The sequence below is a fragment of the Drosophila sulfurigaster genome, chromosome 3 (assembly GCF_023558435.1).
Source record: "Drosophila sulfurigaster albostrigata strain 15112-1811.04 chromosome 3, ASM2355843v2, whole genome shotgun sequence".
Taxonomy (NCBI): Eukaryota; Metazoa; Arthropoda; class Insecta; order Diptera; family Drosophilidae; genus Drosophila; species Drosophila sulfurigaster.
This window is the reverse complement of record NC_084883.1, coordinates 39,799,426-40,043,218: the sequence shown is the minus strand read 5'-3', so window position 1 is coordinate 40,043,218 and position 243,793 is coordinate 39,799,426. Positions and strand designations below refer to the sequence as shown.

Here is a 243,793-nt window from a genome sequence, read left to right as displayed (position 1 = left end):
CTCTTCAGTCAGTTGTAGACATATCTTTTTATTATTATTCATTTCTGCAGAGCATTGCGTGCGACTCTCGCTGCAGCAAATGGCAATTGCGATTGCGATGTCGATGTTGATTGCAGCTTTGACTGCAAGTTCATTTTGCACTTTTACATAACAATTCGGACTTTGAATTCGAATTGGCAGATCGATAAAAAGTCTGTCTCAAACTTAACGCATCGGCTATATATATTTCTTTTTTAGATGCACTCACTTTGCAATCGTTTCCCTTTTATTGCCAGCTGTTGATCGTCATTTTCCTTAGATTATCTTAAATAATTCAATTTCAGTTATTTATTTACTTTATTTTTATCAACCAGGGTCATTAAATTCAATCAAATGGATTTTCATTAATTGTATTGCATTTTATTGATTCGTGGCATCCTAGCGAAAAAAACAGCGTAAGGCGATGCAACTGCAATGAAATAAAATATAACCAATACTTTAATCAATAAGCTGTTAAAACACATTAGGTTAATAGGTTTACGGAAAATAATCCTGGAAGAAAAGTACTTAAGCTTTCAACACATTGTTTAATTGCCATGCAGTTAATAAAATTAATTTGCAGCTACTACATTACAATTTCCCAATTTAAGTAGTAGTCCTCAATCATTCAATCATCGATTTATCACTTATGTGGTAACCACTTTATTACATCACACTTCGAATTTTTAAACTCTTCTAAAAAGAAATAATTTTTTTCCCTTTTAATCACTTCGTTTCTTTTGCTAGAATTAATTTAATTAATTTAATTTTTTTTTTTCAATTTAGCGTCAATCTAAGCTAGTTAGTATATTTTCATTTATGTATGTTGGCATATTATTATTTTAATAATTGTTATTACTTAGCAACTGTTACCTTGCAGTTTCTCTATTATAGTTATCGGACTCAATCACTTTTTGAATTACTCAATCAACAAATCAATCGGTAAATCGGTAAATTAGTTTTACAAGTAGGTACGTTATTATTTATTTATTTGTTTTAAATATTTTTGCAAATTTTGCAATAGCTACTTTATAGTTTCGCGTTTTATTGTTTCTCATCCTCAATCGCTTAATCAATCACTCGATCAACAAATCACCTCTTATGTTTATAGCAATTTTATACTCCACATTGTAGGCTGTTGAGCATTGAAACTCGTTTACCTTTTGCCACTACCTACATAAAAAATATAAGTTTATAGCGCGTGGTTCAACGAAGGTTGATTTTGGTTAAGCAGTGTAATTTACGATCTTATGCAAAGCGATGCATCCACAGACACAGCCGTGACTTGGCATCAAATTAGTCGAACTGGCCAAATGTTAAGCATACTCGGTGATTATTCACGCCCAGCGCAATTGCAAGTGCAACAGTGTGGCAAGTGTTGCACAGTTATGACCTGAATATGTCAAAGCTAATTCTAAGAAGGACTATCAGCAACGTAAAAATCTCAAATGAAGTTTTGAAACTTTAACGGCTTGAACGAAATCTAATTTATATATGTTTTAAGCAAATATAAAATTGGAATTTCATCTTGATTATTTGTAATCTTCATCCACATATGGATATTCTAATCTCATTTAAATGGGACCTTTGAATAAGTACTATACTTATTGTATTATTAAATAAGAACAAGTACTTTTTGGTTTTATATTTTAAACTCTTCTTAGAATATTCATTTGTTTAAAGCAACTTGACCATTCTACGGCGAAATAACAAAGAGTCTAAAGAGAAGAGCAAAACACTGTTAGTGTAACCAGCTTGCGTTTAGTCAATTATCTTTTGCGCCTAGAAAAATGGAATTGGTATTGTCCTATAATTATATTTTTTGTGTTGTCAAAATATAAGAAAAAAACAACAAATTCAAATCAACAACCTTTTTGTCTTAAAATGTATTAAATTAAAAATGAAATAAAATATTCATAAAAACAATTTTTTTCAGAAGTTTACATTACTTTGAAGCTAATGAATTTTGGAGCACAATCAATTTGGCCTAAAATGACTTCAACTGTTTAGCAATTAAAAAAAAAATAAAAACTTACAACTAATAAAGCTTTAGCTTTGGGCTTCTACGATCGAATTTGATGCGATCGAGAAGCTGCTTGCAGGACTCTCGCTCATTATCGTCAATTTGACTTGAGTTTGCCAAATGCTCAATAACATTTAGAAGGCTCTGTAATAAGCTTGTAAATTCGCCATCATATTCAAAGAGTCCAGCATCGAATTCTCCGTCATTTGGTTCCTCAATGAAGCCACAAAAGTTGAGGCACATTTGCCCCAGCGTAAAAAGCGAACGCACAAAGGACACGGGCTCAGAGAGCAGACAAAGTTGCACACATTGCTTGACAGTCCATTCGAATCTTCTGATGACATCATCCACCAATTGAGCCTTTTCCACAGCCTGAAGCAAGCGTTGCCAACGTGGTTCCAACACATCCAAGAGCAAATGCTGCTCCACCTGCTTGATGGTTTCATTCATGCGATCGCGCAGCTCTGCCGCAAGTGGATTGCACTTGGATAAGTTGTAGGTGATGCTTTGTAATTGATGTTGCACGTAACGCAGCAAGAAGAGCACGCGTTGCACTAGCTGCAGCTGTTGCAGCAGCTCTTCATGCAACACCAAACTAATCGGCCAATTGGGAGTATAACGCAAAGCGATGCTTTCGTAGCCAGCAATGCTCAAAGGTTCAGGCAACTGATCCTCCTCGCTGGTCAGCTCATCGCTTGATTTTTCCTGCTGCTCGCGATGTTCGAGCTGAGCAACCACATCGCACTCCATCAGCTGCAGCTGCAACATGTGCTTATAAGGATTCGAGCTCCTTTGCAGCGTCTCCAGCAACAACTTCTGCAGCTTCTCCGGCACCAAACTATCCACAGGATCTTGCAACTGCACCGCACACTTTTCCAGCAGCGAATCCACAAATTGATTTTGTTGCAATAGCACGTAATCCAAGAGATTGCTCAAATGTTGCTGCAATTGTCCTTGATCCTTGAGTATGTCGAGCAACTTTCGCGCTGGCAACTCGTAGCTGCTGCGTATGAACTCCACATGCGCCTCATCTCCAAACACATAGTTCAGAGGCATCTGCATCAGTTGCATCTGCACGTTGCACTGACGCAACACATTTAGATACTTGCCGGCCAGAAAAATTTTCTCACTCTGCGGCTCAAGGAAACTGGGCAAACGTTGCAAGTGCAGCTTGTAGCGTTGCTGCCAAAACGCGTGGCAACATTGCTTCGGCGACAACAAAGTGCTGCTCATCGCTGTGGCATGTGTGTCCTCCACAAAGAAGTCGCCACGCACATCGTACAGCACGCCCTTCTGCGTCCACAGTTGCACCATCTTCATGTAATAATCCGACACAGCAGTCATAACTTGCTTCAAAGCGTTGCACTTAAAATGCTGCTGCTGTTCATACATCATCGACAGCAACGCTGCAATCGAACATTCGCTGCGTCTAGCGTGGCTGGTCACACTGGCCAGAGACTGCAGGTTGCTCACCCAAGGACGCAATTGTTTCACCAACTGTTGCAGATTCAGTTTCTGCTGCTGCAGCTGCGTCTCCAGCGTGGACAACAGTTCAAAATAAGATTCTATGTTGCGATGTAGTGCGACGCCTAAAGTACGATAACAACTCTTCGACATCACCGTGTCCTCGATAAAACTCTGCACATTGATGTAGTATCCAATGAGGGGCAGCAATTCATTGGCCAACGCTCGAAAGGCGCCGCTAAAGTTCTCGTCGATCTTGAAGCGCACTTCATCGATCTGCGCTGTTTTCAGCAGACTGATCATATCGATCGGTAAGTCAGGTCGTATGTGTGATGCGGGCACGCCTGAGAAAGCATAGATCAAGTCTCTGATGAGCAACTGCTCCTGCTCCTTGGCTGAGAGTTTGCTCAAGTTCTCTTTGGGCAAGTAATAGCCGCCAACTGTTTCGAATATCCACGAGCCAGTCTTCTTCTTGTGATTTGCCTGTGATGTAGCATCACCTTTACCATCAATTTGCTCCATTATTATCGAGGAACTCTCCACACTCTTTAGGTCCTCGGCATCGGAATCCATTGCTACTTTTTATTAAATAACTTTATTTTTAGTTACAAATGTAAACTTAATATTAATATTATAAGCAAAGGTTCGACTTGACACTGTGAGACGTTTCTATTTCGACTTCAAATGGGATTACGGCACAGTCAAAGCATTCTATAGGAAACTGTTTTCCAGAATTTTAGTATTTGTTTCGAAAACTATATATTCTAAATTCCAAAGCACTGCTGATTTTGTTAAAAATGAAACTTTATCATATAATATATAAAAAACTAATAAATATACAATAGAAATATATATTAATTGAGGAATATTAAATGTTTATAGAAGTAATGCAATTTGTATGACATTTATTCTGAATTTATTTGTATTTTATAGTTAGAATTATTTATAACCTATCTTAAAGTTTTTCGTCTTTCATAAATTGGTGAAAAGTCGAATATTTTTTATTATTCGTTACTGTTTTTCAAACAAAGTATTTTACTGCGGAAATAACTTAAAGTAATGCATCGTCATATTACAGTTTTAACCTCAAGAGGTGAAAAGCTCACGCAATAACAAACAACATGATTTATTTACCCCTTCAGGTCGTTGCTGGCAATCGATAACTTATGAATGAAAATGGCATCACAATTCTCGTTGAACAACATTCAGTTGGGAGTCATAAAAATAACACAATAATAGCACAATATATTCGTTGTGTTCATTTACAAGTGGCAAGTAGCAGGTGGCAAGTGGCACGTACCTGTGGGAGTTACGATTCGCATTTCGTACCGAGCACCGACATCTTTGGGAAACGGGAGGCGACTCGCAGCACCATCCACAGGTGTTTTGCATTGGACACCATGCAACAATGCAACGTGCACCTTCGTGATCAGTTTTGGCAAGCGACGAGTGAAAACGTGTTGAGAATTTTTCATAATAATTCCCAAGCCGATGGGAAGCAAAACTGAAAAAGCAGCCCAAAATGTGCTGAGGCACTTTCTTCATAAATATATGTATAAACAATATGTACGCGAATATCGTACAACATCGTATAACAGATAACTACTATGAGAACACTTTATTTATGTGCTTTGGTCGCGTGAGCGCCTCGTGTTGTTGTTGTTTCTGTTGTTGTTATTGTCTAGTTGTTCTCATTCTGAACAATGCAACGTCAGCGTCGGCGTCGACAGTGGCGTCGACAGTGGCGTCGCGGTCACCGTCGACAGCAACATTAGCATAAATAAATAAATAACCGTAATAGCAACGGCAACAGCCGCAGCAACAGCCGAACAACCGAAGCAATAAAATGCATTGGCAACGCGACCAAGTAAATAACAATAACAATGACAACAACAGCAAGAAGTGCCGATAAAGCTTTTGGGCTTCTGTTGCTTTTACTGCTGCTTCCTCCATCCGCCAAATGCACTTGCACGCTGAGCTTTTGTTTTCGTTCTCTTTCTTTCTCACTCTCACCTTTTGGATGGAGTTAAAAAAAAAGTGCGAGCGCGTGCCTAACGCACAGTGGTGTAAGTCGCTTAAAAATGCAACAATTTTCTGTTAATCTAAAAACTTGTTGAAGTTTATTTAAACTTTAATTTACATAAATTATGTTTATTTACACACGAATTTATTTACATCATGCAATTTTATAATTAATTATTAATTCGTTTTAGATATTGCAGATTTTATAAGTTTTTGGAATTTTGTTATTAATTATAACACAACACAATTTCAAGAACTTAAAATATTTGATGAGTTGCATACTCTAAATAGCAAACTTCACTTTCTGTACCACTATGCAGAGGATAAACACTTATATTACAAGAACAATACATGGACAGCACTTCTCGCGCCAACAACAATAGCGAAAGCTAGAAGAAGAAGCTTAAGCTTCTCTGGCATGCATGTCGTTGTTGTTGTTGCTGCTGCCGCCAATTAAATTGAGTGCAAAGCTCAGTTTCAGTTTCGGCAGCGACCACGGCCTAGAGCAGGGCTGCGATAGTGACAGCGACGTCGGCAGCGCTTACTTGCTGCGACGCCGGCTTTGAAGTGCGATGTGCTCTGACTGCAAAAAAGTGCCGTTTAAGGTTTCGGGGTTTTTGTGTGCTTTTGTTTTTGTCGCTGTTGCTTATTGCATTATTTATACACATTCGTACTCGTATGTACTTTCTTGGGCTCGACACACGCACCAGTTATAAACAAAACGCGGTACCGACAGCGCCACAAATATCAACAATAGCAAACGCCACTAACAACAACTACAGCTACAAGCTAGTCGCATTGGTGACAATTTGCGCCTACTGCAAACACTCTCAGTCTCAGATTGAGCCGCTCTCACTGCCAGCGTCGCTGCCGCTGTCGCCACCGTTGTCGATGTCGTCTCAGTAGCTGCAAAGTCGACCGCATTCTCAGTCAAACAACAAACGCAACTGAAGTAACAACAGTCAGTCAGTGTCCGCGTACCGTTCACAGTTACTTTACAATACAAAAGGCAAATTACACCCACCGCCCACGCCTCCCATCAAAAAGTGCAATAAAAATAAAAAAGAAAGTGATTACCGAAAATACACATCAAAATTTGTGCAAAAAATAAAGCTTTAAAAATATCCATCGCGTGACGTAAAAATTTCCCGGCTCTCTTTGCACTCGCTCTCTCACTCTCCCGCTCTCTTTGTGAAGTTATGAAATTGGTGTTGTTGTTAGAGCGAGGAGAGTGCTGTGTTTAATGTTGCGTCTGCCCACGCGCGAACAGTGTGTTGAGTGGCTGCAGCTCATCCTTGTGCTGATCACACACATTTGCAGCTTTTGCAGCATGTCGCTCACACGCAGCCGTCAAACGACGCTCAAGTGGATTAAAAAGCGTTTGTCGCTGCCGCGTCGCCGTCATCAACAGCAGCAGCAGCAACAGCGGGTGAGTGTCCTGAGTGCAAAATGTGGGTCAACAACAACAACTAACACATAATAGATAATTGCAACCCCCTTTGGAGTTGCTTTAATTGATTTTATATCACAAACGCTTGTGTTTCTAACGAATTCAATTAATAATTCGCTTTCAGGCAAATTCAATTAAAGACAATAATATTTTGGCGTAATTTGCAGCTAATTTTGTTTTTCCTGCGAAATTTGTGGGGCAGCCAAACAAAAGGGTTAGCCACATTTCGCATTGGCGTGACTAAGTTCAATTTCTCCAAAGACCAGACGTCAAAAGTTGCTCAAAAGCTCATTCCATACACCGCAACCCCCGTTTTACAGTTATAGTTACAGTTACCGTTACTGTTAGGGTTACGGTTAGGGTTGCCAACTGTCTGCCGCTTTGTTCCGTTTCCGTTTTATTTAGTTTTTGCTAAATACTCTTATAGGCCACACCAGGAAGGTGTGTCCACCGGCCCGCGAACCGTTCTAGCTTGGCCATGAGCAGCGTTCTGCATGTTAGCTTTGGGCTTTGAGCGATTATTGCTGTCAGTTTGATAAACACTTCTCATTCCTTTTCCCGCTCCCGTGTCTGTTGCTGTCGCTGTCGTCTCTTATCAATTCAAACAAACTAAAAGGCCCCCCAAAAGTTGCACTTTACAGCAAGTTGTGTAGCTTAAATTCAAGCCGCAGTGTTAGAAATCCAATTTATGCCATTTTATGAAAGTTTTGTGTGTTTTTTTTTTCCTCTGTCGATTTTGGCAATTATTTGTGCGATTTCGAAATTGTTTTGGGCGTGTTTTTAGTTTTTTGCCTCAACAATGCGACGAATTGCAGGCACAACACGTATTATGGAGAAGAGTGCCGAGTTTACGCCCTTGGCATATCAAAGAGTTTTCTATTATGTGGAGAGACGGTTTGGAATTCGAACAGGAACCCGAGTAACTGGTTCAAATTGTTGCATAGCAGTTCCGCTTTGAAATTCGACATTTTTATAGCATACTTAATTTTGTAATATGTATTTTTAATGATTTTTAGAAATTTAAGATTTTAAAGCATTTAAAATTATTACAGATTTATTAAATTGTGGATTAAATTTCTGATATTGACAAGGCATTCTATACAATTCTAGTGATCAACCTTATTAAAAATTGGGAATAAGATTAGATCAATATAGTATATATTCTATTCTTTGAAATATCGAGTCTCAATAGATTCTTATCTCTACCTACTCTCTACATATTATATTCTATATTTATATAAATATTTAGAGGCTAAATACAATCGAGTTCCTATACATTCTATTATATAGTATATTTACTTATATACTTAACTATAAGTTGCTATATCCTAAACTATATTACATATCTATTTTCCATATAATATAGAATCTGTACTATAGAGTAATATATACTTTTTTTCTCACTTTAACGATTGTTTAAGATTCTCTCTATTCAAACAACTCAAAGAGATATGTGAGTTCATCTTTAGGTGAACTATCTATAAAATTTACTAGCGCAAATTAGCGCTTACTATGTACTATATGTATATAACTACCCAATAATTATAAACAAGTATAGTTTACTGACTTGCAGTTGACGTCAGAAATTCAATCATCGTTTTAATTGCTTTTCCCCAACAACGGAAATGTCTGTCTATAGAGTATATGTTAGTTTACAGATGAAAGGGCATTTATCAAGTGTCATATCCAGCTGAAAAAACCATTGAGACGCGCAAAATATGGAAAACATTCTGCTTATCCCGTGTCCAAATGTTTATTTCTCAGCACTTAGAAGTTGAGCGTGGTTTTTATGCAAAGTTATCGATGATTAAAATCACATTAAATGGCGAAGAACGGAGCACAAAAGCTGTCAGCTCTTGTTGTCGACCATTCTGATGGTCTGCGTAAACAAAAGGCCTGTCAAAAGACATATAAACTAAACACTAACACGTACGAGTGCGAGTTCGAATACGAGTGCGAGTGCGAGTGCGAGCATGAGTATCAGCATGAGTATGAGTAGTATTCGTTGTGTATGGAAACTATCAGAGTTTTTATTTTATGTTTTTTTTGCCAAGTTCAAGGCAGAGGCGCAGATGTCGCTCTATGCGCTTGGCACTTGGCAATTATGGTAAACAATTGTGGGGAATGGGAATGATGGCGAAGTTGTTGGAGACGGAGACGTAGAGCAAACAATAACACTCAGAGTATTAAACAAAGCCCAGCTAGCACGCAAAACAGACTAACAATAAAATATCCCTCAACCCAGGCAATGTGGGTGTGTTGTTGTGCAGTGTTTAGCATTCATTTATCACTGTGCAACAAAAGTGGAGGCACATAGTACATAAGCCTCTAAGAACATGTTGGCATTGGGGTTAGAATGAGACTTTAATATTACAGATGGGTGCAGGAAGTGTATACAATATTATAATTAATGGAAATTTGATATACATTTGCGTAAAGTTTGGTAAATGTGAAAAGAATAGCTGAAAATCTAGGTTTAAAAAATTGTTATGTATAAATGTTAAGAATATTTTCAATATCTATACGTATATTTTGAGAAGTACTTCCTTTTATGGTTAATATATAATTTACATTTTATATTTATTATACTATAGTTCTATATTAGTTTGGTTCCAAAATATCAAGATTTAAACCTGATTCTTAGATATTTTATATTACGGACATAAATTTATTTTATTTGAGCAATTGTTCTTTTAAAAATTTAAAGATAGGATTTGTATTACAAAATGTTTATGAGAATTTAAAATTTTACTAAAGGTCAATAATATTTTTCTTTTTTAAATTCAACTATAGAATAGTATTATTTTTATAGTATTTTTTTAGTATTTTCAATAAATCTTCTTTTCCATTTAGAACTTCAGAGCAAATTTAGAACCTTTTGAGCAGATTATTATTTTCTGAATTCAACTTAGGATTAATGTTGAAAATGTTTAGGAGAACATTCTTTTTAGAGTTCAACTAAAGATTATTAGTATTGTAAAATATTCAGGATACCAAAATTTTCAAAGTTACACCAATGATTAATAGCACTTTAAAACTGCGTTGCGAAATATACAAATCCACATAAATGGAAATTATGTCAGAGAGTAATTTCCTGCACAATTTTGCATAATATTAATTGTGCAAGAAGAAGTTCGATTTCCTGAATGGTGGTTGTGATTAATATTCGTTATGTGTTAATGGTTAAGTAATAATGTTGTCCAGTGTACATTACTCTCATCATCAATACGAAAACTGAGCTGAGTGGCATTCAATCAAGCGCTCAACGAATCATTCGTTCAGCAGCGGATTCACATTGAAAAGCGTTCGCACGCATGGAAAATCATTCAAGCCTGCAAATGGGCGAGTGTATTGAGAGTGTGTGGTTGTGTGTGTGTGTGTTGTAGGTGTGTAACACACTGTCTGTGCTCTACACTCCCCCTTCTCGATGGCCAGTGTGCGGCTTTTCCATTTTTTCGCTTAGCTCATTTCAATTTAGTTGCGCGCCGCAAACGCTTTGAACTTGTTTTCCACCGGACAGACGCGGACATAGTCGTAGTTAAAGTTGAAGTTGGAGTTGCGCCGCAATTGCAATCCCAATCTTTATCCCAGTGTCAGGCCAGGCCCAGAGCCAATGGTTTTGGCTACGCGGCCTAAAACCTGGCGCGAGTTTTTTTGTTTTTGTCGTTTTTCCTATTGATCTCGTGGCTCGAATCGCGAACGCCCCCCGCAAAAATTTGTGCGCGTTTTGATTTTTTGGCGCGTTTTTCATTTGTATTCAGTGGTTTTTGATTTTTTCCTTGGTTGTCTGGCCCCTCGCACATTGCACGTAGATGGCTGGACCTGAACCTTTCTGTCTCGCTTGCCTTCTACCTTAGGCTACAAGCCAACAAACACACACACATACACATATATAGGCATATATATTTGTATCTGAAGGAAAAGCAAAAATAAAAATAAAACAACGAAAATAAAACAACAACTATGTATTGATAAATTGCCAGCCGACGATTTCCGTCGTGACCCGCGCGTTATGCAAAATGCTCAAATGTAAATAAATATTAAAATAATACAAAAATCACTAAGCCGCTGCTCCGACTTGTCTCCCCACCACCATCTCTCTCTCTCTATCTTGGAGGGAGGAAGGCAAGCAGTCAGGCCTTTTGTTGGTTTTTTGTTTTGTGAAAAATGAAGTGAATCTGTCTTTTGTAAAGTGAATCGCCAGCGCCATCGCCATCGCCAGCCATTGCCATATAATAATAAGCAATAATAATAATAATGTAAACCGACAAATTTTGGAGTGGCAGGCAGCTCGAGTCGACTCGAGTCGAGTCTTTTGAGTCGCGTCGCGTCGCGTCGCGTTTCGTACAACACATTTTCTTTATTTATGAAAACAATAAACGCAACACAAACTACGCATTAAGTGATCCCTTGCAGTCGTCCCCTTCAATCTCGTCACTCGTCTCTATCTCGCTCTCTCTCTGTCTCGCTCTGCCTCGCTCTACCCGAGACTAAATCCCAGTTTGGCTCTGATCGAGCCTGGATCGCCAGACGTCGGTTTCCTGGCACGCATATAATTTGCATGTGGATATCTCTCGCTGCCCGCATCGATCTTTATGAGTTTCAGTCTCACTCTCAGAGTCGCTCTTCCTCTGCCAGCAAAAAGATGTCTTATGTAATCTGGAAACTATTCATGAAGCAATATGCTCGCCTGCGCCTGGGCATGGGCCACAATACGCAGCCGACATTGATCTGGCATTCGTATGCAGCCATTGAGACAACTACAACAACAACAACAACAACGGTAGGTTGATGGAGAAATGAAAAACACGAAATGGAAATCCCAATTTGCTTATGGGAACTGCAAACTGGGAATTGGGAATTGGGAATTGGGCATGGCCATGGAAATGGGGGTCACCTGGAAATTGTAGCAACATTTATTGATTTAAATTGAGTAATTTTCAACGATTGAACTACTCGTATTCGCAACCTATTATTGTTGATTAATCATGTCACATTACTCATAAGTAAGCGCATAAATTGAGAGATCAGATTCAGATGGGGATTCAATTTTGTGATGTGCTGGCTAGTGATGTGAATAATTGATTGGCAAGGGCAGAAGTAAAAAGCAGTTAATTGTTATTTTTGATGGGTATATTAATTACACAAATTATATTTTACCAACAACACCTTTTAACAAATATTGATATTTTATTTTGTTTGGCATATAGAGAATATTTTGAATTTGAAATGCTTTGTTTTTGAAAAGTCATTATTGAGAACAGAGATTGAAAATAGTTAATTGCAGTTCTAGAATGGAATTCTAATGAACAGCTGCAGGCCTGCTTTAAGATAAACAAAGCTGTGAACTACACTATTTACTTAAGTTTAACGATTTTCCATTTAAAATTTTGAATAGAATTTTATTGTGTTGTGTTGAATAATTAATGGAGGAGAACCGAAGTAAAATGTGAGCTATTGTAGGTGGAATTTACATCAATTAGAATGTTAGAAACATCACTCACAAGTTTTCGGTTTTTTCTTTGTTCAATTTTAATAATTACTTAAATTTGGTTACAATCAGATACAAATTATGAAAATTATTTAAGAAAGAGTACTTACTACAGGTTTTAGTAGCTTTGGTTGACAATCTAGTATATTTTAGTCGTGTATGGTATATTTTGAATCTGGCATTATATTAAATGACAAATATAGTCAGTGGCATATTTTAGTATTTTTGCGATATGTTATTTCGGTATATTTGTTCACTGTTTTGCTTTAATTTAAAATGGATAGAGTGTATCTCTTAGTTCTTACTTGTTTTTTCTAGAATTTGAATTCGTTTTTATTAATCAATTGCTTAACATTATTGGTGAATTATTGATAGATGAAGTACAAAACAGTTAAGAGTAATACTAAATTTGTATATAAGTTAATTATCATATTATGAACAGCAGTAAAACTGTTGATTTTTTTATTTAGTCTATTATTTATTAGTCTGTTATAAAGCAAAAATGGTTAGTACCCAAAGTATGTTATTCAATAGAAAACTTATGTTAAGCTAGTGTTGAAGCACATTTTTTTCTTTGAATGTGAAAGGGTCTCGTGGAAAAATTCTTTGGGTTATTGAACCAGAAAAAACTTACAAATAAAGAAGCATTTAAAAAAATGTCACATTCCCATGAAAAAGTATTGAATTTCAAATAAATAAATTGAGTTAAAGTAAACTTTGTCAGTTAATAGAAATTATTACTAATAAAAATCATTGGAATAATAAAATATTAAATAAATAGCTCAAGCAAGAATTACAAAAAGCGTAAATAAATTCAAGGAAATTTCAAGCATTTCAAACAAATAAATTAGTTTAACGCTAACTTTGTTAATAAGAAATGAATACTAACAAAAAATAAATCGAAATAATAAAAAAACTACGAAAAAAATACACAAAACTAATAAATAATATCTATGGTATAAAATATCTCAAAATTTAAAGCTTCTCATGAACAAATTGACTGCAGTTGATTTTTGTAATGCAAACCACAAATTTGAATCGCTTTTTGAGTGGACAACAAATTTGCAGCACATTAACTGCAGCCAAAGAGCATAAAAAGTGCAAAGGAAATGGCAGAGATTTGAATTCAGCTGAGAGAAAAACGAAAGCACGAAAAGACAAAGTAAAAAGTTGCCGCTTTTGACGTACTCGTAATGTTGTATTTTTTTTTTGTTTGTGTTTTGGTTTTTGTGGTGCGCATTGATATGATATGAAGGCTAAGTTGCTGCTGTGGACCACCAACAGCTATTGGCCATTTGCCACTTGCCACCGATGCGATGTGAAGCGGCTTAAAGCATTTGCTGTTGGCCTAAACGTACTGTCTGCCCGATTGATAATAACAATCTGGAAAACTAAGAGATGCAATAAGTCAGCGCTAAGTGTTAAAATGTCGATATTAATTGTGGACTCACAGCCACCGGTTCAACATAGACAACACGCTGCAGAAGTGCAATCGCAGAGGCAGCTCCTGCTTCGCTCGCATTTAAATAAATTGCGATTATGGCCACAAATGTGGCAGGCAGCGAGCAGCGAGCAGCGGAGCCAGTGAACCGGGCAACCGGGCAGCCAATGCGCTAATAATATTTATCAGTAGCTCATTTGTTGCATGGACACGGCGGACGGACAGACGAACCGCGAAACTCGATGGCCAATAAACCCAAAAAGCAAAAAAAAGCCAAATAAAAAATTGTTGCTGCCTACAGTGGCAGCTAATTGCAATGGTTGCTGGCAGTTGTTGCTGGTTGTTGGTTGCTGGTTGCTAGTTGTTGGTTGTTGTTGCTTGCTTGTTGTTAGGTGGGGGCTGCTTTTGTGCATCCGCTCGTCAGTTTTCGGTTGCCGTTTTCCACATTGTTTGCCATCCATCCCCATGCATATTTATTTATCGCAACTAAGTTTTGCATTTTAACCAGAAATCATGCAAAAACAAAAAAAAAACCGTGACATGCAACAGCAACAACAACAACAGCAACAACTCTTACGATGAACGGCTTTCAAATCGCATTCAAACGCTGTTAACTGAAGAAAGAGACGATCGAGAGGGACAGCGACAAGGATAGAGACAGCAAGAGACATGAAAACTGTTTAAGTTTAATATTTTTTCCCGCGCACACGCACAACGTGGGAAATCTCATGAAAAATTCAACGCATTCGAAATGAATACAAAAATTTTGCATGCCCAATTGCAATATGACGAAAAAAAAACACAGTTTGCTTTTTTTTTTAGTTTTTAGTTTTACTCGGACTCTGTTGATATTACTTGACTTGCAGGGCAGAAAACTGAGACAGGTAAAATAAAAAATAAAAGCGACGTCTGATAAGCTGCACGGAATACGGAAATGAAAAGAACTCTGTGCCAAGCGAAAACTTAAATAAATACTTTAAATACTTGCTTATGAAATTGAATATTGGCACACTGGAGTAAAGCAGATTATTGTGCACGATATTGATATTATTAAAATCCGGTTATGATATTTAAATAATTTATTTAAGTGCCTGGAAGGATATTATTAAATTTCAGTTATTTAACCATCTAAAAACACAGAGCTGCTGGCAATATTTTAATCATTTAGTTGAGTGGATTTGTTTTTTATGTAAAAGTACGTTGAGTAGAAAAATTACGACTGAAATTTTTGCAGAAAACCTATATTTAAACTATAAAGTAAATAAATTTAATTGAGGAATCTGCAGATCTAAGAAAGCTGGACATTTTTAAAATAATTAATTGATTATAGAGATTTGTTATTGTCATGGCTTTTTAATAATTTAATTAGCAGTTATGTTTAAAAACTACGTATATCTTGTTTGCAAACTTACAGTTTTTTAATTGAGAAATTATAGTGATTAAGTTGAGTTTGTCAAAAAATATTTGGTGTAAATTATTAGAGGCATTTAATGAACTGCGTAATTGGGCACATTGCTTTGCTTTAATGTGTAATTTAAAATTAATTTGTGCTGCTAATTATTAATTGCTAAATTATTTTCATGCTCTCCTAACTCACAATAAATTAAAAATGAAAATATGTATTCTAATTTATTTGTACATTGTACTAAATATTTGTGATCATTTTTTGCCAATTCAATTCAGAATAATTCAATCCAAAATGTCATCATCAATACTTTTTAAAATTGCTCAATTATTTGGATGCTTCCACAAAGCTTTTTTGGGATAAATTTTTGAAATATTTGTGATTATTTTGTGATGCTTCGTTATTATGATTCAATTTAATTTAACTCTAAATATTTTCTCTTTTTTTTTGGTTTCTAAATGATTTATTGCTAAAAATGTATTAAAAAATATATTTCATTTAGTCAGTGTTTCACTCTACATTCTTTCAATTAAATTAAATCAAATTTTTTGTAGGAAACATATATTTTACTAAAACCTACTGCTTTTACACTTAATATTTAATGCTATAGTAAAAACTGCTACCAAACTAAATTTTCTTCGTTAATCCAATTTTATAATCCATTTATATTTTCCACTAAAAATTATGCATTTCTTTGTTTCTTTTTTCCAAACTGTTTTATTTTTTTATACCCGCTACCCATAGGGTAGAAGGGTATTATAACTTTGTGCCGGCAGGAAATGTATGTAACAGGTAGAAGGAGGCATCTCCGACCCTATAAAGTATATATATTCTTGATCAGCGTCAACAGCCGAGACGATCTGGCCATGTCCGTCTGTGTGTCTGTGTGTCTGTGTGTCTGTCCGTCTGTCCGTCCGTCCGTATGAACACCTAGATCTCAGAGACTATAAGAGATAGAGCTATAATTTTTTTTCGACAGCATTTGTTATGCTTGCACGCAGATCAAGTTTGTTTCAAATTTTTGCCACGCCCAGTTCCGCCCCCGTAAATCAAAAAAATCGAATAACAAGCGTAATTATAAAACTAGAATTGCGAATTTTGGTATATACAATAATAAGTATAGTATTTACGATTCCTGAAAATTTGGTTGCGATCAGATAAAAATTGTCGAAGTTATTAAAGAAATACTTTTGTATGGGCAAACACGCCTACTTACTAGGGGTCTAATATACCATTTGGTATTTTTAGTGTTTTTAGTATATTTGGTATATTTTAATAATAATACCCCAAAATATATTTTTAGTATTTTTGTAGTATAATAATTTTGAGAATAATACCGCAAAATATATTGCTTTTATTCAAAATGGGTAGCGGGTATCTCACAGTCGAGCATACTCGACTGTAGCTTTCTTACTTGTTTCAATTATAAGCAGCTACTTGAGCAGCTTTTGTGAGCGGTCTGAAATTATTTGTGAATGGTGTTCAATTTAAATGTTAAATGGATAATAATGTAATCTGGAGAGCTTGTTGCATTAGGCTTACGCATTGTCAGTTTGTCACCTCGTTCGATATTACGAGCATTTTTATCTGATTTGCATGCAAATGGCTTTCTCACATCATTTCGTTTTCCATTTTACATTTACCACGCTCCCAGCTGCAGCTTCAACTCCAAGTCGAGCTTCAAGCCAAATCATTTCTCTTTCATTTTTATTTTTATTTTTCTTTTTTTAGGGGCAGTCAGAGGTTAGGCGAAGCCATTAACGACACGCATTCACGGTCCGCGATGTAATTTTCAATTTCGTTGGCTTTGCTGTCACTTAATTTGGCAGCGGGAGCAGTTGCAACTGCCACCCACACACACACATACACACACACGCACACACACACTCGGCACACACTTAAAATGTGTCTCCACAATTGCAATTTGCACCGCCAACGCAGACTTGGCCAATGCGCTTTGGTTCAAGCCACGTTAACAGCACTCGGTTCGATGTTCCCCCTCTTTGGGGGCTAACAAATTAGTTACTGACGCAATATTTTGTGTATTCCGCTTGTCTTTTTCACTATCAAAATCACACGCAATAAATTTAATTTGTCTCTTTGCCCTCTTTCTCTCTCTCTCTCTCATGTTCAGCGCAGGTGTTGGCGACCTCTCTTTCCTTCCAATTAATAAAAAGAAAACGCAGTCATAATGTTGTGATTAACACAAATGTGACAAGAGATGCATAAAAATTAATTTCCAAGCTTGTTTTTCGCTCTCTGCGCATGAATAACGAGCAAAAGATTTTGATTTGATTTCGAATGTGGGTCAAATTGGCGTTAGACATTCGTAACTGCAGACGCGTGAGAAGCATCACATCAAATATAAATTCAAGTCACAGCCGCGCAGTCGTAGCATTTCCAATTCCAATTTTCAGTGCCAATCGCCGCAAGGTCTAGACTTTTGGGTGCACTGAAGCGACCTTCCTTTAATGGCCAACTAGTGCAACATTTTCGATTTCCTTTCCGCCCATAAAACTTGACTTGACCAAGTCACACAAGACAAGATCAAGACACGCACTCACGCATAAAACGTTGCCTTGAGGCAACTTGAGGCTGGGGAGCTGGGTAATTAATTGATGAGCTGCGCGTCCGGCAGCAAATTGGACGACAACGTGCGTGCCACAACTGGGGGGCAACATTGGAATTCAAATCTCTGTATTCGAAAACTGGCACAACTGCAAAAATAACTTTTTATATACTAGTTACTCAGAGGGTAGAAGGGTATTATAACTTTGTGACTGCAGGAAAACAGAAGAAGGCATCTCCGACCCCTTAAAGTATATTTATTCTTGATCAGCGTCAACAGCCGAGATATATATATATATATAGTTTTTTTTTTTACAGCAATTGCTATGTCGCGATTTTTGGTATACAGTATTAATGTTTCCTAAAAGTTTGTCTGAGATCAGATGCAAGTTGTAGAGCTTACTATGGTTCTGAGTTGCTTTGGGTGATAATCTGGTATATTTTAGTACTATATCAATACACCAAACATAAATGTAGTACTATATAAATATACCAAATATAAATATAGTACTGCATGAATTTACCGAATATGAATGTACTACTATAGCAATGTACCAAATAAAGCCCTAGGTATATTTTACTATTTTTGGTATATTGAGTTGGTATATTTTAAGAATAATACCGCACTGTTTTATTTTATTTCAAAAGAAGATAATTTTGATCTGCGACAACAGCCGAGACAATTGCTTGGCTGACAATATGGTATATTTTACACTTTATGGTATATTTTGAATCACCAAATATCGCCTTCGGTATGTCTTAGTATTTTTGCGGTACATTAATTCATTATACTTTAAGAACAATACCGCACTGAGTTGCTTTAATTATACTTGAGAAGCAGGTATCTCACAGTCCAGCACACTCGACAGTAGTTTTCTTACTTGCTTTATTTTATATTTCTTTATTTTTTTGATATATTTATTGGTATTTATTTGGCCGCACTTCAAACAGAGCCGACGACGACTCAGTGTGCAACATCTTGTGGCAATTTATTGTGGCGCATGCGCGCTGCTTGGCACAAGCGACATCTGGCGGCGAGTCTAGACTCGCTAGACTAGGACTAAAGCATAGACAGGACACTTGGCCTTAGTTGGGGCAACACAAGCCAACGAAGCGGCAACGCGTTGCCAATTTGCTGTGTGTCGACTTGTGGGCGACTTTGCAACACGGTGTGTATGTGTGTGCGTTGCATATATGGAAAGTGTCACATTGTCAGTACGGAGGTTGCAAGCTTTTTAAGTATTTTTTCGGTATTCAGTGTTTTTGTTTTGTTTTCTTGTGCCAAAGTCAGTGGCATTGTTATGTGTTATGGTCAGCAAAGAAAAAAAGAGGCGGCAAACTTTTTGGCTTGAGATTGTAGCCACTTTCACTGCAAATTTGTGGGCAATGTGTGTGCGAAAGAAAGTGAATTCTACTATGCTACACTTGACCTATGACAATAACGACGGCAAATCGAATTTCAAACGCGCTGACGTTTTGCAGCTTACCAAAGTCATTTGATTGTCATGCCATGCAAATGCGAGTGCAGCTTTTTTTTATTGTTGTTGTTGTTCGGGTTGTTCGCGTTGTTTAACTTAACACCTCCCCTGGGCGGCGGCACGCCCTACGTTGTTGTCTGCTGCTTTGAAATCGGATCAATGCTGTCCCCAATTGATTTTTTGTTTAACTTTTAACATGCACCCGGCTCGCGGGTCGCTCAGTTTGTACTCACTTTACTTTGGTAGCCCCAGGCAACCCCAAACTCAACCTCAAACTCAAACTAAACCTCAGTCCATCGCGTGTGTTTGTGTTTAAAGAACCTTTTTTCTCTTTTCTACTATTTCTTTTTTTTCTGTATTTTTAGTTTTTTTCGTTTTTGTTTTTTGTCGGTTTCTGTTGTGCCCCCAATATCAGCGCACCCTATTTTATTTATGTGTTTTCTATGCTGCGTGATTTCAAATAAGTTATTACTTATTGTGCTAGTCTCTTAAATTTTTAGAGAAAACAACAAGCAAAACATAAACAAATATGTGCTACTTTAATTTTGGAGAAATATCGAACGAATGTCGCCAACTGACGAACTGCTTTGACAGTGAAATGAGAATGTTTTTATGTCACAAATTTAGTATTATTGGAGATTAGGTAGTAGATAGATGAAAGATATCAGAGTATTTAGTATTACTAAATATGAGAGGTATTCATTTTTATTTATTTTAGAGTTAAATCTAAAAGCGAACCAAAAGTTGATTGTATGTTCTGCAATAATTAGGCTACAAATTAAAATATTAAAGCTAATTTATATAAATTCGAAATTGTTGAACTATTCTACATACGCAGTACTCTGATTAGAAGTCTTATTACAATAAATTTTTATATGGAAAGCAACCATTTATTAATTAAAATAAAATTATAAATCGTGTACAAACTACAAAATATAAATATAAAAATAAGAGAAAATAAGAGAAACTGATATGCAAATATAAAATAAAAATAAAATAAAGTAAAATAATAAGAAAGTTCTTTAAGAGTTGAACACATGAAATATTATATGTCCTTTAAACTTTGATTTAAAATTGATAAAATTATGATGGAGTTTATAAGCTTTGTTAATTTAAACCTCTTTTAATATTATTTGGCTGTGTTTCCATTGTATTCTTTCATGCCTCAGCTGGCCTCTAATAGGGCTTGGCTTGCCCTGTTGTTGCATGCAACACAATTGTGTATACGTATATATTTTGAACTTCACACGTGTCTCGGTTTCTGTTTCTGTTTCTGTAGCTGTCTTTTCCCTTCTTTGCAGGCTGACACAAACACGGCAACAGCAGCAGCGGCAGCAGAGGAAGCAACAGCAACAACTGCGACGACGACGACGACGACGACGACAACAAGCAGCGAGCCAGGAGCCGAATTAGTGGATCAGGGCCATTTAAGCGAGATCTTGGTGCTGAATGACACTCAAATCGATGGCAAAAGCGCGACGTCGGCGCCGCTAGCGGTGGCCATCGACATGGACAACATGAATAACATGGACATGGACACGGACACGAGCAACGACGACGACGCCGACATGAACGAGGCCAGAGCGGGCCACACAGCGCCCATAGCGCGCAACGAAGAAGAGGAGGATGATGAAGAGGAGGAGGAAGAGATGCGAGAGGTTGTTGTGGAGATGTTGCAGCAACAACAGCAGCAGGCGGAGCAGCAGCTGTCGACGCTGGCCAAGCCAAATGCTAATTATGTGTGCTGTCAATGCCCAGCAACAGAAATAGCAACAACAGCGACAACAACAACGACAACAACTGGAAGCATGGTGAACCGCAGCAAGTCGCGAGTACGCAGCTATCTAAAGAAATGCAAGCAACGTCTAACGGGTCAGCAGAGCAGACCAGCAACAGCAACAGCAACAACTACGACGGCAACAATTACACTGATCAAGAACGAAGCAGGCGGAACAGCACCCACAATGCTGCCTCAGAAGGAGTCGAAGGAAGAGGAGGCTGAGGAGGAGGAGCAACAGGACTCCAGCTGTGGCAGCAGGGATTCGTCCAGCGCCTATGTCGAGTGCATGCCGCTTGACTTAAGTCTGCGACGAGCGCCAGCTGCGCCACAGGAGTCCGACGAAGAGTTGGAGGAGCCGCAACGTGAGATGGAGGTGGAAGTGGAGGTGGTTGTGGAGCACTCAAATGAGGTATGTGCACAAATGCCCACTAAATTGTGTTAGCCCACTCTGAGTTAACCCTTTTGTTGTTGGCTTGTAGGAAACGCAACTGGATGCGACTGTGGATGATGGCATGCTGGCCCAACTGATTGACAGCCATCTGTCGCACATTTATCCCATCTACTGGGCACGCACGCGTGCGATTTTAATGCGCCAGGCACGTGAGCTGCTCGTGTCCCATTTTGAGGGCTGCCTGCCCAGCTTCGAACAGCGATTCCTATGCAAATTTGCACAAATTGCGGCAACGTTGCGCGCCACTCATCAAATTGGCGAGGTAAGTGCCCCACACAAAACAGTTCTAGATCTCTGGCCCCTGAGGTGCTGCTAGATTTGTAGAAATCTGTAGTAGTAGAGAAGAAAGATCTATCATTTAGTGTTACTGCAGGCATCGCAAATTAGCGCATGAACAATTTAACGAAATGAATATGGCAATGGAAAGGGATCGGAATTGATATTGAAATTGCAAATAGTTTATAGATATTCAAATGAGCTAAAGCTACTTTTTATGGCAAACGCAGAGAAAGTTAATTGTAGAAGTTTCTCAAGTAATCAAAAACTGAAATACAAATTTAAAACACTTTCAACAGTTTTCGACCTAATTTTGAAGCTTCCATATGCAGTTCACAGCCTACAATAATTCATCGTTTTTAATGGGTATATATAAAGCAAATTGTTATAAACGTAAAAAAAACATAAAAAAATATAATTAATAATGTTTAACCACAACAAAGTGCAAAAGTGTAAGTCAAAACAATGCATTTGCCTGCAAGCAGCGCGTTTTTACAGCATCCCTGGCAGCTGTTAACTTAGGTCTAAACTAACAGCGCACTGTAAAGCGCAGCAGTGCCATATCGAGCATAACAGCGCGCTGTTAGCGGCGTCGGCTGCGACACGAAGTTTGCTGTACGAAAAGGTCGAATGCGGAATGTTGCTCGTGTTGTCGTTTTTGGTCAGTTTGAGATTTGAATTCGCGGCGCGCAGTCGAGTGAGCGGCAGAAAAACAAGAAAGAGAGAAAACCACAACAACAAATACGCAACGAAGACGTGGAACGTGCTGCATGCGGAACGTGCAACACATTTTTTTCGTATTTCGTTCGTCTACGTTATGTTTTTTCCGAGACGCCTCATCAACGAAATGTGCAATACAATTTCAAAGGAATAACAACAACAACACCAACAGTTGGCAAATGCATTTTGTCCCAGTGTAGTGCAAAAAATTTCAAAGAAAAAACCACAAATCGAAAAGTTACTAAAGTGCCTTTTTAGCAGTGAAATAAATTCGTAATCAACGCAATAAAACGAAAATTAACCCAAAGTACCTATAAAAGTGCCACAAAAATAGTGAAGAAAATAGTTAACAAACGCTTTATTAGCGCATAAATCCAACGATTCTCTTTTCATTTTTTATAGGTAAATGTCTTTTGTTTTCATTATTATTTTAATTTGTATCAAAGTTCACAAATTGATTTGAATTCAAAATGTTGCCAAGTTCATGAACAATCAATAGTTTTAACACAATTGAACAATTTGTGCAAATGTGCAAAGTGTGCCCGGAAGCCAAAGTCAAAGAGCGTCCTTCGACCCACGCGACTATTTTTTTAGAACCTTCACTTAAAACCGAAAGACTGTAAATGATTTAAAACAAAAACCGATAGAGAGAGAGACCCACGGAATAACACTCGTAAATAGGCTTTGCATTCAATGACAAAGCCAAAGACAAAGTGTGGGCAGCCTTTCAAAAAACTAAAATCGAATATAAAATAAGTAAAGTGTAGTCCAAAAAAACAAAAAACAGATCGAAATTGTTGCCTACTATTACAAAATATGTTCTTGACGAATTTGTGTTAAATGCGCTTATCAGCAAAACAGCAGACAACTGAGCAGATCAAACTTGAGCTGAGAACGAGCCGTGGCTGTGTCTAAACTGTAATTTATGGTAATTTTCGTTACGCATACGCAGTGTGGTACTTGCCGTGGCATAGCGAATGAACACATGTTGCACATTCAACACTCTGAGTGTGTGTGTGTCTGTGTGTGTGGACTGCTGTGTGGACTGTGGGAGTCTATAAAGTGCTCAACATGACCTACATACAAGAAACCAGGCAACAGCTTTTCGACTGCGAGTGCAGAGAACAAACATCATTTTTTTATTCGAATCAATCAGCAAAAATTACTACGCACATTTGCAGCTGATTTTAGATGCCATAAAGAGTTCTGCCACATGTCTATATGCATAGACATATGTGTGTGTGATGAATGAACTCCGGGGCAGCTTGAGGGCGCCCCGAAGTTGCGTTGCAGCTGCCTGATGCATCTTAATTGCCTTTTAATTTCTCAAGCTGTGCGTTCAGTCTTCGCATTTAATAAAGAAACTTAATGCTCTTCCCAACGCAGACACTTTGTGGCATCGCTTTGCGTGTGTAAAGTGCGTTCTTATACCCTGTAAAGTGGGTTGTGCAACAACAACACTTCATTTTATTTCATAACTTTATTCAATTTCGAATATTGATATTTCACAATCGCTTGCAAATCAAATTGATAGCATTCTCTACTTTACAGCTATATTTCAAATTTGTATAATGAAATCTGTTTTTATTGAACGTACTTCTGTTTTTTTAATAGTTTTTGTTTCTTTTGTGTTAACTAAATTAAGAAATTTTTATCTATTTTTTAGAGGCAGTTAAAAATGATTTATTGAATAGTATTACTCGAGTTATAATTGAAAAGAAAACTGAAAGTTTACCGAAAAATAGTAGACAAGGAATATTTTAGGGAGTAACTTTAATGTTCCTAAAAGTTTCAACAATTAGTTACTTATAAAAATAGATAAAAGTACTAAAAATATAATTTTTTTTTAATTTTTCATTTATTTTATATAAATAGGTATAAAGAAATTCATTATTAAAATATAAATTTTTTGAAATACAGTTTGTTAAGTCTTGGAAATTAAATTCCTTTTTATATTAATTTTTTTTTTTGATTTTTGGAATTTATTTCTTGATTTTATTTTTAGAATAACTCATTTTTAAATCTTAAAAAGCGTATTTATTATTAATTAAGAATTTTAAAAAAAAAATCTTCAAATTTTATTAGATATTCTTCAACCCATTTCTATAAATATGTTAATATTTTAAATATTTCAAGTTCAGAATTTCTTGATTATTTTCGGAAATGGAAAACCATCCAAACTCAATTATTTATTCCTTTCTTTTTAAATTTAATTCACTATTAAATTAGAATATTAGATGATTATTAATATTGAATTATTCAAATTGCTTAACTTTTATTTTTACAATTAAATTTTCTTTTGTATTTAAACTCTTATTAGAGTGCTGAGTATCTTTCAAGCTCAGCAGCTCAGCTCTCAGAACAGTTTTGCTTGTTTTATTTATTTGTATTTTGTATTCTGTGTGTTTTTTCTCTTCTTTTTTTCTCAATGAAGCACGTTCTGTAATTTAATTCGCTTTTGTGCGCAGCCGCAGCGGCAACAGCAACAGCAACAAGCTGAGGCATCAGCAGCAAGCAGAAGCAGAAGCTTCAGCTGCGAGTGTTTAGAGCGAAGGGTCGCAACAACTCTCATCAGGTTTTTTGTGTTGTGTTGTGTTGTGAGTTTTGTTTTCGAGTGCCTTCAATTGTAAGCGGAAGTTGTGTATTAAGTGGACGCACAGAGAAAATAAAAAAAAAAACAAATAAAAATAATAATAAAATATAAGAGTGGTGGGGTTGCCATGCCGGGCTTTTCATTTCATTGTTTGTTACAGTCGCAGTCGCCGTCGCAGTCGCTGTCCAAACTGATTAGGCCAGAAAAGTCTGCAGCTGGAACATGGCATATCACTTAGAGAAAATAGACGTACAGCAATTACGGAGCATGTGCCGAGCATTTTCCGCATAGTAGATAGAAAACAGCTTCCGAGTTAAACCAGAAGCAACAACAGCAGCAACAGTTGCTCGTTGCTCCATCAATCCTCACACACAATGCTGATAAACACAAAAAACCATCCAGACCCAATTCCAATTGCAATTCCCATTTTGCAATTGCTAGACATAGAGAAAGAGAGAGGGGGAGAGGGAGCTGTAGAGGTAGAGGGAGTGAAAGAGAGGCTGCGGCAATAATTTTTCTGCTGGAAAAGTGCTTTGAACTGTGTGTGTTGAACACAACATGATCGGCATTTGTTAGCGATAATGAATTGAACATTTCTGAAAACATGTTTGTACATAATTTGTATGCAGGCACCACTCGACACTACGGGACTCTCGTTCCCTCTCTCTCTCTCCCTGTCTCTCTCTGTCTCCTTCTCTATGTTTGTGTTGGTCTAACTAAGAGCTAAGAGATACTCGATCTGTATCCTCTATAGTTGGCTGTTTGTATTGTGGCATGGCGGAGGGAGAGCGGAGGGAGAGAAAGAGTTGCAGAAAGAAATGCGCAAAGTGTAAAGTGCATATTTATGGCTTGCATAAAATAACTTGTAAAATGCATTCACAAGTGCGCACTCACATTCATATGAGTGGACACGTGTTGTGCATAAGTGAGTATTTATGTATGTGTCTCTCTTTCGCTGTCTCTCTCTCTCTCTTTCTCTGTGTGCGCGTGTGAATTGGCTATAAAGTCATGACAATCACATGTCGAATTACAGTTTCGAGAGGAAGTTGTCATTAAGGATATTGATATGGATGAATTGTGTACACTACTCCTATCTCTGAATAGACTCATAAACAACGAGTTCATTGCATACACGAGAGATGATGTCGGCCGATTAAGCGTGTCTATCTTAAGCTTCACAGACTTGAAAATCATTCATTTCATTTAACTCTTTACTCAATGCAAACAGAAATTAATTCAATTTACTCGAGATCGACAGTTTGGATATTTATTGACTACAACTATTAAATGCTTTAATATGGGAATTCCAAATGTTTGACATAACTGTGAATATTTCCAAAAACAAGTCTTGTTGTTTTACTGAAATTTATTGAGCAATTTTTCGAACATTAAAATTGACTGAAATATTTCAACAAAAATTGCAAATGTTTATTTTGAATTTATTTAGTAATGTTTGAGATAATTCGTTGTTTATTGCATTTATTTACCAAATTGCATATAAATTTTGGTATTTTGGTATATTTGATCTTCTACATTTGGAAATTTGCATTTTTTTGCAATTTTACTTTTACTACAAAAGAAATATATACATATTTTCTGGGCTTCAAAATATTTTCAACACATAAATTATTTGCAAAAGTCATAAGTAAATTTGCTTAAATATTTAATTTTATCTTCAATTTTTATTTTTTGTATACTTTAACTTTAATTTAATTAAAGAAAAATTCTAATAATTTCCTTTAAACCACCAAATATACGTCTTTTCCAATCTTAATTATTATATTTTTTAAATTTTTAAATTGTAATTTTATTTTCTTAAATACCAAAAAAAAAATTCAACACTACGGAAAAATACCAAAGTAATATCAGAATATATTTTTTAAACTTAAATAATATTTGCACATGTAAATTTCCTGTAAATGTAATATTTGCTAAACCTAAATAATATTTTCGAAAATATTTATTTTTCGCAAAAATGAAATTATACTTTATTAAATACCAAAATATATTTTATAAGTCTAATATTATAATAATCTTATCTTATAATATTTTCTATATTATCCGAATGCATTTATTCTTTCTTAAATAATATTTTCATCAATATAAAAACCAAGTTAAATATTTTTAAACATAATTTAAACATTATAGTAATGCAATTAGACTGTCTTAAATTAATTTCTCTATTATGACAATCGTTAATGCCACCTTAAGACGTCGTTAAACTCGATATGATATTTCATTGTTGTCTAATGATCTTCGTATGCATTTCAAATTCCATATCAATTACGCTGGATAAGACTCCACCCCGAAAAGAAAACGTCGCGACGCTTTTATAGCTGCTACCTACAGCAGCTGCTAATATGCTACAAAGTACAGTGTTAGAGCTAATGGTATAGCGTTTTTATAGTTATTGTATTCGAGAGATACTTACCACTTCATTATAAGATACTTAGTCATTGCAGTGCCAAGCTGCGTAGTAAAATGCCAGCGAGAAACGCAACTGCAATCCTAATTCCCTCGACGATTTCAGCCAGATTATGTTACAGCGAACACAGCGCGAATGATGTTTGGCTTTATAATAAGTACTGCAAAAATAAAAGAAAAAGAGAGAAAAAAGTGGCAAGTTGCAAAGTTGCAGCTGTGCAATAGAAATGAACATCGAGAACTGCATGCGATAGCCTTGAATTATTCAAGCGCGTGTGACTCGCTTAGTAATTAACCCAGCACAAAAGCCGCAGGCCGATGATGAGTCCGCGGTTTGAATCCAGTTGGAGATGGAGACGGAGGCAGACTCAGACTCAGTTGGAGCTGTGGTTGGGGCTTGAGGCGGCGACCACGTCAAGTGCCAGTGGCAGACACCGAAACTCAGACTGCGACTGAGACATGAAACAAAACACATGTGTGTGTGGAACAGAGTGTTCCTTTTTTTTGTGTTTGACTGACTGACTGACTGATAGACTGGCAAACTGACAGACGGACTGTTGTTGTTGTCTGTGCCGTTTGTTTTACTTTGTTTTTTATGTCATTATCGTCATTGTCTGGCTGCGTGCTGTCTCCTCGTCCGTCTGTCTGTCTGGCTGGCTGGAGAAGGTGAATGCTTCCTGCAATGCCAACAGGTAGACAAAGACACAAAAAAAAGGCAACTGTGAGAATTGCCTGAATCCGATGACGACGACGACGCCGCGCTGCAGTCGAAACAAAACCAAATAAAAATACTTAGTTATAAATTTGTGCATTCAACAAACGAAGCCGTCAAATCCATCCCATGAATGACATCGACTTGGAGCTGGCAAACTTTGCCCGGCCTGACAATTGTGTACTTTAGACACGCTCTAATAAATGGTTCAATAATAAATTACAAGTACTTCGTATTACAACTTATACACTCAGTTTGCCAACGGCTTCGGCTTTGGCTGCGACTGCGGCTTTGGCTTTATAGACAGCATTTTGTATTTGGCGTCACGTTATTTGTGCATTTGTCAAGTTCAAGCGTAACTTTTGTAACACTGCACAACAGCATTATATTTCGAGCCAAGACTTCGTTGGTACTCTGCACTCGTAAATAGGTTTGGCGCATAAACAGTTAGAGTTAAATACTTCCACTTGTTACCATTTCTGAAAACAGCTGGCAAGTTTATGATTTAAGAGGTAATCACCCAAAGAAGGTTAAGAAACTGCAGTCTGAAGACAAGTTACAATTTAAAATTAAATTTGTACTTAATGAAAATATTTGAACTTGAAAAAATCTACCACAAGAATTTAATTATAATTACAAATATCTTAAAAATGTGCTGGCGAAAGAAATTTATCAATTAAAAATTCAACAATAATTTAAAGCGATTAGTTTAATAAATCTACAAATTTTTTTAATATTGTTTCCCAAATGTTAACTTAATATATTTAGTTTTGAATAAAAACTGTAGAAACTACATAGTAGCTTCTTAATTTAAAAATATTGCATTGTATGATGAAATACATTGTATCAAATTTAAAGTCATTTTGCAAGTTTTTGAGTTCAAAGGTAACAATGTTAGTGCTTAGCAATTTCTTGTTAAGAGTTACAAATATATTCTTTGATTTTTTTGTTACATAATATACCGATGGGAGTTTATTATAGGTTCGGTTATGTTAGGATATGTTAGGTTATGTTAGGTTATGTTAGGTTAGATTAAACCCGCGGCCCCTAGAGGGCATAGCATAGGCCAATAGAGGTCCGAAGTTATACCTTCAAAAGTTAAAAACTTTTTATATTATTTCTTTTCGTTGTACTGCAACATATGACTTGAATTTTCAATAATCAATAAGTTTTGGAAATAGGGTTTATAAATTGTTAACTAAATATTAAGTGATTTATAACATATTATTATAATATTCAAGAAAGACTTTATTTGTTATTTTGTTAGCTTCTTTCTTAGTAACATTATATTAAAACAAATCTAGAAGTTGTTCTTTAGTTTCATTAAATATTTATATTTATATTATTTTCTTGTTGCATTTGCTGTGTTGCACAGTGTTTGGCTGCAGCTGAGCTATGTAGACGACACCGACACCTTGCCTGGGGCGGATTGTGAGTAGGATGTCAGATCGCGGCACCTTCGTGATTTGTGGCTTAAGGGCACATATGGGAGCGAGACTAGACATAACTCGCTGTGGCGAAGGAACCGCAGTCATCGCCACCGCCACCGCAGTGGTTGAGCTTATGAGCACACGGTGGTCTCAACTTCTGGTCAATTGTATGAATATCCATGGCCAAGTCCAAAGTCCCGCTGTCTTGATGTCTTGCTGTCCGTGTCTTTGTCCATTTGTCTGCGTGGCTTTTGGCCGCCGGATTAGCATTGAAATTGACTTCGTGCTGTGCTCATTAAAATTTTACGTGCATAAAGTTTATTTCGATTTGCCTGGCGTTCTCTCTCCCAGTTGTTATTGTTGTTGTTGTCCCAGCGGTTGTCGCTGTTTTGTTGTCGTTGCAGTTGTCGCTAGCCACGTCCTTATCCTCAACCTCAACCTCAAAGTCATAGCCCAAGTCGTCATCGACATCGACATCGTCATAGTCTCTTGGGTTGTTTCTCAATAAAAACGCCAAAAAGCAAACAATTACATTTCGTGGTTGCGGCTTACAGCATATTCCAAGAATCTAAGAAATGAGACTGAGAATGAGAATGAGAAAATTCAGCTCAGCTGCTACTCGTTTCTACTTTACTGTTGTTGTTGTTTTTTCTCATTTTTCGCTATATTGAATTCTTTTACTTCCTTATTGGCAGCGAAAAGCGAAAAGCAAAAGCAACTCAAGCGAAGCTACTTACTTAGAAACCCTTTCGGATTTCAACGGAGTTTGTGCTCAGTTATTGGCGTTTTTTAATGCGTTTTTCGCCGGTTCAATGCATTAACAAGTTTACAGCCGTTTTGGAATTGATGTGGCTAACAACTTTTTCAATTATCCCCAGCGAGCGACAGAACAAAGTAGAGAGAGACTCGAGTTTCTAACTGAAATTGAGACTGTGGACTGGAACTCGAACTCGACTCAGATCATCTCACGTTGTCCTCAGGTTATTGTTGTTGCTCTTGTTGTTGTTGTTGTTGTTGTTGTTGTTGTATAAGTTGTATGTCTTCTGTTATTATGCCATGAGGCTATAAAAACTCGTTTTCGAAGTTCATGATCAGCTGTGAACTGAAAGTGGTTGATGATAGTAGCAGGAGAAGAAGAATCTCAGTTGTGAAGTTAAAGTAAAGTTTTGTGTACCGGTTTTTGCTGTTATGCTGTTATGTTACTCCACCGCCAATTGCACTCGTAATTGAGCCCCGCATCTGAGCTGCGATCGTTTGCGATCTTTGTCTCTCAATCTCAATCTCAATCTTAAAGTCCATCTTCGTTTTGGCATTACGTGCGCTGATGCAACTTGCTGCTTTTGCAAAAAGAGAAACAGTTTTGCTTAGCTTTGAAGTTCGCCTTGTGACAGCATATTTCTGCTGCTGATATTCTGTTGCACTATAATATTTCAACAAGGCAATCGACAGGCAACTTCCTGCTTATGCCAAAACCTAAATCATGTCGCTTTGAAGAAGACGCTGCGAGAACTGCGAAAACAAAAACAACAACAGCAGCAGCAGCAGCTGAATTTGGCATGCCACCAAGGGGCATGGGGCATGGGGCATGCATTGCATTCCGGCCATGCAGCAAGCATGACAGCCTAGACCTGATCTATTTTGGTCACGCTGCAACTGTGCCCCGCCTGCTACTCTTTTACTCCAGCCAGCTAGCGACATGCAAAATAAACATAAATATATTACACACATTCGAGGAATACAGCTGCCGATGCCTTCCTTGGCTGCCTCCTCCAGCCACCGCAAAATATAAAAACAAACAATTTGTAGGTGTGGTGACTGCGGCTTGACTGTGAACACTGCCACAGCCAGTGGAGCTGTTGCTGCCGGTGGTGGTGCCATTCTCTTGATGGCCGTTCTGGTAGATGAAGCGGAAATGTGACGTTGATGGCAATAAATTCACTCGCTTTGTTTGTGTGCAAAAATAATGAACAACAAAAAAGTTCAAAGATTCGCTACAGATTGCGACGCGCAGATGCTTCTCGATTCACATTCCTCGCAACACATCTTAGAATGGAATTCCTTACATGCAACTCAATCATTGCTCACCCAAAGCAAAGAGAAAGTTCTTCCCAAAAAAACAAAAAATATGCTAAATAGTTCAAATCAAATATATAATTAGAAGTAATCAAGCAGCGGGTTACTGATCCATCTTTAAATGTTGCTTAACACACACTGTGATTTATTACTATTTTATTTTAATTTCTCAGCTGGACTGACCTCTGAAATAGTTAATAATTGTTATTTATGCAGAAGATTGTCAATGACTAAAATAGTTGATAGTTTTAATTATTCATAAGATTGTCAACGTTCTCTATGCATTCGAAATATTTAAAGATTTGTTAAACTTTTTAAGACTCCCACAGTGAATCTCGTTTTCTACGAAAATCATTTTTCTCTGTATTTATTTTAGTATAATCTCTGCATTTCCCACAGATTGCCAAGATATTCTTATGCTATTATTTTCACAATATTATGTGATATAGTTTTCAGAAAACGTTGTACTCTGGAATATATTTTAGCAGCTGATGAAACTGAAAAGTTTATTTTCTTTTATTACAGTTAACAGCATTTAATTAAAGTGTATTCAGGCATCTTCTAACCCAAAGAGTTAGTTAAATATAATGAAATAAATTCCTTATGTATATTTAACATTTCGTCTACTTTTCTAAATGTTAATAATATTCTAAAATTAATTTAACACACTCTAAATCCAAATACTATTTTTAATCCCTTTACAATCCCTTCTACTACAAATAAGTTCCCCAATGCAACCAGCTCTATAACTAAGTTAACAGTAGCTGCCTGCTACTAATGCCAATTAATTTAATTTAGCCATTGTTTTGCGCTATTCTTAGCTCAATTTAAAGCTTTCCCACCTTCACGTTATTCACGTTTAGTATTCACGGAATCCATAATAACAAAGTGCTTGAATGAGTTTCACACCGCATTAGTCATGCGGCTCTTGAGAGACTGTTAGACGAGGGAACAGCCAAAAGAAACATCAACAACATCAAATTGATTCGCGCAAAAAAAATAACGGCCTTCTGTCTGTCGCCTTTTGTATCGTTTTCTCATGCCGCTTAGGCGGCTTAAGCGGCGTATGCGTAATTAAAACATGCGCTGGCGGCGCTTTTGACCAGGTGTGGCCCTTTTTTTTACGAAAATCCATTGTACCTTTGCGCCAACATATTAATTATTTGCTGTGTAGCTTGAAAAAAATTTCAATAGACCAAAAGTCGAAAATAAAATCTAAAAACAAATTATTGGGCGTCGGCGCAGCAACAACAGCAAAAATTTTGCCGGCCAACAAGTTGTCTCGGCTTTTTTTATTTGCCAGTTTTTGTATTTCTATAATTTATTAAGAAAACACGCCAAATGCATATGTAGAAATGAGTTTCCCCTTCGCTCTCTCCACTTCTCTCTCTCTCTCTCTCTCTTTTTCTGTTTTGGTGCAACGCCTTTATGCGCCTTTTGCATGCGTAATTTCTGTGTGGCGCTGACTTGGTGGTCTTTCGGTCTGCCCGGTCTCTCGTCATCGTCGATGTTGTCGTTGTCGTCCCTGTCCCAATCCGGGTGCGACGGCACCCCCATTGAATAATTGCCACAGGCTGGGCGCCACACGTTGCCAGCGAACAACGCCAACGTTGGAGATGGAGATGGAAATGGGACTGAGAGTGGGAATGGGAATGGAAGCGGGAATTCGGATACAAAATTTGAGTATTTTGCAGTGCAATATGCATAAAGATAAATATGCATATATGTATATATATATCTAGATCTGCATACGAGTGGAGAGTATATGCTAATGACACAGCATGTCGGCTTGATTACTCACAAAACTGTGCTGAAAGATCCCGCATACCCTGTAAAGTCAGCTTCTGAGGTATTTGCATCAAATATCAAATTTAAATTTAAATTAATTGCAAATACAGTTAGCTTTTGCTGTTATTTTTTGAGGTGTTTCGGAAGTAAAGTAATTTGATTCGCAAGGTTAAAGCAAACATTAACGAAACGTAGTTAACCTTGTGCAGATAACTGAAATATTACTCAAACAAGAAAGTAAGCTACGGTAAAGTGTCCTCGACTGTGGAATACCCGCAGCATATTTTCTATAAAAGCAAAACAGTGCTTTATTATTCTTAAAATATACTACATTAATATACTAAAATACTAAAAAATAACAATGGTTATATTTGATATATCGATATACTATTGCGTGTAAAATATACCTAAGAATGTAGAATATACCAGATTGTCAACTAAGGCAAGTTATATATTGTAAACCAAAGCAACTAAGACCAGACTGTTGACTGTGATCAAGAATATATGTCTATAATTTCTAGGGCTGAAGATGTCGTCTTCTTTCTTCCACATGCATTTGCTGGAGGCACAAAGTTATAATACCCTTTTACCCTAAGAGTAGCGGGTATAAAAAAGCAATCAAAGCTGATACATAAATCACAAAGTATTTCCTTTTTTTGTTATGCAGGGTATAACAAAGTCGGCTGTCACTTTGATATCCTTTTGCACTTTTATGTTTTGTTTTTTGTGTGGCAACTCAACTGTAATTTAGTTTTCAACATCAAAGGCGTGGGAATGACGCAAAAAATGGCACAAATGCTGCGTAATCCCAATGATATATTGCGTCTCTTAGTGATCTGAATTTCAGCAAAAGGAAAAAAAGGATTCACAGCAAATCCACCGACAAAATCTCTCTCAGAATAAATCTAAGGTAGCCGACAATGGAACTGAAATTTGTCGCCGTTGCAAATTGAAAACAACACAACGCGCAAAAAATGGTTCGAAAAAGAATGCCAAACGACTGACTTGACTTTGAAAGCCAAAAAAGGGGGAAAAATTGTAACAAAAATTTAAAAATGAAAAAAAAAACTTAAGAACAGCGGTTTAAAGCTGAGTTTTTTTTTGGGTTGGAGGCGACGTCGTCAACGACGTTGACAATGACAAGCGGCGTCCGAGCGACGCGATCATTTGGGTCAATGACGACGAAATCGAAGCGACGCCGATGTCGATGTCGATGGCGATGTCGATGTCAATGATTTAGAACCTAACGATAAAGAGCGGGGCAAGCAAACGAACAACAGCGAGAACAGAGCGAATTGTGGCGGTCAATCAAGCAGAAAATGTTGTACGAGAATCATCATTTTAGCATGTGGCGACAGCGAATGATACTCCCCTCCCTCTCTTCCTCTCTTTCCTCTCTCGTATGTTGAAAGGAAGTTGTTGCTGTGTGTGGCATGGAACGGCGATGATCATTTTGTTCAACCGATTGTAAACGATGCGTTGCGATCGCTGCTCTGCGGCTTTGATCAAATGACAAAATTGATCATTTTCTGTTTGAATGGATTTTGGTTGCAGACTCCCTCGCTTCCCCCTTCCTCTTGTCCCTCCTTCTCCTTCTCCCTCAACAATTGATTTATGCCGTGGCTCAGTCGCTTGTCTCTGCTGTGTGGGGTCTTTGTGGCATGTGCAACAACAACAACAACAACTTGAAACCTTTACCTATAAAAATATCAGAGCTTTTGTGTCGAGCCAAAAGGTGCTATAAATCAAGCCAAATGTGAGCGCACCTTCTTTTTTTGGTTTTGTGTGTGCTTTTGTTTTTTTTTTTAGTTTTTTGTTGAGTGAACGTTTCTGACCATTTTCCAAATTAACAACAATGCGAAAAATACAAAACTAAAAATAAAAAACACATTTTCGCGTCACAACAATTAATAGTTGCGAGCGAGTCCAGGATCAGCGACGACCCGAAACCAGTCTATAAGGTCTCTGCAGGTCTCTCTCACTCAATCTCCTCAGTCTGTCTTGTGGCAAGTTGCTGTACGTTTCAGTGTTTTTGTTTTTTGAGTTGCAAGTTCGATTTCACATTCCCGTAGGGGTGAAATCTTTTGCGTTTTTTGAATTTTCGCGTCGCGTTTTGTTTTCAGTTTTGGGTGAGCTGAAAACGCTGTGGGTAATAACCAAAAATTAGCAAAAATTGCTAAAGTTTGACTTGCATGATTTATCTATAATTTTGCATCGCTAGTCGCGCGGCAAGTCACTCTACGTTTGGGGGCAGCTAGCTATCCAGCTAGCCAACCAAATGCTGCTGCCACACTCGCCATCTGATAGGCCCACAGTCAAACACACACACACACACACACATTAGTAGATAGGCAGAGGGAGAGGGAGAGAGACCTGACTTCATCTGACAGCCTGGGCCATTTTTAATGCGCTTTTCAGTCTAAGCGATTTTCGGTTTTCGGTTTCCTTTTTGCAGCTTAACACTTGCGGGTGTTGTTGTCTACATAATTTCACTCCAGCTTTAACTTAGAGATGCAGAGAAGGAGAGGAACGGGAGAGTAGGAAAGAGGGAGAGAGACTTCAAGTTTGCCTGTGCAACATGTAATCGTCGTAATAATAAAAATTTGCAAATGATTTCGTTACTCAATCTGCAAATCTGTTTTCGGCTATCGTTACAGTCCTGGTTATGGCATCCCGGCTGGCCGCTGGCCACATCCAATGGAGCGCTGGTGCTGCAGTTGAGTGACTCTGAGATCGCGCACGCACTCCAACCAGCCGAACTCTATCTGTGTGTCAAACTGGGTAAGTGGGTCGAACCAACTTAAGCGATATCCTTTTCATTTTATTACTTTACTATTTGCAATAACAATTCTTACACTTACAAATTGAGAACAAAATTAGAGTCGCTTACAGATTTCTTTTCTTATTTATTTTGGTTTATTAAAAGCAAATAAAAAAACAAATTTTTATATTAAAGTACTTAACATTTTATTTAAATTTGAAGTTTAAAAATATATTTAAATTAAAAATAATATATTATATCAATTAGAAATTTAATTTAACAGTTCGAAATTCAATTAAAAATCAAAAAAAAAATATTGTACCCAATTCTAGAATACTCTTTTGAAGAGTTCTTTAATAATTGCTATTATTCTTATTTTCTCATTTGCGAGAAAATTCTGGAAGATATTAGAAATACTTACGAATAAAACGACTGTGTTGTGTGGAGAACAGAATAAGACTGACTATTTTGAAAATATTAATAAATATAAAATAAAATCAATCAATTTGGAGACTTCTTACCATATTCAGAATTGTACATAATAATAAAATTTGAAGCACTTGCATATATTAAACAAAATATTTAAATAACTTACATAAAAGGTACAACATTTGCGTGTCAAAGCTAACAAAATTAGTTTCAGGAAGTTTACTCTTTGTAAATATCAAATCAGAATAATCACTTTACAGTTTAACTAAGACGTTTTTAAGTATGGTAAATGTATTCCAGTAAATAAAGCAACAATTTTAATTAGCCGCCTCACATGTTAGCTTTCTTTAGTATTTACTGAAATGCGAAGCTAACGTTTTCACTCCGTCAATCTGCTCAGCTCTCAGCTGCTCAGCTTAGTGTTCCATATAGTTAGGCATCTCTTGATCTACAACTATGTATGTAGAAGCAGACTGCGAGGCAGCGAGTAGAGCAGAGCAAAATGTTGCTAACTAGTGCACATGATTGTTAATCTAAAACTGATAATTTGTGTGTTTCAATTTCAGAATCTGACGCAGAGGCCACACCGCAGCTTTATGTCGTTTGGCGCTCGTCACAGCAGCAGCAGCAGCAGCAAGAGAGGAGCGGAAGAAGTACGAGTTGTAGTGAGTTGCAGACTCACTGCATCGATATAGATTACAATAATCCACGGCAAGAGCCATTAAGCGTGCTACAGCTAGAAATGTCGATGGCAGCAATGGCAACAACAACAACAACAACAACAGCGGGGCAGGGGCAAGTTAACGATGCTGCCATCGAGCTGCCGCAGTTGTTGCAGAATCTGCTGGTGAGCGTTGAGCGTAGCATCGAGCGCGTGTCGCTAAACGAGCTGCAGATGCCACTAGCCCTCGGCGAGGATCAGCTCGATGAAGCCAACAACAACAATAACTTTTGAATAACAACAACACAAACAACTCGAACACAAACAACAACACGAACAACATTGGGTCGCCAAAGTGCGCGTTGCGGCGCAGCGATTTAATTACCAAAAAACAAACTGTTCAACAACCGTTACATGCTGCGGCGTCTGACCAATCGACAGGACAGCATGAACTCCACCTCGTCGGGCAACAGCAACGCCAGCGAGCGCAGCAGCTCCAGTGGCAGCAGCAGCGCCGGCGAAGAGTTGCACAGCCATCTAGGCAGCAACTCTATGAACAACAACAACAACAACAACAACGGCAACAACGATTTGTTGTTGCCTTCCACATCACCCGCTTTGCCGCTGTTTTGTTTGGGCAACTCATTTCCGCACATCGACAGCGACGAGGAGGCCACAGATGCCGGCGAGAAGCGTCAATCTCTGGGTAAGTGTACCAACTACATATCAACGTATACGTAATATGCACATTCACATTACGCATACGCCGCATACTCCATACAACAAGTGCAACTCCGGTGCTTATCCTTGTCTCTCTGCTCCACAAAACTGGGCGTTGTTTAGAGTTATTTGTTTTAGCCGCAAGATCTGCAATCGATGCCAGCGCAATTTACAGTCTCAGCGCGCAATTGTTGTATGCAAATCTTAAGAGGGGGAGGCCACGCCTCCCCACCGCCCCACAGTACTCAAATATTCAATTAAACGCCCTGCGGCCAAAGTGTTGAGCTCATTTCTCGCTCTGCACTAATAGCACCGTTTAGATAGTCCGCCAAAAACAAAATTTAGCGTCAATTCGAATATAATTTCTGTGCATAAATTTGGCAACATTTGATTCAATTAATCGCGCAATGAGCGCCTGCAATCAGTTGAGAATTTTCTAGTGAAAGTACGATCGCCTTCTCTATCTGGTTTGTTATGATAAATTGTACTTCTTTTTGATAAATTATTATGTTAACTTTCGCTGTGTAGTTAGCTTCTTCCCGCTGAGCTGTTGAGCTGATTCATATTTCTCTGCACTTTCTTTGCTCTTAATTGAACTTTTAATCAAGTGTACTGAACTTTAAAATCAGCGAAAACATTTTATAAATAAATCACTCTAGTATTTATTTCCTATTCTTAATCCATACATATATGTATGTACTTCGATAGCTTTTTGTCTTTATGATCTCGAAATTGTTTTGATTTAAAAGCAGCGAAACTTTTCGCTAATCTAAACAAGCAGTTGAGAAAGAAAAAATAAGCCAAATATTTTACAATTTTTTTATATTATTTTAAATTTATTCCCTAAAAAATAAGTTTTCGTTATGACTTTTCAGAAAGAATTTTAATTTAAATCATAAAATTTTTTCATGAATTTCGATGAAATTTCGATTAAATTCGATTTTTTACTATTATATTTTAAAAGCTTTTGAAAGAATTTCCATTTAGCACAAAAGTTGTTCATAAATTTAAACGAACTTTAAATAAATGAAATAAGTTTCTAAGATTAATTTTTATAATTGTATTTTTAAAGCTTTTGAAAGAATTTCTATTTAAAATCGCAATATTTTTTAATTATTTTAAACAATCTCTTGTAAAATTATTATTTTTACCTCACAATTTTGTGCACTGATTGCTGAAAGATTCGATTTTTAATCTGTAAAATTATTTAATTTGTTAAACACAAATGTGATAAATAAAATTAACTTAAACTAGCTGTATTCAGAAATATATTGGGTATTTATGGCTTAATAAATCAGCTTAGGTTGAAAATTTGACAAATAAAATGAAAGTGATTTAGCTGTGGTTGAGATTTTACGTTTTAAATTCGGTAAAGTTTATTATATCTTTTCATTATTCCAGTTATATTCATCCATATTTTTGTGGCTTAACGCTCTTGAAATAATTTTGATGAGCAGTAAATTGATTTTTTAATGATCAGTAGAAAAGAAAACATTTCTCTATCTTTTTCAACTTTTCTCATGATGCTCCCAGACTAGTTTAATTGATTATTTAACTGCTACTTTGCAGATTGTCTCTCCATAAAAGTTTATTAGCAACGATTTTAACGATCAATTCTCAGCCGCTTTCTCTATCGTTCGTTCGATAACTGATTCGATTTAATTGTCAAATGTAAATTCGTCGTGAATAGTCGAGATATAATGTGTTTCAGAACCGATTGGGAATGCAGCAAACAGCAGTTGTCCTGGACCTGCCTCATGCTCAATATTGTGATTGTGGTAAGATTGGCATTCGCAGATTGCAAACAGCTTTGAACTGGATTGAATTTCGCAATCTTAGCGCAGTATCTGATTGTGGGAGTATTGTTTCAACATGCCTATGTGCTGATCAAACTGGGGCCAAACTATGAATTCGCCTCACTCTTCACGATGCTCTCGTGGATCGAGGGCATCTGCAGTTTGGTGCTGTTGGTGGACACGATCTTTGTGATGTGTGGCACAGGGAATCTCTTTTTGGTGGTAAGAAAACGAATAAATGTCGGTCTTTCTTTCTTAGTTTTTCACTCAAACAAAACTTAGTCCATAATTTTGGGCTTCTTGCTGAATTCTGTGCTCCTGATTTCCGGCAGCTTTTCGATTATCGCCTATACGGATGCCTATGTTGTGGTGCGCGGTTTCTTTAGCGAGAGACTCTACTATTATGAGACCACACACGAGTGCTGTGGTATCAATGGACCCCAGGATTATGGTGTGCCCATTTCGAACGATACGATTCCCCTTTCGTGCTATAAACATCGCAAAGCGCTGCCCAAAAATCTCTATGAACGCGGCTGTCTTTATGCCGCCTATGACAGCTGGTTCTGGTTTATATTCTCGAATTGCTATTGGTTTGCTTTTGTTCTCATGATTGTCGATATCGTCTGTCACTTTAAGCTGCGGCAGCGTCTCTAAGAGGGAATATCGAATGTCATCAATATCACTTGCTCTTAAATTATGGCTAATACACAAAGTATATGTCCAGGCGGTAAATGAAACCACACACTCGCTGTGTGTTGTATCACAGTTGCAGCTGAGTTCAGTTCAATTCAGTTCAGCTTGCGACTAGAATGCGTCGACAACGCCCACGGTTACCGTTCGACCACAAAAGCCAACAAAAAAAAAGCTATTAGCCATTAACAACAACGGCCCACAGCATCCGCCAGGCGTTGGTTAACCACAAAATATCGTTGTCTTTTCGCTGCCGCCAACAACAACAACAACAACAAGAAGCAAGCAGCTACAACCGTGCAAATGCCTTTTAATTTGTCAAAGCCTAAAATATGAAAATTAAATGAGAAACCAAAGCAATGCACTGTGCACAGTGGAACCAGTTTGCCAAACAATCTACCGAACTGACCCTTGTCAACTTAACATATGTTCGGCCAGCATTTATTATGTGGGGAAAAGATATGGAAATCTAGCAGATAAATCATTGAAATGGGCAGCGGCTAGTTAGAGAGAAAACAATATCTTAGCTGATAGAGTTTGATAGATACAAATATACGAGTGTTGTTTTAGTTGACATGCTGTGAATAACGATAAATATCTTTTTTAATTATGTAGTTTTATGAATGTCTTATTGAATTCTTCCACTAAAAATCTGCTTAAATTTGAACAGCTTAAGTAAAAAACGACAAATAGGCCCTTAAAATTCATCTAGAATTTTAATAAAGTTTTCGTAATTCAGCAAATAATTTTATTATACATATTCTGAATGTGATTTTTGTTAATAAGAATTTTGAGAAATAGATTAACAGCTTCATTTTATTAAGCTCTTAGTATTCAGGTTCCCAAATTTGTTTCCAGTATTCAATTTATATTAAATAATAGAGCAATGAAAGCATTACAATATTTTTATAAATTAAATTTCCAAAAAGTTTAGATAATATTGTTTTTGGTTAGCTGGAACATTTTAGGAAAATAACAAAATTCACTAAAAAATTATATAAAAATAATAATGAAAAGATTCCACAGTGTAATATATGTGAAATCTAAGGATAAATGAGAAGTTCATTGAGTAGTTTTATTAGCGTTTAGTACATAAATTATTAATCTTTACTACAGTTGTTTATATTAAACATGGAAATGAAAGCTTTGTAATCTTTATTCAATAAATTTAGGGGTTTCTTGCTTTGTTTGACAATCTATTAAATATTTAATGTAGCAGTATATCGATATACCAAATATAACCTTCGGTATATTAATAACTTTTCAAGAAATAAGTGCAAGATATATACATAAATAACAAAATATTTTATGCTATGTACAAAAAGCAATTACGAAAGACAAGATCAAATAAAATCCCAGTCAATTGCTGCTCTAAGATCTTTGGTCAAAGATGTAAAATAAATTCGATTGGCAAATTGGCACTGCATTGGTGCAAGGGTCACTCCCAAGCCAACTGACTATATCTAAAATATATATATATAGGAGGAGGGGGAGCAGATATGCTAAGTGGAGAGCTCGTTATCTGATCCCAGTGTGCAGCGGCAATGGAATGCGATCGACCTGAAGTCGCATTTTGGGTGTGTGTGTGTGTGTGTGTGTGGGTGCAATTTGCAAGCGGGCATAAATCAGCTGACAAGTGCGGGGGCACACAACTGTGGCAGCAGCAACTATTGGGGTATTGAATTACGTACTTATGCATGCAACAGAGCAACGTGCAGCGTGCAACCAGCACCTGGCATTTGTATTCGCACCACAATTCAAAGCGGTGGCCAACAGGTGGTGGCGACTCTTTTGGTGGTGCAACCAGGTGGCAGAATTTCTGCAGACGCTGCAAAGTGTCGCATTTATAACAACTATAAAAAATATCCAAATTGTCGCACGCGAAAGTGGCGACTCCAAATTTATGATTGCAAACGAGTTTTCCGAAATGCCACGCCCCCTTTTATTTTGTGTGTGGGGGCTACTGTGAAGCTGTGGCTATGGCTGTGGCTGTCGCCAAATTAATCAAATGACATTATTATGCAAAGCACGTCGCACGATCCTGAACCAGTTTTTTCAAGGTTTCCTTCGAGCGTTTAAAATGCAATTAACCCATATCGAACTATGCTATATATAAAATATAATATTAATACTTGTCACTTGTTGTATTTTTTGCTTTTGCAGCGTTGCAGACGGAGAGAGAGACAGCGTTGGAGAGGGAGACAGAGACGGAACTGTTGCCGCCCAACTCGATCAGTGAATTGCCCGAGAAACTGTTGAACAGCGGCGTCTATTTGCCAGGTACTTTCCATTTTTGCATAATTCTAGACTTTCACTACAACTAACCAACTAACTAACTAAACTAACTGTTCGCTTATAAATATAAATTGGAAATTTGTTAACGCCGAAATGGAAAATCATCAAGCAACGCCCCTTGATTTTTATTTTATGTGTTTTTCATGCCCGCCAGGCATGCAATTGAACTTCAAATTCAATTTGCATTCGTTTCAATTCGTTGCGATGTGAATTCACCTATTCAAACTCAAACTCCAATTCAATTCAATTAATTCACACACTTTTTCGCACATTAACGCGGCGTGTCGACACTCGGACCACCCAGCGAGCAATTCACATAGCATTCGAGTTTGATTTCCATGCGATCGCATAACCAATATCGATTCCATTTTCATTTCCATTTCCCCCTCTTTTTTTCGCAGGCACACGCACCCTCCAAGGCGACCCACTTGTGCATGTGGATGGCGATGCTGTGGCAAGCGCGGGCCTCAATTGCTATGAGCTGGCCACTCTGTTGCTCTACTACAGCACCATACCGGAGCGCAGGTGAGTTTGCAGAAAAAAAGACACACTATTGAAGGGGGTACCTCAACCCCGCCCCCGCCCTCCGTCTTTGTTGCTGCCCCCCTCTCAATCAGAATCAGGCAGTTTAATGTCAAATGCAAAACGCATGGGAATGAGCACAACAACGAGGCAGCTGCCTGCTCTTCAGCTTCAACACAACAAAGCGACTCAAGATGAAGACGCAGTGGGTGGAGGTAGAAGTAGAAGAAGAAGCAGTTTATAGACTCACAGCCCATCCATATTTACGAGCAGATATGCAAATGTGCAGTTAATGCCTGACCAACCAACCAAGAGCCAACTTTGCATGGCGCTGGGAAAAACGACAACGACGACGGCGCTGCACTTAAGCCTTTAAGATGTTATATACAGGAGGGATAGGGGAGAACTCGATTTGGCCACAAGTAGAGCTCTTCCCCAACACATCTGTTCACTCGCTCGGTCGTCGTCTGGCTGTCTGGCAATCAGGCAGTCGAACTCATTGCCACAGCAGAATATGCATGCCAGTCAATTTGCCACTTTGGCTAAAAGGAAACATGCAACAAGAACAACCAGCGAGCAACTAGCAACTAGCAACAACAACAACAACTGTACAACAACAACAACAACAACATCGAACAGCACTTGTGTTCAATGCTGAGAACTTTGCCACAGAAAATAGAACAAAAGCCTCAGTCTAAAAGTCGATAACACTGCGCTACAAAAGCGTCAAACTTTGAAGATTTTACACTCCAATTGAGCCGACAAATAGATAAGCTGGCATTATGTCCACTTACCACCATTTCGCCTTATAACATATTAGAATATCAGTAATCTTTCCAAGTACTTTGCATTGCTATGAACTGTCGGCTTAAGTCTTTTATGAATAAGAGATTGCCTCTGGGATCTCTCTATCAAGAGAGACTAGAGTATTAGTTCTATTCGTATGTGATATAACGGGAATGAAATTAATTGATATCATTTTAAACTTAACATAATAGCTTTTGCTAGAAGATAAAATAGTGCAGAATTTATAGTATTTCATTTATATTCTTAAAGATAGAAATCTATTCTTCTTTAAGATATTAGCTAATGTGGAAAAAGTATAATAAATTTTAGCGAAGTTACTTTAAACTTTGAGCAAAAAAATCTATTTATTTTCACACTTTGCCAGCTGTTAATTCTGCTTTTGTGAATGAAGAGTTCTTTATTTAATGAAAGCATTTAAATTTAATCGCCTACGCGTGTTATATAATTTTATGAGAACATACTATAGTTGAGTTTTGTCTTTTAACTTCTTTAAATGCTCAGCTTTTTCAAAGAAAAGAACTCAAGTTCATTGCCAACAGATTACAGATTACAATGTAAGCGTCCTTTAAATGGACTGCAATAAATATTATCTCATATCTTGGAGAACTTAATTCATTTCTTTCTATTTATTTTCACAGTTTTTTGGTTAATATTTTATCTTAAGCTAAGTTCTGCATAATTGAGAGACAATCATCAATTAAATAGCTGCATTCAGTCTAATCTAAATAATTATATAACACAGCGGGCATAAAATTTATGACGTACTTTAAAAAATGACTAGATTTTTCAATGGAAATTCTCTAAAGTAGTTTTGGTGAAAATACATATTAACTTTTAACTTATATTCAGAAGAAAACTTAATTAATTTTTTATATTTATTTTCACACCTTTTTGTCTTCTGCTTTATCTTAAGCAAAGTTCTGCTTAATTGAAAGACAAACATAAGCTAAATAGCCGCTTTAAGTCCAATTAAATAAGGAAGCGCAATTTATTATGCTTTTAAATAAAACTTAGATTTTCTCTCAGGATGTGCAGTTATCTAAAAGCCTAGACATATATAATTAATTTTTTGAGGATATATTATCTGCATAAAGTACTTTATGAGATGCGTCACTTATGCAAGGCTTCCTTTAAATGAGTCCAAATAAATCTAAGCTCACATGTAACATAACAAAAAAGGGCATAAGCTCGTAATTAATCTTTTTCAAGTCATTCACATTTGCGGAAGATGTTCAAGCTTTATTATCAAGATAGCCCTAGACTAACACAATGTTTTCTTCTCGAGAGCTTATCAAGATAGTCATGGGTTAAGCTGAGCTCTGTGTTCTATAGTGTAATTTTGAATTCTAGTCGCTGTCAGGCAACAGTTGTGTGTTGGCTCTATTAAAGCATGGCAGACACGTCGCTTGAGGGACTGTGCTCTTTCGGCTTCCCTTTGTAGAGCAAAACCGCAGAAGGAGACAATGAAAGACAGAGAGGGAAGAGTTGTGTGTGATAGAGATACAGAAAGAAAGAGAGCGAAAGATCTTTGCTGCAGGCGTATGAATGATTTTTTCAGACAGATTCGTGACACTTTAAATTTATGATGTGAACTTTAGTGGCCCAGCAATGAAATGTTGAATGGTTGTGTGTTGTGGTTGTTGCTGTTGTTGTTGTTGCTCCTCCACACGATTCCTGGAAATATGAGAATAATCTGTGAAATCTAAATCGACATATGAGAACACACTCGTTGGCCACTTACTATACTAACATATACATAAATGCTGGTTCGCTGGCTGGCTGGCATTCCCCCATTCCAATACACAATTCTGATTCCCGTTTCAGCTGCATGTTAATTGCTTCAATGCCAATTGATAAAATGCGGCCAAATCGTGTTAGAAAACTTTGACAAACATTTGCGCAGCAACGCAGCGCAAAAAAAAAAGATCTGCACAAGTCATACGAAATTCCAAAACTGGCACAAACTCCAGCCTGTCTCTGACTGATGACGATGACACTAAAGACTTTACAAGTTGGACTCGGACAGCCACTCAGTCTATGTCTTCTTCTTCTGCGCTCCTCTCACTTGGTGGAAACTCCTCTCTCTCTCTCTCTTCTCTCTTCAATGGCGGGCCTGGCCAGCCTCAGCCATTGACATTATTTGCGTTTTGTTTGCCGACATGTGTAAGGTATTCATTAGCTCGACTGTCTAAATCCGAAATGCCAGTCGACAGACGACAGACGAGCGCAGCACGCAAATATTTAATATTTGAGCTGAGTAAAGTTTTCACCAAAGCCACAAGATATACGAGTGTGGAGACCCAGACTGACAGCAGTGTCAACAAACAGACTGCAAGTCGAAGCGATGTTGTTGTTGTTGTCGTCGAGGCTTGATCTATCTAAAGAGAAAAACTTACATCATCCCACTTTGGGCCATGGGCCCATTTGACCCTGTCACAATGTGAGCCAGCTCTATGATGATGAAGGCTTCACTGATGTTGTGTCTTCTCTTGTCTTGCCTTGTGCCTTGTCTTGTCTTGTATGTCTTTTCTCTCAGTGTGTGACAGCGTGCAATTAAATTTGTTTTTATGGGTCTGCAGCAGTACTTCTGGGAATATCTTTAAATGCCGCCTGCCGCCTGCAACGAGTGCGAAAGGTATTAATATGCATGCCCGCGCATAATACATAATACAAATAAGACTGGTAAAAAGAGTATAAAAGAAAGCTCGGGTTACACACGAGAGCGACCCCAAAGCGAGGACTCACTCACACTTTATTGCTCTTTCTTGCATTTTCATATCCTTAGGCAAAACTGACAACTAAAACTGACATTAGATCAATTTTATGCTGTGTTGCATGTTATGTTTGGCCAATAAGATTTTTTAATGTTATTGCTATTTTACATAAATTGATTATGATTTTTCGTTTTTATAGCCCATATTTATCGGGTTGCATGCAAAAGCAATAAAAAGATTCATGACTTTAAAGTGTTGTAAATGCCATTTGAACAACAGACCTTTTGGGCAAACTTCCCATATTCAAATGCAATTTTAATGTTGTCCGTTTTTAAGTCTTTAAGCTGTGAATTGGGTAGTCAGATATTCAATTTTCTCTGGTAAATTGGCAAATGGGTTTTTTTTTTATTGACACTCCAGCCAATTATAATTACATGGCAAACTTAATAAGCGCTTACAATGTTACAGCTGTAATATAATTAAAATTCATTAGCCGCAGCTAAAAAAAAAAATTTAAATGATTTCTTTATGTTCAGACTATCAACATTTTACAATTCAATAGAGTTGCTGTTATATAAGTAAATTGTTTTGTTGTATTGAAGATGTTGTAACCGGAAAAACAACAATACTTATACCTAAAAATGCAAAGAAGTTAAAATTTTTCTAATGTATTAAAATAATATTGATTATTTAAAAGTAATAATTTCGGAAGTTTAACATTTTCTTTGTTACTTTAACAGACGTCTTAATCATCATTTAAATGTTAACCTTCACATAATTCGTTACAATTTTCTTTTATGATTAAACGGACAGTCAATGTTTATGGTATAAATCATTTTTGTTTTCGTCAGAAAATCTCATTAAAATTAAACAATTTCTTAGTGGTAACATTTTTCTGTGATTTTTGCTGATTTCTTAGTTTATTATATAAAACATTTCTAGTATATTTTAATAACAATATTTATATGTAAAAATTCTAGGCAATTATTATGATAACAGATTGCTTAATAACATTTGAATGCTATGCTCGCTTATTTAACAGTCAAGCAAAAAAAACATTATTTTAGTCAGGTAACAATTTCTTACCATTAACATTTTTGTGCAATTTTTACAGACTCTCTAATAACATTTGCATGTTAAGTTCAGCTTAACAGTCATTTTAAGCTGTTTCATCTCAGCAATATTTATTGCATAAAAGTACTACATAGAAACAGTTTATTAACTTAATAATATTAATTTCAGCACTTTAATATTATGTTAACAGCTTTGTTACTTTAAGAGATGGCCAAATAACATTTAAATGTTTTGACTTGAACATGAACTTTACATCTATGCTCTTTTAAAATTAAAATTCTATGTTTCGCTTGTTTAAGAACTATTTTGTAATCATTATTAACATTTTTGGTCCCTTTAAAAAACATCACCTAAATTAAAAGGTTTTTTAACAATAATATTTCTCTACAGATTTATCAGATTGTGTAATAACATTTGCCTGTTATTTTCGCTTATTTAACAGTATAATAGGCTATATTTACTGCATAACAACATATCTGCTCTCCTCATAAAATCATATTTATGATTAATGTAACGATTTTTGGACATTAACATTTTCAATGCTTTTTCAACATACTGACTAATAACACTCGCAACCCATTTTCTTCTGATCAGTTAACTTTAAGTGTCTGCTAAACTTTATTAAGCTGACAATTAGTAAATCGTTGAGAGTATTTACGACGGCAGAGTATAGAGAATTCATTGTTGAACTTCTCATAAATCTTGTGGCAGCTTTAGCGCGTTGTGTGTTGTGTAGGTTGCTTTCAAATTGAAATGCCAAACGCTTTTGATGGCCGTGTGCTGTGTGCTGTGTGTGTGCGGCATCATTAAACTCGAAACATGCCAGCGATGATGATGAAGCTGAGCCAAAGCCCGCAGTTAGCTTGCCACTTGTGGCAGCAGCAGCAAGCAGCGACCTGCCGCATGCGCATTGCGTGCAAATATCAGCTAAAATGCGGACTCTCTGACGGGGGTGGATGGACTGCTGTGAGAACACACAACACACAGGCATAACTGGCTAACAAACTGTTTGACTGACTGCTTGACCGACCGTCGCTGACCATTTTGCTGACTCGCTGGCTGGCATGCATTTACAGTTAGCTGCAGCTGGCTGGGGGCAGCGCAGCGCAGCTGGATAAAAACGCTTTTTGGGGTAAAGTGTTAAGGCAAATGCGGCTGTTGGGCATTTTATTAATGCGCTGCTGCAGCAGCTGCCATTAGCGGCAATTTTCAATTTTTATTTACGCTGATTAAAAGTGGCTACCAACTTGTCATATTTACTGCCCGCCGCCGCCTGCCTTTTGATATACTTTGAAGGTACAGTGAACACTCGTAACAAGGAGTGAGAAGGCAGCTTCCAACCAAACACACATCACATTCACATCGCATCTACTAGTTGCAGAGGCAGAGGCCGCTTATTGCCAATTAAGCTGAACTTGTTTTGGGCGTTGCCATCGCGTTGGTTCTGCTTTAGTTGCAGTTGCAGCAGCAGCAGCAGCAGCAACCTGCCACATCCACAATTTACACCATACACATTTGACGTTGTTGTTTATGAGCGCCTGACCATGCACTTCTTACCGTAAACTCATTGCATTTTAACTTGTGTATTTGCAGCATTGCAGCCCATAAAAGTACACAACAACAACAGCAGCAACCACAACAACAACAACAACTGAAACCCGCCCAGCAAACATTTACCATTTTAATTGCCATCGAGAAGTCGCAACATTTATGCGTAATCGACTTAATTTGCCAAAGTCTCAAACTGTTAAGCAAGCAAATTGGCAATTGTGAAATTTTGGCCGTTTGTCTCGATGCGAATTTGCTGCAATTGTGCAACCAGCAGCAGCAGCAACCACAGCAACAGAACAGCAGCAGCAATAGCTGTGATCAGCCGGTAAGTTCAGCGTCTAACCTTTGGTGCGATTGCACCACAAAATGAAATCATTAGGAGGGCACTCCGTCTAGGTTGACGCCCCACAGCACCCAATTAAACCGCTTTACATGGCCAGCAAAAACAACTAAACAAAACACAGAACTTACCTGGCCACTAATGACGCTATTTTTTGTTTTCTTCCAAACACACACACACCCGCACACAGGAGGCATCGCCATCATCGTCATCGTCGCATTTGGTTAAATTCATTAGCGTGGACCAAGTCACGACAAGTGTTGCGCCATCGCAGTTGCCGCGCGGTTTGCTCCGGGGCCAGCATCATCACGACGCTGTGAAGTGGCGCGAGTTCTTCGCCCAGCTTGAGGCGTTCCAGCGTCAATGCTCCGCGGCCGGCGGTCGACTTGTTGCCGCCTTGAGTGACATACGCGCTGCCGATTTGCTGGGGCTGCCAACGCGACGACAGCTCTACGGTCAGCATCGTGCCCTCAGTCGTGCCCTTATGGACTCGCAGCTGCACAATTTGCGCAAGCGTGGCGCCACACAGCTGCAGCGCCTCCAGGAGGCAGCCAGTGCCATCAATGCGCCACCAGCAACAGCTTCAGTTGCTGCCTCTGCCTCTACCCCAAGCAGTTGCAACTCGGATGCTGGCCATAAACTGCGGAAGGTGACGCTGCTCTACAGCGAAGTGGATCGTGCCGCACAGCGCCTCGAGCAGTTGACGGAGCAGCGACGCGAGCGTCTGCGGCAACTTACTCGCCAGCGTGCCCTCGAGGATGAGATCAATGAGGTAAGTCATCAAATTGTTATTGCATACTTAAAGTATCTCAGTTATGTATTTCAATTTTTAGTGGCAATTGCTGTTAAAAGTTGCTCAATTTTTTCTTATCGTTACGTATTTAGAAGTGGGGTTTATAACAGCAGAATAATACCACAGTTACGAAATTTATGACTAATTCACAACTTACTCAATACAACTGGGATTTCTTAATAACAAATTCACGTAAACATAAATAGCAACAGAACTTACGCAAATACTTTACCATAAAGCTAATCGATATTATTCCTTCTAAGTTCAAGTCTTTCGGAGTAACTCTTTGTTTTAAGTATTTGTATTATAGTATAATGAAAATTAAAAAATTTCATCAATTCAGATTACATTCTGAAACCGAGAATCATAAAATACTGACCGATAATTTAAATCATGTTTCAACAATATCACGAAATTTTAAATGTCTAAAGATTTTCAAAGTTGCAAATTTTCTGTATTTGAATTTGAATATACGCAGCAATAATTCAGCAATTTAGGATTTGACATTAAAATAGCAAAGTGTATCGAATATTAATTAAAATTCATTTCATAGTTCGATTCATTTTATTAAAGATATTTCATTGTGTTAAAGTCCAATTTTTCGTAATACAGTAATTTTAAACTCCACATAATTTCTGACTTCCATACAAAATTCGAGTCTTTAAGGCACACATTATACTCAAAATTTCTTCAATCCAAAGTTTGGTTTCTAAGCATTTCGACCATGTTTCTGATGAACTCATGAATATTATTGCCACACGTATTTGATGTGCACTCAATTGATATGCAGGCAACGTGTAGATGTTGAGCCCGAAGAGTTGTTGGACTTGATGATAACAAGAGGAGTTTAATGAGCTGGCAACATTTTGTGTGTGAGACTGGCGACAGGAAATGCGGCGTCCACATACGAAATGCCAAATGTATCTGGCAGATACGCGGCAACTGCGAATGGGACTGCGACTTCGACTTCGACTGACATTGTTAATTGAATATGCTGTGCATTTAATGTTGGCTTTATTAATTTATTACGCGCATCCGCTTAATGTGAGCAACGGGTTCGCTTAGCCAATCGGTAGCCAATGGCTGCTTGATTTGGCCATCAGCTCAAAGCTCTCAGCGTCGCTTTTGCTTTGGCTTTTGCAGCCAAATGGAGCCGTTAGATAAGCCTGCCAAGATTCGAGAGTGTTTCGCAGTGGCGCATCTGCGAATCACAGTTGCAGTTGCAGTTGCAGTTGCTGCTTTTGCCATTTCCTGGCATTTTAATTGACTTGTTAATGGGCAGCATGCAACAGCAGCAGCAACAGTTGCTCTCAAGGGCTGCAGATGAATGGCTTTCCATGATCATCTGTCTGTCTTGGGCTACCTTTAACCCTCCTTTTGGCCCCTTTGCCGCATGTGGCATGTGGTATGCATAATTGAGCACGCACGCACCCACAACTTGCAACTGCAACTGCAACTGTCTCTGGGCGGTAGCTGCAAACCTGCAGAGAGATGCAGCTCTCCTCAGTGGCGTTATCTGGCCTGGGTAATCTCGACTCTCGGCGGCGCTTAATCAGCGCCAATGACAGTTGCAGCAACGCCCAACGTGAGCTCCCAAAGAGCTCCGTTGCAGTCTCCGCTAATGCAATTTCGCTGATTAATCACAATAATTTGTTGTGGGATTAGTTAGCGCAGTCATAAAGGAAGACTCCAACTCCAACTCCGTACTCGTCTCGTATGCATTGCAGATGCGTTTACATATTCGTCATACTTTCGCGCTACTATTAAGTTTTGCCATTATTATTATGATTGTTGCATGTGAGCCTGCCGTTGATGTTGCTGTTGCTTCTGCTGTTGGCCAAAAAAGTATGTCAAATTGCAAACACACGACAGACACGCAGCAACAGCATCAGCAACAACAGCAGTAAAAGATACGTAGATACTTGTGTACTTGTGCGAGTATCTCATAGATAAACGGCTCCTGGATCTTCAATTTCATTTAATAATTTGCGGAAATTGGCATTTAACAATTTGCAGCGCCTTGTTAACCGCTTGCTGCTTATTTGATTTTTGTCGGATTTCGAATTTCAGTTTTCAGTTTTTTCGACATTTATCACACGCTCCTCCGCCTCAGGAGTAAAAGATATATGTGTGCGGCCATTTATCAAAAAAGCTAACTTGGCTGGGGCCAAAAATTGAATTTTAATTGCCGACGAAAAGTTAATGAGAAAAGTGAAAGCAAGGTTAAAGAAATTAAATACATTTCGTTTTTTTTGCGATTTTTCAATCGATTTGCAATACGCGCTGAGCAACTGAGAGCTGCCCATTGATTGCTCCATTGATGGCTCATTTCATTAGTTTTTCATTCAAAAGTAGTTCAGCTATAAGACTGACGCATTGACTGACTGACTGACTGAAAGACTGGCTATCTATCTGCCTGTCCATCCATCCATCGAACTCTCTAGCTCTCCTTCTCTCACTCTTTTCTATCTGTCATATCGCGATCGCCGCTAAAATTATACTAAAAACTTACTCTAAACATTTAACACCAACACGCTTTCAATTAAAAGGCCCCTCGTTGACAGCTCCCAATTTTTTATTGCCGTTTGAAGTTGAGTTGAATGCTCTAACTTGTTTGCCAAGCATTGTTAATTTGTCATTGCGCATAACCAAAAAAAACTTTGCACAAATAATTGGCGTGGGAAGACGCACAATGTCTATAAATACATTTAATGATTTATTTAACATCATTAAGTTGTGATTATGTTGTAACGCACAATTTGTTGCGTCAATTGCGATTTTACACCTGTGATTGCTTCTTTTGTTTGCAATTGTGTTTTGGCATTATATGTAGTAATGTTTTTAAGCTTTCAATTATCATATGTTGCTAACATCATTCATTTTAAAATAAATTTAATAGTGTTGAGTCAGAGTATGTTATTATTGTGACTTTAGGTAAGTTTATAAAACATAGTAACAAGAAAAAAATAATTTTATGTCTATAAAATTGAAGACAAAACATAAATTCTTAAATCAAAAACTAAAACTCTTTACATAGTATTGTTTTTTAAAGATAGCCTTTACATAGAGTTATCAGAAACTTATTAACACATTTACAGAAAACATTTTGATATGGATTCATTATATGGAATTTACAATTTTATAATTCAATTTTAAATAAACAAAGAACATTTTATAATGAAGATTATATAGACAACAACCGTCACAGAGGACCTGTAATATTTCATCTTATTAAACTGAAGTACAAAAGCAACTGAGTAACAATTGCAAATTAATTATTTGGTTGCAAACGCAGAACTAAATATATCTAGAATTGTGCACTGATAGATTAATTTGTATTATGAATTGCTTGCTAAGTATCCCATTATTTTCTATAGGTAAAAACAAGAATATTCTATAACCAGTTCAGCTCATTAAAAGGTTTTCTGTAAGACTTTTTAATCATGTCTATAGTCAGTTTATTAGGTTAGCCAGTAATAAGTTAATCAAGTTGGCTTTATGTTGACGATCAACTTGATTCCCAAGAGTGTGTGAAGAAAAGTGTATTTGTTGTGCGGTGGCCTTGATTTGCTTAATTAAATCAAAACGTTTATGTAGTTGGCTAACAAACCGCAACTAAACTGAGCCAAACGCGAGCTTCAAGCTTCGAGTTGCAATTCCAAATGCGAATGCGAATGCGAATGTGCAACGTCGCCACCTAACAAATGTCGCTGTCGTCCATTAGGCGCGCATTCAAACAAGGTGCGAAAAAAGATGCCGCCGTCGCCATTTTGTTGGGCTGCAGAAAGAGAGTTAATAGAGAAGGGGAATACAGAGAAGAGGGAATAATGACAACTACAACATCAACAGCAACAACGACGACGACATCTACGACTACGACGACAACGACGACAACGACGACATTATGATGCGATATGCGATATTATATCTAAATTGTTGATCGGCTGCATTACTCGGGGCGGGTAGCGGGGCCAAAGCACAGCTCCAGTTATGGCCACAAGTGTTTGCGTTGGGTGTTGCTGCTGCTTTGGCTGCTGCTGTTGCTGGTGAAAGAGTTGACGCGTCTTGGCCGATAGCTGCATGAAGATACCGATAAAAATACACACAAACAAATAAACAGACAAACAAACGAACGCTGACGGTGAAATTGGATTTGTTTTTGGGGCTGTGGCGCTTTCTTTGACTCCATCGTCGTCGTCGTCGTCGTCTTGGCTCGTTTCTGTTTCTTTCTTCAAATTAATTTGCGCGCGCTGTTGGCGGCGGCTTTTGTGCAATGAAAACTATGTTTAATTGTTTCGCGCCTTCACAATATCCCAGAAGCAATAGACGCCGACAGCAGCAACCATATTATCTCTCGATGCCAACAGGGAGCTGATGAGCTGACCACAGTCTAAATTTGCGAGCAGCGACAAGTTTGTGGCGCGGAAGCAATGCGCAGCTTATTTATGGCCTCTGACATTCGAACCCCAAAAGTCGCCGAGGTCCCGTGGAATGTGGTGGCAAAGCTTGACTTGGTTTGCCTTGTCTTAGCTTGCATAACTGCAGCTGCAACAGCAGCCAAAGAGGCAGCAGCAACAGCATTTGAGAACGGGCTAGAATTTCGGTCAGGCAGCGAAAACTGGCCATGAAATATGAAGGCTTATTTAGTGTCGACAGTGCCGAGAAGAAGAAGTTTCGCAAAAGGAAGACGAAGACGAAGATCAAGACCGAGTCCAAGACCAAGACCGAGACCGAGTGAGACCCATTCACAGTGGCCTGACTTTGGCATTAATAATAGCCGCGTGTATTAACCCTCGCAGCAGACACACATCTTCGCTTGGGATGTGGGATCTGGGATCTGGGACTCGATGGTGGTAGTGGTGGTGGTGGACTCGACTGCCGCAAGTGCCGCCAAGTGCTGCAACCGGTTGATGCATGCAAATTCGCCACGCGAACAAACAATGCTTCAGCTTCAGACTCTGCCTCAGACTCAGCATCATCACAGCTGCAACTTCATCTGCTGACTCTCTGACTCTGACTCGCTGTGTGTCATCAATGTAGACGTTAATCATACGCTTAGCTTGGCAGACATTGAGTTGCCCAAGGCAGTGCAAGTTGCCGCCTAGAATGTCTGCATCTGCATCTGCATTTGTGCATAGTATTTATTGAATTAACCAAGAGAAGCCCCAACACACGACTTGACTCGGCTTGACTTGACTTGACTCTCCTCATTCTCTTCTTCAGGTGGAGTGACAGCGAACAAAACGTAATTGTTGTTCGGCGGCGACATCGTTTGGGGCATGTCAAAATGTAACTGTCGTATTGAGTTTGACATGTTTTTTAACACTAATTTTACACGCATTTTTAGAAATCGTCAACTTCATCAACAGCTGTCATCATTTTTTCCCCTCTCTCTCTCTCTCCGCCGCCTTTCAACCGTCGCGTCGCGTCACGTCCGTTCCGTCTTTGATTCAGACGCGATAAGCTGCAGTCACTGTCACTGCCACTGCCCCATGTTGCCAGTGTTGCACTTGCTGCTGAGTAAAGCGGCTTTTCGCCTGCATGCAATATTGTCACCACATTAACGTCTTGGCCTTTTGTGGCCACAATTTATGACTGTTGTTGCATGTTGCGTCTCCCATTCCCGAGTCTCTCTTGGGGGATTTCGGCTTCGAAGTTTTTTTTTTTTTTGGGTTTAACTATGAGGCGTGTTTATTATTTTTTGTCTTTGTTGTTCGTTGCATTGGAAAGTGAAAAATAACTAAAATTGTAATCTCCTTTTCGCGTCAAATAGTTAAACGAAAATTGCTTTATTATACATACGTCTCATTGTAGTTCACCAAAAAAATGCAGCCGAGCGTGCCACAATTTCAGTTTCAGTTGCAGTTGCAGTGGCAATTGCAGTGGCATTCATTCACTCTCTTAGTCAGTCAGTCATGAGGGTATTTTACATTATTTTTTTATTAGTGGGAGGGGCTGCAAATTTGTTTAACGATGCTGTTAAAATCATAAGCAAACTCTCAAATTTCCATTTCATTTTATAGCTTACTTTTTCCAGATTCCATATTTCCACTCGCATTTCAATCGTAAAAATCCTAAATTTAAAATAATTTTTTTTCAATTTTTCTTCGTTATTCAATAGGTTAATTAGGTGTCGTATTAGCTGTGCATGTTTTAATGTGCTTTTGGCTAAAAAGCTCGACACGCTCATTTTACAAAAGCTTGCAAAGCTTTTGCGGAGTTTTTGTGATGTTTGATTTATAATTAGAAAAGGAAATTTACGTTAAATGTTGTTAAAGCAAGTTGTGAAATTCATTGAATGAAAGCGATCAAGTGATAAAGTTTATAATTATTATCAACTATCACGGCGAAAATGACAGAACAGAAAATAATAGTGAGTATTTGATATATTTATCAAAAGAATTAATAGTACATAACAAAAAAAGTTGAACATGAGACTTTAATTTAATCAAATTAAAATCGTTGTTTAAAAAAACTGAATATACAGTAAACATTTGAAAGGATATTTAAATAATTACAATAAAAACATGTGAGAAAGCTACAGTCGAGTGTGGTCGACTGTGAGATGCCGCTACCCATTTTGAATAAATCCAAAATAGTGCGGTATAATTTTAAAATATACAAAAATAATATACCGCAAAAACATTAATAATTAACCAAAGTACATTATTTCCACTTTCTTTAAGTGAAGAATCCGAAATGAGAATTACAGAGATATTTAAAAGCTAACAATTAAACAAATATAAAAGAATTATTGTAAATAATAAAAATTTATGTAGAGAAATCTTAAAAATTTCCAAAATCCCAGTTAAAAAATACACAACTTTATTTCTATTTTTACTCCTTTAAGGAAGATTTCAAAAATTAATTGATTTGTTAAGAAACACTTTTGTTTCATAAGGTGTCTTAACGTTTATTGTAGAGTTTGCATGTTATTTTTCTATTTTATTTATTTGCACTTTGATGTCCCACTGTAAAATATTTTAATTCGCAGTGGTCACAGTTTGCGCATTAGTTTATATATATATATATTTTATTCGAAAACATAAAGCCATAACTCAAAGGTTAAATTTGTTTTTAATGTGCTTTCGTGTTGTTACGGCTTGGCTTGCAGCGTGTTTGATATGTTTCCACTTAAAGTGGCAAGATACATGTTTAATGTCTCACTTGCCGTACACACAACATTCCACCCAGTTGCTTCACCCTGAACAGAGTTCGAGAGAGAGGGAGATAAATGCAGAAAGAGAAAGAGAGAGAGAGAGGATCAGAAGTGAAAGGGAAGGGGCACACTTATCGTCATCGCTATAGTTTCTGAGTAACTGCCATAAATTAGTTGGCGAAATGACTAGACACGGCCGTTAAAATAGTATAAGTAAAAAATAAAAGAGAAGTGGAGATAAGCAGCTGTGGATAAGACGAGAACACGGCATGAGGAACAAATTAACCGAACATCAAATGAGACACTCCGCGAATGTCGGCAAAATGTGGCAAATGTGGCAAATTGTAAATGGGATACGCATATCATTTAAGACGTACTTTGAAATAAATTACACACGGGCCAGAAGAGACCACAGCGCGAGGCAGAGACAAATGCAGACACAAAACACAAAACTTAAATCCCCCCCAATAGCTGTCGGAATTTTCTATGATAGTAAACAGCGACAACAACCACAGCAGCAACAACAACTACGACAACAACAGAGCCAACAACTTTGTTAAGTGTCAAAATAAATTCGATATTGTGGCTTAAAAAATGTTTATGGCTGTGAGATAAATACGCGACATTTGCGTAAATTACACGACAGCAGCTACAGCAGCGGCAGCAACAGTTGCTATGGACACCACTGGGAGCAACCACGCAGCAGCAAACAACAACATAGTTGTTGCAACAGCCTGGTTGCTAGGGATGTTGTTGGTGTTACTGTTGCTGTTGTAGGTGTTGCATGTGTTTTATGGTGCATGCGATCAACTTGTTAAACTGTCACGTTAAATTTGCGTTTTATGTCACAGCAATGCCAACAGCAAACAACTGCAACAGCAACTATTCCGACAGCTTCTTCTAAGATGTGCCGATCCACAGTAGAGTGCAGTCAACTCCCCCTGCTGCGGTTGCGGTTGCAGTTGCTGTTGCTGTTGCAGCGTTATCAGCAGCCACAGGCAACAAAAGACAACATCCGCTGCCAGTGGCAAATAGAATCAGTTGACGCAAGAAATATGTAGTCAAGCTTATCAGAGAGTGTATGAAGGAAAGAAGAGAATAGCAAAAGATAGTCAGTTTCTTCTTATTTACTTAGCTAAGCAAATTGAAGCAGGCAACTGGAATAGCAACCACAACAATTGCTGCCTGCTGCTCTCCAAAGTGGACATTTATTTGCGCTAGCTAATTGTTTTGATTTGATTGAATTGAATTTCATTTCGATTCGTTTTGTTTTCATTTTCATTTTTCATTGCCTGCCAAATGCAGAGCAGCGCACTGTTCGTGAGCAATTGCTGACTACGATGATGATGATGATGAAGTGCGATTGCCAACGACAACCACAACCACAACGACAACGATTGCTCGTCGCTGGCCAACGTTGTGAGCAACAGTTGCAATTCAGCGCTGTCTCGGGCATGTTGTTGTTGGCGGCCCGCTTTTAATTGTTATCGCATTCTGAGCTCGATTCGCGCAATGATTACTTCCCCCACCTCCAGTCGATCCCCCGCCTCTCGCTCCCGTTCGCCATCACCGAGAGAAACAGCTGGCAGCCAGCAATTGGCTGCCCAAATAGCCAACTATGTGAGTGAGTCATCATCGCTTTAACGTGCAACCAACTGAGACTTCAAGTTGAAGTTTGAAACTTTTGTTTCTATTATGGTTATTTTCGTTTGTTTATCGCATCATTCGATGATGATTTCACTTGCAACCAGCAACCAGCAACAAGCAACGCGCAACGACAACTTCAGCTTCTTTCCGGCTGCAGTCTTATCGCCTGTCATTAAGCATTTCATTGAACCAGCGATTTAGTAAATCAATTAATTTATTTATTATTGACTTCTGCCTCTATTGATGTCTGCGTGTGCGTGTGTGCGTGTGTGTCGGTGTGTGTGGCAATCGTTGAGAAACAATCTCTCAAATGGCAGCGTCCAATAAAAACTAAAAAAGGCCTTGCGCCCCGTCATGTAAACAATGCTAACTGCTGAGCCGGCTCTCAAATACAGGGTGTGTTTGCAACAAAAAGTGCTGTGCAAATTAAAACAAATAAATCATAATTCTCAAATTCATATGATTCACAATACAAAATGACAAAGGCTTTAAAAAAATGAATGCGTAATTAAAATTTCTATAATGGAAACCATAAGAAACGAGCTATAGAAAATGCTCGAAACAAAATCTGAATACAATTAATAAATTCGATTAAACAATTATTCTGAAATTTGGTAGACCTTGAATAATTTGCATAATAATGGAAAAGTTTTACTGTAATCCAATTAAATTGTTTGAATTATTGTTTAAAATACTTGCAATATTTATATTATGTGATTCAATTTGGATATAATTAATTCCTTACGTACAAAAAGCTGCAGAATAAATAACTTATAATTATAAATATATAATAAAAAAAAGTAAACCCAGAGAAGAGTAGCTCAACAAAATTTAAGAACAGAAAGAACTCTTAGAAAAGCAGATCAAATAAATTTGGCTTAAACAAATACTCCTTATTAAATTGAAGTAATTTATGATTCCCAATTAATTAAAAATTATTTATAATTTTTTTTCTGTAATCAAATGATTTCAATTATGACAGTTATTTTTATATTTATGTATACTGATCTTATAAAAATTCTTCTTATTTTTAAATTTATTTAACAGTTTTATGTTTTAACAGTTCTATAAAACAATTCAGGTTCGGTTTTCAATACAAAGTAAATCTAATACAAATCACTTCAATTTAATAAGCAGTTTTTCTTAAAATCAAATTTATTTAATTCTTGAAAAGCAGAGTTAAAGCAGTTGCACTTTAAAACATTTCCAATTAATTCTTAATAAGCTGTGAAGCTAACTCAACTCCCTTGAGGAAATTTCTTAAATCGAAAAAGGCAACTCGATTATCAATTTCAATTAAGCGCATTGGCAACACCCTGTATATTACTCGCTCGGCATTATTCGTGCATATGGCCAAGTCTGCCATATCTGATGAGCATGAAGAGCGCGATTCCAACTCGCAGTCGGAGTCGGTGCACAACTGAGTCGCTGTCTCTCTTTCTCTCTCTTTTGCACTGCTGATTGTGCGGCAAACTGTGAAACTGGAGCAACTGGCAGCATATTCATTCATTGGGGAGGACGCAGACATAGACATAGACATAGTTTGTGGTAGCGTAGTCGTAGTCGCAGTGGACGTGGACATGCCCCCAAAAGTGGCTGGGGCACATTATCGCAAAGCCAAAGATCGGCAGAGACAGAAACCAAAAACGGAAAGTGAATGAGACGGCGGCACACGCTGGAAGCTAGTTACTTAGTGCAGCTTCCCCTCTCTCCACTCCCTCACTGCCTCCTTCCCGGGGCCATAAATCGAACTAGTGCCCGTCCCTGGCCCATAATTCGTCGCATCATCGATTGTATCAATTCAATTGGACGCAGCAGGTGATTAAAAATTGGTTAGAGCTACAAAATTATCAATGTGAGATCGTTGATTGGCTCGTGGTCGTTGTTGTCGTCGTCGTCTCTGTCCTCTCTGTTGTTGTTTTCAATACCTTTGGGAGCTTAGCGTTTGTAAAATACCCGTAGAGGAATCATTTTATTTGATTTGTGCCCGATTGGTTTTTAATTTGTAAAGTGGAGGCTAATTAGATCGAAGCGTCGATCGTCGATTGTCGATCGTTGTTTTGAATTTCACTTTTCATCGTTGGGAAATTTTTTATAGGGGATTGGACCTTGAAGTGGGCGTGTCCACAAAGCGTTTGAAGGTTCCTCGCTGATCTCAATCTCTTTAATTTTTAGGTCACCTCTTGGCTGGCCAGTGACGGTGCAGATAATTTGCAAAAGTTTGCACAGCTGCAGCTGGACAACGAGGCAACGCTCAAGGCGCAGGAACTGGAGTTTGAAAAGTACTATTTCATAGCCAGGGTAAAAAGGGAACTCCTTGGATTTCTAAAAACGAATTACAATATTTCTTGGCTTGCAGAAACACTTGGCCAAGGGACGTGATCTGCATTTGGCGGCCAACAAGATTGCCGTGCTCAGCGAGAGCGCTCGCAATCTGAAGACGGCGCTAGATCAGTTCTCCGACAAGCTGGAGAAGACACGCGAACGCATCGAAGGCGGCGCTCGATTGCTGCATCTGCTCACACAGCATCAACGCGAAACTGCGGCACTCGACGAGCTGCAACGTCTGGCCGAAGAGCTGGGCGCCACGACCCTCATCGAGAAGCATCTGCCGACCATGCGCAAAACCAGCTCGCTGCCCACAGCGAGCAGTACGCCGGGACCGGCGACATCGAAGCGTGGCAGCTATCGCTGCAGCTCCGGCAATGGCAGCTCCTTCGATGGGGCAACCGGCGCTGGGAGCAGTAGTCACTGCAGCTGTTGGCGCGAGAGTCGCAATCTGGAGGATATGGATGAACCCGAGGAGGAGCATGACAACGATTGCGATGCCGATGCTGATGGCGAGGAGCAGCAGTCAAAGATTGCCGACTCTGGGGTTGGTGTCTGCGACAATTGCGAACGCAATCCGAAGCTGGCGCGCATCTGCTCCTGTCAGAGTCTCAACGAGAAGAGGTGAGTTAACGAACGCTAATTCTAAGCATCGCCATGCTAAAGTGCAGCACTCTTCTTTGCAGTCACGATGAGCTGCTCGAGGACGAGTGCTTTGACCGTCCGACGAAGCGCTACATGGACATGCATTCGCCCATGGAGGCGAATGCCCATCTTCAGTGCCATGCCTCCAGTTTCGAGCTAACCACACTGGAGGAGCTCAGCTGTTTGGAACCAAAAATACAAAAGTAAGTAGCAACAATATTTTATTTAATGAGGCTACAATTCATTTGAAAAACTTTACAATTTGAAAGGAACCCTGTGATATTCCGTTAGCAACTTATAAATAATAAAATTTGGTGATGTTATCTTAAGTATTCTCTATGAAGTAGGAGCTAATATAAGCTGATAGACAAAGGAACAAAAGGAGGGGAAAAAAACCGATTCAACAAAAAATTTCATTTTATGTAGGACTTGCAAAAATTATTACTGAGTATTGTGCCACTATAATTTGTTTAACTCTAAAATCTAGTATTTTATGTAAGCTACAAATGGTACGAATATATCGAGTCCTATTTACGAAAATAACAAAAACACCTGAAATCAATTTTGCAGGCGAAACTATTTTAGATTTTGTAAAGTCTATTGATACTTCATGATAGACCAATATATGTGCAATTATAATGTAATATTTCTGGTTCATATTATGTTGGTATTTATGAGCAGCTTTGCTTTACAATGGAGTAGAAAATATCGCTTCTTTATATTTACAAATAAGAATCGAAAGCTTAATTTATTTTCAAAACTCTGAGCTACCATTTATCTTTACTTAAATCTCCCATTGTTATCCACAGAACGCTTCTATTGATCATGCGCGAAATGATTGGTACCGAACGCGACTATGTGCGCTCCCTCTACTATGTCATCGAGAACTATATCGACGAGCTGCTGCGCGAGGACATCCCACAGCCGCTGCGTGGTCAGCGTAATGTGATCTTCGGCAACATTGAGAAGATCTTTGAGTTTCACAACTCGCACTTTCTGGGCGAACTGGAACGCTATGAGCGTAATCCTCTGAAAGTGGGAGCTGCTTTCCTGGAAATGGAATCCAAGTTCTATCTGTATGCGCTTTACAACAAGAACAAGCCGAAGAGCGATACACTGCTCAGTGAATACGGCAGCTCGTTCTTCAAGCCAAAGCAGCTGCAGCTGCAGGACAAAATGGACTTGGCGTCGTATCTGCTGAAGCCAGTGCAACGCATGGGCAAATATGCGTTGTTGTTGCAACAGCTGGTCAAAGCAGTGAAGAGTGTGGAAGGTGCAGCGTTGCAGGAGATTGCCGCCGATGTGGAGGAACTGCAACGGGCCGAGGAGATGGTCAAGTTTCAGCTGCGCCACGGCAACGATTTGCTGGCGATGGATTCGCTGCGCGATTGCGATGTGAATGTGAAGGAGCAAGGGCGATTGCTGCGGCAGAACGAGTTTCTGGTGTGGCAAGGACGCGGTGGCAAGAAGACGCTGCGTCAGGTGTTTCTCTTCGAGGAGCTGGTGCTGTTCGGCAAGGCGCGACGTTTTCCCGATCACAAGGTAAGTAAATGTCTATAAATGCTTTCAATATGATGTTGACAATTTTCTCCTACAGAATTTGGACATTTACATCTATAAGAACAGCATCAAGACTTCGGACATTGGACTCACAGCGCACACGGGCGATTCGACGACCAAGTTTGAGATTTGGTTCCGCAAACGCAAGCCGGACGACACTTGGACGCTGCAGTGCATGTCAGAGGACATTAAGAATGCCTGGACTGAGGAGATATCGAAACTGCTCTGGAAACAGGCGAAGCGAAATCGAGGTGAGTTTTCAATGAATTGAAGTAAAGAAATTTTATGTTAAAGTTCAACTTTTTTTTTAGAAATTCGCCTGGCAGAGATGTCCTCGATGGGCATTGGCAGCAAACCCTGCCTGGACATACGTCCCAGCCACAATCAGATCAGCGATCGCTCAATACCACTCGCTCAGCTAAACAAAAGTACGTATACGCCGAGTAGGCCACACAAACTGTTTGCTAATTACTATTCCTTATAGCACCCAAGTTGCGTCATGCTGAGCCCGGCAAGGGAAGCATGCGACGTCCCAATTCGCTCATCTCGGAGAGTTCGCTGTCCAGCGGCACCAGCACCACGAGCAGCTCCTCCATTAGCGGCGGTTGCTCCTCCTCTGTCCACGACACCGTCACCCGCCACAGCCTCAATCTCAACTTTGGCAAACTGAGCAGCAGCAGTAATGCTGTTGGAAGTAGCAACCTCAACAACACCTCTGCCACCTTGGAACTAATCAACGAGACGCAAGCGTTGAAGCTGAGCCACAGCAATGAGGCAGAGAACCGCATGAGTGCCAGCACCAGCACTCCCTCGTATGCTGGCAGCAGCCACAACAGCAACAGCAACACCAACAGCAAGAGCAACAAGCGTCAACACAAACGATCCACGACGATTGTCAGCCAGCTGTCCATGGGTATAGAGCTTGACTTGTGCTACTTCTTCTAAGGCGTTTACTTGCTTTTAGTTGTTTTGTTTATGTTTAGTTTTGTTACTTGTTTCTTTGTTTCCGTTTGTTTGTTTGTTCCCACTGTATATATACACACTCCTTCAGTATTAGTAGACAGACAACACACACACACACAACACAATCTGTATATACCCCACTCACCCATCACCTGTCACATTCACGCTCCCCGCCTAACTAGTATTTGTGTTCCCTGCATGTTCCTTTGTGTCCCCCAACCCGCAATTGCTGTATGTTAATCCTACGTATTATCAACTAAAATATGTTATTGTATATTGTGTATTCAGAAAGCGGCATACTCTCCGATATATCTGTAACGCCGGATCAGGAACATACACACTCGGCCATGGAGCAGCTGACGGGCAGCCGCGGGAGCTGGTCAACGGCATCGGGAACAGCCGCATCGATGGCCAGCACCAGCAACTCGACGGTCATATTGCGTCGCTACAAATCCTATGCGCATGCTGCCGAATCCGCCGAACCAGAGATCAATAAATAAAACAATTCTCTAGCGTATCATAATTCGAAGAAAACAAACAAAACAATGTATAGCTTTAGCAAAAAAGGAAAAAAACAAACAACAAAAAAAGAAAGGTTTCATCTACAGATTTATAGATACAGTTTCAGATTATCATATATATATATATATTTTACATATGTATACTTATTATCATTATCATTATTATTACTATTATTATTTTTGTTATTTATTATTTATTTCATTTTAGTTGTGTTAATTTGTCATAAAATAACTCCAATACTGCAATTGTATTATTTTCCCTGGATGCCGCTTTTCATCCACTCATTATCATTCATCCATTTCCCTACACACAATTCTGTTTTAGAAAATTTGAAATTATTGAATTCAATGTGTCAATGTCGAAATATATTTCATAGATCTTAATCAGCCTTAATCTACTCGAACAACCCACACGCCACACACACTCACAACACACAAACGATTATCGAGGGGCACTCACCATGTGCCAGCCGAAAATGGGCGTTACAACGTCAAAGAAAATCAGATGGGAAAAAACAGAAATCGAAAACGAAATTCATAACGTACAGTTAGTTAATAGTATGTAAATTAAGTGCCTATCTTTAGAGTATCGTAAACAAATATACATAAATAATTGCATATCTTTAAAATATGAATAATGTATACAATTAAGCAAAGAATTGAATAAATGTTGCTTCGAAAATTCAGAATGTCGTTTGTCTTCATTAAGAACACTTAAATAATCACTGATGAAGTAGTAAAAGTAGTTGCCACAATGGTTAAAAAAAAACGAATTTAATTAAATATTAAAAAAAAAATAGAAGTAATAATTAAAGAGTAAATAAAGAAAATGAACAAAAAAGATGTACCTGCCAATTGATAAAAATCATATAAAAAATGTTTAATGACATACAAAAGTTAAATTGAAACTTTTAATTGGAATGTCGTTAAATTCAAATTCAAATTGTCATTAAACCAAAAAAACTCGTTGCATACCCTAGGGGGCAGCAGTAGAAGCCAAAGCAATTAAAATGACTGTCACTCATTCAACCAGTTACGTGCTAACATTTCTGTTTGCCTGGTATTTCTCCTGGCTGTGCAAGCACTTGAGACGAACTCAGTCGACAAAAATAGTTTGACAAAAAGTGTTGCATACTCTAGGGGGCATCCGGTGGAGCAGCTCCTCACTTGGTAATTCACTTGCTGCTGATTCTGTTCGCCTGGTATTTTACTTGAAACTGGACTAGCAAGTGTTGCAGCTTCAATCCAGTTGATGTGAAAACAGATGGAAAACTGTTTTGCTTATCAACTACTGTTCCTATCAGCAATTGCTTCGATCGGGAACAGTTGTAATTTTATCAACGCATCTTTATAAATTTGCTATTTAAGCGCAGTTCCTTAAGCTTTCTTTATTCAGTTCAAGTAGCACAATGAAGGTAGTTGGAATTCTAATTTTTCTCGCACTGTATGTGTCCCACATAGAGTCTGAGAAAAAAGATTGTCGGGGAGCTGCATGTAAGTAATTATATTAACAATTTGATATATTTAAATAAACCAATAATTTATTACAGTTGCACAGGTGTGCGAGGGTTTTAAAAATCGTGGTGTTGCTGGTTGGCCCGTTTGCCGAAAGAATTCCAATAACGAAATGTGGTACTTCGACACAAAGACGAAACACTGTAAGAAGTTGGCCTATAGAGGTTGTGGTGGCAACCAAAATCGTTTTTGCTCTCGAAGTGGTTGCATCAAACAATGCAAGCAACCAATTGATAAAATAATTAATACTAGCCCTTTAGATGAACTATTTTAAGTAAATAGTATAAAATAATATGTTTTGTAAAATTGTAAAATGTTCAACAAAAAATAAATAAATTAAATTTATAAAATTCGAAGGTTTAAAATCAGCTACACACTTAGTGTGAGTCACCACATGAGTTACCATGCCTTATAATTCCCAACTGCTTATTCGGCGTTGTTGTGTTTTAAATAGCGTGCGCGCTAAAATTATGCGACTTAAAATGAAGAAAACTTTACTTCCCGAACCATCGTGTGGGCCTTTGCTAATTTTAGTAAAGGGACGTAATTCTGATTTAAAATGTTAATTTTTATTTTTCATTTTTATAAATTATGTAGATTTTAAGTCTGCATTTAAATACTCATGTTATTTGTTTATGAGTGGCACAGACTGAACTGCGCAAACAGCTAAAATTCAGTCAAATTGAGAGCTGAGCTACCAGGCGAACAGAAATTTGCAGCAGGCAGCAAATGCATTATTAACGGCTCAATGCTTTTTTTTTTTGTTACATTTATTTACAACTGTTTGAGAGCTTTTTACATTTGCACCTGTTGATTCACGAGTTGATTTTCAGTTTGATATAGAAACGTCATTTAAAGTTTGCAGTTCACTTTATGCTTATATATTAATAATTTTCACTTAGACCTTACTTCTGAGCATTTGATAAAAAACATATTTTAATAGTAATTAAGTTTTTAGCAGCTGCTTTTGCTAACCACCATGCAGCGTTGATATAAAAAGCACATTATCATTAGGCTGCAGTTCATACTCCAATTCGCCCTGCAATTTAAGAACGTTAAGAATTGAAGTATGCGTCTATACTTAAACATAACTCACCAGCAGCTCCCAATCCGTGTCATTGATCAGCACCAGAATTCCAGGTCGTCTAAAAAAACAACAAATGCATTTAGTATAGAAATCAACACGTGCTATTTGGATATGCCCAACTTACACAGTGTCACCTTGTATGAATAGCTCTGGACGTTCTGTTAATATGTTGGCATGCATCCACTTTAATAAATTCGCTATTGTCCCTGCAAATTAACAATATTTAAAATGATTAATTTCATTAGACAATAAAAAGATGCTTACATTTCTGAGTGCCATCCAATGATAGCTCACGTTTTTTGATATTTCCAAAAAGTAGTTCTGCGCCAGCACTGAAATACAGTTTATTTTTATAAACATTATAATAACAAGCTAAGCATTAAATTACCTAAACTCCAATATTATTTTCAGATCCGGCATGCCTCCCATTTTACATTTGTTTTGAGTTGTTTCTTAAAAAAGCTTTCTACAGCTGTTTTATTTGGCGGTGTGTGACCATTCAAATGACGAGAACTATCGATAAAGCACTTTTAATACTAAAAATACCAGCCAATCGTCATCGTGCTTGCCATTCACTAAAAACACCGACATGTACTGCTTTCTGCGTTAACAGTGCTCTTTTTGCGTTTTGAAATTTAAAATTTGAATTTAGGGTACCTAAATTTTAAATTATTGCCCCATGTGTCTATAATACCAAAGTTGAAATAAAACAAAACACATCGATGAATATTATTAATTTATTTAGCTTTAATTTCATTAAATAGTTAAGGACATTGACATTTTGTTGGCGTTTGTAAAATAATTATGTGTGGACATTTTTAGTTTGCGCAAAGTGCTTTCATTATAATACAAAACCATGAAAATAAAACTAAACAATTTAATTGCTAGGACGTGTGTGTGCGTGTATTGCGTTTGGGTATATGTTTTTGTGTGTTTGCAGTGTTTTGTAGTGTGTGGTAGGTTTTTGTTTAATAACATACATATTATAAAAAAAATAAAAGAAAACATAAACTGTGTTTTAATACAAGTATTTAACTGAAACCCACGGTTAGAAAACCTTTACACGCATCTTTTGTTTTTTTTTGTGTGGTTAGAGAACTTAAAATAAATAAATAAACATACATACATTATGCAATGTGTGGCAACAATAGTTACAGTATTTATCATTTTGTTTACAATCATTTTGTTTTTGTTGTTTTTTTTTTAGTGTTTCTTTCATTTTGTTTTTGTTTTCGCGTTCAAATGCAATTACAAATAATAAATATATATTTTATACAATTTGATGGTAAAGCACAAAAAATATCAATATTTAAGCGAGATTTTCTTTCATTATCATTTTCATTTTGATTTTGTTTCTTATGTTTTTTTTGTTGTTTTGTCACTCGATTTTCCCACTTTAGTTTAGGCTAGCATAATGCGTATAGCTCTATATAATTTTTGATGCTATATTAATAAGTATACAAGCACTCGTACAATAGTTAATTTATAATTTTAAAAATTTGTGGCTTTTGATTTTAGGATTCAATTTTTTTTGTTTTGTTTTTCATTTTCTTTTTGTTTAGCTAATTCTCATCTCATATCTAATAAGTGTATATGTATGTGTAAGTGTAAGGCATTATTTTGTTTGTATTTGTTTTTGTTTTTTTTTGATTTGTATATATCGTTTAATACATATTCCGCTCAAACCGATGATTTGATCCATTTTCGTTGAATTTTGTTAATTTTTAATATATGGCTAAATCTCGCTCCCTTTTTTTTTAAATTTGCCTTTCACTTCTCTTTAGCTGCAACTGCTTCCATCCAAGTCCTGACTTGCTAGGCGACTGTTTGACTTGGTTCTTGACTTGGAGGTTGACTGCGGAGTTGCCTTACATCAGCTTCTGCTTGGCACAGTCGGGGCAGAGAATGTCGGGTCCGTCAGTGATGAAACCGCGTCCAACCAGGCTGGCCTTGCAGCTGGCACAGACAAAGCAATCGTGATGCCAATGACGCTCCTCAAACGAAATGAAGCGTGTGCCACCAATGCCTGCAGATAAGAGATTAATTAGTCATATATTTTATATAATGTTAAAGGGTATCACCACTCACCAGTGATGGGCTTGACACACGATGTGCAGCGTTTGGCAAACAGCTCGCCGAAACATTCGGCACAATAAGGCTTCTCGTCGCGACTGGTGAAGCGCTGTCCAGCCAGCGTGATGTTGCAGTGGGTGCAAGTGAAGCACTCACGATGCCATGGCTCGTTCTTGTAGGTAACTCCACCCGACGTAATTACCTGAAAGTCATAATTGAAACATTCTTAAGCAATGCAATTCTTGCCACTTTCATTTGGGAACTCACCTTGTTGCACTTGATGCAACGCGTGGCAAACTTCTCCTCGTAGCAGCCGGCGCAATAAATTTCCTGCTCTCGCGGTATAAACGACTTGGTGCCAATGGCCATCTTGCAGACACAGCAACAGAAGCAATTCTCATGCCACTGACGCGTTTTGTATTCCATTTTCTTGGTACCTAGAGAGAGAGAGAGAGAAACATAGACAAATCAATTTCAATTTCAATTTCATATTGCAACCTTGAACTTTGGCCAGTAACTCAATCTATTAAATACCCCAAATTCCAGACATATTCAGGCCAAAACCCAATCACAATTTACATTCAATAATAACGCTGAGTAAAAAACAAAATCCGATTTCTTTTACCAGCATTATGTGCAGCTGACATGCAACGCGAAAAAGCGTAACCCTTTTATTCGCTTTTCCATTCCCTTTTTAGGCTGATTTTCATAACAATTAATGCAAAAATTATTCAAATTGTGCAGTCTCAAGAGACACGATGAGACCCCTAGAAGTTATCGTTATAATCGTCGTGGCTCCATTAGTTTCCCATTGTGGCACCGACTACTCAGCAGCTAGTGTGCATAAAAAATCTCTTTAGTTTATTTATTGCGTGCTCAAAATTTGTTGCCAAAAATAAGACATGAAATTGTCTGCCTGCCGACTCGACTACTGTTTTTTGTTGAGTGAAAACTTTGGAGGGATTTCATAGTTGGGTTCACTGACTGCCAATTGGTAGCTAGAGGGAAGTGGGTAATTGACTGGAATAATGTCAGGGCGGTTACTAACTAACCCATTCTAGTCAATTCTTTTGTCTCCTATTGTTTCTATGTTATGCTTTAAATTGCCGCTGTGGTAGGCAAAGTTTCATTTATTTAATAGTTTCCATCAAAAAGACTCGCAAAATCATATATGAGCAAAGTTATGAGCTCTGTAACTGTTACTTAGTTGAATGTGTCATAGACATTAGGTGATGTAGGAGATGTTACCACATGTTAATAGCAGACATGACGAATAAAGCTAGAAGTATTTATATGTCAGAGTTTAGATGAGAAAAGTGAGGAAGAGTTGAGACGGATTTGACTTAGAGATTTGTTTCTTTTTTTTATTTATACGTTACTTAAATTTTATAGCAACGGACAACAAAATGCTTTACTAAAATAATCAGAACTAAAAATAGACTAGTTTACAAGGAAAGAATTTAAAGAGCCTATTAAAAGCCCTATATGACATATTAATAGATTCGAAAGGAAGCTTTGACTATGAAATTATTTTTCAATTAATGGTTTACAAGAAAACGCAAGGAAATGTATCTATTAAAAGTCCTATATGATAGATTAAAAAAAAAAAAGAAAAGTGAGTAAAGAAGACTTTGTCTAAAAAGTTTATTCCTTAATTCAGTCATTAATTTAATAGTAGTCTTCGAGCAATGTTTGCTTTACTTAAATAAATATAAATAAAAATAAAAATAGACTCCTTCAAAAGGAAACAAGCTAATGCATTCTGGTCGAAAGATTTCAAATGGTGAAAGTAGACAAAAAAATGTATTGGACAACCGTTGAGAATGATTTGACTAAGAAATTTGTTAATGTTATAGTTGAATGCTTGAGTAGTCACGTATAGTAGTTACGTAGATATACATATGTAAATCTAATATAATGTAATGTTATATAAAATATGTAAATAGAAACATGCTGGTTATAAGTCTTAGCTTAGAAACATTAAAAATACCGAGAAAAAATTTATTTAATGGGTGAAATAAATTGATTGCTTCACAGCCCAAGAAAAAACATTCTGAACTCAAATATGGATAGAACAACTTTTTTTGCTTACATCTCTCATCTGCGAGTATTAAACATGTTTTAATGAGCATATCATCATCGTCTAGAGATTGTCTATTTTTTTGTCCGTTTCTTTTTTTTTCTGTTTTTATTAAGTGTACCTCCGCTTGGGTTAATGTTACTCATCCGCAGACGAAAGCTGCGATGACGTTATGGAGTGCTGGACACAATGCGAAAGCACTTCATGTGGGTGTCTATATTATTTATTTTTTCCTTTTTTTCTATCATCTTTCAACCTTTTTGGCAATAGCCGAAGCATTAAATGGGCACTAATATTGATAAATTATGATGTATCGCTGGTTTTTAATTAACATAATTTACGAGCAACAGCGCATTAGCTGATCGCTGATCGAGGCGAGATTTACCTGCTTTGGTGGCACGCGGATCACCGAGGCGACAATAATCGCCCAGGGAGCAATAGAAGCTGCGATTCTCCTCGACAGCGCTGGCATTTGGTAGGAACATGCTGAGCACAGCGATGTCCTCGTTGTTATCCTTGGCCTTCTTAATGCGCTCGGCGCCAATCGTTTTGGTTTGCAAATGCAAACGCGACTTCATCCTAGAGCTGAGCACATCCACATCGGTCATGATCGGTTTTATATTCTATATAGAACCAAAGGGATTGCTACAGAATGCCTACAACTTCAGACTGGCAGCAAGAAACTCGTAAACTGGCCTTTTAAGTCACGACACAATCCAAGTGTAAGTTGGCAAGTAATTTGTTTGGTAAAAAAAAAGAATTCCGCAAGTGGGTCAGCGTCAACGTTTAGCTGATCAATGGACTTGAACTGGAGCTTGGTTTTAGGGGAATGGGGCAGCAAACCAGTTAAGATGTACAATCTTAAGCCCAGCCTAAACTAATCTCTAGGCGATCTTTGTGCTCTCGAAAAGCAACACAACAAATTTGGCGACGTCGAGTCTCTCTCAAGGCAATGACATCACGTTGAAATTTTCTCGCATCGACAACAAGTTTCATTAAACTTAGAGAATGTTTATAAATAACATGGCAAAAAAACAGCAACAGCCACACAACAATAGCTACAAATAATGCCTTCATAAATCATTAAATAATTAACTTTTTTTGTTGTTTGTAAAAAATCAAAAGTAGCTACAAAATAAATTACGTTGAAGAATTATCATGAGCGCGTGCGCGCAAAATTAAGGCAGGAAATTGACAAATTCTATATGCTGAATTTGCCCACAGGAAACCGCTTTGGAATATGGCCAAAGCAATTAATATGGCAGGGAATTGGGTCTGCGGGTTGTTTGTTAGCGGATTGAGAACTATTTGGTAAACCGCAGCATTCATATGGCTTTTGCAGCATAACATTTTGTGGTTTGAGTTAAGCTTGATCGCTGCTTATATTTATAGCTCTCCCTCCTCTCTCAGACGTGTCACATAATTATAACTAATTGAATGCTGGTTGCCAAGCAGCACACACACACAACTAACACGACATCCCAAAGACATCGCCCACGAATTGAGTCGACAGTCGACGCCTACAACAAGACAAGACTGAGACTGAGACGCCGCCATCGTTGAGGTCAAGTGGAGATCGGAGGAGGCGACATTGAAATTCGCCAGGCAGTCAAATTGCTCGCATTGACAGCCAGCTGTGATCTAAGTGCATGATTGATAGCTCGCTTTATGAAAACAATAATAATAATGCAGTGTTTAAGCTCTCGCATTGCTGGCAAATGAAATGGAAAGTGCGGCCAGCCGCTCGTGCTCTGCATTTGATGAGCTTCGCTCAGCACAATTTGTGGCAAGTTCGTATTTCGACTACTCGAATTCGTTGACATTTCCGCAGCGAAATCAAAGAATGCAACTCTCAGTGTTTGTATAATGATTTCCTCAACTTTAAGTTCAGCTTATGCAATCGTCTTTATATTTCGTGATATGTCTCTTGTTAGGCAGCTTAATCAGCAATGTCGCTTTCTGACCTGGCTGTGCAAATGTCAACGGCTGGCTGCAGGGCATACAGCCAAAAGCTGTCTATAGATTTATTAGGTTTCTGTTTTCCACATAAAAGAGAAATTGAAATCGCCCGCTTGTTGTTGTTTGGCTTGTCTCTGATAAGCCGATACAAAAACAAGCGGGAAAGCTGCAGTCGAGTGTGCTCGGCTGTGAAATACCTGCTACACATTTTGAATTAAAGCAAACTACTGAGGCATATACCATAGTGATATATTCAAAATATACCACAGAGTGCAAAATATACCAGACGGTAACATAGAAAAGTATTTCTTGAATACATTCAAAATAGTGCGGTTTTCATTTTGAAATATACCAAATTGATATACCGCAAAAATACTAAAATTAAACCAAAGACTAATTTAGGTATATTCATACAGTAGTACATTCAAAATACACAAAAAAAAGTATGTCTCTATCTATTTTAGCTTTTGAGATCCAGATGCTCATATGGACAGACGGACAGACAGACATGGCTATATCGTATCTGCTGTTGACACTGATCAATAATATATGTATACTTTATAGACTCGAAGTTTCCTTCTTCTGCGTGCTACATACATTTCCTGGAGGCACAAAGTTATAATACCCTTTTACCCCATAGATAGCGGGTATAATCAGTCACAAAGACAAATGACAGTGAGGTTCATTTAGGGTTTTACGCGGGTTTCAACTCTCCGTTTGCATTTGAATGTTGTAAACAGGCGCCGTGTATTGAGTGCTCTTGAGATTTATTGGGTCGGCTACCTTTTTCCTTTTTTCTTCCATTTTTTAAATATAAATTGCGCCTGACATTCAATTAATAAAGCCAAGTACAGCAAAAGTTCAAGCTGTCGTTTTCAATTTTTTTTTTGTTTTTCGTGTTTATATGATTTTAATTTCGATTTCGATTTCATTTCAATTGGCATTCAATTGCAGTGCCAACAAAACCAAAAAAAAAACAGAGAGAAATGCCAACCAACTCTCAAGTGGGCGAACTGAAATTGCTGTTACACTCTTTGCGTGCATATTCATGATTGTGTCTGCCATCGTCGTCGTCGTTTCTGTGTGCTGTGTGTGCTGCTTTTCATGTTTTCCATTTAGCTCTTTAAATGTGGCACACGTCGATGCTATCGCCACAATTTTTTTTTTTTGTTTTAAATGCAGCCAAAAAAAGGCAGTTCAAATTGTTTCCGGTTTTGGCTATGTAATTTCTATTCAACAAGCGAGCTGCTGTCAAATTTCTTATTATTAATACGAATTTTATTCGAACTCGATCTCAACTGCAATGCAGAGGCGATAGACTCGAGATTCCAGTTCCTAGTTTCGGGATTATGCAATGTGCGTAGGGGGATTAATTTGAAAGTGTCGCAGCAAGCAATGCGCATACGCCCAGGCGAACTAAATGAAATATTGCGTATACGCAGCAGCGGCAACTGCTTTATATCAGGGCTAGTTTACGAGATCTGGCTGCAGTTACACCAAAAAAATGTTTGTGTGTGGGGGCACTTAATAATTCAGCTTGTTTACAAGAATATTTGCTGCGCCAAACAAATTTATTGTTTACAGCAAACGAGAAATATTCTCTGTATTCTGTATGCTGTGCCAAATTCAACAATAACGAAGTGCGGAAATACTTTTTAATTGGCTTTTAATAAATGATACGAGCGAGTCCGCGCGACTATTTTGTTTATAAGATTGCGCTGCAATTGATATCAAACATGCAACACGTTGCTCCCGTTAAACACGTTCAACAATTTACATCCGCGGCACTTGCCGAGCGCTTTGAAAGCCGTTTTGAGACTGAGAACAGCCGCCAAAAAAAACAACATCGAATAGGCCGACACAGTAAATAACAACAACGGGGGAAAAAACGACTCAAATGAGGTGAGTTCAGTTTGTGAGTTGAATTCAAGTTGAGCTGTGTTGAGTTGAGTTCGTTGTTGAGTGAAATTCGTAAGCAAGCGAGCAAGTTGTAGCTGATTGTTGTCGCTTGTTGTTGCCGCCAACTCTCGGACAAAGATCGTCTTGTTGAACATGGCAGAGAAGAGACATAACAAGGCAGGCAAGGTGCCATTTAGGCTCCTCATGCAATTATGAACTATTTTGACTGGCGGAAACTGGTTGAATGACAGTCAGACGGACTGCCGGACTGACCAGACTGACTGACTCGCTTATGTTTTATGCAGATAACTGCGTTACGTTCCAGTTGCTTGTCAATCTCCGCCAGGGCGTTAAGGTGAGCAGCAGCACACATTGTGGGCTGCTGTTTGTGAAGGAAATGTGATATGGAAATTCGCAGCCAGAGTAGTTGATACGGGTTGATATGGAAATTCGCAGCCAGTTGTCACTAGCTGATATGGAAATTCGCATCCAGAGCAGTTGACATTAGCTGACAAACGCCGCATTTGGTCAAAGCAGCCCTAAATTTTTTCCCCATTCGCTTGTTTGATTAATTGCCGACTCGGAATCTGCGTGGGTATTTTGTCTAGTAAACAGATCAATTGAATTGCAATTAAATAGTTAACTTCAGTTTATCAAGCAATTAAACAATTAAGCAGTCAAGCTGAAGTGGAAGTGAAGTAAAATTGCAGCTTGCAGATAATTTAAAGTCTTCAGATCGAGTTGAGCACGTAAAATTCGCACTGACTCATTAAACTTGCTGTACGCCTCATAAATGATTTTTTAGTAATAACTTCTGACAAATATGCCGCAATTATGGTCGATAAACGAGCAAACAAGTAAGAAAGTGTGCTCGAGTATGCTCGACTGTGAGATACCCGCTACCTATTGTGAATAAAAGCAAATAAGAACAGTGTTCAATTTAAAATATACCTATCATCACTATACCAAAAATACTAAAATTATACCAAAGGCTACATTTGATATATTGATATAGTATTACATTTGTATTTGGTATATAGATTTAGTACTACATACAAAATATACCACAGAGTGTAAAATATACCTAAGGCTAAATTTAGTATATTGATATAGTACTACATTCAAAATATACCACAGAGTGCAAAATATACCAAAGCAGCCAAAGCAACTAATACCCTCTCTACTTACTACGTAGAGCAAGGAGGCACAAAGTTATAATACCCTTCTACTCTATGAGTAGCTGGTATGAAAATGTAGTATTTCCATATGAAAAGCATTAATTTAATTCAACACGCTTATCGGCGATCTTTAATAATAATAATAATAATTCTTCGTTGCCATTTCATTGTTACGCAGCCAATTTAAAAGCCACAAATCATGAGAGCAGCAACAAGTCGAAAAAGAAAAACAAGTTCTATACAAAAATATTCAAATAGTTATAAATAAAAAAGTGTTTGCGTTGAGTCATGAGGTAGCGAGTGCTTAATGTGGATCTGTTCAACAATTTGCCACGAATTAACATAGATGACAGGGGATGATTCTGAAGGCGTTGTCATCATCATCATCATCATCAGATCAGCGATAATGCGCTGAGAATTTATGTGTTGGGGAGAGATTTGTTTTTTGGTGTTGTCATGATGTAATTTGTGGGCCATTGAAACGCAATAAAAATTAGCAAAAATCTTGGTAGATAATAAGTATTTGATTAGACAATTAGTTAATGCCTGAATTGGTAATGTAAACGACACTTGTCTTTCTTCACGTTTGGTTAACGACCCACCTTTAGACAACATATTCGAATACACATTGATCTCAGCTGAGCTGAGTGAGTGTATTCAAATGCCACTCAATTGGCATTCACGCTCGTGTGGGATGCGTTCGTTGCCGCTATCGTTGCCGTTGACATTGATGTTGATTTCAATTTACACTGCAACTTTAATTTATTTCCTCTCGTAATTGGCAATGTCAGTACTTCCAATAATAACAACAGTTCCCCCCCCATTTTTGGTAATGCCTTCAATTGCGGCTAATAAATGCGGCCACGTTCCGCGTTGGCAAACGAAAGTGTCACGGCCAAATTTGGTACGTGCTCTTAACACTTTATCTCCTCTCAGTGATATGACAATAAGTTCGCGTTGATCTCGTTTATATTGTTGTATTGTTTATCGCAATAAATGTAGCCCAAAAACTGAACTCGAACTTATTTGCCATAACTAAATTGTGTTTGCGCAACGCTTCAATTGAAAAGGCGGCAGAACAACAGTCAACAACAGAAGGCGCTTGTCATAATTTACACCTTTTTTTTCTCTGTTGTTGTTAGCCATATAATGTCGTCCACCTGTGAGTTCAGGGCCTCAAAACACACACACACACAGTTAAGACACAGCTGGGCAACTGTATCTGACTTTAAGCGTGGGCCGATTTGCCACTCTTTAGTCATTACTCGCATATCGCTTCGCATCGTCGTGACAATGAACTTGCTGCGAACCGAACTCAGCTGAAATGCACTGACTTATGTCAGGCGTCAGATCTCAAGCACCAGCAAACAACAAACTTGGACACAAAGTGCTCGTAACGTTCAAATTGCAGCCAACAAAAAGCAACAACAACAGCAACAGCAACGTGTAATGAAAACAGATATCGTCGTGCTTCCATACTATACTATATATGCTCGTACTTTATGTTTTTGCCGGCACAACTGAATGCAAACAGAAGAAACTGGCTTCAGGCTCACTCTCAGACTCAGACTCTCACACATTCACTCGCTTCTCATTCACGTTGCACGCACTCAGCTGTAGCAAGTTCATTAGTTGACTACGAACAACGTTTATCAAGGAACTGCACTAAAATATACCCTGTAGTGAATAGTTTTTTATTTTTATTTGAAGTTCATATCATATGTAAGGATCTTTACCATGCAAATAGTTTTCGTTTTTCCTTTAAAATAGGGTGTTCCCTATTTGAAATTTTTATTTGACTTATATGAATTCTAGTATTTGTTCTCAACAATTAAAAAAGTTCTTTCATTCCATTTAAGTTCAATTCGATGTCTTTATAAAGATTGTAGCTTTTATCTTAACTATTTAAAGCGATTATTTTCAGAAGCTTTAAAAGTTGCCTTTTTAGTTTAATATATTTCACCAGAGTTTAAGCTTATTTTGAATGCTGAAAGCTTTTAAAGCTTCGAGATTCACACACTTTATTTGAATATTCACTGCACGAGACTTATACTCTGCAATCAATATACCCCTTTTGAATGCCCTAAATTTATACAGGGCAAGCAAATACGCGCTAGTTATTTATGTTTATATGCCAGTGCACATCGGAGATTTATGGAATGTGTCGCCAGTTGGTAACAAATTACGCTCCATGCGCAATTAATTTGGCATAGTATTAAGCATGCTTCCAGTAAATGTCAGCATCCTCCCCCCTCCCTCCCTCTCTCTATCACATTTAATTGCCACCCAACCAGTTGTCGCAGTTGTCTCATCACTGCACTCAACATGCAGTCAATATTTTTCCTTAGCCGCCCAAAAGTATGCAACATCTTAAATATAGGAAGAATGTAGGAAGATTGTTTGCTCACCTGCGCGAAAAACTTCGCCGCAGCCATCGCAACGGGATGCAAACTGCGCATCGTAGCAGTTGCCGCAGTAGATCTTGTCGGCCTTGGCGCCAAATTGCTTATCGACCAGGTTCAGATTGCATTTGAAGCACAGAAAACAGGCCTCGTGCCAGTGCTTGTCTTTATAGGAAAGATCCTGTAAAAACAAATACGAATTTTCTAAAATTTAATAAACGTAAAATAACATGAATCCAATTTGGAAAGTGTTTGTATAATATTATGCAAATGATCCATTGAATGCAACATCGCATGTCTTGCATTCTTCAAATAGCTTATCAAATTAAATAAATTATAGCTGTTAATATTCTTGAATATCATATTTTTCATACCATTTTTTATAAAGATTGTAATTTAACGAAATTTTTGGTTCAAAATGAAAACATGTTTTACCTTTTTTTTTTATTTTAAATATTTGCAACAAACATTGAAATTAATTATAGAATATTATGTAATAGTTTGTTATTTGAGAAATATAGTTTTTTTATATCTTGTTTAATAATTAACATAAATATATTCATCTTAAATTTTTAAATTTGAAACAAATTATTAGGATATAAGTTAATTTGAAATTTTTAAATTTAGAAAATTACATGATTTTTGTTTTTATAGCGGCTTGTGACTATAAATATATATATATAAATAAATATAAATATATATATATAAATATATGAAATTTATAGTTTAAGGTTAAATCAATAAAATTCTTAGGTCTATAAACTAAAAGAATACAAGACTAAAAGATTTTGATCATATAAATTAAACTAATAAAAATGAAAAATCTATTAATCATACAAAGTGTAGAATATCTTATAAATTGTGTCCGTAAAAATCTTAGATCTTTGAGCTAAGCTAAATATATGACCAATACTTTTGTATATCGTAGCTATTCTTGTTGTGTCAATAATCTTGTTTGTTATCTCAACCATATGTTGGGTGTGTGTGTGTGTGTGTGGAAAGACTCACCTTCGAATCGATGCCAATGATCTTGTTGCACTCCTCGCACGTATTCGCGAACACATTTTCGTAGCACTTGATGCAATAGGGATGATCGTCGCGGATGACGTAACGCTGTCCAGTGAGGCTCTCGTCGCATTGCCAGCAACAGAAATGGCCCGAATGCCAATCCTTGTCCATGGCCTTTGTGTACTCGCCACTGAAAATTAACTGCAAATAAACACAGAGACAAACAAAAATAAATAACCAAAGTACTGCGAGTATAAATATTCCATTCAAGTGTTTGCATTTCCATTTTTCGAATTTGCGTGTGGGACAGTGTAAAAATGTTATAGATTTCGAGTATAAGATATATACGTATGGTATATATGTATATAGTATTCATAGTATTCATTTGGTATAGTATGTTCGTGTTTCTGTGGCACTACTCTCAATATAATATATCAAGATCTGTATGTATATATAATGTATCTGTATCTGTTGTATCATGTATGTATTCACTTATGTTTTCCTGTACAGTCTTTCTGATTTGAGTTGTGAGTTTGTTTGTTTTGGTGTTTTTTGTTGGGTTGATGTGTAGACATAGATTAGACATTTATAAGACAACGACAGCTTTATGTGGGTACCTTTTAGTAAACATTTTTGCCGAGGAAAGAAGGTAGTAAACGTGTCGTTTTGTAAAAGTTCGAGTTATGCGAGTACTTTGGATAGTTTGCTTGTGATCGATTTGATTTAGATTATTTTTCGAATGAACGTTTTTGTGCATGAGAGTTTTTGAGTTGTAGTTTTATTTTTTTCTATTCATTTTGATCGGATGAGAGATAATACAAATACATATATAGACGAGGGAGCTACAACACGGCCATCCAAAATACCAGAATAATACCAGAGAGCGTCTTTCGAAAAGTGACGCAAAACAAAAGAAATGAAATTTCTATGGAAAAATGGAAAATTCTTTCTAATTTTTTGCGCCCTTTTTGCTGAACTGAACTGAACTGATTCACAAAACTTTTGATCCACAGCGGAACACGTAACACGTTCACCTACCCCCTTTCCTCATTGGAGGCATCCACCTCGGTGATTTGCACTTCCGATTCGCGACGTTTCGACGTTTTTTTGACCTTCTTCGTTTTCTTGGTCTCCGTCACCGTTTGCATAATTTCCACGTCCGCCATTTTCCTAAACGATTTCTGTTCTTTTCCCTGTATGGATCGGACAACAACTTTGCACTCCAATGACCGACTGAACTTTCTAAATTTATTATGTACTCGAAAAAAAGCGCTGCCGAAAAAAATTTGAGTTCTCGCGTTTACGTTTTGGACTTTCCCGAGTCGAGATGCCAACTGGCGCGTGTGTTTCACAAAAATATTTGAAAACGTTTTGAAAAATCTCGCGCAATCGCTGCGATGCGTGTATCTAGTTTCGCCCCCAGAGTCAAGTGTAAAAATAAAATCTCGGGGAGTGCCATTGAGAGCCAGCGAGCGCAACAGTAGCCAATTGAGCGCAACAGAGAGAGCGAGCAAGTGCACAGATCATACACAGAGCGAGAGATAATTTCAAGAGAGAGAAGTGGGGGACAGAAAGAGAGTGAATTGGTATAACAAATTGGCTTAGACAACGGCCAACGGGGCTAATCATTAACGGCATTATTGAATCTTAAATGCAACGTCAAGTTTGCAATTTCGGTTGTAATATTTTATACACAGTTCTATAAATATTTCAAATTTTCAGGTGCCAAAAGAAATTAGAATAGACAACGTACAAACACACATGTGTGTGTCGGTGTGTGTGTGTGTGTGTGTGTGACACACACCTGCAACTGTCTTGGGGGAGACGCTGTGTCCCACGTCATTTACATACGCATGCGAAGCTGCTCGTCGTATTGAAATAATCATTTTCGGAAAAATCATTTTCTGTTTTCCTTTTGTTGTTGCCTCTGCTGGCGCTTGTGCACACGACACACAAGTCTCACACACACACACACTCTCGCTCTCTCTCTCTCTCTCTGTGTCTGTCTGTCTGTTTGGGAGCATAAATTCCTTGATTCCGTCTGGTCTGCAGCAGCAGCAACAGCAGCATCTCATGCCACATGCAACTGAACGTGAATCCATATAGATTTTTAATTGATCTTCTAGGGACAGCAGCGAGTAAGCGAGCGTGGGCAGCATCGTATATAATTAATATGAGTTTTCTTTTTTTTCGCTTTTTTCCCGTTTCGTTTTCGCATTTCTCGGCAACAAATTTGTTACAGCAACTTTTGGCACAGCGACAGAGAACATTAAAATGCCAATGGAAATCGTAATAGAAAATTACAAACAGCTGCACTGGAAAAACATCGCTTTGAGATACTTTTCCAAAAGACATTGTCTAAACAAATTTGTGGAACAACTTGATTGATAATTGAAATGAGCCAGAAGTTGCTTCCAAAATAAATCAATAGTTCATTTTGCAATTAATCTAATTTTCGAGTAAATCAATCTGTATCTGTGCCAAAGATGTATCTGTATCTGCATCTGCATTTGAATCTTTAGTTTAGATGTCACAGTTGACACGTTTGTGTCAGCTGTATTAATGCGACAACAAAGGGCAAGTGGCCAAGGCAAATAAATAGTAGTCGCTGAATAAACATTGTTAATAAACACATTTAAAAATTACAAACCCGTTAAAACAAATAGAACGTTGGCATTTCAATAGCAACCAATTTGCGGACACACCCAAGGCAAGGTTGATATAATATAATACTATTAATTATCACATCTCTTTGTGCACTGAACCGCACATTTTGTAAATTTGGCAAGAAAATAATATGTGAAAAGGGCGAAAGCTATGCAACCCTTGTCTGTGATCTTGGCTAATCATTAGCCTTGTCAACAGAAACCATTTTTCATGTACAAAAGTAAAACTATTAGCAATGCATTTCAAAAATATCTAGAAAGGAATTGTGGCTGAGATATGATATTGCACTTTTACAAAATATATATTTTTGTTCCTATGTAATGTAGCACGTTTTGTCTTAGACCGCTTTCTATGATTTTTACTGAGATAAGATAATGAAGAGTTAAATAATGAAGCAATACTTTACATATTCTTGTACTTAATACACTTAATAAAATACATAAAATACAAAAAAAAAATACTTCTTTTAATTAATCTGAAGACCTTTAAAACTTGCATAGCTATATTTCTCTCCCTTTGACAAAGTATATATATTGAATAACGATATTTTAAAATGTTGTGTAGCTTTGCCAGATAATAATTTATTCAATTTAAAACAAGACGTAAAATTTTGAAATGGCCAATTTCATATCGAGAACAGACTACACTATATTGTAGTTTCTAAACAAGAACTATACCCTGTAAGACGTATCTACAAACATGTAAAGAATATTAGACGAGCAGGATAAAGATACATAATTAAATAAAAATATGAAAATATGAATATGGGTAATTCCCTGCCGAAAAATGTACTAGAGCTAGAGATTTCTGCAACTTTGGTTGCAATCAGATAAAAATTGATATTTCAGAAATACTCCCGCGAACTTAGTTCATTTGAATGAAAATTTCGTATACACTCGACTGTAGCTACATTACATGTTTAATTTAAATACATTAAGTCTCAACTTTAGCCATAATCTGCTCACTTTTGCGTGCCTCCAGGGTATCTTCGAAGCAGTCAAACATTGTCTGCCTTAGGCCAACTAAAAGTAGTTTTAATTATAAACTAAGACAGAGATATGTAAAATTTTATAACGATCCAAATTTATGAGTGAGTTCATGTGGATAATCACACGCAGAGGCAGACACACACACACACTCTCAGACATGTGAATAGTGTTATAGTATATAGATACACCTCAGCTCGTATTGTATTAAAGCTAGTGCAGACAGTAGATTGAGCATGTGTGTGGCAGGGGCAACAACAGCAGCAACAACAACAAGAGCAAGTGCAATGGAGCAGAGTGTAATGCAATCTTGAGTTTGTCTATAAATAAAAATGCAGTTCGCGAAAATATCTTTTGATAAAAGTTGGCGTGTCGTGTGTGTGCGCTTCGCACGAGAATTGCGTTCAGCATCGGCGGCATTCATCATTTTGCACGCAGGCGTTAATTGGGTCATAAATTCATATATTGCATATATAGTATTTTCATTTTTCCAGATTATTTTTATACAATTTCGCTGGCTGGCATAAATCGACGGGCGGCAAATGGTCAAATTATGGAAATTAAATGTCTAGCGTTGATTTTTTAAGTGTTTAAAAATACATTTGAACTGTAGATTGGAAAAACTGCGTCAGTGGGTCGATAAATGTTTGATCTATATGATGCTGATGATGATGATAATGATGATGAGTTCAAGTTTAAGTTTATTTTGCTTGATACAATTCTGACAGCGGTTGCTCTCATGAAATAAACGATTATAAATAGCAGATATACTTTTTTTTTCATTTTGTTGTTATTTTGGCCATTAAATGACATTTAACCATATCTTGCACGCGGCACAAAACATCATTAATTTTTTTTGGTGTGTGTTTGTGTGTGAAAATGTGTTGCAGAGGCGTGTGGCAGGCAGGCGAAAGAGTCAGCCCGTTAAAACGGCAAATTCACGTTAATAAAAAACAAGTATGGGAAAAATGTGTGCATGGAAAAATGATGGGAAAATCAACAGCAACAACAAGAGGAATAGGAATTTAAATGAAAAGGTGTTTCATTTTAGTGGCACAGCGGGCAGAGAATTCTAAAATGTAGAAATATTCGGATATTTCATTTGCCAGCACAGTTTCAAGTGAATTTCAAATTATAATTTTGGCCAGCAAAAACATACAAATATATAAATTAGACTCGTATACGTATGTTGCAGATAAATAATGCCAACAAGTACAAATAGCTGCAAGTTGTGACGCATCAATTGATCGACTGATAAATACCCGTCTCAGGAGTTCCCCCAGCACAAAGTTCTGTGTTTTTCACACGTGTAATACTCCACGCTTTCCTTGTGGTCGGTGTGGGTATTAAAAAAATATTAAATGAAAATATCTGGCAGCTTTTAAGTGCGCCAAACGTTTGCCCCCACAGGAAAAATGAATTCATGTCAAAGACAAACTATTGAATAAGACTTTTTGGCAGCGAATTTTGCATGTTTTGCTTTTTGCTAGTATGGACACCGAAACAGAAACAGATAGCCAAACATTACGCAATGGACTTTTACAGCAAAAAGGCCCTGTGCTCTTTTGCGAACGCGAACGTAAAAAAAAACAATTAGAAATATAATAACAAAACGAAGAACAAATGGATTTGAAAGACCCCCGCCACCAAAGTGGCCACAAAGTGAGCTACGTAAACAAATCACCCAAGTGACACACTTTCCTGTTTCTCATGTCATTAATATTTTAACGCGAAACGCACAACAACAACAACTAAATTTAACCATTTCTGAAATACAAAGATTTTTCAATTTCTGATCATTTTGACAGCGGCCAACAGCAAAAAAAAACTTAAATGCAAAAAATACGAATCATTTCTCACTTTGTGTGGTCGCAGCTGACGATTCTACTTAACTTGACAAAGGATGTGACACGCTAAACTTGACAACATTATTTCAGCGGAACAAACGAAAAATTTATGAGATATAAGTGCAACACATTTCATTGAAGCAAGCGAACTTCTTAGAAAAAACAACAACAATAAATCGCAAAACAAATCCCATTCAAAATTCAAATGCATCAATTGTTTGTTGCGTATTTTTTGTGGCATGCTTTTAGGCATAAAATGTTGCCTACTTTTAGGGGCAACATTTAAATGTTGAACTGCAGACAACTTTGTAAGTCGCTAGCGAAAGTTCAAAAGATTGAAATAAACTTGATACAAAAAATACGAAATATGAAAATTCATTCCACATTAAAATGTGTCATCGAAATGTAGAGCACGCATAATAAAATGCACAACTGGGGTGCTATTAATAACAATTATTCAAGTTGAATTCCATTCTCGAATAATGCAAATTATACGGAAGATAAATGTATTTCGTCGAATGACAGTTTAAGTATGTACGTTTTGCGGCTTTTGGCAAGACTATTAAAATAATCCCATCAAATGACTTATGTCCTCCCGTCAGTCTCGACACATGCTCAGCGCACAACAATGACATCATGCGACCGAAATCAGACCAAAAACAAAAAAAAATTAAAATAATATAAATGTAAATCGGGCCAAGCGAATGCACAGTTGCCACATTTAGGCAAAAACTGAAGCACTTTTTCAAACAGACGTTTTGCATAAAAATACAAAAAAATCAATTTGTGAATGAATTGAAAGAGGCACATAAACATATCAAATTCCAATTAAAAATATGCAAACATAAATTAAAATAAATATTTATAAATTGCAAAGAGTTTATATTATTTGAATTCCAAACGTAAATGGAATTTGTTTGCAAAATTTCCCAGTCGTACCCATATGGTAATTGGTATTTGCTACAAGTTATGTGCAATATGGCCAATTGTCTGGCGGTGAATGTCAGTGCACTTGGCGCATGTAGATATTTCGGCCATTCCGATGATGATGATGATGTAATTATTTATAGATATATCGGTCCGTCCGGGTGCACAACAAATGCGTCAGTCAGCAGCAATTTCTGAATGAATTGATCGACCGAATTGAAAAGATGCAGTACCTTTTTTTCATTTTCTTTATATTTGTTTTTATTGTCAAATATCGTGGTTAATTTTATTTGGTCGTTACTTTTATTTAAATACATAAATATACATATTTAATCGTGCCCATAACACATACTTAAGACAGACAAGTTTTGTAATTAACAATTCCAATTTGTCGATAATATGGATCAGGATCAGGATCGGGAGACTTCCACTCCCATTCGATTCAATTCGATGCGATCTACAATGGGTGCTAAATAGTTTTTGTGGATTGATTTGTACAGCGTGCACGGTATTTTTGGGTTTTGTTTGGCATTTGGCATTGGGCTTTATGAACATGTCTATAAGAAACAAATAAAGAGTTTAATCAAATGTAACTGAATCGTATAATCGTATAATAAATCGTATCGTATAATATAGAAATTGTTAAGCATGCAATCTCGATAGCAGTTAGCTAAAAAAGCGGATAGAAATTGGCGTCCTTCAGTATGTCAAATGTATCCACAACAGAGCGAGCTGGCGCCACCGCAGATGTCTCCTGATTATTTTCCACCTCGGTGCTCGGCATTGGCTCCTCAAAGGATGAGGCTGGTGTCAGACAAAGACTGTGTCCCACGCTGATGCTAGAGAGCAGATTCTGCTGAGTTGAAGCTGGCGTTAGATTTGCGGAGACGGACACTGTGACGGGCGCAATCTCGGCGAGTGCTGCAGCCAATGCCCGATCGATATCCTCCTCCTCCGGTTGCTCCACACTGATCTGCTCCTTGGGTTCCTTCGATAGCTTCTTCCGTTTCTTGGTCTTCTTCTTTGAGGCATTTTCATCAGGGGGATCGAACTCGGCAATGCCCTCGAGTGCCTCAGTCACAAAGCCTATGCTGCTTCTGGGTGAGAAGAGCGCTCCATTGAGTTCCTCATTATTCCCACTGCTCTTGGAACTGCGTCGGGAGCGTACTTTGCGTTTGGGTGCTTCTGTGTTGCATTCTTGATCTTCTCGGGTCGCCGAACTGCGTCGATCGTATTGCTGATTGTCCGAGTCGTTGTCATCGCGCAGTTCCTCTTCGGTCTTCGAGCCCTTGCGTGACTTCTTCTTGCTCTTCTTCTTTTTAGGTTTTTCATTTAGAGGTTCTTCAATTGGCAGCTGCTCATCTTCCTGCTGGTGCTGACCATTCACTTCGCCGTTCTCCAGCTCTGGCTGCCCTTCCTCAGGCACATCGGCTAATTTCTCCCTCTCTGGGCTACGACTAAAAAGCGTTATACTTTCGCCGCCTAAACTAATACGACGCAAGTCCAGGGATTCTCCAAGATTTTCTCCGCCCTCGTAAGTAAGCTGCTGTTCAGCCAAAAGCTCAACTTGTTCCTTATCTACATGCTGTTCCTCAGAATGCTTTGCTTCCAGGTCATCCTCCTGATCGTTAGCTGTTTTCTCCACAGTTTCTGTTGGCTCATTATCATCCAGCTTAAAGTTCTTACGCCAGTTGTACTCACGCTTTGGCTTATAATTTAAGTCTACCTCAATGTCATCGTCGACCACGTCAACCTGCAACTTCGGGCTGTAGCCGTATCGAGTGCGTAAGCGAGTCGATTGTCTTGCCGCACCTTGAGCATCACCTAGATAACGCATATCGGTATCACGGCGTTCACTTTCCAGCAGACCAATAGAGATGTCAATTTCCTTGTGATGTCTTTGATGCTCCTCGGATCTATCCAGTTCTCTAGTTTTGGCCCACAGTGCATAGCGCTCGCTGTCTGAGCTGGATTTATCTTTTTCGGACTCACTTTGATCTGCATTCTCTGCTGTCAATTGTTCCTGTATCATTGTCTCGTATTCCCGCAGTATTCCCGACTGCTTGCGATTCTTTACCGCATCATTGTAGATCTGTTCGATGTAAAAGTCCGGATCGGAGAAGGCGCCACCCACAGCGCCATCGTCTATATTGTAGTCAGGTAAGTCTTCCACATGCTCGACCTCTTCCCAATCATCCGCACCTCGATTGGCATAACGATCGGCGTTCCTTTCGGCCTCTTCGCACTCGGAGGTATCGTGATGCGATTCATCTGTAGGCTGAGTGCGCTCATTGTTGTCCGAAATGCCTTCGTCCAACTCAAATTCGTACTCATCATCATCGTCAATTTCCACAACAGTTTGACGTTCATCATCGCTATCATTCGTGCTGAGTTCGTCCATTACTGGGTAATCCCCAATTATGTCGTAATTGTAGATGGCGCTCGTCTCATCAAACTCTGCTGCTTCTGCTTCCGCAGCCAAAACAGCACGTGCCCAGGAGCCCTCCGTTAGATATTCCGACCTTTTCTCTTTCTCTTCGGTAAGGCTCAACTCCAAGTCGGCCAAGTCCTGGGTATAGAAATCCTCTTTAAGCCAAGTTCTTTTACCCGTTAATGAGCGCACTTCGATTTGAGATATATAAACACACTCATCACTAGGATACTCTTCCACAGGTTGCTCCTGAGCTAAGGAGTATCGTCTAAAGTGATGATATTCTTCAGGATCTAGGTAGGCAAAGGGATCTAGCTGAATTAAAGCCGAATCCGACGCACGTCGCTCGCTCTCAAGAAAATCCGCATTAAGGTGACGCGAAAAGTCCTGAAAGTTTCCACTGGAAGCAACCAACTGGTCAAGCAACTGATCCTGGAGCTCTCGCTTAGCTGCCTCGGCCTCAATGTTTTTTAGAGCATGTGCATCCATTTCATCCCTAACTGGCGAACGACTCTGACTGCGGGAGCGATTAAATTCCGCAGTGCGATGACGCAGATCATCCAGTTGAGATGTGATACCCAAATCTATCGACTCTCCCACATAGGTGGATCGCTTAAAGCCACTGGCTAGCGCCTCCTCCTTCATGCGCTGCGTATCCTTCACTTCCTCGGAGAAAGTCCTTTCATACTCGGTCGTCTTTGGCTTGGCACCGAGTCGATTCTCTGCATCCTCTCCACTGGCTGTTACTAGCGAGTTCAGTATAGCTGCCTGGAGCTCGCGTTGTGCTGCTGCCTGCTCCCTAGCCACATCTAGATCCATTGAAGGCGAGGGACTGCGCGAACGTCTAAAATGAGCGGCCTCCTCACGCAGTTGTTCGAACTCACTTCCCATGTCGAGGGATTCGCCAACATAGGTGGATCGCTTAAAACCGCTTACATGTAGTTCATCCTTAAGATCGCGCGCTGCTTCAGAAAAACTCCGTTCATAGTCGCTCGACTGCTCTGACTTCGGGGGCGACATCAAACGTAGCTCCATCTCCTCGTTGGCTGTGTTGAACTTCTGTAGCGCCTCCAAGTCAACCTCGCGTTGTTTCGCATTGCTTTTCAGTAGCAGTTCCAACTCCTGACTATGCTCGGAATCTTCCATGACGAGCAACTCCTCTAACTCCTGCCTTTCCTCTGCAGTCTCTAGGTTGAGCAGCCTCTCTAACTCCTGGCTATGCTGTCGGAGTGTTCTTGCTTCCGATCCCTCCAAATTGAGCATAAGATGAAACTGTTGCGAATTATCCTCCTCAGACGGTGGTGACATGGACCGTGAACGAGACGGAGACAGAGAACGCATATCCCGACCCTCAACTTTCACTTCAAGCTCAGTGGATTCAACATATTCGTAACGATGCTCTACAACGAGACGCCTCTCGGGCTCTGGAGTTTTGGCACGCTCCTCCAGCTGAGCAAAGAAAGTGTCGTTTTGCGCTATCAACTTCTCACGTCGCTTCTGCAGACTGTGCTCAAGATTGGCAGCACTGGGCAATGGAGATCTGGAGCGAGAACGAGAGTGCGAACGACAGCGATTCAAGCGCAGCTGCTCAAAGAGTCGAGCCATTGATTCAGGAGTATCCTCAGGCTCTTTTTCCACATCGGGATCTTCCATAACTTCTATGGAAATGGTGGGCACGACTGGGAAAGGGGCAAGTGGAGTTGCTGGCTCAACTGGCAAAGGTGAAGTCGAGGGAGAAGGACTTTTGGCCTTAGGAAGTTCCTCTGGTGGTATCGGCGATGTCGAGTTACTTCGCTGCAGCTCCTCTTGCTGCAGCTTTTCGAACAACTCATCGTTTTGTCTGATGCGCTTTTGACGTCGTGTCTCGAGGCTTCGTGCAATATTATCTGACGTAGGTAATGGCGATATGGAGCGAGAACGGGAACGCGAATTACGTTGAGCTCTCATGGTCTCAACAAACAGACGCATCTCCTCGCGTGTTGGAACCGGCTCAGAGTTCTCCATTTGCTCATCAACCAAAGCGTTAATTTCGATGACGGGTTGTGGAATAACCACGCTCAATTGATGCTCCACTTGCTGCTCCGCTTGGGGTTCCGATACCTGCTCCTCCAGATCCATTGATGTGCCGTCCACAACCTGGTCTTTCTGCTGAATACTCTGCTCTAGTTCAGCAACTGTCCGTGGCTGCGATGAACGCTCATCCTCATAGACCATGGTCACCATATGCTGGCAACCATTCTGTACATCATCAGCAACATTCTGCAGCTTGAGTTGCTCCACTTTCATCTCAGTTCCGTTGATTGTAGTCTCTAGCATTTGTAGCACTAGCTCACAATTCAATTCTCCGGCCACTAGCCCATCCGCTGTATCATCGTAGACCTCCAAAGTATGCTGCTCATCGACATCCATGCGATTTGCTACGTTCTTGGGTTGTGGCGATGGATTACGCGATGTGGAGCGAGAACGTGAGGGATTCACCGAAGCGGTAAAGTCGTAAAAATCGCTGATTCCCTCCATGAGCAGACCGTACTGATCGCGCCAAGGAGCCGTGTCCGGTTGCTGCACGGAGATGCTCGGAGTTTGCGGCTGACTGGAAGGTTGAGTTGCCTGCTGCTCCGATTGGCGCCAACGCTCCTCGTAGTGATCCATTTCGTCGATACGTGGACTGCGTCGCAGCCCAGGTGAGCTGCGTCGCGGCTGCTCCTCTGTTGCACTAGAGGTTTGCAGCTTCAGGAAGCGGAAGCAGAAAGCAAGAGGTGAAGAGCAGTAAGCGGAAGATGAAGAGCAGATAGCAGGTGATGGAAAGCAGTTCAGGCAGCGATAGAGAAGCATATGAAAGGCAAAGGAAAGCAGGGTTAAAGCAAGGAAAGAAGCTAGCCAAGCACTGCAACTTGACCACTTACATTGGATTTGATGTCGCTGCTGCTGCTCGATGGCTCCGTCGCCTTAGAGCTCTCCGTGCTCTCCTTGTCCTGATACATGACAACACATTAGTCAAATCGCTTACACTGTCTTGTAAGTCAACCACTCACCAATTGCTCCTTAGAGTGCTGTTGTCTTAACGTGTTGGCCGCCAGCTCATTTTGTTCGTCTGTCGCTTCCTCGAACGAGGATGCATTCGGTTTGTTCTTGGGCAAATCGAGCACCTCTTCGCCCGAAGCGCGTTTCTCCAGATCCAACTCTTCCTCGTCAATAGATAAAGCCTTCTCCCGCTTCCAGAATTCCGTGTCCTTGTAGTGCTCCGGCATCACTTCACCCCAAGGATTTGTGCTTTCCTCGCCAAGCATTTCCAGCGAACTGGTAACATCCGCCGGTGGCTTGGCATCCTTCGCTGGACTGCGTTTGTGGCGCCTGTGATGAGATTTAACGCGCAACGTGGGCTCTGTCGTATACTTGATGGGATTATAGTCAGCCTTGTCGCCGTGACGCAGCTCCTCTTCCTCTAAGGATGTAAACATTTTTAACTCCTCGTCACGTGAGGCGCGTGAATCACGCGATGAATTCGAACTGCCGCTCGAACGTCGCTTTTTAAAAGCACGACGACGACCCGAACCATCTTCCCTAATCAGAGGACGACTCTTGATGCCATCCAGGGAGCGCAAATAGTCTTCGGTGTACTGCACATCGGGCACATTGTCTTCGCCTTCTGGTTCCTGACGCTCCTCCTCTGTTTGCTGGCGCGAACGCTCCTCGGAGGGTTGTGTGCTGAACGAGGACTGTTGGCTGGAAATGGGCTCCACCGAAGAACCCTCATCGGAGACACCGGGAAACGTGAGAGTCTTCGATTTGACCATGTAGGGCTCCTCGCCGCCGCTGCCTTGACCAAGCTGTGTCTTCACACGCTGCACCACGAGAGGCTCTTCGCATTCCTGTTCCGGCTCCTCGAAGCGAGGCGGCACGAGCTTCTTGATGCAAGGTTCTTCCACCACAGGTACGGCGCCCGCATAAAGTGATTGCTCTTCCTCTTGGGCTGCCTGCAGCATGCGCTGATGCAGCATCACCATTTCCTCCTCGGCCTCCATAAAGAGACGTGCGTTCTCCTCAATTGATTTTTGCTTGCGCTCGAGATCCGTTTTGCTGGCGGCTATGCGACGTGACTGTTCTAAGGCAATGGCTTCCTCTTCGAGTTCACTTTCCGTGGCACTTAACTTCCGTTCTCGCTCTGCGGCCAGCAATCGCTCCACAATCTCGGCATCTCGCCTAGCCTGCTCATCCTCATCATCCAGCTGCAACAGTTGTCGCTCAACCTCCGCTTGCGCCTCCTCCTGCAGTTTTTGTTGCCGTTCCGCTTCCTCTTGAAGTTCCTTTTGACGTAGCGTCTCAGCCTCTTGCAGTTCTCTCTGACGTTCTTCCTCAAGTCGTTGCTCTTCAGCCTCGCGCAGTTTTCTTTCATTCTCCTCTCGTTCGCGTTGTTCTTCTGCCTCTCTGCGTTGTCTGGCACTTTCCTCTATTTCGCGTTGCCGTTTCTCCTCCTCTTCTGCTTGTATTCTACGCTCATTCTCCTCACGTTGCCTTTCCGCTTCCAACAATTTTCGCTCGTTCTCTTGTCTTTCCTGCTCTTCGCGTTCCCTGGCTTTTCTTTCGTTTTCCTCACGCTCTCGCTGCTCGGCCGCGCGTTGTTTTTCCGCCTCTAACAGCTTGCGTTCGCTTTCTGCTGCCTCCGCAGCCTCGGCTGCCAACTGCTGTCGCTGTCGCTCCTCGGCCAATTTAGCTTCGGCCTCCGCGAGCTGTTTGCGTGTCTCCTCCTCAATGTGCCGCTGTCGCTCCAATTCGGCAGCCAACGCCTTGCGTTTATCCTCTGGCGATTCCACACGGAAGCCATTACTATAGGCCACTCCATCCTGCATCACATTGCTGCCCGCTGCCGCCTCCCGAGCTGCAGCCTCGGCCAACTCCTTGTCCAGTCGGTCACGCAAACGTGGCAACTCTTCTGCATCGGCAGCTGCATCCACTCCTTGCTGCGTGTTGGGATGCCGGCATGTCCAGTGGTAAAGATGCTGGGCAACAAAGGCAAACTCTAGGGCACCCAAATAGCCGATGAGCAGGGAGAAGAGCAGCTCCCCGACACCGGTGAGCGCTTCGTCAGCTGCCATGATGGTGCTTGCGTAATCCTCGCCAGTCACAAATGCACTGGGAGTGTGTGTTGATTCTTCTACGTATTATATAAAATTCACCACGCACTCACTTGGGGCACTCACTCTCGCGGCACTCAGGGCAAAATAGCAACTGATTAGGTAATTCAATTAACGAAATTTTCTTCGCATGCGAAATTTTTTTGTTGAGGAAATTTCAGCCAAAAACAAATAAGAAAATTCCGTAAATTTTGCCAAATGATTTTTGAATTTTCCTCGTGCAAAAATATTTTTCAACACTTTATCACTTTGAATTTGTTTGAAATTTATCGTGGAAGGTGCGAGGGGAAAAGCGCCACCGGAGAGTCAGTTGCACGCGGCGGAGGCAACACAGTTGTTGCCAGTTAATCGATCGTCTTGCAACTGATTAATGCGACTCGCTAAGGGCCCGACACTCAAGTGATTCACGCCAAAAACACAGCGCCGCTAATTGGCGACAACAAGCGCAGAGAATGCGAGCAAGAGAGACAAAGGCCAACAAAGAGAAAGATAGAGGGGGAGAGAGAGAATACGCTCGCGGGGGCAACTATTTTGGCAACAGTTTTGGCAATTCGCAACAAACTTTGACAACGATTCTAATCAGCGCGCCATGTAAATTGCGAATGAATCGCAGCACACTCTGCGTACAACTATGAATATTACGAGTGTTATTCTTCAGCATATTCGCATTTGTTTCGCTTTTCAGTATTTCTTTCCTTCGTCTGCGCTTTGCTATTTATGTTTGTCTAATCATTCTTTTGCTGCGCCGGCCTTCGTCATTTGCAGTTGCATTGCCAATGTCGCGTCGTTGTGGCCGACTTGCAGCAGTTGCTGCTGCCATAAATTTGTGGCAGCAAAACACACTCGCGTAATCTCTCTTTTAATTGCGAATTACGTATACGCACTGTGGCTGCCACATAATAAACAACATTCAATTTGCTTTCGAGCAAATTGAACAATATAAAAATACAAAACAGAGAGAAAAAAACAGATATGTAATGCTATTTTTATTTCGCTGTTTGCTTTGCTCATAAATATCTGAGAAATGTGCCAAAAATAAATGGGTCGCCGCCTGGCTGTTGTTTGTTTGTGTTTCGTATTTTGTATTTTGTGTTTTGTATTTCGCGTTTCGCATTTGTTTGTGCTGAAAGCGAAAGTGCACGAAATGCTTGACAACATACACGAAGGGGGCGTGACCGATTGACCATCGCCTCTTCGAACAACTGTATTCAATGCCAACAGAAACTGTGCTAGCAGAGAGATAAATGTTCTCCGAGCATTTCTTGAGTTTAGAATATATAGAGAGTTCTTTCAATTTATGTTTAAATGTGGTGACATCAACAAATTTTAGTTTTCAATAAAGAATTTTGAGTGTCCAAAATCTCTATCAATAAAAACAACTATTTCAAAATATTTAAAAATACATTTCAGCAAGTTTTCACAGTCAATCATCAATAGAAGCTGACATGGTGAAATATAGTTATAATATATATATTTATAAGTTCGAACTAGCAGATGAATAGGAAATAATATCCTATATTTGTTTCCATTTACAGAAATTAATCCATTACTAAAATTTAAGATGTATCGCTGCTTCAAGTTTAATAGAAATTTAATAAGAATATATAATGCAGAAAGCGATTTATATTTCTTTCTAAGAAATCTGCATTCCCGTTTTTATATAACAAAAAAAAAGCAAACACCCAATTATTATGTGCAGAAATTTCTTTGATATTATGCAACAATCATCAATTATTTTAGACCAATTTCAATTAAAAAGGAATTCTTTTCTAGACCATTTGGTCAAGTCTCGAAAGATAACCTTGACTTGCAGCTACAAGAATATTTTTAGAGCACTGACAACACATTTCAAAAATCAAAACTTTATGACTTTTCTTTTAAACAGTTCTTCTCAGTTTTCTTGTGCATTTCTTTGGTATGCTTGCTTGGCTACTCACTTAGTGGGAAATAAATCGTGCCGTACGCACGATGTCAACACGTCAAGAACCAATGTCTCAAATGAACTGTCAGTTGGCATTGTCGCATTTTAGCCCTGGTAATTGGCCAATGTGCAATGTGGCCAAGGGAAAAGCGCGCACAATTTTGCTTTGCTTCTCTCTTCTTTTTTTTAATGACACAACATATGAAGTTCAATGAAAATGCCAGCAAAGAAAATACAGAGGGAGAAGGAAGAGAAACGTTGCAGACCACACCTCGGTCATTAAAGGTGACTGCGTGCGACAGACAATAAAAAGCAGAGCACCGAGAGTGGAGCTTAGTTGAGTTGAGTTCCAATTAAAAATCCGCCTGAAAGTGTGCTAAGCATTTTTACTTAGCAACGGGTCATTAGACACAGCATGTGGAGCACACATGGGATTAGGGGCAAGAGGAGGAGGTCTCTAAGGGACAGTTCAATTTGTTGATGGACAACTGACGATGGCGGACTCACCTCATCACAGCCCGTGCAGCGGGGTTTCAGCATTTCCGCATAATGACGCTCGCAGTAGACCTTGTCGTCGTGGACACAGTAGGTGAGGTCGACGAGCAGTTCGTTGCAGGTGCTGCACGTGAAGCACTTTGGATGCCACATGACGCTCTCCACAAACTTGGGTGCGGCCACAATCAATTCACCGGCAGCAATCTCGTTATCACAGTGCGCACAATGCTCATCATAAGGCGCATCCTTGATATAGGCTGCAAAGAGGAGTCCAAAAATGACTCATCAAGGAATTACTTTCATCTTTCATCGATGCTCACCTATGTCTAAAGCAATTTCATTGCGTGCTGTCACAAAGTCCTCAAAGGACGCCTCATGCTGCACCTCCAGATGCTTGCAGTGCTCCAGCGATAGATCCTGCTTGGGCAATTGATATGAGATCTGCTGCTCTCGCACCCGCGCTCCCTCGCTGCCCAACCGCGGCACCTTCTCCTCGGGCAGCTGATCAAAGTAGCGATTCACTCGCGAAGAGACACGCACACCTGGCGGCACCCACGTGTAGCCCAAATCACGCGGCTCAACACCAGAATCCGCTGGCGAGACCAACTTGAATCCCAATCGTTCGTGCACATTGGTCGTCTGTTGCTGGTAAATGGCGTGCGCCTCACGCGGACATTTGCAGGACTGGCAGGTTTTCCTGAAAATAGAAGAAATAAAATAAAATTAAAATTAAAATTTTAGTAAATATCACATTTTGTTCAATCCCTTTTAAAAAAGCAATATACCCCACATACTCTATAGTGTGCTTTATTTGATTTGCCGTTGTTTTCGCGCAGCGCCAGCGCAAAGCTTTACTGGCGCCATCTAGCGGCAGCTTTTTTACTGTGCCATGCGTTCGCGTTCGCTTACCTTACAATGAGATCGTAAATTTCTTTTCTATCGAATACTTTGCAGTAAATGTTGAGGACATTGAGGCAGGCATAGTGCATGCCCGTCCATGGCACATCGGAGGCTAATGCCGCCCACAGGGGGCACTCAGCGTGACGGTCCAGGTCGAGCATTTTCACCATTTTATGTTGGCTTTACGCTTCACTTTACGATACTTTACGGCAACTTTCAGTTAACTGCACTTTGCCGAGAACTTTATTCTCTTTCTTATTTTGTGGTGTACTCGTATTTATTTTATATATTCCTTTTTGTTATGATTACGATTATGATTATTATTGCTTATTATTTTTTTTGTTTTGTTTTTGCTTTTATTTCACTTTTAAATTAACTTTGCTTTCTTTTTGCGCTCTCCCTCGCATTTAGTTTAAAGTTTCATTCGTTCTGTGTTTGACTCATCAAAAATTATACGGGGTTTTCGCTTTGGTCTCTGCGGTTTTTTTCGGAGCGGCCTCTTAAGCAGCTGGGCGCCCTGCTTCGATTTGGATAACGAACAAGAAGAAATACTTAGCATATGAAACACTTCTCAGTTAGCACGTCTGTGTTTTGGGGATTATTTGCTCATTGACATTTTGATTAAAGTGTTAACCTAACCTTTATTCATCTGCTCGCAAAATTTACGCTGCCATTTAAATGCCTCTTCACAATGCAGTGTTTACTATTGAATACTGTATTTATTTTTCTTACGCCGCACAAATAAAAATAAATGCTCAGCTTGTCTGAGGGAATACAACAATACAGCACAATTAATTGACTGTTTACTTATTTTTCAATTAGATAAAAATAATCAGCGTCATAAATACACCCTACACCTCAGAGCGAAAAAATGCGTAAACTGCTGAGCTCATATGGCTGCCGAGCCGAAGCCAAATGACCAGCACTTTGATATAAAAGGTATTCATTTGCCACTCAGAAGAAGGAACCATAGGAAGAAAAAAAACTGCCCATAAAATAAAGGTAAAGGTAAAGGCGAAGGCGAAGGCAACAGCAAAGGCATCAGTGCATGCCAAGAAGCAACTTTCTGATAAGATTAATAAAAAGGCCGAGACTCTGTCACAAAATTTGGATTGTGTGTGATGTCATCAAGGCAGCGCAAGGGAGGAAAATGGGAATGAACAAACCCAGAAACCCAAAAGATTGTCAACAGCCACGAAAGTGAAACGCAACAAAATGAAATTAAATGGAATGAAGTAACTCTAAAAAAAGTACGTAATAATGTTAAAAAATAGCCCATGAGTAAAACGCTCGCAGACAGATAAGCCGAATTCTTTAAAATCATATCAATCGAGCAGAGGGAGACAAGCAGCAACGACTACTAAAAATATTAGATGACCTTTTATGGACGTGATATGCTAACCGAGAGCGCCAATTGAGGAACTGTTGCTAATTGCTCACGACTTTAATGCGGAAAATGCAACAGGTTTTCAGCGTATCTACATAAACATAGGAGGGTGACTGTTCTGGGCTTAAGTAATGCAAACATGGCAGAACAATATGAATAAAAACAAATGCATGACTCACGCTCGTAATGTCTTTGTGCATACTACTGTCATATCAAGATCGAGATCGACTTAACTTATGTTACTTTTGCATATGAATTTCAATTTGCAAAAAATAAAGAAAAATAAGAAAAAAAATCATCATAAAGCGAAATCTCTTTTGGGGTCAAACGCATCATTTAGATAACCAATCTTTTCGTATTTGAAGAGATTTTTCACAGCACAACGGGGCATGATGAGTCAGTATATATTGCTCTTTCTTCGATTCACATGTTAAAGGTAATAAAACTGATCGCCGAAATAAGGCTAATTATTCAGAATTTCAATTTTAAATGATTGGTGGAAATGTATTATGTAGTTCGTATTTATTTTAAACTTCTATCTACATTTTTATCAATAATTATTTAGGTAATTTTTTCCCCTTTCCCCTTTTAAACATATGTTTAATATATTATTGAACTTTTTGCTAGTTTCTTTAAGTTCGTTGAATAATAAACTAAAAACTACTCAGTATCTGACTGCCGAATGAACTTTTACAGTCAAAATAAGGCTAATTATTCGGTATTTCAATTTACAATGATTGGTTAAAATGTATTGTATATGTAGGAAGTATTTATTTTAAACTTCTAACTTATGTTTTTAGCATAAACATAACCATCTATCATTTTAACTTTCTGGTTATTTTTTTAATAAATTATTTCATTATTTTAATTCTGCTTAACTTTCTGGTCATTTCTTTAAGTTCCTTAAATATACACAGAATACTACTGAGTATTTGACAGTCTAGAACATTCCCTTCCTTCATTCTAAATGAATTTCTAGAATTTATTATGCTCAGACAGTTCCAATTGCTAGTACGTCCCTCTGGGGCATCGTTAGTTATGCAAATAACTGATACCGAAAATGATCTGAGGTAAAAGTCTGGTCTTGTAGATTTCTACAGAAAAGATATGACGAAAAGACGAAATTTTCGCTGAACCCTCGACAGTTGGTGCGTTGTTGTTGAAGATAACACATTGGCATTAGCAAATGCAGCTTGCCTTGCCCAGCTGTTTTATAGCAGATGGGCCATACTATGTAAATAATCGCAGTTTCTGTTTGTTCCATAATGTACTCTACGACGAGTAGTCATTGCTAACGGGATGCGCAACCTTATCATAGAATAAACAATTATGATGCCATTAAAACGTGTTTATTTCAGATTAAAGCCACCTCTGACAATGAAGCCTCTACAATATGTGCGTTTTGAGTATCGCATCGACTATCAACGAAACAAAATAGCACAGCTTTTGTTTAATTGAATTGCGGACAAAATAATAATCATAATTACTGATAGACTTCATCACTAAGACAACGTTATCTGTGTTAATGTAAAAACCTCAACGATACTCTATAACTTAAACGATTTTGCGTACTTCAGAATACGTGCTCAAGTGCCGCTAAATTATTTAATAGCTTCACGCAGATTATCTTAACTTATCGAAGAGTTTCAACTTAACATATTGAATTCTCTGATCTCTCAGGTGTCGACAGCTTAACGCACAACAAACGATTGAGGCTCGACTGCGACATACTTTCACCACCACAGCAAACGATTTAGTGGCAATTAAAAAAGTTCAAAGTATTTCACATTCGCAATTATGTTTTCAAATTAAACTAAAAAGCTTTTCGCTGCCAGACAAACGAATGCGTTGCGAATTCTGGCGCCTCGCCCATTGGTCTACATATTAAGCCCATAATTCAAATCGTATTGGACTACATTTTGCTTCAGTGCACTCCAGGGAAAAATTTATTGCTCAGCGTGGTAGCAATTTGGAGAATATATTACAGGATGCGGGTAGTTATAGGACTACCAAAAATGTAATCCCAAATGGCATTAGTTTTTTCAACAACAAAACCAATAGCTAGCAAATTAAAACTGTCTTGAATTCGAATGAAGAAATTAAAATAGAAATTGAATTAAGATAAGCTTTAGGAGTTTAGATTGCTTGTTACGAAACTTTCGATTCCAAATTGCAATCAATCCTTATGCTTTGATACTTAATTGAAAATTCTTATTTTCTCATATTTACTTCGATATGAAAATAATACAGCAATTTTTAAATTTGAGGATTTTTAACTGAAAATAAGATATATTAATTTCAAAGCAACTAAATCTTAATTCAAGATATATCTGAATTATCGCTTTAAGAGTTGTTTTGAAAATAAGCTTTTCTGCTTAAGATTTTTATTTGCATTTATAGAACGTAATTTTTTCCCAGCATAGCTAAAAAATATAGCCACACTATATCACTTTTGATATAATACACTTCAAATAATAAATAATGCGAAATTTGCATTTTTCAAATATTAAAATTATTCTTTAAAAAAAGAGGTTGCAATTTATTAGAATTAACTATATATACTCCCTTTGCGGTTAGATATGCAGGGTATAGAAACATAACGCACACGGCAGAAACTGAAACAAAAAGCGAAGAAGTCGCTGCCAAAGTTTTGCTGCCAGATAAATGTAATTAAAAGCCAGCAAGTGCTCGAAACACACACACTCACATACACACACACATAGTAGGAGAGAAAGAGAGATAGAAATAGACAGGCGACAACTTTTGTTGTTGCCCGCAGCATTTGGCACTTTTGCGTTAAGGTGCGGATGTAGATGCTGAAGGGGCGGGAAAGCGGTGGAAGCAGCCACAGTCAACAATTACAATTGATAAGCCCCAAAGTCACTTTCATTTATAAGAGAGTCTACGCAAAGGGTCGGGCAATTGGAAAACTTTTGGCGACAAAACTGACGTTTCCCTAAACGGCGGCCCCTATTCCAATTTCCCACAGCAAAGTAGTCTAGAGCAGAGCCCAGCACAATATGTTGTCAGTCTGGTGTCTAGTGTTGTTGCTCTGCCTATTTGGCTGGCTTCACATGCAGCAGAGACACACACACACACACAAACACGCACGCATAGACAATTTGCACTGACCTTCCTTTTCCCGCAGGGGAGAGAGCACAAAATCCAATTTTCCACTATAATTGAACATGTTGCGCCATAAACAATAAACAATAAAAGCGCGCATAAAAGTCAACGGTTGTGGAGAGTGCAACAAATCTCAATTATGAGCTTGCACTGTGGAGAGCTCAGCGCGCAAGGTGTGCGATAGACGGAGACAGCATGAGTTCTCGCACACACCCACGCGGTGCATGTGAGCTCTTCTCTCTTTTCGCTTTCGATTAAATGACTTTTAATGCGATTACCGGGACAGTAAAGCAACAACACCGACAATGGGTGCTAGAATAATGCATTTGTACTGGCCTACATCTGCAATCTAGCCGAGTAAATGCAACGTTTATAAGTAAGTTATGCGTATGGATGGCAACCACTAATTGAATCAGTGAGCAGCGCAACAGCAGATAATATCTAAGTTACTAGAAAATTAACATATGCAGCAGAAAGGGAAAGAGCATAGAAGAAGGACTGTGCGACTAAATATGTGCGTGAAGAGTGCAAATAGAACGTTCCCCCTCCCAGACTGATGTTCAGCTGTTGCTGCTACTCTAACTTGTTGTTCTTGTTGTTATTGTCGTTGTTGTTTGTTCTAGCGATGACAGTGCAAAAGAAGCTGCTTTACTTATGTATGGTTTATGACTTGCAGATGCACACATACAAACACAAATGCAAATGCAAAAGTAAATGTGATTGTGACTGCGTATGTAAAAAAATGACTTTCCTTTGCATCTGTTACTTTGTTTATGTGTATTTGTGTGTGTGTGCATGCAAATGCCAAATTGCATTGCGCTTTGTGAATTATTATGGCCTTGCATGCACATTATTCTTACTTTGGATTTACTTCCCCAGCCCACGCCCTTAGGCTGAGTATGAAGGAGGGGGATGACATTAACGGCGAAATCTGCTTACAATGTGTTGTAAATTTAAAAAAATATATATATATAAATTTAGTCATAATAAATATCAAAGAATTACGATGACTTGTAATATCTTTTCAAAGAAAGACTAAAAATGTTTTATGTATTTCTGAAAATCTATAACATTCCAACAAGCAATGCGAATTTTTAATCACAAATTTCTTTCTTATCACAAATTTGTTTGATGTTGAATTGAGAATCTATTAATCTTGTCTATCATTGTATAACGTATTTCTCATTATTTAACAAAATTCACCAACGTATTTTTCCATTGTGTCCATATTTTTGCATAAACAGATGTGGCAATAATAAAACAATATGAGCTTGTTTTATTTTTTTTTTACATTTTTTTTCTCAAAGAGTTAAAGGGAGGCAGATCAAACAGCTGCTCAGCAATACCTCACCGAACTTGCCAGGCAAATAATAAACTTAAACACCTCTGGAAATGTTTTTTTGTATTTTTTTCTTCTGTAAATTTGTAAACACAAACAGTTGACCGACACTTGCCAATCAAATTTTTAAAGCCCTGATCTGCTTGTCACCACATCACATTGAATAACATCTTCAACAATAATAAAACCAAATGAAATTGCAACAAAATATTTGGGCATATTGAAGAAAACATGATTATGCCGATTCATGTACAATGTGTATGGTAGCATGTAGCAAAGATTTCCGCATGTTTATACCACAAATGGCTAAATGTAAACAAATATGGCTGGCAGCAATTGGCATTCTGTTTGTAGATACTACAGTACAAAAAAAAAGCAAAATATGAGATGATGCTAAGAATTTGCGAGCACTTGAACTTGAGATAGAGATAGCAAATAAACCAAAAACACAGACGTCACAGCACAACGGTAAAACTGAAGGAATATCAGACACATTAGTCTGTCATCTAAAATATTATATGCTATAATTAAATTTGAGATTGTTTCTTATTTTTAATTTTGTTAAATTATTGTGTCTTTGCACCTCTTTTGCGCGCCGCACATCAAAAAAGGTAAACAAGAAAAGAAAACAACGCGAAATCAAACAGAAAACGCGTCGAAAAAGTCGCACGAAAAACGCGCGCGAGTGCGAAACCAAAAAGGGCGTTGAGACCGCGACAAGCGACCGCACCGTTATACAATTCAATTCTAACTGAACTCTGCGTCGGCGTCGTCGGTCTGGGTCTGTTGTTGTCGGCAGCGAACGACGCCGCCGCAGCCGAAGCGTGTAGCGGCGTTAACGAAGCTCCCTGAAAGAAAGCAAACCAAAGAACAAACGTAGCGACGTCGTGGGAGAGCGAAATGTTTGTGGAGAGAGATAGCGAACGAGAGAACACGTAAATGACACAGCACTTGCTGATGCGACTGCGACTATGGCTCTGCTGGCGCTGACAGCAGCTGCATTAACTGTTCTCTCACTATCTGTCTCTGTCTGTCTGTCAGCCGCAACCGCTTATTAGCAAAAGCTTTGCAGTCTGTGTTTTTTTTCTCATATTTTCATTAACACAAAACGCACGTGTGTGTGTGTGTGAGGGAGACGCTAATGAGTCAACAGGTATTGCGCTTGGCTGCGCCGCGAAGTCAAATGGAGTTGCAGCTGAATTTCGGTGGCAAGTGCATAATTAATGGCCCGCAGACATTGCATTTATTAGATGCCATTAGCCCTGGAATGGATGTTGCACGCCACGCTTCCCCAATGCGTTGTTGCAGTGAACAGTGCGGAGCGAAAGGCGGTCAAGGTCGCCGTCAAGTGGGGAACTAGCAGACCCCCATTTATCAAGTGGCTGCGACAAGTTGCTTGTTGTGATTACCACATGCAACAAATTACTCGTATTTATAAACAAACGCGCAACTAAGTAGCCAAAAAAAAAAAAGACATCAATTGAAATGTGCGTTTCGCTGTGTGCCACGCGGATCGAGTGGCTTAGTGAGGGTCGTAAGTGGCAGGAGGCGCGTTGTCAGCGACCATAGAAAATCCATAAAGACAACGCAAATGGCCCGTAAAAATATTATGATGCCATTGAATATTGCGCCCAGTCGACTGGCCAGCCAATAGCCTACCCCCTACTCTAAGCTGTGTTGGGGCATATGCAACAGCCACAGTGCTTATGCCACAAAAAGGTATTCGGTTACGTATTTTTATGTTCTTTTGATACGGGTTCGAAAATGGGCAGTGCTAGAATTACTTAAACATTATCTTGGGATATGTGAGAGAGAGTATTCATAATAAAAATTGAACATGTTTTTGTGTTGTAATAAGTATGTATTTTTTAAGAAAAGCATTAGTACAGTTTAAAAGAAGTATATATGATATGTATAATATTTATAACAAAAATAAATATTTAAAAGAATTAGTATCATACTTGTAAAAGAAAGTAAATAAGTAAGTAAATATTTTCTCAATATTTTCAATTCTAGAACTATTTTCATTTCCTTAAAAATCGAAAGTATAGTAGTTTTTAGAGATATAAAAAACCAAATTATGTTCAATAACAAAATAGTTTCATAAGATCTGAATCCCTGAAAGAATTAGTTTCTACAGACGATTTTTTTATGTTGTCAAACCTTTTACAGCAGTTCCTTTAAATCTTAAAAGAAAGAATTATTTCTTAAAGTTATTTTGACGACTACATTATCAAGTCCATGACATTTAAATTTCAATAAAATTAAATTGAACAATTTCGCATTCTCCCAAAAAAATTTAACTACATTTCTGCACAATATTTAAAGAGTCTACTCAGAAAAGCAGAATTTTTCCAAAAATATTAAACTACTCGCATGCAATGCTATATATTGATAGCCTCGGGCTGTATTTTGGCCCTCGTTTCAACTAGTGAATAAATAAAGCACTTGCAGTGCGCATCATTTATTATTCATCACTCAAACTGACAAAAAATGCAGAAAATGTTTTATTTGCACATCCAAAAAAAAAAATAAAAGTAAATACAGCAGCTAGCTATGACTGTCAAGTGTATGCAAATGTCGGCTTTTGAAAATGTTTTCCAACTCTTGTTATTATTATTTTTTTTGCTCAATTCAGCTGTTGCTGCTGTTCACTTTAGCCATCCGCAGCACTTTGGTAAATTTGTATATTTGCACTAAAAAATATACAAACGTGAGGAGTGAATACTGTGATGCGAAGGGGAAGCTTCAAAGGGAGGGTGTGTAAAAGTGTGGCAGTGGCTGTCGAGTGGAAGGGGGAGAAAGATGATGGCCAAGTGTTTTCATTCATGGAAGAAGTCAACAGACACTCAGAACACGCTGACGGACAACGCGCGCATAGAACGAAGTAGAAGGAGAAGGAGATAGAGAAGGTGGAGCATCTATCTATCTCACTTCGCAGAATTTTCTGCTGTGACGGCAGCAGAAAAAAGAAAAAAAGCCCCACCTTTCCACTCCTCTCGTGCCTAGCAATGATGATGATCAGAGAGAAAAAAGATAAAGATTCATTGCGTGCGATGAGGAATGGGACGTAATTTATGAGATTTTGTTGTTTTTAATGCACAAAATCGCGCACACCGTAAACATAAATGATTAATTGCTTTCAATTGTACAGCAGAGCAGAAGTGGGAGGAGGAGGCGAATAGGAGTGGGGGCGGGGGGGGAAGTTGGCCATATTCATCTACAATATGAGCCATGTCAGCGGAGCCTGGTTACGTACTCCAGACGTTCCTACTATTATTTCACGTAGGTGTACTGAAGATTGATGACGACGCCCTCCCTTCGAGGTCGGTGTGGCAAACGGGGCCAAGCACACTCTTAATTAGAGGCGCACGTTTTGGTCAAGCCAAGCCTTACAAATTGCACACATTATTAACCCAAGTAAAACAGAAAGAGAGCGATAGAGAGAGAGAGTGAAGTAGGTGCCGCAGCCCTGATACTTTCCCTGCCCTGGCCTGACTGTCTATCAACTTGATAAGCAGCACCATTAAGAAAAATAAAAGAGAGAAAAACGAAAGGTAACATTATTACGTTGTACTATATCTCCATCTCCATATTCGATTACGAAACGCAAAACGTGACTTTGGCGACGTCGCTGATTAAGTAATTGATGGGGATATGCCGGAAAAAGATGGCAATGCATGGCCTACAACAAAAACACTCACAAATCTCATACGGAGATACTGTGGAACTCGCATCGATTGCATATCGAGCATATTGACTAGGCAACAAAAAACCAAGAAAAAACGGCCGGAGCAATAAATATTACGGTCGTATATTGCGGAAGTGCAATGATTGAGTTGAAGTATAAGTTATGCCTACAAAAAACGTGTACTGAAAGGGAATCGGAAAAAAGTCATCAGCTCTGTTCCGAATTCCATTTTCGCTATTATCTGTCAAAGTTTTGTACATAATCTTTTGAGGTGGATTTGTAATTAAGCTGACGATATTTAAAACTGAAATTTTAAAAAGTAATGCCTACAAAAGTGTCATTTAATATTATAACAATATTTTAAAAATAATCTTAATTTTTTCTAACAGGAATGTTTTCCAGTAAAGAAATGTTAAAATAACATTTTTAAATTTTAAATAAATTAAATTTTTTTAAAAAGATTCAAGAAATACAAGACACTTTTTACTGTTATATTTAGCATATTGTTTGCGTACAAAACTAACTAAACGACTCAAATCATAAGATACTTTAACAATATTTGAAGAAAATGATTTTTCAACGTCTTTCTTAAGCAAGACATCGAATAATTTAACACAATAATCACCACACAATTAAAAACTAGACATATTAGTTAGTCATACTTGTAAAAATACTATTGGATAGGCACAAATCATACCGACTATATTATTCCTTAAACAAAAACAAACTAATTATGAATCTAGCATAATTTATGAAAGATTTACGATACCATTCGAACTAATCGTCCATATTGATGGTAAACACATTTAGCTAAGTGCTCATTCATCGATATTAAAAAAAAAAAGATCAGCAATACAGCTGGTAAATGAATTTTATTCGTTTCGTTTTAAAAATAAACGTATTTGCAATTTTTTAATATTATTTATGGATGTCTAATTAGTAATGCGCACCAATTGTAAATAGCATGGCAAATTCAATTTATTTTCTTGAACATTTTTGATAGACCTTGGACTTGGCCTGTCTTCAGGCACGCCTACAAAATGTTGCCATTTATAACCAAATTGTGGATTTATATTTGGCATTATATGCGTTTAATTTATATTGAGCAGAAAGCCGCAGAAAAAATGTTTATTACAAAATCCATCTATCAATAGATCGGATGGGCGGTAAATATTGATACAAAGCAATTCAGAATCGCATCGCGTGTGTGAACCTTTCAGAGATTCATTTGTGCTCTCTCTCTTGCTCTTCGTTTGGTTTCGGTTCGGGCTCGATGTTTGTTTATTTATTTACCTGCCCCATCTATGATACATGTGGCTGTCATTTGCCGTTTTTAATTACAGCTGCCTTGAGGGAGCACACAACAATCACACAACATCATCCGCACAACAACAGCGTCATATATACGACTGTATCTACGTTTAAATACATGTACAAATGTATCTGCAAGATACATTTGGCTTGTCGCTCACTGTACCACAAAAATTGAGTCTGTTGTCTGCCGCCATTAAGGCCATTATTTTACATTAGATAATGTGCTTGCTGCCTATACAGGTAGCTCAGCTAAACGACCAAAACAGCACGGCACAAATGTACAAATGTTTTCATTTTCATTTATTTACTTGTACTTGTATCGTGTGCATACTTCAAAATGACTAAAAGTGTATGATTACTTGATGGCATGACATGTAACACGTGATACTAATTGTATAACTACAGTGTAATGTCGATAATCGCACTTCATTTAATTGCTCATCCAAGAAAATTTTAAAAATCTAAATCGCAAAATGAAGTTTATGTTGCTTTATACTCGTAACTTGTTCCTTAAAAGCATTGCATAAATTTTAATTAACAAATTTGTTTAAGTTCGCAAAATGAAGTTTTAGTTTAAATTTCATGACTGATTAATTCGCTGCTTAAATTTTTTAGTGCACTTTGAAAAATATAACGTTAGTTGTTATAGGCCAGTAGCACAATAGTTTTTATAGGCTTAACAATAATATATTATAATAATATATTTTTCCTTAATAAAAAGTTTTAGTAAAATGAAAAAAAAGTATCAGGTAAAATAAATAATGTAATAGAAAACTTACATATGTTATATATATTTTTTTTAATTTAATGGCACATTGCAGATAACTGCCTTTTTGATGTGTGTGAATTTTGAATTGACATTACAATACGGTCCAACTACATGAGATTGTTGGACTAAAAAGTAACTCACAGTCGAGCATGCTCATTTGCTGCTCCGCTTCGACAACCAACTTGATTTGTGCAAAAACATCACATGAGCACAGCGCCCAAATGTTGATGTGTTTATTCTTTTTCCCAGTAAAATATCATTTGCCATCATCTTAAACTAAATCTTCGCCAAGTTTTCCTGTATTTTATCGATAAATGTATTTCTTTTTCTCTTTGGGACTTCAACTTATGCCTGACCATCCATTTGCTTGTCTAGCTATATACGAGTCTGGCGGGACTAATTGGGTTTAATGGGGGGCACAATCGCACACTTTTTCGAGTGCGAATACATTTTGGTATTGAACCATACGATTTATTTGACACACATATTGCGTCAGTTCCGTGAATTTACTATCAATATGGCAATAACATTTTTTCGTTCTCTTTTTTTCGCCGCAATTGAGAGTATTTCGTATCGGATTGCCTGATTTGTATTTTTGCTCACTCGAAATGAAAAATAACATCAATAAACAATACAAAATATCCGAAATTAGTGCTAAAATATGAAAAACAGCAGCGAAATATCGACAAAAATCAAAGCAAGTTGTTTCAAACATCTATTTTCGAACATTTCGCCAACCTTTCCAACGATCGCCAACAGATTGATGATCAATTAAAATACTTTTTGGCTTACGGCTAGCCTGGTGAATTTCATTCCGTCATAATTATCGCACAATAACTCATAAATTCCGCCCGTGGTCAGACCATTAGGTAAAACATTCAATAATCTTTCACGATCTGTTGTGAATAGCCCAATAACTTACAAAGAAACAAGCAATTTCAATTGTGAATAGTTTTCAACTGCCTATTCCAGTCAATTTATACGCTTTCCACTGAACTCGTGAACGATAATTATCGATTACTTATTTGCACTCACCCTTCTTCGCCGACAGATGGCGTGTTATTGAACCCAAGCGCAGCGGACGATTTCTTGCGTCTGATGGCCATGTGACGTTCGCGTGTTGGAAACTTTGGCTGCTTCTTGACCAACACTGGCTGCACTTCAAAGACGTCACATGACGTCGGCTGCAACATTAGCTGCATGCTAAGCAAACTTTGCAGCGACTGCGACGGCAGCAGCGACTTTAAAATGTAAACAATGAGAGATGTTGACAGGCGGCTAAGCTATCTATAGCGGTCATATATAACGCGTGTGTCTGTTACCGATAAGCAAAGCCACACACAACCTCTCACTCACACTTCCACACACCCGCACACTCACTTTCTGTCTGCCATGCGGAATCGAGAGAAATAACGAGAGAGAGAGAGAGCGCGACTGCTCTCTCTTAAATATTAACCACGCGTCGCGACAGAGTTCGGTTAATTTCATGCACCTGCACTTTAAGCTGGCAACTCATCGACTAACTAACGAAGCAAATTTGACAGCGACGATCGTGTCGGCAATGCGCAGCCGATGAAAAACAACTGTTAAATTCGCAAGCAGCGACAAAGTCGGGAATTGAGCGTGAGTCAAAATATGTGCTCACGAACTAAAAGAAGCATCATCAACAGCTGCTTTGAGCACGCAGCGCCGTTAGACAAAGTCGTCGGCTGCATAATAAACAAATCTTAATAGGCATAGTATGAATAAACACGAGACACCGACTCACCAACACTAACACACGTTCGGCTGTCTGTCAGCTTTACTCAATGTCAACGTCAAAAACGAAAAAAAAACAACTGCACGCGCTGTCTTCACGGTGTGAACTTGAGCTGAACCCGAAAGCTGAGCGCCAATTGCAACATTTCAAGGGAAGCACACACTCAAACTCATACTCAAGCTCTTGATGGTATTGCGGCAATGGGCGCCAATTTAGAGCTAAAGCTTTCAAAGCCACCAAGAATTGAGCACGAGTAAAAGAGACAAAGTACAAAAAAAGCAAGTCAAGGCCTTTAATTACAGTTTAATTGCCAATGCAGCAAGTGAAGCGAGCAGCACATGAGCAAAGAGACGAAAAACGAACGAGTGAGATGCCGAATGAGGAGCCGAACGCAGAGACGAATGAGGAGCCGAATGATGAGCCGAGCAATGAACCGAATGAAGAGTCGAATGACGATCGTAGTGGAGCTAGCACGATTGCGCTCTGCGGGTTGTCATGTTACGCCCCCCTGCGGACAGTGCAAAAAGTTCGGCTGTCATGCTGTGTTTTTTATGGGATAGATAATGTAGCTGTTATTGTTTTTCGGTATTTGTTTTTTGCGAGCTATTGTAGCCTAATACGTATTTTCGAAATTAACTATTCCAATTAAAACTGCAAATGATTCGGCGTATTCATTTGTTGAACAACCTACAAATTTTTTCATTTCAGTGAAAACTCTCTTCTTCGCTTAAACGAAAACTTATTTTTTTTCAGTTTTTATATTAATTTTAATATGAAGTTAGTTCAATAATAGTATTTTCGTGTTAATAGTAAAATCGTTATAAAAATTAAAAAAAATAATTTAAATTAATAAAATTAATTTCATTAAAATTACACAGAATTATCCTGTTTGGCTTTATTGTCTTAACCTCTTTATATACTTGTCCACCAAAGGCAGTCTTTACTGTACTTATAATTACATATTTTACTTTTGTTCTTTGTGCTTCACCTATAAATTGTGTTGACAATTTTTGATATATGCTTTCATCAATTTAATTAACTTGCGCAGCATAAAAAAATAGCGATGCTCTTTGTTCGTTTATTTATTAAAAATACGTTTATTTATGATTTTTAATTTCTTATTTACGCCCCGAAATTCTTTGCCATTAAAGTCAACCGCAGCGCCATAAAAACAATATACGATAAAAACAAAAAACAAGAGTGAAACAAATGAATTATAGTATGAGGAAAATCGCAAGCATTCGATGTGGGGGACGCACACAGTGGTTACAAATCGAATAAGCCAAAAACACGAATAGTCAAATTAAAACGCGCATACGCCCCGTTTATCAGTTGCGATTACGTATCCGCCCCGTTTGCCGCCGCTCAATAGGAATTGGCGTGCAGCCAGCAACCGAAATGAAAATGCAAAACAGAAACCGCAGTTAGACAAAGGAGACCGAAACAATCAGACAAACTAATTTCACAAATTAATAGCGTAATTTGAATTTGTGGCCAGCATCAAAGTGAGATGTAGAGAGGGGAGCTGAGGGACACGAGCATTAAGTGTTTTTGTGAATTGGCAGTAACGATGCACATTCTAATTTACATTTGCACGCAGAATTGCATAATTATTTTTGCATACCAGTATTAAATGTGCATCAATTGCCTCATTAGCACTCTGCATAAAACCGTCAGCTAATTAAATATAAATTTTATATTTGCTTTTATTGTGCAAAACCCCAGAAATTTATTACTGCATGCCGCTGCAGTTTGTCATACTGTGGTCAAAAGGCGCCCACAAGTGACGCTAAGCTGAAGGCGTTTCACTTTTTTCTTCTGTCTGTTGTGTCTTTCATGTTTTACGATCAAAATATTTTTGGCGAAGATTCTATTTGGCAAACGTGACGCATTATTTATTTATCCATTATCCGCTGGCCAACTGCAAAAGGCTGGCGACAGCTCGCGTGGGTAAATTGCCAAAAACATATTGATTGAATTTCAAAAATTCACATTTTTGGCTGACTTTTGTAGTCTAAACAAAAACGTAGCAAGTTGCGGTTGAGCGCCACCTGGCGACAACAATTAGAAGCTATGAGCTTGCTGAAAGCTTTTAACAGTGGTGGCTAAATATTGTGGCAGCTGTGCGCAACGAACTTTTTTCAAATGAGAAATCGTTTATTACGAACATTGCGTATACGCACTGTGACCGTTTTTATTACTCGGGAGAATAGTTACAGCTTTCACTCACCTCCAGTCATGGGCCGCAAAACCGGGACACTCTGATTTGCATTGCTCACAGCGCACGCCGTCGTCCACTTCGCGTATAATGACACCCTGTAATTAGTCATTTTTAATTGCATTATTAAATATTGCACGGGCAGACAGAGAGAGAACTGTAACTTAATAATAATAAAGGGGATTTTTTCGAGAGTGCTTAATGGCCTGATGTGCGGGCAAATATTCTGTAGTAAAAACAAATGATGTAGTTAAAATTAAGGTGAATGTTAAAGACGCTAAAAACGTTTATTCTTTAATCTAATGAAACATTTTATTTCTTTCTGTGTAGAAAACTTACAAAAAAATAAGAGTACAGACAAATTCCTTCATGAATAGTTGAATGAAATGAACAAGAAACAATGTAAGAGTACCATAAATATATATTTTTTGGACAAAACCAAATTATTTAGTTATTATCATTAGTAATAATTATTTCTTAAGCTAAGAAATATAAGATCTTTTTCCTTCTTGGGTGAAAGAATTGAATATTATATTCTGTTTTCTTTTTGTTGGGTCTAAGGATAAGTATTGTATTTTCCTTAATATTAAATGTGCATGTTAATAAAATAATAATAATAAGAATAATACTTTATTTATTAATATTAAATGGAATGAAAAATAAATATAAGAACCGACAAAATTTGACATTTTCATCTTAAACAGATTTATGTAATTAAAGAAAAAACAAATGTGAAGAACATCATTAAATATGTCAAAAGACTTCACGAAAAAAAATACCCATAAAGAAGAACATTTTATATTCATTAGGTTAAGGTGAAATGTAAAGTGTTTACTTTGGCATTGTAATAAAAAACAGAGAGCTTCGGCTATGCTAACAAATATTTCATTCTGACATAAAGCATTTGTTTAGTCTCTTAGCAAAAATAATTTGCTCTTAATGTAGTTGCCTTCGCTCCTTCTCCTCGGATCCCTTGAGAATTTAGTTGTAGGGTATTTAACGCTGCAAAAGCGATTTGCGATTATACAACTTAATTTGTATTTTGCTCATTTACGCGCCATTGCGTCAAGTGCTTATTGTGTGTCTCCCTTTCGAGCTGGTTCGAGATACAAATACAGAAACAAATACAGATAGAGATACAGATGCAGATACATTTTGCAGCTGCAATTGGATGACTGGCTGGAGCCCGAAATCCGCATGCCAGAGTGAGGTCAACAGTCAACGAGAGAGAGAGGCTTAGCATAGCAAAACAAACTGCAGCAAATGCCTTTAGCAAAGGTGGGAGAAGGAGAGGATAGAGGGGGAAGGAGAGACGGTGGCAAGCAGCGACACTTGTTCCAAAATTACACCAAAATATATGTATGACAACAACAAACAACAACTTGGCACGTTTCCATTCCGATTCTGGCCATGTTTCTTTGTCTTCCACTGTGTGTGTGTTCTGAGTGTGTGTGTTCGTAGTGTGTATGTATTTTGTGGCTGACAGACTGCAGTGAAATTTGCTGCCATTTTATTTTGTAATATTCTTTGGATTCTTCTTTTTTTTACGTGATATTTACACAGCGTAAAAAGTTGAGTTCGGCAGCTAAAATTAATATGCAGGATGCGGCGCAGCAGGATGCAGGCGACATGTCCTTTGAGTGCATTCGAAAATTGAGCCAAGCTTTTGCTTTTTTTATCTTCTTTTTTTTTTGGCGACCCTTTCGATGCCATTCAAACGATAATTGTGACACGTCGCCACGCTCCGAAAATCGATGCTGACCCAGTTCAAAGCCAACTTGGATGACAACACAATGCCTGCTGCCTAGACAAAGGCACAAACATTCGACTTCTTTCTGACTGACTGACTGACGGATGCGGCATCGGCATTAAGTTGCAAGCAAGTTGACTACTCAAGTGAGCAAATGTTTGACTTCCACTTAGCTCTCTGACTTGACTTCTGGCCTGCAGCTGCCGCTGCTGCTCTGCCCTGCTCTGTCTTTAGCCTTTTGCTGTTTGCATTGCAGATAGATTAATGATGTGCCAATTAAGCATATGACAATGCCAATAAATCTATAATGCATGCAGCTCGAAATGAAAGTTTTCCACTTTGCCATAAAGCTATACAAAATAAGCATTTACATATTCCAAACAAATTAACGCAGATGACATTAACAAATTTTTGTTTACGGGGGAGCTGAAATCAGCTGAGTCCATATAGGGGAAACACCAAGCAGAGCATCATTTAGCTGCGAACGCAGAGCCAAAAATATTATTAATAGCCAAATAATTAGAATTTCATATGAGATTCTTTTTGGCTAATGACAGCACAAAACACAACACAAAAACACCAAACAATCAAATTCTATGGAAGTAGTGGAAAGTTTTTACATTAGAAATTAAAGTCAACAGCAATTAGTGTCGATTGAAAAATAAGAAGAAATATTATAAATATGAGTACCAATGTATTATATGTGGTATATCATATATATTTAAGAAATAGAATCTAGAATCTATTTTCAATTAAATTATATTTTATTCATTTGTATAGATATTAAAGGTAATATACATAATATTCATTCAATATTAATTAAAAGACCTTTAGAATAATAATAATTTACAAAAATATTTTGAAATATCTATTTTGAAATTATTATTATTATTTTTATTTATTTTTTTGTTTATTCTGTTTATTTACAATCTATCTAATTGATAATCAGTAAATTTTAGGATTTTAAAATTATGTTCAGATGTTTTTAAAAAAGTGGTAAACAAAATCAAAACAAATAAATATTTTAAAATTATATTGAAATGTCATTCAAATCAGTCAATAATTAAATAAATATTTAATTTTTACTGTTATATAATAGTTATAAATTTGCACAGCTTTAAAAGAAAGAATACGATTAATTGATATCTCTTCAATATCAAATATTAATAGGTTCTAAGAACTTGCTCTTGAACAATGATAATGTTAATGAAAGCATCAAATATATTTTTAAGAAATGCAAATCAAGATAAATAAATAATTAAGTAAAGCAAATTTAAATAATTTATTAAATGATTAAACAACAAAGTTCAAATTGAAGTTAAAAATGTTAAATACAATACAAATGATAAATAAACAACAAAAACTATACATTAAGAAAATTCAAATTCAAGTGAAAAATGTTAAATACTTATTAAATCAAGTAACAACAAAAATATATATAGAAAACTTCAATTAGTTAGGGGAATTAACAATAATGAAAAATATTATAATTAGTGTAATTAAATTTATTATCAATCTACTTTTAAAAATGAAAAACAAACATCGCAAAAATTCGAATGAGCAAAGCAAAAAACAACGCATTTAATATATATATATAGTTTTTTTTTTTTGTGTAATACTTGTGTAATTTACATCTTGCTCTACAATGATGTCATGCAAGGCACGCTTAATCAGCTCTAAATCCAATTTCAAATGTAAATAAAACTAGCCAAAAATATTCGCTGGGAAACTAAACTAAATCAAGAGGGGGAAAGAGAGGCAATGCCAGTTGCATATAAAATTCAAAAAATATATCGGCTAAAGCGAATGAATGGAAATGAAAATGGGAACTAGTTCTACCCACAAACAGTTAGTCACATAGACAGAGTTAACGCCCACGCACTTGATCCAAAGTTCTGGGCAAACAAATTTCTGAATTTGTATCTGTATCTGTATCTATGCGCTGCTCAGTTGCGCTTTAAGATACATTTTCAAACTATGACGCTATGCCGCGATTCTGTTGACTGTTTGTCTACGCTTTTAAATATATACAAAATACAAAACGAAAAAAACAACAACATCATATAAAGAGTCCGTAGGTCGACAAAAACCGGCTTCGAATTACTTGGAAAATAATCTACGTTTGAGCCACATACGAGTATCGTTAAAAAGGCAACAGAACAAGAGAACCCGTAAGTGTTTGTTTATTGCAAAACAGTACAGACACCAAAAGAGAGAAAATTAACCAAAACAACAAAGAGCCAGACTTTAAGTTGGGGATTTAACAACATGAACAGAAGTCGCAATTGTCGAGAATTCTTGAGAACTGAACTGAAGTGAAGTAAAGCGCGCCTCAGATTTCGCTTTGGCTTGTCAAACAAAAATTTCGCATTAATTAACACGATTTCGAGTCAAATGATCATGATGAAGCTTATCTTCAACCTGTTTAGCGACCCACGCAATAGTAATTCCCCCAAAAAAAAAAACTACAAAGATCAAAATTAGATGCATAGAGTCGCACCTAAAGCGAGGTTACGACTCCAAAACAGTTTACATTACATTTAGTTTTCACAGTCTAGTTAAGATGCCGCCACACAGACACAAAAGGAAAATGGCTAAAATGCGTTGCAACAACACTCAAGTCTATTTATGTAGTTCAAGATCATGCGTAGATCAGTCTCTAACTGCTATTGCTGTTGTTGGCCAAGTTTAGCTGATGACTTCTCTGACGCGAATTGCTTTAACTTTTTTTTTAACGATTTTTTCAGTTTTTTTGGCTAACTCGCTGGCCCCGTTGTGGCCACATTAGAAAGTGATATATGTGGCCAATGCTTAAGCTGATATTAGAGCAGAGATTTGCTAATTAGCAATTAACTTCACGACGCTGAAGAAGTGCTTAGAGAAAGGCTGAAGATCAGTTCCTCTGCGACTATAAAACTGTTTTTCTTTGTTTATATTTCTTATTCGATTTCTCGGAAATCGATTTAATGATGTGTAGGGGTACTTTACACAACTTGACGGCAATGCATAAAAAGAACACATTAATTATCATTCGGCAAAAAAGGTGTTGGGTCAATTACCTATGATTCCTTAAGATGATTACCACATCGACTATAGGGTATATAGAAGTTAAAACTTTTTAATAATTATAATTGAAGAAAATCATACTAATTATTGAGAATTAATTTGCAGTTCTTTAATGACCAATTAAAAGCGATTATAAATATTAAATGATTTGTTTTGAAAATATAATTTATGAAATTGATAGATATCATATCCAAAACTTTCATATTATTTAAATTATATATATATAAATCTATTTGGCAATCATAAGTGAATAATCAAATAGGAAGTGAAATAATCAAAATATATAATACTTCTTCACTTACTGTATTTATATAAATTTTTATAAAAGTGTTAACTGCTATTCTATTGTTTAAAAAAAAAATATATATATGAATATTTTTTTTGTAATCTTTAGTAAAAGAATCAAAAAATTGTTATATGATTTAAGAATATGTATAAATTACTTTTTCAATTCTTTGATTTCCCAAGTTTCATGTAAAATAAATATTTATAAATATTTAGACATCACCTGAAGTGCTCTTTTATTTTTATATCATGTTCCCAATATTCAAATTCTTATTTCGCAATTAGGAACGTTTTCACTACTAATACTAATTTTTATATCTTGCATTTGGTATTTCAATATACAATTATAGTCGTTGGTATATTTTTAGTCTTTTTGTGGTACTACCGCACTATTTTGCTTTTAGCGGGTATCTCACAGTCGAGTACACTCAATTGTAGCTTTCTAACTTGATCTTTTAACTTTTTCTAATTATACTAAAACAAAATAATTGTGTGCGTTCACTTCTAAATTTATTTGGCTACTCTAATAGTATTTTAATTATACTAAAAAAATAATTGAATACGTCCACTTCTAAAATGTATTTTGCTATTTTTCTAATAAAATGTTCTAATTATATTTTCAAAAAATAATTGAATACGCTCACTTCTAAATTGATCTTGCTACTATACTAAAAAAAAAATCAAATATGTAATTGAATATGTATTAAGTATAATTATATAATTTGGTACATTAAAAGTAATTTCATAGGGTGTTCACCCGTCAAATACTTTCTTTTATTTATTTCCGCAAGCAATATGAAAACAATTTAAAAACCGACAAACATTATGTACATATTTAAATATTGAAAAGAAATGGAAACCAAATACGGATTGAAACACGTTAAATTTGTTAAGCAAATCAATGCGCGGTATAATAAGCAAAAAAAAGTATGAATCATTTTGAGACTCATATTTGGCGCGATTCATTTGTTCCCGAGTCGTAGCTGTGTTTGTTTATTTAATTTCCAGATCTGAAAAGGTGCACGATGAAACCCAATCAAATGTCGCGTTGACGTCATTCCAAGCTTTATAATTTCTGCGAGACAATTTATGCCGTTAAGCGTTAAGAATTGTCGTAACCAAATACGGCCATAATAAGCGAATCTCCTTTCAGCTTTCTAACGTAACTAACCATTTTTCGCACTCCCTCCCCCTCGAACAGAAACAGAAACCAAACCCAACCCAAGGCAAAAAAAAAACCAGACCAAGTCAGAAATGCTCGTATGGAAATGAATTCTCATCACGTAACGCTCGCCCATTTTCATGCACAGTCAGACAGAGCGGGACTCGAAGATTATTTACAAAAGGAGAACATCAAAAAACAAGTAAGAAAGCCACAGTCGAATGTGCTCGACTGTGAGATATCAGCTACCCATTTTCATAAAAAACATATTCTGAAAATATACCGAAATAATATACCGAATATACTAAAAATTAACCAATATATATTTGGTAAATCTATATAATAATAAATAGAACTATAATCCGAAAATATGCCAATATAATATATAAAAATACTGAAATATACCAACGTCTATATTTGGTATATCGATATAATAAAAAAAACTATATTCCGCAAATATACCAAAAAAATACACAAAAAATCACTAAAAATAAACCAAATGCAAAATTTGGTATATCGACATATGTAGTTTTGCCTTTAAAGTATACCACAGAGCATTAAATATACCAGCCAAAGAAACTAACTATTTCTTAAATATCTTCGACAATTTTTATCCCTTTCAAAATTTGAGCTTGGTTTTCACACATACACGATATTCACGATATCTTCAGATAATTTTCGCATTTTTATGCTAGCAAATTTTCAACAATTTATTTATAATTGCAAGCTAGTCTGAAGCACATTTAATCTGTGCTACGAACATCAAGAATAATAGAAAATCAAAAATAACGGTGAATCTTTCCGATTTGTGCTGATAAGAAGAGTAAGAAAGCGAAAATAGGCGAAAAAGTGCCTACGTGCAAAATTGAGTTTATGCGGGTTTTTTTCGTTTTTACTGTAAATCTCCTCGAATTTATCTCTTTCATGATTGTTTTTGCTTAAAATTTATTAAGAATTAAATAATCAAAATAAAACAAAAAAAATTTTTGGATTATCTTGTGTGGTTATGATTTTGTGGGTGACGAAAGTCTGAGTTCTGAACATGCACTCAATTTTGCTCGCCACTGTACATTACCTACAGGCACAAAGTTAGAATACCCTTCTACTAGTAACGAGTATAAATATAAGTATATACCATACATAATACTCATAAAACGGGATAAATTAAATTTAATACATACATACATATAACGTATTGAGATTTCTTTTAGTCGGTCGGCAGATAATTAACACCTCAATAAAATATTGTACAATATTGTGTTGTTCCGAATGTGGGATTCGATTTTCAATGGGGGATAAGTGAATACACATGAATGAATGAATGAATGTATGGTTTGGATATATATTTTAGCATGTGCGTTCCACTTTTTTATTTTGTTGTGTTTTCTTTTGTTAATGGCCCTGCAACAACTACAACAACAACAACAACTACAACTACTGAAAGCCTTGCTTGTTACCAAATGATTTCGGCCACGGGCAATGCCAACAAATGATAATTATCAATTTACACAACACGCCGACTTTGCTGTATCTCAACTGTATCTCGCTCTCCCCCTCTGTGTTTATTCGCATTTATTGGATTCATTTATTTACTTAATTATAATTGTTATTTTACACACTCGCAAAACGCGAGGAATACTCATGTGTGTACCTTTCGACCGTACACAGATATCAAATTGTTAGCACAATTTATAAGGAAAATAAATAATAATATTCAATACATCCCACGGTTCTGAATGACGCAAGATATTTGTCGCCTTACTCATATGATCTATAGATTAGAGATGATAGTTCTTTAATGGATTTTGGATCGAAGGAATATTCCATATTAAGCAAAATTGACTATTTGTCAAGTTCTTCGATAGTTATTAGTATTTATTTTTTAATTGTCTTTATCTTGATATTCTATATTAAACTGCTTATCACTTCTCTTATTTTATCACTAGCTAATTTATCTGCTTTACCGCATTCTAATTTAAACTCATCTATAAACCGATTTGTTCTTTTGTTAGTTGACAAATATTTTCTAATACTTTTCAAATTTATTTTTCAAATTTCTCAAAATTGTGCTTAAGCCAAGCTTCTTATCTCAAAATGCATTCATCTTATATCTTTATCTATAAAAATTGTTTACCGAAATTATATTCAAAATCTATCTTAAAACCTTTTTGTGCGAAATCTTTATCACGCACTCTTAAATAAACATTGTTTACTTAATAAATCGCCTTATAAACTGTTGATAGATTTGCGTTTCGCAGAATTCTTTGCTATCTATTTATTTTTCTTTAAAACTTCAATCAACAAATTCGTTTGCTGTTTACTGTAGTAGTTCGCAGTTTCCACATTATCGATGATTTTCAGGAAAAAAACTCTTTTATTTTAAGTCGGCTATCGCATATGGACTAATTTTATTGTGTGATTATGGTGGAATACTTTTCCTAATATTTGTTCACTAAAATTTCGTGTAAATCAGAACCTTCAATATTGATATCTCATTTTATCGATCAATCCATGTATCTTTCCTAGTTTCTATCGCCTAAATTTCACTTAAATTTCAGAACTACTTTTCCTTCGCCGTTCTTTTAATCCATTAATGAACCATTGAAAAGTCACAGTTTTTATAAATTAAATTCATTTATTATAATTCGACTATCGCATATACTCGTAAAACTATTCGTGTCACGCGCTCTTCACTAGCGTGCTAAAGTTATTTGCAATTTGTAAACAACAATCGCTCGATCACTGATCGCAGTTCGAATAAAGTTGGTATGCGATCTATCGCCATGGAATCTTGATCGGAGATCGATTACGTCGCTGCGCGGGGGCGACAACTCTTGGCGACGGCTGCTCGATGCGACGCCCCCAATTGGCACTGGTGTTGCCCACGCTCGCTCTAGAATTAGCCAGAGGTTTGCTGACCGTATTGATCGCCGTACTGGTGGCAGGTGCATTATAGTGACCGCCAAAGTATGTGGCCGACGGTTGTTGCAGCTGGTGCTGCTGCTGTCGATTGCTCGGTTTACTGCCGTAGAGTTGAACACGTGTTGGCGCACGTCCTCGCGCAGGCAGCGCAGCTGGCGACGCTGCCAATTTGCTCGACTCGCTGCCAATGTGCACAGTGGTCTGATAGCGTCCGCTGCTGCGTTGTGGAGCGGACGATGATTGCAGCTGACTTATGCCTGTCAAACGCGTGGGTGAACGATGCCATTTGCCTGAACTCTGCTGTTGGGAAGGCGTCTGCCTCGCCAGACTGTTGGCCAGCAGCCGCTGTGCATAGTACTCCGTGGTGGGCATGGGCTTGGCCACGCCCACCGGCACTAGGCGGCCCGGGGAGTGCGGCAGTATGGAGTTCTTGATCTCAATGCGTATGGAGCTGGCAGCGGGCGACGGCGTTGGAGATGGCGATAGATGACGCACTGTGGGGTGAGCCACGCGAAAAGTCTCATTGCGTTTGACGGGCGAGCGGGTGACAGAGCGCGAGGGGCGATCACGCAGTGGGGAACGCGATTGCGGGCGATAATTCTCATTGTCGAAGACGAGAAAATCGGGGCGGTTCTCCTTGGACTCGCCACGCGATGTTGTTCCACCTCCATTTGCTGTTGCTGGCGGCGGTGGCACTTCAACAAACCAGGCTGGATTATGGGGTGCCTCTTTTTGCTGCTGCAACAGGCGATCGCGAAAGGATTTGCGAAAGCTGCTCAGTGTGACCGTTTTGTACTTTTCACGTTCATCCTCCTCGAGCAGATCGTCATTGGAATGCGTTTTCAGCTGCTCCAGCTGCTCTCGCAAATGCGTGGGCGTTTTACTTTTGCGATAAGTGCTGGAATCAAAGCTGCCACTTGAATTGGAACCCAGACTCGAGGGACGTTCCTGTGCACGACTCTTGTGGCCACTGCCCTGCTGCTCGTAGAGGAAATTAAAGGGATCCGAGTGCGCATCGTAGTCCAACATGCGATCGCCATCGCTGCGCCATTTGTAGTAGGTATTCGTAGCCGTGTCACTCGGATGATGCTCATAGCTGGCCACCTCCTCGGGTGAAGGGGTTTTCTTGCGCTTCGTGAATGTGCTGAATTTGCTAAACACCTTTGACTTCTTTGACTTCTTCTCCAGCGTGCTGCTGTTCGATTCTGTGGGTCGCTGTTGCTGCTCCTCTTCCTCATCATTCAGTATAAAAGTGTCTCCACGCTGAAGCGTTGAACTCGTGCTCGAATCCCGACGGGAACTAATCACGCTGGCCGGACGCGAGTTGCAGCTGCGCACTGGTGTTGTGTCGCGTGAGGAACTTTTGCGCGACGACGTGGCCGATGCCAACGATGAACGTATATTGCGAAAAAATGACATCTCATTAACCTTGGAGCGAACTCAAGCTAAGCTCAGCGACAAGCGCCCGGCGGCGTCAAGCAAACCAAACAAAAATGATAGACGACAAATCTGCGGCGTTGTCTATAATTTGTTGTCTCTTTCTGTCCCACACTTTAATTAGTAATCGCTCTCTTTCGTTCGCTCGCTTCGCTACGCGATTCGCGTGTCTGTCGCTGGCAAATGCCACAAAGCAACTGCCAACTTAACTTCACTTATTACGCGGATCACTAGAATTTCTTTGGCTTCGGCTTCGGCTCGTCATTCGTGTTTTGTATTTTGCGTTCGCTCGTTTGTCATTTTTATTTCATTTTTTTTGTGCTCTCTCTCTCTATTTTGTTTTGACCAATTTGGCGTATACTTAACGTCATCATCGTGTTTAGCTTTATGGCCATAATATGACGTAGAGTTTTGAGCTGCGATCAGCGTTCGTCGTCGTGCGTAGGTGAAGCGAGGTTTTAGGGCTTTGTTTGCAACTTGTGGCTGATTTCGTAATTTATGCACCAGAAAGCGCTCTAATTAGTTATCTGGCGCGGCGCATCAACAGCTCATTTAACGCATTAGCGTTAGCCAGATAATGCAACAACAACAGCAACAATAACTACAACAAACAACAACTACAACTACAACAACAGCAACACCTCACAGCTATCCGCTTTGTCTGTTGTGGGCACTTTGCCTTTGTTTGTTTGTCGCTTTGAAGTGCCAACTAAGCAGTTCCCGTTCTCTACAACCAACAAACACTGTGCACAGTGGTTCAAGTTGAGCAGCAAAAAAAACTTATGCAAAGTATGCGATTTATTATTAAGTTACGGCACGAACTTTTAATTTTAGTTTTGTCTAGCAATTACAGTTTGAATTCAAATCAAAATGGCATAAATTATTAACTGGAGCAGGCTATAATTACATTGACTTATCAAAATACATATATAAATATGGAAAACTTTGCTGATTACAATACAATAGGTTTATTTTGCTTTTACAAAGTATTTAAGTATTTCCAATGAAGTTAATTAAATCAATCTGCTTTCAGAGATAATAAATAAAATTATTCATACAAATAATATTTCGTTATTATCAATAATGAGAGTAACTTAGTACGAAAATTTAATTACCAGCTATTCTCATTTGTTATTAGATAGTTATGTAAATGCAAATCATCGAACAAAACAAGTAAATTTATTTACATTCAAAATCACTTTTCTATAAACAAACTAAAATAAGAAAAATTTAAATTTAAAAATTCATTTCCAAAAAAAAACCATATAAATATTTAGGTATATAAATAAATAACATTTTTATATATTCTAAATTTTAAGTTATTTAGTCAATTATTAATGAAAAAAGAATAATAAAAGCTATAATAATAATAATATAATTAAAATATTTGGACTCATTTTCTTCAACCCTTTCCCCACTGTGCAGAGCGGTGCGCCGCTTGTAGCTTGTAGTCTAGTCTGAATTTATCGATGGCTTTTGATGGCGTTGCCGAGATGCTAGACGCCTCATTGTTCGCCTTAATGAGTGATTGAGTTTCGTGTGCGCGCACTTTTGTGTGATTTGATTTGTTTTGCTTCCGATTCCGCCAAAAACTTATGAGAGTCATTAGATTGTATCTTTAGCTGTTTGATGTTTACGGTTTGCTCTGTTCAAACAAGTGCGAATAGCCATTTTGATTGCTGCAGCGGCAGCTGTTCGTATTGGCAATTATTTATGATGACTAAACGGATAATGTGCGCAAATGATTCCATGTGTTTAATTCCCACATGAATATTAATGAGTGCACACAACCAAAAATATGATTTCGACTGCCGATTTGCCAGACTTCAACCAAATAAATTTACAAATTTTATGCCACAAAATAAGCCGACTGTCAATAGAATTTATGGTGCATACTTTTGAGCGCGCGGTTGACCGAAGCCAGCGACAGCCGGAAAGTATGCAATGAAAAATGATTGCAACTTGTTCGAAGGCGCTTGTTCGCTTCGGAATTGAAATCAATTTTGAAAAATGCACCAAATAAATGTTTTGAAATTTATATATTTTGCCCAAGCAGCAGCTATTATACTCTGCTCAAGTCATGTACACACTTTGCCGACAATCTAAAATCACAGCGGGTGATGGAAAAAGTTCACGCCATTTGCAGAATCATAAAAACATGAAAATCCAACTTGTGCGTGGGTCGCAATAAAAGCTGCTTTCAATATTTCTAATAAATTTTGTATATATCTAATAAAAAGAAACTTTTCTGACAACTCTCGCTAACACTTGCATGATTTTTGTTGGCCTGCCACATGCCTCAACGGCAGCCACAGCCGCAGCAGCCTCACGCAGCAGTGGGTCAAAATACCACACAACACCAGAAGAATTATTATTACGGCAAAATGTTTATTATGTCGAAAAAGTAAGTGTTGGATGGGGGGAAATATGCAATAAATTTGTTTATGCGAATTGTTTGGATTTTTGTTTAATCTTTAACAAAATAATAATAATTCAGATCAGAACCGAAAAAAAGCAAATAACTATGCTATTTGCCAGCTAATTATGACGAAGTGTGAGAAATAGGATGAGCAACAGCAGATGAGTGTTTCACAAAAAGCAAAGAACAGATGATATTTGATCAAAAAACGTGCTTGGTTGCCTATAAATCATATATGAAGAATTACTAGCGCTTTATAGTTTATAGTTTTTAGTTTATAAATGTGGAAAGTTTTTACGCATGGTCATAATTTTTGGTCAGTCTTTTTATGAGCTGAATTTTAATGTATTAATTCAGAAGCACATTTACAGCTAATAATGACTAAGTGTGAACGAATGGAAATATGGAATTAATAAATTATTTAGGCAAAGAAATTTTTGATCTTTGTCTTATTAGTTAAACTTTGAAGTATGAATATAAAGATGTGTTAAGAGATTAAGAGATTATAAGTGTCAACAAATGGAATATATGGCATACACAACTTATTTAATTCTCTAAAAACTAAGAAAATTGTGTTCGCTAGATCTTCACTTTTATTAATTTCATAACAGATAATACTGACTAAATGTGAACAGAAAAAATATCACAGCAACATTGCAAAATATATTTAATTCCTTGCGAACTAATACAATGTTTGAAGCTGGATCTTTTTTATTAAGCATAAATTTTTAAAGTACTTATTTAGAGAAACAGTTATAAATAACTAAGGGTCGATTTTCAATGTTTTTATACAATATTTCCACCTATTCTACGTATTTTTACATTTACAAAGAAAAGGATCTTCAGAACTTTATGGGTACTTTGAAAAATTGAATTTCGTTGTAGAGAACTTTATTGAGCAAACCATTTTATTAAAATAATAGCCATAGATCACTCTATGGAGAGATTGAAAAATCGACCCTAAATACGACATCTTTAAAAATAATAATAAACAGCATAAATTATTTAATTTCCTCGAATTCAAAAATGTATTTTTTTTTTTTTTGTTAAATTATAGAATTTTCATTTAAAAAAAACAATCCCCGATAATTTTAATAGATGGTGAACAAATGACATATTTTCGAAAAATAAATTACAACAGCAAAACAATTTAATTCCCTGAAAACCAATTGATTTGTCTTTATTAAAAGCAGCTACTTAATATTGATTAATTTATAGTTGGCTTTATTTATATTTGGCACATATAAATAACTTTATGGGCATGAATGGACACGCACACACACACACGAACAGACACGTTGAATTCATAACTATAAATGTAAGTGTCCAAATAATAACGGCAATTTGTTGAATAGCCCATCCGAGTACGACCAGAAGAGGAAGCAGAATATGAAGAAGAAGAATGAGCGGAAGAAGAAGAAGAAGTGTATGCCCGCAAGTGGGCCTCGAGGACCCCGCAAACAAAGTTGTCGCTCAGTCTGGTTATTTATGTATGAAATGGAAATGAAAATGGCAATGGGGAAAAGGCATAGGAAAAAGGAAAGTAAGTGGTAGGTAGTACAATAAAAATGTACAAGTATCTGTGTCCCATGAGATACAATTGTATCTGCTGCGTCTCGATAATGGGCAATGAGAGAGCATTTGACACATTTTGTATGCATTTTGTTCGTCGCACATGTGACGTCCATTTACCCGAAAGCGAATGCGAATGCGAATGAGAATGCGAGTAACATTATTTATCAGCTATTAAGTCATAGCCCACAAGCAAACATCAAACACACACACACTCTGAGACTGAGACTGCGACTGCGACTGAGTCGCAATGACAGCTGTTGGTGCCAATGTCAGGCAACAAAAGCCAAGCATAGGCAGCAGACGAGGCAGCTAGATCCATTCATGCCCCTCAACAAAGAAAAAAGCTTCAAATAAGCCAAAACATGGGTGGGTGTTGAAATTGAAAATTGTGAATAAATTGTTGTTGCTGTCGCTGTTGTTGTTATTGTTGCTGTTGTTGCATTGTTGTCTATATATCGTGCGTTTGTGTTTATCTGTCTTGATATTTATGTGCACATTTAGCACAATTAAAAATTAACACACACACAAACAGACAGACACATAGACACAGCCTGCCAATGACAAGCATTGCCTCTTGCCTCTCCCCGCTCGCCGCTCGCACACACAACAATGCCAGCAATGAAGCAATAAATGAAACCAAAAATCAAACACACACCACATGGACAATGTGTCTGTCCGATCATCCGTCCGTCTGTCCGTCTGTCTGTTCAATGCTCCAAGGAAGTGGGCGAGCGTGTTTTTACAGTTATGAGCAGCGGTCTGCACAGCTGGCCACTCAGCTATCCAGTCGTTGGGTCTCCACGGGCCACCACTGAGGCCACAGCCACAACCACAGACACAAGTCACAGCCACAGCTATAACCCAGAGCCAAAGCTACTACCTACGAATAGAGAGACGCTGCTGACTCTCTAACTCTTTAGCTCTCCACCAGCAGCTTCAGCTACGCCAACAGCAACAACAACACATTAACAGCAACAACAACAGCGAAACGTGACCGGTTGCCGGCGGTGCACGTAGCGACCGGCGCACAAAATAGACCATTGTACATAGCGATACTAACAAGCGAGGGCAGCTCGAGAAGTAACAAGTAATAGCTGACAAGCATTATATTATTATTATATTATTATTATACCCGCTACCCATAGGGTAGAAGGGTATTATAACTTTGTGCCGACAGGAAATGTATGTAACAGGTAGAAGGAGGCATCTCCGACCCTATAAAGTATATATATTCTTGATCAGCGTCAACAGCCGAGACGATATAGCCATGTCCGTCTGTCCGTCTGTGTGTCTGTCCGTCTGTCCGTCTGTCCGTCTGTCCGTATGAACACCTAGATCTCAGAGACTATAAGAGATAGAGCTATAATTTTTTTTTTCGACAGCATTTGTTATGTTTGCACGCATATCAAGTTTGTTTCAAATTTTTGCCACGCCCACTTCCGCCCCCGCAAATCAAAAAAAAATCGAATTACAAGCGTAATTTTAAAGCTAGAGTTGCGAATTTCGGTATATACAATATTTACTATAGTAGTTATGATTCCTGAAAATTTGGTTGCGATCAGATAAAAATTGTCGAAGTTATTAAAGAAATACTTTTGTATGGGCAAAAACGCTTACTTACAGGGTCTGAGTTGCTTTGGCTGACAATCTGGTATATTGTGCCGTCTATGGTATATTTTGAATGCGGTACTATGTCGATATACCAAATATACCATTTGGTATATTTTTAGTATTTTTGCAGTATATTCGGTATATTTTGAGAAAATACCGCAAAATATGTTTCTTTTATTCAAAATGGGTAGAGGGTATCTCACAGTCGAGTACACTCGACTGTAGTTTTCTTACTTGTATTATTTATATATTTATTTATTTTATTTATTTCATATTTTTCATATTGCATATTTCATATTTGCTCAAAATTCATACACTATAGATTGTTGTTATTATTATATTACAATTGTTGAAGCACGAGTTCAAAAATATACACACACATACTTTAAAATGTTTTGCATTAATACGTTCATCAAAAAAACAAAGTTTGGAAGCAATTATACAATGATACCTTAGCTTCGGATAAGGAAAAATGCCCAGAAGCAAGTTTCGTATAAAACTTTATAAGCCTAAGACATTAGAATCTCATTCAAATCTTTCACAAATTTGAATAGAAATTTGCTGATTTTGCAAGATTTCTTTTATAAAATTCTTTTATCAAACATTAAAGTTCGATTGCTAAAGTACGTTTGCTAAGTCGTTTATCATATAACTTAATAACAAATATTATCAGCTGAATATGGTTTGGTTTGGTTTTGAAATGTTTTCATGCAAAATATTTACAATCTCCCCTTTGTTTTCTCTAGCTATGTAAGTAGCTAACAAAGTGGAGAATTTGTTGTGCCACCCTCGCATAGACCTTACGTACACTTCTTATCTACATAGGTGCCAAGTGGCACGCATGACGCGAGCTTTGCAACTCTCTGGAGCCAGGGCAAGCGTTGCTTGCTTGCTTGCTTGCCTGCCTGGTTCGCCTGCCTGGCTGCCTGCTTGGCTGCTTGACTGTTTGGCTGCTTGCTTGCGCCTCATGACGTGTCTCATGACTGTTTTATTTGAATTTTGGAGAAAGGCCATATGGCGTTTTAATGGCCAAGAGACGCATGGGAAGAGGCAGAGGCAGCTGCAACAGCCACAGCAACGGCAACAGCAACAGCCACAGAAAACTGCAGACACTTGAGTTGCTGTTGAGTTGTTGAGTTGGTTGCTAGCTTCGAGTGTTGTACGAGTAGTTGGACCGCTAACGGGGCACCAAAAAGTGTTGTCTATGTACGCGTCTCGTCTTTGCCCAGTTAGCGATAGGCCGAATGACGTCGAAATTTATTTTTAAACAACAAAACCGAAAGAGAGAATTTGTTTAATTTACTTATTGGCAAACATAACTCGTTTGCTTTTCCTTATCTACGACACAAAACTTTTGCCAACTACCCGAAAAAAAAATCAAACCGAAAAAGTACAAAACGAAAAGCAAATCAAAGAATCTCAAAGCAACCACTTTACGCACAGTTATTAATAGACTTGAAAGAAATTGTCAAAATTGTTTCCCTACGAAGTTTTGAGCGCAAAACACATTCTTCACTTCCTCTGTTGAACTGAGAGTTTTTGAGCTTGGTTTTTATCACAAACAAATCTATAATTAGTTTTCATTAATTTGCTACGGCTCTCGACTTTTATGACCCGACTCGAAGAGATGAGCTTTGCCGATAGTCGCAGTTAATTAGGAATTAATTAATAAAATTGTCTTTAATTAATTAAGATTTAATCGTAAGCAAAAGCTGTCAAAACAAGCCTCACCTGTGTGCGATGTTTAAACCAGTTACAGTTGAAACCAGATTTGTATCTGTCAGATACATATGTTTGTCAATTGGATTGTTAGCGTATTTCAAGTTCGACTTGCTCGCAATTTACAACCGTTGTTGACCGTTCGCAGGTGATTAGCAATAATTATAACGAATTTTTAAGCCAAACAAATCGAAAATACAACTATACTATATATACACATGTTTGACTAATGTTAATTGCTTTTGGGGTTACACGAGTTCGTGCATCGTGTGTCCCCCTCCTCAGCTAATGACTGCGGCCAGCTGTTTGAATTTAACATAAATTTCGCTATTTTAAATGCCTCAAAAATAACAAATGGCTGCAATAAACTTTTTGTTGCTAGCCAGCTGCTGGGCAATCGACGCATTAGGCCAACAAAAAATCAATTAAATTAATAATAATATATCAATATTTATGCTTAAAAGAAACAAATATATGGCACGCCCAAAAATACACCAATAAACAAGTAAGAAGGCTAGAGGCGAGTAGGCTTGACTTTGAGATGCCCGCTACCTATTCTGTATAAAAGCACGAACATGCTGTATTATACTTAAAAGAAACCTACATAATTAAAATACAACAAACAAAAATACAAAAATATACCCAAAGCTATATTTGGTACATATATTATTCTATTTTTTATTTGATTGGCGAATAATAAAGAGGAACCAGAGCAACTATATACATATATACTACTTTATTCAAACTATACCATACTTAGGCCCTAAGGATAATTTGGGAGTATACTTATATACTACTTCATTCAAAATATACCATGCTAAGACCTTTAGGCATTTTGGTATATATATACCAGTATACCTCTTCATTCAAAATATACCATACTACGGCCTTCATTCTTATTTGGTATATATACTACTTCTTAAGAAATATACCACATAGTCAACCAAAGCAACAAAGTTTCTTGCCATACACATAAAATAATTTGTTTAATAACTTCTACAATTTTAACCAACTTTATAAGAATCATAAGGTTAGTTATAATACCCATCTACCCCTTAGGTAGCGGGTATACAAATTAACAACTAGAGATGGTGAAAATTATATGGTAAAATATGTATAGTATAAGGCAATAAAATTTAATAATCATGTGGGATTTATGACAAGTTGAACTATTAAACAAAACAAAAACCGGAAAATAATTATATGGATTGTTTTGTCAAGTTAATAAAAATAATATTTTTATGGCTGACCATCACTAACAGTTTGTAATGGGAGTAGGAGAAGGAGGAGGAGGAGGAGGCAGAGGGTGGCAACCCTGTCGCCGCCCAAGCGATGTTCGTGCAACCATCTCGTTGCGCAAACATTGCTATATGATATGACAAGCCTCCTCTCCACCTGGCCACCTGGCCACCTGGCCACCACACCAGCTGGTCAACAACTGTGGCAGTGGAAGGTAAAGGTGTGTTAAAGTCGATACTCCACCGCTCTAGCCAAAAACCACCCAAGTGCGTAGCTATCTACTGTGTAAGTTTAACTAACACGCCCATGGGAAATATAACAGCGACACGCAACAATTACCAAAAGACCTAAAGATGATTATGCTGATGGGCAGAGAAGGCAAGAGAAGATACAACAACTTTCTGTCACTCTCTAGATTTAGATTGGGGTGTTAAATTTGTGCGCACAGCAGCTGCAAAATGTTTATGACAAAGTCATAGTCAGAGACAAAGTGTCGCGAGCTATGAAAAAAACTAATAATGCAATTAAAATATTAAAAGCCTGACAAAGTTGTCAATTGTCAAGCGTAACTCAACAAGTGCAAGGCAAGGTTTTTAAAACGCAAATAAGCTGAAGGCATATGACATCTATATACATACATGATGAGATGCAGTCAGTGATACTATACTATATACTATATAGTAACTTACACTGAGCTATAAATTCATTTCTCATACTCGTAAATGTCAAATTAGAAAATTGTTTAGATATTTGCATGCTATAAATTTATATTTGCAGTGCGATTTCTGCGAATTAATTTCTTGAAACTGTTTCATGTTTAAGCATATGTTGCCTCAACAAATGAAAAAGAACAAAACGGAAAACAGGAACACACAAATTGTGAAATTTCCTGGAAAACTGCTTGAGACAAATCGGTCACTGTCAAGTATGAAGCTCATGTGCGACATCTAGAAATTTAATAATGAAATTTACTACAGAATATTCATATATAAAAAATCATGTTTACTAAGCTAAAAGCTAGAAAATATTAATATAAAAAAAGCTTGTTTACTAAGTTAAAATAAAAGCTTGAGAGAACAAATAAATTTCTATTTGTCCCCAAAAATGTCTCAAAATAATTTAAATTTTTGTATTGCAAATGCTATAAATTTAAAATTTATTGAGAATAAAAGCAAAACAGTGTGTATCCAATTAATATACCTCAAAATTATATACAAAATATACCAAAGACTATGTTTAGTATATTCAAAATACACCGTTGAGTGCAAAATATACCAAATTAGCAGATAAAGTAACTAGGACCCGTAGTACTCGTAAGAATGCGTTTTTGCCCATACAAAACAATTTCTTAAATAACTTTTAGAATTTTTACGTAATCGCAACCTTATTTTCAACAATCGCGACTTTAGCTCAGGCTTGTTATTAGATTTGCAGGGGCGTAAGTGGGCGTGATCAAAATTTGAAAGCAACATAAAAGTTTCAAGCAGCATTACTACAGTTGTGTACTATTCTCAAAAGTCAACAAAGTACACCAAACCTGAAGCTTTAATTTAATGAATATACTAAAGAGTAAAAAGTAAATAAGAAACATTTTTATTATATTTTGTACTTTTGCCAGAATTCAAAATAATAATTTGAAATATCTAAAATTTAATAATCAAGTTTAGCAGTGAACATTAAATTATAAAATGAATAAATGTTGGCTCATGTTTGCTAAGTAAATATTAAAGTACCAAGCACCATTTTTTGCATTTTTCCGCAAAATTAAACAAAGCGTTTTTAATTTGTGTATTGAATTTCAGTCAGAAAGTTTTTGCGCAGTATGCAAGTAATGCAAATTGTTTTTGTTGCACACTTTAAGCTGAGAGTTAAAGTCCTTTGAAACATGATTGCCACTTAAGTAATTGTAACTGCTTGCAACTTTTGTGATTAATATTATATTTCTATGCAAAAACAAGCAAGTGATGAGAGTTTTTGGTTGCCACAGTTTCAAAGCGTTTATTTATTATTTTAAAATACGTTTTCATTTCCGTTGCCATTTAAAACATTGCAAATTAAATGAAAACTGCAGTTTATTTTTAGTTAGCCAGACAGCAGGAGTTGAAGGTCTTCAGCTGAAGGAAAATATGATGATAGTTGCAAGCAAAGTTGGCAAAAAACAAATATTGATTTACCCGCCACCCTTTGCACGACTTGTTATTGTTTCCCGTCATAACCGAAATCACCTGCTGTCTGAAGTATTTACCAAACATTTAGTTCAACCCAGTAGTAGAGTGTATATATACATAACATATATTGAAATATATAAGTATTGATGGCAATTGGAAAGCCACAAAACGCGCAATAGTCATCACTTAAGTGAAATACATTATAGACTTTGGTTTGGTTTTGGTTTTCCGTGTCAAATGCGAGATCTGTTCGTCTGCTCTTCTGAATTCTGAATTCTGGCTGATGACTCAGTTTTTGTGGCATATATTTGTATGTAGATGTGCTATAGTTTTTCAACGGAACTCGGCAGCCGACAAAGTGGCAAGATAAAGGGTCGCAAGGGGAGCGCAGCAAGTTGCATGCAGCGGCAGAAATTGAAAGTTGCAGGAATTGATGCATCACTGGAGGAATGAGATCTGAGGACCCCAAAACGACTCTGAACACGATGCGATGATGCACACAGTAAACACAGAGAGAAAAAGACTGAAGGACAGACAGACAGACAGCTGGAGACTGTGAGCTGTGAGTGCTTGACTGTGAAATACCCCAACGATTCGAATTGTTATGCAAATCGTAAACTAAACTGGAAATTTGAATTTCTTATCAATGGGCATTGGAGTTCAATGCACCCGGGATACAACCAACAACAAAATAAAAATGTTCCAGTTCCTCGAGTTTAACGGCACATAAGTGAATATTCTAATAGTTTTTGAAGTGGTTCTTTTGATTTATACTCAAATGCTCAAGGCTAAACTCCAATTTGATTAAACTGTTTTGTGTTGAATTTTTAGACCCTTTACTTTTAATACAAAATGAAAAGGGTCTATTAAGATTATAGAAAAAGAAGCAGCAATCCTATAGAGTATATCTAATCTGAATCACCATCAATAACTGAATCGATTTACACATATGCAGTCCTTAAGAATACCTAGAAATGATCCATATTCTTGGAATAAGGCCAAAAGCAAGCATTTATGTTACGATCCTTCCATATCAATTTTAGACCCTCTAAAGAGTCTGTTATCTCAAAACATAACAGGTTACCAAAAGTTATAATTTTATATTGGTTCTTTAAATTTCTCAAAGATTCTTCATAATTTGTATTTACTTTGGATAAAAAGTAGAACAATATTCCTAAGCAAGAATTGATTACTTTTTATTTAAATACAAACTTTCTAATTCAAATTTAGTTTAGATACAAGATATCTTTTAGGTTTCAATATAAATTTTGGGTTAAGAGCAACTAACAATGCCAATTTTTTATTAATTTAATAAATATTCCTCATAAATGTATTTGAGTACTCTAGATTTTAAGTTAACCTATGAAAAGTAAAGGGTCTTTTAATGTCAAAACTTGTGCTTCATTTATGTAAATTCTACTAACCGCTAATCAGCATTACGTATTGACGCAGCCTTCTTGTGCTCACTTGTCAAGCTAGGTATATTTGTTTAGTGAGAAGAAAGAGAGAGAGAGAGAGCAAATGGTAGAAAGAAACAGCAACTCAGATCACTTGAGAAATGAGTCAAGCTGTTTTTTTGGAAGCCGAGAAATTCTAAAGTGAGGAAATTGCAATCTTAAGTTTAACGCCTCTACGAATTAAACAATTGGGTTTTTCATTATTATTACGTATTAAGTAGGTTTTTTTTCGTTCGTTCTTTATTTTTTATATTATTGCCGGCTCATTACGCTCGTGTAGCCGAGTCAAATGGCATTTCAAGTTCGGGTTCGCTTAACATTTTTGTTGTTGTTAATGTGAATGTTGTTGTTGGTCTTGTGTCTTGCTGTAGGTTCTGTGATGATCTCATCGATTGCATCAGATTTCGCACGGCATGTCGTTATGTGGCGCACAAATTTAAAACTGAAATTCTTGTTGATGTTTTTTCCAGTTCCTTTTTGTAAAACACACATATGCAGAATATTCAAAATTAGCTGTTAGCACGACAACACAAACCGCCCCAAAAGCTGATGATACCGTCTTTCTGTCCGTCTGTCCGTCTGTCAGTCTTTTTGTCTGGTTATAACTCAATGCGATTCGCATTTAAAGGCGAGCCCAGCTAACAAATTGGCCAATGCCATCGCACAGAACATCGTAACATGCGATATACTCTGTATAAGAAATACAGACAGTCCGAAAAAAAAACGAAGAAGAATGTTTTCAACGTGTGCAGCAAATTGATTGATCTGCAGCAAAGTTTGAAATGAAATTAACATTGGCCGTTGTGGTTGTGGAATTGTTGCAAATCAATCAATGAATCAAGCACACACAACAATTTTCGCTGATTGGGCTTATTTTCTCAAGAGTTCACTCTGGGGACTTGTTCATGATGTTGGTGTCGACAACTACTCTGAGAGATGAAGATACAGATACATTTGTATCTCAAGCTGCTGTCGAGTTGTCGCGCTGTGAAAGCAACGAACCAGAATAATACAAGCTGTAAATTATAAGATTTACATATGAGACTGTCTCTCACTTTGCTATCTCTCTATTTGTGTGACATAGTCACATATATTGAACAGCATCGAGAACAATAATCGAATTATAATAACGAATATTTCGAACTCAAACGTGTTGGAATTTTTAGCTACAAGTCTCTTTAGTCTCATTCTGTCATCGTTTGTGTTTTTAATTTTTTTTATTTTGTATTTTGCTGCAACTCATTGACCTCTCGCTTAACTTAAGCTGCCATGTCGAATTTGTTTTTATTGTTTGTTGCTCGCTGCTTTTTTTGCATTTCAAATGGATTTGTGACGTCAACGGCAAAACTGCAAACTGCAAAACGGGAACAAAGCCAGGCAAACAAACAAATCGCATGGAATGTGTCCCTGACAGAAAATACTTTACAGATGCTATTGTGTCTACAAAAATGCAAAAGCTAAAGCAAAAGCAAATGCAAATAATTATTGCCTAATTCTGAAATGTATTACTGCACAAATGTGACACAATCGAGGCAAGTATTCGATGTTCAGGTAGTAGATGATCTAATACGGTTTTTCTAAATTTTTTTCTCGGGTTTTTTATATTTTTTTCTCGGGGTTCTTATATTATTCTTATTACGTAAATGAATTAAATTAAAAATTGTGAAATTAGCCTTTTTCTCCTATTTTGTATCATTCATTGAAGTTCAAATTTGAAAGGTTTACATTCTTGTTAGCATAATAAACAATATATCAATTATTGAAACCGGCTCAATAAAATTCGATTTATACTCTAATTTCTTAGTGTCAAATTTCAGTGTCTCATATTTCAAACAAATTAACTGCGTATACTTAATTTATGTCATAACAATACAAATTTTATACAAATTATGTATACGTCTTTGTCATGTTATTGAAACGAGTTTGACATTGTCTTAGCTAATTTACAAAACAAATTTTTATTCAACAAAATATAATATTTGTCTAAATGTAAGAAACTATACCTACAATTATTTAAATAGTTGAAAGACAAGGCTTGAAAAAATACTCCAAGTAAATAATTGCATGTCTATAAGCTTTAAAAAATGTTAAGTTTAAGTTATATAATTAAAATAGAGAAGATAACTAATTATTTTTACTAGAGAGTTAATATTCAAGCTTGAAAATATTTAAAACGAAAAAAACGAAAAAAAAACATGAACTGAAACAATTTTAAAAATAAGTAAAGGTTATTCTTATAGCTCTGGATAAGCACTATATTATATTTACAGCTAAGATTGATTTTAGGAACTTTTTCTGCTTGACGATAAAATATATAAATTCGTTCTTTTTTTGGTTTTTTGCAAATATTATAAAACAGAAAAATAATTCCAAAGGCATTATTACCTCTAATTTAAGGGCTAATCAAGAGATTTTTCAATGTATTTACTTTAACTTTAAACATCAGTAATTAACACACATTTTAAAATTTTCCGATGTCTGCAAGTACTTTGCTCGAAGCTTTTAAAAGCATAAATTAACAACACAATATACAAAAAGTAGCATACATATATTTTAAAAGCTGATTTTCCCCAGTGCATCATTAATTACTGAACTATAGTATTCAAATATATTTACCTAACTATTCACAACAAATTCCAAAACAATATTTTATATTTAGAGGCACACACAAGTGCATGCTGCGAGCTTTCAACAGAGTCGAACACATTATCAGTTGACGTCGATTGCTGATATCTTATCAATCACATTTGGCCGGGAACGACGGTAAATGCCATTTCAATGATTAGTCAGAGCCAAATCTTGTGTGTGGCATGTGATTAAAAAGCAGAAAAAAAACTACAGGTAATTGGTAACAAGTCCAAGTTTAACTTGGCTAATGATATAAGGCAGACAAGATCGAAAGAGAACTCTTATTTATTTAACCCGATCTGTTACTACATCGTATGTTTACTACATGTGTTCAGACTACATTATGTACAATGTACAATGTACAATGTACTATGTACCATTAACTATGTACATTGGACAAACAAACAAAATTAAACAAAAGCCGCGCAAATGTTTATATTTTTTTAGCCATGCCAAGAATACAAAGCACAATCATTTCTATTTCTATTTTTTTCTCACTTTTATAAATTTCCTTTTCTTTTTTTTTGTTGGTTTTTGGTCGATTAATAAAAGCAGAGGAAGTCCATAGTTTATAAATAGCCACTAGGTGATATTGAGTAGTATTTATGGCCAAGTTGGAAAGGACATTTGAGGGAGGGTAGAGAGGGGGGTGGCATGTAGATTACTCACCTTCTCGGCGAACTCCTCCCGAGGACGTCGTGAAAGTGTTTGCGCACTCATGAGCTCCTTTGTGGGCGATGGTGTCATGTTTAATGATACGTTGATACGCTGCTCTCTTTACTTTTGCAAAATGCCAATTGCAATTATTACTATGTATAATTAAAATTGTTATTTAATTTGTTTCTTATATATTGCTTTTCGTTACACTCGTTGCGCGGACGCCTTCGCTATATACATAAAGAAAATTTTCAATTTATGGTTATTATCAATTTTATCAGTTGTTGCTTTGCAAATTCAGTTAAACAAATTATTGCGTAGTCGTTTAAAAATATATTCTGCTAACGTGAATAGTTCACTCTGTATTTTTTTTTTTTTGCTGTCACTCGCTCTCGCTCACTTGCTCGCTAATAATTCACTTTGGCGTTATTATTATTTATTAATGGCGGTTTGATTATTGTGCGTTGTTGTTGTTGTTATTGCTGCTGCTGTAGTTGCTGCTGCCAGGTGTGACGTGGTCCGTTAGACGAGTTCACAATTATTTTTAGCGGCCTACGAAAAGAAGAAAAAAACATTTAAGCCGCAGTCAAAGCCGGCCGGCCACATGCCAAGTTTTTTTCTGTTTTTTTTTTTTTTGTTCACAACTTGTTGTTTTTGTTGTCTGCAAAGTCGTGGCGCGACCTTCACTGTTTTGCAATTCTAATTGAAATTCAATTGGTCAAGCGTCGTTTTAATTTTTTTTTTTTGTATTTTTATTTTTAATTATGACCTGCAGCAAACGAGGCAAAAAGGGCCCCGATGATTATGATGATGATGACGACGACGACGTCATCAGCGACCAAGCGCAACAGTTTGTTGAAGGAGGCACAAAACACACACACACACACACAGACACTACACACACACATACACTACACACACACACAGAGCACAGCAGTCACACACAATTACACACGCGGCACACACGCACACCGGTTAAACTTGTTATCGCGGCATGCAAAAGAACCTAAAACTCTAGGCCACAAACAAGTTCTGGAGCGGCACAGGGCAATACCAACACTAACAACAACAACACAGCAAAAGCACCCAGCAACACTGAAACACACACAGAACACACAACTCAAGTGCTTTATTTTGATATGTTGTTTTTTGTTTATTTATTTTATTTTAGTTGTATTTTGTTGTATTTTTGTTGTATTGCACATATATAATTTTTAGATGAAAAAGAAACCCTTGAGCACTTAGACAGTGGCACTTAGGGCAACATTGCTAAAGTGGTCGCTTGGTTGGCTTGGAAATTTACTTTTAAATTAAAAACAAACGAAAGTAAATCAACAAAAATGAAACGAAAACACGACACACGAGACGACGGCCGCCAACGCGCTGCAGCTTCAAAACACTTCAAAAGGCGAGCAACAACTAACAGCCGGGTCCGGGGCCGGCAGTTATAACTGCCGCTTCAGATTCAAAAAGCCAGAGGGAGTACAACAAGAGAGAAGCAAACAGGCAGCTTCACGATTTCCAAATACTCTTATTAGCGGTAGGCAGAAAATGTAGAAAATCGAATTAAATTAAAAATTACAAATATTGCTAAATAAATAAATTTATTTTTATATTTCTATCAATATTTATTTAAGAAAAACAATATTTTAATATATTTTATTATTTTTTATTTAAGTGTGTTATTCGTGTGTAAAAGCTGCATTAAAGCTTTTACTTATGGGAAGTAGTCAAGAAAAATGTTTATAAATTTACCATTACAGATCAAAATGATCATTCGCAACATTATTATGAATATACACAGAAATACAACAAACTTTCAATTATATTTTCTATTATCTATGTTACAATATCATTATTATTTTAGTAAGAAGAACGATAACATATTATAGTCCACAATCAAATTAATCTTTTATAAAATCTAGATATATTTGTAATATAAGAAAACATTATTTTATTAAGATTGTATGGATGACATATTTTAATATACATGTAATTACACTTTTCTGAAGACTCGATATTTCTGTAATATAATAAAATATATTTTTTAAAAATAAAAAAATAATATTTCTGACTACATTTATTTTTATTTCATTTAAGCACATATTTGAACCAAATACCAATAAGGAATATTTATAGAGTTGACTTTTAAGCTCAACACGTATTCGTTGACATATTTGTGTGACTTTTTGAAAGTGTATAATGAGAGCGCATGCTCGCAAAGAGAGAACTAATGAGAGAGCATAGCCGGCTAAAAGCCCGTTTACACTGCGAAGCGTTTTGCTTTAAAGAGAATGGAATGCTTTGAAGCGCGCTGTTTCCACTGTACGCGTCATCATTATGCTCATATCCTAGTGTATAAATATTTTGAAAAAAAGAAAATTAAATTTCGTTTTGAAATTGCTCAGGTCCGTTTATTGAAAGTTTTGCAAATGCATTGAATAATAAATTGGCTACGAGAAACTACGCTATGCGTGAGTGATCTGTTTTGTTTTTGTTTTTCTTTTTTGTTATAATTGGCACTAATATTATAGTAAGTAATATTCTAATATCGTTTCCCTCGCTTTTTAGGCCGCCGTTATTGCATTCTCCACTGTGCGTATTTGTGATTGCAGCTCTTGAATATGCTGCTCAAACTTCTGAATATCTCCAGTGATCTGCTGCAAACTGATCAGGACATTCTTCAACTTCTCTCCATCGATCTGCACCTCCAGCTCTCGAATCTCCTTGCTGACATTGCCCGTATTCGTGACGCACTCGACCAGCTCGCTGCAATGCGCATGCAACTGGGCCAACAACTTGTAAGCCTTCTTCGCATGCAGATCGTGCTTGGCGCTCTGAAAGAGCAGATCATCCGTGTAGTTGAACTGCCGCTCCAGCTGCGCAACAACCACATTCAGCTGCTTCTGGAGCTGACGTGTATCATCCAACACTTTATCGATGTCGTCCCGCTGTTTGCGTATATTGCCAATAAATTCGTGTATGCGGCGCGTGTATTCCTTGCGTGGTGCCTGCTGCGTTTGCTGGGCGCTACGCACGCTCAGCTCGTTATGCTTCTGCGTCTTCGCCAGCAACTCTAGCTCCAGTTGCTCGATGCCCGTACGTACGTTTTGCACCTGCTGCGCTTCCTTGGCCGCCTTGAGCGTGTCGAGTGTGCTCAACAGCGGACTGCGATAATCCTGCCACTGTTGTGTCAACGTTTGTCGCTTGGCTTCCGTGGCACGTAGCAATGCCTCCAGCTTGGCCACATTTTCCTCGGGATCGGCCAGCACTAAACAGCTGCGTTCATGCAGCTTCAGCACTGCCTGTATGTTCTCCAGCTCGCCTGCAGCTGACGCTTCCCTGGCCTTGAGAGTCTCCAGGTGGGCGTTGAGTGTTTTGCGCTGAGCCAGCAACTTTTCCGCTTGAGCACGCAACTGTTGCACGTGGTCACCCAATTGTTGCACTGGCGTTTGTGCCTCTGAGTTTTCGGGCAGCTTCTCCGCAACCTGTAGCAGTGGGCTTGGAGGCACTTCCTCTTCCCGAACACTCAACACGTTCACAGCCGTCGGCACCCATTCGCCCCAACGCTCCAGATCGTTTTTGTGCAACACCGAGGCAATGAGATCATAGGAGCTGGCATCCACTTGTTGAAAGAGATTCGGTGCCAATTGCTCGAAATACTGTTGCACTTCTTTGCTGCGCTCGGCAAACTTAGCCCCAGGAATGTTCAGATTCAGATGTGGCTTAAATTCGATGCTCTGACAACTGCAGCCTTGCTTCTGACGATTGGCCACCGCACGACAGAATTGCGGCACCCAGGGTGCCTTCAATTGATCCGTCATCTTCTTGCGCACCTCTCGCTGCAATTGCTCGCGCGCATTAAGCGCATTTGCTTTGCCCGCACTATCTGCATTCTGTCGCTCCCGCGGCAAACGTTCAATGAGAAACATCAACAGACGTCGCAGCTCCACAGCGTTGGGATAGAGAAAGATTTGGTAGCCAATGTCGCCGCGGTAGCCGCTCTCCTTACATCGCTCGGCCAGCACTGTGGCCGCGCTGAAACGTTGTGCCATCGCGCCACCCGGCAAGGATCGCGGCAGCTCCGTCAGCGTTGGATTGATTTCCAGCAAGCAACTGGACACGGCTCGCACCACTTGCTCAGGCGTAAAGGTGGTCAGCTGATCCGTAGGCTCAATGCTGGCATCGATTTGCTGCAGCTGGTGCATGATTATTTTATCCACCTCGTCCATTATTATTATATTTATCTACTTTTATTTTGGCATTTTAATTATAAAAAAAAATTGGTCTTTCGTTCAGCGTGACCGCAAGCTGAGTATTGAAATACACCATGAATGTTTATTATGCGGTATTTTGCTCTCAAGCGATGGTCACACTGCGCTCACTTGGAATAGCTCGATAGCGTTCAGAAAGTTATCGACGTAGCGCGAAAATACCAAACTCAAATATAACAAAATGAAGTTGCACAATAAATCAGATTTAATACGCCATTATTATTATCTTCTAGTTGAAGTTGTAGTGACTTCAATGCCATACTTCTATACTTCAGAATCTATATTAAATCATAGTAACTACTATGCGCTCATTGAAGAAAATGAAAAGAAGAAAACTGGCAAATGATAAGTTTTACCACGTAATATTGGCGGACATAGAGAATATAAAGTACACTATTGAGAGACTGGACTGGACCATCGACACAATGGCTAGAGGAATTACGGTACTTTGCTATTTGCTCAATCCTGTACTCCATTGTCGGCCTTTTTGATAATGATATTCAACGCCAAATTGCCATCTTCCGAGAAGAGCTCCACCGTTGACTTGTTCAATACCAAAAAATCAGCATTGGTGTACGTAACGAAACTTTCCCGGATAGAGCGTGGCTTAGACTGCCATTTAAGTGTACGATTGTTGGCCTCCAACGAGATGAGATAATCAAAATCGGCTGCATCGCGCATAGTGCCGATCATGCGACAGGCGGCAAAATACTGCTGACAACCCTCGCCCAGTTGCACCTTCTCCAGCGAGAGCAGAAAATGCCGGCCATGACACGACTGTATCATGGTCCAGTCCAGTGCTCCCACTTGATTTACGTTCGTGGCCAAAAAGATAATATCGGTGCCCTCCATCGTGATCACATTCTGATGCGTGCTCACAAAATGCTTATACACATCCTTCAGCGCGCCCTGCCACACACATTTCTCATCCGGATACGGGCAAAAATACGGACGAAATTCGCAGTCCTCTTCATGGGATTTCTTATCTGCATAGGACAAACGCATGCGACAGCCATAGCAGGCATGCTTGCAGGGAAATATCAGCTTGGAGCCCACCTTCTCCATGGCCAGATTGCGTATGTTGGTCATGGGCACTCGACAGACGGGGCAGACGTTCAATTTGTTGCGACACTGCGAACAGATCAGATGACCACGCGAACACTGCATAATTGGAGGCATCATATAGCTGAAGCAGACGGGACATTCGAGCAGGGAGACCAAAAACTCTCGGGTTGCCGTCTCGGCGGGTTTATCGCAATCGATGCTGACGCCGCCGCTGCTGCTGCAACTGCCTTCCATTTGGTGGTGATCGAGTGACGTCTCCATCTCCTGACCGCTGTTCGTATCCTTGGGCAGCGTCAGAGCATTGGCCGTCGGTGGAGCATCCGCGTTGGGGCGCTGTCGACGTGGTTGCATTTGAGTTTTGCGATTGGGAATCTATATCTATTGAACTGGCAGCAAATTGGAAATTTTGTCAAAGTGCAATTAAAGCGAACCGAGAGGAAGGAATCTATAAAACAAAATGTGTTTAATCAAAAGTTGGAGTGTGCCTGTCAATTTTTCGTACGCTTGGCAATTTAGTTCTGTTAAAATAAAAACAAAAAAAAGGAAGAGAAAAAGACAATTGTATTTAGGCCTTCAAGGAAACTGAAATTTAAATTCGCCTGGTTTGCTGCAACAATTCGATGGGAATGGCGAAGCCTGCTTCCAAAAAAATAATCAACTGTCAACTAGATGTCAAGAGAAATGATTTTACTGCAAGACTTTTTGCTAATTTTTTTTTTACTAATCACGTTTATTTTTCATTTTCTGTAGTAGTTGTCATTTTGTGTGTTTGTTGTTGTTGTTGTTGTGTGTGTGTTTGTTTGTTGTTTAAACTAAACATATTGCAGTTAATTGTAAAAAAAACAACTGCTCAATTTACAATTTCCAATTGCAAACGTTTTAGTTTGTTGACAATGTTGAAAAACTTAGGCAGAAAACAAATAAAATCAACTGTTCGGGAGATCGGTCTAAACTAGTTAAATTTAAACATTAAATTGCTTTTTTTCTTTTTCTTGTTTGGTGTTCTTATTGTTGTTGCTTTTTTTGGGGATTTAAATCTTAGTATAAAGTGTGTGTTTGTTGGTGTCTTTTTAGGGGGGAGGATGTTTCATCGTATTATTGTTATAATTTCGAGTTGCGTTTTTACACGAGAAAAAAAAACTGTTACGTTTCGTTTGGCATGAACAAAAATTGTCGCAATTTGTAGCTTACAACTCTCGAGTTAATTATATAATTATCATTATATATCAATTAGTTTTTATTTTTGCATTATTCTTGTTAAGTCATGTTTTGTTGATTTTTTTGTTGTTTTGTTTTTTTTTTTGTTTGTCGTTAAAAGTGATGTTTACTTTTATAGCATTTACAATTTATTTCGTATAAAATAATTTACATTAACTAAACTATCTGCTCTCAGTTGTATAGATGTAAAGATGTAATAGATGTGTACGTGTATTGTGTGTGTGTGTGTGTGTATTTGTTTCGAGTGTGGTATGGATTGTGGATGGTGGGCAGCTCCGCTCCAAGTTTTATGCCCCCACGTCGACCGGCTTACAAACTAAATTAAACTAAAACCCACAAATACAAAAAAAAACACGCGGTAGAATAAATGTGTTTTTCTTTCCTCTCTTTTTTTGTTTAATTTTCTTAGTTTGCATTTCTCACTTATTTAAATGAAATATTCCTAGAACTACTAATAATAATAATTATTGCCAGTCCAAAAGGCAAGAGACTGACAATCAGACATACAGACAGACAATCTACCGATCTACACGCACACACATGCTCTATATACATTCCTATACAATTAAAGGAATATATATGTATATGTATATATAATTTGTATATGTGTGGTGTAAGAATCGTGTATCGAAAATCATCGAAAATCGTTTTAGAAACGATGCACATAATCATTTCAATCATTTTGTTGGATTTTGTGTGTTGGTGATGTGTGTTGATGCTGTGTGTATGTACCGGGTGTGTGTGTGTGTTGGTGTTTTAGACCAGAGATATGGTTACATTGATGCCCAGATTCCCATTGTCGGCAAAGAGTTGCGCAATCGATGTGTCAAACACCAGACAATCCGAATTGAGTATGGCCGAGGCAACGCCCTCGTGTATGGAACGCGGCATTGCCTCCCAGGTGAGACGACGACGATTCCCATTCAATTCCAGGCGATACACAAAATTCTCGGCCTCCTTGCGCGACCCGATCAGCTGAACGATGGCAAAGAACTGCTGATGGCCATCGTATTTCTCCTGTTTCTCCAGCACAAGCATGAAATGATGGCCAAAACACGACTGCATCATCACCCAATCGACGGCGCCGGGCAGATTGATGTCGGTGGCCAAGAACACAATATCCTCGCCCTGCAGCGTTGTAATGCTCTTGTGTGACATCATCAGATGCTGCATGACTAGATCCAACGGTCCTTGCCACTTGCACGAGGCACCCGGACATGGGCACAGATACGGCCGGCATTCGCAGGTCTCCTCGTGCTCCGTCTTCTCGGTGTAGACCAGCGAGGCGGTGCAGCCGTAGCCCGAATGTTTGCATGGGAATTTCACATTGGAGGCGACCTTCTCCATGGCCAGGTTGCGTATGTTGGCGAGGGGGCCGCGACATGTGGGGCAGCATGTGAGCTTGGAACGGCACGAGACGCATACCAAATGCCCGCTGGAGCATTGCAGTATCGGTGGCAGCACATAATCGAAACAAACGGGGCACTCGAATAGCGATGTTAGATCGGCAGACATGCCAGCATCACCGCCTCCTGCGGACGACAGTGATGAGCTGGATGAGGACGATGTGTTTGCCGATGATGTGTTACCAGCACTGGACGATCCCGTCGAGCTGCTCGTATTGGTCGCCACAACGGCGGTGGCGGCGGCTACAGCGGCGGCTGCTGTCGGTTCACGTCGCTTGGGATTGATTTTATTGGACATTGGACTTCTTGGTGCTATTTAACTATCCTCAGTGTGTGTGATTGTGATCCAGCCAGCTACTCTGCTACTCTGTCTCTCCTCCTGCGCCAGTGAATTGTGCCAAGTTCAAGTTAGGTTGTTATCGTGTGTCACTGCAAAATTAGACAAAGCGAAAAAACCCGTTAAGACATCAACAAATTCGTCATTTATTAGTCACTTAATGTTTACTCGATTCATGCAACTTTTTTACAATGAAATTCTATGTGACATGTATTGGAATGTTTGTAAATAATTTAAGATCACAGTTTGAGTTTGATTGACACTCAATCGATACAAAAAAGTTATTACAAATCGTAATGATAGCAAACAACTGAAAGACGTTCAATTAATCTTAACCGTCCTTCAATTTGTCTGCTCGACAATTGTCGTCAACTGTCACAAATATCCAATTGCATTCAATCATAATTATTACGACTAACATTAGCACGTCGTAGCGTATAGATTTGTAGTTTCTTTGTTAAACTTAATGTTAATGTTGCTATTGTTGTTGCTGTTGCTGAGTCATTTTGAAGGCCCGCCGCACTTCTTTCGCTTGACTTCGCTTTTGATTTGCCGTATGTCTGTGTTTGCGTTTGTGTTTTGTGATACCGAGACGAGTTTGAGGCGCGTTCACCTTACACGCGTGTAAAACCACGCAAATACTTCTTGAATGCCAGCCACTCTTATCAGAGTGATGAAAAATGCGACCATTAGGCTTCATTCCGTACCGCCCGCTATTCCAAATGCGACACATGAGCGTTATGATCTACGCACAGTGATTCAAATGCGTGTGTAAACTGGTTAAATAATTATCTAATCTGTTACACACCTACACCTCGCTTAACGGCCTCGACCTGAGCTGTAAAATTTGGCCACTAACCGAGAAGGCATTAAAGTGAAGCAATGGACTTTTTTTTAGTGTCTTCTATTTTATTATATTTGGTTTTATTTTGTTTGTATGGAAAGTATACAGTTATGCGAATTTCGATAACAAATGCAGTGTGGCTGCTAAGTGTAATTGAGGTACAGTGAACTGGTCGTTAACTGAGATACGATCTAGAAAACTCTACTTGCTCTGACTTTTAGGTAAAATGGCAATCTAGACTTCAGATTGGCAAAAGAATTTCATACTTCAATATTAATCTCTCAATAATCTCAAATTTTAAAATAAAATCGTGCTTAAAGATATTGTTAATTTCTTATCGTTCTGCATGCAAGACGATTTATACAAAAAATGGTTGATACTAATGTTACCTAAATCTAATCATTCAGTTGTTTGAATTCCTGGCTCCCCCTGAAAGCTAATTACCCGATTTTCTTGATGTGCTTATAAAAATGCGACTAAATTGCCTAGAAAACTATACCCAATTTTAACAATAAAACATATTTTTCAATATTTTGTGTTATATCTTAAGAATTTTTAGGTAAACTCTCTCTCTTTTTTAATGTGGTCAATCTAGTAATCAATTTAGAATTAACTTCCCTAAAACTTAATATAGAAAATTGGAGTTTTTGAAAAAATGAAATAAAATAAAAAGGCTTCCTTTCTCTCAACTTAATTTGAAGTTCTCTATTGTAACAAACATTGAATGAAATGAAATTATCTCATTCATTTCGAATGCATTTATTAAATTAGCAGCGACTCAGAATCACAGTGCAACGCTCCAAAATTTGTGGGAGTATGCGTGAGTGTGAGCGTGTGTGTGAGTGAGTATGGAGTATAAACAAATGCGACGCGAACTGCGTCAACAACAATATGGGCTTCGTTTGTGGCAGCAATGAGCACTGACTATGAGGGTGGCTAAGGGAGGGGTAGGGATGTTAGTTGGTTGGCTGTGGTAGCGGCACATAATTAACATTTGGCTCTGGGGGCTCGCTGCGTACCGTAAGAAAATTTCCATGCGGCAGAGCGGAGTAGAGAGCAGAGCAGTGTAAAGAGGGGAAGGGGAGAACGTCGTCGGCGGGGTAATTACTGCTGCACTAAAGCCATGAATGTAATTAAGTTTGTTACTTTTTTTTCAATGAGTTTGCAAAATCAAATAGAAAACGACGGAAAGCAGAGCGATATGTTAGAGCAACAACAACATCAACATCAACAATAATAATGCGAATTTATATATGTATGGGTGTGAATGTGTGTAAAAATAAACAGCTACAAAATAATCATAAACGTAAACTTACAAAGCTCGCTGTATGCGTGTTTATATGTGTGTGTGCGTCTCTCGCTGCCTCTGCGTGTGTATGTGTATGTTTGTGTGAGTTTGAGGCTTTTATCAGTCAGCCATCATGTGTATGTGTGCACACACACATGCATATATGCACATAAGTTTGTATGTATGAGGTGAGTGTATGTTTGTTTGTACGTTATGTATATCCTCTTTATGCACGTATGTTTGTATGTATGTGATTGTGTGTTGCTTAAATCAATGCAATTGCAAATTGCAATTGCAGGTGGCAGCACTTCAGGTTCGCACACGCACAAAGAGAAAAGTTGAAAATTGTTTTTCGTCGCACTTTTTTTTGTATTGTATTTGTATTGTATGTATTATATGTACAACATTCAGTTTCGGTTCGGTTCGATTCACCTTGCGCCAAACTCGAAATTCAGGCGTGCGCTAATTTCATTTTATATATTTTTCGTTTTCGTTTTTATCTAATTTTTCTTTTATACGCTCGCGCACACACTCATTGAATAATATGCTGATGGCTATATGTACATGTTTGCTGCTGCTTTTTTCTTGTTGTTGTTGTGGTCGTTGTTGTTGTAGCGTGAATATCATCTGTTTGGTTCGCCTTCGTCGTCCATCGGTTACATTTACATACGGGACGCAACTTAAAGTAGACAAACGACTGCGACTGCGAATGCTACGGCTAAGGGGCAGGGCAGGGCAGAGGGGAGCAGGCAGTGGCTTGCTTCTTTCTGCTGCTGCTCTGCGTGCAATGTAGCCGAAGAAGCTTGAAAATTTATTTCTAATATTGTTGTTCCTTTTATTTATTATTGCACAAAAACACTTGCACGATGTGCTCAGTCTATGTGGGCATTCTTATAAATTGCCAGGCACAACTATTTAACTATTTAGCACGTCACACTCGCGTATTTTTCTGGCTATTTTTAATTTTATCTTTTAATTTGCCTTGTACACAGCGTGACCGCAACTAGAGTTTCCAAAAATATACTACTTTCGTGGAAATACGATGTACGAGATGCAGTGTTTTCATGCCAAGCGCCCATTGAAAATACTGTAATTGGTCACACTACCAGCATTTAAGTGTTGTGCTACGTTTAAAGTTATTATTTTGTTGTTGCTATATTTGCAACGCTTGTAGTTTAAAAACAAAGCTAAAGTACATGAAAAACGTGAACTTATTATTAAATTTATATAATTGTATATATATGTAGATCAAACAACTGAATATTTACCTTCAAAGTTTTTTCAAAATTTCAGCCGCACAAATTATGAACAGCATACTGATTGCATTCATTATTTGTTTTTTGCGGTGTAACGACAACTCTGCAGTTTTAGACGCCGCGACAACCCTGTCGGGGGTGTAGCGATTAAATTTGTAACTAGCATAGAAAAAGAATTCAAAACGAAATTTGTTCTGTTTAATAAAACACAACAAATTTATCGGAGCGCCATGTGCGTTGCCAAAAGCGTTTAATCCCGTGTTAATCAACTGCTGTTTAAATTAAGCAAGCATAAAACCAAAAATCGATAACTCTCCACATCAATCATACGCCTCGTATCTGGAGCACACGACGGACCAACAACCCCCCATTAAAAGAAAAACGGGATAATAAAATAACAGTATATATAGAATTAATTCGACACAATGATGGCCAATTATTGGATACTATATTGTGCTGCACTCACTGTGCTCGCTACTCTCGCCCACTGTGCCCTCAATAATCCCTACGAGGAACTCGGTATAACGAGATCGGCAACGGTGCAAGAAGTGCGTCGAGCCTATAAACAATTGGCCAAAGAATGGCATCCCGATAAAAACAATCATCCGGACGCAGAAAGGCGTTTTGTGCAAATTAAAAAAAAGCCTACGAACTGCTCAACGATCAGGAGCGACGTAAAGTTTACGATCAACATGGAATCACAAGCGAGGATTCACATTATTTGCGACAAAAGCACGATTATAGCGGCTATAATCGTTTCGCTTTCGATCCAGTTGAGGAGTTCTTTGGCAAACAGTTTGGCTTCGATCAGGACATTAGTTTGTATCACAAATTGTCCGTTACCTCGAATTATTTCGAGCAAACAATCATACCAAAGAGCAAAACCAAATTGCATATTATCATGTTCTACAATGATTGGTGTTTTGGCTGTATGAGAATTGTGGCGGCCTTTAAGAAGTTAGTCGACACCTTTGAGCCGCTTGGTGTGCAATTTGCCACCATAAATGCGGCCCATGAGCCGGGCATCTTGAGGAAAACCGGTGCTGATGGCATTCCCAGAATGGTCCTGGTGATGAGTGGCCACAGTTATGTGTATCGTGAGAATGTATATACACAACAGAAACTGGCCGAGTTTATACGCAAGAAGATGCCCTTTAAGATCGGTCAGCGCATCAACGATGATAATCTGGAAGAGTTCCTAAAGGGCTGGACAGATAATCGTGTGCGTGCCTTGGTCCTAGAACCAAGAAGTTCCACGAGATTAAGGTATCTGATCGCTGCCTTTGGTTTTCACGATCGTGTCGCCTTTGGTTTCGTCGATCTGACGAATAAGAATACCAAATTAATCGCAGATCGTTTCAAAGTGAATCCAAAGCTGGATACACTGTTTCTCTTCAATGAGGATTCGTTGCGTGCGGTGGCCAGCATCTCCATGGCGGATATACCAACGCAAACGTTGGAGAACATTATCTCATCGAATCAATACTTGTCACTGCCGCGTCTCTCGTCGCAAGAGGTGCTCGAGGGCGTTTGTCCCGCTGAATGGAATCGTCCCCGCAAGCGTTTGTGTGTCGTTCTCATCACCGAGAACTCGCCGGACTATGATATAGCACGCGGTGCATTGCGACACATTGCGCTGGAAAGCGGTTACAGTGCGGAACGAGTGCGATTCGCCTATATGTACAAGGAGAAGCAGGCGGATTTCTTGAATGCCATTTCCAAAGGTTCCTTCGAGGATAATCTGCTGCGTCTCGTGGTCATTTGGCGACGCGATAGCACACAGATCAAATACGAATGGGTCGATGGCGCGAAGCTGGACATCAAGACCACAGATTATTTGAATAACTCTGCCATAAATACGACAAAACATGAGATTAATTTGACCATTCAACGTTTATTGAAAACGAATGAAGCTCTCACCTATGAGGCCTATGTGCAGAATCTATTGGATGAGCATGCTCAGGGCATACTAAGTAAATGGATAACACGTTTACTCTATCTAGTCGATTATCTATCCGATAACATTGAGGATGAGCATTTATTTGCCGCTCTATCGCTGCTGGGCACAATTGCCTTTATGTTTGCCATCGGCTATGTGATGATGTATTTTGTTCGCGCCGAGGAGGAAACCCTCAAGGCGCAAGGACAACTCAACGACGGGTTGTGCAATAATAAGCCCAGCAAGCAGGCGCCTGAATTGAAGCTCTATGAGCTGCGAGCCGAGAAGTACAATGGCCTGGTGCGTCTGCTGAAACCCGGTTGTCGCACGATTCTCTTGATTACAGATCTGCAGAGTCGGACGAAACTAATACCGCCATATCATCGAGCGGTTTGGCCGTATAGACGGACCAAAACGCTGCTGTTTGGCCACATGCTGATCGAGAAGGGTTTGTCGTGGTATTCGGAACTGTTACGCTTATCGTTATGCACAAATCAGAATCTACAGATTAATCCACGGAATTGTGTGGGCACCGTAATAGCATTAAATGGACATCGCAAGTATTTTTGCGTCTATCATGCCAAGCATCCGGAATGCGCTCGTGGCACAAAGCGTATGATTAAGATGACCAAACAGCTGCTGGATCGCAACGATGATCCAGAGATTGGCAATTTTCTGGGCGTGAATTATTCGGAGGAATCCGATGCTGAATCGAATGTGCTCTTCGAGGACAATCTGTTGGATGGTCTCAGCAATTGGCTGGATCGATTGTTCGAGGGCACCACACACAGATACTATATTAACTATTGGCCCGATTTTCCCACTAAGTAGACAAAGACAGCGCTCGCAGCCTAGATGAATAAACAACATAACAAATAACTAAAAAAAAAAGCAACCAGAACAAATAATTGAAAATGTAAATTATTTTGTCGTCCCCCTTCTTTGTAAATCGCATCTAGTCAAATAAATTATTATCTATTTATTGCAAGTTTTTCGTTAAAAATGATTTCGAATTCATTTCTCAATTCTTGTGCTTGCAGAACGAAAGGATTATACTCCACTAATCTTCTCTGCTCTTCAACTTTCAACTTTAAAATACGTAGCGTAGCTTGCCTTCCTCCTCTTGCCTATTCTCCAAAACTTGATGTGGACCAAAAGTCAAGGAAACTGCCAACAACATTTTGCATCGCTAAATCAATGATCAGCCATTATCAAAAAGAAAAGATTGCTAAATCAATCAAGCATCAATATCAGTATTTCGTTGATCAAATATCACCACAAGCTAAATCAATTTCATTAATTTATATTATCGATTTGTTTTTTTGTATTTGTTACCAAAGAATAAATGTAAGTTTAGTGCATTACACAATTAAATTGAAAAGTCCAGATTTCTTTTATTCATTTCTCTGTTTGTTTGGGTAATATCTTCGACATACCCACATATTCTAATAGTATTATTAGTAGTACTCCATTTGTAAGCTCATATCTAGTCTTAAGATGATATATAAACATATATAACTATAATTCCCCGCCCCTTTTTTCCCCCAGTATTTAAGCACAACTTTTAGTTGGGCCCCATCAGCGAGTGCAATCGAATCACGGCTCGATAATCATTGTGCGACAATTCCCCGCGTCTCGAACGATCCAAGACACGATGCAGTCGCTCCAGTGTCTCGGGATTCGCGGTTGTGCGGAACATTTCATCTAGGTAACGAAGCGATTCACGTGACCAGAATATGGAGGGCTTCGATGAGTCCGTATTGATGTTGTTGCGCGATGACGAATCACGTTCCATGCCAGCCAAAAGACGCACACACTCCGATTGCAGCGGCTGATGACGTTGCAAGTGCAATCCTCCAGTGGCAACTGCACGTTGTTGCATGTTGTTGCAAGGCAGCTGTGATTGCTGCTGACCAATTGGTCTGGCATATGGTTGCATTCGCTGCTTGGGTAAACGCAATTTGTTGTTGTTGCTGTTGTTAACGTTTGCGTGTTGCTGCTGCTGCTCCTCGTGCTGCCAAATGGGCGGCAATGGCAGCTGTCGTCGCTGCTGCTGTTGCTGGCGTGGCTTTGCTACACGATTATTATGCTGTTGTTGCGACTGCTGCTGCTGCTGATTGCTTGGAGCAGCCTCGTCGTGCCAGACTGGAGGAGGCGGCACCGCTGGCTGCTGGTGATCCGACCATTTGGCATTCAACAACGCACGCGGCTTGGCCACACGATTATTCTTAGGTGCAGCTGGCGGCGTTGCATCCTGTGTCCAAACAGGTGGCGGTGGCGGCGGCGAGGAGAGTCGACGCGGCGTAGCATTCGCTTTGCGTGGCGTTAAGCCCAACACAGCTGGCTCAATGTTCAACGACTTGAGTCGATTCTTAATGTCCAGCTTGGCGTAGTTCTGCAACAAAACTTCATAGTTATCATTGGGCTGCGCACTAAAGATTACGCTATAGTGTTCTTCGATCTCGTTGCGCATTGCCGGCGTAGCATTCTCATCGGGCGAACGTTCCAGCAGTCGCTTGAGTATGACCAACAATTGATCCAGATGCATGCTGCCATTGCCCAATCCCGCCTGACCAAACAGTATCATGTTGAGCAGACGTCGCTTGCGTTCGGCCAGCTTAAAGCCATTTTTGGTGTTCATCTCCTCCAGCTCCTTGATGCGTATGAAATGTGTTTTGGCATTGCCCAGATCGGTGTTTAAACTATTAATGCCGTCGCGGAGGAAACGTATGAGCACATCGATTCGTTTGGGTGGCTTTTGACGTTGGATATCGTTGCTGCGACGTTTAACCTCACGATTGCGATGCAACAGCATCAGCTGCAATTCCTCTTGATTCTTCTTGAGACCGTAAATGACCAGCACATAGCCATACTCTTTGAAATCCATACGCACACTCACATTGCACTTCTTGGCCGACGCTGTCAAGAACTGACAACCCTCCGGACTGAACAAATACTGCGTTTGATCCTGTGCCATCAATATCTTTGCCTCCGAAGGCACATCGGGTAAACTTTCAGCTTTTTCTGCTGCTGCATTCGAGGTGGATGTGGATGTCGCCTTGCTGGTCACACACATTGAGATGCCCTGCGAATAGCGATTGTTGCTCAAATTGACATTCTCCTCCTCGTTGTCATCCGCTGTTGAGCTCAACGGTATCATTTCGGGCAGATTCTCCATCGGCCCTGACTTGGGGGTTGCTGGTGTTGTATCCTCTACGATTTCCACATCACTCGGTGTTGTAGTCGTTGAGCTAGGTACTTCAAAGTGCTCTGAGAAACTGTAATTGGAGTCCGAGTCCAGATCGTGAGGCGTCACGCTGGGCTTACTAATTGCGGGCTTGCTGGAAGTTGTTGCTGTCGCTATTGTAGCTGTTGCGGTGGTCTTAGCTTCTGCTGGCTTGCTCTGAGTATCAATAACAAACTCCTGCTGCTGTGTCTCCTCCACAGGAGGTGTTACTTCAGTAACCGCATCTTCCTCCGGCTCAGGAAACTCGTCGATTATTACAGTCGCAGTTGAAGTTGCAGCTGAAGTCGAAGTCGAAGGCGAGGTCCTTGTCTTGTTGCCAAGTGCTGCTTGCACCAAAGGATTGGGCACATAGTCATTCGAATAACGCTGGAGTTGCTGCGATTGCTGCAACGTTGCCGTCTGCGTTTTCTTTTGCGGACGTGCAAGTCCCACAGCCTTCAGAAAGCGAGCATAGCAACTGTTCTTAGAGAACTCCGAACTCCAATTGAAATGAAATGGTGTCTCGATTGAAAAAAATGTGGAGGAATCACCCAGATAGCTCAGCGGTCCCCCGCGATCCTTGTAGACCTTCTGATGCGACATTATCGTGGTGGTGTAGTTGGTGTTGCGATACTCGCCCATCCGCTGACGACACTCCTCAAACAGATGACCACGTGCCGCACAATAACTGCAATGCTTCGTGCGATACTGAACTTTTGACTCCAGTGACACATTGGAGCGTGTCTACAATAGCAAAAGTCGTTTAATAAATGAAAGTAAAAGCTAATTTCATTGCACTTACCGTGGAGTGATAGCGACGCCACTTATCCGGGCACATGTCCGTGCTGTGGCCACGCATTTTACACAGCTGGCAAATCATCCGACTGAGAAATGAGCACTTGTTGCACTTCTGCACGTAGAGCGCTTGCTTCGCACCACACTGAAAGCATAGATAAGATGTAATTAATGATCAAATTAATAACAAAAGACAGCTACAATTAAATTTGCTTGCTATTAGATACTCGCTATCCATTTAAAGCAGCTTCTATAATGTTATTTTTATATTTTGAGTACTTGAGTGGTAACATTTTAATTTAAACAAAAACTATTCTGCTACTTTAGTCTTCGAATTCGAAATCTATTACAATACCATCATCAAAAATATCACATATAATGCATTTGATATTTGTTAATGATAATGCTCTAATTTTTTGCTACCACACAACTATTGAACAGCCGAACATACAAGCTACATTATATGGATTATTAATACTTATCAATAATAAACTAGAATACACTTTTTAATAGCTAACACAACTATATAAACTTAAGCTTCAACTTACGCCCAGACAAATGGCATTTGGACAGCGTGGCTCGGCGTGTCCGGTTGTGCCGCAGGTGTAGCAAGTGACGGGTTTCCGTGGACGCGGACACTTGGCACGCATGTGGCCCATTTCAAAGCAATTGGTGCACTTGAGATTGGAGCGTTTGCGCATAACTGGATAGCGATCTGCATTCGAAATTCGCCACTCGTGACGTTGTCCTGTAATTGACAATTAAAAGCAATTAATTAAAGTCAACTAGGAGTCAATAAATAGCACTTACCCGACATGGCTTTGAGCAGTTTGTTCATGTTGAACTGTTCACCGTTCCAGCTGTCATTGTAGAAGCGACACATTTCATCATTCCAGCCCACAAGATCACCGCCAGTCAACTCCTCTTTGAGCTCTGACATATTGTGCTCCAATTGCAGAACAGATTCCTCTTCTTTTTCCACCTGTTCCTCCTCTTCATCTAACACTGTCTCCAAGTCCTGAGTTTGCATTTCAACAGCAACTACATCGTCCTCATCCTCGTCTTCCGGTTGCGCCTCTGTGGTGCTCACCGTCGCTTGTTCATTGGCTTCCAGAATGCGCTTCGAGCGTTCTGTACTCGCATCGATCCGCTTGAATACTGTGCTCATATCTTCCGTAATGGCCTCATTTATTTCAGCCTCCTCCTCAGTGTTGGCATCGGAGCCTTCGCTCACCATCGCCACATCTTCGGTTGTGTCCACAGCCTGCATTTCCTTCTCTTGCTCCTGCTTCAGCAAACGCTCCGCAATCTGTCGCGCCGTTGGCAACGCTTCATCCTCAGCACCGCTGTCCGAACTGCCTTCGATGGGCGCTAGCTTCCTGGGCTCTGTGTTGACCGCACTCTCCGAGCAACGTCGCTGACTAATGCGTCGTATCTTACGCTTGCAGCGCTCCACAGCCATCCCACGAGCTATGCCCGGCACTCCGGTGGCCTCCACATCATCATTCTCGCTGTCCGTCTCATCGGCATCGAGCTCATTGTTTGGATCGGATTGTGTGTCTTTGGTGCTCGAGGCACGACGTTTGCGCAGTCGCTTGGTCTTTACCACATTATCCTCGATCACAGCCTCCACATCGCTGGAATTCGAGTCGGTGTCCACGCTGCGTATAATCGTTGGTGTCGCCTTCTGTTTGGCCTTGCAATAAATGCCACTCTCGGTGAGATCTGATTCACTCTCGTAGACATCGAGAGCGCGAAATTGTTGCTCATCCACACGAAAGTTTTGCTTAATCTCCTCCAGCTTAGAGGGCGGCACAAATTCGTATTCAGATGAGTTGTCTAACGTCTCTTCCGTATCCTTAGTTTGACTGTCCGGCTCGGCAGCATTACGGATTGCATTCTCAGTCAATACCAGCAAATCCTCATCGGTGGCACGTGCATGATCCGCCAACAGGCGACTCGTGTCTTTTTGTACAATAAAATCATCACTTGATAGCACAGAATTGCAGGGCGAAGTCAACGCTGAAGATAAAGCTGCCGGTTCCACAGCACAATTGATGCCCAGCTTAACGTCGGCAGCATCCATGGCATTTTCCTCTAGATAAGGTTGCGTGAACTGCTCTTTCGCCTCCTCGCCGTCATCGTTCTGCTCATCCTCGCTGGCATCCACATCAATGATTGGTACTGGCGGCAACGGCACAATGACAACATCGTCTCCATTTGACGATGTTTCGCTATCCACCAGATCAATCATCTCCACGGGCTGATCGTTGGTTTGTTTGAGCTTCTTATTGGTGGCACGCGCCTGTTTTGATTTCTGTCGCTTTTGTTCTAGTTTCTGAAGCTGCTCCAACTTGCGATTTGCCTTGCCAAAAGGCGCCACAGCACGCTGTGCCGGCTCCCGCTTTGTTTTTGGCCAATTTGGAGGAATGGCGACCAAAAGACGCTGATCAAAACGCTCAGGCTCATCATCATTTGTTGCTTTTGAGGTTGTTTGTGGTTTCGGTGGTTTCTGTTGTCGCTGCTGCTGATGTTGTTGTTGCTGCTGTTGGTATTGTTGTTGCTGCTGATGTTGTCGCTGCTCTTGCTGACTTTGTTGCTGTAGTTGCAGTTGAAGCTGTTGACGTTGCTGCTTTTTAGTCGCCTGTTGCAGTTGCTTGCGTTTCAATTGCTGCTGATTCTGCAGCAACTGTTGCACATTGTTAAGTGGCTTTGGATGGTTCTTCTTGGCGTTGTTGACCTTGTTGGCCTTTTGCGAGGTATTTACTGTGGTTGCTGGTGGCGGCGGCAACATGCGCTTTGGCTGCGCCGTCGTCTTTGGTTCATCTACAAGCAAAACCATGGAATTAATATAACTTTATTAACTTTCAATAACTAGTATCCAGATGGATTGAGCAAATGCTTTATGTTTTCGTTGGATATATCAACACTTTTGGGTTTATTCAAACTATAGCCCAGTGCAACCAAACCATCGAGCTGTGCCTTATCAATAGCGTACAGCACCGAGGCATCACATTGCAAATCAGCACGATTGGGCCAAAGTAAGACGGACACCGCATTGCGAAATTCGTTGACTGCTTGATCGATTTGCTGATGGAATAAATGCAAATCTTCCACCATTGCCAGATCATGTGGCATATCATTTGGAATCGTGATGCGTTGCTGCAACGCTGTCTCCAGTTGTTGCACCAGTCGCATCAAGACAAAGCGTCTATAACGTTCCTCATACAATTTACGTGGTCGCATGATGCAATGCGTATTTCGATTAAAGAATGCTTCGATTGTGATCACCTGAACCGAGGTTAGCAATTTTAACATCATCACGAGCACAATGCAGGCTAATGTGTAGGCCAGCAAATGCTGGGATATTTCATCTATCCAGTAGAGCAGATCATGGCGATAATAGACATAATAATAGTCCAAGAACATCACAAGGCCTAGCACTTTAAGAGTCAGCCATATAATAAAACAATGATTAATTTCGCATAATTTTTGGTAAATAGCGTGTAGCATCCAATGTTGCGTCATGGTGCCAAAAATCAGAATTCGGTTTGAAATTTGGAATGTCAACAATAATTTGGGATATTTTTTAAAACTGAGTCGATAAGTAAAAACAAGTGAGATTTATATTCTGCACACTGAAAATTGTTTGGACTAGCTCACTAACTGATTTACAGCAAGTTATGCTTGTTAAAAGACACAAGAGTGAATTATTTCTGTATGTGTGCTTACAAAGACTCAAACCAGTTGCAGTGCTCATTTAAACATTTGCACAAAATGCACGTGAGTTGATTACACACGCTATATATTATACTATACTGACCTTCACTTGGCGGCAGTTCGCTTGTCTTTGGTGATTTGGTAGATTCGCCAATTATTGCATTGTTTTCGCCTTTGTTGTCTATCCAATAACGTGGTTTGCCAATTGTTGTTGTTGCATTGTTGATAACACGCTTTCCACTAACAAAGCGATGGTGCTGCTGTTGTTGTTGCAAAGGTGGTGGCATCGACCGCGCATCCACATCCACAGCCTTGACATGTTGCTCCTCACTTGTTGCATCACTATAATGTATTGAAGCGTATAGTATTGACTCCAGCTCATTCAGTCTGTCGTTGTCCATTTCTTCAAGCTAAAAAAAAAAATACACATTTAGCAGCTGCGAAGTTCAAAAAATGTGATACGACTGCTATGACGTCTGACGTTGCTTACATCGCTCATCGTGCCAGTCCTTGTTGTATTTTCTTATCGCTGTTATTCTTTTGGACATTAAAAAGCGCAGTGTTTTTGTTATTTCTTGCAAATTCGTTTTTTTTAATTTTTACACAAAACCACGTTTTGGCTAGAGATGAACAGCTGAATGTTCTAACATCTATCGTTTGCTCCATACATCGATAACACAAGGTTATCTATTAAAGCTGGCAACACTAGGCACTACTAACAATCGATACGCAATCGATTTTTGAATAGCAACCCTAAAACGCTACATAGGCCGGGCCACGTACAAGAAGAAAATAATATAAAACTCAATTAAACCAAGAACCAATAAATAATAAAGCCGAATGTAAGTAAAAACAATACTTAAGTTAACACAATCATTTACACCTGTTTGTACACAGCATGGAGGCTATGCAACGTTACGTTTCGCCGGTCAATCCAGCCGTTTTTCCCCACCTCGCCTCTGTGCTGCTCATCATTGGAACGTTCTTCACCGCCTGGTTCTTCGTTTTTGTGGTGTCGCGAAAGAACACAAAGGAGAGCACACTGATCAAAGAGTTGTTGATTAGTCTGTGCGCCGCTATATTCCTCGGCTTTGGCGTTGTGTTTCTTCTACTCACAGTTGGCATTTATGTATGAACAACAACATTCCCCTCTAAATGTATTTGGCAATAAACATAATAGATTCTATATTTGTAAGCGTGGTGTGAACATACGTTGGGTTTTTATTCATTATACACATAATACAATTATAATTTCAAAGATTCAATTTTGTAGCTTAAAAACAAATAGCAGATATTGTTATTATTATGTGTGCGGTTTGATTATTAGTTGCACTTTAAAACTGCAAACTGCGCATTCTATATTTGTAAAAAAAATCATAACTAGCAACAGAGATGGGGAAAATAATCGGTATCTGTATCTTTTACTAGTCCAGCTGGAAAAGTATCTCGGTTTCTTCTTTACTAGCCAGCGAGTCCAGCTTTTTGCCTACACTTCTGCATTGTAGCACGCAAGATAAACTGCTTCCTGGACAGCGTACGCACATGCTTCAAGAACGTCTCCAGATCGATGACACTTCCACGCAGTCCCTCGCCCAAATAGTAGATTGCATCCTCGGTGGCGGCCTCATCAGCATAGGCATTCAGTAATCTAAAAGCATACACCATTAGCTTTTACAGTAAAATACATGTATTCGTAACCTACTGTTTGTATAGCGGAGCAGTTGTAGTCACCGCTTCGTCCGGATCAATTGCCTCGGCATTCTCAAGCGTCTCTAAGTTTTTCTTTAGTTCCTCCTCCTTGTCACGCAGCACGCTTATGTTTTTCTGCAAGTCGGTTTGCTCCCGCTCCAAACGCGAAACGATGCCGTCAATCTTGGCACTGCCCTCGACTAATTCTTGCTTGGTGCGATTCAATGTTTCAATCTCAGCCTGATATTGGTTAACTTTCTCTTGGATACGACGCCTCAGTTTGTCCTCTACTGCGCTAATAAGTGATGCTTTAATGTGCTCCTCCGTGATGGTGCCCGTTGAATTGGCATTGGTATTCCCAGATGGGTTCTAAAGAGAAAAACATATAAATTATTCCGTTTTAAGCAAATTCTTTGAATTCTGTGCTTACATAGCCAGCGTTGCCTGGATAACCGCCGGGTTGTGGATAATTCATGTAGGGCGGATAGCCAGTTGAGCCTCCTCCCGGGGCCGCTCCACTTGGTGGATATGGTCCGAAATTGCCACCTGTGGGATATGGTGGGAAATTGCCACCACCAGCAGCTGCATTCGGATAAGGCAGATACGAATTGCTGGGACCTTGTCCACCACCAGGCTGTGGCATATAAGCTGAGGATAAAAACACAATGATTACAAAGAATCTTAATGAAATCTGTTAGTCACTCACAGTTCGTTGGATATGGAGCAGCGACCTGTTCCTTAGGCTTTGAGTATACAGGCGGATGATCGCCAAATGTCACTATCATCACTTGGATCAGCGAAAGCAGATCGGAACGGTGCGGCTGCCAATCATGCAGATAAGGCAGATAAACCTTGCCATTGTGATCCACATACATGGAGACCTTAATCTGCATGGTGGGCGTCGGTCTCACAAAGCACATGGGCGCATTTTGCGGATGTGTATCCATCAGCCATATACATATGGGAATGTAATAGGTGTTATCTGTCGAAAGGTCAATAAAAGTCAAGTTAATTGCCATAGTAATTGATCTGAATACGTATACATACTTTTATAAACCACTGGTATGGTACCCTGCAGTTGAAACAAGTCTTTGGAGCTGCCATCGTTAAAAACTGCGAAAAGTTGTTGTTTATTATTATAACGTTTTACGCAAACTTTGCAAAACCACTTGAATCAAACCCCACCCTCTTTGCTATACTTACCAAACTTTTGCAGATCGTACGTTAAACTGCGGTAGGTAGTAATAACATCGACAACGTCTTTCCTCGTAGCGGCCACATTTTTATACTATAAAGTGAAAATGATTAATTAATAATTTGCGTGTTGCGTTTCGTCATTTGAGCGATTTGTATTGGGTTACAAAAAGAACACTTGGTAATTATGACTCATCGCACCTTTGAAAGATATTTATTGATTTCCGCCTCTTCTACTGCAGGCATATTCTAGTTTGTTAATATGTTTTATCGAATTTTGACCCGACAACTGCTATTAAAGTGCAATTTGTTGTAACAAAAATTTCTTTATTTCGCAAAAGGAAAACAAAGTCGTCAAAGTGCCAGCGTGACTGTAGATTGCATATTCAAATATACCTTATTTCACTGAAAAATATACTAAAAATAACAGTTTTGCGGTTTATATTGAAACAATACAAAAACGATAATATAAATAGAAGACAGTTTTAAATATAATTTATATTTATAGTACTACATTTCCTAATACAGTTGATAAACAAGAATTTTACTGAAAAACACGAAATGGGCTGGCATCTGTGTCTTACAGTTTGAGAGGTAATGCTTGGCTTACAATTCGCAATAAACGCTTTCCTGGCTACAATAAAAATATACATACTTCCACACCAATCCTAATTACCTTTTATTTAAAATACAATATAATTGTGTAGGGCAAATATAGAACTTTCCAAGCCGAGTACAAAAAAACGTATATATCGCAGTTTCGCGATAACTTTGCATATATCGATAATCATTACGATGAAGTCACATTTGAATAACAGTTTGTTAAAAAAAGTCAATTTTAGTATGTGTGGGATATGCAAAGGAATCCTTTTGAAAATTATTATTTATTATTTTTTAAATTAGTTTCTACATGTGTTTTTTTTGGGAAATGATATGTTCATTGTGTTACTGTTCGGTTTTGGTGCAAGGGGCGGGAAATGATGGTTGATTGAGTGTTTACTTTATCTTGGGCACGGTGCGATGTTTTGGGCGTCTGCAAACAAATAAGAAGAAAAACACAAAAATCATAATTTATTTGGGGGATAAAAAGAAAAATCTCACCATTTGTTGTATCTTAAATGTAACTTTATTTGAATACTTTCGTTTTTGTCTCTTTACTCATTAGGCATATATGTATATATTACGTGTTGTTGTTGTTGTTGTGTGGTTGCATTTTTAGGTCAGTGTACTTAGCCAATGTTCAGTTAACTAGGCATTACTATAGGTATTGTTCATTTGTTACTTGTATTAAATATATATATATATGTATATATATTTATATAAATATGTGTTATATATATGTATGTATTTTATAAAAATCATCGTCTTCGTCGTCATCGTTCTAAGCGCACTCGCTTTCTCATTGTGGGTCGTGGTTAGTTATCGTTTTATTTAGTTGTTAAATTTGTGGATTACACATATAAAAATAATTTTCTGTTTCATTCATGTCTGCGCATTCAAGTATGTATGTGTGTTTGTTTATTTATGCATGTTATGTTGTTGTTAAGTGGTTAAGGGAGTCGCAGATATCTAAAGTATACACTTACTGCTAAAAACCATTAAATAGTCTCTTTAACTCATTCGTTCTTCTTTCTTTTTTGTTTGTTATGTTTGCTTTTATCCTCTTATCTGCTTTAAGATTACATACAATTAATGCCATTATATTTTAGAATACAAAATGGTTTCGCTTGTATCATATTTGCTCATTATCATAATCGTTATTTATTGTTATTATCATTATTATAATGTTTGTGCTACATATTTGCGTTTTTATTGCTTTAATGGGCGCCTGTATTCTCATAGTACTAAAATTTCCAGTTCCATTTTTCTTCAATTCGTTGAAATCATTCTTATTCTTTTCGTTTTTTTTAATATTTTTTTTTTTGGTAAAGTAAAGTTACAGATAGCGGGCAAAGTAAATGTTTGATTAATTGTTTCAATTTTTTATTCGTTTCTTCCTCAATTCATTTTTGTTTTTTGGCACATTACCGCATTTTGCTGCCATCAATTAAACTTGTCGATTTTGAATTCGCTAAACAAGTGTTCGTTCCATCATAAAATCTTCATAACACATAAACATCACATACTCACAAGTTAAAGAGTCATTGCGAAACTGAAGTGTGTGTCAAAAACAAGTGAAGCGTGAATATGGACATATATTGTGGATGTGGGCGTGGTCTTTCATTGTGTTTTAAACTTGGTCAGAATAATATTCTGCACAACCAACGTATTCTCTCTCATATGCATACAATATTTAAGTTAGCAACGTTTTTATTTCATATTAGTTAAATAAAAAAAATTGTACATTCTTAGCGAGCGCAAATCAGAGAAAAATGCATTTGCTTTTTTGGATATTACACATCGATATTTTTAAAGTTTCATTCTCATCCACATAGTCTGGGTAGTTTTTTTTTTGTATATTCTTTTTCCTCTTTTTTTAGGTTTTGTTTTTGAAAGTGTTTCAAGAAAAATATTTGTTCTAAAATGTCAGTCTATTGCGCAAGAATCGTCTACTTTTGGTGCTCGGGATTCGTCGTTTCTACACCGAGTTCCTAAATGTTACATTTGTTTTTGCTGTGTTTTTGTTTTCCATTGTTTTTTCGCTGTTTTTTTCGACTTGTTTTTTTATATAAATAAAAAAATTCCCTAATATGCATTGCCATTAACATTGCAACAAATGCGACATATTCGCATTGATCTCGTTCGCTGTCCGTTTTCTCGTATATTCTGTGTGTTGTGTTCGTGTGTGTGTGCAAGTGTTGGTGTCGCGCTGACATTTGATGTTAGCTCGATATAAGACCTACATACAATACATACATATACATCATCATCATCATCATACATATGTGCCCGAGAATCTCGGGATCATTCATTGTCACGCTAGTGCCACAAACTACATACTGCTAATTGCTACATCTATTTCCTGGACTACTTCCTGGCTCGATGATAACTACTAGGGGACTTGGGGGGAGAAGGTTGTTTTGGATAGTGGGTGGGGGCCGTTTTGGTCAAGGACTTAACCTAGCTTCGTGTACGCGTAGGCGGCGATAACGCCAACCACAACACCTGCCGCAATATATGTGAGTAATGACCTTCGTTTTTTCGCCGCCTGCTGATTGTCCTCGTTTTCGCGCTGCTTTCGCTTGATTTCGTTGACTTTCTGCTCCAGATTCGCTTGATATTCGGTGCGTTTTCGTCGCTTCAGCTCATCCCCGGAACTACAATAATGATTAATATATGAAATGTGTTGCGATTCAAAATGATTATTTAATGACATACCTCGTTGTCAAATCAATGCCGTTGACCTTGTGCGGCTCGACAGCCGCTGTTGGCTTCTCGCTGTTGGCATTGACATCGTCTTCATGCGGTTGCAGCAATGTTACATCACCGTTGGCTGTATCCAATTTGTGTTCGTCAATTGTCTCATACTCCTCCTCGTCGTCATCATCCTCATCATCGTCGTTATCATCATAGTCCTCGTCCTCATCATCGCTATCCGATTCCTGTTCACTGTGCTGAGGTAACGTGGGCAACGGAGGCAATGGCCGATTATTCAATAGACTGTCTGCCACCTCGGCATTTACGATCTCATGCTGATTGATAATAATATTGTTGAGCGCATCTTTGCTGCTCAGCGTTGGCTTCTCGCCGACGCCGCCGCTCAAGATAACATCGCCTTCGCCAACAATGCCATCGCCATTGGCATGCGCAGCGCGCATATCGAGGGAGAGAACGCCACCAGTGTTGGGCGCCAATGGCAAGTTGAGGGAGTGCGAACGCGGTGGCAATGGCGGCGGTTGTTCGTCCTGTGTGTGCGGTTCCGTATCATTGCTAAGAATCGGCTCCTCTGCCTCAAGAAAGCTCTGCAAAGTGAAGCGTATGAACATGAGATTAGCAAAATAAATGTTGTATGAATATGAAAATGCGCAAAATGTAGTTTAAAGATACTCAAAAAAAAACTTGTTGAGAAGAAAAACTACAATGATTACTTTGCAATAATCAACAATAAATTTTTACTACAAAATATTCAACAACAATTGGACAATTTGTAGGTTCAACATTGCGCGCAGTTTCTGTGAGAACTTCTATTTGGTATACGTACGGGGTCGTTCAACTTCTTGATGCCCTCAATGATTGCCTGATATGAAAAGTCCAATTGATCGGGTGTCTGTATAAGCCCGAGGCGATAGCTGCGCAGTTTGCACAACACCTTGGCCACATTGCATTCGCCGTATTTATCCACCAGCACCAGGCAACAGTCGACCAGGCAAAAAGTACCAGAGCGACCGATGCCAGCGCTGCAGTGAACGACAGCTGGACCCACATCTTTGTTGAGTGCACCCGAGTCGCGCACCTGTTGCAAGAACTTGAGGAAAGCATCCGGCGAACTGGGTATGCCAAAGTCCGGCCAGGTCGTGTAATGAAACTGCATAACCTCACGGCTCGTTTTCGTTTCGAGATCAGTTAATCTGTAAGAGATAATGTAGCGATTAAATAGGGAAACTTCATAAAAAGGAATGTCTGTGAAACTACCCTCAAAATGGTAAAAGAATTGTCATAAAAATAATACCTAAATCATTGAAAAGTTTTCATTATTTGTTTCCTTAAATTGTGCTATGACTGGCATTATTAATCTGTTGTAATTACATTACAAATTGGGAATCCCAAGGTAAAGGTAAATAAGTTCGCTGTACTTTGTTCATCAAATCTTTACGAATGTGATTAAAAGGTTCTTAATAAGACAGAAAAGTTATAGTCATATATAACCATAAGAAGCAAAAGCAAAAGTTCATTAAACTCAAGGTAAAAATAATAGTTATTGAACCATTTTTAAGTTCACTATATAATTTTCATTAAACCGACAGAAAACTTTAAGAATTCCTTTTGTCTTTAAAAGGTGGAAGCATTAATTAACCTAATTCACAAAGCAACACCTAATCAACGTTCTAAGTTAGAAAAGTATTAAACATATTTAGTAGGTTCAAGTATGCTGTCAATCACCAACATTAACATCAAAATCCTAATAATGCATCTAATTAGATTACAGTTTTACCAAGAATTGTGCAATATCAATTACCTAATTGACTGACAATTGAATGATTACTCTTCTTAATTGGCACAACATATGTAATGATGGCAATCAACGTGATGTTATCAGTCAGTCAAGCTAATCTATCTGGGCGATGCTATTAATAGGATTGCATCAGTTGACAAACGTGCGCGATTGTCAGCGTCAACGTGTTACAGGGTCAAAAAAAAAAAAAACCCATTTTCGCTAGTATTTAAAATCCGGTTTAAACTCACTTGAACCATCGACGCACAAAGTTCTGATAGTTCTCGCAGCAGATGAGCTCAACGGATAAGTTGACATCGCGCAGATTTAGAGCGTGCTCTGGTCCCAGTTGATCTGGCCAATACAGATGGCATTTGACTTGTTTCTTCTCCATCAGTTTGTTGAGCATAAGAATGGCGCGCGAGTTTTGCTCCCATACCATCAGCCATAGATGCCCCACCGTGTCCAGCAGCGGACCCTGTGTCAGTATATATTGACGATCGGCGCGATCAAGCTGCAATCAAATATATATTTGTTACAACATTTGTTGATTTGAATTACTTCAGATTTGTGACTTACTTTCACCAGATTGGCATTGATATAGTCGACATTGCCACGTCTGAGGATAATGCGCGAATGATCGTAGGGATTGACATCTCGATATCTATTCAGTCCTCGATTCTGTGAACGCTCCGATTCCAATGTGGTAAACTGTTGCTCTTTAGCCTCACGATCGCATATTTCGCACAATTCCTGTAATCACAAAAAGCAGAAATAAAACAATTATGAGTTGCACACATCATTTTTAGTTTTCCTGGTGATTCACACAATTCCCCAATGAATTTTTTGGGGATAGCCCTCCTCCACAACAGCGACTGTCATTGGTAATATTGGTCTCGCTTCTTATCATGGCCTAGCGACTGCTCAACGTGTGTATGACTAATTGGTCAAAATGTGTTCTCCACGCACACTCCACTCACATTGGTAACAGCATTATCTTTGGCTGCTTATCAGCAGAGCAGACCATGGTTAGGTTATGGACAGAGTAACATTATCAACAAGTTCAATGTCGCCTGCGACGTCCTCAAGTGATCCTCAATTTGTGTCTAGTACTTGGTGCCAATTGCTCCGACACTTTGGCTAAATTTAAACACAATTGAAATTTGCATTTAACGCGTGACTAACAATTTCCCTCTGATGAGACACCACAATTCGCATGTTTATTGTTACTGTCAGAGTTATTTTGATATGCAGCAGCAGCAGCAGCAACGGCAACGGCAGCGTCAAAAATCAGCTGTTAATTGTCAGCTTGTCATTAAGTAGGTGAATCAGTTCGTCAAGTCGCGTCGCCACTCCCCGATAATCAGTGCGTCGCAAATTGAGGCTGACGACTGACTTCCAGTGTTATGAAATTGCAATTGCAATTACAAAGAAACATTGCCCGATAACACGCATCAGACAGTCTCTGAGTAAAGCGAGAATTCACTCGAAACAGACGACACAAAACGAAATCATCTCTTGTGGGCCTAAAATGCAGCGAGTAATTATCGTTACTGTAACTGTTACCAGCAGTTGCTTCGTTATCAGTCAACAGCAAGTGCAAAAACTGCAGACCATCGAGTTTGCTCGGCTTTGAAATACCCGCAATTCACTTTAAAGGGAATTCCAAGCATGATTTCCGCTTTTCAAAATCTGGGGAACCACTTTAATTCAAGTTTATTATGCGATTAAAGTGCAATTTTGAGAAATTATTGAAGATTAATTTTTATAAAAAAAAAATGCTTGCCAGACGTTGAACTTTTTTCCTAGGAATTGACTTTTATTCCTTTTCCAATAAGAGTTTTCATATAATATAGTCTTCAGTCTATAGTGCTTCAAGATTAGTGTTTGAAATGTTATTTTATAATTTTGCTCAAATGTAAACATTAAGTCATAATAATAAAAAATAATAATAATAAAAAAAAAGCGGGAAGTCTAGCAAAGAAATTTGGAAAATACATTTTTTTGACCATTAGGAATCTTGCCACCGAATTTGCTAAAATCCCTGAGGTCTGATTATTCGAGAACCCACACTTTGTTGTTTTTTTGAGAATCTACCTTATTATATTGTTTTTATTTATAACTTCAATATACTGCAATCACAAATGGTGATCAAGAATATATAAGAATATAACATCAGGCAGATTTATTTATACAGCCATGCATGAAATACATTTCCTAGTTGTCACTAAGTTTTAATACCTTATGAGTAATGGCTATTCAAAGCGATTTACTTGATGCACCGTAACTTGAAGTGCATATTTCAAGTAATTACATTAATCTGCCGCAAATAATAGCTGCTTACTTTACAGTTTACTCTTTATGCTTTTTGATTATTCAGGTGACCCCCTCCCTCCCTCCCTTTACTCTTCCAAGTATATCTGCATTGTTGACATGCAACAGTTGTGAAATCTGTTGCAACAAGAAATTGCAGTCAGAATTTCCAGAGCATGGCCAAAGCAATGGGGAACTCGGCTAACAGATACCTCTAGTCATCAAAATTACTCATGCTTATGGATGAGTCATTTGCTTTACAGTGAATTTACCCCACTCATAATGAGTGTTACAGGGTATGCAAATTGCATGCGGCATAAATTGCAAATGGCGCACAACAAGCACCGTTACTTTACTTGTTACTCTTCTGCTTGTTGTCATAGGCAAGAGAAAAAGCTCCCTCGACTAAAACAAAAAGAAAAAAAAAACTGTATTAAAGTGCGCATAAAGCATAACAATTTAAACCGTTTTTGCTCGAGTTATTATTGTTATTGTTATTATTATTTTTGCGCTGTCATAATTCATTGGAAACGTTCAATTGTACAAAAGAAAATGCTTTCAAGCGAAAACAATTAGGATACTGCTGTTCAAGCTTGGCTTCGTCGTTGTATTATTACGGATTTAGTTGGAAAATTAGATTATCCTCGCACAGCGCGCATAAAGAAAGGAGCCAAAAGGAACAACGAAGAAGGGGCCAACCAACAACAACAAATTGCGTTCATTACACAAAAAACTCAAGCATGCATGAGGGAGACGGAGACAGAGACAGAGACGGTGTCAGAGAGAAATACGCAGGCAATGTCATCCTAACTGCGAAGTTAAATTCCGTGAAATCCAAATTCAAGTGAGTGGCAAAGACAACGACGACGACGATGAAGCGGGCACAACAACAACATTGGCAGCAGCAACAGCTGAAGACACATTTCGCCGGAACTGGTCATAAAGCAGAAACTCCAGCTCAGTTTAGCTCGGAAGGCAAAAGAAAAGAAACCCAGGCCAGGCCCAAAAGCCAGACGCTGCTGCCCTTTTGTGAAGAATTACTCATATGTATGTGTGTGTGTGCGAGCGAATGTGTTTGTGTATGCGTATGTGCTTATGCGTGTGAAAAATACTTTCGACTACTTGCAGCGGTAAATGCAAAAACTTTTTGAGCGAAAGCTCATCGAACCCTTCACACATTGAAAAGATTTCGCACTAACTCGGTTCCCTTCCTCCCCTTCCAACCCACCATCCTATCTAACTATTTGATTGAGTGATTTACGGCATGCAAAATACTAAGTTTGTTAGTTGCAGTCCAATTATCAACAGACAGCAATCAAAACAAATGAAATCCAAAACATATACTACACACACATCCATAGTTTATGTGTGTGTTTCCTAGAACTCTACACGAATCGAATGCCGACAAGAAATTCGCGGAACTTCCAAATGCTTACGAGCAAACGCGGCCTTTTATCAATAATAATAATAAAAAAAACATTGTTTTTTTTTTGGCAATCTTAATCGTAAACTCTCTAGCGTCGAGTGTGAATTTATCATTATTCCAGGTACTCATAGTGAGCGGCGCAAAGTCTAGAAGAAAATGGCCACTGTAATCATCAAGAACACACAAAAATGTTGAGCGAATTGCAAGGCAAGAAAAGAGAAAAAAAGCAGAACAGCAAAACAGCATCCAAGAGCACAAAAAACGCGAGAGAGCGCATGCAAAGTGCAGCAGGTGAGCGTAAGTATGGATGTGTGTGTGAATGAGTGACTGCTCCATGTGTGTGTGTGTGTTTGAGAGAATGTGCCTGTAACATTTTTTGGGCAAGCGTTGCGCGAGCGCCACAAACTCAAGCCAAAGACTGAAGTTGGGCTGCTGCTGCTGCTGTTCTGTTGCTCTGCTGACCAATGCTGCCGACACCAAAAGCTACAAATACAATCGCACGCTCACATGACAGCAACAACAACAACAATAATAGCGCAGTGGGGCTGACCGTGAGTGAGCGGCGTGTCTACACAGCCACACACATGCAAACATAGGTATAACCATGTAGTGGTTGCGCTGTGTGTGTGTTGGTGGCATCGGCATCTGCAGAAGCCTTTTGCGCACTCATCACATTTTCGTGGAAATCGAATCAAAAAGGAATAAAAATTGTATGTGCGTCTCCGTCTGAGAGTGTTATACACAAACACACACATTGCCATATTCAAATAGGAGTGTGTGTGGATATATGAATGTGTGTTGTATCAGTCTGTTTGCTGCTTCTTGCCAATAGCTGTTGTTTTTTTTGGTGTACAATATACATATGCATATGTATGCAGTATGTGTGTTGCACTCACCTTGTAGAACCGATGCCATCCCGATCCAGTTTTTTTGTCATTATATTCCTGTTCAATTTTAAGCCTAGCGGGCGTATTATCCTTTGTGGGCGCTGCTGTCGTTGTCGCCTTCTCACTCATTGCGCACTTGATTTGATTGTTTTAGTTACTTTGGAATTTGTATTAATTTAGTAACGTTGTTTGCTTGCTTGTTTTTTTTTACTTTTCGATTCAATTCGTTGCGTTATTTTTTTTTATTTTCGACACACCGACAACACACGACTGAGCCGAGTAAATAGTGCGTAAGAAAAATTCGACTACTACGACGGCAACGGCGACGACGACGGAGGCAACGGTGGTTCTTCTGTTGTCTGTTGCTATCTCGCTGACTGGTTGGCTGGCTGCCCCTAGAGTTTTAGTTGGCGTGTTGTTTTAGGCTAGCGGCGGCAATTGAATATTTAATATGCATATGTATAACTAAGTACAATCGATTGCAATTTGCCACATTATTCACAATATTCTTCACCACGTTAAAACAGCAGCAAATGCGTGCGTTTTTGTTTGTTTAGTTTTGATTAGTAATGTTTTTTTCTCTCGCTTTTTTCTTTCCGCAAATTAGCAGCAATGAGAGACCGCAATTGCGAATGATAGAGGTGCTATTTTGTGGAGAAAAATATACCAATATACCGCACTCATTATTACAAACTTGGTAACACTTTACTAGGTGTGGGAGGAATTTTACAAACATTTATGTTCGAAAATGCGTAACTAGTTGAGCAACTAAGAAACTAAAGCTCGCCTAGTCGATTTATGATTTAAAGGCCATATTTAAATTCATTAGGCTATTATGACAAAATTAATTGTTTTGAAATAAAGCGAAATCGAGTAAAATTTTTTTCAGTGGAATGGAATTAAAATGCAGGTAGGTATATTTCAGTATATTTATTCCAATAAGAATGTAATGTATTATGAATGGTCATACAAATATTATGTTGCGACGATCAACAAAATATAAACTAGTTATTTTTGAAAACAGTTTAACAAAATGCAACTTAATTATTGGATTCAATTTGTTTTGGTATTTTTAAGCAATATGAAATTTGAAGTGATTTAATAAATATATATTTTTCAGCCCTGATTGATTAGCATGCACAGTATGCCTCAAACTGTGAAATTGCATGGGCAAAGATTTGGGGATATCACAATTATTTAGAATTACATATGTATGTATTAAAACAGAAATGTTCCAATTAATGTATTATTTATTATCTTATTAGCACCGAAAAATAAAAACTAAAACTGGTAACGATTTATTGATTGTGGATTCGATTCAATCGATTGCTCAAACCAATAGGAACATAACGTTAATATTGATGGAATTGGTTTGAATAAGAAGTAATATATTTCACTAGTATACCAATTTTAACAAAATTGTAATGGTTACTAGCGACTATGAAATTTTTTTGGTTTTTAAAAATGTGAACGTTTGTTCTATGGGGAAATTCAAAAGCTGCGCCTGTTTAAAAATTATACCAAGCGCTAATGCAAATCTGGTATTATTTAGTAGATTATTTCAAAGTATATTGGTTTTATTTTGAATATTTTCTACAGTCAGCTGGTTGCACAATAAATAAATTATGTTAAGAACGCGCATTTTTCGTTTAATACGTGATCAACGTTTAAGCGTGCCAATTTTACGTGGCTTTCATCATGAATTCACCAAGCCAGAGCCGCAACCGTCAAAAGTAAAGAACGAACTCACTGATAAGCAACAAAATCTCAGCTCGTCTTTTGTGGCCGGCGGCGTGCAAGATAAATACAAAGTGTTCCGTGATGAGGAGGCCACCGAGATCTTTGATGTCGAAGAGGCACGCTACCGGGAACGTGAGCTGGAAGTGGACACTGCAGAGGATCAATACATGGGCCTGAATTTAAAGCGTGAGTAGGAGAAGTAAACTCTTATCACTTGTTGCTTACTTGTTTGTGTCTTACTCCATAGGCGGAGTACATGGCGTGTTTGATGTGGAGGATCTCGTGGAGTTGCTGCGCAAGGAGAATGTCGATGACATATTTGTGTGCTATGTGCCCGAGGAGCTAAAGTATGTGGATCATTTGGTTGTCTGCAGTGCACGCAGCTATCGCCATATGTTGGCCACAGCAGGATTTGTGCGTCGCATGTTCAAAATCAAGCGCTCTAAGGGCGACCTGTTGCCCCGCATTGAGGGCGAAAAGAGTCACGACTGGATGGCCATGGATTTAGGTGCGTATGCTTGAAATATCCTTTAAACAATTGCTAAACATTTGCACATTTTTCTAGGCAACATTGCGCTGCATATTTTTTCGCCCAAGGCACGCGAGGAATACGATTTGGAGTCTCTGTGGGCCATTGGCTCCCAATACGATACAGAAAGTCAAAAGCCACAGCAACCCCTGGGCAACATATTTATGGCTCCATTGCCCAAGTCAGAAACGTAAAATAAAACCCCACAAATTTGTGCTTAAGGAGAGCGTAATGTATTTGTTATGTTGATGTCACCTGCGTCTACCAAACAACAGCATCGTCGCTCAGTTTCTTGTGGAAATCATAGAGACTGGGAAAGACATGATTGCGATTGATGTCCACACCATATTTCTTGGCCAGATACGAATAGCTCTTCTCATGCACCAAAGCCGAATGCCAACCCGCCTCCCTGGCGCCCAAATAATCTGTGGTTGGTCCATCGCCAATGTGCAAACACTCCGCTGGCTTTAGCTCCTTTAATCCCGACTCTGCCATGGCGCGCTCAAAGATGGCAGCTTGTGGTTTCTCCGCCTGAGCAGCGTAAGAGTTGAGAGCAAAGTCCAGGTATTGCTCCAGCTTAGTGTTTCGCAGCAGCACATCGAGACGTGGATCAAAATTGGCCACAACACCCACACGACATGGTTTCCCGGACTGTGCATGCTGACGCAATTGCTTGAGCAGATCAATGCTGCCATTGCATGGCTGCCAGCAGATCGAAGTTTTGTACAGTTCGAGCAAATGATTGGCAAAGTCGTCCAACTTTGCCTCGGGTATCGGTGCGCCGCTCTCAGCAAAAGTGCCTGGCAAAATACGCAAACAAACAATTGGAATTTGCTTTGCACTTTGAACACTTGAGAGGAGAGCTGCAGTTTATCGCTTACCTGCTATCAGCTGACGCCACCAATGCTGCCATTCAAGTCGCGGCGATGTTTCTCTACCAAAGTTCGGATAGTCGCGGTTCATCTTGTACCTGAGAGAGAGTTGCATACGGAGTTGATTTAAGGATGGCATTGCAAATTTCTATATTGTATTCCTACCAGTTGGCCTTGTAGTTCTTGGCCAGTTCGTTGTTATCACAGCGTGCGCCAAAGAGCGCTCCAATCTCACCATATTGCTTGCCAGGACTGGTGCGAAATTGCAATAATGTATTTGTTACATCAAAGGTTATCAAGCGAAAACGATTCAAGCTGCGCATCTTTGCTAGGGGTCTCTCTATATATAAAGTCAATATTTTTTAATGGCCTGACACCGATTAACTTGTTGATTTTCGCCTGCGTTGCGTTGGACGGCGACTCTCGTACTACGTGTGTCGAGTCCCCCCATAATTGTTTTCTATGTCCGCTGCGCTGTCGCTGCTGCTGCTGCCGCTGCTTCTGCTGCTGCTGTTTTCTTATCAGCTGCGGATTTATACATAAATCTTTTTCTCTGTATGCGTTCGGTTCGGTTTATATCTCTCTAGCTTATTAATGACAACATCTCATAACTGGCTAAGCTTATCAGGGCAGTAGCCTATGGTAATAAGCTTAGTATTGATTTCGGATTGCCATTGTCCCAATAGATAAACAATAACAATAATAGTCTCTTATCTGTTGCAAGTTGAACAGCCCGCGATAACTTGGAAGTGCTGCCAACTTGTTGAAAATACTCTCCACTGCGTGCGGTCACACTGCTGCAACAGTTTAGCGGAACTTGGCAGCACTAGCAGTATTCATTTTGGTATTTAGCCAAGACATAAACCAGCGCATGCAGCCGCGTAATTCAAAATTTGAATTGTATTGTGCAACGTTCGTTTCATTCTCGTTTAGCTGTTCGCATTTCGAGGTCGAACGCAACAGTCGGCGACATTTTGGCAAAAAAAAAAATAAATTAAAAAACGGAAAAAAACAAAATGTGTAAAAGAAACTTCGCATATGGCAGACGTGTCAGTTTTATTAATGCTCGTGGGAAGCAACAACAATTGGCAAAAAGCAGCAAAGGCAGCAACAACAACAGCAGCAGCACGTATCTGCTGTTTTGACCTACCGAGCAACGTTGTCTACCTGCCCCTAAAACTTTTGCCGGCTCTCAACATTGTGCACTTGGCGTGGCCACAATTATGATTAACAATCTGCTGATCAGCTGAGCAAAAAAACAAAAATAATAATTTACAATTTGTTAATGGAATTCCTGAACACAACTGTCGACGACGACAATGAGTTGTGTTTACTATGCAAAGTGTTTTTAATTATGTTTGCTAGCGTATTCACGCTTCGGTGTGTTGGACTTTTTGCGGCATTTTGTCGCTTGATTGGATCCGGTTGCCTTTTGGTGTGCATTCGTCGAGGACCAATTACAAATGAAAATTGGCGATGAAAGTAGCGGACAGCCAAATTTGTATCCTTTTATTGGCCAACGAGCGGCATAAAATATAAAGCACACACACACATATTTATGCGCATATATACACTCACACACACAAACAGACATGCCGTATAAGGCATGCGGCGAAATTCCAGTGAAAACACACATAAAAATAACAAAAGCATAAATTCATTCATACCCAAAGCGGCGGCGTCGACGTCACCGACAACGTCGACGGCGGTGGTTGCAACGACAGCTTCCAACAATAGCCCCAAACCCAATGGACCAAAAGTGCTGTCCAATGCTATCACATACACACACACTCTTACACACTCACAGCTTTAACTTCTTTGTTGTGTGCACTTTAAGCTTTATGCGGGGATCGTTTTGGATTCTTGTTGTGGTCGGCAATTCTGTTCTCTTGATTTTTGTTGACTCGCGAAGCGCGCGCGCGCCCACAAAAAGCCAGCAATAAGCAAAAAGAATAATCTAGTCGATATTGCGCGACTGCTAGATACGCTGTAATACAAATAAAAAATTTGAAATTTGTTAGTTTTGAATTGCCAATGATGGAGCTATGAAGGATTGAATCTACCAGCTACGAAATGAGAATTTTTAGTTATTTAACTTAAATTACATATCCTTAAGATATGGACAATTCTATCGTCGGACAGACGAAAAGACAACAGATTGAATTTTCTATTATGAATTTTTTTTATTAATACCTTTAACCCCTAAAATCAGTTTTTTATTCATATGTTCTCTAAAAAGTCATATATTTTTTTCTGATACTATTTTTCTTTACATTTTATTTAAATTTTCTATTTTTTGTTTGTTAATATTTTTTACCCCTAAAATCTAATATATAATATTATGTTCTACTTTAATTTTCTCAAGTTTTTTATTTATTTGTTCTCTAAAAAGTCGTATATTTGGTTACTATTATTTTTCATTAAATTACTAAATTTATTTCTTCCTTTTTTGTATGTTTTGTTCCTTACACTATTATATTTTAAGTTATTATAAAAATAAAAAGTCCCATTGGTATTATAAATCCAAATCTATTTCTAAAATAGAAATAATGTAAATACAAAATATTCTAAGATTATATTAAACGAAATCATACTCAATACTCTCACCTGCTGTACACATTGCTTCCAGTCAAGCTACCCCATTTGATACACACTTGCAAAGGTTTACAGGGTATCGAAATGTCTGCTTATTTCATCTTTTGACTGCGCCCAGTTCGCAGCACTTTTGGTATTTGCCAATTTTGTTCGTTTTCGCTATAAATAAAGTATCAATTTGCCTCAGCAAGGTTTTTTGTTAGGTTCAAGTTTCTATGGAAAGGGCAACAACGTCCAAAAAGATACAAACACCTAAAAAAAAATATACTGAGTAAATTCCACACATACCAACGATATGGAGAACTAACGTTCTTCCGATGCTGTTTTGGTAGGGCCAACGATGAATGCAGCAATATTTTGTCTTGTCTTGGCCCCCAAAAAATGAACGTGATACCAAGAAAAGGCGATGTATTAATGGAATTTATTAAAAACTTCATTTTGCGCATTCACAATGGCATTTTTGGTATTCGCATTTAATCAACTTGCAGAATGTATTTAAATCTAATTACTTATTTAGATGGGCAACAAGTGTGATAGAACAGGATAGGAATGATGTTTAATTTACTGTGAATTCTAATTGGTAGAGAATCTTATTTGTATAAAAAAGCTCATATTATTTAAAATCATTATTATTAATATTAAAATCGAATTTTCTTAATTAGATGCGCAAGAAGCGTTGATAGAACATGCTAAGGGCATTTTTTAATGTTATTTAAAAATTGAACATTAATAAATATTGGGCAAGTAGTCAAATTTGTGTCATTATTATATTGCAAATTTACTAGGAATATTAATTTGTCTAGAATTGTATTTGTTTAGACATTTAGAAATATATAAATAATTTTATTTATATTTACAATTTACTTATACTTGTTTTTTGTATAGACAATCTTATAAACTTAAAACATTAGCAATGCGATTTTTTATACCAAAAAAGAATAAAGGTAATTAATAGAAAACATTTAACTTTAGAATAATACGAGTACAAAAAAACTCATTTATAATACTTCAATAATTTTCGTATAACTTTTTAATATTTGTCTTTATATATATTTAGCTAAATCTTTAGTTTTTTAATACATAGAAATACTCATTGCTAATGTTAAATCCGATCAGATAACTAGAAGTAATTTATTTGCTACATTTTTTTTTAAATTGAATTCAATTACAAGAATCTTTTTATTATTTTCGCCACTTCAGAAATAAGTATTAAATGTAAAATTACTAAATTATCTTTAAGAAATTATTATCCAAAATGTTTTATTATTATTATAAGAGAATTCTATTCATAATAGATTCTGAACAGACTATTTTAAATTTTGAACTCGGATTTTATATAGTTATATAGTGTTGGAAATAGTTTATAGTTTTTTAATATTTAATACTTTCTTCATTAAGATTTTCTCGTTTAATACATTTAGAAATATTCTATTAAGATATCTAATATCTAATATATCTCGAATTGAGGATAATTTGACAACAGATTACCTTTTAAATTAATCTATTAAAAATGTAAGAACATTTTATTTATTTTATTTAGAAATTTATTATGTTCTCAATTTGTCAATTTCTTATTAGATGTATACATAAGTAAATATTTTTATTAAGTATGTAATTTTCAAATTTACATTGTTTTTTAAGATCCTGTGCCATCGGCACTCCAACCAAAAAAATTAAAAAATGTTAAATTACATTAAGCTGTGCGATCAGCGGTATAATTTGCAGTTGGATAACTTGGCGATTTACTGACATATGTTATGTCCTACCCAATGATTAGTATTTACCTTCATTTTAACGCCAACTACTTCAGTTGCAAAAAATTAAAAAAGCAGCGAAGAAAGACTGAACACAAAAAATCAGCAGAAAATACAAAAAAAAGGCCGCCCAACTTTCAACAAAAACTTTCCCAAGAAAATTAACCAAGCAACCAACTCAAGCAAGTCAAGTCAAGCTGAGTCGAGTCGAGTCGAGTTGAGTTGAGTCGAGTTGAGGCAAAACCAAAGCAAAGTAAACCTAACCAAGCCAAGCTGAGGCAAGGCAAAGCCAAGTCAAGCAGCCAAAGCAGCCAAGCTAGCCAACCAAGCAACCAATAATAATAAAGTCAATGACTCCCATGGAATTTCATGTTGGCCCTTTTCGAAATGTGTCTGCCAGTCCGTCTGTCCGTCCGTCTGTCTGTCCGTCCGACAGTCGGTCGGCCCAACTTCAACTCCAACTCCAAGTTCGACTCCAACTCTGTCTGGCCGACTGGCTGCCTGACTGCCTTTTAATATTATCTGCACTTTGGGTCTTTGGCTGCCGCCGCCGCCGCCGCTTTTTGTTGTTGCTGGTTGCTGGTTACTGTTGTTGTTGTTGGTTGCTGGTTGCTGCTGCAGCAGTTGTTGTTTTGATTGGTCGTTTTAACCTGTTTGCGAATTTCTACCATGTTAATAAATAATTTTTAGGAGGATTCGCTTGTAGCGCTTAGGAGCTGACTGCGCGCTTGCGCCTTCGCCTTTTGCCTTCTGCCTGCGCCCTCGACTTGCCACTCGCTGTGGCAGCAGCAAAAGTACCGCACCAGCAGCGCCAGCGCCATCAGTAGCCGCAGATTGCCTTGGTCTTCGACTTTACTCCCTTCTGCCCAGTGGCAGTCCACAAAACGGATTAGGTCTGGCTTCTTGTGGTTTGAAACACACCGCCACCGCCACCGCCATCGCCTCAGCCACCGCCACCGCCTCCGCCTACTTCATGCTGCATGCCACAAGCTCTCTGCAGCGGACTCGCCCACTAACTAACCACTTTTGTTGCACCAAGTTCATTTGCTGCTGTACAAATAGTTCAACAGTAGAATGTGAACTAAAACTTTTCTCAACATGATGTAAATGCCATTTTATAGTAAATGATTCAAGAGTCGATAAAAATATAGAAATTTATTTATTTTATTTAAAAAGTATGTTCTGCCCAGTGGCAGTCCACAAAACGGATTAGGTCTGGCTTCTTGTGGTTTGAAACACACCGCCACCGCCACCGCCATCGCCTCAGCCACCGCCACCGCCTCCGCCTACTTCATGCTGCATGCCACAAGCTCTCTGCAGCGGACTCGCCCACTAACTAACCACTTTTGTTGCACCAAGTTCATTTGCTGCTGCACAAATAGTTCAACAGTAGAATGTGAACTAAAACTTTTCTCAACATGATGTAAATGCCATTTTATAGTAAATGATTCAAGAGTCGATAAAAATATAGAAATTTATTTATTTTATTTAAAAAGTATGTTCTCAATTTCTCAATCGATTTAGAACTTTATATTTACAAATTGTATGAGACATTATTTATAAATTTATATAGATTATTTACAATTATATTATATTTTATAACATTGTTATTTACCTTATTGTTTTTAATTGTTGATCAATTTACTTTCATAATATGTTCTAATTAATTTATATTTTTGCTCTATCATCAACATATTTGCTCATTTTTCTACTTTGCACTTTTCATTTCATCATTAATAATATGTGTTTTTAACGCATACATATGTCAAATTCTTAATGTGTTGCAAATGATTTTTTATTAAATAAAGCAAACTCCTCATAACTTTTCCGTTTGAACTGACTCAAGGAAAAAGTAAGTTTTGCAGTTCTTTGGTTCCTATATCTCCTTAGCTCCAGAAAGTATGCTATGCAAAAGTAAATAATATAAGCTAAATAATGTTGTGATTAATTAGTTGAGTAGTATAGATCAAATAAACGATTTGATAATCTTATTCATAATTTTACAATAATTTAATACCTTACCTACTAAATCTATATAAAACACAATTCGTCGTAACTAGTTTAAGGATAATGTACCTAGTTCGTATAGAGAAAGCGTTTTCATATATATTTCACACTAGCTTAAAGTGTTCCTAGCGATTTAACTTGTGCTTTATTAAGCTGACATTTATTTGCACTTTAATTAAATGTATAAGAATGAGACACAAAACAAGTTCATATAAGGACCAAGTACAAACAAGTAATTCAGGAATTAATGTTCAAATAGCCCTGAAGTATGCAACAAATAAGTAAATGAATCGGATTAAAATCCACCTTTTTATTATAATTTATATATATGGGTAATTATCAGTGTCGACACTGTACAAAGTGAATAAAACATATTCCAAAACATTTTTTATTTTGACTTAAAATGAATCCTATACATAGCTCTTGAATATAACATTAAGAGCTAAGAATGCTTTTGGAATTATGTTTCTGATTTAAGATAATTGCAAGAATGAACGAACTTGTACGCAAATCAAAAAATATTTATTTAAAATGTATATTTTTTCGTAAAGGAGAAAGAGTTCCAAAAAATTAATTTTAGCTCTAAATATAGTGCAAATCCAGAGCTCTAGGCTCCATGCCCCAACGTTTAGAATTGGTCAACCAAGCAAACGGAGATTCAATACCATACTAAAATAATAATTTTAAATCATTTTGTTAGTTAGTTCCTTAATAATTTGCGTTTTTTCAATTTTGCACATATATCAACTTTCTATGAACAATTTTTTCATTTAAATTTTTTATGTATTAAACATTTTATAATTTAATAAAAATCATGTTTTTCAAATTTCAATACCAACTACCTATTAAAAAAAAATATTGATAAAAAATGCGTCAAGTAAAAGTTAAAAAAATAAACCAATAAAATATGATGCACACATATCAATTTTACTGAGGTATAACCTTAACTTAGAAGGGTATTATAACTTTGTGCCGGCAGGAAATGTATGTAACAGGTAGAAGGAGGCATCTCCGACCTTATAAAGTATATATATTCTTGATCAGCATCAATAGCCGATACGATCTAGCCATGTCCCTCTGTCCGTCTGTGTGTCTGTCCGTCTGTCTACTAGGGGTTTTAGTTGCTTTGGCCGACAATCTGGTATATTGTGACGTCTATGGTATATTTTGAATGTGGTACTATATCGGTATAACAAAAATACCATTTGGTATATTTTAAGTATTTTACGTATAATTTGAAAAATACCGCAATATTTTTCTTTTATTCAAAATGGGTAGCGGGTATCTCACAGTCGAGCACACTCAACTGTAACTTTCTCACTTGTTAAAATTTGTTCAGTTTCTGTATTTTTTTTACTGTCAATAATAGCATGCTACAAATTCCGTCAAAGAATTACCTATATGTTATATTTATTTTTTTCCTGTTACCTCACAGGTTATAATAATAAATAGTGAAGAATTCGTACGATCTAAAGAAAATAATTTCCATGGCTTCATAGTTTAAAATGCTTACTAAAGATCCTAATATGATGAAAAATTAACAGTTCAAATGTTATATTAATTAATAATTTTTCAATCAAAGTTTACTCTATTTATGATCATTTTTGGTGTTGCATAAAAGTGTTTTTTTTCAGCTTCGGAATGCTGGACTTTGTATTTGCTCAGTGTGTTCTTCTTCGCTTGGCTGCGCCACTTCACAGCTTCATCTCCATCTCGAAGTGCAACTGCAACTGCAACTCCATCGGCATCGGCAAGTTGCAAGTTGCAACTCCATCTCTTGCATCTTCATGGTGTGTTCTTGTTTGAAATTCCTTGTCCGCCTTTTAGGTTTATTTTGTGTTTTGCTGCCCGAGACGATTCTGCCTCGTCTCGTCTGCAGCTTCGTCTGTGTCTTCTTCTGCATCTTCATCTCCGCCTTCATCTTCGAACTGCGTCTTGGACTTTTGTCTGCTGCCGCAGTTGGCGCAGAGTTTGCTGTGGCTGTGGCTGTGGTTCGTTTGTTAAATGTTTGGGTTTTGTTTGAGTTTATTGAGTGAATTCCGGGAAAAACGCAAGAATTTGTCTTTGGCCGCCGTTGCGATCAGTTGGAGTTCGAAAGAGAAAGAGAAAGAGAGAGAGAGGGAGATAGAAGAAGAAGCAACGATGTCGTTGCCATTGGTGCATAAAGACAACGCCACCAAAAACGATATTCCCAAGGTGTCTCTACAGCTTTGAGCTGATGAAGGCTGGACAGGTGATTATGACTTTTAGCAGGACACCTAATGAACAACTTCTTTTTTTTCTCTGTCAGCGGCAAGATCAACCAAAAATGTGAAATATGGCGAAACAACTTCCACATTCCAATTTCCCATACACATACTATATATGCAATCATATTCTATCCAAAAATAAAACGGAAATACTTTCGGTTCGTCATTTTCTAATTTTGTGCTGCCCGATGATTAAGGGGAAAAATGTTACGGCCAGCTTCCATACGGAAGTATGGAATGCACGATGCGAGGTCTCCCCTCAGTCTTGCCCCACATCGAGTAGATATATATAAACATACACTATAGTGTAGCATCTCTCCCCGCTAAAAAGGGCCCCAGCAAGACAACAGACGCCACATTCCACGTCGTTGGGCATTCCCAGACAATGCTCAATGAAAGAGACAGTCGGCGAGAGACAGACAGAGCGAGATGCAGATCTATCTCTAGCTATAGAACTAGAAGCTATATAGCGACTATATAGACAGACAGCAGATCTCCACCCCGCCGTCGTTGTTATAACTTTAAATAAAACTTTTCGCTCTCGACGAACACACAACATTTTGTTTGCTTAGGATTTTCCCCTCGCTTCTTGCTTCATCGTCATCATCATTTCTCTGCTTTCTTTTCAATTTTCATTTATTCTCTTCGTTTGTGTTGTTGTTGTTATTGTTGTAGTTTTGTGATCTTTGTATGTTCCTTTTTTGTGGTTGGCTTTTTTTTTTTTGCGTTTCGCTACTTTATTTAGACGCTGAAAAATGTTGCTATTTTGTTGTTGTTGTTGGTGGCGTTGTTTTAAATTTCTAATTTTGTGGGCAAGTGAATCTGAATTTGAATTTACGCTGCCATCCGTAGGAATGATCTAGCATCCACCAAAGCAACACACACACTCATACTCACACATAACACGTGCTAATATGTCTGGCTACAGACGCAACTCGCTATAGCACATCAACATTTCAACTGTGATGAATTATAGGAAAAGTTAACCAATCTTTTGTTTTGACAAAAATTCCATGTTTCATAAATACAACAATTTATTAATTAAATATCAAACATAACTCACAGTTAACAAATTATTACAGAAATTTATTTTATTATTAATTTTTTTCATAACCATCAAAGCGCTAAGATTTTTTAAATTAAAAAACAAATTGTTTACTATGTATTTGTAATATTTGGGAAGTGTGAAGAAGAAATCTATCAGTTAAAAATACTTTTTCATAAACATCAAAGCGCTAATATGTGCCTAACTAAATTTTAAAAAAATGAATTACTATAGTAAAATTTGGGTAATGAGAAGTATAAATGCATTAAGAACACACAGGGAAACGAACCTGAAGTTTGGGAACTTGTTTTTGGAATTTTTTAAGTTTGAACATTTTGTTTCAATTACTATTTTTTAAGATCTTAAACTTAAGTTAAGTTAAGTTAAGATCTTAAAATTAAGCTCATTATTTTGATTTTAGTTTTAAGTTCGTAATTATTCACTTTTTTGAGTGTGAAGTATTTACAACTGAAATCTTAAAGTTTAGTCTTCAATCTTAATGACTTTTTTTTTATTTATGCATTATTTAGTTTTAAGAAATTTTGAGTTTTCATGTCTTTTCCTTTTCGAGATGACCACCAATATCATACATATATAAAATATCTGCACATATTGAATAAAGACTATTAAAACTATTTTATTTAATATTTATTTAAAATTAAGTTTATTTGAAGTTACTCATTTTTATTGTATTGTATTGTAAATAAATATAAAATTAAAACAATTTAAAACTTTTACAAAATTTTCGATTTAAATGATAGAATTTAAATTAATGAATTGAAAATGTTATTATGTCGTTTAAAATATATTTTTTGATAATAAATAAATAATTAAGTATCATTTAAATCAGAACACTTTTTAAACACAAATAACTATCACCTAAAAGTCGCTCCAGTTGCTCTTATCGAGTCTCCACTGTGGCTCTCTATTAAAGCCAACTCTGCTGCATAGTGTATGCAAATAGCGCGCTATATGAACGAATGAATGCGACTGTCCCGCTGATTTGTCCCTAGAATGAAACTCATTGGCGAGACGCAAGCAGACGGAATTTAATTTGTGGCACGGTCACAGGGCTGCAGTTGAAATGCGAAAATGAAGTCGAGCAGGCAATAAAGGATGTGCAAGGCAAGCCTATAAGTAGGCAACAGAAAGTGAACTGCAAGGATGCAAAGCAAGTTGGCAGCCCTGTGCAAATGAGTCATCACTGTTAGCGCCAGCCCTGGCAACACTTTTTTTTTGTTTTCTGCTTTTGGTTTTTTGAACGGAGCGCCACCGTTGCGACATTATTGCCAGCCGGGCAACGTTGACTGCGACGGCGACGCTCGCTGCGACTGAGACGTTGACTGCAGCTGCCGACTGCAGCAGCAGCAACAGAACCGCGGCTGACGTCGGCGTCGTCTGCTGCTTTCGTTTATTTTTGGCCTGTCGCTAGGCTATTTTTTGACTGTTTGGTCCACGGGCCGCAGTCGCGTCGTCTGTCTGCTGCTTCTGCTGCTGCTGCGATGGGCGATGGACGAGCGGCGAGAGGTGCAAATGTGTGCAGCAGGAGGGAGCTTTCGGGGGTGGGGAGGTGGTGTGTTTTTTTGGGGTGCAGATCGTTCGCTCTGCTGTTTTGCCGTTTGTCGTTTGCCTTTGCTTTGCTTTGCTTTGCATGTTATTTTTGGTATAAACATCTTTATGTGCTTTTAAATATGCTGCGAAGTGACATTAGCTTTTTCTTTTTTTTTGTTTTACTTTGTTGTTGTTGTTGAGCGCTTTTTACTCGGCCAAGCGGCGGGGCGAAGCTGCAAGGGGGATGCACGAGACAGACGTCGCCGATCCGCTACAGAAATAAAATTTGTCACAGACAGTTAGATCACAAATGTCTCTTTTGCTGTTAGTATGTGTGTGTGTGTGTGTGTGCGTCTGAGTATATGGCAAACATGGCTAAACATAGCCAACAGCGACAGGAGATGGAGACGAGGCAACGTTGCTTCTGCTGCTTCTTCTGCTGCTGCTTTGACTGCTGTTGCTGCTGTTGATGATGTTTTGATTGATTGTTGCTCTGACACCGCAGCTGTCCAAGGTGGCAACTATACTCCAGGCAGCAAGTATCCCCCCGGCTGCTTCGCAGCACAGCTTTAATTGATACGCCGCTCAAGCTGCAGCTTAGAGATGAGCACAAAGTATCCAAAAACGAATCAGAGTTTTTCTTGGAAAAGCTTAAAGACGGTGGCAAGTTTAGTATAGTGAACAGCAATTGCTGAAGGAGCTTTGCCGACTGCGTAACAATCTTAGTAAAGAAGAGCTTTACATTAAAGCTATATTTGATGAAAAGCTCCTCAGACATTAGGTTAAGTTGTTGTCTTCGCAAATTCTAAAAGTGCTTTTGTATGAAAAAGAAGAAGAGCTCCATAAAAAGGCACATTAGCTTAGAAATTTGCTATATTTATCGACAAAATGCAAGTCTTTGGGTAATATGAGTAAAAAATGAACAAACAAATGCTTTTAATTTAAGATATATGCATTTATTTTCAATATTAATGGGGAAAATTGTAAGCAGCACACAAAACATAATATAAAATTTCAAGTTTTATTTAATAAACTTTAACCTTTTTATGATTACTTTATTTATTTATACCTAACAAGTTTCTGGAAGGCTCATACCTTCACAGATTAAACTATAATGGCAACTTTGGAAAATGATCAAGATATTTAATATTTTAAATTAGTTCCATAAATGGTAAATCCTTATGACATACCTTAGATGAGATTTTTGTTCAACAATTGTACACAGAAAGAAAAAACGTGCTCTCTTTTTTTAAAAAACAATTGAAGTTAAAGAAAGGTACCATACAAAACCTGACATATGAATATTAGAAAGAAAGTCTTTTTAGCTTGTGTCTTACAAGTACTGTCCTACAAGTTTTAAGCTATTTATTCCATTTAAAAATAAGCTTTGGGAACATTTGAGCTTCGGATTGAATCTAACTATACTGTAATACTTAAGGCAAATTAATTGGAGATGCAAAATTCTATAGATTAAAGTTATAGAAAATAATGCAAGAATTCTACATATCTAGTCAATTTGGAATTAGCGTTAAGCATTCGATTGATAAAACTTAAAGCATAACTATTGATTAAGACATCAAAGAGCTATTGCTCTTGAATACTATAAAAAAGAAATACTTAAAATAGTTGATTACCTAAAAGTTTAAAGCTTTCGATTAAATGTAGGAAGAGCTTTGGGAAGTTATATATAAAAGTAAATCCCAACTATTGCTTAAGAAGTAAAAGAGCTGATGCTCTAATAAAGATAATTAGTTTAATCACACGTAGTTAAGCTAAAATAATAATAAATTCACGTTTGAATTATCTGTAGTACAAAGTAGCATTACTCAAAACTTCAAGACAAAGCTCCGTTAGCATTCCACAACTAGCTGTTTGTTGTTGTTGTTGTTTGTGTTGCTTGCTGTTTGTTGCTTGTTGCTTGCTGCTGATTTTCGTGTTCGCTCGCTTCGCTGTTGCCATGGCCATCTCTAGACAAGACCCCAGATTGCCAGCAGTCATAGCTCTTGGCGCAGTCAGACACAAGACACAACCACACACACACACAGAGAGAACACACATCCGTTGTCTATTCGTCTGCGAGTTGGCAATTGCATGTGCAGATACAGATACAGCTACAAATGCAGATGCAGATACAGATGCAGATGCAGATACAGATGCAGATACAGCTAAAGATGCTGATGGAAATGCAGATGGAGAGATGGAAACGCTAAGCGCTTTTTCTTTCCTGTGCATTTATTTTCGAATTATTGCACACACAAATACAAATGCACACACACACAGACTCAGGTTCTTGAGTCATTCTTCCGCATTCTTGGCTGCAGAAATGACCGTTGGACTTGCCACAGCATTTTGTTGCAGCTACTGCTTGATGATGCTTGTGATGCCAGCCTTATTTGGCAAAAATTAGCAATGCCTTTTGTCTGTCTCTCACTCTCTCTGTGTGTGTGTGTGTGTGTGTGTGCATTGTATGCAGATATGCCAAAGCCGAACCCTACAACAACTTCTACTATGTAGTTAGTGGCCAGTTAACTCGCTTCTATGTTATAGGTGCTGTTGTAGGCACTCCTCTCAAGACTATTGGAGTTTGCTCAAGGCGTAACTGATAACAATGGGCCGAGCAAAGCGGAGCGGACGAACTGCATTCCAGGCATTCCATAGACCACAAATACACAAAGTACAAACACACACACAGACACAGACTCGACTCAACTCGACGCTTTTCATATTCAAATGTGCGACAACGTGGCCCAGACCCAACAAGCCACGCACTTAACATACCAACAACAGAGTCACAGCAACAACAACAACTTCAATCCACTGCAGTGGACAAATGGAGACGAGACAAGCGGGTGATGCTGGCGATGTCGATGTCGATGGCGTTGCCAATGGCGTTGACGATGACGATGACGCTGGCAATGATGGTAATAGCAATAGAGAGACGGAGACGGAGTTGAAGTTAGAGTTGGGTGATGATGTTGTCGCTGCAACTTCAAAAGCTACGCAAACAGCACACGAGAAGCATTCAATGTGAGAAAAGAGCTGCAGTTGCAGTTGCAACTGGCGTTGTGGCGTCTCGGTTCCTAGGTTCTTTCTTCTTCTCTTTTTTTTTGTGGGTGCAACACTGCAGTAATGCGGGTCAGCCCATTGCATGAATGCGGTTAAGTGACTATGGTAAATGGCATATAAAAAGGTGGATCATAAAGCACCTATCAAGATAGGCGACACCATTAAGGTTTTAAAAATCAACTAACATTTGAATATTCTTTAAATAATACTTTGAAAACATACATACATATAATAAATTAAACATAGTAAAATGCATAAATCTTGGAAGCAAAATGCATTAAAATATGCTTAGCACTTTCAGAACAGAAAAAGGAAGCTCAAAAATGTATTACAAGTTTTCATTCCACAAGTAACTGACATTGGAGATATATTTTTTCTGGAGAATGCTGAAAAGGAGTTTATTTTATAATACTGTAAGCTCAAGGCTTTTTTGTCAGCGCTTTAGTAATGATGTTAGTAGTAATTTTGATTATATGTAACCTTTTTAATATATAGTATTGTGAAATTTGCACAATTGTTGTCCGGCCTATGGGGGTGGCATCCCCACAGAGTTTGATATGTATGAAATTCAAAAGTAGCGTTTCATAAAAAGTGTCCTTCTTAATAAAAGAGCTGCTCAATTAGAAAAGTTTCACTGTGAATACTTTAAAGTATAATATTTGTTAGTCTATTTCCCTTAAATAAAGTAAGAGAAATTATAGACGGTTTTTAAGAAATACATTGTGATCAAAAATGAATCCAATGAAATATTTTTTATTTAATTAAAATGAGTATTTATATAAAACATAATTTGCATAACATATTTAATATAACTAGAATATTTTGCGATGCAGTCTAACTGAAAGAATTATTAATTACCCTACACTATTTTTTCAATTAATGAAATAATCATTAATTGTCTTAGTCTTATTATTCTTATTATGATTATTGATAATATATTCTATAAGATATTAATTTTCCGAATATTTATTGAGTAAACAGTAAAATCTTTTTCAATTGATCGCTTTAGCTAGGTATAAAGATCAAACAATGCATTCCTGAATTTTTGCTAATTACATTTATTTGTTTATTCATTAATATTCAATGGAATCTTAATCAATAAATAAACTTGCAATTAAAGTTGCTTGTTTTCTTGAAACACCTTTTTACTATTTCTTATTGAATTCTCATTAATTGGTTAGTTCCCACATTTCACTTCAGTTTATCGTTTGCCAAAATTCCGCTGAATTATCGTGTGTTGTTTGTGTTTGTGTAAAAGCGTGTGTTTCCTTCAGGTTTCGTCCTTAACGAGTCTTCCCGGTTCCCTATTCTACTTTTTTTCGAGGGGTGATAAATCCTTTGTGTCGGCACAACAGATAAAACTGCACAAATTAGTTCCCGAAAAAAAATCATCTTGTTGTGTATTTTCATGAATGGTTTTTAGTTGCAATTGTTATGTGTTGGTTGGTTTTTTGATGTTTTTTTTCCTCTCGGTGAGAATGGAAAGTATCTCACGCTCGTTTGTCGATAAGAATTGATTGCATATTTACAGTAATCCAAGATGAGCACCTCCTTCGATTCCAAGAAATTTAACGGTCTGCCCTTTTTGATGTCCTCTAAATCACGGTCAGAGGTCACAGGTCAGCAACGGCCTGAAAGAAAAAAAACCATATGTGGCCCTCGGCCCTCGACTTGTTTGTAATCAACACATCACTTCCCACACTTGAGACGAAACGAAGGAGGAGGAGGAGAGGAATTCTTCTTCGATAATATTGCGGCACTGTCACTTTGATATTGGCACACCCACGCACACACACACACAATGCTGGCCACAGGAGCTGACAACGGGACAGCAGATCGATTCCAAGAGAGCAACTCGTAATCACTTTACATTCACGATACCCTGTACTTACTGTGAATGGGTATAATGGTTTTGCCGGAGTAATTTGAACGGTACATAAGAAAGTAGTTCGGATTTTTAAAATTTGAAATTATATTCTTACATTTTTAATCAGTTGTTTGAGCTTTATTTATTCTTTATGTCTGTTCCTTCAAAAGGGAGCTTATTTCTTGGCTTATATTTAGGGTAAAGATTTCAAATTTGGTATTCAAATATATTTCACACTTACATTCAATTTGTGTAATGGATTAACATTTCCCACTAAAAAGAATAAGGAATAATTTATATATTAAATTTCTTTCTATTTATTTTTAACTCAATTCAACACTAATGGTTTTAATGGTTATAATAATTTTACTTGGTTTGTATCAAAATATTTTGGTTTGCACATTATGTTGCAATAAAGAAGATTATAATAATATTGTATTGAGAAGTAATTAGTGTTGTTTCGGTCTTAATTATTGTCAATAAATGGAGCAGTTGAATAAAACTTGTTACAAATTACTAAGAATCAAAGAAAATAAACTTCTTTCTTATTTTGTAGCAATAAAACAGATTGCAAAATTCCATAATCTTCAAAATTATTAATAAATTTAATTCCTACAACATCGTCTTGTTTATCTCCGTTTAAATATTGAAGTGCAATAAGAATTTTTTGCTGCACAGAGTATTGCTTAGTTCAGCAATTGCAATTGGCACGTCCTTGCTTGTGTGTGTTTTTATTGCTGCTGTGGTAATCTGTGGCACAGGAAGTGGTTGTCAGCAAAAATGATTACACGCTGACTAAATTGTATTGGGCCTCCCAAAGAGATGTCTCAGTACTGTCGAAATTCCAGGAAAACCCAATGCCCGAGTGATGAGTGCCGACAGTCGACTGCTGAATGCCGAATACTAAATATTGAATGCCGAATGCAATCGTAAATGCAACTGACCGACGACGACGCCTTCGCCTTCGACTTGGTTCTAAAGAAAACCCTAGCGATCGCCTGCTCCTATTTCAAATGCCTGCTCAATGAGTTCTACGAATTTTGCAATGCATCGATGGCGATGCGATACCCACAGCTAATGCCAAATGAGTGCTGACCAAGTCACTTGGCTTGACACACGCAGCGACACAGCGACCAATAATAATACTGATATCTTGTCCAGCAAGAGATATTCCGAAATTGAAACAGAACCCACAACAATCTCAGACAGACCGAGAAATATGCCCAATTTGTTTGTTATGCATAATGCCGTCGTCGTTGATATTTTTTGTATTCTGTTTTTTCGAACAAGACAAAAAAAAACACCGCCTACAATGCAATCCCATTATTAACCCAGCCAGACACTTGAGTTCTGTATAGTCTGGTGGTGTTGCTTTATGCACTTCATGGTCTTCTGGTCTATTGCTCGTCTAGGTCGTTCATTCTCAATATCATTCTCAGTCATTGTGTAGGAGTCTGTGTGTGTTCGTGTCTGTGTGGGAATGACTGAGCTGGGAGTTCCCACTAGAGTGGGATGCATCGCTATCTCTCTAAATCATTATCGATTTATAATGTAAATTGACTTTGATCTCAAAATCGATCACTGCATAATGGATGCGATTTATCTAATGGTACTGAAAACTTAAGAATGGCTAAACATTTTGGGTGTAAGCAGAGTAAGAATAATACGATTACGATTATATTTAAATGGAAATGTAAACGAAATTCATTTTTCGAGGATCTTAAAGATTGCTTAAGATTTGCCTATTTATCGTAGAAGGCTAAATTGGACAATGGATTTCTGAAAGTATCTTTGATTGGGGAGGAATATTAGAGTTTATTAATTAATGTGTAGTATATTTATGGAATTAAATAAAGCAAAGAGATCACGGCTAAATGATTAAAATGTGATATATTATTAGAATACAAATGTATTATCTTAATTTAATCTTGAAACTAAATTTACTGAGGAAAAATATAGAGGTTGAAAGTACACAAAATAATTCATTGAACAAATTAATAAATCAAGAGTTCTTAATAAATGAGATATTGAGGAAATTATCGCTTATGCGGGATCAAAGTATTTGCATGTTTATATCTCCAAATTGAAGAAAATTTATAGTGGAAATTTTAGTTATGCGTTCATGGTATGAAACAAAGATATTATTGGAAAGATTTAGAATCTGAAGAATTCATAATATAAGAGTTATTAAGGAAAATTTTGCATCAGCATAATTAAATATAAGTTTTGCATGCTTATAGAGTCTTTATCGAGTCTTCATAAAGAAAGAAGTTCTCTACTTTAGTCTCAAAATATCTCTTCAAGTGCTTGTTGCACTTAAAGATCTCTTTTAAGTATTCAAGAAGTAGGTTTTAAATAAATATTATAAATTTACGCATTTACTCAACTAACATTTCTTTATTAACATTCTTATTGGATCTACATTAAGCTTACTGCTCTATAAATAATAAAATTAGACACGTTTAACTTATGGCTACCATAAAAGTAAATTCCCAGGGAATTTAATCTTTAAGACATGTAAACTACATAGGGTTTAACCCACGCAAGGTTTTCTTTTTAACGATCTCTGTTTTTGGGGAAGTACAAGTTGTGTGTGTGTGTGCTTGGAATGTTCTATAGTCAAGTTTTAGAAGTAACATATATCGGCCCAATTATGACGATTTCCTAATCAAATTCCTCATTCAACTTGCATATCATTCTGAAAGTTACCGAGTGTTGTTTGTTGGTGTGTTGGTTCCATCATCCAGATTTGTCTATCTATTGGGCGCTGTATTTGTCTCGCTTCGACTTTAAACTGACTATCAATCTCTCTCGCTCTTTCTGTCTGTCCGTCTGCTTATCTATTTGACTAACTGTCTCTCTGTCTGTCAGCCTGGTTGGGCTCTGTCTGCTTTTGTTATGCTTGGGCCCCATTACTGCTGCATTCCACATGCGCAGTGTTTGCCTTGATGTTTTTAGGGTGTTGATGTAGCTCTTGTTGTTGTTGTTGTTTCTGTTTGTTACAAAATCATTCATCGCACACACACACACACACACATGCACACTGAGCATATGTAGATAGAAACATATAAAAATTCTTTGCATTCCAATGAATCATGCTGTTGCTGTTATTATTATTATTGTTGCTGCTGCTGCTGTTGATGTTGCTTTAACTGCGACAGCGTCTACTTCTACTTGTAAACTTTAATTAGGTAACATTGAAGTATGTGTAGGTATGTATGTATGTATGTATGTTATGTATGCATGTGTGTACACACGTCTGGCACGTCGCAGTTGGCGGAGTAGAAAAAAAAAGTTGTATGCAAGTTGCTGCTGCTGGCGCTGCGACTTCTGCGTCGCTTCTGCTGCTGCTGCTGCTGCTGTTATTATTAATGTACGGGCTACGCATAGGCAAAGCGACGGCATACGCAATGCACTGCGCAAAACTAAAGAGAGCGAAAAATAGAGCAAACGAGTAGTCAGCACTATTTTTTGTTTGTCAAGTGGCAACGCTGACAACTCCAACTACAAAGCAAAATACAAATGTTTTTGCACTCTCTTCATTTTGTGCTTTTTCTTTTTTCTTGCTGTGTATCAGTAATGTGCTTGCAAGCGTGTTTGTGTGTGTTTGTAATTGTAAATAATGATGATAACACGATTACACGACTAGTTAAGGAATTTATTGTAATTCGCTTTGCCATTTGAGTAAGAAATTAAGACAACAGGTTATGCTGCGAAGAAGCAGCCACAAATGAATCATATTGCCGTCGTGGCAGCATTTCATCAACGTTGAGTTCAAAGTACACTCCAAGGCTTTAAGAGAGCAAGTTAGAGAGCGAGAGCGCGCATAAAGAGAGTGAGTTAAAGGCAAAAGTTGTATTAAAAACATAGTCAAAACATATTTTTAGGGCCCCCCTTTCAAAGTCAAAACAATGTCCGTGTCCGTGTTTGTGTCGCATGCCAAGCACAAAGAGTCAATCGCACAGTCGCAGCAGCAGCAGCAGAGTGCAAGCTACCAACAACATTGACTACAAATACAACCACAACCACAACTCCAGCAATGTGCAGTCTGCTTCTGCTTTTGCTTCTGCTGCTGCTGCGCGGCTGCAATGTTGAAAATTGTGAATGAAATGACGGCGGCGGAGGTCTAACCTCTTTGGTTTGGAATGCGGTATTGGTATTGCGACTTGCCACCGCAACTGGTTTGCAATGCCCACAACTCCACTCCCTTCCCCTCCCCCTTCGTGGCTCCCATCTGCAGTCGCAGTCGCCGTCGCTGTCGCAGTTACAGTCGAGTCTTTCGTTCATTATCGCTTTGTTGGCAAGACAGGGTGGCGTTAGTGGCCCCATGCTCTTTGTTTGTATGTATGTATGTAGGTACATACAAACTTACACATACATACGTACTCGTTCATACTATGTATGCGTGTGTGTGTGTGTGTGTGTGTATTGCTCTCACGCTCTTCGCGCGACGTCTACGTCTACGTCGACGCCGACGTCAATTAATGTGTGTTTGTGCCCACCTCTCACCTATCTCCCAGTCACAGTCTCACTACGTGATCTTCGTCTCGTCGACCCCCCCTTTCCACACCTCCACCTTCATCAACGTTTGTACTGCGATTAGTATGAGCGTATGCATTGGTATTGACGCGAACGTGTGTGTATGAAAGAGAGCATATGTGTAGGTGAGAAATTCGCGCACATGTGCGCGTGTGAGCGATCAATTGGCGCTTGCCTAACTGTGTGCGTGTATGTGTGAGTGTGAGTGGGGTACGCTTGCATGTGTGCGTACGTTTGCTCGCGTTCGTGTTCGTGTTCGTGTGTGTCATGTGTGCGGGAGCATGTGTAAGTGTGAGAGAGATACTAGCTTTTGTTAGTTTTTGACATATTTTTGTTGTTATTGTCGTTTTTATTTGGAGAGCCGCAACAGCTTTCGTTAACATGCTTTGTGGGCTTTTGGGGTGCGCGAGAAGTGGGAGGGCTATTCACTATTGCTCTTTGCTGTCGCTGCCGCTGCCGCAGCCGCAGTTGTTTTTGTTGTTGTTATTATTGTAGCTGTTGTTATTGTTGTTGCTGTTCTTTTTGAGAGCGTCGAAAAACATAATGGCGGCGATTTTTTGATAGAAGACTTAAAAATTGCGTTGTAGCAAATTGTTTAAACTTTTCAACATTTGCCTGTATGCACATTTCATTTTTCTTTATTTATTTTTTTTTTTCGTTTCAGAACGGCAATTAAAATAATTTAATTACCCAAATATTGTAAAGCTCTTGAATTACATAAAGAGCGTTCATAAAAAATATTTTAATTAATTGTCGTGTATTGTATTACATAATTTAATGTTGAAATGCATACGCATAATCACATTAAAAAAATATGACAGTCATCATTGTTTTTATTTTTGTTAGTTTTTATTTTTCTATAAAAACTATATTTGTTTTTTTCTAATCTTATGTAATTTTAATTTATTTGAAATGGGAGGCAATAAAATGTAATGCATTAGCTTCCTTTTATAGGAAAATATTTAAAAAAATACACTATAACTATAACATGTCTTTATGGAAACTTAAGATAATTAATCTAAGATTCTACTCTGCTAAGATTCCGACTAATATGATAAAAATAATCAAATTAAGTAATTTACTTCCTTACATGAAGACAAATAATAATATCATAAGATCTTCTATATTTAATTGTCTCTAAGTAATTGACAAAAAATTATAATGATTTTTATTTTTATTTTGTTATTACTAATTTTTTTTTGAATGCTTATTTTACTAAGCATCAGCATATAAGATCAGGTAAATATTTCAGAAAATTAGGAAATAAAACTATCATTTTGCATTTCTGGGATATATTAAGTACTAAGTAAGTATTAAGTATTAAGAACACCCTTACTTACATATTTGTTATATTTTGCTCAACATTTTCATAGATGGAACATATATTAAACAAGTTAAGAACATTTTCTTCCCTTTTTAGATAGTGTTCATTAAGTAAGGAAATAACTAAGAATGATTAAAAGGATCACAGAAAAAATCATGCTATAAATAAGGGCACTTTACACCCCTAATCAGGTTTATACCCAATCTTTGTGAGTGAAATATCAGATCTATTCTTGATCTTTTTAGTGTGATGGGAACACCTTTTTCATAGAATCCCGATGCTCTTTAAGAAGAAATCAAGCTGCGTTCGTCCCTCTAAAATGTTTTTCGATGCCGCAAAAATAAACAAGAGGCATTCAAAAAAAAAACGCATAGCATGCAAATTTATTTAGCGCATTAACAAAACGACGAGGCGCAAAGGGAATGCAGAGAGGCATAAACAGGATATGGACATGGAAAAAATGCGAGTAATTATGTATGAATATGTGTTATGTATATGTATTATAATTAACATTTCTGGGAAAATTCGAATGCGATGCGCACAGGACAAAAGAAGAGCGCAAAAAGACAACAACAGCAGAAAAACAACAAAATACCCAAAAGCAAAAGCCGATGATGCTGTGGCGGAGGCTGTGACTGTGGCTGAGATTCAGACACATTCAGACAAGACGCACAACAATAACAACGGCGACCCCGACAACAACAACAACAACAAGAACAACAACTGACAGGAAAGGTAAGGCAAAGGTATGAAAAGGGATTTGCGCCTGCGCCTTGCGCCTTCTCTCACACACATTTCCCATTATAAATGAGCAGAGCAGCATCCCAAGTCCATATCCACATCCATATCCACATCCACGTCCTAAGTGCCGAAGTGGCGGCGACTTCTTGTTGTTGTTCTACTGGTTTTGCGAGATTATGTGCGGATTTTTGCACAGTCTCTGCCTCAGTCGCAGTCGCTGCCGCAGTCAACGCAGCCAAAATGCCTGCCAGAAATAATCATAATGAACAATATGCAGCTCAGGAATAACATCAGACTACGACGACTCCAACTCCAACTCCAAGTCCGTTTCTTTCGTTGACCATCGTCAAAAGCCGAATTCAAAAGAAAAACAGCAACGCCTTCCTTCTGTTCCTTCTGCTTCTGTTGCTGAAGTTGCTCCTTACGGCTCATCGCGTCCACTTATTCACACTGACTCGACACGCTCCTCTCCCTCTCCTTCTCTCTGTCTCTACTTAACAAATGATCAACGCCTAAACCTGATGATGGCCATAATAAGTCGCTATATACACTATTATTTAGCCTATCAATGCGATAATTACACATTTTAAGCGCAACCATTTAATCGACGTTTTTCAATTATTCAATTCGATATCTTTAAGATTTGCTGATAATAATTATTTTCGATTTCTGAAATCATAATATGTTATAACGAAATCCTGTCATCAATTTCATTCATTTATTCATTATTCCGTTTTAGAATCAATGATATTAGTTAAACCTAGAAGATAATATCTGAGGCAACATTAATACTGAATTATATTATTACATCTTGGAATAAATACCATATATTTAGAATATATATTTTTGTTATTAAAATCTTTAATTTGCTTATCCAGAATATTATCTTTTATTTAGCCTATCAATGCGATAATTACACATTTTAAGCGCAACAAGTTTAATCGTGGCTTTTCAATTATTCAATTTGACATCTTTAAGATTTGATGTAATATTTATTTTCGATTTCTGAAATAGTAGTAAACGAAATCCTGTCATCATCAATTTCATGTATTTAAGTATTATTTTAGAACTAAGTTAATCCTAGAAGATAATATCTGAGACAACTCTAATACTGAGTTAAAGGATTAAAAACCATATATTCGGTATAAGAATTTTTTGTATTGACATATTGGAATAAATGCTATATATTTGTTATATAAATTTTTGTTATTAACATCTTGAGTTTGCTTATCCAAAAATAAAAGGTAGTACTTAAAAAGTTAATTAGAAAGTGTATCAAATAATTTATAAAATGCACTAATTGAGTCAAAATTTTAATACTTGTATGTATTCAAAGGATAACAAAGAGTACTTTTGATACTAAATAAATTACAATAATTATGCCATAAATAACCAAATACAAAAGAACAACATTAATAAATATAATATATTCCTTTTATCGTCGCTATGATATTGCTAATCAAATTATTCGGAATTTCTTTTAGGGAAGCTTCAATTTAATTTCCAAATTTTCTTTAAAATATTATTTTTTTTATCTACATTGCAACATTTTGAAATGTAATAACATTAAAACTCCTGAGAGTAAAATTCCAGATTAAAAAATTCTAGACTTTAAAACAAAAATAGCTTTTTTTAGAAAATACCACATAAATCATAAATTTTTCATAAATGTTTACAAAATGCAATGATGGAAATTAGAAAATAGCACCAATTTTACTTATTCTTTTTTTTGTTGATCATATAACTTCTAATAAATGTTCCAAAAACCAAATTTTTATAGGTGTCCTTTAAGTAAAATTTTCAAAAACGTTTAAAATTTCAAAAATGCACTTTAATAAAATTCCAGATTACTAAAAATATGTTTTAATTATGTTCCGAATTTTAATAATGTGATAAAGCTTTGCTTTAGAAAATTCCAGATTAATGAATAACATTCCAAAAATGTTGTCGATTTATAAATTAATAAATTCGATAAAGAAAAATGTTAAAAATTTTCTTAATTTGATAAAAAAAACTTAGGAAATCAATAAGAATTAAAAAAAAGATCTTTAGCATGCGAAGAATGCAACATGATCTGTAAACATTACGAATCATAGATACTTATCAAATTCCCAACGAGTGCATTTATAGTTTGTTTCGAGTATTGAGAATGAAATGTTGTTGTTGTTGTTGTTGATGTTGTTTTTGTTGTTGGTGTTGCATTGAAAACGCAATCCGGATCTCAACATTGGGCCAACGAAATGATGATGCTGCCTGTTGAGGTGAGAAGATTTTCTCTACCCGTAAGGCAGCATTCCATGCAAAAAGCAGCAACAGCAACAGCAACAGGCAGCAACAACTCCAGACTGAGGCCAAAAACTTGAGGTGAGAGGACAATCAACTCGGTTGTCGAAAGAAAAGAAAGAGAAGGAATGAGAAAGACAGGGAGAGAAAGAGAGAGAGAGAGAGAGAGAGAGAGAATGGGCAGCAGAAACTCGTGGCTAACTCAAGCGCTTGCGCCTATTTAATTTGGCTGCCAAGCTTCGAAGCTCCCACAGATTCCAGATTCCTGCTTGCCACGCCACCATGCCACAGCACAGCACAGAGCACAGCACACCATGCCACGCCACGCCGCACCGTTGTCTTGGCATCTTGTTAACGATCATGGCAACAGGATTCTGCTATTTTGTCGCTGCCCTGCGCCACAACAGCAACAACAACAACAATAAACAAGAGAATCGACAACAGCAACAAAAAAAAAATTATGCAGCCTCGACGATGGCGGCGCGCACATTCCACAAGCGGTGGCAGCAGCAGCAGCAGCAACGTCAGCAGCATCCCAAAAACGAAATGAACTGCTTGCAACAAAAATCGCTGCAAATGCAAAAACAAATCAAAACAAAAACAAAAGCCAAGCAAAGCGAAAAGAAAACAGAGAATGTGGCAAGCAAACAGAATAACTAAATGTGGCAACATACAGTGCTTCTTCCCCTCTCTCTCTCCTCCTCTCTGCCCTTGGCTGCTGCCGCCTCCCTCTTTGCTCCTTAGGCCGCCCCCAACTGGGGCTTTCTGTCTCGGAATTTTTGGCTTTCTCTTGTCGCCGGCTTTATTAGCCAAGTCTGGCATGGCCAAAACACACGCTCTCTCTCTCTCGCTCTCACCTTAAAATGCGCCGTTTTTGGCTGCTGCAATACGAAAATTCCACAAAGAACTCTTTAAGTGTATACAATATGAATGTCTGGGGCATGCAACTGACTGCAATCAAACATTGGCCATGGCCCAAGCTCTGTAAGAGTAATAGCCGCCGTAAGTCTCCACTCTCCACTCTCCACACTCCACACACACTCTCCACGCGCTCTCTCTCCACTGCAGCAGGGATTGCAGAAGTGCCCAGCGCATGAACGAGATGGAAATGGATAGCGAAGGGAGAGAGAGAGATGGAGATGGAGAGCAGCGACTGCGAAGCCTTCGTTCGCTTCGTATCTTGAAATGAAATGCAAAGAAAAGAAAATAACAAAAACAAAGTTTCTCACGTTCCTCTTCCTAAATTCTTGGAATTGCAATACATTAAAAAGAGGTCTTTGCTTCGTCTGCTGTCTGTGTGTTCGTCTCCCTCTCACTGTGTGCGTGTGTATGCGTGTCTGTCTGTGTGTGTGTGTGCATGGGCGGACAAACGGACCTTGGGACAGCAGCAGCAACAACAGCAACAGCAGCAGCAGTTTTTGAGCCGTGCTGCAGCAAGCAGACCAAACGCCCGCCCGTTCAACATATTCCTTTTCTCATCGATTTTTTAAGTCTATAAGTGAATGTGTCGATTGTCTGCACTGTCACAAAAATCACAGGTGAAACAGGCAATTGCCAAAGATCTAACCTTACACCTCCACGAAATTGGGGAAAGAAGATCAACGCTAAGAAAAATAATCATAAATATATTTTATGCAAATATAATATTAATACCTTACTGATATCTAATCTTGTAATTCAATATGATTCAAGAGAAAATACTTTCTTGTCAAATTTATTAAATAGATCTTTTGATATAACCTCTATTTAATAAACGCTCTTAAATTACTGCATGTGATTTAGAGATTATAAATTAAATGGTATTCGAATTCAATTTCACCACTACATATTTATGATATTTTCGAAAACTCTCTATTCTCTGGAGTATAAATAATTATAACTTAGGAAACCGAAAGTCATGTAAATGACTCGTAATTTATTGAATATTCTTTAACGAAAGACCTCCAGAAAAATTAAAATAGCTTGGTTAGAAAGAACTTTGAAGGTTTTAACTTTAGTACGGATAAGGATAACGTTTTTTTTTTAGCTAACTATATTAGTTTCATACAAGTTTATACATTTGATTGATAGAAAACTGGCTGAGACTAATTTTATTTTTTTAAGTATTTTCATACAAAAAAATCAAAATATATAGTTCAGATTTTAATTTGTTCTTCAGTATTAACGAGTTCTATCTGCTCTTAGCTTTAGATAGTTATTAGTAATTCTTATTCATATAAGAATATAATAGATAGCAAAGTAAATGAGTTCCTCGACTTTAATCGTAAGATAATTCTATATAGGGAACTAAATCTAATAATGTAATTGTTCAAGGTTTAAGTAGTTATACATTTTCATCACGAATTTCTAATTTATGCTTTCATGTCTCTTTTAATATTAAGTATACGCTACAGAAAGTACACCCATAATTTTCACATCAAATAAAATTAGCTTTACAGAAGTAAGTCAAACTAATATGCGCTCATAAATATTCTAATAAAAAAGTTGCATTGAAAATGAAGCAGTTACCTTTGCCAACGTTGGTATGCACGCCCTGATTTCTTGCAGTGTAATGATGTGAAGCGCGCAGTTGTTGTTGTTATTCTTGTTGGATGTTGATTTTGTTGCTGCTGCTGCCGCTGTTGCTGTTGTTGCTGCTGTTGTTGCTGCTGCTGCTACTTTGGCAATATGATTTTGTTGCTTCTTTGCTGCGGTTCAATTTGATTTTGGACTGCATTCGGGCGGTCGAGCGATCGCCTGCCCAATGGTTAAACAGCAATGCAAGTCGACGTCGACGTCGCTGCTGGCGTCGCTGCTTAGTTGCTTTGTTGCTGCAGTCGTCGTCGTCGTCGACGTTGTTGTCCATCGTTGTCGTGGCAGGAGTTGGAGAAGGTTGAGGAGGTGGCATGGCCATTGGGGCATAATGAAAGTCGTCGTTTGCTGTTGCTGTTGTTGTTGTTGTTGCTGTTGCTTCGTGGTTGTTGTTGACGTCTTCGGCGGTTTGATCAAATGAATGAATATTATCATCGATGCCCCTTCTCCACACTGCTCCACACACACACTCCTCCCCCTCTCCGCTGCTGCACTTCTGTGTTGCTTGCCTCTTGAATGTAGACCGTAGACCGAAAGAATGTCTGATATCTGACTGAGTGTGTGTGTGTGTGTAGAGTGTGTGTGGTGTGTGTGTGTGGTGTGTGTATATTTACATTGGCGGGTTTTGTAGCTTGAGCGTTGACTCTGTTGCTCTTTGCCTGCAGGCAATGCGAAGTTGGGAGTTGGGGCATGGGGCATGCAACAGTGCTGCATGCAGTTGTTTGCCACTCAGCAGGAGTAAACGTTTGATCTAATTGGTTCGCTCATCGGCATCTCGATGATCTCTTCGATCGAGGTGTCTGCAAAAAGCGCACAAGAGATGCTTGTCTTCGCTTCTCAACTATTATTATTCGTTGCCGTTGCTGTTTTGCGATTACATCTATCAAGTCAGAGACCATTGACCAACTGATAATCAACTTTAGCCATGGTAAAGTGGCAACACACACACAAAAGGTCACGCTCAGGTTAAAGGAATGCAGTTGAGAGATACCAAATATAAATAGCTTTATTAACTTGGCTAGAACTATTTTAAATGCTTGAAACGCAAAGTTATGCACATTCCTTTTTCCGCTGTAGGTAAGCTGAGAATTCAGCAGTGCCAAAGTGCTGCAGTTGGCGTGATTAAAAGTTAGTCCAATGCTGCGAAATGTGTGAATGGGTTAAAAAGTATAAGTTAAAATAAATAAATTAAACTTTAAGGGAAACCTATTTTTTACTTTTGCTCTAAGGGGTAACGATGATATACATAATGTAATAAAGGTAGAAAAATGAATTCATTATTTCTTAAATGCTAATCCATGATATTAAATAACAATCTTGTTTTATTCACAAAAATTCTAGCTTAAATTTAGGCATTGCATATTTCTAAAGGAAACGCGAAAATTGAACCCGACTAGAATATAATATTATAATTTAAATTTGACGTTAAAAAAGTAGGATACCGAATGGGTTGCGTTTAATCGACTAAAGAGTATTATCAAGCTTATGGATCTTCAAAAAAATTAAATTATTGAGTAAAAAATAATAGGCAGTAGAAATACATATCTTAAAATCATTGGTGATGCCTAATTAAACAAAGTTGTATGGATCCTGTTAACTTAATGATAAGAAATGAATACTTACAAAGTGAAACTAATAACGTATTCTTTTATTTGATGAATGAACTTGATCCTAAGTTAAATAAAGCCACTATAAAACATGTAAGAAACCGAAGACGAGTTTGCTCGAATTGAAATACCCGGTAGCTGTTTCAAATAAAAGCAACCCAGTGTGGTATTATTCTAAAAAAATATAACAAATTAATATACTGTAAAAATATTAAAATATATCAAAGGATATAGTTGGTATTTTGATTCTGTACTACATTCAATATTTACCATCGAGTATAAAATATACCAGATTGTCAGCTAAAGCTACCAAGAATTGTAGTAAATAAAATATGCCTCCTTCTTAATGTTACATACAATTCCTGGAGTTGCAAAGTTATAATATCCTTCTAACCTATAGGTAGAGGGTATAAAAATAGAATAAAAATGGCATATAGCAAGGATTATCGAAGGATCTGCGTTTCAATAATATTTTTAAAATAAAAATTTTTGAAGAAATTACAGCTTAGTTATAAAGACAACTATATATTACGATTATATTAATTTCAGATAAAGAAAAAAAAAAATAATCAGAATGGCAAATACCCAATACAATCAAATGATTTCAATCATTGGATTTTATTTCAGATATAGAATAAAAATAGTCACAGGATATCCCTTTCAATCATAGTTGAATTGTAGTTAAATACAGTAATATGGATAATTTTAACGAATATGATAAGAAGTGAAGTTTTGTGCAGGCGAATAATGTTGTTATTCAGTGCGTCGTTCAGGTTGAAAAGTTCTTTCTGGGCACAGAATGCATAAAACACCGCACACACGCATCGCGAGAGACCGACAGACAAACGGACAGACAGACAGACGGAAAGTGCAGCAAGCGGGGGAGAGGAGAACTGAGACTGAGACTGAGAAGACAGACGGACTGAAGGACAGACAGACAGAAGGCAGACACAACAACAGGGATTGGGACTGAGACTGAGTCTCAGACTGGGAGACAGAGTCCGACAGTCGACAGTCGACGGCGTGTACAAATACAGCAGTTGATATTTAACAAGAGTCAAAATTCCAGGAATTTAGGATTGGTTTTTCGGTTTTTTTTTTAAAGAGAGAGAGTGAACTGAACTGAAACCTGGTCAGTTTAGGCGGGGAGACTGGAGTTGAGCTGGAGTTTGAGCTCGAGTTTGAGTTTTAGTTCAGTTCAACGGGGCATAATTAAGTGGCCTTAAATGCCGCTAAAGGAATTTCCCGCAGGCGACATTATTATCAGTTTTTAGGAGACACTCGGACAGACATTATTTTTATATACTGATAGGTTGAATGTCGTCGTTGTCGATGTCGTTGTCGATGGCGATGGCGATGGCGATGGCAATGGCGATGCAGTTCCCTTGTTGTTTCCCATCGGCATCGTTTTTGATGCTCATTATTGACTGGCATTGATCTCTCGATGCAGTTTTGTATTTTTTTGGGTATTTCTAGGTATTTGACTCCATTCTTAATCTTAATGCCTATGTCGACAAACGAGACAATGGACCATCAAATTAATATTGTTACTTTTCTATTCGTAATTAGTTAAATTCATTGACGTGACTAACTGCATCTTAAAATGTCTTTAGAATATTCAAATTTAAATTCAAATTTGAATTTAAGATTTCAAGTTTAATTGCAAAATGCCAACAGGTTGTTGCAGTTGATGCAGTTCTGTCTTGTGGCTTGCACAACATTGTGTTCGTCATCATCATCATCATCAAGACACACATTCCAATATCGTGACTTCATATCACAGTCACTTCAGTCAGGTGCGTAGACACGTGGGGGGAAAAACGATCTGTGAGTGGATAAATTCCATTCTTTTCTCAATCTATTTTGGATGTGATGACCAAACAATTGTTTACAGATTTGCAACGAATATTTAATTTAGCGTTATTTGAAGATATTTAACTTTTGAAATCTGTGAAAGAAGTGCATAGTTTAACTTTATTAAAAGATGTTTTAGATTTGAAACCAGAGAATGAAGTGCATGCAGTGATGCAAAATATAGAGAATTTAAAGTTGTCAAGAAAATGTTTAAGAAATTTTTTCGGTTCATTCATGAAATGATATCCATTTCACCGATATTGATTACCATAAATATAATATTATTTTTATTATGCATTTACTTATTATTTTGAAATATATATTTTCGAAAATAATTTCACTTGGTGCTAGAACTTTCTTAAAGAAATTTCTTCAAAATGATAGAGAATAAACAGATTTCAAATTTTGAATTTTCATATATAAGAAATTTCGGTAAAATGTTTTTAATTTAAGAGAATAAAAAAAATTTAAATGCAGGATATACATAAATATATAGATTTAAATCAAATTCTTTCAACTCATTTGAGTAGAGGAATAAGTACTGCAGTGTTAAAAACTCTATTTAGAAAAAAATAATAAATATACTTATTATAAGAATAATGCGTTCCAAAAGTAAGAAAAAATAAGAATGAATCGTCTTAAAACCATTCTTAGTAATAAGTAATAACTAAAGATATAATTTAACTTAATTCAAGAACATTCTCAGCAGTTCGTACTTCATTTCAATGAATAATCTACAATAAATGTCAGTTAGCACACATAGTTAAAGGATATTAGCGTTAAGGAACAGAATAGTAGAAAAAATAAGTAAATTAATTAAAAATAATGTAAATGAAAATAAATGATATAGAGAAAGAAAATTCAATAAATTGAATAAATAAATAACGTAAATTACATTAATTCAACAGATTGTGAACTGCATTAGGTGAGTTAACTGCCTTTAATTTGGGTTCTCTCAAAATAAGTCATAAAATAATGCAATACACAATCTTTTGAAATAAACACTACTTTAAACTGAAGTTTAGCAATATCCAATTTAAGTAACACATTTCACTCACTGCCAGGACTTCAAAGGATAATGTTAAGTAATTTGAATATTGCCCAGCACTGTCCAATCGCAATTCTTCAGCTATAGCTATAGCTTTATAACGTGCCCCTTTTATGGGGTTTTGTGACGACTTCACTGCTTGCAACTACTTACTGGCAATGTAACTGCAACTAGAGGTACGTTTGTACTTGTTCTCAGTCAAGTCAAACCAGTTGCCCCCATGACTCAGACACAGACAGAGACAGAGACAGTGAGAGAGAGAGAGAGAGACAGCGAGCCGGTCGCAGACTGCGAGCCAATCTCTCAGATACAGATGCAGATACAGTGATACAAAGATACAGCTAGGCCAGCTAGCTGGCTGGCTGGCTTGAGAATTTAAGTGCAGCGGCAAAACTAATTGCATATGCATTTTGCATAATCTTATAGTAATTACAATAGTTCGATCAATGCGGTTCCCCGGCGCCATCAACATCGCCATCGACATCGCAATTCATTCATTCATTCATGCAACCAAACAGATCACAGAAACAGCTGCAACAGTTTGAAGCTTACAGCTGCAGTTGCTGTTGCTGTTGCTGTTGGAGTTGCTGTGACTCCCAGGGCCCCATTCATGAAACTGAAACTGGCTGGCGACCGCGACTCTGACTCTGAATGTGATGGCTGAAGGGGAACGGGCGGAGGAGGTGGAGGAGGAGGAAGGGGTTTTGGTTCATTCTCATGTTCATAAGTAAATACAAGATTGTGTCTGTGTGTGTGTCTGTGTGTGTGTGGCAGTGCATTTCATCACTTTACCACTCGAACACACATTTTAAGAACCCAGCCAGAGACAGAGAGAGAGATAGCACGATGGAGTGTGTGATAGAGAGCGCGATATTCACGTACGTAGTTGGCCTGCATTCTTCATGTAAGTAGTTTTTTGACACCAATGCACTTTGGTCTTATCGCGCATATTTCATATCTGGTTTCTCGCCATGCGATGGTAAAAACTCCGTGTTAATCTCTTTTCGTTTGTGCCCGCTGATAAACTTTATGGACGGGGGCATGCAGCGACAGTGGGGGAGTGGCAAAGTGGCGACGCATTAAAATTAAATGCCTGCTGCACTTGTTAAAGAGCTTTCCACAGAGAGAGTGTCTAATATTCATTGTGTACATATATTTCAATTTATTAATTTCGTATGCATAAATCTTGCGCTTTATTTATTCAATTTGAAGTCTTTGTTGTCTCGTGGCGTTGGCCCTGGCCAGACAAACACAACACAACACACAACATATCTACAATGCGACTGAGTCTGAGACTGGGAAAAACTGGCCACTATCGTTTTGGAACCCAGAGCAACAGCAGCACATTCGATCTTTGACTTATGAATTCTTGGAATGCAGTTAGTGGAGCATTTTTAATGGAGTCGGTTCGCTTTCTGTCTGGTCAAATGGACGCCCCCCAAAAAGCGATCTCCAAGTCCAACTACAACAAGCATGGACTCGCAACTCCGTGTTCGACTTTGACTACCGAGCTCGAAGTCGAGTCTAGTCAACTCAAGCCATAGTTGCATGCCACAACAGCAGCCGCAAATTGAGGCCAAATCTAATTGAATATTTGAATATTCGATCAACATTTTAATTGTGCTGCAACCCAAATTCTACACAACGTTTTGCTTATCTCACACGAAACGTAATAATTGTTATTTTCTGTTCAACTTGAGAAAGTCCTGCAAGACTATTAAACGATTTCATTATATTCGATAATAATACTCTATTATTTAACACTGTATAATAAGAAAAATAGAAATAGGAAACAAAATTGTTATTTTTCGTGATGAGATCGTAAAGATTTTTCATATCAAAGTAAAATGCAAAAATGTAGTTAGATTTAATATCATTATAGATTAAGTTGATTTCTTAAGGATTTCAAAAATATTTTATTCAACTGAAATTCCCAAACCAAACTAATAAATTCTGTCTTCTGGAAGAGTAATACAGATTGCTGAATTGATTGCTTCTAAAAAAATTCGGTAGTGATTTTATACATAAATAAAAATTTAAATACATATTTGATTGATCTCTTCTTCGTAAAATAATGAAATTCCAAACTAATTGCGTGAAATAATAGCAGTTTTAAAAGATATTTGGTATACTTAGAAAAAGGATAAACGTCATGCAAATCGTAAAATTAATTGCATTATGTAAATTAGAATTTAATTACAGCTGTTTTAATTACATTGTTGTGAAACTAAAAGTGTTAAAAATAGTTAAATAAAAGATGTAATTAATATTTTTTCAAATGATATATGTACTTTTAAAGAAATTGGGAAATTTAATTGTACACTTGATAAGGATAAAATCTTTATGTTAGCCATTAAACGAAGTCTTGATATAAAATAACATACAAATAATAATATTTATATTTAGGATTATTGAACTTGAGATATGTTTGGAGTCAAGAACTTTGTACATTATTTTATTTGTCACTTTAAATGAAAGAAAATTCCTTTTAAAGAGCATTTCGAGTTAAAAATATTAAGTTGAAATTATTATATATTATTTCCCTTGGATAAGAGATTCGTCAAATTTATTGTTAAAAAATTGTATCACATTTTAAATTAGTTTATGGTCCTTTTAAGTGCCTATACTAGAAAATAACTAGTGTAATAACGTCAATATTCACTGAAATTACTGAGTTTTTTTCAGGTTTTCTTGCTGTGAACCTATCAAAAGATCTACCAGAAACATTAAAATACATATTTTATATCTTTTTGCGATCCTTTCAGCAGAAATTTCTGTGATTATATAACGATGCAACTGGCAAATTATAAGCCATGTTTAAAAACATTTCTAACAGTTTTCTAAATATATATAGACAAAACTAAAAACATTTGAGTGTTGTCAACGAAAAACAGACGCCATTTTGTATATTTTAAAGTTAATTCTGAGCAGAAATTGTGTAATTTTTCATTAATATTAATAAAATTTAATAAACAGTAAAATATAAAATATTTTTTATAATATGTACAATTATTTTTGACTATTGAAAGCAGTTGAAATTCGCAAATTTCGCAGCGTTGGTAAAAATAAAACCACGTCAACAAAATTCACCTGACGGCCATTTTGTTTTCTCGGTTTTTATTCGCAACGCGTGAGTTTCTCTCAGTGCGAGTGTCGAGCTTTTTGTTGTTGCTAATTTCGGGTGCGCTCTCTCTTTTCTCACTCTGTTGCCGTGCATAGTATATATGAAATACACACATTAATTCGATTCATGGAGGAACACGTGATTTCTTTTTTTTTTGGCAATGTTTCGACTAAAATTTTTCAAGGAAGTTTTGAACAGAGTTGGAAATTTCCTTACTAAAGAAGGATATTTTGAGTGAAAGGTGGAAATTTTGGAGAATTTTCTGGATGTCTCGACGACATTTTGACTATTATTCATATTCGATATTGCGTACGTCATTTGGAGCTTTGGCATTCTCACTCTCTTCGTGTGCGTGAGAGGGTGTATATGTGTGTGAGTGTGTGCTGCGATCTTTATAGAAAGAAATTTGCTAAACTTTTGTTGTGTGTGTGTTTGTGAGCTGAGTGAGAAATGCTGCGCATGTGTGTATGTGAGCGCGATGCGTTGATACGTATTGTGCACGCCCCTCACACACACACACACACACATACAAAAGTATGACAACGAGTGTCGGCGACCCTTACGTCAGCATTAGCACGTGGACTATTATTAAAGCGTTTAATTAACTTGAAGAAGCATTTAGGATCAAATTAATACATAATTGTTGATGTTGATGATTTGGGGGGCATCCAAAATGGAAAACGTTTAAGGGCATCTGTTTTGAACATTTTATTGGCTGAATGATTCTTTGATGTGCGTATAAGTGTGTGTGTGTGTTTTCACTGTCTTCGCTCTTCATGTTGTTGATTTTTGATGTTGTGTGTTGTAGCTAGCTTGCTTGCTTGCTTGCCTGGACTGGACACAATGACAACTCGTAAACTGATATCAGTTGTGTGCGGTTAAAGGTTGGGCCCACAGTCTTTCATAATAGTCCGTTTGTACTTAGTTCCGTTTCAGTATCAGGCAAATTTTCAAACTCTATTGTAAGCATTTAATTGCATATAGTTTTCATTTTGTTTTTTTTTTTTTTTGGGTTTCTTTTCTGAATTGTAAGTACATTTAATTTGATATCAAATTCATTTCAATTTCATGCTTGCCATTAGAAAATGCCCTCATGGCAATCACACACACACGCATACACGCACAAGCATATCAAGCAGCTCTCACACTCACACGCACACACACACGAACACAGACCCCCAAATCGAAATGTTTTCTAGTATCAATGTGTCGGTGAGTCGCTTGTGTTTTGTGACGTTACACATTTCATATGGCACACGCTACGCGAGTGTGCGTTTGTGTTTATGCGTGTGTGTGTGTTAGTTTAAACCTCTTGCTCTGCTCCACACACACACACAAACGCACACACCTACATACATCCATTTGTATGTATATATACGCGCTTCTGGCACAGGAATTTTTTCTACAGATTTCGTTGGGGCTTTGGCTGCTTTTTTTTTTTCGTTGATTTCGATCGTGTGTGTGTGTTTAAATAAGTGTCTTTGAGCACACTACACTGAGCACAAAACGCATGCAGTTCGCTTAAATGCAAAGTCTGGCTTAAAGCAAGCATATTGCTTAAGTAATTTCAATGAATATCCTCGACAATTATAAATAAAAATAAGAGTTACTAATTTAATTGGTATTTCAAATAAATAAAACATGCGATTACTTAAATGTTAGCATTAAAGTGATCTAAAGTCTAAAAATAATTGAATTAAAACAAAAATGACCATTGTATTAACTCGCTTTAAGCCAAATTTATAAAAATAAACTATTTTCCACATCAAACTAATTTGATTTACTTCATAGAAAATGTCCATATTTAATGGAAATATCAAAAAGTAAGCATCTGAAATGCAATTTGTGCTTAGCAAAATAATGCCAAAATATTTGTATAACATTTTAAACATTTTCATTTGCAGTAAAGCATATTTAAAATACGTTTATTCCAAGTAAATATAAACAATGCCACTGAATATTTGTAGAATTTGGCACATTACCTTAACAAATTATTAATTTATTGATTAATTATAATTAAATTAACAACAGCATCAGCGTCTTAAAGTCATAATTCATAACTAATTGATCATCTAATGGGATAAAATTGCAATTGATAGGCTAAAATTGCATTTGGCTGGGCCGCCATTTTCTTTTTGCTTCGTTCATAAAAATTTTTTACCGTGCTAAGCAATCGTATTCACTCACGCACACACACACACACACACAGAAGCAAACGACCGCAAGCTTTTGCCATTGCCGCTGCTGCTGGGACAAAGTGAGCGACAGAATGTGAGAGAGAGAGAACTGCTCTCTTTGATACGAATGCCTGTGCATGTATGTGTCGGTGTGTGAGGTGTCGGTGTGTTTGTTTTGCTATTGTTTTCCGCACCAAAGCAGCAGACACAAGCAAAATGTATAAATTTTTTTTGTCCATGGTGGCGTTAACCATTACATGCAAAGTCACACTCACAGTGTCGAAGACGGCGGCAGAAGCAGCGACAGCAGCAGCAGCAGCAACCGCTGCGAGCAACATTCATTCAGTAACGAACTTGTTGCTTTTTGATGCAGTGGGCGCCCAACTCAAGGCATATTCATTGATACCAGGCGCGGTGGCGGCGGTCTCTGCTGCTGCTGCTGCTCTCGCAGCGCTGTCGCTGCCTCTGCCTTGAATGGCTGTGTGTGTGCGTGTATTTTCGTCGCGTAACTATTCGCTGCAAACGAAGCTTTGGTGAGACATTTGTTTCAGTACGTCACCGACAGCGCCAACGTCAAGAAGGAGGAGGCGGTGAACTGCTTGCTCTGCCTGGGCGCGGCGGCTTACACTTTGTGGCTGTGTGCTTGCTTCATTTTGGGCTCTTCTCCTTCTGGTCTCTGGATTGCGGCAACGACGACAACGACGACGACGGCGGCAACGAGCAGCAGCGACAGCAACGGCGGCGGCATCAAAGTGAATTTCAATTAAAACTGTGCAAAGGTGTTGGTGTTTGGCCTGTGTCTGTTTCTCCGTCCTATATGTGTGTGTACGTGTGTGCTCGAGTGTCTGCAGCTGTCTGTGTGCATGTTTGTGTGTGTGCCTTGCTGTGTGTCGCCATTTAACTAATTATTAATTATATTGCTAAACAAACATAAAAAAGCGACAAAAAGAAACTTGAACCCAATTTCAACTCGATCGAGCTAAACACAAAATAAAAAAAAAACCAAAAACGAACAAAAAAAAAATTACAAATTTGCGACGCAGTTTTAAAGGCCATAGCGTAGCGTAACGTTTAATAACGTAACGTAACTGCTTAAACGACAACAACAATAAAAATAACAAGAAGCAGCGGAAGAAGAAGAATTAAAAACAAACTAGCGCGCGACTTTTGAGCTTCGCAACTGAATAATTAAAATTAGAAGCGAAAAGTAAATACAAAGAATAAAATAAAATACAAGCCAAAAGCAAAAAAAAAAACTTAAATAAAGAAATGAAATGTATACACACACATACAAACACTCACAGACACAAACTCGTATGGATTTGTATAAAAAAAAAATGGCGCACAAAGCAACAGTAAACTTATACAATCAAAATTAAAATGTTTGCATGTATTGCAAAAATGTATAAACACACAAAACAAAAAAAAAAAGCAAAAACAAGAAGAGCAAGTGAACTTTGTACTAAATGGCCCACAAGTGACAAGCGATGATGATCAAATCTGATGATGATGATCAACATATCGATAAACTACAATCGAGAAACTAAACCGCCCACAACTCGATTGAAGTTGAAGTTTGCAGCTTAGCTGTGATAAGAGAACGATTCCACTTTTGGCTTTGGCGGCGTGCATTGAACCAATTTCGTAGTTGCCTCATTTTTTATAATACCTCTGTATATTTATTTAAAGCGCAAATGTTCAGATACGACACAAATGTCGCCGCCAGCCCAGCAACAACAACAACAAAGTCAACTACATCAGCAACAACAGCTACAAAAACAACGACAAACAGAGACCAAACAACAACTAAGGCAAACTTGCCTATCTGCCTGTTGCTTCTGCTGCTGTCGCTGCCTCTGCCGCCGCTGTCGTCGCCGTCGACGTTTCGTTCGGTTGAGTTAGTGCGTGTGCTGAGCATTTAGTAAACTGGCACACACCAATACTAAAGCACTCTCACACACAGAATACTCCACTCAGTCACACACAAACACACATACTTGTAGAATAGCCCTGAGTATGTGTGCGTCGCTGCTTATATAATCAACATCGACATCGCCGTCGCCATCGCCATCAGCAGTCTGCCTAATGGCTTTGTTTGTAAGTATCAAGTAGTTTAAACTTTTACTAGTTTTTATACACACACACACATACACTCGGTTCTCTGCTTGTGTTTGTTATTGTTATTGTCAGCGCTGTCAGCGCAGTGCGGAATGCAGCTAAAACAGCTGTTTTTGCGCTGCGCTTGTCCGGCCGTGCATTACAAACTGACAACAGAAAACAGCTGTTTTGTGCAGCCTTCAGCAGCGACGCAGCGCAACGCTGAACAGCTTAAGCCAGCCATCCCCCTTCTCTGTAGCCCCACCAGGCAGACAGCAGAGTGTCCTCCACAAACACACATGTGCACTCTCGCGCTCTCTCAGTGTTGTCCTTAAGTGTGCGCTGGGCTTTTTGCGCACCAAAGAAATAAATACACACAGACAGCGACACATAGTCAGTCAGACACGACACAACGGAACAACGAACAGACAGACAGAGTGAGAGACAGCGCAGACAGCAGCAAGGCCAGCGAGGCCTAAAAGCTCGCTCTCTCTCTATCTCTCTGTCTTGCTTACACTCATTCACACACTCGCATACACACACACGCCTGCTTGCTCACCCACACAGTCATAAGCGCAACAAGTTGTCGCTCTTGTTGTTGTTGTAGCTGTGTGCTCTTAAGCTCTCTCACGCTCTTCATGTTGGCCTTTGCGTATAGCGTTGCCAGACAGCCGCGAATGCTGTTATTTTAAAATGCGACAACAACAAAAAAATGAATGATCGTAAATTGTCTAATTAGAACAAATAAATTAATTCTATTAAGCTAGATATACGAAGAAAAAAACTATTTTTGAATAATTAGCTACACGTGCCGTGCACAAAACGTAACTTGGCGTTGCCACCTGACGACACACAGACTTCGAGGCTGTGAGAATATTGCGCAAAAACGTTTTTGCAGTGCGGTCGGTCGGGTCGGTCGCTTTGCTTTTGCTTCGCTTCTGTTTTTGTTTGCAGGCCCATAAACTATAATACATAATAAATAGCCAAGGCGCAATATGCGCAGCTTCAAAATGTCGAGAACGACAGACACATGGTCGGCCAGCGCGATCAGGGTTTGAGGGAGGGAGCAATGGGTAGGGGTAGCATTCGCAGTCGGGGTAGAGAGCGAGCGAGAGAGACAGAGAAAGAGCGCACGTTTTTGGGGGAAGAAGGCGCCTTTTTTCCTCAAGCCTCAAAGTTCACAATGGGCTGTAAATTTGCTGGCTGCCAGTGAATACTATTTTGTATTGTTGTAGTAGTTGTAGTTGTTCTCTACATACACACAACATACATACATATTTAAATGCGCAATTAAGATTGGTACAGTCGATGCGCGATCAACAACAACGACATGAAAAACTATCAACAGAATTGAACCAGTTTGATATGTTACGCATTTATCAAAAAACAAAAACAAAAGCAACACAAACAAAAAGGAAAAAACTAAACTAAACTAAAATATATCAAGAAGCGAGAAATCGACAATTGAAAGCGAAAAGCTTCACACGGATCACCCTGTGAGCGTGTGTGTGTGTGCGATCGCCCCGTCGATTAATTATCGATTGGTTATTTTTGTTTAATGCACAATAATGTAAATCTATTGGCAACTCTCTGCCACAGTGTCTGGCATAATTACGCGCACACACTTTTAATGAGACGTCGACGTCGGAACATTTTTCGAAATGATCTCTGGACTCCTTCAATGGCCCCGGCGGAGAACGTCATCAGCCGCTGCTCTAATATAAATAATCGTAATCTAAATACGGAAAAAAGGCGAAGAAATCGCATGGAAATTGTGTTGATGCTGCTGACGTAAAAGCCTCGAGTGTGTGTGTGTGTGTGTGTGTGTGTTGCAGCTAGTTAGTTTACTTGTTGCTGTGTTTGCTGTGCGCCAATTTTCATTTCGTTTTCATTCAGCTTTCAATGACGTACACAAAGTTCCCTCTTCCTATCTCCCCTTTCCCCTCCAATGATATTACATTGGCCGCAGACGGGGCAGACAACCTTGTAAAGTTTGTGCGTCATTTGGTCGGTTAAATGTTGTGTTGTTATTAATTTTTATTTTCATTTTTTGTTATTTGTTATTGTTTCTCCACATTTGAACAATTTTCGCGGCACTTTCGCTTGTAATTTTACCGCTTCGATAAATATTAAGTCGTAAAAGTCAAAGCCAGGGCTTGTGTGTATGAAGGTATCATATAATATTATATCGTACTATTTATATTTGCCTTTAACTCGACTGAGTGTTTGTGTGTTTGTGTTTTACCTGCAATGTGCGTCATTGTTGTTAAGAAAAAAAAAACCAACAATCTTGAAACATTTTCTATTTTTATTTACACACATCTCTATATTTTCTTTGTAATTTTTACAAAACTTTGTTGTTTTCTTCTTTTTATTTTTGTGAATTTTATGACTTTTGTGCGGTGAGTCCAAGTGGCATTTGTATTACCAATTCCAATTTCCATTCCGAATTTCCATTTCCATTCGAAATTTCCATTTCAGTGTCGAAGGCACTTGTGATACAATCAATCGAATTTCACCAGAACTCGATCAATCATAGCCCATTTGTGTCGGTCGACAACAATCGTGTTTCCCTGACTCAGAACTCAAACTCAGCAACACAAGCAACAAGCACAACAAGCACATGTAACAAAAACACGCCAAATGCAAATTTCTTAATGTAATCTTTTTCTTAGAAAATCTCAGCTTATCGAAAAAATCCCGAAATAAAACTAATGAAATCAGCGCAAAAACCAGCAATAACAACAACAAGAACAGCAACAGCAAAAATGAAAACAAGTAGAAAATAAATATGTCAGCGTAATTTATCGGACAACCGAGCCGAGCAGGCAGAGTTAATTCATTAATTTCTCAAGAAAGTTTTTGCCATATCTGAATTCCATTAATCTGGAAGCCCTTTATCGTCAGCGTATTTAAATTTAGCACTACAGTTTTGGGTTTCATTGTTTATTAGGTTTGTAATCAACTTCTTCATCTTCTTTAGTTACTATGCAAATATCCTTTGGTTGCACAAGCAAATATATTTCGCTTTATCATGCCGGATATTCAAATAATTGATTTTATTATGAATAATTAGGGTTTATGTAGCATACTTTACGGTTTTATGTCCTTAAAAGTTAAAGTTTTTTAATGAAATTTAATTTAATTTTTAAATTTTCTAATAGAGTTTTAAATAAATCTTTTGTAGCAAGATTTAAAAAATAACATTTTTAATTCAAAGTTGCAAAATAAAAGTATTTTTTTATGATTGTTTAAAAATAACTTTAAAACATAATAACTTTTTAGTAATAACTATAAAATTTGAAGATTTTGGCAAGTAAAATTAGTTTTAAGGGTAGAAGGAAATGTTTCAATTAAATACTAAATTATTTTTACTACTTTCTAATTCATAAATGTTTAACATTTTTAAATTCTAGTAAAATTAACTTGCATAAAGGAACAAATTATTTACTAATTTAGTAATGATTACTAGTAATTGAAACAACAACAACAAACTTCTAAGGTTTATTGTATTTTGAATGTAGGAAAGAATTCTTAAATAAGTTTGAAAAATATATTTACCACTTTCAAAACTAGAATTCAACTTTAATTAGTGTTTTCAAATTAGATGCTGAGTTCTTAAATTGAACACTTAAAATTCATAAACTTTGTAATTTCATATTATCTCAATAGTTTTTTGTTTCGTCTCTATTTTCGTATGCCAAGCTTAACACGTCTGTAGACCGACAATAGATCATTGCTAAGTCAAAGTGCAAGGCAAGGCGCAGCAGACAAATGCTCATTGCTATGATGAGCAGTATCAAGAGCGCAAAGCACAATCTAATCTTAAGCCTAAGTTCGCCCTTGTGTATTTAATGCGTGTGTAAATAAATGTATGTATAAGTACACATGTCTGTATGTATGGGTATTATATGCCTGCCATGTGAGTGGATACTTGAAGACATCAAATATTCTACAAGTATCTTATCCGTGGTTGAAAATCAGGCGGGTATTCATTCATTCCAATGGAGCATATTTCTTCACGTTGTGTCGTCGTTGTTGTTCTCATTTACTTCCGTTTTTACTGCATTTGCTGTGGTTTCAACATGTGTTCGTGTGTGTGTGTGTGTGTGTTGTCGTTGCTTCGGCTTGGGATTTTCATTCATTAAATGCGAGCGCAGTGCTCAACGCACACACACACACACAGACACAGACACAGCGAGCCAAACATAATCACATACACTTTCATTCATAAATTCATGCAATGCCGCAGCAGCAACAGCTACCGCCGACGCCGCCAACGCTGACGCCGACGTCAACGTCGACGCCTCCGCTGCGGTCTCTCGTGTCATCGCTCCAAATGCGTTTCGTTTGCTGTTTGTTGTTGGTGTTGTTGTTAGTTTATCGCTGCCATCGCCAACGCCATTGAGACCCCCAAACCATGTGTGCGTGAGTGTGTTTGTATGCGTGTGTATGTGTGTGTTTAGTGTAGTTGTAGTTGCTGCTTGCTTGGTTGCATTTTATAGATTTGCTCTAAATTTCAATGAATTTTCATTGAGCACACGCACAACAGCAAACACACACACTCACATACTTGCACACACACACTTTTACAAACACACACACACACACACGCTCTGCTCTGTAGACAGACATAAACTGATAAGTGCGGAACGCATCCGTATCTCCTCCGCTGTTTTTTTTTATTATTTTTTTGGGGTCAGCACCCAATACTCGTACATTTTTTTTTTCATTGCATATTGTCGAAATCACAACAACAGCAATAACAAGCATATTGTATGGTGCCATTGCCCCATTCCCAGTGCCAATTCTCCACTCTGCGCTCTCCTCTCCAACATCATTCTCTACCCAATTCCATTCACATACAGTTATGAATGAATTGTGCGCAAAATATGAATGAAAACGCACACACACACATGCGCCACGAATGTCAGAAAGAGATGGCAACAGCGAAGAGTGTGTGCGAGCGAGATAGCACGACAGCTACGACTCGTATCGGTTGCCGTCGCTGGCTTTCGTCTATATAGTCACAATATTTCCGGCCTTTCGGGGCAAATGCTTATTTATAGAGCGCCCCCTCCTCTTCTCTCTCCCCTTCTCCCCTGCTCCCTTCACACATACCAACCCACTTCCACTGCCACCCCGCCAACACGACTTTGCAACAACAACTCGGCTCTAAGTGGTATCGGCCTTTAGGGCCTGCAATACCCTAACTTCCTTCGATGTCACAGTCAGGCAAAGAGCTTAAGATTCATTCGAAATAAAACCTAAGGAATGAAGTGGCTTAAATAAAGCAGAAAAGAAAGAAACACTTATTTATATATATGCATACTTCATTATAATTATATTAAATATTAAAATATCCCATTTTACACTCAATAAATTAAAAATAAATTGAAAATTGATATGTATATCATAGATTATAATCAATCATATTATAAATTATGTCATACATAATTTTCTTTCCATTAAAATAATTAAATAAATAGCAGAAGCTAAACAAAATTAAACATTTTAAAATAAAATTATATTATTCATTCATAATTTTTTTTCTATTAAAATAATTAAATAAATAGCAGAAACGAAATAAAATTAAACGTTATAAAACAACACAATTTATATTTAAAATTAATTCAATGATTTTATAGTGTTGTATATTTTTGTTTCTGCTATTAATATAATTATTTTAATGAAAGTGAAGTTATAAATTGCTTTTATGGTTTAAGTCTTTGATAATTTCTGCTATTAAAAATGTATGATTCTTAAAATAATGGAGGAATGCTTTGATAGGTTTTCATCTCTTTCTTAATTTTTGCTGCACGGCAAAATTGTGTTAAAATCAGCATTATTTTAATGAAATTCTAATTTTCTTAAGAATTTTGTGTAGAGCATCCAAATGTCGCCAATGCATCACATTTTGTTTGGTATTTTTAATGTTTGATTTTATTTTTGGTTCGTCTCCAAAATGCGATTGCATTTGCCACCTTCCATCATCCACTTGGAGTTCCAGTTTCGTATGTGTGTTCGCTGCACTTCCATTTGCATTTCCAATTCCATTTTCAGTTCCACTTCCAGTTCCACTTCCATTTCCACTTCCTCATTAGGCCACGCGCACAGGAAGTGAGCGGGAGGAAGCCGCTAGCTGTGCTCACACTTGAGGCATTAGTCACTTTTGTTTTCGTTTTGTTGACTCTCCATCTCTATCTCCCTCTCTCTCTCTCTCTCTCAGTCTCTCTCTTTCTGGCACTCTCTTTCTTCAGTTGCTTCTTTTGGTGTTTTGCCACTTCCTACCACAGTTTTGCTTCCCCCCCTCAAGCCACTTGAACGCGCCTCGTCTGCAGCCAGTTTCCGTTGATAAAACATTTGCAGCGGGGCAACAGGCTAAGCGAAGAGGGGAGGGAGAATAGCGGGAGGAGGGAGTTGGGGGGCAGCCGTCACTTTTGCTATTTATGGCGAAAGTGTTGTGCGTCCGAGTTCAATAGTGCTTTGAACTTTTGGCTCCCTTTTGCGCCTGGGAATGAGATTCGGATTGGATTTGGTTCGGGAATGGGAATCGGAATGGGAATCGGAATGGTAATGGGAACGGGAACGCAGCCAAAATAGAGCGGCACATTGTCTGCCAACAGCAGCAGCAGCTAAGCTAAGAAGGGGGGACGCAAGCAGTTGAGGGGAGCGAGGGGGCAGCTACAACTTCCGCTGCGTTTGCAGCTTTACGCAAAAAGACGTTAAATTTATGAATATGAATGAGGCAGGCGAGAGAGAGAGAGAGAAGGGGAACTGAGGGGCATGTGGCTTTGGGGGCGACGCCAACGTGGTGGCACAGCTGCTGCAAGTTACGTGTCGCCATCGCCGTCGCCATCGTCGTCGCCCCCACGTCGCGTTTTTGTTTCGGGGGAAGTGAAAACTGGGCCAAATGTCATTAATACATCTCAGATCGAAGGCGGAGCTGCAAATCATGCGCTTGTTGAGAGGTGAGCGCAGTGTGCAGACGGACAGAAGGGGAGGGGAACGGAGAGGGGGGAGGGAGATCGCCCACATTTTTAGAGTGAACTCCTACTTGGCAGCCGGCAAATCCACAGTCCACAGCCAGCCGCCACATCCGATTGCAGCTACTTTGTGCCATGGAATGTGCTATAATTATGCCAGTCTCTATCTCTATCACCCTCTCTCTCTCTCCTCGTCGTCTGTCTCCCTCGCTGGCTGTTTGTGTGGGCTCAGGAAGCGGCAACTGCAATTGCCTGCTGTGCGACTTTCCCTCATAGCCCATCCCAAAAAACAAAAAGAGCTCAAAGTAGAGATGCACGTGTGTTTGTTGTTGTTAGGCGGGGGCTGCCATTTGTTCAGAGGGGGCTGCTAACACACAGCACAGTACACATAGCCAGCGCCCACTGCTGTGGCAACAGCAGCTGAGTCGCTTCAATGCATTTCGCTGCTGCCTCTCGAGACTCTTGAGAGCTCACTCTGCTCTGTTCGTTAGTGGCCAACACTTGTATGCTAATACATGCAACATGCAACATGCAACTGCCAAAAGTCCTATGCAAACACATACACACAGTCAATGCACAGTGGTACCGTTACCATTTGCTACTCAATTAGCTCAGCCATTGACATGAAATATATAACATATGTATGATTATAAAAAAACAACTTTTACCTCTTCGTATCAGACCATGAACTGAACTCTGTGCTTAGTCAGCTTGCCTAACGATGCATTACAATTGATTTGATTTCGATTCTTTAATAAGAGCTACTTTAATTTTCTCAAAAAGTCTTAAGGATTTCACTTTGAAGTCCCAAATATAAGAAATGTGTTCAAACATTCAGAATTATTAAATAAAGGTCTAAGAATATAATAGATTAGGTTGCACTTATTTAATATGATAAAAATTGATAGAAAAGATATCAAGAAGAAATTAAAAATAAATATTTTTGCAATTTTCAATATTAGTATTAAATATATGTATCTTAAGCTTCAAGTGGATTGCTTAAAGACCTAAGAAATTTAATGCCAAAAATATTTACTAAAATATCAAAAGCTAGAAAGAAATATTTAAGCAATAAACATTTTATGGTTATTAACTAGTGTTTTCTATATTTTTGGTTGCATTTTTTTTGCATAGATTTGTTGACTGTTGATTTTTGCATTGAGTTGCCCCACTGTGCCATTAGCAAACTCATCAAGGTGTTGGCAAATTTTGGGCTAGTTCTCATTTTGCTGTGGCGTCGGGAATCAAAGCAAACTCCACTTTGGTTTAGCTGCTGTTGTTGTCGGTGTTTTTACTGTGTGCAGTATGACGACGATTCTCTTCTGGGCTTATCAGCTAAGCTAAGCTCAGTTGTCGGTTGCAAGTTGCAGTTACGAGTTGCCGGCGGCGGTTTGCAACGCGTCGCTTTTTGTGTTGTTGTCTGGCAACAGATTCTCTCATGCATAAAATTGCACACGACATAATTTCCATGACTGAGACTCGAGAACTGGGAACTGCGAATGAGAATGAGACTGCAACTGAGACTGAGACTGGCGACGAGTCTTCAACGGAGACTAACTAACTAACTAACTAGTTGCCCCAGGGCTTATCCACAGCTCAGTCTCAGTCTCTTTTTTTAGTATTCACATGTCTGCTTTTCTCCTCTCCGCTCCTCTTCGCAGCCGGTTCTAACTGTCTGTCGCAATTTGGGGCAGGTTCGCTGCACTTTTCGCTGTCACTCGACTAGAAATTATGTGCAATTTGTCTGGCAGGGGGTCTAGACCCCTTTCTCGTAACTGTCGTAACTGCAGAGCGCAGTCATTGGCCCATTGTGTGTTTGCAATGCACATCACGTGCTCCCTATTAGACAAGCATTATTAAGTATTAAAGCCCATAGAAAACTTTCGACAAGCAGACAAAAAAAAAAAAAACAATACACAAACCCATTGACGATTACGTGCGTTCGTTCATTTCTTCGATTAGGTATCAACAAACAACAACCAACAAAAAAAAAAACAGACCCGTGACACTGCATTCCAATCTTTTCACGTCATACAAAAAACTTTACAGCGAACAAACAAACACACATAGCGAGAGTTCTCTGATAAGATTTATTAATTATTTTTTATGGTCTTGACGTTGCTGTTGATTGTTGTAAATAGTTCAAACAAGTCGAAAGTCCACATTGAGAAATCCCAATCGCTTAAACCAAGTGCTATATATACATATATATTTATTACAATTTCCGTTTCGTTCTTTTTTTTTTTGCTTTTCCTTTTTCAGTTGTTTTACAGGCCAAGTGACAAGCGTTAACTACAACTCTCCGACGGCCCCCTGCCACCTTCCCCCGCTCTGTTTACCAGGTAAGTGTTAAGCATGTGACTCAAAAAAAGTTGCAGCAATTCCATCATAAGTCTTTTATAGTTGCTTTTGGACTTTTGATAAGCCAAAGATTGAGCGCGTGCTTCTTGTTTGTATTCGTCTGTCTCACCGTCTGTCTGTCCGTCTGTTCGTGTGTGTGTGTTTGTGTGTATGCGTGACTGTGGCAGGTGTGTGTACACTTTCGAAATTCCAGAAATTCTTGAATCAAGTAGCCGCCGTCGTGGCTTATCGATCGTCTCCATCGTTGTCGTCGTCGTCGTCGACTTGATGAAGCATTTAAAGTTGTCAATGGACTTGCATTCATTCCGATTGTAGTTGTTTTTTTTTATTTTACACCTGGCGCCCTAGTTATAGGTAAAATGTGATGATGCATTTGCGCTTGCTTATCAAGAGTACAAAATGTAAAGTACAAAACTCTCGGTATCAAGCTCTGACAAGTTAAATTGCTCACATGATTCTCGAAATGATTCAAAGAAATTTAAGTAAAAAGTCTCGAGCAATATGCCTACTACAACAACGTTTGGGAATTTCCTGGCGCTATCGAAGTTTCCCAGAAAAAATGCAGAATCAGCTCGGATGTGATATCATATCTGTGAGAAACTATTTCAGCTGTAAGCAATAGACGATAAATTTCCAGAAAATTTTTTAGCTTTTTCATTGTGAAACTATTTGAAAACCAAATATTGAACAGTTGATATGATACACAAATTGCTTACACTTTTTAAAGTTTATAGTGCATTCGAAATTTTAAAAGAAACAGATCGTTAATAGATCTAAAATTTAATAACACTTAAAATTAAAGTGTAAGGACTTCAAAATAATTTTCCTTATAACACTCTTTAATGTTATAATACACCATTTACAATTGATATTTAATATCATATGTAATTTCTTATGGTTAAACTTTAATTTATTAATCATTTCAACAAAACTTTAAATTAAATACTTTATTATTTCCTTCTTGTTATTTAAACTATTTTCATTATTCATTTTTTTTATAATCTGTATTAAGATTATAAAAAATATCAAAATTTCATTTTATTTCTAGAGTTTTAGGAATATTTTATTTTCGGTAATTTGAAAATGTTGCAACACTTAATTTTCCGTGGATTCCATTTACTGTTGTTAATTGAAGAAAAGTCTAGCTAGAAGCAGCCCCTATGTGATTTCAATTATCGCTGTAATTAAAAGTTTGATTGACATTCCCCTATGGAAATAAATTGGGATTAGCATGCAATAGATGCATTTTCCTACAATTTGAGACACTTTTGTATCTTTAGTCAATAATACCCTCATATATCAATATCTCAGTTAAAATTGATAAGTGTGTGTATATTGCTTAAGCTGAGATACATTTATATCTGAGCTACATTTTGTATCTCAATGTGGAATTGTATCTGTATCCGTAGATTGCATATTATGCATGCCTCTGCTCTTAGCCATTGTCACCCACATTTCGTCGATCGCTTCACATTTTGTCGCCCTTCCCCTTCGACTTCTTCCACTTCTGCACTTCCCCTCTGGCCCATCAGTTGTGGCATTTCCCCTCTGTGCGTATTTCGTATTCATGACATGCCGCTGCCCCGGCAACTATAAATAACGCCTATTTTAAATTTAAAGAGTAATGCCTATGGAATTTCCTATAAATACCTTCATGACGAACACAACAAAAACAGCTTTTTAATACCCTGCCCTGCCTCCTCCCACTCCCCGCTCTTCCACCGGCGTGCCCTTCCCTTGGCCCCTTCGCATTTCGATCGTTGTGTTATGTTGTGCTTTGCTTTTTTTTCGTTGTAAATGACCTCGTTCACAAAAAGTTCAGAAATTCCATTTACAAACATGTAATTGAAAAAGTCCACACACACACACACACACACACACACGTAACAAAGTCAAACACGTTGGAATTTGTTTTTTTTTTACCGTTCAATGGCGAATTTCGGCTGTGTGTGAATGTGTGTGTGTTTGTGTGTTGTTTACGCAAAAGAACGCCACCAGCTACAGCAACATAAAAAAAACATACATACAGGCATACATAAAATAAATGTACAATACATACAAACATTCCAAAAGACACTTACGAAAACCACAGCAGAAGAAGAAGCAGCGGCAGCGACAGCGACAGAGGCTGAAAACTTGGCGCAGAATGTAAAACGAGTAACAAACAAAAAACTGAAGAATTAAATTGCTTGGCCCAACGGGCTAAAGTAGCGCATAGTTTTGGACGCATCAACACAGAGCGAGCGAGAAAGAGAGAGACACGAGATACTCTTTTTAGTAGTAGTAATAAGGGGGTGTGGAGGAAGGGGGGTCAGTCAGTGTCAGTTTGTTTGTGGAATGCCGTTCTGTAAGTTTCGTATGCGCTACCCAAACATTTTCATGGCGTAGTTCAGTTCAGTATCGAAACTTTCTAGCACACACACACATTTACAAACAAAGTCGCATACAGATCCAACGGCAGAGACAACACAAATACACACACACGCGAGCACAATCAACTACTTTCGAAATGTACAACAACAACAACAAAACGACATTCGAAGTGCTGCCGCAGTCGCCGTCGCTGCCACTACAAACATCGCCAGCTAGATTTCGCTGTCGCTGTAGTCAGCGAGCGCATGCGCGACGCCAACAACGACAGCGATGTCGACGTCAACGTCAACGGCGACAGAGCAGAGATGCGAGCAGCAGTTTCGAACGAATGATCGGCGCAAAAGGAAAGATAAATTTTCATTCAGTAAATTTTTGTAGGTGCAGCCGCATGGTCGTTGCTTGAGCTGCGCGCGGACCGTTTTTGTTATGCCTTCGACATTTTTTGCCGTTTTGTGTGAGAACGGATGTAACAACAGCGATAAATATGAGTACAACGAACAACAAAAAAATGTATACAGTGTGAAAAGTAAATATTGAAAATGCAAACTTGACACTAAGAAACGTTGCTAAAGGAAAAAAGTTATTTAAAAAGCAAAGAAATTAAGTAAAAAAAAAATACCAAAGGCTCAGTCAGGAGCAGCGCAAAAACGGAGCAGACAGCAATCATTCACACACAAGCAAACAGACAGTTCATACACACAACATTACATACATATGAAACTTGTGCGACCGCATTCCAGAAAGTTCAAATAACGATTGGTTGGAAGAGGAGTTGGAAAGGGGACAATGCGGAGGAGGTGCACAGCATAAGCAGCGTGGAAAAATTAATGTTAAAGAACTCTTACTCAATGTGTATGTGTGTGTGTGCGAGGCTTGAAACTTTGCCTGTGCATGTGTGTATTTATGTAGTCTGGAATGCGGTTCCGTTCAACAACTCTACGCGAAGAACTAAGCCAAATAGAACTTGCGCTTCACAAAAAAAAGTGAGTAATAAAAAAAATGTGGTGTCCAGAAACTGGTTTTGATGTTGGCCAAGACTTTGTGTCGTCTGCATGGAGGGGCAACGGCATCGGCATCCAATCCATCCATCCATTGACATCTAAGGAGTTTCTTTGATTCTAACCTCGAAGTCTGCAGCAGCAGCACATGGGCAAAGAGAGCGCAAGACTTGTGGAATTTGCCAGCAGCAGTCAATGCGCTCTCACGCACAAATACATGCAAGCATACACACACACACACATAGACACTGTGAGTTACAAGAGTCGAAGACAAAAGCTCGGCTTCGTCTTTGGAGACGAAGTAAAATATTTATTGGCTGAAATTGGATGCTGCGCGTCGTCGCTTTGACTGTATGTGTGAGTGAGTTAGTGTATGTGTATAGCGTCTATTTAGAAATTCAAATTGAAATATTTGAAGCATGAGTCATGCAAGACGACGACGACATCGAGCGTGGGTCTTGAGCCTAACTTAACTCGAGCGTTATTCATAGTGCAACTTTAGCTGTGTGCGGTGGACATATTTCTCAGCAGCAGCAATCCAGAAATAAATATAGTTTTATGATCACAATTGATTTATACATATAAAAAGTTATTAAAGATCAAGACTCGATTAGCTGTAAATTAAGTGCATATTACAGTATTTTTGTAACTTGCAGTTGCAAAGTAAAACAAGGGTAAGGCAAGGAGATTGGGAAAGAAAGGGGGTTACCTCGTGTGCCTATCATAATTGCAATCGCTGGACTTAAGAAGTTGCATCAACAGCAGAAAATGGCAAAACGAAGAAAAGTCAACCACCAGCATAGAATGCGGGCTGGCAGCAAAAAAAAAAAAAAAACAAAAGCAACATCAAGAACATCAACAAGTAAGCAATGTCCGAACATGATCGACTGTAAAATACCTGTTAACGAAAATACTTTTTGCGAAATTGAAACATTATTTGCACTTGATTTTGTACTCACTAAATTATAACTGAATAATTTACTTAATTATCCGTTCGTTAACTATTTATTATTTATTTGGAATATACATATTTCTATGAAAAATTCGAAGTAAAAATACCCTTTTCCAACGTATTGTGTAACGGGTACAAAAATGAAGAACACAAGCAGCAGGCAAGCATAACCAGAATTTTACAAGAACAACAACAGCAACGGACGAGCGAAAAAAGCTAAAAGGCATGAGAAGCAAAAGCAGGCAGACAGGGACAGGGACAGTGACGCCAAAGTCCAAAGTGGACTGAAAAATAAAAAGGGTACAAAAGGGAGCGCAAATGTGCTCTCCTTCTCTCACACACGCATGCATCGCTGGCCTAACGGACAGCGGCAAAATGATCCCTTGTTGATGTAGTTCTTGTTCTTGTGTTGTTGCTGTTTTCTTGTTTCTTTTTGCGAAAAGCGAAAAAAAGGCGACAGTAAAACGTTGGCGGTGGTCGAGTGCAGCAGCAGCAGCAACGAAGAACGAGTTGAGCTTGCGGAATGCTGTTATCGTTTTTGTGGTTTATCGAAATCGCTAAGCTCTATCGATCGACAGACAGTTACAGTTGTTGGCAGAGAAGAGTTTGTTGGCCGTTTTATTTTATGCAGAACAAACAACACACAATAAATGTCAATTAAAAATGATATTTGTATATTATCGGGGCGGCAGTTGCTGCTTCTGCTGACCGCCATAAAAATGTGCTATAAAAAAAGTAACGGTGAATGCTACGGTCTGCTGAAGTTCGTGTGTGGCTCGAAAACTATTTCTGTGTAAGTTTTTTGATGTATGCATGTGTGTGTCCGCTCAATAGAAAGTTTTTGTTAATAAAAATGGCAGGCACACAAAAATGAAGAAGCAGAGATAGAGAGGAAGAAAAAAACACTAAAAACTAAACACACAAAATATGTCGAAATATAACAACGAAAAAAAAGAGTGAATGAAAAAATGTTGACCTAATTTTTGATGTGGCTGTGGCTGCTGCTGCCAACGTCGCTGCTGCTGCGCCACATACTTTCCCACAGCTTCCCAGCAGCGTGTGATCACATCTCGCGGGAGCAGCGACGACAGCGGCAACGTCGGCAGCGGGCGCTCCCTTAGCACAGCCACAAAGGCAAACAGCTGGAACGACGTCTAAATTAATGACTGTTAAATGAAGATTGTTGCTTCCAGCATTCCAATGCGGCGCTGTTGTTGTTGTTGGCGCTCTCTCTCTCTCTCTCTCTCTTTCTGACTAACAGGGCGCGCCTGCGCAGCGCAAACTTTGATTTTCTTCTTCTTCGATTTTGTCTATTACGTGCACCTTTGATTTCTTGGCTATATTTAGCGACTCCCTCCCCGGATTCGATAAACTCCCCTCGCTGAATAGTTGCAGCTGTGATCAGTTTATTTTCTCTGATTTTCTCAGCGCCACTAATTGTGTGTGTGCTATTTATATTAGAAACCAAAACCTTAAGATGCTGCCCGAATTTAGTCGCTGTCTACGAGTGCTTTTTTTTTGTTTGCTTGCTTTGCGCGTGTGAAAATATTTAGGCTACGCTCTTTGAAAGCTTTTGTTTTTTCTCTTATTAGTTTTTTTCTATTTCTTTGTGATGTGTTAACTGACAGTCAATAATTGCGACTTGACACACATAGAGTAATCATTATGATTGTTATTACTATTATTATTATTAAATATGGCTTAGTTCCAGGTGCTATGGTGAATTAATTGTGAGGTGAGTATGCAATCTAAGTAACTAAGTATTTGTGTGTTGTGTACATTCAAGGAAAACGAACTAAACTAAAATTTTAAAAGTGCTACTTCTCTCTGATTTGACTACGAAACCGGTTTTCGATTTGGTTTGACTGTTTTTCATACAAGTGAGATCATTTTGAAAGCTGATTTTGTCAATGAATACCACATTCCACATTCCAATGGTTTTTTTTTCGAGTGGTGTGCCCTGCACACAAACACAAGCACACACACACAAGCGCACGCAATCGTGTGGTGTTACAAAGCTTTGAACTAATGCCGACAAGCTGCGCGCAGCCTCCAAAACTCTTGTTGTTGTTGTTGCTGCTGCCCTGAAGGTGAGTACAAAACATTCATTTAAAACTCTGTATGTGTGAGTGTATGTGGGTAAGTACACAATGTGACTGAGCTTGCAGCTGAGCGAGCGAGAGAGCGAGCTTTTTCACTGGGTCAAAGCAGCGACGCCGACGTCGACGTTAACGCCAACGCCAATGCTTAAACTGCGCGCAAGCGCCGAACTTAATTTTTTTTCTCCGTCTCTTGTTTTTTTGACTGCGACTGTCAGCTCAAGGTGAGTTTGCGGCGAGCTGGGCGCCTGATCGTTTGTCAGACAACATTCCAAGCATGCCAACGAAATCTAAACAACACAACTGCCTCTGTGTGTGTAAGTGTGTGTGTGTGTCTGAGTTGGTATTTATATGCTTTGTTTGCGCATTACAAAAGGCCTCGGATGATAAGAGAAGCCACAGCCAGAGCCACAAAGGCGGTGGTTGGGGGCGAGGACGGGGGCGGGGACAGGCAGGCAGGCAGCCAGAGATAAGTAATCGACAATCAAATATGTCGTCTATCTACCTACACACCAATACACATGCATAACCAGCCACATACATGTGTTTGGCCTCCGCATTGCAACGACGATTTTCATTCATGAAATGACTTCTCCCTCTTCCTCTTTCTCCTCCTCCACCTATTCTTGCACCTCCTGCTACCCTCTCCGCTGGCAGGCAGGTCGCACTCGAAACTGACCAAAGTGGAGCATGGAAACGAAAGCTAAGCACGTTGGCCCAAAGTCGTGATAAACATATTTACCAATTGATTATTTTCTAACACACACACAGACACACTCACAAAGATACAACGACAACAACACATGCTTTGGGCAGAGCTAACCCAAAAGGTGCTAATCAGCATAAATATGCCATGTGTGTGTGTGTGTGTGTGTGTGTGTTGCTTTGGCTGTGAATTTCCGGGTGACTTTCTAAATGCCCATGATGAACCAACAAACGATCGAACGAAAGGGGATCATCATGAACGGGAGTTCAAGTTGCCAAAAGGAACTAGTTCCGCAGCTGAACTGCAATTGCAGCGAACAACAACAAAAATAAACAAACAAGGTCAATGGAATGCACTTGAAGACAAGCTTAATACGGAAATTCGAAAAATACGAAAGCATACATTACATTAAAGTTAAACTATTGCTGAATAAATAAATTAAAAGAAGAACTAGGAACTACATATATGTATGTAATGTAGAAGAAATTCAATAAGTAAAGAAATGTTACTTATTATATAAATAAATAATAAAGTCACCAAGATATGTTTCTAATGTAAATTGAATTGATTAACTATAGAAATCTATAAGAAATTAACAAAATATGCTAAATTAATTTATTTTAATAATTTCATTAAATAAATAATAAGGATATATTTGTAAGGCAGAAAAAATTCAATTAGCCAAATTTATTTTATTAATTATTATTCAAAGCTACTTAAAATACTTTTACAGATCAGACTTATTAGCGATGTCTAAAAAATAATTTTACAGATCAAAATTAGTAGTAATTTGTAAAAGCATTTTAAGTAGCGATGAACGTTGAAGTTAGTAAAGACAAAATCTGAAAACACATGTTTTCATATGATACCGAAAAAATAAAAGTTGTATTCTTAAATAAAGAAATAATTATATTCTTATCTTGGAAATCAAAAATATGGTTTAAATTAAATCCACTATTTTGATATACAGTACTCGTATTAGTATTATAGTAACTATCTTTCTAAGGATAATAAGTAAATGATATGACAGGAATATTTAATAAAGTTGATAAAGAAATGATTAAATTTTATAATATCCTAAGACGAAAAATATAAAAAGTATACTGATATTAGAGATATACTTAAGATCGTGTTAGTTAATAAGATTCAATACTTTATTTATGTCAAAGATTTAGCTCGTGGTATTCTTATTATAATAAAAAAAAAAACGAAAGTAAGTTTTAGCATTAATAAAAACGAAGTCGTTTCTTTCTTAATCTAAATTTGTTTTCATTTAAGAACTAAACATCAGATACGGTAAATCTTTGAACGTCATTATATTTTTAAATATTTGAGGGATTTATTGTGAATGTTGAATTGATATTAATTGTTATTGGTTAAATGTCTAAAAATAGCAAAATTTAACAAAAATTTAGAAACGCTTTTGAATTGATTGTTATGCATATGCCTGTAATAAAATATCTGAAAATAGATGCCGAAAAGCAGAAAAAATGAAAAAAAGAAGCGAAAAACAGATTGTAAATAGTTTTCGTTTTGGGTTGAAAGAAAGAAAGAAAGAAAGAAGAAATGTTGCGTCGGTACAACGCATTCGCCCCTCTTTTAATGTGCTGGTCTCGATATTATTTAAAATGCGACACGTATCGGTCGCTAGGTGAGTGGCCCACAGAGAGAGAGAGAGCAACAGAGAGAAAGAGAGAGAGGGAGAGAGAGAGTAGCCAGAAGATACAGAGAAAGAGACACAGACAGCGTGCAGACGCAGAGTGGTAAATGTGTCTCGAAATGAAAACATTTCACAATCCCGGATACGCATCGGAATGCGTCTGCTGGCGACCGATGGCGATGGCGATGGCGATGTTGATGTTCATGGCGGTGGCACTGGCGGCCCATAAAGCTTTGCAAACGCGGCCAGCGCCAGCAGTGCTTAGGCCAAAAAGATACAGCAGCGAAGTGCGACTGCAGATGCAGACGCAGACGCACTTACAGATACAGAGACAACTGCAGCAACAGCAACAGCTACAAGATACAGATACATTTGCAGCTAAAAGATACAGATACACTCGAAGCTACACGCACTGAAGAGAAGATACTGAGTGCATTTGCGCTGCGCTTTCTTCTAAGTAGTTGAGTCTTAAGCATTTGCTTTTGTACTTCAAGTTTGCTCTCATACCCGGTAGCTTTGCTTGTAAAAGGGTTTAATCAGGCAACGAGTAAATAAAAGCAAACGTTTTGTATAGAGTTGCAGTCCTTTCATTATACTATAAGTTACTTAATTAGTGTTGTCCTGTCAGAATAATGTCTTATTACTCTACTGTCGATCTTTCATCAATCATTAAATCAACTGGAACTTTAACTCCTTAAGCATTAGTTATCAAGAATATCGTCAAAGCTGCACGAGCTGCCTAAACTCAGTTGAAATTTTGTCTTTAAATATGGAAAAATCTCCTTAGCTTTTACAATTTTCAACCCATTAGTTGAAAAGTACCTAAAAATCACTAAAATCTAAATTTTGAAATGGTTATTCAAATATTCCAAAAATTTGTTAAGGAAGTTTTAGAATAGAATTAGCTTTTCTTTGTCAGGTCCTTGCATTGTTCTAATATTTGAAATGAAAATTCTAATTTTATAAATATGTATGTATGTGATTTGATTTTTAAGGTACTAAATTCTACTTGTTTAGTAAAAATTTTCATTTCTACGAACAAAAATTATTAATTTTAAATTAATATCAAATCTATTAAATATTTTTCTATTATAATTTTATATATATTATGTTATACTGCTTACATTGTTTTTGTAGTTGAAAGTAGCAAAGGTAAACTTAGCATAATTTTTTATATATTATTATTTTCAAATAATTTGTTTTTTAATGATAATTGTACGTTTTTAAATTACAAATGCAATAGTTTAAATTGTAAACCTTAAGTTAAAAATTTCTTCCAATCAATAATTGAAGTAAGTAAGCTTTATGCATAAATTTATGCTTTTTGTATTGTATTCATACTTAGGTGATCAAAAATTGACTCTTCTGGAAATTAATAGAATCTGTGGCAACCAATTTTATTATTTTCTTATAGCCACTCTATGTAACAATAAACTATTAATTTAAAACAAGAAATAAAAAAACAATTTTCTTATTTAAATTATAAGTTATTAGCACATAAATAAAATGATTATTTGCAACTATAATTTTAGTGCATCTTCTTATTTCTTTAAAACATTTTGTTAAGTGGCAAAGGGTCTCAGGCAGTCGAAGCAGCGCGTGCAACTCTTCATGTTGCAGCTTGTTAGAGTTAATGCTGTTGTTGTTGGTGTTGTTGTTGTTGTTGCGGCAGTTGGCCTTCAGCTTGGCCACGTTTCGTGTGCAGATGTATCTACGAGTTGTGCAAGTTCAATCCTGTCGTGCTCTGCATTGTGTCAACCCCAATGCGGAGAAAACAGAGAACGCCTTGGCAACACACAAAACACAAAACACAAGACAGACAAACGGACAACTAATTAAATTTTCTATGGCCAAAGAATGCGCTTTTGTCGGAGGCAACAACTCCGACTGCTGCGACCCCTCTTCGCCATCGTCTTCGTCTTTGGACTTATTAAGTTGCCGTTAAAGAGCGATTGCGAGTGGAAGTATATTTTTATCTTTTGCTTGCGCCAAAGGGTCGCACAGGTAAAAGAGGAGGAGAGGTGAAGCGGGGTGGGGTGAGGCAGAGGCTATTCATATTCATAAGCAACAACATTTTCACAGCCATCAATAGCTCGTAAAATGTGTGTGAAAATGGGGTGCGCGAAAGCAAAGGAAAGGAAACTCGCTGCGACTCCCGAAGCGAGATCGTTCAGGGTGGCTGCCTCTTCTCTAGCTATCTCTCTCTCTCTCTCTCTCTTTCCAACTCCATCTCTTTCGGCTGCAGGGAAGCGCACGTGTGTGTTTTTTGCTGTTGCCAGGCCGAAGTTTGTTGAGCTTTTGTGAAAATGAGATCATTGTGCTACCAACTTGATGCGCCATTGCGTAAGCTGGCGGCTCCTTTTTTGTATTTCTTTTTTTTTTATTAGAAACTGAAACTGGAACTTCAGCTGCGCCGGCGCAAAATACAAACAACAACAACTGAAAAAGTATCTGCGAGTACACGAGTATCTTCTGCTGGTAGAAGTGTTTCTCCCCTCTCCAACATCATGCTTAATTTATGTAGGCTTTTTTAGATACTCGAACTCGCCGTCGTAATTGGCTAATTATATGTATGTATGCATGTGCGTTATGAATTTCATTTAACCATATCTTTAATTTAGAAATTGAAAACTTTTGTTCACCAAATTGAACCGACTGACAGTCGAAGCAAAAGATATGCGGGTTCGCCCAGAGTTTTTCATATTTCACCCAAACGATATGCGAGCATACTTTTGCACGAAATGTAAATTGCTTGATTTGTTGCTTGGTTCCGCTCCGCTCCAAACTTCAACTTCAACGTCAACTACAAAGCAAAACAAAACTCCCTCCCATTTCCCATTTTCCACATTTCACATTTCCCACTCGCCCAACTCGCAGCAAAAGCAAAAGAGATTGCGTTTGCCCGTTGCACATTTTGATAAACATTATGGCGGTGGCCCATGGCCATGTGAAAAGTGCAGCACTTTCACCATCATCATTTCCCTCGCCGTCGCTTTTCCAGTTCAACTCACATCGAAATCAATTTTCGAAAACTCCCCTCCTAGTTTAGGGGTGCAACAGTGTCGAATACGGGGGTGCAGCCCTGGTTAATAATCTGATGTTGATCTTGGCAGCCGATAAACATAAATTAAATGAATATTATCACGAGAGGGAAACCAATTCTTAGTTGCGTACTTCACAGTTTTAGTGTCACAAATGCTACTGCTTATGAGTAGCATTTGTAAATTACGAAATTATCTTAAACTTTTGTCAGATTTACTAGATTGTACCGAAAGAAAAAAATCTAGATAGAAAAGTAGATTGCAAATTTTGATTTAAGAAAAGATCTTAAAGAAAAACAATATTGAAATAAGATGTTTAGGTTGAAATAATCTTGATTCAATATTGAGATTTTTCCATTCTTAAGCGATTGGTCAATCTAGATTTTTTTTTAGATTTTCGATCTCGATTTAAGAATAGACTTTCTTGGTTCAGTTTTGACATTAAACAATCTTGATTCAACATAATCTTAGTTTTAGCACCTCAACCTTCTCAAGTTAGCTACATACCTTAAACAGATATTTTTCTATAACTACGTGATTAACTTTCCTTAATTATTTTCTTTTAATGTCAATATCAATTGCACTTCCAAGGATTTAATTAACAAATTGATGGCTATATAAGATTGAAGAAAGTATCTAGAATTAATAGTTCTCTTCTTATTCCTTCCAGAATACTATGCAGAGTAAAGACTTGTTCGATGATGAATAATTAAGATAAGCAACATGAAATATGATTTGATATCGTTTGAGTTTGTTAGTACTTTCGCAGTTTCAGAGTATGAAAATATCCCTTGGTGAAGTCAATATATAGTTGCACTTACTAAAGGCTAGATAGATAGCTATTTATAGTTTCCCAAATGCAACTTATTCATTTGTGAACTGCATATGAAAGATACAAAAGTATCTTTCATAACTAGAAGTCACCAAATATAAAAGTATCTTTCATAACTAGAAGTCACCAAATATAATTTCCTTTATATTTTCTTAATCTATAAATTTATATTAGTTGAATGCGATTATTGAACTCAATATTCTATCATAATATGTAGTTAAGATGCTAATACTTATTTTTCATATATTTTGGATAGCGGTATCTCACAGTCGAGCATACTCGATGTATCTCAAAGATACATCCTTTCTAGTCTTTAAATACATATGTAAGCAAATAATGGAATTACTCGCCGTTATTATTGCTAATAAAATATATTTGAACATGTCTTTAGATTCAGATTTGAATTGAGCAATTCCTTTTTACTTGATTAGTTGCTTCTGCTTCTGCTTCTGTTGTGTGCTTAAGAAATCAATGGGATCGCATTGTTTAATCGCAGCCATTCATTGCTCCCTCAGTCAAGCGACCCTTTTCGCAATATTTCAATTGCGCGAATACGACTACAATTATGAGTGTGAGTGTGAGAGTGAGTATGAGAGTGAGTGTGTCATTGTGAGTACTCGTAAGTACGAGTATTTTCTCTACAAATAATTCAGGTAGATGCCTTAAGGTCATCTTCATAAAGGCAAACAGATTCAAATGTGTGTGAGTGTACGTGATTGTATTGTATCCATACTTATGCGAGACTTATGATCATATGAATAACTGTAAGCATGGGCAAGCCAAGCCATTTCCAGTCGCTTCCACACTTTTCGTTTGAGGTCTCGTCGGACGTCCGTCTCCATCGTTCAACGGCTGTCGCTCTGTCGTCGGTCGTCAGTCGCTTGTCGTCTCTGTGACTGTGCAAATTATTGTCGCGCATAAAAAAAATAATATTGCAGGCCAGTGGCAGACCGACCAGCCAGAGAGTCAGATTCAGATTCAGAGTCGCTCCAAGACGGAAGTTCAACTAACTCATTTCCGGTTATGTGGCGTGTATATTTGGCCTGGCCTGGCCCGGCCTGATCCGGCGTATACACACAAACATACATACATATATAAATCCGCTCTGCCCCTGCTTCCACTTGCCACTTGCCACCGCTTGCTTGGTCCGCGGTATCAACACACACTCTCACTCATTCATTCATACCCATACTCATACTCATACTCATTCATACACATTTCATATTTCATGGCAGCTCGTCGCTGCTGTCTCGATGTACGTGGTACTAGCACAGTATATAGTAGCTTATAGCATATAGTATAGCATATATATTCTCATAGCGCTCTTACGATTCGATTCGATTCATTCATGGAGCAGTCAGGCGGCGCATTCATTGAGAGTCGCTGCTGTTGCTGCTGTTACTGCTGCTGCTGCGCAAATACATTCTTAATTAAGTTGTAAATGAAACATAAAAAAAGCTCTAATTACGTCGTAGCGCGCATAGTTTTTCCTTATTTCCACACACTCAGCGGCAGACACACTTCTAATTTTTCGTATTTAGTACATGCACTTCCGCTTATCACTAAAGATTACTTAAAAGGAATTTGGGTCACCAGCAAACGACACAACATAAAAAACACAGCAGCAACAACAACAGCAACGACTAGCACTATAAACACACACTCAGACACACTTATACAACAACAACAACTGTAAGCAGACCTCTGGACTTTGTTTATGTGCACAGATTCACGTCATTTGTTTTGTGCTTATTGCAAGTGTCGAAACGTCCTAGAGTTCCAAAGATTACCGGAAATACTTAAAACTAATGCTTGCGTGCAGTTCGCTTTAAAAATTTAAATTGCAACAGTTGCGCGCACTTATCGAAAATTGAATATTTCTATCGATGACTTTTCGAATTTAAATTCGTAAATTCTCGAAGTTCGAATTGTTTCCTGCAATAGCCAAAAAATGAACCCAAAGGACGCTTTAAAATTTCCACTTTTGTGACATAGAGGTCGCTCTCATGCAGTGGCGTCATCTATACGAAGGTGTGCTTCATCGAGTTTCGAATTGTTTCCTGAAATAGCCGAAAAATGAACCCCAAGGACGCTTTAAAATTTCCACTTTTGTGACATAGAGGCCGCTCTCATGTATTGGCTCCATCTATACTTTGTTGTGCATCATCGAAGTTCGAATTGTTTCCTGAAATAGCCAAAAAATGAACCCTAAGGACGCTGTACAGGTTCCACATTTGTGACATAGAGGTCGCTCTCATGCAGTGGCGCCATCTATACGTTGGTGAGCGTCATCGAAGTTCGAATTGTTTCCTAAAATAGCCAAAAGATGAACCCCAAGGACGCTTTACAGTTTCCACACTTGTGACATAGAGGTCGCTCTCATGCATTGGCGCCATCTATATGTTGTTAAGTATTATCGAAGTTCCAATCCTGAAATAGCTAAAAAATGAACCCCAAGGACGCTCAACAGTTTCGACACTTGTAACATAGAGGCGCTCACATGCAGTGGCGCCATCTAAACGTTGGTGAGCGTCATCGAAGTTCGAATTGTTTCCTAAAATAGCCAAAAGATGAACCCCAAGGACGCTTTACAGTTTCCACAATTGTGACACAGAGGTCGCTCTCATGCATTGGCGCCATCTATACTTTGGTGTGCATCATGAATGCGTTGATCAAATGGTTGTAAACTAGGATAGCGCCTGAAGTAGGCCAGTAGATGGCGCATTTAGTTAGTTAAAAAGCGTTGCCACTTAAATGGAAAAAGGTAAATGTGTTATACGTGTAGATGTTATATTGTATAACATTCATATAATGGAATGCAACGAAGATTTGAATTTGAATATTTGATAAATGCAATGGAATCAATTTAATTTCTTAGCGAGACTGCATATTTATTGTACATACTTGAAATAGTCAGCTATTATTGCGTTTAAATATCTCCTATTTTTGCATGTAATTTAGATATTTGTATTTAGCAAATATATTTATAGAAGAACTTGTCTGCTTTATCGGCATTTTCATCTGCAGTATATTTTTGGATTTCATGGATAAAGTTAATTGACACGTTATATTTTAAATCTGTCCTTGACAAGTATTTAAAATTTATAAGATAAAAAAATATGCATGATATGATATCTAAAATTCGAATTAATCTCTCAATGTACTTTCCGTTTACTGGAAGCATTTCGTTTTCATTCAAGCGCACAAGGGAAGATATTTAATGTCACTTTTAAAATTTTGACTATAGACCGTCGCTTACAGCAATTAAAGTTCACATATCACCACAAACATTGGTTTATAATATCTTCCTTTTGATGTCTGGCTGTGGTCAGCTGCCAATTACTACCTGAGATAAGTACCCTGCTATGTATAGCGTTGGGCAAAAACCTTAAAACACAGAGAGAGTGCCCCTTTACACTCGCCCCTTAATACTCGCAATGCCAATCCTTTTCAGTCGAACAATATATTAAATATTTGTACCAGGTAAGACTTGAAATCATTAAAGTTGTAGAGAAAATATTAATTATATTAAAATTTTAATATATTCCGTTGAGTAAAATTATAGAACTGAATATGAGTAAATTTTGTGTTGTTGAATAAATTACTGTCAACACTTTAAAGGAAGAATCTAACTAATAAAATAAAGAAAACAGGGCACCTTTATATAAGTTTTGTTAAAGTCCCGTACAGTTTTCAATTAATCGGTTTGATTTTCAGCAATTAGAGCCAACGAACCATTTGATAAGTTCAGCTAAGCCCCGATCATTAATTTTCTACTTTTTGCGCGTATTTTCCCTTAATTTCGTATAAAATCTCATTTATTGAAATGCTGCTGGCGACAACAACAACATCAACATCAACAGCAAGGCGTCTGGATCAACAGCGCAAACAAGAAACTTCCCTACAGTCCACTTTTCCACGTCCACTTTTCCTTTGTTGCAGTTTTGCGACAGTTCTCGCAGTTAAGAGGATTATTGCTAGCCAAAATTTACAGATTTTCCCCCGTCTATTGTTGTTTTTGCCATTTTTCTCGCCGTCTGTGCAAATTTTATTGAAAAATTCCAAATCCACTTTTTTCAGTTCGTTTGCGAATGAATTTTTTTTATTTTTGGGTACATTCTTTGTATTTTTTCACCCATTTTTTTTTGTATGTGTCGCCTGTCAGTCGCATTAGCAGACGACCTCATCCGGGTACGTTTGCAATTGCAATTTCAGAATTGCTGCTCCTTCTGATCCTGGCTTGACACTGACCCACGCGTGTCAGGCGATGCGCTTCGAGGTCGCGAACGGGGTTGGCAACGCTTATTAATGGGTTCAGTTAATGTGTGTCACAACCCCTTCATCGCCCTTGCCCCCATCCCTTTTACACTAGATTAGCTGCAGAGTTTCCCAAAAATAAAAAGCAGAAATCCTAAAAAAAAATTAAATTTTCCTCCTCAAAAATTGGCAACAAAAATGCGTAATTTATTAATTTCGCATGGCCATGTGACAGTTGCGATCCTTTCGATCCTTTATTTACACAATGCGTGGCGGCATTTGGCTGACCCTTTTAACCCCCTGCCCTAACCCTCAACCTTTTGATTTCTCTCTTTCTTTTTTTTCAGGCAAAATGTCAAGAAATTTCCTTTTATTTTTTGAACAATTTTGCCTGGAAAATTCGCATTATACGCACCCAAAAAAAATGAAAAAAATTGCAACATTTTTGAAAGCGGAAAGTGCAAAGGAAAGGGTTGCAACCCTTTCCACAGATCAATGCGTATCCCTTTGCTTAAAAGTAATTTGCGCTGACCCCTTTTTGAAATTGCATTTTTGGGTTAAAATTTTACACATTTTCAACGAAAAGTGTTTTTCGAAAAATGTGGAACAACAATTGATTTAGAATCGAATATCAACCCTTTTGCGCCCGTCTAATTCTAAAACTAAACGCAAACCCAAACCCATTCCTCATTCCTCTTTCACAATTGTGGAGCATGTGACAGTCTTGCGCTTCGCACGCGTGTTGATTTCAAATTCAATTTCCAATTTCTGTATCGAGGAACCAGCTGCCAAATTCGGACAATAAAGATAGACACAGAAGGGGAAGCACCACACCGCGTTTTAAAAGTACAAACGACCCGTAACATCGCATACACACACTCACACACTCGGTAGATACATTTGTATCTGTATCTTATATTTTATGTGTTTATGTTTACTTACTCGATTTCGATATTATTGGCGCGAGCGAACGCGACTGTTTGCCCTAGGCTTAGGGTCTCATTTAGGGGTCGAAGTTGTAATTTCCCATAAAAAGATAAGAAAAATAGTACTATTGTGTGTATTTTTTTTATTATTTTTTTCCGTTGGTGTTAAAGTTGGCTCTTTTCACGTTTAGCTGGCGACGTCGTC

The 243,793-nt window shown here is 38.0% G+C and overlaps 19 protein-coding genes and 2 long non-coding RNA genes across 35 annotated transcripts; 7 read left to right on the top strand and 14 right to left on the bottom strand.

Annotated features, from left to right (window-relative positions):
- Positions 1-1,885: 1,885 nt before the first annotated feature.
- LOC133842805 (gamma-tubulin complex component 2 homolog) lies at positions 1,886-4,203 on the bottom strand. Its single transcript, XM_062276057.1, has one exon. It carries the CDS (start codon positions 4,076-4,078, stop codon positions 2,057-2,059), a length of 2,022 nt encoding a protein of 673 aa, XP_062132041.1. The 5' UTR covers positions 4,079-4,203; the 3' UTR covers positions 1,886-2,056.
- A 1,940-nt stretch (positions 4,204-6,143) lies between these two features.
- LOC133840802 (uncharacterized) lies at positions 6,144-37,752 on the top strand. Of its 2 annotated transcripts, none has more exons than XM_062272875.1 (5): positions 6,144-6,962; positions 20,662-21,549; positions 21,620-21,853; positions 36,265-36,388; positions 37,364-37,752. In XM_062272875.1, the coding sequence occupies exons 1-5, from the start codon at positions 6,771-6,773 to the stop codon at positions 37,750-37,752; spliced, it is 1,827 nt and encodes a 608-aa protein (XP_062128859.1). In that variant the 5' UTR covers positions 6,144-6,770. The 2 variants fall into 2 exon arrangements, with proteins under 2 accessions (XP_062128859.1, XP_062128860.1); XM_062272876.1 differs by having other exon boundaries at positions 6,150-6,956.
- Positions 27,300-28,432, bottom strand: LOC133843837 (uncharacterized). Its single transcript, XR_009894545.1, has 2 exons — positions 27,612-28,432; positions 27,300-27,543 (listed from the first exon to the last, which is right to left on the bottom strand). It is a non-coding gene; the product is annotated as an uncharacterized LOC133843837 (long non-coding RNA).
- A 120-nt stretch (positions 37,753-37,872) lies between the features above and the next one.
- Positions 37,873-65,656, top strand: LOC133840801 (kalirin). 2 transcript variants are annotated; one of them, XM_062272873.1, is made up of 13 exons: positions 37,873-38,164; positions 42,828-42,944; positions 43,361-43,484; positions 49,670-49,952; positions 50,158-50,739; positions 61,742-61,867; positions 61,926-62,518; positions 62,581-62,742; positions 63,349-64,081; positions 64,137-64,350; positions 64,411-64,527; positions 64,584-65,012; positions 65,351-65,656. In XM_062272873.1, exons 1-13 carry the CDS (start codon positions 37,873-37,875, stop codon positions 65,560-65,562), a joined length of 3,984 nt encoding a protein of 1,327 aa, XP_062128857.1. In that variant the 3' UTR covers positions 65,563-65,656. The 2 variants fall into 2 exon arrangements, with proteins under 2 accessions (XP_062128857.1, XP_062128858.1); XM_062272874.1 differs by lacking the exons at positions 37,873-38,164; positions 42,828-42,944; positions 43,361-43,484; positions 49,670-49,952; positions 50,158-50,739 and adding an exon at positions 59,379-59,539.
- LOC133844242 (uncharacterized) lies at positions 39,797-41,024 on the top strand. Of its 2 annotated transcripts, none has more exons than XM_062278154.1 (3): positions 39,797-39,956; positions 40,018-40,196; positions 40,257-41,024. In XM_062278154.1, exons 1-3 carry the CDS (start codon positions 39,902-39,904, stop codon positions 40,626-40,628), a joined length of 606 nt encoding a protein of 201 aa, XP_062134138.1. In that variant the 5' UTR covers positions 39,797-39,901; the 3' UTR covers positions 40,629-41,024. The 2 variants fall into 2 exon arrangements, with proteins under 2 accessions (XP_062134138.1, XP_062134137.1); XM_062278153.1 differs by having other exon boundaries at positions 39,799-39,956; positions 40,023-40,196.
- A 1,288-nt stretch (positions 65,657-66,944) lies between the features above and the next one.
- Positions 66,945-67,377, top strand: LOC133845296 (amblin-like). Its single transcript, XM_062279728.1, has 2 exons — positions 66,945-67,077; positions 67,134-67,377. Exons 1-2 carry the CDS (start codon positions 66,993-66,995, stop codon positions 67,370-67,372), a joined length of 324 nt encoding a protein of 107 aa, XP_062135712.1. The 5' UTR covers positions 66,945-66,992; the 3' UTR covers positions 67,373-67,377.
- Positions 67,378-67,737: 360 nt separating this feature from the next.
- On the bottom strand, positions 67,738-68,695 carry LOC133845297 (ubiquitin-related modifier 1 homolog). Its single transcript, XM_062279729.1, has 5 exons — positions 68,574-68,695; positions 68,450-68,517; positions 68,310-68,391; positions 68,195-68,243; positions 67,738-68,137 (listed from the first exon to the last, which is right to left on the bottom strand). Exons 1-5 carry the CDS (start codon positions 68,612-68,614, stop codon positions 68,069-68,071), a joined length of 309 nt encoding a protein of 102 aa, XP_062135713.1. The 5' UTR covers positions 68,615-68,695; the 3' UTR covers positions 67,738-68,068.
- A 209-nt stretch (positions 68,696-68,904) lies between these two features.
- Positions 68,905-141,216, bottom strand: LOC133845293 (four and a half LIM domains protein 2). 9 transcript variants are annotated; one of them, XM_062279721.1, is made up of 10 exons: positions 141,092-141,216; positions 139,801-140,018; positions 113,706-113,791; positions 97,511-97,887; positions 97,203-97,447; positions 80,785-80,985; positions 79,783-79,957; positions 70,526-70,695; positions 70,274-70,460; positions 69,337-70,211 (listed from the first exon to the last, which is right to left on the bottom strand). In XM_062279721.1, exons 2-10 carry the CDS (start codon positions 139,876-139,878, stop codon positions 70,054-70,056), a joined length of 1,677 nt encoding a protein of 558 aa, XP_062135705.1. In that variant the 5' UTR covers positions 139,879-140,018; positions 141,092-141,216; the 3' UTR covers positions 69,337-70,053. The 9 variants fall into 9 exon arrangements, with proteins under 9 accessions (XP_062135702.1, XP_062135705.1, XP_062135704.1 ...); XM_062279720.1 differs by lacking the exons at positions 113,706-113,791; positions 139,801-140,018; positions 141,092-141,216 and adding an exon at positions 110,752-110,933; XM_062279722.1 differs by lacking the exons at positions 113,706-113,791; positions 139,801-140,018; positions 141,092-141,216 and adding an exon at positions 98,100-98,594.
- LOC133842694 (uncharacterized) lies at positions 122,572-124,528 on the bottom strand. Its single transcript, XM_062275895.1, has one exon. It carries the CDS (start codon positions 124,295-124,297, stop codon positions 122,732-122,734), a length of 1,566 nt encoding a protein of 521 aa, XP_062131879.1. The 5' UTR covers positions 124,298-124,528; the 3' UTR covers positions 122,572-122,731.
- Positions 141,217-142,175: 959 nt separating the features above from the next.
- On the bottom strand, positions 142,176-144,108 carry LOC133843772 (coiled-coil domain-containing protein 22 homolog). Its single transcript, XM_062277458.1, has one exon. It carries the CDS (start codon positions 144,018-144,020, stop codon positions 142,356-142,358), a length of 1,665 nt encoding a protein of 554 aa, XP_062133442.1. The 5' UTR covers positions 144,021-144,108; the 3' UTR covers positions 142,176-142,355.
- A 289-nt stretch (positions 144,109-144,397) lies between these two features.
- Positions 144,398-145,684, bottom strand: LOC133843774 (probable E3 ubiquitin-protein ligase sinah). Its single transcript, XM_062277460.1, has one exon. The coding sequence runs from the start codon at positions 145,476-145,478 to the stop codon at positions 144,522-144,524; it is 957 nt and encodes a 318-aa protein (XP_062133444.1). The 5' UTR covers positions 145,479-145,684; the 3' UTR covers positions 144,398-144,521.
- Positions 145,685-146,361: 677 nt separating this feature from the next.
- LOC133843775 (E3 ubiquitin-protein ligase sina) lies at positions 146,362-151,239 on the bottom strand. 3 transcript variants are annotated; one of them, XM_062277463.1, is made up of 3 exons: positions 150,249-151,239; positions 147,935-148,180; positions 146,362-147,877 (listed from the first exon to the last, which is right to left on the bottom strand). In XM_062277463.1, the coding sequence occupies exons 2-3, from the start codon at positions 148,047-148,049 to the stop codon at positions 147,102-147,104; spliced, it is 891 nt and encodes a 296-aa protein (XP_062133447.1). In that variant the 5' UTR covers positions 148,050-148,180; positions 150,249-151,239; the 3' UTR covers positions 146,362-147,101. The 3 variants fall into 3 exon arrangements, with proteins under 3 accessions (XP_062133447.1, XP_062133445.1, XP_062133446.1); XM_062277461.1 differs by having other exon boundaries at positions 146,362-148,180; positions 150,249-151,237; XM_062277462.1 differs by having other exon boundaries at positions 146,362-148,180; positions 150,653-151,237.
- Positions 151,240-151,577: 338 nt separating this feature from the next.
- Positions 151,578-154,418, top strand: LOC133843771 (dnaJ homolog subfamily C member 16). Its single transcript, XM_062277457.1, is given in 2 exon segments — positions 151,578-152,111; positions 152,114-154,418. Coding segments are annotated over 2 exon segments (2,343 nt in total). The 5' UTR covers positions 151,578-151,901; the 3' UTR covers positions 154,247-154,418.
- A 366-nt stretch (positions 154,419-154,784) lies between these two features.
- Positions 154,785-161,786, bottom strand: LOC133843770 (uncharacterized). The gene is made up of 6 exons (XM_062277456.1): positions 161,647-161,786; positions 161,260-161,566; positions 158,247-160,262; positions 157,985-158,184; positions 157,444-157,581; positions 154,785-157,385 (listed from the first exon to the last, which is right to left on the bottom strand). The coding sequence occupies exons 1-6, from the start codon at positions 161,653-161,655 to the stop codon at positions 154,980-154,982; spliced, it is 5,076 nt and encodes a 1,691-aa protein (XP_062133440.1). The 5' UTR covers positions 161,656-161,786; the 3' UTR covers positions 154,785-154,979.
- Positions 160,261-161,069, bottom strand: LOC133843777 (uncharacterized). Its single transcript, XM_062277464.1, has one exon. The coding sequence runs from the start codon at positions 160,962-160,964 to the stop codon at positions 160,311-160,313; it is 654 nt and encodes a 217-aa protein (XP_062133448.1). The 5' UTR covers positions 160,965-161,069; the 3' UTR covers positions 160,261-160,310.
- A 75-nt stretch (positions 161,787-161,861) lies between the features above and the next one.
- On the top strand, positions 161,862-162,363 carry LOC133843778 (transmembrane protein 258). Its single transcript, XM_062277466.1, has 2 exons — positions 161,862-161,998; positions 162,054-162,363. The coding sequence occupies exon 2, from the start codon at positions 162,055-162,057 to the stop codon at positions 162,289-162,291; it is 237 nt and encodes a 78-aa protein (XP_062133450.1). The 5' UTR covers positions 161,862-161,998; position 162,054; the 3' UTR covers positions 162,292-162,363.
- LOC133843773 (tumor susceptibility gene 101 protein) lies at positions 162,360-164,411 on the bottom strand. The gene is made up of 7 exons (XM_062277459.1): positions 164,241-164,411; positions 164,049-164,133; positions 163,893-163,958; positions 163,552-163,827; positions 163,276-163,493; positions 162,859-163,214; positions 162,360-162,804 (listed from the first exon to the last, which is right to left on the bottom strand). The coding sequence occupies exons 1-7, from the start codon at positions 164,283-164,285 to the stop codon at positions 162,618-162,620; spliced, it is 1,233 nt and encodes a 410-aa protein (XP_062133443.1). The 5' UTR covers positions 164,286-164,411; the 3' UTR covers positions 162,360-162,617.
- Positions 164,412-164,885: 474 nt separating this feature from the next.
- Positions 164,886-174,377, bottom strand: LOC133840596 (tyrosine-protein phosphatase non-receptor type 61F). Of its 2 annotated transcripts, XM_062272524.1 has the most exons (7): positions 173,767-174,377; positions 169,711-169,884; positions 169,383-169,645; positions 168,181-168,547; positions 167,358-167,941; positions 167,171-167,296; positions 164,886-165,072 (listed from the first exon to the last, which is right to left on the bottom strand). In XM_062272524.1, the coding sequence occupies exons 1-7, from the start codon at positions 173,884-173,886 to the stop codon at positions 165,036-165,038; spliced, it is 1,671 nt and encodes a 556-aa protein (XP_062128508.1). In that variant the 5' UTR covers positions 173,887-174,377; the 3' UTR covers positions 164,886-165,035. The 2 variants fall into 2 exon arrangements, with proteins under 2 accessions (XP_062128508.1, XP_062128507.1); XM_062272523.1 differs by lacking the exon at positions 164,886-165,072 and having other exon boundaries at positions 166,715-167,296.
- Positions 174,378-175,350: 973 nt separating this feature from the next.
- LOC133840599 (mitochondrial assembly of ribosomal large subunit protein 1) lies at positions 175,351-176,253 on the top strand. Its single transcript, XM_062272526.1, has 3 exons — positions 175,351-175,683; positions 175,745-176,005; positions 176,063-176,253. The coding sequence occupies exons 1-3, from the start codon at positions 175,383-175,385 to the stop codon at positions 176,218-176,220; spliced, it is 720 nt and encodes a 239-aa protein (XP_062128510.1). The 5' UTR covers positions 175,351-175,382; the 3' UTR covers positions 176,221-176,253.
- LOC133840598 (rhythmically expressed gene 2 protein) lies at positions 176,096-177,221 on the bottom strand. Its single transcript, XM_062272525.1, has 3 exons — positions 177,064-177,221; positions 176,908-176,996; positions 176,096-176,826 (listed from the first exon to the last, which is right to left on the bottom strand). The coding sequence occupies exons 1-3, from the start codon at positions 177,219-177,221 to the stop codon at positions 176,288-176,290; spliced, it is 786 nt and encodes a 261-aa protein (XP_062128509.1). The 3' UTR covers positions 176,096-176,287.
- A 28,663-nt stretch (positions 177,222-205,884) lies between these two features.
- On the bottom strand, positions 205,885-209,180 carry LOC133839987 (uncharacterized). The gene is made up of 3 exons (XR_009894159.1): positions 209,006-209,180; positions 206,368-206,486; positions 205,885-206,271 (listed from the first exon to the last, which is right to left on the bottom strand). It is a non-coding gene; the product is annotated as an uncharacterized LOC133839987 (long non-coding RNA).
- Positions 209,181-243,793: the final 34,613 nt, after the last annotated feature.

What these genes read in the sequence shown, in the direction of transcription:
- LOC133840596 (XM_062272523.1), bottom strand. Translation starts at nt 173,886, where the DNA reads ATGAGTGAGAAGGCGACAACGACAGCAGCGCCCACAAAGGATAATACG. An exon ending in TCAAGAAGTTGAACGACCCC is followed by an intron (nt 167,942 to 168,180) that starts GTACGTATACCA and finishes TTCACTTTGCAG; the next exon opens with AGCTTTCTTGAGGCAGAGGA. An exon ending in GGCATTGATTTGACAACGAG is followed by an intron (nt 167,297 to 167,357) that starts GTATGTCATTAA and finishes TCATTATTGTAG; the next exon opens with TTCCGGGGATGAGCTGAAGC.
- LOC133842694 (XM_062275895.1), bottom strand. Translation starts at nt 124,297, where the DNA reads ATGTCATTTTTTCGCAATATACGTTCATCGTTGGCATCGGCCACGTCG.
- LOC133843772 (XM_062277458.1), bottom strand. Translation starts at nt 144,020, where the DNA reads ATGGACGAGGTGGATAAAATAATCATGCACCAGCTGCAGCAAATCGAT.
- LOC133840599 (XM_062272526.1), top strand. Translation starts at nt 175,383, where the DNA reads ATGTTAAGAACGCGCATTTTTCGTTTAATACGTGATCAACGTTTAAGC. An exon ending in CATGGGCCTGAATTTAAAGC is followed by an intron (nt 175,684 to 175,744) that starts GTGAGTAGGAGA and finishes CTTACTCCATAG; the next exon opens with GCGGAGTACATGGCGTGTTT. An exon ending in CTGGATGGCCATGGATTTAG is followed by an intron (nt 176,006 to 176,062) that starts GTGCGTATGCTT and finishes ACATTTTTCTAG; the next exon opens with GCAACATTGCGCTGCATATT.
- LOC133840802 (XM_062272875.1), top strand. Translation starts at nt 6,771, where the DNA reads ATGTTGCGTCTGCCCACGCGCGAACAGTGTGTTGAGTGGCTGCAGCTC. An exon ending in TTGTGGAGCACTCAAATGAG is followed by an intron (nt 21,550 to 21,619) that starts GTATGTGCACAA and finishes GTTGGCTTGTAG; the next exon opens with GAAACGCAACTGGATGCGAC. An exon ending in CCACTCATCAAATTGGCGAG is followed by an intron (nt 21,854 to 36,264) that starts GTAAGTGCCCCA and finishes CTATCGTTACAG; the next exon opens with TCCTGGTTATGGCATCCCGG.
- LOC133845296 (XM_062279728.1), top strand. Translation starts at nt 66,993, where the DNA reads ATGAAGGTAGTTGGAATTCTAATTTTTCTCGCACTGTATGTGTCCCAC. An exon ending in AGATTGTCGGGGAGCTGCAT is followed by an intron (nt 67,078 to 67,133) that starts GTAAGTAATTAT and finishes AATTTATTACAG; the next exon opens with TTGCACAGGTGTGCGAGGGT.
- LOC133845297 (XM_062279729.1), bottom strand. Translation starts at nt 68,614, where the DNA reads ATGGGAGGCATGCCGGATCTGAAAATAATATTGGAGTTTAG. An exon ending in AAAATAATATTGGAGTTTAG is followed by an intron (nt 68,518 to 68,573) that starts GTAATTTAATGC and finishes ACTGTATTTCAG; the next exon opens with TGCTGGCGCAGAACTACTTT. An exon ending in TTCATACAAGGTGACACTGT is followed by an intron (nt 68,244 to 68,309) that starts GTAAGTTGGGCA and finishes TTGTTTTTTTAG; the next exon opens with ACGACCTGGAATTCTGGTGC.
- LOC133843774 (XM_062277460.1), bottom strand. Translation starts at nt 145,478, where the DNA reads ATGCAACCACGTCGACAGCGCCCCAACGCGGATGCTCCACCGACGGCC.
- LOC133843770 (XM_062277456.1), bottom strand. An exon ending in CGAACTGCCGCCAAGTGAAG is followed by an intron (nt 160,263 to 161,259) that starts GTCAGTATAGTA and finishes TTTTGCTTGTAG; the next exon opens with ATGAACCAAAGACGACGGCG. An exon ending in GGCGTCGCTATCACTCCACG is followed by an intron (nt 157,386 to 157,443) that starts GTAAGTGCAATG and finishes TTGCTATTGTAG; the next exon opens with ACACGCTCCAATGTGTCACT.
- LOC133845293 (XM_062279717.1), bottom strand. Translation starts at nt 94,735, where the DNA reads ATGGCAGCTGACGAAGCGCTCACCGGTGTCGGGGAGCTGCTCTTCTCC. An exon ending in AGCACTCTAAGGAGCAATTG is followed by an intron (nt 92,615 to 92,674) that starts GTGAGTGGTTGA and finishes GTCATGTATCAG; the next exon opens with GACAAGGAGAGCACGGAGAG. An exon ending in GCAGCGACATCAAATCCAAT is followed by an intron (nt 92,370 to 92,545) that starts GTAAGTGGTCAA and finishes CGCTTCCTGAAG; the next exon opens with CTGCAAACCTCTAGTGCAAC.
- LOC133843777 (XM_062277464.1), bottom strand. Translation starts at nt 160,964, where the DNA reads ATGACGCAACATTGGATGCTACACGCTATTTACCAAAAATTATGCGAA.
- LOC133843775 (XM_062277461.1), bottom strand. Translation starts at nt 148,049, where the DNA reads ATGTCCAATAAAATCAATCCCAAGCGACGTGAACCGACAGCAGCCGCC.
- LOC133844242 (XM_062278153.1), top strand. Translation starts at nt 39,879, where the DNA reads ATGTGTTTCAGAACCGATTGGGAATGCAGCAAACAGCAGTTGTCCTGG. An exon ending in TGCTCAATATTGTGATTGTG is followed by an intron (nt 39,957 to 40,022) that starts GTAAGATTGGCA and finishes ATCTTAGCGCAG; the next exon opens with TATCTGATTGTGGGAGTATT. An exon ending in CAGGGAATCTCTTTTTGGTG is followed by an intron (nt 40,197 to 40,256) that starts GTAAGAAAACGA and finishes AACAAAACTTAG; the next exon opens with TCCATAATTTTGGGCTTCTT.
- LOC133840598 (XM_062272525.1), bottom strand. Translation starts at nt 177,221, where the DNA reads ATGCGCAGCTTGAATCGTTTTCGCTTGATAACCTTTGATGTAACAAAT. An exon ending in AAGAACTACAAGGCCAACTG is followed by an intron (nt 176,997 to 177,063) that starts GTAGGAATACAA and finishes ACTCTCTCTCAG; the next exon opens with GTACAAGATGAACCGCGACT. An exon ending in GTGGCGTCAGCTGATAGCAG is followed by an intron (nt 176,827 to 176,907) that starts GTAAGCGATAAA and finishes GTATTTTGCCAG; the next exon opens with GCACTTTTGCTGAGAGCGGC.
- LOC133843773 (XM_062277459.1), bottom strand. Translation starts at nt 164,285, where the DNA reads ATGCCTGCAGTAGAAGAGGCGGAAATCAATAAATATCTTTCAAAG. An exon ending in TCAATAAATATCTTTCAAAG is followed by an intron (nt 164,134 to 164,240) that starts GTGCGATGAGTC and finishes TTCACTTTATAG; the next exon opens with TATAAAAATGTGGCCGCTAC. An exon ending in ACTGCTCCGCTATACAAACA is followed by an intron (nt 162,805 to 162,858) that starts GTAGGTTACGAA and finishes GTATGCTTTTAG; the next exon opens with ATTACTGAATGCCTATGCTG.
- LOC133840801 (XM_062272873.1), top strand. Translation starts at nt 37,873, where the DNA reads ATGCTGCGGCGTCTGACCAATCGACAGGACAGCATGAACTCCACCTCG. An exon ending in GCAATAGCTGTGATCAGCCG is followed by an intron (nt 49,953 to 50,157) that starts GTAAGTTCAGCG and finishes ACCCGCACACAG; the next exon opens with GAGGCATCGCCATCATCGTC. An exon ending in CAGAGTCTCAACGAGAAGAG is followed by an intron (nt 62,519 to 62,580) that starts GTGAGTTAACGA and finishes TCTTCTTTGCAG; the next exon opens with TCACGATGAGCTGCTCGAGG.
- LOC133842805 (XM_062276057.1), bottom strand. Translation starts at nt 4,078, where the DNA reads ATGGATTCCGATGCCGAGGACCTAAAGAGTGTGGAGAGTTCCTCGATA.
- LOC133843778 (XM_062277466.1), top strand. Translation starts at nt 162,055, where the DNA reads ATGGAGGCTATGCAACGTTACGTTTCGCCGGTCAATCCAGCCGTTTTT.